The sequence below is a fragment of the Dipodomys spectabilis genome, unplaced genomic scaffold, assembly GCF_019054845.1.
Source record: "Dipodomys spectabilis isolate Male_0828 unplaced genomic scaffold, ASM1905484v1 ptg000108l, whole genome shotgun sequence".
Taxonomy (NCBI): domain Eukaryota; kingdom Metazoa; phylum Chordata; class Mammalia; order Rodentia; family Heteromyidae; genus Dipodomys; species Dipodomys spectabilis.
Genome location: NW_024870785.1, coordinates 16,256,916 through 16,545,273, shown reverse-complemented (window position 1 = coordinate 16,545,273; position 288,358 = coordinate 16,256,916).

The following is a 288,358-nucleotide window of genomic DNA, read 5'->3' as shown; positions in this document are numbered from 1 at the left end:
GTGGCTTAATGGTAGAGTACTTGCCTAGCAGGCATGAAGCCTTGGGTTCGATTCCTCAGTACCATATAAACAGAAAAAGCTGGAAGTGGTGCTGTGGCTCAAGTGGTAGAGTGCTAGCCTTGAGCAAAAGAAGCTCAGTGATAGTGCCCAGGCCCTGAGTTCAAGCCCCAGGAATGGCAAAATAAATAAGTAAATAAAAGAGTCACTGAAAGGGTTTGCTGGAAAATTACATGGAAGTTACCAAAAGGAATTAAAAACAAGGACCAAATCAGCACCTTTTGATAATAAAAGAAACCAGAAGAATGCCATAAAACCGACAAAAAATTGGAACTTAAGATTTCAAAATACACATAAGGGAAGAAAGCAGAGGCTATAGAAGACTACAAATATGCTTAGAAATAAATAATCGATTACATGTTTGGAGAAAGGGACTATCTGAAGAAAGATCAAGCTAAACTCGAAAGAGAATCTAAAGCACAGCATTGTTTCTGAAACAAAGAGTGAATAAGAAGCAAGAGAAGAGTGAGTAAGGGCCACATAAAAATCCTGAAAAATAAATAAAAGAAGAGAAAAGGTTAAATCAGGAAGAACTTAAGAAAGTGATCAAACAGCTCACAGAAAAATGATGTAGCAGGCAGGCAGCTAAGACCCATGGAATATATAATCGGAGTTCCCAAGATAGATTGAAGCATGAGGCAGAATCAAGATGAAAAACTATACCTCAGTGAAACTTTCCTAAAATAAACAGAAAGTGGTAAAAATCAACCAGAGTAGCCACAAATAAAATGAAAAGGACTGGGTATGGCACTACACGCCTATAATCCTAGCCCTTGAGAGGCAATGGCAGGAGGATTCTGACAGCTTAGGCTATATGGTGAATTCTAGCCAGCCTGGGCTACACAACAAAACCCCACCTCAATAGATAGACAGATGCATAGATAGATGGTAGATGATAGACAGACAGTTGATAGATGTTAGATTATAGATAGATAATAGATGATCAGTAGATAGATAATGGATGAATAGATATAAAATGGATAGATACAAGCTGGATAGATAAATAATAGAAAATAGAGATAGATCATAAACAGATGGGCAGATAATAGGCAGATGAATAGAAAGAAAGATGATAAATATGCATAGATGCATAGTTGCTTGATTGAAAGGTAGATAATAGACAAATAATAGCTCGATAAATAATACATAGAAAATAGAAATAGATGATAAACACATACATAATAGACAGACAGAAAGGTAGATAGATAGATAGGCTTCTTTAAGCACCTAATGATATTTATATCTACTAGAGAGAGGGAGGAAGAGAGACAGAGACAGAGAGACAGAGAGAGAGAACAAACCAGATTGCTGTCAGTCTTCTCAAAACCCAGGCGGTAACACGAAGACAATGGAGAAACATGTTTAGCATGCTCAAGGACATTTTGAGACAAGAGAGTTTATTCCTAGCCAAACTGATTATGCAGCCTCCGAGAACGGTGTTCTCTTACATCTTCCCCAAGGAATCTACCGAATGACTTAAAAGACACTGGCACCCGAATATGTGAAAACGAAATCTTATTTTGTATACTTCAGAGTTTCTTCTGGAAACCAAAAAACTCGAGTACAAGTGAGCCTGCTGTGAGATTCGGAAATGGTAAGCTCCAGGAGTAGTCAGGTGTAGTCAGAGATGAAACAGCAGTGTTTCCTCGCTCAGGTGCTTCCGTATCAAACACACAGCTATGGATGGATGAATACCAAACACTTTGGGAAAGAACTCGGCGGTTGTGATGATGACTGGAATGGCCATAGCCCAGTGTCCATCCTTGTTTGGCTTTTGGCAGTTGTCAAAGGTGCTTTAGGTCAAAGGCGATGTGTTTAAGGTGCACAGTGAGGAGTTTAGCCCGACTCTGAATAGCTACCTTTCTATGTTGTGAAAGTCTGGACATTGCACATGATGATCTGAGGTGTACTTCCTGCTTCTGGCTTCAAAAACAAACTACCTTATTCCTCCATCGCAATGGTACTTCCAATTTACTGAACACACTCAAATCAGGAAGTACCTTAAACCTGTCACTTTTTACCTAAGCCAGAATCACAGCCTACAACTGCATATAGGTTTAAAAGCCAACGTTTTGTAACTCATTCTAACTCTTCAGCTACATTCTCTGAATGCCCAGTAACCTGATTATTGTGTTTGAGATTGTTGTTGTTGTTGTATAAGGCTCTTTGTGGCATTTGGAAAAAAGGTGAAGTGTCCAGTTGTATGTCTTTAGTTCCCCAATTCCAAGGTGTTCTTGTCTCTAGATTGTATTGCTGGATTGCAGATAGTCTTTGCAATTACTGGGAGACATTTTTTTGCTGGGAAAAAAATTTTTTCTTGCTTTATTTATTCCCCCAATACAAATAACTTGGAGATAACTCTATAAATAATTTGATTGGAAGCCACTTTTTCTCTTGGAATTGAACTGAAATAACCATGTCAGAAGCCAACACGCAGATGGGAAACTTTCTATTGCTGCTGATGTGGGCAGATTTTTCTCAAAGCTGAAGAGGGGCTTCACATTCACGATCTCAACACCTTCCTGAATCAACTCTAACAGATTTGGGTTACTCATCGAAAACATGCATTTATTTCTAGGCTACATAATCTTTGTGTTATCTCCTGGTTTAATTTCTGGAAGTGAATGACACACAGAATGTTGGAATAAGAACCCAAAATTGTAGGAAAAGGTCAAATCTGGTGTTAATGAACCCAGTATCATTTCTGCTTCCTTTTTTCCTCCTTCCTTCCTTCTTTCTTTCCTTCCTTCCTTCCTTCCTTCCTTCCTTCCTTCCTTCCTTCCTTCCTTCCTTCCTTCCTTCCTTCCTTCCTTCCTTCCTTCCTTCCTTCTTTCCTGCCTTCTTTCCTGCCTTTCTTCTTTCTGCCTTTCCTTCCTTCCTTCTTTCTTCTCCCCCCTCTTTCTTTTTCTGTCTGTCTCTTTTTTTTTTTTTTTTTGCTGGTCTTGGTACTTGAACTCTTTTCCTGGGTGCTGTCTCTGAGATCCTTTTGCTCAAGGCTAGTGCTCTACCACTTGAGCCACAGCACCAATTTCAACTTTTTCTGTGGTTAATTGGAGGTAAGAGTCTCATGGACTTTCCTGCCCAGGCTGAAACAGCAATCATTAGATCTCAGCCTCCTGAGTATCTAGGATTACAGGCATGAGCCACCAGTTCCTGGCTTCTCTCCTTCTCCTTCTCATCCTCTCCCTTTCCTCTTCCTCTTCTTCCTCTTCTGCTTCTTTTTCTTCTTTCTCTCAGAGATATGGCTTCTTCTCTAAGCCACACTTGTATGAGTCAACAGTACTTACTAAACAATGATATTATTCTGGGCATTTTGTTAGACATTCATTTTTCCAACTTAATCATCACAGTGATCGGCCATTTGTCTATATAGTGCAAAAAAAACCCTTCTTTTGCAAAAATGAGAAAACCTGAAATTTATTAAGGAGGTAACTTGCCTAAGGCTATAGAAAGTAAGTTGCAAAAGGTAGAATTTGAGTATTCAGATACTGGAAATGACACATCTGGGTTATAAATTCTAAAAGCATCATATATTAGCTAATCTCAAACCTCTTGAATCTGAGTTCTTTGTTCCCAGAATTGAAGCTAATTTTTGCCGTACAGAGTTTAATCAAAGATTTTTTTAAATCAATGTTATCATTATACTAGTGCCTAATACAATGCCTGAAATGTAATTAATACTAAACAACTGGTGATGATTGTTAATTTATCAGAATGCACACAAGCAGATGTCACTGCCTATAATCCTAGCTACTCAGAAGGCTGAGATATAAAGGATTATAGTTTAAAGCCAGACCAGGCAGAAAAGTTCTTCTCCAAAGCAACCAGCAAAAAGTCAAGCTGGTGCCATGACTCAAGTGAAAAGCACAAGGCTCTGACCTGTGTTCAAACTCCACTATTGCCAAACACACACACACACACACACACACACACACACACTATGGTTTTAAGACCTCTCATTCAAGAATAGAGGCTCTAGTGTTAGAGGTTTGTATGGAAATCCACCCCCTACTGATTAATCCCTTAATTTCTTAAAGTTTTGACTTCCTTCTCTGCAAAATGGGATTGACACAATTTATTTACTTGTAGGATAAATGAAAATAGTATCAATTAAATTTCTGTGACTTGTGCCAGTGGCTCACACTTGTAATCCTAGCTACTCAGGAGGCTGAGATCTAAGGATTGAGGTTCAAAACCAGCTTGGGCAAGAAAGTAAGTGAATCTTTGATCTTCAATTAACCACCAGAAAACCAGAAGTAGAGCCGTGACTCAAGTGGTAGAGCGCCAGCCTTGAGTTAAAAAGCCAAGCAAGAGCTCAAGGCCCTGAGTTTAAACCCCAGTATCATCTGTCACATAAAATCCAGAATTGCCCAATGTAGGCATAATCCAAGAGTCTTTCAGTGAACCTGTTAATTTGTACAACAGGTGATAATAATTTTATTTAAAAACCCAATCCTAAAAAAAACCCAACCCAATGCTACCTGTCTCTGCCATGCACTTTCCCAGTGACTCTGATTTCTCTCCCTTGTTCTCTATTTTTATCATTTCTCTCTCCTCTCTCTCTCTATCTCCCTCCTCCCCCAATTCATACACTTGATCTCAGCCTCTGCCTTTCTCTAACCGAAGGAAGAGAAGTTAACAGTGGATGGACCAGCTTGCCCAGCCTGAGGAATATCACCTGTGTCTCCACCTCCATCCCTAGCCAGGCAGACCCTGGATATGGACAGAACAGCCCAACGAAGACCTCTAGAAGTTCCACTCATGTTCCATCAGAGACACAGCTTGCCCAGACTGAAGCTCCCTGCAACCCAGATCTTAGCCCCATTGCGGGGAAAGTTCCCACTCCCCTTCCTCTCTGAAGCACCTTGTTCTAGAAAGTCAGAGTAGGGTGTGAGGAGCCCTATTTAACCTGCACGGGCCGCTGGCTTGAGCACCATTTCCTGAGCCCTTGGTTATTTTTACTCTCTGAGCCTCTTCTTATTCTTCAGGTGCGGGGCGAGGTGGCGTTCATTTGGCTTTGCTTCTGACACAAGATAAACGAGCTCGGGGCCCTCGGCGATTCACTCTGGCTGCTAGGGGGTTCCAAAATAGCAAACTATTTTTCATAACAGCAACGTGATCTGAAGGGAGCTGCAGCAGGTGCACGCAGATTCCCCATCGCCGTCTGGGGCACCTCATGGAGGAGAGGATTCATTAAGTGAGCACTGGTGTCCGGGAAAAACCAGGGCCTTGCTTGCTTGCACGGTGCACAACCCCAGCCACTAAGTCAAGGTCTCGCCTCCTGAAGGCAAATCATGCCCTTCCTCAAGGTGGAAATGTGAGTGCTATCTCGGTTACCCCAAAGATCCCGCTCTCCCTTTTGTAATTGTAGGAAGCTAATATTACAGAGGTGAATATCTAACCTATCTATCCATCCATCTAATATATCTATTCATCTATCTACCTATCTATCTAGCAATTGGTAGAAGGATCTATCTATAGATCTAGCTTTATCTGCCTTTCTGTTTATATTTAGACTTAGATATCTATATCCATATTTACACATCTATATCTCTATATATACATCTCTCTATATATATTTATACACACATATACATACATGTATATACAAATACTATATACACACATCTATGCATATGTATGTATATACATATACTATAAATATATCTACTATAGATATAGATATGTCACCTTGTATGTTCAACCAAAGAGTAAAATATCTTAAAATTTTCTAATAGTTGGTTTTGTTTTGTTTTTTGGTTGTGGGGCTGTCCCTGAGTTGTTTTTTTTTTTTGGAGGGGGGGTGTCAGTTGTGAGGCTTGACCTTGAGGTCTGGGCACTGACCCTGAGCACTTTTGCTCAAGGCTAGTTAGTGCTCTAGCACTTTGAGCCACAGTTTCTCTTCTGGTTTTTGCATGGTAAATTGGATAAAAGTCTCATGATATTTTTCCTGGGCTGGCTTTGAACCTCAGATCTCAGTCTCCTGAGTAGCTAGGATTATAGGCGTGAACCACCAGCATCAGGCTTAGTTGACATTTTTATTTGTTAAATGTATGGTCGTTTTGGAAAGTTTGAAAGACAATGTCTCTTTTTTATTCTTATTTTCCAAAATGGGAAAGGAGACAAGTTATACTAACAAGGCCTCTGAGATTCTTACTTTTTTTTTTTTTGACTCATTAGCAAAAATTTTTTCAAAAATCTGTTCTCATCACATTATTCACTATTAAAAGTTGGTCCTCCTGAGCCAGCTTTCTCCCTCTTTTTTTCTCCCTCCCTTCCTTCCTTCCTTCCTTCCTTCCTTTTTTTTGTTCTTTCATTTTTTTGTCTTTCTTTTTATGTGTGTGTCAGTTCTGCGTCTTGATCTTAAGGCCTGGTCACTGTCCTTTATCTTTTTACACTGAAGCTGGTGCTCTACCACGTGAGCCACAGCTCCACTTCTGGCTTTCTTGGTGATTAATTAATAATATCTAATTAATAATAATTAATATGATTAATGATTATTATAATTAATAATAATTAATGCATGAGTCTCATAGACTTTCCTGCTCAGGTGGACTTCAAACCATGATCCTCAGGTCTCAGTCTCCAGAGTAGCTAGGATTACAGGTAAGAGCCACCCACTGGTACCTGGCTCAGAAATTCTTTTATTTAGTTTTGAAACTGCATTGCCAGGGGGAAAAAAATATCTACCTCAACCCAGCTAGGGAAATGTGAAGAGGCTGGTTAAACTGGACAGGAAAGCTTGATTCAGGAGCATGGTGATTCTATTTTACATGGAGTTAGAATAATTTTTGGTCTGGCTCAAGCAGTCTAAAAGGAGTCATAAAAAGGCAAAGTAATGCCTTTCTCTTAATTGTGTTGTCTTGGTGGGTTTCAGATCCCATTTCTCTTCTCAAATCAGTAGTAGTTCCTGATCCTACTAGAGGAAAATAATACATTTCTTTGCTCCTTAAGAACAGCAATTTCTCCCTCAGGCCACTAAGATCCATTTGCTAAATAACTCTCCGTGTCTAAAAAATTGTGTCTGATAGCTAGAAGAGGTGAATGCAACCTTGCAAATCGTTCTCTGAAACTTCTTTCCTCATCACAATTCCTTTCTCTTTGTTCGGTGTGTCTGCGTCCTACCAACGTGGAGTAATTTGTTATCTTCTATGCACTGAGCTCTCTTTCTCTAGCTCCAATTTTGTTGTGTCTATTTCTCTGAGTTAAGAAAGCATAAGAGAGGTGCTTGGTAGTGAACGATTAAGAGGACTGGCTTATAATCACTTGGAAGACCTGGGTTTAGGGTCCTGTATTATTTATCTGCTGTGTGACTCTTGACGAGTTACCTAATCTTTCTGTGCCTCCATTTTCTCATATTTAGAAAGGTTAACAGTGAAGTTCCTATGTTTTTGCACTGTTGTGAGACTTGCATGAGATGCTATATAGAATATGCCTAAATAATCCCATAACCATTAGCAATTATCTCAAAAACCATTTTTCTACTTTATAATTGCTCCATTTTTTTAATTCCCTATCACCATCAAGTAAAGGAATCTGGAAAATAATGAGGACTTTAGACTAAGCTGAATTTACAGTATAGCTCAGGATGGCCTGGGTCTCATAATCCTCCTTCCTCCATCTCCTAAGTGCTGGGATTAGAGGCATATGCTACCACACCTGGTAATTATTGCCTTTCATAAAGGAAAACCCAGAAATTCTTAATTGGACATGCTGTCTTTCCCATGTACTCCAGTGTGAAGTTTTCTTGTGTGTGGCCATGCTCTCCTCCATGAAACCAGGTTGAGTTGAGAAGATGGTAGCATTTGTGGTTGCTTAATTTGTTTTTCTTTTTTTCCCCTTTCTCCGAATACAGACTCATAGTCACTCCATATTTTGGGTCTGAATGACTTCTCTCACTGAGGAAGCCTGAGCTCTGGGTACTTGAAGCTTAGGGAGGGCTAAACCATCATGAGCCTCCTTTCCACTTCAACGGAGCAGTCAGATCTTTAATGACATATACAAACTTGACATTGGTCCATTGACATCTCAGCGTCAAGGACCTGGAGGTGCTGTGCGGGTGAGATAACCAGGGCTAACAGGCCTGTGAGGTCTAGATAGGGGCCAGCGTCTACAGTATGTGGTGGGTGAGCTGGAGATTCATGTGTGAAGGTCATGGTCCTAGAACAAGGACCCTCCAGTCACTGCAGCCAGCAGGTGGGGCCACAGCCCATGCCCAGCAGGCAAGTGCCTCTCCGGATGCTTCCTGAATGCCTTCTTCCATTGTCATTTTGTGCTTTGGAACTTTATCTCTCCTCTTTTCTTCTTTGTTCCTGCAAGCATTGCTCCCCGTTGTGCAGTTTTCGCTTCCTTTTCTTCCTTCTTATTTGGCTCACCCCACAGAGATTTGGGAGCCCACTCACCGTGTGCCAGGCACTGACCCAGTGAAGGATTGACTGATAACCGACAGTGTCTGTGTGCTCCAGAAGCTGACAGGTTCAAGGTGAGTCTTCACTTCCTAGACCTCACCAGGCATGAAAATCCCATGGCAAAGGTTGAACTCCAGGCCTCCTGGTTCATAGGCAGGCACTCTACTATTTGAACCATGCTCTCATTCCTTTTTGCTTTAGTTATTTTTCTAAGACAGTCTTGTATTGTTGTTTTTGCTTTTGCTTTTTATTATCCAGGCCAACCTGGACCATGGTTTTCTTACTTCAGGCCTCTTTGGTTGCTGAGATCACAGACATATACAATCCTACCTAATTGGTTGGTTGAAATGGGGTTTGGCTAGCCTTTAAAAAAAAAAAAAGAAAGAAACCCTAGGCTGGCTTTGGACTTTCATCCTCCTGTCTCTGCCTCCTGAGTACTTGGGATTTCGGGCATGAGACACTGTGTAAATAGCTCCCAGGTAACAGTGGTACTACTGGTCCAAGACCCAGAACTTGTGTAACACAAAGACAACTCCTTTCACCCAGGAGTTTCCTGCCGATTATTGAAATTGTTGTCAGAAGAGTTTAACAAGATCACACAGACTTGGTCTTTCTCATGGGCTGTAACTTTATCTTGTGACCCTCATCTGGGCCAGATTTCCCCCACAAGCATCCAGGAAACACAGAGGGAGAGGCAGGAGGATTTGGATAGATGCCCCCACCCCCATTCCAGCCAGATCCTGGGTCACACTGTAAAGGAGACCACTCAGGACATAGGACAACCCCATGACGATGCTAGTACACGAAACCCATCCAATGGCACATGTCCTCTCTCTGGTAACTGGGCTGCCATTTACTAATTTGCCTCTGTTACATGACTAATTTAACTCAAGTTGCTACTCAGTCATTAGGGAGTCCTTTATTCACAGAGCGGAATCAGGCTAAATAAATAACAGGAAGTTGGGGAGAGAGGCAGATGCGTGCAGAGTGAGACTCAGCTTCAAATGCAGCCTCGAGACTTGCACATGCTTCATGAAAATCTCCATTTAGACTATAGATGCAGATTGTTCCTCCATTTTTAAAACATTATCTTGAATTGCACATGTCAGTTTGTGATCAATGTCACCCTTTCTAGCATTCTTTCTGGGCCTTCCCCCATCCCATCTCCCAATCTAACCCATCCCCTCAAGTTACTTGGTTCCATTTTCACATATGTACATAGAATATTATGATTGTATTCACCCACTCTTCCTTTCCCCATTCATCTACCCCCCCCTCCCCAAAGAACATATGTTAAACTTCCTGAGATTCATTTGATTCATCTGTAAGTTACTTGTTCAAAGGAGTTATATCATTGGAATCCTCCCCCGCCTATACCATCCTTTAGTTTATAATATTCATGCATATATGCATATGACCCTGTATATATTTACATACATACGTATAATTTAGATTTAATGTCAATGTGTGAGAGAAAACATATGTCCTTTGTCTTTCTGAACCCTTGTTCCTCAGAAAAAAATGAAACACAGAATTACTTTATGATCCAGCAATACCATTCGTGCGCATTTATTCAAAAAATTTCAACTCAGGGTACAATAAAGACACTTGTACACTTGCACACTTGCACACTCACAGATGAGCCATTCACCATAGCCAAGTTATAAAAGCAGTCCAGATGTCCTTCAATGGATGAATGGAAATAGATAGAGGATCTATTTATCTCTATGTATCTATCTATTACCTATCATGCACACACACACATGCATCAGGAAGAATGATATTATAACATTTGTAAGATAAAGGATAGACTCACAAAGAAAATCAAATTAAGTAAAGTCTGGCTTTCTTCTGTTTTTATGTCCTGGTGACCCTAAGTGAACAGACCAGGAGCTGAGAGCAAACTACCTTCTCTTCTAATAAGAATCACATCCCAGTGGAGTGTACCTTTCCAATTACTGTGCAAAAACAATGGCAGAATTACTTATAAATGTACAGCCCCCTAAGGGCTCTGATGCTGTGGTCCATGCAAATCTATCATTTTCACGCAGCTATTGTGGGGGGAGCAGCTGAGTCTTCCATCGCAGGCTACTTAATCAAGCAAGAAACCCCTAAATTTCCTTGCAGAAAAAAAAATGTGTGAGTTCTGGAGCTAAATATGCAACGAGTAATATATTCCAGCTGTCTGCATGCAGGCCTCCTCATTTCTTTCAGATGGCATGGTGTTTGCATTGACATGGAGATGATGGGTCATCTTGAATTTCTCCTGTTCACAGCTGGAAGTTTAGTGGCATCTCTCATTTGTAATCACTGTGCTTTTTGTTCCCTCCCCAGTGACCGAGCGTTTACAAACTCAGAAAAGGAAAAATTATATATTGGAGTAGCGGCTGGAAAAGGGGGGGGAAAATCAACTAACGGCACAGTAGGAAAGGTGTTCAGGGTTACTTTCTGCAAGTAAGTGGAAGTAAAGGACCAGACTGGTATGCGTTCCCTCCCTTCCCCGGCAGCCTTGTGGCCAAACTTGTTATTGGAAAGTGGGATGAAAAGGGGGTACCACAGACCGGACTCCACCATCAACGGCAGCCTCTGTGATTGGAAGGAAGGCAGGATGATTTCACCTGACAAATATTAATTTTTTTTATGACCTTGGCTTTACCTAGCTATCTATGACTTTGAAGTTTTCTGTGAAGGAATGAGGGTCCTTTCTGGGTGGAGCTCACATCCCAAAGTTCCAGAAGTCACAACATTTTGGCACCAGGTAATGCTCAGCCTTAGCATCCAGGTGCAGAGCCCCGAGGGACCAATGGGTTTAAAGAGGAGCAAAAGAAGGACAGAGCAATTCTTTCAGAAACACAGAAGCCAGGAACATGGGGAGTTACTGTGGCTTTTCACTCTCAGTGCCTAACACATATGCACACATACGGTGCAAAGTGTATACAGGCCCCTGGCATGTATACCTGCATGTGTGAATATATGTGCACACACCATCAGATGTACCTAGGTATCATTGGGTTTCATTCATGGACAGAAAAGAAGAAAGAAGTACCAGCAAACATGAGCAGGTAGTATTTCATGAAGGAAGTGCTCTGAGAGCTAGAGGCCTTTTGTTCTATGCAATTTTGGTTAGCCTTCTTCTACCTTGGTCAGGACTCTCACAAACTCTTCTCCTATATCAAATGTTTGTGATGTCTACGCTCTGGGCATTGGGCAAAGTCCAGTGATAACATTCTTCCATTTAATTCTCACAATAACCCTTTCAGGTGAGCACTGTGACTATCAATCTCACTTAGATCAAAACCTCTTCTATGACATGAAACTGAACAATGCTTAAGTGATTTGTCAGAGGTCACGAGGTTGCCCGTCTGTTGAGCTCAGAAGCACTATCAGACTGGATGGGGCCAATGCTTCATCTCTTCATGACCTTATACACTGTCCACACTCAGCTTAGTTGTGCAGATTATTCAGTTTCTTTAAAAACTCATATTTGTTATCAATCATTTGGACCTAAAGCTTGCATTCAAATTCCAGTTGCTGATATTATTCTAGATTTGTGGCTCTGGGTTGTCCAGTGGGTTGTTTAGAGACTTGTTTTTTGTTTGTTTGTTTTGTTTTGTTTTGTTTTTGGTACAATTCCTGGGGCTTGAAATCAGGACGTGGCTGCTGTCTTCAAGCTTCTTGTGCTCAAGGCTAATGCTTTACCACTTGAGCCATAGCTTCATTTCTGGCTTTTTGGTAGTTTATTGGAGATAAGAGTCTCACAGACTTTCCTGCTCAGGCTTGTTTTGAACTGCAGTCCTCAGATCTCTGCTTTTTCTGAGTAGCAAGGATTACAGGCATGAGCCACTTGTGCTGGGCTAGGGGCCCGTCATTCTTGTGCTACTAATATATTTTTCTATTATAACCCCAAGAAAAAGGGTTGATGTGGAGGTAGAGGTGTAGCGCAGGTGGTACAGCACCATCCTTGAGTGAAAAACGTTAAGAAAGAGCATGAGGCCTTGAGTTCAAATTCCAATACCAGTACCAAAAAAAACCCCAAACAACAACACCCCCATAAACAAAAATAAATAAAATACAAAGGAAGAAAGCAGGTTATTTTCACTAATGTCATCTAGGATGTCTCATTTTCCTAAAATATGTTGATATCATTTTCACAATCCATATGTTCCTAGGTCATGGTGAAGTCATACATGGTATTATTGACTTGGTTCTGGGGACAGATCTGTTCTTCTTATTAGAGGAGATATAGCTATACCTGATAGATTGTGTACCTTCAGAAATGACTACCTTACAAAGTATGATTGCCTCTTTTCAATGGTGAGCTTACATAGGTTATAGAACAGAAAGCTTATAACCTGACATTTAGGAATTGCTTCAGAATTTCTGTAAGTATAAAATAACATGTACTGCCATAACTTGTCGGGTATATTTGGTTTCTTTGTCCTTGCAACATCAGTCCCACAGCTTTTCTCCAAACTATTGTGGTAAAATAAAAATAAAAAGTGAAGGAGCTCTTAGAACTGTGACGCATAATGAAATTGTTGTCTTCCCATCTGGTTTCAAAGACAGCCCATTAAGCATGTACCACAATGCCAACATGTTCAAGGATGGTGAAATTATAGACACAAGAATTCACGGCATCCACGGTCTTCATTTCTTAGGTAGTTTTGCTGGGAAGTCTCCTTAAAATTTCCTAACCAAAAAAGAAATTTCAGTGCTTTCTGTCTAACAATTTAATTTCCTAGCATTATTACGGTGACACGGAGTCAATCAGGACAAAGCAAAATGAAGCATTTTGAGACACTTGGAAAGTGTTCAAAGCATGGAAGTGCATTTAATATCCTTTGCAGTACTCTGCCTACTAGAGGCTATTAGTTTCTCAGCGAAGTCTCTGGAGAAATAGGCCTCACCACACCACCAATCCTTTCTGTTATTTTTTTTTTGAATAGTGTCTTCAGTTTAGGATAGAGAAGCTGTAAACCATAATCCTCTTATTTATGTTTCTCACAAAGTTGGGATGACCAACTACGCACCACCACATTCAACTTTCTACTTGTCAAGATGAAGTATCATACAATTTTTGCCTGAACTGGCCTCAAATCATGAGTTTTCTGATCTCAGCCTCCAGAGTACCTAAGATTACAGGTGTAAACCACTGTACCTAGCCTAGGTTGTTTCTTAAGTGATATCTGGTAACTGATGACCTGGGGTGGGGGACAGATCATGGATTGCTTACTCACAGTTGGTGCCCTACCACTTGAACCATGTACTCCTAACTTTGCTTTTTGCTGATTATTTTGGAGATGGCTTTGAACCATGATTCTCTGAATGTCAGCTTCCAGAGAAGCTAGGATTGCAAGTTTGAGCCTCCAGCACCCAGCTAGAAGTTAGGAATTTTGAAAGAGTATAAGGGATATATGTGATTTTATTTTAAGAAACAGCATCTGAACATACTGGTAAGCTGAGAATCTTTTCAGACAGAAAACATTTTGCCTGCAATTTTATTAACAACTCAGTGTTGTTGGCAGTTAAACAATACTGATGGAAGAAACAAATGGAGGTGGGAAAGGTCATCATTGTTCTGATAGAAGCTAAATTACACCCACTATCCTTTCCAAGAAAGAAATTTCCTCTACTTTCATATTTCCTATCCCTTTGGATTTGAAGGTTCTTTTAAAGACATTTCTAACAGGTGTAGTGTATGACCCTGGGAATGCATCATTTATCTGGGGAAGAACATTCATTTTAATATCATTTCACTCAGGAACCAAGAACTTAAACTCACATTTTCTGATCCACTTAGTTGATAATATTCTTCTGAAATAAAATTTTTTTCTGCTTGGCAAAAGGAAGATAATTTAATTTAAAGAGATTAGATATATTGCTTGAAATGGCAAGTCCCCAAGAATTTGACAGCAGAACAAGACCAGTGAATAGAAAACTCGTCTTGCTTCCTTGCTAATACAAGTGTCAGGGAATTTCTAAGTTGGGCCGTCAGTCTTTCCTGCTTCATAGAGGAGCCTCAATGTCGTAGATTCTTCAAGGCTGACATTCATTAAAAGCACCCAGTGTGGATCTGTATGCAGAAGGATTTTTGACAAATCAGCTAAGTGTCACTATTCTGTAAAGCATTACAGTGATGCCTTTTGAGTGGGAGCTCTTTTCTTTAGACTGTGAGAATCTTGTCCTCAGAAAGCTCATGGAAGGTTGGGTTTTGTTGCTGAGACTGGATTGAGTTGGCTTTTTTCCCCCTTCACGTAGAAAAACTACAGGGAACTTGAGTGATGAAGAGGAGAGGTAAAGTGTATTACTTATTTACTATGAGCCATGAGTTGTATAATCTGAAGCTATTTACCTACCTGCTTACCTATCCAAGTGATCCGCGTGTGTGTCAGTCAATACAACACAATAATCTATGAATTTGCAATTATAATTTATCTCCACTTTATAGGTAAAAAAAGTAAAGCAGCAAGAGAGCCAATCCTTTACTCAAATAACAGAGCTTCGATGACAAAGGAGAAATTGGTGACTTTTTGATGGAAAATTTGTCAGTAACCCCCAAGTACCAACACCTAATTACATTGTCCTTTGTAGGGAAGCAAGAAATCTTATGCAGGGGCTGCTGCCTCATGCTTGTAATCCTAGCTACTTGGGAGGCTGAGATCTGAATGGTTCAAAGCCAGAAAAGTCCCCATGATATTCTTATTTTCAATTGACCACTCAAAAGGAAAAAAAATGCTGGAAGTGGAACTGTAGTTCAAAGTGGTAGAGCACTTACCCTTGAGCAAAAGAGCTCAAGGACAGTGCCCAGGGCTTGACTTCAAGCCCAATGACTACCAAAGAAGAAGGAGGATAAGGAGGAGGAGGAGGAGGAGGAGGAAGAGGAGGAGGAAGAAGAGAAAGAGAAGGAGGAGGAGGAAGAGGAGGAGGAGGAAGAGGAAGAAAAGAGGGAGGAGGAGAAGGAGGAAGAGGAGGAGGAGGAGGAGAAGAAGGAGAAGGAGAAGGAGAAGGAGAAGGAGAAGGAGAAGGAGAAGGAGAAGGAGAAGGAGAAGGAGAAAAGAAGAAGAAGAAGAAGAAGAAGAAGATCATCTAATCCTGATTGGCTCTTCCAAACTTCATCCACTCCTCAAAAGCCATGGGCAGAAACATCACAGTAGTATTTATTCTTTGGAAAGCAAACACACACCTGCCCCCGTCCCCAGTTGTGTTGTTAGATTGGAAACAATGCCGCCTGTGGCTTTGTATACACTCCCCTCTCATTACAGCCCATCCTTGGAACACAATCATTTTCTATGTCGTCCAAAGGTGTCATTACAGGGCTCTCGGTATACAGTTAGTGCAGTGTCAGCTCCTTCCATGTGAACCGCCCTCTACCCCAACCCCCCACCTTCCCACCCCTGGAGGATATAAATAGGCCGATAGAACTCCTTTGGGGCTATTACATTGGGTAGAGAGGTCGTTGCTTTGGGGAGAATTGTTTTCTATGATTTACCTATAGCTTTAGATGAAACTTGAATAAATATTCCCTTCAAGTCCAGGGAAACAATCGGTCTGTGACTGGTGATGGAAAAGTAGAATGGATGTTCATAAAGGCTGAAAAGAAGACAGGCCATGGAATCGATAACTGGAATAATTACAACTGTTTTATTTGATTCAGACTCCTTTTTTTTTTCTCTTCCTTTTCTTATCATTATCTTCAAATGGTTGTACAAAAGGTTTGCAATTTAATATGACCATTAATGTGCACAATGCATCTCGATCAGTGTCATCTTTTTCTCATCTACCCCATATCCACATACCTCCTCAAGTTCCCTGTTTTGACTGTGGACAAGGAGTATTATGGTTGTTCCTATCTCCTTTCTACCTCCTTTCTCCACTCTCCTCCTTTTGCCCCCTATCCCCTCAGTCAAGACATGTTTCAACTTATTGGCATTCATTTAAGCTGTCTACTGCTTCCCATGGGGAACCTTCTCCATGGGAACCTCAACATATACCATACTTTAGGCACTTTGATCGTGTATGTGTTTTCAAATATGCTTGTGTTTTAGGTCTAACATCCACATATAAGATTTTTTAAAAAGTGTGCCCTTTGTCTCACTGAGCCTAGTTTATTTCATCCAGCATAATTTTTTAAACCCCAATCCATCCATTTCCCTGAAATTGAGATTATAATACTTCTTATTGATGAATGAATAAAATTTCATTTTAATTTTGTTTCATCCATTATTCTTCAATTGTAGAGCATCTGAGCTGTTCCCATCACTTGGCTATTGTGAAAATTTGACAATGAACAGGGCAGACAGGTGTTTTTTATTGCATCTTGACTATCAAATCTTTTGGATAAACACTCAAGAAGGGTATCACTAGATCATAGGGTATTTCTGTTTTCAGTTTTTCTGGGGAATCTCCATGCTGACTTCCATAGTGATTAGTTATGTTAATTTACATTTCTACCAAACAGTGTATTAGGGTTCCTTTATTTCTCATATTCTTGCCTTCATTCTCTTTAACAGCTGGTGAGTTGAGGGTTAGAAATGGGTAGTCTTTGTGGTGTCTTATGCTACAATGTAGTCTTCTAGCAGACAATGGGTAGGAATTCTAAGATCTGCACATAACGTTTTAAGACCCTGGGTTCGATTCCTCGCACCACATAAGCAGAAAAAGCCGGAAGTGGTGCTGTAGCTCAAGTGGTAGAGCACTAGCCTTGAGTTAAAGAGCTGAGGGACAGTGCCCAGGCCCAGAGTTCAGGTCCCACAACCAAAAAAAAAAAAAATAGATATATCGCATGCAGCCGTGCCCATGTTTTCTTTGTGGCATTCTCTCTGGTTGACAAGGCTCTTCCTTCCCAGTTTCAAATATTTTTAAATGGAAAATTTGGCTAGATCACTTTGAAGTAGAGCTTTAAGGTAGACAACATTGCCTGAGTGAAACCCTAGCCAAGTGTTAAATTACTTCTCAGCCCAAACCAAATATCACCATTATGGAGTGAAATTCTATAGGATAAACATAAAGATCACTCAGAAAAATGTTTGTGACAATCGTATCTTTAAATTTCCAAGACTATAGAGAAACTTATTTTACTGGTTACTGGGGCTTTAATGTAGGACCTCAAGCTCCTTCAGCTTGCTTGCTCATGATTGGTTCTCTACTATCAGAACCACACCTCCAATCCAGATTTTTGCTGATTAATTGAAAATGGAGTCTGGGAGAGTTTTATGACCAGGGATGGTTTCAAACTGAGATCCCAGCTTCCTGAGTAGGTAAGATCACAGGCACCAGCCACTGGTGCCCAGCTAGAAATTCACTTTCAAATAATAAATTTAATAACATCACTAGGCATATGAACCAAACAGAATATAATTCAGAAAAAAAGCTCTGTAGTCTTATGTTTTCTGAGAGGAACTTTGTTATTAGGAACATAGATTGGTCTGCCTAAAATATCTTCCATCTCTACCCATTCAAAGTTTTATATACCTATTACTGTAAGGCACGAGAATCTCCATAAGTTTTTGTTTAAAAGTTTAGCTTCCATGGAGTAGAGAGGTTGTAAGGATCATATGTTTCTTTCTTTTTTTTTTTTTTTGGGGGGTCTGGTCGTGGGGCCTGAACTCTGGGACTGGGCGCTGTCCCTCAGCTCTTCAGCTCAAGGCTAGCGCTCTACCACTTGAGCCACAGCGCCACTTCCGGCTTTTTTCTTTTTTGCTTATGTGGTGCTGTGGAATCGAACCCAGGGCCTCATGCGTGCAAGGCAAGCGCTCTACCACTGAGCCACCTTCCCAGCCCCCCATATGTTTCTTTTTTATGCATCTGATCATTTCTTCTTTGCATTATATACTTTTTATTTTTCATTTTGCCTGGATCAAAGATGATTCATTGTGAATGTTATTATATCTGATTGGGGAGTTTTTGTTCTTACATGAGATTTTGATATAGTGAACATGACATTATATTTTTAAAACTTATTTATTATCTTTAAGTAGCTGTACAAAGGTGATATTTAACAAAGCAGTGTATGAATACAATGCATCTTGATCAGTGCTATCCTCTATCCTCACAAGATATAAGCAATTACAAAAAAAAAGGCTTTTTGTTAAAAGACTCTTGGCCTAAATGGAATTAAATAATGACGATTTAAATACACTCCTTAAAGATTTTTTTAATGGAACGGATGCTAATATACCAAACAATTCTACAAGGATTAGAGTTATGATACAATTGAATCTCTATTATTCTGCCTTGTATTATTATTTAAATTTCTATATTTAAATAATTCCTTGGCTCAAAAAGAATGTAAGTTAACTAGCTAATACATGCTTTACTATTTATATCATCAACTTACTTTTTTTTTTTTTCTATTTAACCATTTGAAAGTCAAAACTGGTGTTGGTACAAAAAACTGTTATGACACTAATCTCTGTAACATTTTTACAATGAAAAGTATGCATCATGTAAATTATGTATAAAGGTGGCATAAAGAAACTCAATGAAAGCTGTTGATCAATAGGGATTGGTGGAGATGAGAGACAAGAAAGCAATAGAGATGGTTGCTCTGTGAAAAACATAATGTATGCACATCTGAAATACCAGAATGAAACCCCTTGGTGCAACTAATGCATACTTAAAAAATGAATGGCAGAAAAGTAAACAGGCTCTGTTGGGAGAGGTTACCAGCAGACATGGGGAGGGCTAATAAAGAGGGTGACTGAGGCTGAATAGGGTCAATGGAGTTGACCCATCTGTATGGATGAAATTATAACAATGAAACCTGTTGAAAATTGTTTTAAGAAGGGCAGACTAAGAGAGGGTAAGATTGGTCCAGATACATTGTATGCATGTGTAGAAATGTCACAACGAAACCCTGCTTGCACAACTAATGTATGTTAACAAAAGTAAGCATCATATAATAACTGATCTGTAATTCACACATAAACCATGCAAGGGTATTTTTCATATGGCAGATAGAATGCACTTCTATTTGAAAACAGCAATAAAATCAAATGACACACTTCATTCATCTTACTGAAATGGATAGCAATAAAATGGGTGGAAGTAACTGGTGACTGGCCCTTCAATCATTGATCGGATGATTCATCATTTGATCATCACGGTTTTGAGTCGGCTAGAAATGACTTTAAAGCTGGTTTTTGGTTATTCAGTACTTTCAACACTGGAGCTATAGTTGAGTTTCAGCCAACTGAAGCCTTGGCCAAGTTCAAGGCTGAGACGTACTCCTCACCTAGTGAAAATCTTCATCTTTTGTTCTAAGAAAAATTTTTATCAAACCATCACAGTCAACGGTAAGTACTCAAGTAAAAAATTGGGCCAGGGCTGGGAAGGTGGCTCAATGGTAGAGCACTCGCCTTGCATGCATGAGGCCCTGGGTTTGATTCCTCAGCACCACATAAGCAAAAAGAAAAAAGCTGGAAGTGGTGCTGAGGCTCAAGTGGTAGAGCGCTAGCCTTGGCTGAGGGACAGCGCCCAAGCCCAGAGTTCAGGCCCCACGACTGGAAAAAAAAAAATGGGCCAGATGCTAGTGGTTCCCACCCGTGATCCTAGCTACTTAGGAGGTTGAAGTCTGAGGATTGCAGTTCAAAGTCAGCTCAGGAAGCAAAGTGTGTGAAACTCTTATCTCTAGTTAACCACCAGAAAACTGGAGCAAAAGAGCTCAGGGACAGTGCCCAGGCCCTGAGTTCAAGCCTTATAACTGACAAACAAAACAAAAAAAGGTCAACTGACCTTTTTGGGAAGAAGGAGGGTCCAGTATCAGTGTTTGAACTCAGGTCCTAAGCTCCTTCAACTTTTTGATCATGGCTAATGTTCTACCAGTTGAGTCATACCTTTAGCTTAGATTTTTGCTGGTTATATTAGAAATAGTCTTCAGGGCTATTCTTCCCAGGCAGGCTTTGAAACCCAACCCCCTGGATTTGAACCTCCTGAGTAGCTACTATTACAAGTATGAGCCACCAGTGACCAGGTTAACTGGATTCATTTTCACAAGATAAATATGACCAAATAAGAAGCACCTAGATCAAGATAAAAGTCAACAGTAGCATCTCAGCATGTCAGAATCCCCTTCTTCCTTTTCCAGAACCTGCCCTTTCCCCCAGTGGGAAGCATAATTGCTGATTGCTTAGATCATTGTATGTAGTTATAGATGAGTCATTGCAATTTTTTTTTTTTTTTGTCGGTCATGGGGCTTGAACTCTGGGCCTGAGCGCTATCCCTACACTCTTCAGCTAAAGGGGAGCACTCTACCGCTTGAGCCACAGCGCCACTTCTGGTTTCCTAGTGGTTTATTGGAGATAAGAGTCTCATGGGCTTTTCTGCCTGGGCTGGCTTGGAACCATGATCCTCAGATCTCAGCCTCCTGAGTAGCTAGGTTTACAGGCGTGAGCCACCGGCGCCCGGCTTCATTGCAATTATTACTATATAATAGTACTGTGTGTTTATCTATCACTATTTACTTACTACTTTGCTATTGGAAGACATTGAACAAAACTTTAGGCCTTTTTTATTTTATCCAAGACTCCCTTGTCAAAGAAAATAAAGATACACAAATGCAGTGCCTATACTTGTTATAAAAAAGGTTTATTACCTTGGAGGACCTTGTCTATTACAATACTTAATGACCTCTAAGTCATGCTTTCATTATTATTTTTTTCAGAGTTTAGTTTCAGAGGAAAACTTCATTTCTCTTGAGGAATTAAAATGCTTCCTCTTTTAATAAGCATGCTTATTATATTCTACCTTGCTCCAGGAATAACTAGAAGGCTTAATGAAACAAAGAAAACTCTGTAAAGTTAAAAATTCAAGATGGATTAAAAAGTCAAGACCAAGTAAAAGCTCCCATAGTCTCTTCCAACAACCTCAGCACTGATTGGCCCTCATGGAGCAATGGTGCAGGTAAGGTGTACACATCTTAGGGTTCAGGTACCTACTGTAGATCTCAAATCAGCTGATCCCATAAGGAAAATCAGATCAGTCTACCAAACTAAGTTCAAACTACCAAAAATAAATTAATTTCTCTGAGGAAAGGCACCTGTTCTTGGAATTACATTTCTTTCAAAGAATCTCTAGCAGAGAATTATATACTCGTTGGAGTTTATGTTTTATTTTTTGGTTTTTTTAATCCCTCTCATGGCAGGGTGATGCAATCTCAAGAGGGATCAATTTACTTCAAATATGCAAAGCAAGTCAAAAAAGAAATAGGGAGGATTCTGGGGGAAATCATTCAAGAGCATGTTGGTTACACTTCCTAGTTGCATTAATCCAACAGCCAATTTTATTCAAAAGGAATAAATATTTAGAAAATATTTCTGATTAAATATCATCAACTTGAAGAAAACAGGGTAATACCAAGTTTAGGATCACCTTTATTAAACCTATAGACTCCTGCATGTTTTCAGTTCAGTGTGGTTCCATTTGCTGCCACACCCAAACCAAAACAAAATAGGGAGTTGGATTTAATATCCTTTTTAAAGAATTGAGGATCCCAAATTGGGCCAAGAATACATTCTCCCTATGCTCATGCAAATGGATTATTAGATGTTTAGAGTTGTATTTCATAGAAATGTCCCTAAATGACTGCAGCCTAGATGGGTTAAGCCAGTGTAATGAAACAACTGGACTGTTCATTTGACATTAGCCACTTTGTTGCTGGTATGACAGTTGTATTACAATATGTTTCCTTCCTTGCCTGACCTGGAAAGAGTTGAAGACCATTTTTAAATTTTGTATTCTATCTCATTTCTGTGCTGGTACTGGGGCTTGAACTCAGGGTGTTACATTCTCTCTTAGCTTTTGTTTGTTCAAGGCTGGTGCTCTACTACTTGAGCCACACTTCCAGTTTTGGCTCTTTTGTTACGGCTTAATTGGACATAGAGTCTCTCGAATTTGCCTGCTCTGGCTGGTTTTGAACCACCATCTTCAGATCTCAGCCTCCTATGCAGCTGGGATTACAGGCGAGAGCCACCAGTGCCCATCTGGAGAATTTTTAAAGCACTATCAGCGCAGCTGATCTTTATATTCGAAATGTTGACTACTTCTTTTCCTGTCAGTTTCTTTCTCTCTGTTCTGATTTTATATCCAAATTGTAGACAAATCTCATTTCAAAAAAAGGTCTCAAAGCCTTTCAGGAACAAAGACACAGTCTAAACAAATTTCAAGAGAACCAAGTATAATGGGTAAGGAAAGTGATCAAGAATTGGCAAATGTCTAATGCTTGTCTCCAGTTCCTCTGCTCTGGGAATAAAGACCTGTCTGAACAAAGGTTTCTTGACAGCCGAAGGAACAAAATGCTCTCCTGAAAGAAAAGAGGCACAGCCACTGCATCTTCCCTCCACCCTGGCTCTCTGTGATGAAACAATGCCTCCCAAAGGAGCTGGCAGCTAGCCCTTGGCAGGTGGTGGAAACAGCCATGTAACTTGCACAAAGGGAGAAAAAATAAAACCCAAACTCTTTGCTTACTTTGTGTGAGCTGTGTGATTATTCTGCCCATAATCTCCTGGTGGAGTAAGGACCACTCTATCCACCCATTCTCCTTTTGCTGGTGTGTCTTTGGTAAGTGTGGGTTTGCCAGGAAAACATAGGAAAGGGAGAACATGGGAAGGTCAAGAGCTGTAGGATGAAGGGCTTAGGCTGTCCATCTTCTACTGGGAGAGTATGCAGAAGAAGAGAGGTTCAACTAGACTTGAATTGAGAGTGGGCATTCTGGGGGTTCTGATGCTTCTATGTGATCTTCGATAGAAGGTGAATAAATAAGACTGTCTCAATGGGAACATTTTCACCCTCTCATCTCTCTGTTCATCTACCCACGTTGCCTTCTGTCACTACACCTGAAGATGGAAACATGAATGGTGGTATAAGTTATCGATGCTTCCCTTCAAATCTGTATTCTTTCATTTGCATTGACTGACTCAAAGAATTTTGGACAAACTACTTGACCCCCCCTTTCAGCCAGAACAAAGACGTGTTTTTTTTTTTAAGACAGGCAAATGCATACCTTCTTATTTTTGCAATAATTCAATGGTGCTAACTGATGTGGGTTACCAGGTCTGTCTCCAATAAATGGATAGCAGCAGTCAGAAAATCTGTTATTGAAAATCTTGTAGGCTTAAGTTTTGCGTTTCTAAGTGTCTAATTATCTGGACCATAATGGTGATCAGGGTCATCTAGAGAAGGGGCTAAATCATTGCATTGAAAAGTACAAAGTTATGAAAAGGCCAGCCACCTTTGTCAGCGGCCAGGCTAGGTCAGGGGGGAAAAAAAAAACTCTTTGGAGTGAAAGGAGAGTTTCCTTCTAGGCCTAGTAGGAAACAAAGGGATGAGGCAAAAAATCAGCAAAAATACTTTGCTGAGCTCTGGACTTTCGAGCACAGAAAGCAATGCAATATTTATTCCTCTACCCAGGGTGAGGCACAGAAGCATTTTATGTAGATGGTTTTACCGACTCTTGTAATGATGCAAAGATAGGAATGACCGCATATCACAAGTGGTTCCTGCTATAGTGGGTAAGAATATATGCTTTCACAGAGCTCCTTAGAGGGATAAATGGCATGGCCGGTGCTCAAGTATTAATTATTATTATTATATTTTTGTTAGTGGGATTTGAATTCAGGGTTTTATACTTGCTAGACAAATTGTACTACTATTTGAGCCATAACTCAAGACCTTTTGTGCTTTCCAGGTTATTTTTAAAATAGTCTCTTTTTTATTTTTATTTTTTTGCTCATGGTAGCCCCTGACTAGGATCTTCCTACCTCAGCCTCCAATATAGCTGGATTCATAAGTGAATATTATCATGACTGGCTTATTTCTTGAGGTGAAGTTTAGGTAACTTTTTGCCCAACCTGACCTTGAACCTTGATCTTCCCAATTTTGACTTCCTCAATAGCTTGAGAATATGCCCAGCTTTATCATGGTGTATCACTTAAACTGAATAGTTATGGGTCACAAGAAGTAATCTATAGTTGCCCTTTGTGGAATTATTGGTCTTACCAGTTGAATAACTTACGCATGTTATTCAACATTTGCAGACTTGTCCTGCCTGGCCTGGCTTCAAACTGTGCTCCTCTGAAGTTCAACCTCCTGCACCTAAGAATACAGACAGAAGCCATCAGGGCCTTTGTCACTTGAAATTTTAAGGACTTCTCAGTTTAAGGACTTGTTCTACAAATAAGATTTTAACAACTACAAAATGATGTAGCAAAGAACAAATACACTAACATATATGCAACAATTTTTGTGTTTGTCCTTTTTCGTTAGCTATAATAGATGGCTTAATGATCTATTTAGTAGAAACAATAAGGCTAAATGTCCATTATCAGGTCTGGGATACAGACAAATAGCTTGAAGGTGTCACACATTTGTCTATGACCAGTGCTTTCCCCTCTTGAATCTTTTTTCTTTTAATATTTTTCTGAGAACTTAAGTTCCTGTAGGGTAAGGACCATCTTAGTGCATTTGTGGACATAGTAAATGTTAATTTGCTGAGTGCTTCACTAATTACCGATATCTTGCATCCAACTTCCCCTTTCCAATACTCATAGTGGTAATCACAAAATTTCAAGAAAGCATAGTAGGTGTGGGCAGGTTAAAATTTCCAAAACGGCTAGGTGATATTTCCAGCCATGTATGTGATTTGAAGTCCAAATCACTTTCCATGTAGTCTTCAGGTCAGTTTTCTCTGGCCTTGAATCAGTGTGTGTCATATGACTTCTGATGCATCCATTCTCTCAATGCTTACCTTTGGAACCCAGCCACCCATTGTGAGAGAGGCCCCAGGACAGTGGCCCCGCTGACAAGCTAGCAGTATCAGCCACCAGGCCTTGAGTTGATTCCAGCCCAGGCTTCAAGCAGTTGATTCCAGCCCAGGCTTCAAGCTGCCCCAGCTAATGCCACATGGAATAGTGACACAGGAGGTGTCCACTTAGCCCTGTCCAAATTTCAGATCGAGGGTAAGATTATTATAGGTAGTCTAGTAGTTTTTTAACCCTCTGGTAAATGTTAGCAATGTCTTTTTTTTTTTTTTCTTTTTATTTAAGCAGATGAGATGTTTGAATGAAAGCCTCTTATTGATCCAACTTATTGCTGAAGGCTCCGGCTCAGAATTGAAACTTGATCAATATGGATTGGAAGCAGTCTGGAATATTAAATAAGGCCTTGTTAGGCTGATTATTTTTTCCTTTTTTTTTTTGTTTTTAATTTAGAAAGACAGAGAACAGGGAGGACAGGAAGAGGTGGGTGTGAGCCTAGATTCACACAGCCCTTTCAGCTGTGGTCCCAGTGAAGTCTTGACAAATTGAATGACTTCAGTTACGATTACTTTACATGCTCACAATCCCTGTCCCAAATCTAGGTTAGCTCTTTAATATGTGTGTGTGTGTGTGTGTGTGTGTGTGTGTGTGTGTGTGTGTGTGTGTGTGCGTGTGTGCGCGCAACTTGAATTTTGGGCCTGAGTGCTATCCTTTAGCATTTTCACTCAAGCTATGTCACTCTACCACTTGAGTCACAGCTCCACTTTTGGCTTTTTGATGGTTAATTAGATGTAAGAGCCTCATGGACTTTCCTGCTCAGGCTGGTTGTGAACCATGATCCTCAGATCTCAGCCTCCTGAGTAGTTAGGATTACAGGCGTGAGCCACCAGTATCATGGAAGGAGGAATGGCATTTTCAGGTCTTCCTTGGATTCACCCATCAACATCCATTAACACACAGGCTACCAACTAGGACTGGAAGTATCGATGAGGAGACCATAATGTTTCTAATCTGCAGGAGTTTACTATCTAGTCTTACAAGGCAATAGTGACTCTCAAAGATGTGGGACTGGAAAGAGCTGCCAAAATGTGATCCTAAATGACATAAATGTTCTCATTGCAACACGACCTTATAGTTTTGCTGAATATTGGTTGCTAGCATTTTGGATTAGTACGTAGTTTCTTAATAAAAACCACTTAATGTGGGCGATCCTTAATGTCTGAACATCATCCCATAAGCTTCACATTAATTTTGAGGCATAAGGTAGGCAACTGGTTTTTTGTTTAGAGAGAGAGAGAGATAAAAATATCACAGTGTAGAATTTAGAGAGCTAAGACTCCTCATTTCATAGACAAGCAGTTAATTCCATCAGGGCATACAGATCATGTAAACACATTGGCTTATCCAACATTTATAAATGAAGGTGATTTCCTTGGTAGACACAGTGGCACTATGAATACACAATAAATAAAATACAGCTGGCTGCTTTCAAGAAACTTAAATTAGAAATTATGGCACTGAATCAAGAAAAAAATAACAGTAGCTCATTATTCTACTGTCTTCTGAGTTCAAGATTCTTTTAGCTTCATGAATTTGAACATTAGCCTTCTGGGTCCTTCATAACCCTTTCAAACTTTGACTTCAACTTTGACAATAATATCATGGGCCCAAAACTTACCTTTTGGGTAAGTTTTGATCAAGAACATATGTTTCTCTGCTTACAATGACAACGTCCTAGTCAACCTATTGCAAGTCAAAAAGACGGTTCATACTCCCATCTACTGAATATCACAACTCCGACTCCACTTTAGCTGACAGTTGGGAGGAAGCAGATAACCAAGAGCCTAATAAATTGTTGAATATCTTGTGTAACTTATTAAATACTGACTGTGAAAGCCAGGGCGATTGAATGGGTATGGAATATCATAAAATTAAAACAATATGGTTAAGCATAGCAGTTGTAAATAGGGACTTCATATACTTTTCACAGCCTTTACATTATTTCATTGTCTTCTGCACTGTCCAATTTGAGATTTTGACCCTAATTTGCACTTCATCATCTCCTATTAGAAGTTAATCCCTTCATATTTATTTTTTGGGCAGTTATGATTATTTTGTTTTTATTACTTTCTGGGTTTTTGCTGTTTTATGTTACTGTTTTATGTTTTATGTTACTTTATGTTATGTTACTTGTTATGTTATGGAATTTTAGTTTCTTTTCTCTTCTGCTAATTTAAATGAGTTAAAGGACATCCAGTCTTTTCCTATTAGTAGTTACATTTGCGTTATCCTAAGAATATGTTTGAACTAATTTAGAAGCTTCTACTTAACAAGGTTAAGAATTAAATGTGAAAATATACAATTGCACTTTGTACAAGCCTGACAGGATGAAAAGGCCGTAGTTATTGGCCATGTGCTGTCATCTAAGTTGGGGGGGGGGGCAGTGGTGCCAATTGTGTCAGGAGTGCAGAAGTTAAGAAGCCCTGCCTTCAACTTGGTTACATTTTCTAGGGTATTATTATTATTATTATTTGCCATTGCAAAACATTTCCCCTTTGTTTTCAAAGCTGACAACAGATAGAGAGGGAGTGGCAAGTGTGAGTTTTTCATACCCTTGTTATCTCTTAGCTTATCTCCCCTAATGTGTTTTATCTAAAAGCTTGTGATGCCCTTTGGTAAAATATCTCTTTTCTGTCCTTTATCTTGTGCTCACCCCTGTAAAGCCTGCAGTTCATGCTTACAATGATGTGTTGAATTTGTTTCCGAGTATGTTCTAGGAAAGCACAGGCAGAATCGAGAGATCCTGGCCTCTGTCCTGAGTTCTAATTCTCCCTGAATCTCTGGACTCTGAACCTCTGAACCTGGGGGGAAGAGTTGGATGCTCCAACACCCAAGGGATGCTGGTGTATATACCCTGCCAGGATTGTTTCTGTTGGGGCTCTCAGAATTTCCTTCCCCTGGCACAACTGTTCAGGCTGCTCAACGACACACTAACTTAATTGTTTTATGTTCAAGGAAGCAGTAAATATAATATGGAAGCTTAGAGCCAGACTGTTATTAAATTACTATTTTCATTTTACATCTTTCAATAATTAGTATTAGCGATAATTATTTAATTAACTAAGTTTTAATATGGCAATTCTCAGCCAGAGCTACACATTAGAATCACCTGGGGAACCACTGAAAAATACATCTGGAGGACTTACTCGAGACCCATTAAATAAGTATATCTGAGCACAGCAACAGGGCTGTGGTACTCTTAGAAAGCGACCTGAGACTGATGGGTGACTGAATTTGAGACTATAAGTTCAGGGACTGTATCATTTACCAACAATATTTTGGGTACCAAAGCTTCTCCATTTTTCTAAAACAGTATTTTCAACATTCTGTTAAACATATATATATATATATACATATATATGTATATATATATACATATATATGTATATATATATGTAGAGATAAAGATAAAATTTCACATTCTATTTGGAAATTTATAGTTAATTTTTTATTTTATTATCTTTAAATAGCTACACAAATTTGCATTTAACAGAGCAGTTTATGCAGACAATACATCTTGATCAATATTGCCCCTTTCAATGTTCTCTCCTTCCCTCACTTTTCTTTTTAGATTAGTCAGTTTAATGCCTTTCACATCATGCAGCCGTGTTACAGCTCTATTCCTCTGGCAGAACTCAAAATTGGTATTCGTCAAACGTTAAGACCTTACCCCACCATCCACTCAGTCCTAAGCCATCCTTGGACATTTTCTAGGAATGAAGTTGACTGCTTTAGGGTACTGGTTATAAATGGTAGAGTCCTGTAATGGCGTCTTATTCAGCATTCCAAAAGGAATGAAATTGTGATACAAGCTACAAAGCAATTTAACATTATGCTAACCAAAATACATCTGTCATAAAAGGATGAAACTTCCCTGTCCTTAACTTCTCATCTTTCAAAATTCATCTCTGGCTCTTCCCTCCTTCTTTGTAACTACCTGCTTTCATTTTATAAATATAACATCCGCTTAATGTACATTGAGAACATAAATGGGGGGGGGGGAGAGGGTTCTAAACTAGTTCTTTTTGTGTCTTGCAGAAATTTTCATAGGAAGGAATTGGCTCTGATTTCTCAGCATGGTTCCTCATTTGCAGGGATTTTGCCTATTTCTAGTGATATTATTTCTTTGTAATGTCCTTTGCAATGGAAACCTGTGCTTTCCTAACATTGTGTTTCATTGTGGCTCTTCTCAGGTTCTCTATTTGCTTTCAAATCTCAAATTAACTCCTAGGATAAGTTTTTTGTTTCTTGATTTCTCTTTTTCCAGTGTGGATTTCTTTTTCTTTTCTTTTGTCCATCATGGGTCCTGAACTCTGGGCCTGGGTGCTGTCCCTGAGCTCTTCAGTTCAAGGCTAGCGCTCTACCACTTGAGCCACAGTGCCACTTCTGGCTTTTTCTGCTTATGTGGTGCTGAGGAATCGAACCCAGGGCCTCATGCATGCAAGGCAAGCACTCTACCACTGAGCCACCTTCCCAGCCTTGTTTTTCATTTTTAAGAATATCTTTAAGTGGTTGTACAAAGGAGTGCCATATAACAAAGCAGTTTATGAATACCATGCATCTCGATCAGTTGTCACCCCTTCAACATTCTCATCCCCTTCAACCCACTCCTCTTAATTTTGTGATATATACAATGAATTCTTGTCTGCATTCTTTCCCTTTTCCCCTTTCTTTGTCTACCCCTCTCCCCTAAGTTCCACCCTCCTCTTGGCTACACCCATTTCCTGGTGTTGATTTTATTAGTCATTCTAAGAGATTATACTATTTGAACTCTCCATAGAATCTATTATACTTGTTAATTCATTTGTAACTACTTGCACATCACTCAGCGTGTTTACTTATAGATTTATAGGCACATTCTAGCTACCTTAAATGAGGAAAATCATGCAACTCCTGTTTCTCTGGGTCTGGCTTACCTCACTTACTACAATTTTTCCAAGTCTTTCCATTTCCTTATAAATGGTACAATATCATTCTAATAGATGAGTAAAATTCCATTATGTGTGTATATATACCATATTTTCTTGATCCATTTGTCCATTGAGGGGCATCTGAGCTGGTTCCATATTTCTTGGCTAAGGTGAATAGTACTACAATGAACATGGCATGCTGATGGATTTAACCAGTGTAGATTTGAATTCATCTTGGGGGCAGCAGAAGATAGGATGGATGCCAAATTCAGAGGCTGCTGTGTCAGAAAGCTCTGTGTCTGGTCTGAAAAAATAATGACTTCTTATGGAAGGTAGATACTACCTAGGTACTAAACTCTAGATATCATCTACATACTAAACTTGAAATACAAACTAATTTCTATTTTCTGTTTAGTGAAGCCCATTGCACTAAAAGCTGGTCAAGGGTCATAGTGCTGGGTCCACCTCACTGGGATAGCCATTGGTAAGGCATGCCTGTGTTTGCAAAGGCATAATGAGAACCATTAACCCTGATTGTCCTTCATCCTGCCCTCATATCCAGCCTCATCCCACCTGAGTAAAAGTCTTCATTATTCCCTAACTGATGTGAGAGTAGACCAGAGTTCTCCATTTTATGTAAAAGTTCAGATATTAAATAGTTTAAATTTTGCAGGAAATATGCCCTCTGTTCCTGTCTGAGAGTTTAGTAGAAAAGCAGCTATAAACAACTCATAAGCAAATAGGCATGGCTATATACTACAATAAAATTCAGTTCCACCAACAGTCCACAGTTTGAGCACAATCAGTCAAAAGTCTCCAAAGTTTGTGGCATTTGCTTTGCCCAATTTATCATTCCCTACAAGGTTTTCTTCATTTTAATATTCCTTTTTGTCATAGCCAAGATGACAGTGGGAGTGAGTCAGGCACGTGTCTTCCAATTGCCATCTTTCTGGGACTATTCAATGTCTGATTTTTTTGTCAGTCCTGGGGCCTGAACTCAGGGCCTGGGCACTGTCCCTGAGCTTCTTTTGCTCAAGGCTAGTACTCTTTCACTTGAGTCACAATACCACTTCCAGCTTTTTCAATTTATGTGGTACTGAGGAATTGAACCTAGGGCTTCATGCATGCGAGGCAAGCACTCTACATTTCTCAGCCCTGTTTGATTTTTTTTAATGTTCAATGCCACGTCTCATGATGAAGACCCCTAATATCAACTCCACACTGACATTTAGATTCCAAAATGAACCACAATATCTCAAAACCTTAGATTTAAACTTTTTTGTAAATAATTCTCTTTTGTACTTACTTAATAACACAGGTTACTCTTCTGCAGAGAAAATTAGGTTTGAGTGAAGCCTGAATTTCATGGATGCTCCAATTGTTTTACAGTTGCAAAATGGATTTTCATAGATAGAAACCAAAAAAAAATGGATATGAAAAATAACCTTGAGATAGGGTCTTATTAACATTTCTTTTGCCAAGGATAGATTTAAACTATGAGTCTTCTATAAACCTCCCATTTCTTGCTTCTAGGAACCAATCATGGAAATAAAGGATAGGAGATTTGCAGTGATCTGATTGATTTTGTTCAATCATTTATTTATCAATCATTAACTGTTTGTGATATTACAGATAGACGTCCAGCAAAAATAAGAAATGTTTCCTATGATGATGTGTCTAGTCTATCAAGGATAAAAAAAAAAAAGCCAATAATTAGAATGGAGAGAAATGGTAAAATGAAATGTTACAAAGCATACTTAAGTGGACTTGACCCTGTGGTAGACCTGGGAAATTCCTGCTTTCCATGAATGGATTGAGTTGAGTTGATTGGGTTGAAAATAACTATAGGATTTTTCCATCCAGGTAGAGTGGAGCTAATGGAATCTGCAAAGTTGTGGGAAATTGAATTCATAGGGGGATTCCAGGGAACCATATTTAGGTGGATTATTAGCTTACCCACATTTAACATTTGCATTTTAATTACTCTCACCAACACAAAAGGCTCAGCTATGGAATCATAGTAAGCTTTGCTGAGGTTCTGTTGTTTTGCCAAGGTTCTGTTATGGACGATCCAGGTAGACAGCATTATTTAATCCTTGTCTCTTCAGCACCCAGGACAGTGCCCACCACAGCCCAGGTGTGAATACTAGGCTCTTTTAGATTCTTTATCTCCTGCATGAATACAGCCGAGCTTTCAGACTGGCAGTCAGGTTTAAAATTCTGTATACAACCTAGAAGCTCCTGTGAAATGATGATTTGATAATATCATTCTTTTTTGAAAATAATAGCAGAAAGATAGCACACGGTTAGTCTCAGAGATGGCAGGAGATAAAGATAGTTCAGAGAGAATCGTCATGTAGCAGCTTCTATGAATGAGTGTTCCCAAAGCTTTAAGTCACCCTTGTCTCCTTTGCTTCTCTCAGCCATTTACACCCCCTCACATATATGTGCATACATACACATGCATACACACATGCACACATGCATGAACACACTCAAACACACCTGCATAAACACAGACACACAGGCATGTACATCCACACAAACACACTTATTCCATCTCCAAATCCTTGACCCCTCTCTTTAAAATGCATGCTGAATCTTACCACTTTTCCTCCTTCCTCAATGCCATGATGGCCTCAGTTAGCTTCATTGTATGACCACATAATACTATATGACTCATCGATTATTCTGTAGTTACTTCCTCTGCCCCAGAAGTCCCAAATCCTCAGCAGCCAAAGCGACTCTTCCAAATTTAGATCAGCCAGCTCTCTGCCCACAGCCTTTACACGACTCCCCTGGTGAATCCTGAGCCTATGCTTGATAGGTTCATCCTCACTTTCTGACCTGTCTGCATTCCCCTTCTTGCTCAGGGGAGACCACCTGTTCCAGGATCCCTGATCTTCCTCAGGCTCATCAAGCTCATCTCCTGCTTAGGGTTTTGCAGTGTATTTTTGCCTTTATCTGAATGACTCCTTGTTTCTTAGGTCTCTGGTGTAATGGTACCTTCTTGGCCCCTTTATAAGAGACAGCACATTTTGCATTCCAAGGCATGCCCTATGTCTATCTACTTACTTATCTCTTTTGTTTTTCTTTTTGGTAAAGCTGGGAGCAAACCCAAGGCTTTGTGCATGCTAAGCAGATGCTCTACCATTGACACTTCCAGCTTGTTTACTTTTTATTTCTAATTAAACATTTATTTATTGTTATCATAAAGGTGATATGCAGAGGGGTTACTGTTATGTGAGTCAAGTAATGAGTACATTTCTTTTTGGTCAAGGTCACCCTTTCTTTCATTTTTCTCACAGTTTTCCCCTCCCATCCCTATCTGCAAGTTGTATGGCTCATTTTCAACATACTGTTAATTTATTCACCCTCTGTCCCTCCATTTCTGGGCCCCCTCTCCATTCCAAATACAGATAAATGAACAAGCAAGACAAAAAGAAAAAACTCTCCTGCTTCTGTTTTTGGAGTTAATTTCAATAAATATTATTTTAAATGATCAGAGGCACATAGATATTGCTCCTTTGTGTTCTTCCCCCGAGAGTATCCTCCTTTGGTCTCACTGTGTGTGAATGTCTAGAGTCCTACAGAGTTTATCATGTCACAGTATATTTTAGATCTAGCTTCTGCATATGAAAGAAAACAAATGACACAATGTTAGTCCTCCTAATGGCTGTGTAAAATTCCATTGTATATAGGTACTACATTTTTTTTTTGATCCACTCATCTATTGTGGGGCATCTGGGCTGTTTCCACAACTCGGATATTGTGAATAGTGCAGCAATGAACATAGGTGTGCAAGTGTCTTTACAAAATCCTGGCTTGTAATATTCTGGGTACATGTCTAGGAGTGGTATGTTGAGCATTTCTCCATATATTTCTTTGACATTCTTACCTCTTCTTCTAAAAAGTCTCTTAGCTCCTTTGCCCATTTAGTGATTGGCTTATTAGCTTTAGGAGGGGTTAGTTTCTTAAGTTCCATGTATATTTTGGATATTAGGACTTTTTTTCCTGAGGTATTGATGGTAAAGATATTCTTCCAGTCTGTTTACTGTCTTTCTAGTTTGTGTCCTTTTTCCTGAGGTATTGATGGTAGAGATATTCTTCCAGTCTGTTTACTGTCTTTCTAGTTTAGTAACTGTGTCCTTTGTGGTGCAGAAACTTTTTATTTTGGTGTAATCCAATATGGTAAGTATCTCTCCTACCTGCTGTGCTCCTGGGACTCTTCAAAAAGTTTCTGCCTATGGCTACAAGTTCTAATGTTTCTCTTATTCCCTCTTGCAGTAATTTCAAAGTTTCACTGGTCTGATGTTAAGGTCTTTGATCCACTTTTGAGTTGATATTAGTGCATAGTGACAACCAGGGATCTACTTTTAGTTTTCTGCATATGGATGCCCAGTTTTCCAAACAGCAATTATTGAAGAGGCTAGCTTTATTCCACCATTTATTTCTGGCTTCCTTATCAAATATCAAACACCTGTAGGTATATGGTTTTATTTTTGGATCTTCTTGTGTGTTCCACTGATCTTTTATGCCAATACCAAATTGTTTTGTTATTACAGCTCTCCCCCCCTCCCCCAATTTGGTCATTCAAAGTCTTCTGTTCCATATAAAGTTTTGGATTGTTTTCTTTATCTCAGCAAAGAATGTCATTGGGACTTTGATGAGGATTGTGCTAAATTTGTACATCATTTTGGCAGTATGGCCATTTTCACAATATTAATTCTATCTATCCATGAACATGAAGGTCTTTCCATTTTCTGATGTAATTTTGGATTTCTGTTTTTATAGTTTTTAAGCTCTTTTGCTTCTTTGATTACATTTATTCCCAAGTAATTTTTGAGGCTATTGCAAATGAAGTTGTTTTCCTGATTTCCCTCTCTGTTTGTACATTTGTATACAGAAAGGCTGCTGATTTTTGTGGATTAATTTTTTTTTCTGCTTATGTGGTACTGAGGAATCGAACCCAGGGCCTCATGCATGCAAGGCAAGCACTATACCACTGAGCCACCTTCCCAGCACTATGGGTTAATTTTGAATTCTGCTACCTTGACAAAGTGGTTGATAAGCTCTAAGAACTTCAGGGTGGAGTCTTTTGGGTCCTTTAGGTATGAGATCATGTCATCTGCAAATAGGGATAGTTTGCATCTTTTTGCCCTATGTGAATTACTTTTATGTACTTTTCTTGCCTATTACTCTGGCTATGAATTCCAGAACTGTGTTGAAGAGGAGTGGGGAAAGTGGACATCCTTGCCTTGTTCCTGATTTTAGAGGAAATGGTTTTCGTTTTTCATCATTTAGTTGGCTGTTGGTCTGTCATATATAGCCTTTATTATTTTGAGGTATGGTCCTTCTATTTCTAGCTTCTCCAGAGCTTTTGACATGAATGGATGTTGGATCTTGTCAAAGGCTATTTTTGCATCTGTGAGATGATCATGTGGTTCTTGTCTTCAGCTCTGTTAATGTGATTTATTACATTTATTGATTTATATATATTAAACCAGACTTGCAACTCATCATAATGTATGATTGGGATAAAATCCACTTGATCATCCTGTATGATTGGGATTTTTTTTTGTTAATTGCTGAATTCTGTTGGCTAGTATTTTACTGAAGAGCTTTGCATCTATGTTTATCAGAGAGATTGGTCTATAGTTTTTTTAAATTATTGAATGACTACTTGATTTTTGCAATGAGTGTGATGTTCACAGAATAAGTTTGGAATTGATCCTTCTATTTCTATTTCATGGAAAAGTTTGAGGAGTACCACTGTCAGCTCAACTTAAAAGTCTTGTAGAATTCAGCTGTGAATCTATAGGGACCTGAACTTTTGCTTGTTAGAAGACTATTATTTCCTCAATCACATTGCATGTTATGGTCTTGTTTAAATGGTTTGTATTTTCTTGATTAAGCTAAGGCACTTTGTCTCTAGAAATTTATCTATTTCTACCAGATTTTCCATCTTATTTGAGTATAGAGCTTGAAAGTAGTCCTTCATAATCTTTTGGATTTCTTGGATGTTTGTTGTGATGTTTCTTTGGTATCTCTAATTTTGTTGATTTGAGTCTCTTCTTTTATCAGTTTAGTGATATTTTGAAATGGTGTTTTTGAAGAACCAGATTTTCGTTTCGTTGATTCTTTTGTATAGTTTTTTTTTCTATAGTCTTTTGTATAGTCTTTAGTTGATTTATTTCTTCCATAATCTTTACTGTCTCTTATGATGTGTGTGGTACTTTGGGGTCTGGTTTGCCTGTTTTCCTAGCAGTTTTCAAATCATGAAGTTCACGTGTTTGTTTTATGTGTTTTAGAGCTATGAACTTTCCTCTCAACACTGCATTTCCTGTATCCCAAAAGTTCTGGTATGATTTGTTTTCATTTGAACTTTTAAGAGCTTTCTGATTTCTTCCGTAACCTGCCCGTTGTTCAAAATGTGTTGTGCAGTCTCCATTGGTTTCAGTGTTTTCTGCAGTATTTTTTGCTATTGAGATCTAGTTTATTTCCATTGTGATAAGATAGTATACATGAGTTATCTCAATCCTTTTGTATTTTCTCAGGCATCTTGAATGGCCTAGACTACGCTCAATTTTGGAGAAAGTTCTGTGGGCTTCTGAGAAGAATGTGATGTCTAGGTGTCCCCCGTGGAGGCTGTTTCCGGGCTTAAAGCCCCCCCAAAAGAGATTGTTTCAGGGGCTGGAACCCCCACAGAACATTTCCGGTTTAGAGTCTTGGCTGAGACTGTTTCCGGGGTTAGCGGACGCGTGGAGACTGCTTCCGGGGTTAGAGGCCCCGTGTCGACTGTTTCAAAGCTTGGATCTCCCACAGAGTATTTCCGGTTTAGAGCTTCCGCTGAGACTGTGTCCGGGGTTAGAGTCCCCCACAGAGTTTCCGAGGTTAGACAGCTTGTGGAGACTGTTTCAGGGGGTTAGATCCCGTGGAGACTGCTTCCAGGGACATTGCTTCCGGTGTTAGACCCGCCTCCCCCATGGGGTTTCCGGAGCCAGAGCCCCACCCGCACGGAGATGGTATTGTTTCCGGGGTTAGGGGCCCAGGCGCTAGGTGCAGGCATTACCGCGGCGCCTGCGCAGTGCGTTCGGGAGGCGAAGGCCCCGTTGGGTGTTTGTAGTTACCTCAGAGAGTCAGGGTCAGAATGGCATTTCTGATGCACGCTGGCGTGGCGGCCTTCTCCAGTTCTGACATTCAGCTTCTGGAAGGAACCCAGGTAAGTGGTGGCGGTGTGCTGGTGAGGTCGAGTTGCCTGAGGGTCATGGGGGGGGGGGAGGGAAGGGGGGAGGGGAGGGGGGAGAAGGGGGGAGGGGAGAAGAGGAGAAGAAAGGAAACAAACCTGGGTGTCCCTCCTGCTGGACCTTGTGGCGGCAGTGCAGCCGGGCTGGGCGCCTGCTTGATTTTCTCTGTGTTTGGTTTCCCCTCTCGTAGATGCTTCACTTTGAATCTCCTTGCTCGGTGCCCAACTCTGATTATTTCTAGTCTGTTTGGTGTGGTCATTTGAAGTGGAGTTCCCTGCTAGAGGCCCTGTTCCTCTGTTTGAGTAGAGGGCGCTCAGCTTAATCCCCATCACTCCTGCGCCATCTTGATTCCGCCTCCTGTTTACTTTTTGAGAAACCCTTCTCTCACTGTAAGGTGAGCTTCATGAGATGACTATTGATGTCACAGACTGTTCGGGACTGTTGATTCTCAAAAAATATACAACATTTGTTTTTCTTACAGTATACAGGTTTGTTTTTTTTTTTTTTTCCCACTTGGAAATGGGTGGAGTCTATAATGGGAGTCATCTTCTATGTGGTGAAGGAAGTGGCCTGCAGAGCTTTAAGGGGGAGATGCAGTTCACCCCAAGGTGGTTGTCTCTCAGAGATAAGTTATGGTGATCCAGATGACTTAAATTATTTTTGTAGGAGTCTATGATAAGTAAAATGGTAACATTTATATAGTAATGATGAAATGACTGTATAAAGTAAGCTTTCTCTATAGAAAATTAGGTACAGAGTTGTTAAGCAATTTGCCTTTAGTCTCACATTAGGCATTTGGCAGAGCTGAGATTTAAGCTGAGTCTGTGTGACCAGCTCAAAGTCTGATCTGTCCATCCCTCACTCTCTGACTCTGAAGACCAGAGACCGACTTAATCTTTATTTGTGCTAAATGCTGGTTATGCATGATGTGAGAAGGGTTGTTTGAATTTCTTCACTGAAAATATACTTACTCCCCTTGGAGGAATGCTTGGAGCAGATTGTGAACTATAATAAAATATATTATTCTCTCACCATACAAATAAGTCTTAAATGGGGCAGAAGGATTGAAGACCTCTCCTCCAGTGACTGATTCTGTAGATTATTGATCTGGGCAGCAGTTTATTTAAACATTAAAACCTTGAATGAAGTAACTTAGCCTGAAGAAAAATGTGTCAAATATAGTACTTGTTATAGCTCATTCTTCAGCCTCCAAGGACTTTGTAAACTGTCCAGATGTATTTATTTTTTACAAAAAAAATTGCAAGAAAAAAAGGGATTGAAAGGACAGTGGGATTTGTCTCTAGAAATTATAATCGCTTTGAAAAAGGAAACTTTGGCTGGGTGCCAGTGTCTCATGCCTATAATCCTAGCTACTTAGGAGGCTGAGATCTGAGGATCATGGTTCAAAGCCAGCTTGGGCAGGAACGTCTGTGAGACTTTTATCTCCAATAAACCACTCGGAAAACTGGAAGTGGTGTTGTGGCTCAAGTGATAGAGCGCTAGCCTTGAGCTGAAGAGCTGAGGGACAGTGCCCAGGCCCAGAGTTCAAGCCCCACAACCGACAAAACAAAACAGAAAAAAATGAAAAAGGAAACCTTGGACTTTTTTCTTTTCTTTTTCTTTTTTCTTTTTTAGTTTTATCCCTCCCCAAAAAGCATGCTCTGCCCTTTGGGTTAGAATTAAAACATTAGATGTTATTAGTCAATTTCAGGTGTGTGTATGGGGGGAACAAAATGGGTCCTGGCTTTCCTATTGTTGACATCTCCTTTACCTTTTTTAAAAAATTATAAATGGCATGTGAACTTGGTGTCCTCACCGAAGGAATTGGGAGAGTCAAGAATATTAATTAACTAGAATAATTATGTAGGGAAAATGGGTCTTTCTTACCTATGGTGTTACCAAGTAACCATAATGAAACGATTCTAATGTAGAAAGTTGGGTACATTTCATATGTTGTATATAGTCATACTGTTGCTGTAGTTTGGATCTGGAATGTCTCTCAAAGGCCCATGTGTTGAAGTCTTGGGCATCAATCTATTATAGTATTGGAACTACTATGGGGCTTAGTTGGAGGAAGTTAGGTCTTTGGGTGAATGTCCTTGATAGGGATAATGGAACTTGGCCCTTCCTCTTTCCTTCTTTTTTAATTTTTATTAAAGGTGATGTACAGAGGGGTTATAGTCATGTAAGTGAGGAATTGAGTACATTTCTTTTTGAACAGTGTCACTTCTTCCCTCATTTTCTCCCAGTTTCTTTTTCGCTCCTGACCATCCTCCCCACAAGTTATATAGTTCATTTTCTATACAGTGTCTAGTGAATATCACTGTTGAATTAGTTCACCCTTTGTCCCACCTATCTTTGCTTCTTAGCTGCCATGGGGTGAACAGGCATCCTATGCTATGTGGTCCTACCATGATGACTATACTGTGCTACCACAGGCCCAAAACCATATGGACTAAAACCTCTGAAACCATGAGCCAAAATAAACATTCTCCTTACAAAAGTTTATCTCAGGTATTTTATGCAAGTGATGAAAAACCAACTAATGCACATATGTATTTCCTTTGAATGATAACACAAATTACTTTCTCTCTAATTGTTGCCAGTGTGTTCATCTTGGTTCTGCAGCTAGTATGCAGACATCGTGAGAAGTCACACTCATGTGATATAGTTTAAGAAGATGAGCTCCTAGCCAGGTGCTGGTGATTCACACTTGTAATATTAGCTACTCAAGAGATTGCTATCTGAGGATCACAGTTTGAAGCCAGCTTGGGCAGCAAAGTCTATGAGAGTTTTAACTTCAGTTAACTAGCAAAAAGATAAAAGTAGAACTGTGGCTCAAGTTGTAGAGCACCAGCCTTAAGTAAAAAAGCTAAGGGACAGTGCCTACGCTCTGAGTTCAAGCCCCAGTACTAGCAGCAAATTTACAGAAAGAAAAAGACTGGCAACATGGACTAAGCAAAAACCAAAGTTGGCAAGAATGAATCACCAAGTATAAATGTGATGAAGTTTTCCATGTGAGGAACCAGGATTTCCCTGTCTATTTAACTTAGTGTCTCTGATGGGTAGAGCCAGAATACTGGAATCATTTGAGTGAAACATAAAACTATTTCACATGATTATTTCTTTCACATAATTACTGTCCACTTCCTCCTAAGCATGTTCTTGAAGTATAAATACATCATTGCTAGGCCTCTTCTACCCCAAAATGGGCACTTTGAAATTCTGGGTAGAATCAGCCAACGACAAATGCTGGAGGGGATGTAGAGAAAGAGGAACCCTATTACACTGCTGGTGGGAATGTACACTTATACAACCACTTTGGAAAGCAGTCTGGAGGGTCCTTAGAAAGCTAAAGATTGACCTCCCTTACGACCCAGCCATACCACTTCTAGGCATCTACCCTGAACAACAGGAACCAATATACAAGGACACGTGCACCTCCATGTTTATTGCAGCACTGTTTGCAATAGCTAGGATATGGAAACAACCTAGATGCCCCACCACAGATGAATGGATCCAAAAATTGTGGTATCTATACACAATGGAATATTATGCAGCCATTAGAAATGACAAAATAATGGCATTTGCAGGGAAATGGATGGAGCTAGAAGGAATCATGTTGAGCGAGGTAAGCCAAGAACGAAGAGACAAACAGTACATGGTCTCCCTCATAAGTGGATGCTAAATCCAAAAGGTTAGGTGATACGACAAAACTAACAGGACTTAAGAAACAAAGAACTCCCGCTCATCTGGTTGAACCACTACTAAATATCCCCATGCTGCTGATCACAAATATGGTATATAACATGTGAACACTGTTATATATTACAGACTGTGGTAGACAATTTGCTCCAGGGAAGTTAGAATGAACTTGTGACTTTGAAATTATGTAATCACTTAATCACAATCAAAAAAAAAAAAAAAAGAACCTCGGGGAAGGGAGGGGGGGAGGGGATGGTAGGGGGAAAACAATGGAGGGGTAACAATGTTCAAGAGGAAGTGTACTCATTACCTCACTCATGTAACTGTAACCCTCTGTATAGTATCTTTACAATAAAAAAAAAAAAAAGAAATTCTGGGTAGAAGTGGTGATTATTATACTGAGGGTTTTGGGTAGAAGCCTGAAAAGTGGAGTCTTATACCCCAAGTCATCATCCTAAATTCTGTCCAAATTCTACAGGTCATAGTCTATTGAAGGTCTTAGGACTGGGGTTGTGTAGACTTAGAGGCCATGCTCTCAGGATAAGTGTTGAGGGAGAAGGGTCTCAGGAGCACAGACTTTTCAAAAAGGACTTGAGCCCTTTGGTCCAAAGCTGTGTCTCACCCTAAATGCGTACATCTTGGCTGCTTGCTCACTAGCTTTGGAACCCAGCCTGGCAAAGCAATCAATCTCTGGCATTTGTTGAGACTTGGGTGTCCGGTTGGCTATTCTAGTTCCTCACACCTGGTCATGCCCCTGCCCTGAGCTCCTGCTATGCTCCCACAGGCTTTGAAATCCCACCTGCTCTCTCCTGGCTTTCGAACCTCCTGACATTTCCACTAGTCGTTGGCTCTACCTTTCCCACCTGGCCTTGACAGCTTGCCTCAGCCCCATCCTGCAATGCTTATTGGCTCCTGACTAGCAAGTTACTATAAACAGCATGTGGTAGTATTATGAGACAAGTCTGTTTTCTCAATGAGATTCTAAGCTCCCTCAAAAAAAAAAAAGACTAATTCAATTGTTTGCTTGAACTTTCTTCTTCCCAGTGTTGGGAAATATCACCACTGATGGCTGGGAAGCTGTTCAACCTTGTTAATTCTCTCTCAGATCTTTTCCTAACATCATCAATAGACATGGACCATGTGAATGAGAAGCATCTTAGTCCTAAGAAAGATGGATAGAAGTTGGGTTTTATTGGCTCATGCCTGTAATCCTAGCTACTTGGGAGGCTGAGATATGAGGATCAATGTTCAAAGCCATCTGAGGCAAGAAAGTCCATGAGACTTATCTCCAGTTAATGCCCAGGAAACTGGAAATGGCCAGAGTTCTGTGGCCAGAGCATTAGCCTTGACAGTGCCCAGGCTCTGAGTTCAAGCCCTATGACCAACAACAATAAAAAAGAATGTACTTGGAATTAGACTATATTAATTTGAAGCTGAATTCTGCCAGGGACTGCCTTCTTTGAGGCAGTTTTCTAATCTGTGAGAGATGAAATTATTTTCTTTCTTTCTCTCTTGCTCTCTCTTTTTCCCTCTCTCCCTTCCTTCCTTTTCTTTGTGCCTGAACTGGTATCTGGGATTTGAACTCAGGGACTAGGTACTACCACTTAGCTTTGTTAATCAAGGTTGGTGCTTTACCAATTGGCCCACAGCCCCATTTCTGGCTTTTGGGTAGTTAATTGGAGTTAAGGGTGTTATGGATTTTCCTATTTAGACAGGCTTTGAACTGATCCTAAGACCTAAACCTACTGAGATCTAGGCTCTGTCTATTGATTAGCAATTCTGATCTGTTTAATATCACTGGTAAGGGAACCTCAGAGTCTTTATGTTCTCTTATGTCCTTGTTATAAATGAAGAAATTCCTTTAGTCCTAGGATATCTGACTATCAGTAGATCATGGAATTTGTGGATGGAACCACTGTTCCCAATTTCATCCACAAATTACCTTGGACAGCCTCCTCTTTTAACTAGTATTAATGTGCTAGCCAGGGCAGGAAAGTTACTGGATAAGTTCCTCTTATCTCCAATTAACCAACAGAGAATCAGAAGTCGTGCTGTGCTAGAGTTCTAGCCTTGAGATAAAGAGCTCAGGCATAGTACCCAGGCCCTGAATTCAAGCCTCACAACTCTCCTTCTCCCACAAAACAGTATCATTTGAGCTTTTATGCCACTCTTGGGTATGTATCTGTAGGAATATAAATTGACTTATAAGAAAGACATTTGCATACCATTGTTTAGAACAGCGTTCTTTACAATAAGCCAAAATATGAACCTAGCCAGGTACCTATTACGACTTAAGCACAAAGCAAGTACTCACTAAAATGATGGGTTAGCATGATGGACATTTCATGACTATATTGGATAGTGGTTTGAGAGAGAACTCTCTCTATTTTTTAAGCACACCATCACCATCTCTGGCTTTGGAAAGCCCAAGGATAAATACTAAGGGTCTCATTTTAAAACTTTAAAACTATTCTTTTAACACTTTTTCTTTCTAAGACTTTTATTTTAAAACTTTCCTTTGAATTGAGAGTTAATGGGAGAGCCTAGATCCTCCTTCCAATTTAGTCTTTATGTTGATCATTGGCAACACTCCAAAGAACTACTCTTTGACAAGAAAGATGTGTTGATGATGCCTTGCTCTGTTCTATCCAAGGACTTAGTCTTGAGCACTTTCTTTGCTCTCTACCAAAGCATAGGCCACAGTTGTAATGGGTAAGAGCAGGAGAAGAGGAACAGACAGTGACTGTAGGAAACCTAGGTCCCTTGGATTTAGAGTTCATACTGCCTCTTAATTGATTCAGACACTTGCATAACTCCTTTGAGCATTGATTTCCTCATTTTAAAGCTGTTGACAAGAATTCTTAGTTCTGTTAATGAGGATTCAATATATAGCATCCAATATGGTGCCTGGCCCAGAGTGAACACCAAGTTATTAAATGACCATAGATATAGACTATTTCTTAATTTTTAAGGCCTGGTCATCGTCCATTGAGAGCATTCACTCTTCTTAAGAACTCTGTGGTTCTTTTCCAGGTGAAAATTAAGAAGTGTAGAAACATTAACTGGTTTTCTTAGCATCCCTCAGAAATATGATGATTTAAATGGAACTGAAAATCCAGATCTGTTTTCTAAGCCTAAACCATTTGATCTGTTATGTTTGAAATAAATCTTAATAGATAAAGCATTGTCCTTAAAATACTTAAAGAAAGAGTAGTGAAATACTTTGAAATCTGTTCCAATATAGAATGGTATTTCCTTTCATTGTATTCTTGTATTTGGTCAGTTCATTTTGTACAAGCTCATGGATAGGATATTATTTTGGAGAAAGAGATCATTTTTTTTTTCTATAAAGTCTTATTTCAAACTCAACATATAATGACCTAATGCATTTTTTATTTTCTTAACAAAAATGTAAGGAATTTCTTTATAAAAAAAGTAGCTGAAACTTTTCCCCCCTGACGTGAGTCTCCAAGGAAGCACAGAATTGCCAATTACTTCCTTTCCCCATCTATGTAAAAGGCAAAATGTGGTCTTATTAAAATCCTGAGAATGAATTCACTTAAGCCCCCAACTGAAGGATGTTTTTCTGACAAGTTCTGTCTCACAAAAAGTATGTTGTATAACTAATTAAGAAATTATTTTGACAGGGTGAATGTTTTTGAAGCTCTGTGTTGTACACAACCTAATATAATCTAATTTTCTTCTAGTGACACAAAATATGAGGATATTTTAAAGCATAAGGAGATAATATCAATAATAAGAGCACCTCAATTTCAGCTGAGAAGAATTCAAGAAGCAGCCAGCCAATTTGTCTAGGGAAATTTGCTCTTGGCTAAAATGGTATAAAAGGTCTTACCCTTGGGCAAACCATTTATTTTAAAAAAGTTTAGAGGAAAAAAACACATTTTATTTTTTCGTGATTGTCAGACTTTTCAGAGTTATCCTTTCTGTATGAGAAGATATAGGGTAGGAGACAAATGGTTTACTATCTAAAAAGACAGTAAATTGTGGGTATTTTTGAATATTTACTCTTAAGCTAGAATCTGGGCTTACTTTCAAGCAAAGTTTGTATAATAGCAACAAATCCCTAAGTGACAAACTATCTTAATGGGAATGTCTGTTGATTTGAGAATATGTATAAACAGCTCCAAATAATCTAATAACTTTATTTTCTATATCCTTTTTTTCTAATAGTGCTTTTATTTATTTATTTTTGTTTGTTTATTTATTTGCTGGTACTTGGGTTGAACAGAGTCTTGCAATCTTTCTTGGCTTTTTTTTTTTTTTTTTGCTCAAGGCTGGCTGGTGCTCTAGCACTAGAGCCACCACTCCACTTCTAGCTTTTTTGCTGGTTAATTGGAATCTCTCAGATTTTCCACCTTGGCTGACTTTGAGCCACGATCCTCAGATCTCAGCCTTCTGAATAGCTCAGTTTACAGGCACAAGCCACTTATGCTGGGCTTAACAGTGATTATAAACTCTTGAGAAGAAATCTTGTAAGAAGATAAATATTTTCCCAAATAAGTGTCAGTTATGACATAGCTTTTAAAACATGGAATTTCTTGCACTAATTTTCATTATAAAATAAGAAATGCATTCTTAAGGACAGGATGAGGGAGAGAGAGTTATCCCAAATCATACCTAAGAAGACAAAGCGTATTTTAGAAAATCCCCCTGCATAAATAAAAATAATATTTCAGGCCCAAAGCTAATACAGACCTCAAAATTGTGAATACAGAAGAGATGAGGATATTTTCATGTTTCAGATAGAAATAGTAAGCCTATACAGAGAGGCTGTTGCTAGGACTGTTGCTTTATAGGACATTGGTTTATAAATATCACTGAATCAAAAGAAGAGGTTTTTTTTTTTGTTTTTTTTTTTAATACCCATTCCTTGGCTCTAGGCCAAACCAACTGAATCAAAAACTTTCTAAGTTCTAGAGTTTTTCAGGAGAGGCTTTTGTGATAAGGGAGGTGAGGGAGAAGTTGTATCTGAAAGAGTACTGCTTTTCTGGTCCAACTGTAGGTTATGACATTTTAAAAAAGGACCTAGTTTTCACGGAAAGATATTATATTGAATGTTGGACATGTTGCATTTGATGTGTTGCTGGGAATTCACGTGAAGACAGCCAAAAGTTTGTTTCAAAGCATTGATTTTGATATCAATGGATAAGGTCAAATCAAAGAGACCAGGATTGTTGATGAATTCATTGTTCTTGATGGTTTAAGGAGCAGAGAAGAGAAAGTTTTCCTACTATGAGAGAGTAGAGGAAGAAGCATGTTACAATCTTCAAGTCACAAAACATTTTCAAAATATCTCTTTGGCTGCCAGGAAGTGAAGCAGGCAGGGAATATTCAAAATGATTAAGGCTCTCTTCCTTTAATTAATGCACTGTTTAGTTGGAATGACAAATTTATAACTGTATGTACTAGAGAAATAATGTTATTATGACACATGGTGATGTTGGTGCTAGGAGAAAACTAGAAAGATTGGTCATAACAGGGAAGAGGAGCCTGCAAGATCAGACAAGAGAGATGAGAGGTAAATACTCTCAGTGGTAGGATGGTTTGTCATGCTCGTGGGAGGGGGGTCAGAGAATGTTGAAAGATTCTTTAGGTTGCTACTTGTGGTTCCCTCTTCATTATAAAAACAAAATTAACAAAACAAGGTGCCCAGTGTATCTTGAGTGTTAGATAAACAGTGAGTAATTTTCCAGTATAGGTATGCGTTCTGCAATTTTTGAAGCATGTTTAATTTCAAAAATTTATCTGAAATTCAAATTTAATGCTCTGCATTTTTATTTTTTTTGCTTTCATGATTTGGTGGTGATCCTCTCTTGCTACCATTTTTATATACCAGTCTAATAGGACATTACAACATTCCACATATTTTCATATGGCTATAACAGCCCTAGTCCTTTGCACTTTATCACGGTTTCTTTGTTGACAGAATGTTCTTGAAGAATGTAATTGTATTTTTACAATGATATTCTTATGTTTTTATTCATTGGAAAAAGAACTTTCTTGTAATTATTTACCTATGTTCACAGCCACCTTGAGAGGTTGATAAGGCAGGATTGTTGCCTTCATTTCCATATGAAAGACTGACCACATGGGGTCCAAGGAGTTACCCAAGGTCGCCTAGCTGCAGTTAAGGAAAGGAAAGACCCTGATTCCAACTGTATTGACTCAAAGTCCAGTGTTGATTCACTATGTTATGATACCTCTGAGAGAGAGAGAGAGAGAGAGGAGAGAGAGGAGAGAGAGAGAGGAGAGAGAGAGAAGCTGGATGCCAGTGGCTCCCACCAATAATCCTAGCTACTCAAGAAGCTGAGATCTGAGGATGGAAGTGTGAAGCCAGTCTGGGTAGGAAAGTCCATAAGACTCTGATCTCCAATTACCTGTCAAAAATGCTAGAAGTAGAGCTGTGGCTCAAGTGGTAGAGCAAAAGAAGCTCAGGGACAGAGAGAGCCAGACCCTGAGTTCAAACCCCAGGACTGACACGGGGGGGGGGGGGGGGGGGGGGGTTAGGGGGCGGGGAGAGAGAGAGTGACAGAAAGACAATGACAGAGAGACAGAGAGACAGAGACAGATAATTGATCATATTCAGATTAACTATCCGTCCTGAAATTTTGTATGCATCTTTAAGCCATACTTGAGCACACTTAAGACTTAGAGCAAGTGACATTAGAACAATAAATGCAGGGACAAATTTTATACAGCAGTTATAAAGGATTAATAAGGTGGGCGCTGGAAGCAAACACTTGTAATCCTAGCTGCTTGGGAGCCTGAGATCTGAGGATTGTGGTTTGAAAATAGGCCAGGTAGAAAAGTCTGTGAGACCCTTATCTCCAGTCAACCATCAATAAGCCAGAAGTGGAGATGTGGCTCCGGTAGTAGAATACAAACCATGAGTGAAATAGCAAAGAGAGAGTGCAAAGCTCCAAGTTCAAACCCCAGTACTGGCACCAAGAAAATAAAGATTAATAGATAATTAAAAAATAAAATTTCAAGTATCTTTTGAACAGCTGCCATTACTGTAGCTCTAAAATATTCTTTATAATTAAATGTTGATCACTAGATGTATTCTATTCTTATGATTTCTACATTTGGAAAAAAAGATTTTGTACAACACAGTGTATCCAGTTGCTTATTCCATGTCTGTAAACTTGTAAATAATTTCCTGAATTAAAATGACTCAAAAAAGCAGAGTTTATAACTGAAAATTTAATAGGGCATAGATATTTATGCAATCTATTACTATATATTCGCTCAGTAATATATTCCCTATATGTTTTATGGGACATGAATCTGATCTCTGAAAGTCTAAATTGAGGTCAGTAAATCTATCATAACAAGGATACTAGACTGTTATTAGAAGAACATAAAGCTTTTTATGTTTAAGTTTAATACTTAATGAATGTCTGCTGCTTTTTTTAATTGCTAAAAATAGAGGCTCTCATTTAATAGGTATAGAACTCTAGATCCTTCTGTTTTCCACAAACAACTATTACTCCTCTCTCTGTTTCCTTTTACTAATTATTATTGCTCCTTTTGTTCATACCCAATAAAGGATTACCTATATTATATTAAATGGGATGTTCTTTTTAAATTTGATTTCATTTGGGAAGTTTATGGAGTGTTATAAAAAAAAGTGCTCACTTTAAGAAATTGACAGGTCCATTAGCAGAGAGCTTTATGTCTGGGAGTCCAGGCAGTTAGGCCTTCTGGATATTCAGGAAGTGGAGGGTGTCAGAGCAGTCACTTTTATTGCAGCCTGAAATGATGGCTGCGAGAAGAGGGGCTCGCACGATCACTTTATATAAATCACCCAGCCTGTCTTTCATTTCTAGCCTTCCCTTAGAAGTTGGAAAGCTCAGAGCTTCTTATACTTCAAATAAGAAAAGAACAGAAAGCTGAAATGCCCGGGTCCAGCCCAAGGTTCACCTATTCTAGCTGATGTCTTGGGGTATCAAGGGACACATATGAAGACATGATGTTCCACAATTTCAAAGCGTATGTAGGCTCCATCCTCCAAATTCACCAGCATGGGTTTAGTAACCAGAGAGCACCTAGTTATAAATTTCAGCCTTGAAGTTAACTAGCTATATGAACACAATTAGATTGTTCAATCTTTCTAGTCTGTGAACATTGAATATTGTGATAACAATGGCTATTGATTCATCTGATGGAAAGGATTAGATCATTGAGATGCTGAATTCACCATCAGTCTGAAGAATTTGTTGATAATCTAGAAGGAGGCATTTTAGGAAAATATATGTTCTTTGCTTATTTTAACCACATCCCTGAGTAGACTTCCACCCTGATAAGCTAAGAGCCAGATAGTCATTGTTCCTCTGGCCCCAGACACAGGATGAATGAAACCTCCTTGTCTACATTAAGTATTAGTCAAGTATGACAAAATACCTGAGATGGACAACTCAAAAAGAGAAAAGATTTATTGTGGCCCATGATTTCAGAGATTGAAGCCCACGGTTGGCTGCCTTCATTGTTTTGGGCGTGTGGCAATGAGAGGGAGTTAGGTGTCCCTAGCTAGGTAGTTAGAAACAGAAGATGGAATCTGGGACCAGCTCGAACATGGCAGAAGGGAACAACACAGCAAGAAATATCCACCTTGTTCCTATCAGCCTCAGTATCCCAGACCTACATGCCCTTTGTGGCTGTGACCCGGAGCATGTCCCCCTAGTTTCCATCCAATCAGGACTCTTTTTCATGACCATGCAAAGAGATGGGGGATCCATTCTCAAGGCAGCTTCCATACTTGTGCTTCAAAGTAGAAATCCCACTCCACTCCCCCTTATTTTGGGGCTTATACTGGGGCTTGAACTCAGGTACTTATGCTCTCCCATGGCTTTTTCACCCAAGGCTAGCACTCTACCACCTGAGCCACAGTTCCACTTTTGGCTTTCTAGGAGTTAATTGGACATGAGTCTCATAAACTTTGCTGCCTAGGCTGACTAGATCTCAGCTTCCCCAGTAGCTAGGATTGCAGGTGTGAGCCACCAGCGCCCAGCTCCTCTCCCATTTGAGACAACAAGTCAAGTATCTACTCTCTGTGTAATACCTTATTGTGCAGGCAGTCCTGTGAGGATGTGGTTTTGCCCTGCTGTGTTTCAACAGTTTTGGTCAGAGTCTTCTGAATTCAGGAGTTCAGGTAGTGCTCTACTGGACCCTCACACTGAGCTCTAATCTTTTGCTTAGCTTTTATGAATGATAGAGGAACTCATTGGCTTTCATCTTGGCTTTTCAGAACTTGGGTAGAGGAAGGTGAGTATTATGGGTTCCCTGGGGGAAATTTATGATCCTCATTGCTAGGTATATATAATGGGGGAACATGAGATGTACTAGTCTCGATATTGAATTTTCTTTCCTATTTGCACAGCCCTAGCCTGGGAATTCCTTTCAAGCAGGAGGTGTATCCATCTCTATTTCATCTTTCTCCTTCATAAACTTTCTTTTGCCAGTATCCCCAACAAGGAACTAAGGTAGAATTTTTATTATCTATAGGTCCTAAGTTTTGTTGAATGTGGAAAACCCAGCCTTACACTATGAAAATCTTCTCTGTGGAGATTAGCTGATTGTTTCAAAAAATGATATTAATAAAAGCAACATATGAAATTGACCATTTCCACAGGGCATCCATGGTAAAGTTTTTGTTCTAACTGACAAACCAGGTGCAGAATATTCCATGTATAATTTAGACTCTTTTCCCCCCGTGGGCTGCTCTGCTGGTTTTGTATATAACTTCAGTTATTATTGCCATTAAGAAAAGATATTTTAGGGACAAACTCATTTTTTGAATAGATTGTTATCTCAAATTAAAAAAGATTACGGGAACTGGCAATCAATGCAGCCATCTAATTGCTATTTCTCCAATTAAAAATTAATATACAGAAAGAGCTGCCTGGAACCAATTGGTCTTTGGATAATTTTGAAATAAGGGGAAATAAGGAGAAAAAAATACCAGTTTAAAAGCAGTGGGCTTAGGCAAGTACGGGAATGGTTTGTGGCTCCTGGTCTCATCTGTAGCAGGGATAGGCAAGGTTTATGACCTGGTTCCCCTGGCCACCACACCCTGGGTGAGTGGAAACAAAGAAACCTGGAGCTCTGTCTCATTGTTCCTCCTTTATTGAAGACTTCTGGATGAAATCACTGTATTTTGTGATGTACTTAAGAATAGATGGCAGGTGTCATTTTTTTTCGGAGTACATGTCATTCTCATCTAGGCAATAGAAAACGTATGTGATGATGCCTGTGCTAAAAATGTTCCTCTGTTCTTTGAGGATGTCAGAGAGGCCGTTCCAGCTCCTTCTCTTCTGCAGAACTTCATTTGCTAAGCAGTGTTTGAATAGATGGAGACCAAGGAAAATGAAATCAAAGAAAGCCTCTTATGTCTTAAAGACAGGACAGCCTTCGACTCGGTTCCAAATAAGCCTCTTTAATCTGAGAGAGACAGGATTTGCAAGTTGAGTATAACAGGTTCTTAGTTTTAAGCTGGAACAAATTATTATACATATGTATACATACACATTTTAGATGTACAGGAAATGGAATGGGCAAGAAAATTCCTATACTCATAGATCTGATCAGGTCCTAGTCAGGAGGTGAGGTAAATTTCCATGAGAGAGGACCAGACCTTCATTTGATAGAACAGAGGTCATATATAGAACCATACAGCATGCACACCTGGAATAATGGAATGCTACTCTGGGCTCTTACATCTGCCTGAGAATATGATGAAGAAGGGAAGTTAAGTAGCTTCAACATGGCAAATTCATGGGTCTAAGGTTTTCATAGATATCTGACCCATTCATCCCAGAAAAGGGAGAGAAGATGCAGAGAAAGGGGCTAGCAGTTGACTCAAAGGTCAGTACACTTGAGCAAAACAGACCATTAACTCCCGATCAAGGTCCACAGTACACATATATAAAAAGTAATATACAGAAAGAGCCCCATTGTACAATTAATTGATCTAATAAAAATATGTAGGAAAAAATAGACAAACTCTGGTGTGGAAAAATGGAGGCAGAGAAGGGACACTTCATCTGCCTATAAAGGGACTGAGGGCGTTTGTAAAGTTGTGAATATGCCCAGCAAAATCCAGCCCTATGCACCTGGGAGATTGCCTGTGAAATTCATGAAGAGAGTTTTATAACTCAAAGGGGGAAATAACTGAGAGGATAGTGAGGCTGGTTCAGAAGCAAGAAGAGATGAGCAACTCAGCCCCCATGATGATGGGCGAAACTCCTGTAAATGGTTCTTGTTGAAACAGGCATGAGGACCCTCTTATCTAATGACAAGGAGGACCAGGAGCCCTCTCACAATTCATGACCCATTGTTGCTTCCATCTTTGCTCTGTGCCTCATTGAACAGCCTTCTCAGACCTTAGTCCTTTAAACTTGAGCCTGGGGACACTCTCCAGATACCTTCTGTCCCTTTTACCCAGCCTCCAAGTCTTCCCCTTCTGACTCCTATGTGCCTTTCCACAGGCCTTTGGTTTACACCCCACGGAATCACTCCCCCCACTAAAGCTCAGACCCTCCTAAGAACAATTAAATCAGAATCTATGGGGAGAGATGGGACCCAAGTATGTAGCTTTAAAAGAAAATTCCCCTGCAACTGAAAAAAAACATTTTTTTCTTTCCCACGCAAACCTCCATTTTTTTTCTTTCATGTTTATTTTTGATCATACACTTCTTTCTTATGGAGTGTTCCCATTTTTGTAACTGTGCAAATTCCTGTCACTTTTATGATGATCTTCTTCAAGGCTTACCCCATTCCTGCTCCAACTTTGGAAGAACTGATTTCTTCCCCCAAACCCATAGTGCCTCTGTACACCTCTCTAGTAGTACTTAGCTCTATGGAATGTGAATGTGCACATCTCATTTCTCCTTGAAGAATTTGATTTTCTTAGAGGTAGATCTTATGATGTTTGTGTGTGGGGGGGGGGGGAGGGTGCCAATACTAGGGCTTGAATTTGAGGCATGGGCACTGTCCCTTAGCTTTTACATTCAAGGCTAGAACTCTGCCACTTGAGCCAAACTCCACTTCCAGCTTTTTGCTGCTATTAGAAGAGTTTCATGGACTTTGCTTCCCAGGCTGGCTTCAAACTGTGATCCTCAGCTCTCAACCTCCTGAGTAGCTAGGATTACAGGGGTGAGACACGGGCTTATGATTATTTTTTTTTTTTACTGGCCTTTAGTGCCAGAAAGTGATGTAGCTTCAACAAGATCTTTACAGTTACCTGGCCCATTTCATCTTTTCAGCCTCGTTGTGAGGTACAAAGCACTATTAGCATAATCATTCTTACTTGTAGATAAAGAGTCTCAAAGAAGCTAAACTGAGATTTCAATTGATAAGTGATTAGAGATTTGAATTCAATCTTGTCCACTTTTTTAATGATCTTTTTAATCTTTAAGTAGTTGCACAAAGGGATTTCTATTCAACATACCAGTTTTTGAGTACAGTGTATCTTGATCAGTGTGACCATTCATCATTTTGTCATCATTCTGTACCCCTTATCTCTCCCAACTCCACCCATTCCCTCAAGTTACCTAGTTCCCTTTTCACATACGTATATTGAATATTATGACTATTTCACCACGCCTCCCCTTTTCATTCATCTGTCCCCCCACTTTTTTCTTAATAGCTATGCTATTAAGAAGTCAGTGAGTAAATGAGTGAGACTCTATGGGTAAGAGTGCCATAAAAAATCTGCACATTGGCAGGCTACTTTTAATAACAAAGATGTCAGAAAAAGCAGTGATTTCAGGGATATCAAGTTAATACCAGGACTGAGCAGAAGCCTTCATCAAACACTACAGGCCTGTGCCTCCGGGAACCCTTCCCAAAATGTCTGTCTGTCCCCTCCTTTCCTGGCTTTTTCCTCTTGGCTTTTTAACATTTTTCCAAAGGAAACCATCATGCAGGACTAACAGCTAGCACTATGTGACATGGTTTCCTGTGTAATGAGGGAGGAGAGACAGAGTGTTAAGTATCTTTGACAGATCCTTTTCTTCCTGTTCCCTGCATCATGGTTTCACTTCAGATTCCAGTATTTCCTTTGCTGACACATAACTTTTCTACACCAGAAATATGATTACATCTGCTCTCTGCTTAGAACTCTTCTCTCAGGGTCCTCATTACCTGCTAGTGAGGTCACACTCCTTGGCTTGGCAGGTGATGTTCTTGTGATCTGGCCTCAAATGGTTCTTCTCCCAGCCCTCTGCCACCCTGCACCTGATGGTGTTCCAATAAGTAAGCCCTGGAGGTCCCTGAAATGCATCATGCTGTCAACAGTCTTCACCTTTCTGCACCCCTTCCCACAGGCTATTTCCTCTGTCTCGGATGCCCTTCTGCCCTTGTTTACTTGGAGACTTACGGTCATCCTTCAAATGGTGGGCTTAGCAAACCTCAAAGACCATTTACAGACAGGACTGCTCATCGCCCAAATACGTGACTGACTTTTGCTCTATCCCTTATCATGAGGCAATTTGACTTGTTAGCTTGCTAACAATCTCTTCTAGACCATGAGCAACGGAAGGTGGGGCTTAAGTTCCAGTTCCAGGGCTTGAACTCAGGGCTTCACGCTCTCATTCACTTTACAGCTGGCACTTTACTACTTGAGTCATTCCTCCAGCTCCATTTTTGAGCAGTAAATTGGAGATGGCAATCTCCAGACTTTACTGCCCAAGCTGCCTTCCAGCTGTGATCTTCCAAATTTTAACTTCCTTAGTGGCTAGGACTACAAGCGTAAGCTACCAGTACCTCCCAACTCAGGACTGAATTTTTTTTCATCATTTTAACCACAGTGCCTGGCACAATGTCTGAAGCATAGCAGAGGCTCAGGGAAGCTTGATGTTCATTGAAGGTGGCTGAGTGCCAAATTACAGAGTTCCTTAGTGATAAAAGTGGTAACACTGAGTTGTCAGAATAGTCATATGTTTGAAAACATCAAGTCATTATTCTGTCTAGAGAGGAACAAAGCAAATAGGAAACACAAAATATGAGGAAACGTATTTTGCATTAGGTGCAAATTGAAAGAGCTAGGTGAATGGTAAGAGAGGATCAGTGGGAGGATTTTAGTGTGAGTTCCTCAGGAATTATTTGCAGCTAATACTTTTAATTGATATTCTCCTGGAGCTCTGAATGTTCTACTTGGTGTCTAACTTGTTCTCGTTTATTATTTTTACCCATCAGCTGGCTTCATCTTTGCAAAGCTTATCTTCTCTGGTGGCATTTTAATTCCACTTGCTCATGGTGTGCTACAAAAATAAAACAGTGGAGGGAGGGCAGCCCATCAGGATGTCATAGCCATTTGATTCAGAAATTTATTCTAGGGAGACCCCTTTAAACTATGGTACTTAAAACCTCCTGAATAATCAAATAAAAAGGAGAAATTATTCCTTCTGGGAAAACCATATTTCAGTCTGTAAAATGCTTCCTTCATATGTCTTAGGAGAGGAAAAAAAATGCTTTCTGAGGCTCTGACTAGCAATGTGGCATGCTTTGTGTAAGAGAAGGAAGTCTTCCCTTCAAGGGTTGGCTCAGCACAAAGGCTTTTGAATGTTCCTGGTACCTAGACATATGCATGCTCCTGTCCCAGGTCCCTGTGCAGGAGATTTTTTTTCCTCACAGAGTTTGCAAGAAAGAAATTCTTTATGCAGATGCTTTTCCAAGAAAGGGTGGGTCATACCCCCTTCAGGGGGAATGCTACAAAAATTTCATTCCCGATGAGAAGTAACTACATTTCCCAGGCCGCACTAGATGGTGTGGGTGACAGACAGTCTCTTAATAATCCTGTACAGAATGTGAATTATGTGTTCTCAAAAGGGTTTACTGTACCTATTGTTCTGTGCTATACTGTTTTTTTCCTCTTTGGTACCAGTACTAGGGCTTGAACGCAGAGTTGCTGGGAGCTCTTGCTTAGCTTTTTTACTCAAGGCTGACACTCTACCACTTGAGCTATACCTCACTTCTGGCTTTTTGGTGGTTAATTGAAGATGAGGGTCTCATGGATTTTCCTGTGTGGGCTAGCTTCAAACTGTGATTCTCAGATCTCAGCCTCCTGGGTAGCTAGGATTGCAGACATGAGCCTCTAGCACCCAGCTTGCTTTTGTACACTCTTGATAAACTACCATGGGTTGGTTATGGATATAACTTAATTGTGAATCTCCCTTCTACCATTCTTTTGTATAGAAATTTGCTTTCCTGACCTAGCCATGCTACTCTTGGACATCTACCCAGACATTACAAGTCATGATACAGCAGACACTTGCACATCCATGCTCATTGCTGCACTGTTCACATTAGCCCAGTTATGGAACAATCCCAGATGCCCTACAAGAGATGTGGTACTTATATACAATAGAATTTTACTCATCCATTAGAAAGAATAAGATTATGTCATTTGCAGGGAAATGGATGGACCTAGAACAAATTGTTAAGTGAGGTAAGCCAAGCTCAGAGAGACAAACAGCATATGTTTTATCGCATATGTGGAAACTAGAGCTAGAATTTAACTGGACATGATAACCTACACAGGGCACTAGAAACAGTCTGACTAAAGGAAGATACCTTAGGAGAGGAACTCAAAGGTGTAACTTCACTGAACATTTATTGAAATGAATTCCAGGACATGGAAATACATTTTTGTTGTTGGTGTGGTGGTGGTATTAGTAGTGCTTGTTTCTCCTTTGGGGTTTTCTTTTTCTATTTAGGGAAAGGCTTGGGAGGGGTACAGAAAAGGAGGGAGGAAGAGTGAACAAATGCAATCGTGTTATTCAGTAGATACTATGTGGAAAATGAACTATGTAATTTTTTTTTGTCTGTCATAGGGCCTGAACTCTGGACCTGGGCGCTGTCCCTCAGCTCTTCAGCTCAAGGCTAGTGCTCTACCACTTGAGCCATAGTGCCACTTCTGGCTTTTTCTGCTTATGTGGTGCTGAGGAATCAAACACAGGGCCTCATGCATGCAAGGCAAGCACTCTACCATGAGCCACCTTCCCAGACCCTGAACTATGTAAGTTTCCGGCAGAGACAGGAGGGAGAAACTGAGGAAAAGCAAAGGAAGGGACAACATTGTCTAAAAAAGAAATGTACTCATTGTCTGACTCATGAAATGGTAACCCCTTTGTATAATACCTTAATAAAACAATGAAGTTATATTAAAAATTATTAGTAAGGGAAGCAAAAAGAAAAAGACATTTGGTTCCCAATGATTCTTTTTTTTTAATTGTGCAGATACTATACAGAGGGTTACAGTTACATGAGTAAGGTAATGAGTACACTTCCTGTTGAGCATTGTTACCCCCTCCATTGTTTTCCCTCTACCATCCCTTCCCTCCCTACCTTCCCCGAGGTTCTATTTTTTTTTTTTGATTGTGATTAAGTGATTACATAGTTTCCCGAATTTCACAGTATTGTGGAATAATGATGCTCATTTAAAGTCACAAGTTCATTCTAACTTTCTTGGAGCAAATTGTCTATTGCAGTCTATAACATATAACGGTGTACACATGTTATTCACCATACATGTGATCAGCAGCATGGGGATATTTAGTAGTGGTTCGACCAGATGAGTGGGAGTTCTTTGTTTCTTAAGTCCTGTTAGTTTTGTCGTATCACCTAACATTTTGGATTTAGCATCCACTTATCAGGGAGACCATGTACCGTTTGTCTCTTTGCTCTTGGTTTACCTCGCTCAACATGATTCCTTCTAGCTCCATCCATTTCCCTGCAAATGCCATTATTTTGTCATTTCTAATGGCTGCATAATATTCCATTGTGTATAGATACCACAATTTTTGGATCCCAATGATTCTTACATAGTCTGTACTACACTTCAGTCCAGGCTGGATCTCAGGAGACTCAGCCAATAGCTCTTGGGGAAAAGCCTGGACTAAGTGTTCAGATACTTATTCAGAGACATTTCTACCAGGACCATCTCTACCCTGCAGAGCAGTAACTCTCCTTTGTTTCTAAGTCACAGTCACTAAGTCATGGCTGCACAGAATGAAATGTTTCTTATTAGGTGAATAGTTCTGTAAAATTTGATAACAAATAACCATGCAAAAACTACCACCATCCTGATCTATAATATTTTAAACACCCTCCCCGAAAAGGTCCTCTTTTATATGTTTATAGTCAATTCCCCATTTACAGTATTAGCTTCTGGTCTATTCCTTGTGCCAGCTTTGCCAACTCCAAAATGTCAGACAAAGGGAATCACATAGTATTTATGCCTTTGAGTCTATCTTCCTTTCTTAGCAAAATGCTGAGATTTATTCATCTTGCTGCATGTACCAGTAGCCAGCTACCCTCCCCCCTTTTTAAAAAAAATTGAGTAGTATTTTATTGTGTGGATGTTCCATAATTGTTTTTATCTTTTCACCATCTGGTGGATATTTGGATAGTTTTTAGTTTGAGTAACTGGAAATAAAACTGCCACAAGTATTTGTGTACATAGATTTTTATATGCTATCAGTATTCATTTCAGTATTCATTTCTCTTGAGTACCAATCTAGGTGCAGAATTGCTGATATTGTTCTAAGTATTTGTTTAAATATGTATAAAATATCAAGTGGTTTCCAAAGTGCCACCAGCAGCCTATGATTCTCACTTGGTCTTTGTTCTAACTAGCATTTAGTTGTGTGTGTGTGCATGTGTGTGTGTGTGAGTGTGTGTGTGCATATATATGCACACGTGTTTAGTACACACCAATAGAATGGTATACAATGCTGTATCTTGTCAGGGTTTTAATGTGCAAATTCCCAGTGACTATATTTGTTTATTAATATCCACCCAGTCATTCGTTTATTCATTCATTTCAGTTTTGGAGAAAGAGTCTCACTGTGTAGCCCAGGTTGCTCTTAAACTTCTGATCCTCCTGCCTTAGTCTCCTAAATGCTGGGATTATAAGTGTGCACCACCATACACATCTCTTTTCATTTGCTTACTTGCTAGGTAAATTCTTCTGTGATGAAACAAACTTTCAATCCTTTGCTTATTTTTAAATGGATCATTTTCCCATATTCCTGGATTTTGAGTCTTCTCTAAATATTATGCATAGAATTTCTTTATCAGATATGTATTGCAAGGATATATCCTAGTCTGGGGCTAACATTTTCATGAGTTTCTAAGCATGGTTCTGTAATTGCAGACATTATTAAATTTTTATAAGGTCTAGAACCAATACCTTTTGTGTATGATTCTTAGCTAATTCATAAATACAATTGGAAGAAGGTGCTAGAATAAGGAATTCAATATTTTTGGAAGAACAAGAAGAAAAATGAATTGGCATCTGAAGGTCTCACCTTGATTTCTACCTTCAGTCACCTGAATAGCTAGATATCCTGGTGTCCTCTTGATGACCCCTGCCCTTTTCTCATCTCCCCTCTGTACTCCTCTGCTACCCCTTAGCTTCATGCCTGGTCATGACTGGCTCAAATCTGAGAATGAAGGCACCCTCTGTGCTGTCTATTGACTAACACTTTCTCTTCTGAAATTTTATACTACGTCAAAACTGCCATCTTCCAACACATTTTGGTGACAAGTCAGGTCTAATGCCACATGCACTTCTGCATGGCTCTTGCATGCTGTGAATGTTTCTTGATGATGGTATTTCATATACACTCTTCTCCTAGGTTTTTAAATCTTCCTGCCTATTTTTCTGGCCTCTTTTCCTTTTTACCCCATCCTAGTAGGAATCTCTACTCTGGCCATATTGGTTACCTTCCCACCCAGGGACACACCATATTCTTTCTTGCCCCTTTAGAGACTATTTCAAGTGTGATGCCTGAGATAGTTTTCCTGACCCCATACCTCATCAGTCTGGAGCATTGTCACTTTTCTTTATTCACCCTGTGAAATCGTCCCTGCTCCTATTGACTAAATCCTTCCTGAGTCCATCCTGAACTTCCAGGACCTTTATGTTCCTTCTGTGCTTTGCCTATACTATCCCATGATCATTACTGACCAGAGAAATTCTCTCTCCTTCCAGACTCTTCAAGGATAAGAACTCTGATTTATCTGTGAGTTTAAGTTCCAGGCAAATTCCCTCCACTTTGTTAAGCAAGAAACATCACCTTTTCTCTTCCATCCCAACACTGGGTGTTGTTTGGAATCTGGTGTCTCCACAATGCTCTCTCTGTACATTCCAGGTTTTGCTCCCATTTCTCTGCAACTGGGGAATTCCCAGTGTCCCAGTGTCACTTAAGTCTTTCTCTTAATCACATGTAGCATGGCCCTCCAACCCTAGAGTTTGTTTCTTCACATCAGTTCTTCTCCCATAACTTGGTTATAAGGTAATGGAGCAGGAGCTTTGCCTTAAGCTTCTTTGTATCCTAAAAATACATGGCGTAGCTGAGTACCTGTGACTCATGCCTATAATCCTAGCTACTCAGGAGTCTGAGATCTGAAGATTGCAGTTCAAAGCCATTCCAGGCAGGAAAGTCCATGAGACTCTTATCTTCAGTTCACCACCAAAAGTAGAACTGTGGTTCAAGTTGTAAAGCACTAACCTTGAGCACAAAAGCTTGGGAACAGTACCTAGGCCCTGAATTCAAGCCTCAGGACTGGCACGCATGCATGTAGGTATGCATGTGTGCACACGTGCACTCACACACACACACACAACCCATAATGTCATTTTGCCCTAATCCTGGTTCATCTTTCTGCTGGCTTGGCATTTGACCCTTTCTTCCTCTACACCATTTTGCATATGTTATGAACTTCTGTCACTTGTCCACTTTCCAGTGATCCTGTGCTCTCCTCCAAGACAGGGACCAAAGTACATGTGTGGAGTCCAGAATCCCCACATACCTGGCTCCAGCTCCTGTACTCAGTAATTAAGTGAAGTTAGTCAGAATGAACAATGCCAGGACCTTACCATCTTTGTGTCTGTAGAACTTAAAGTCCAATTCTCTGTTAGGTCATAGTAAACTGTGGGTCTTTCTGTCCCAGCAAGAGCCTCTGCTTCCTCTGTCATTCCAGATTGCAGGCCCTTCTTTCAGAGAGGCTCCATCTTTGAGTGGGATGGTCACTTCCAAATGTGGACAGCAAACCTGGAGGACAACTGGGGGATGGCACTTACTGCCTAGCCTAGGAGTGATACATCACTTCTGCTAATATTCTCCCAGCCCAAACTCAGCCATATGGTCTCAATTAACCAGCAAGGGAACCTGGGAGATGGTCTGTTCTCATGACCTCAAGAAAAATGATGTGATTTTATGTTACATTTGTAGCATATTTGTCACAGAAGTAGAAATTCCTTCACTTCTCCTTGTCCGCATTACCAAAATGGAATTATATCTTAGTTAGAAGTAAGATTTCCTTGCATATAATAAAAACTCTAAAATTACATTGCATAACCAAATTTATTTTTCCATTTCAAAGGTATATTCAGAGTAGATGTCTCAATAGTGTTACAGTAGCTTCACAAAACAGTCCAGGATTCTGAATCCTAGCAAATTTCAGATTAACATTCCTGGGATATAATCATTAACCTCATGATTTAAAATAGCAGCTATAGCTCCAGCCATCAAGTCCATGTTCTAAGAAGCAAGATAGAGGAAGGAAGCAAAAGCTGGGCATGTCTCCTTCCTTCCAGACATTTCCTAGAAGACTCAGATGACTATTCTGCTTCCATATTTATTGGCCAGAGTTAGTTATAGCCACATGTATATGTAAGAGTTTCTGAGAAATACATTTAACTGAAGAGACAAACATACTGAACTGAAATTCAAGTTGCAGTTTTTGAAAGGGAGGAAGAATGGATGTCAAGCTAGTCATCTGGTGTTCTATGCATTCAAGTAAGGATGTTTACGAACAGAACCATTTGAAGGATCAGATAAGATCATGAACAAAGATGGTGGCTGATAAATGGCACTCATTATCATTATAAGCACAGCTACTCTTTGCATGCCCAGAATACAATTGATGCATATTTGACATACAGAAAATAGGTCAATAAAGAAATAATTGTTGGCCCGAATTTAATTACTTCATTATTCCATTATTTATTTCTAATCATTAAGTATTCATTCTTCAAGCTATTAAAAATTCCTCTTCTTCTCTTCCTTTATTAGCTGATATTTGCCTAGGATAATTCTTTCACAATATCTCATTGAGCTCAAGGTTAGCTACATGGATGGCAAGTAGGGATTTAGGCTGCAGAAAAAGAAGGGAGAGATTAATGCTGATACTAACCAGCTGCAGAGCTGGGGATCCTTTTCTGTCTCTGGGGTTGAGGCCTCTCAGCTGTAAGGCAGGCTTCCATCCAGGACCCCTGTAAATGACCTTGGCTTTGTCTTCAAGTCACTGATAATCTCCTACAAGGTTAGAGGCCCTCCTTGACTTTCTTCATAGGTGCCAACAGTCTAACACACGTGAGGGTTAAGATACAAGCCTAGGATGTAGAGTGTCTAGTTTGGGACATTGACTCACCACTGATGAGCTGTGAGAATGTGGGGGTATCACCTATCTATTCTGGTCTTCTACAATCTCACCTTTGAAATGGATGATCTACCATAGCATGTCCAGCTCTACATTTCTAGTGTTGCAGTATACAACTGTCACCACCCTCCTCCTGGCCTATTTCCATTTGGTGATGTAAATGCTGGCAAATGGCTACTGACTGAAGTGTTTGTCTATCACAGGTTTTTCTTTTTAGATGTAGTGGGGGTTGAATTCAGAGCTTTACATTTGCTGGGCAGGCACTCTACCTCCGGAGACATACTCCCAGCTCTTTTTTTTTCTTTTTTCCTTTGTGATTTTTTTTCATATTAGGCATCACGTTTATGCTTGGCCAGCCTGGACTGCAGTTCTCCTGTTTATACTTTATATGTACTAGAATGACAGGCACACACTGCTACACCCAGCTTTTTATTTATTGAGATAGGTTCTTTCAAATTTCTTTTTTCTCTTTGTGAGGCTAGCCTCAAACAACAATCCTGCCAGTCTCTACCTCCCAAATAACTGAAATTACAGGTGTGAGTCACAGTGCCTGGCTTCTGTATACAACCAAGCCCTTCCACCTGACTCACATGGCCAGTGTGTGGTTGTTGTTTCCTTTGTTTAACAGCAGCCTGACTCTTGAATCTATACTGTTTCTTTTTGTACATCTTCACAGGTGTCTAATACCCCATTCCTGATTCACGGAATAGCTGAAGATTTAGACTTTAGAATAGATGCACTGGGATTAAAATCTAAGGTGCAAGCTGAGTAGCCTTTTTGAATCTTCGTTTTACAATTTTGAAATGAATATTGTGTTATATGCTGTTGGAGACTTTGATGACTTGAAAATATGAATAAAAACTTTGGGCATGTTCCTTCAGAAATACTAGCTCACATTATTTCTACCTCATTCCCCTTCAAAGCAATGAAAAGGAATTTCAGATGGATAGACACAGGACCAGGCACAGTAGACATGCCTGTCATTGCAGCTGCTGGGAAAGAGGAGATAGGAGGATCACAGTCTGAAGCAAGACCTGGGAAATTTAATGCAAGATCCTGTCTGAAAGACAAACTACATGCAAAAAGACTGGGGCAAGGCTCAGATGGCAGAGCACCTACCTAACCAACATGAAGTCCCAGGTTCAATCCCACTAGTACCACTAGAAAAATAGTTTTTAAGATAGACATTTGATGTCCAAAACTACAAGAGCAAGTCTCTGTGTTCTAGTTAATAAAACAAAAGCTAAATAGAGAATTTAGGCTGAGCCAGAGCCAATTTGGTAAGTAGCAAGTGGGCCTCAGAGTCTGACCTTTCAAAGGTTTGTAAATGAGATATGACAGTACCTGAACAGGACGGGCCACTGGGCTTGGGATGTGCTCTAGGTATAATAATAGATACTTACAAATGTGCCTCTCAAGTAGTCAACATGGTCTCCTCCCTTCAGAGAATCATCTTACAGAGTCAATAAGGCAAAAATCAGCTTTCTTCCATTAAGAATTAGTCCAGACAATTCCAGTCTCTTGGGGCTGAGGGGTTTCATCAGTACCAACAACAGCATCAATAAAAAAAAAAATCCACAAGACATCCTGAGCATTCACAAACACCCCTTCCGCAAAGAAGGTAGATGCGGATTGTCCCTACCAGCTCCTTTGTTTGCTGTTGCAATTAATTGGGTAATTTATAAAATTTATTATTCCCTTCTGGCTAGCTGAGCCTTTCTATTGAGGAACATAATAGATGTAATTGGGGTTTTAAAACCAAGATGTTGAGGAAGCCAAAAACTCATAAAAATTAAAAGACTGTCCATATCAGAAGGTTCCCTGCTCAGTCCCCAGTTAGGTTTGGTCATCATGGGGCTCTTGTTTCTCTTGTCCTACAAGGGATCTAGGGACAAGGGGAGTAACTGTGAAAGCAGATATGACCTCCCCAAAGGCCACCGTTGGGCGGTGACATGACTAGACCTTTCATATCTAGGGGGTCAGGAACTAAAAGCTTACCTCTCCTTCAATTGATAGCAAGATGGGCGTGGCTCGTGGGGAGGTAGGAGCCCACCATCTCTGGGTTTTGACATCTGGAAGCATTTCTTCTAATCCATAAACAAGGGGGACATTTGTCAGTGTTCTGAAGCATCAGGACAAGCCATCTAGGATCTCCAAGTGATCTTTTCCTAAGGACTATTTCTGACATTTTGGTTCAGCTGAGAGAGAGCTCTGAACTTGGCATACTTTTATTGGGTCCTGCAGTTTATGAGCTGTCCTATCCAGCTGGGTACAGTGGGCTTTGGAAATTCTTCCCCAGTGGGGACCCTCTTGGCGTCTCTGTCACTGTGAGTCAGGTCATACAGGGTACAGTGCTATCTGCTGACCTGTTAATAACATTATGTGTAAGCACACAAAAAAGGGCCCTACTCTCCTAGAAGCTGCTCAAAGTGCCCTTCTCAGTCAGGCAGATTGAATAATAACTTTACTTATCAACCACTGTCCACTGTCCTTTAGATCATGAACATGGCCCTAGGTAGGTTCTGGTGCCTGGGACACAATCAGAGCTCGCTGCTTGCTAAAGCAGAGTCATTTCTGGCAGGATACACTGGAACCGCATTTGCTTGTTTGAATTCCCCCACAAATGGACATGTTTTTTAATCTATCCCAACTGGAAGTCCATGAATAAATGAAGTATCCAGTGTACCCCACAAGGGTGGCCAGGGTGGTCAGGACTATCTTCAATTCCTCCAGTTAGGAAAAATGTTTGTCATGGGACCACTGTTCATGAAGGAAAGCTTCTAGAATGGCAGATATAATTCATGGAAATTCATTAGCTGTGGACTATACGCCATGCCAGGTGCTGATAAAAAAAAAAGCAAGAAGAATAAAGAAGAATCTCTTCTAAATGACTCAGGGTCCACAGTAGGAGGTGGTCACTTTATCACTTGAATATTAATGAGTACAGCAGAGAGATGGGCAGGGGAGAGGGCAGCTGCTAAATAACACATATGAGAGGTGAACTTGATCCTCAAGAGTTTGCTAGGAGAAAGAAAGTCTTAGGATCGAGCATGGGAAATTCCTAGGAATATTCAAGGCTGTGATCATGTGGGAAACAGTGGAATAACCATCTTATAGGGCCTGAAGAGTGGCAGTTCAGGGATAGGACCAAAAATAGGAGCTCCAGCTACCTAGTCAGGGGCATGTTATACAAGGATGTAAAGTGTGGACTTGACTCAGTGAGCCTTTATACATTCATTCATTCCCTCACTCAATAAATGTCTGTTGGGAGTCTTACCACCTGCCAAACACTGTGCTAATTTTGAAGACAAGGACACCTCAGGACACTGATGCTTTCTGTGGGGCAGGGATGTTGTATCAGGAAGGTAAAACAATAAACAGGAAGTCAGGAATAGACAGTAGTAATTATTATGAAGGTATTTGGTTGGGTCAGTAGGAAGAAAGAATGGGGAAATTGTTTTATCTGTGAGAAGTGGGGGATTCCTTTTGTGTGTGTGGGGGGGGTGACATTTAAACTTTACGTTGGCTCTGATTTATCTAGAGCAGATTGAGGACCGTATTAGCAGGAAGAGCAGTTAGTGGATCGGTGCAGTAGACTGGGAACAGCTCAAAAATAAGGAGAGCTACACATAAAGTATTTCAGTATGAAATCTTCCAGACCTTAGTGTACAAGTAAAGGATGAATCTGTCTCTGTGAATTGTTTATGTCCTGCAGTAGACAACTGGCTGGTGGTTGTCTTTTGTTTTTTGTTTTTAATGGATAGAGCAACCCAGCACCAGTGGCTCACATCTGTAATCCTAACTACTTAGGAGCTGAGGTCTGAGGATCATAGTTTGAACCCAGTGTAAACAGAAAAGTCTGTGAGACACTTTTCTTCAATTAGTGAGCAAAAAGCCAGAACCAGGATCAAGTGATAGAGCACCAGCCAACCAAGCCTGCTGAGAAAGTCCAAGACAGTGTGTTCAAACAACCACCAAAACAAATGTAAGGCCGTAGAGACAGTTGAATATGGAGCCCAGGAGAGGAAAGGGAGTTTAGGAATCACACGATGCCCATCTTGTAGGGTCGTGTGGTGCTTCCCTCTGGTGTGGGACCTCCCTGCTTTGCTGGTGGTGATGCTGTGTTCTCAGCATCAGCTGCAACGCCATCCTCTCTTCTTCCATGCATCCTTAGCTACCTGCTTCTTGAAGACTGGTCCAGCTATTTATTGGAGTGGGTTTCTCACAAATGTTTTGAGAGAACTATAAACCTCCAGATTTCAACCTCACAAGTAGCTTGGATTATAAGCATGAGCCACTGCACCTGGCTGGATATATAATATTTCTGAGTTACCATCAAGTGCCAGGAATTCTCTGTATTACCATTTAGCTAATCTTTACAGCCATGATTCAGGCAGACACTACCCAACCTTATCGAAAATGAAAAAAGATTAAGTAATTTGCTCAAGGTTTCACAGTTAATTAGGCAGGTGGTGGAGAATGCAAACTAGAGTGTGTCTTGTGTCCAGGGCTCTGGGTCTTCCTACTGCATAGACTGCGCGCTTTAATAAAACACAAGGGCATGAGCAGACCTAGATTGAGGAAACCCGAAGGCCAGAATCATAGTTGTTTATGAAGAGCCCAGAGAGGCTCAGGGTATTTCTCTCCAGAGTAACAACAGAACATATAAAGCTGGGAGGCCTGAACCCCTGCCTAATGATGTCGAATTTATGCTTGTCTGACCTAAAAATACATTATAACTTGTTCAAATATATTCCAACTGTCTGCTGGTAAGTGCTGTCAGTTGCTCCCATTTTAGTCTTTCTTATCTTGTTTGACTTTGTGTTACTCTAAAGGATGTCATAGAGTTCCAATAAGCATTTTAGATATGTTTATTTGGAGGGGGGGGTGGTAGGGTATTTGTACACCAGTAGGACTTGAACTCAGGACCAGCACATTGTTTCATTCACTCAAGGCTAGTGCTCTACCACTTGAGCCACAATTCCACTTCTGTTTTCATTAGCCAGAGATAAGAGTCTCATGGACTTTCCTGTCTGAGCTGTCTTTGAACTTTGATCCTTAGATCTCAGCTTCCTGAGTAGCTAAAATTACAGGTATAAGCCACTGGCACTTCGTTTACATCTATTACTTTTGTAAAAAAAAAAAAAAAAAAAAAACAACAAAAAGCCCTTGGTTTTATTAATTTTTTATTGAAAAAGTAGTGCACACATTGTAGAAATTCCCCAGCCATGCAAAATGCCATATGGGAAAAATGTATGTCTTTCTGTGGCTTGTAGATTCTTTCTCACTGCTACCAATTTCTTGAGCTTCTTTCTGGAATGAAAATAGGTATATATACATATTTATATATGTATATGTGGATATGTATGTATATGAATATGTATATACACAGTTATGAGTAACACTACTAATGGCCAAAAATAATTCTATGTTTTGCAGAAATGATAATATATATCATCAAACATTTCCCTCTAATTTTACCCAAGTTCTTATTTCAAAAGCCTAACTGCTTTCTATTTATTTATATGGTGGGGATTCATTATCAGATGTACAAAGAACTTGGCAGCAGCCAGGTATTTGGCAAGAAACTCTTCTTTTCCTTCTTGTAGTAATTAAAAGCTTGTTCCCAAATGAAATTAATCTGGTAGTTCAAATAAGTATATATTTATGAAGCTACTAGAAGATCCCTGGGTGGGTAACAACTGTCATGGAGAGCCAAGGAATCAAGACACTACTGTTCTACCTGCAACATGAGCCTGAACAGATCAGGTCATTCTCTTTCCCTCCCAGGGAATTCAGAAAGCTAGGCAAGGTATTGCCATTTTTTTTTCCTTGTCAGTATATGGCTCCCTATGAAATCTGGTAAAGAGGGACAAATCAAGGAATGAACCAAAGCAACATGGATATTCACTTGACAGTGTGGTGGATATGAACATTACAACTTGGAGGGGAGGGGAGTATGAAGTGTTAAAAGGGAGATAATGAGGGATGGGGTAACAATGGTTAAAAACAAATGTACTCATTGCCTTACTTATGTAACTGTAACCCCCTGCTCATCGCCTTTTCAATAAAATAAAAAAAGAGGGCCAAGTGTTGGTGGCTCACAACTTGGAATCCAGTCTACTCAAGGGAGATGAAATCTGAGTATCAGGTTTAAAACCAGCCAGAGCAGAAAAGTCTTTGAGACTCCATCTTCAATTAACCAGCACAAAGCCAGAAGCTGAGGTGTTATTCAAGTGGTAAAGCACCTGTCTTGAGTGAAAAAGCCAAGTGGGAATGAGACACTTGAGTTCAAGTCCCAAGTCCCAGTATATTACAGGCACAAATGCACACGCGCGTGCGCACGCGCATGCAGTGACACACACACTCGCACTTGCGAGCGCGCGCACACACACACGTCTGATGAAGAATCTACCAAGGTGGAAATAGAGGACCTGTTAATACTGAGAATGGACCCTGTAGTAGTCATTTGTTCTGACATTCAGCTATTGGGGGCCCTAGTGGGAAATGTAGGATTACAGGTCTATCCTTTGTGATCAGCTACAGACACATTACTTGAAGATAGTTTAGAAAATGTAAGTGGATACAGCATCCTTTACTCCCACGTAGTTTCTGTAAGAATCAGCACATGATTATGTCTCCTTTTCCTGAAGTGTCCTCCAATGTCTGTCCTCAAGCGATTGGAAGGATACTGTAAAACGGAGCCTTGCAAACCCACAATAGACCTCTAGAAGTCAGAATCAGACCTTTCCTATATTAACTCAGTGGAAATGGGAATTATTTGTTACTGATGTTCACCCTAGCCTAGAATGTGAGGAACATTCTGTGAATGCTAGATGTGTTATGCAAAACCAAGAACTGCAGAATAAAGATAGTAATCTCTGTCTCCCCACAGCTCATTTTCAACATAGAAATGAATTTTTTTTCAGCCATCTTCCTAGCCATTTTTAATTTATGGAGGAATTTGTAGTCATCTTTCTCCCACTCTCTCCTGTCATCTTTCTTCTTTTATTCTTCTCCATTCCCTTTTAATCTTCTTCCTAAACTTTTGACCTATTTCCGTGTTTTATATTCCATCTTCTGAAAGCTGGCTCTCTCCTTTCCCATTGCCTCCTGTGTCTCTCCTTCTCCTACAAAGCATTTTCTTGACACCCCCTGACCATTTCTTCCATGGATATGCCTTTCAGCTTCATAAAGCCCCAGGTGGTCTTTACTCCTAGGGTCTTTCAGGCATCTTTCTTCTTTCTTTTGGCTCCCACCTAATCCGCTTTGTCTGAATTCTCTTATCAGACTGACCACCATCTTCTCATACACATTTCAGGCCATTTTCATACTTCTTGAGTTAACTAATGTCTCTAATTCGACTCCTTTTTTTTTTCTTCTTTGGCAACTTGATTTCAGTGAATCTCTAGGGGCTTTTTCAAATTATGGATGTTCACTCTTACTTCAGTGGACATTTATTGAATCTGTACCATGCATAGGTGACAGTATTTAGCAGTGACATACCCCAAAGGGACCTGGAAGTCAGGGAGAGGATATGAAGGCTGGATGTTTCTGGAAAAGAACAAAGCAAACCCCTTGTGGGAGGGAGTAATCTTTCCAACTATTGGTCCTGTTCCAGTTTGTATTTTTCCAGCATCTGGTCAAAATACTCAGCTTAGTTCTGAATATTTGGGGCCCTACTGGGGATTCATGCATACATGAATCAGCATTGTTGTCAGAAACCTAGGCAGAAAGCTCTAGATGGACATGAGGTATCAGGAAGTGGGACTTTGAAAAAGGACAACCAGAATATGTGGATCCAAGTTCTGCTGGAGATGTCTCTGGTGAACAAGAGATATCTTCAAGGTCCTGATAATGGTCTGAATTAAAGGCATCACTTGACCACGGATGCTTCCAAAGCAATAGGAGAGATGAACATACATATAATTCATGTTAATGGAACATGGGTTGAAATACATGTCATTAGGGAGTCAGGAAAAGTGTGCCATGATAGTATACTGAGAGAAGTTTCCTATAATTTCCTATAAAAGGAAGGCTTCACAGAGGATATTTGCATTGGCCACAAAATGAAGTCCATAGCCTCTGTTGTGCAGGTTGGAATGAGTTATGGAGAAAGGACCCAAGGTGAAGGCCAGTATATTGAAAACTGGCCTGTTTGTGTGGAATTCTGCCAGTCATAGAAGAAAGGCAGGGTAAGGGAGGAGAGGGACAAAGGGTGACTTCCAAAGGGTGACTGTCTCCTTGAAATACTGATTTCTTTTGCTTTCCTCTGCGATTCACCTTGTCCTCTGTAGAGACCTTATGCATGACTAATCTGGAACAGGCTATAATCTTAAAATCTTGTCAGTGGGCCATGCATAGAGATTGTGAATTCAGACAGTCTTAATTTTCCACCTTAATTTTCTATTTGCTAAGCAGGAAATGTGGCCCAAGAAGACCATTGTGACTCCCTCATTCTCTTTTTTTAAAATTCAGCTGCAAAATGAGAATGATTATACTATGTTAGTGAAAACTGAATGAAATGATGTGTAGTAGAATCCTGGCCTATGGAATGCATTCAATAAATTACTTGTTAGTGTAATTCATTGTATTGATCATGAGAGTTAAGCCAGGAGGACAGAAACTATGGGAAATACTTCAACAGATAAGGCTCCAAAACAGGAATTAGGTGATTGTTTTTCTTTTTGCCGGTCGTGGGGCCTGAACTCTGGGCCTGGGTGCTGTCCCTTAGCTCCTCAGCTCAAGGCTAGTGCTCTACCACTTGAGCCACAGTAGCATTTCCAGCTTTTTCTGCTTTATGTGGTGCTGAGGAATTGAACCCAGGGCCTCATGCATGCAAGGCAAGCGCTCTACCACTGAGCCACCTTCTGAGCCCTGAATTAGGTGATTTTTGAAAGCTTTGTAAGAACCAGCTGGATAAAGTAAAAGCAAGAAGGTGAGAAGGCAGTGACTAGCTTTCAGCTTTACACTGCAGCTATGATTCTGAGAGTTGTTTTTCTGTAGACAAGAAACTTAGAGAAACCCACTAGGTAAGTCAGAAACTCCTACCAGTTAGAGAAACATGAAGGTAACTGATAATGAGTCAAAATCAAACGCTCATCAGCACTGTCAGGAAAAGAATACAGTACCTTATACTTTTCTTCCAACAGTCATAAGTTCATATTTCAGTTAGAACTGCAAGCATGTCAGGAACCCTGCTCGAACAGAGATTTGGAAAGTGCAGTTCTCACCATTTTTTCCCCTGAGACTCCAGGAGGACCTAGAAGTAGTTTAGAAATATATGAATGCCATTACGAAATACTTTTCCTTTGTTTAAACCTGGATCTGAAATTCCAGTAATGGCAATTTCCCCATTCTGCTTCATCACACATCTTCCTTCCTTCCTTCCTTCTTTCTTCAGTACTAGCCTTTGAACTCAGGTCTTTACACTTTCTTGACTGGAACTCTACCACTTAAGCCATACCTCTAGCCCAGTTTTGTTTTTTTTTTTTACCAGTTATATTGGAGATGGAGTCCCATGGACCTTTAGGTTCAAACTGACTTTAAACCACAATTCTCTCTTTACGCCAGAGAAGCAGAATTATGATCCTGCCTTATATTGGCCAACTACTGACCGTAGGACCCTATGCACAAGTTCTTCTTTTTCCTTTGTCCCAGACACAAGATTGGAGTGTTCAGTAATATCTGGATTCTCTTCTAGATAACAGTATTATGATCAAAGCACAAACTAGCACATAATGAATGCGGGAAGTCTCTAATGTTGTAATATTGTTATTTGTCTGCCTATCTTCCCACCTTGATTAGGATTCTTGAGTCAGAGGCAACGAAGGAAACATCTGTCCTGGTGACAACCTTGTCACGATGGACAAACCACTCAGATACAGCCCCTGAGCACCTGAATCTTTGTGTGAGGACTGAGTTGCACAGGAGCCGATGGGCAAATCCGTGTTAGGATAGAGACGTGTCATGGCACATTTTTGCTTTTGAGGCTCCTTTTGTTGGGGAGACGCTTATTGTCTAAAGGCAGCTAAATTTATACATATTTTGTCAGCTAGAATGTACACCCTGAAGAGAAGGCTAGCAAATCTCAGCCATGTCACCCTTTATTAGTCATGCAAGCACTTAAAAGCATGCTAGGAGAGAGGCTTCGCAGGATTGGGGTAGCAGTGCTAGAAAGTGCTGCGCTGACTCTTTTAGGATTTACCTCCAGAAACAGGATGGAGGGGAAAGCATGAAATCCCCTATACAATGAGGGATTTTTTTTCTCTCTCTCTTGCAAGATTGACAAATGGGATATTCAAATGAGAAGCAAATGTGGAAATGGGATAGATAGTATTTTTTTCCTGATCACAATATCCAAAACTAGTTCCCACCTTTTTCAAATGCAAAATCATTGTTAAGTTGCTGGCACTTGCTGAACTGGTTAAGATGCAAACAATGAGAGAAGCTAATCTTTGTTGACTAACTTATGTACATTGTTAGCTTTGGTGCAAAAGATGATCTAATAAGGTATGTACAGTAAACATTGTACAAAAGAACAAATTAAAACTCAGCTAGGTCAGTTTTAGCTCACATGAAGGGCCATGAATTCAGTTCCCCCATTTCCTAAGACTACATTCTTTCCCCCCAACCAAGGTCATGATGACCATGTTAAGGAACTGTATTTACTGCGACTTTGAGACTGAAACACGTCTGCCTTGCTCTTTATTTCCTTTTTCAATACACATAGTTCTTTATCAGTGCTGCATAATTTCATCCTGGTAGGCCCGGGGGTCAGGATTTGTGTACCAGCAAGAGCTATGTCTCCAACCACCCAGAGCTTTTGGTGATAATGGGTCCAGGTTTGCTTAAGTAGTTGTCTAAAAACTGACATGTGTCTACTCATCCATAGGGCCCACAGAATGAAAAGGTGAATCCTTCTGCTATCCAGGCGGTTAAGGAACTCTCCACAGGTTTTGTTCATCTGTAATTCTATGACAGGTTGACAATTTGAACTTTCTCCTAACGATCCTTTCCTGTAAAATTTCTGGAGTTTCTGAATACAGACAAATGCTTAATTTGATATGACAAGATGCCTCCAAGCATCTTGCAAAGAGAATTGATTCAGTGTTCTGACCCCACCACACTGCCCATCTCCTGGGAATTAAAGGCCCAATAAAAACAGAAGTCTGGGTTGTCCAAGGTCTTTTTATCTAGAAGAGCAGAATGGAATTCACGATCCTCCATGGACTGGCTCTGGGGACAGTAGTGATGGAAGGGACCTTTAAAATTAGGAAATGAAGTCCATAGAAGTAAAGGAATCCATGCAAAGTTTGCCTGCTAGCTAGTGACAGACCTGGGGTAAACTGTGTAACCTGGGCCTTCTGACTTGAAGACTGACAGATAACATCAGAATAAAGTGGATTGAGGAAGCTTCTTGTCTTGACATCTTCTTTCAACAAGCTACTTGATCTTAGAGAAGTTTTTTAAAGTAGTTGTACAAAGATATTTCAATTCAACAAATTGAATTGTGAGTACAATACTCGATCAATGTCACTTCTTCCATCATTCTCCTAGAGAGTATAGACCCTCTAGTTATGTTGCTCAATTTTCACATAATATACATTGAATATAATGACTGTTTTTGACCACCGTTTCTCTCTCCAATCATCTGCCTTCTTCTTCTTGTGTAACCTCCCTGAAAAAAACATGTTTCAGCTTCCTGGTATTCATTTTGTTAAACTTTCTTATTAGTTGTACAGAGGAGTTAGATCATTAGAATCCTCCCCTGAGTGTATTAGCCTTTAGTCAACTTGTTTATGTGTATATTCATATAACCCTGTATATGTTTGCATGTATTTTTATGATTTCTAATCCAAACTCAACTTCATTTAAAATAGGATAAAGGGTTGTAGGAGGATTATGCATAATCAAAGAGATAAGCATCAATATCTTCTGTATTATTAAGGGTTGTAGAAGTTCAAGGACAGGACAGACAAGCTTACTACAATGGCAAGGAAAGATTTTCCTTGAAGAAGGTCATTGAGTTAGGCTCTCATGCAATATTATTGCGATTGAAAGTAAGAAAAGGTAGGATATTCTTAATGGAGACAATGAAATAAGTCCAAGTGTGTCTGCAAATATTTACGTTCCAGTTGGAGGATAAAGGGATAATTTTTTTTGCTGGAATAAGAGGTTCAGGAAGGTGAATCTTGGATATCAAACTGCAAAGGCCAGAATGAGAGCAACTTGAATGCCATGCTAGGGAAGTTCACTCTGTAAGGCAATTAGAAACCTTTAGAAGGTGTTGACCAGAGGAGTTATTGAACATCGCTAATCAATCTGGTAGTGACACAGAGGTGAACAGGAATAGGAAGTATATGGAGGTCTGAAGTATGGTGGAAAGTATGTAGCAAGCCTGGCAAGAGAGGAAAAACAAAAATGAGAGTTGTGGCTGTTTTTCCTATTCACTGTAGGAAAAGATTGGGGGAGGGGCAAGGGATATTTTAAAGAAAAGTTGGCAGGGAAAAACAATACTATAATAGGAAAGAGAATTTAATTAGCTTCATAAAATGGAGAGGGAATATTCATGGCTTGTTGGGTTGAAGACTATATTTTAAAGGAAAGGTGTCCCAATCCACAAATCCAGGAAAAAGGGAGTGTGATAAATGATTAAGCCAAAATGACTAAAAGACTTTTAAAAAATGTTAAAAATGAACTCAAAAGAAGATTAAATGTTCAGGAGCTGCAGGTCTTGGCTCAAATACAACCCCTTAGGGTTAACTTTCAATATGCATCTTGGTGATTCTTCAAAGTCTTCACAAATGGCAAACCTAGTTACTGACAATTATGACTGCATGTTAAATAAGTAGCATATGCAGCCTCTGCTCTACCTTCTCCCTTTTCTACATCAAGCTTTATGGAGTCCACCTGAGTCTTTCTTAAAGACTGAAAAAAATCTCTAGCATACTCAGTATCACCTTTTTCAGAAGTGTTTGTCAGAGTTCTAGTCCCTGTACTGTTCCATGAAGGAGCTACCCATCCTTACACAGGTTTAAGATATGTCGAATTAGTTGGAGGTAAGTAAAAATATAGAACGCTACAGGTTATTTGAACTGAGAGAATTTAATGTAAAAATGTAAAATAATTTGCTGAAAAGGCTGAAGAACACTGAGTTATCAAAGAGGTAGGAAATGTAGAAACTAACAATCACTCCTAAGAAATAATGTCACCAATTGTACATTAGTAGTAGCATTAGGGCTGGTTCTATTAAATTCTAAAAGTTTACAGGAAGAGTTGGGCCTGGTGGTACATACCTGTTAACTCAGTTCGTTAGGGAGAGGATGGCAGGAGGGTTGTGAATTTGAGGGCATCCCAGAAAAATTTGTGAGACCTGTCCTCAAAACAACAAAAAATTTAAACAAAAGGTCTGGGTGTGATAGGGTATAGGTTCAGTCTTCACTGAGGGGAGAGGAAAGAGGGGACAGGGTAGAGAGAAACAGGTGAGAATGGAGAGTGGAGAGGAGAAAGGGGTCATGGGAGGGGAGAAAGAGGAAAAAGAGAGAAGAGAGGGAAAAGGGGCAGAGACTGGGAGGGACACTGGAGGTGAAACTTAGATTTGTGAGGAAGAAGTCATTTTTTGGGGTGCTACATAATGAGCTCAAAGAAGGAGGGGACCCAAAATATGTCTGAAAAGGGGATGATAGCTGGGCACTGGTGTCTCATGCCTGTAATCCTAGTACTAAGGAGGCTGACATCTGAGAACCACAGTTCAAAGCCAGCCCAGGCAGGAATGTCTGTGAGACTCTTATCTCCAGTTATCTACCAGAAAACTGGAAGTACACTGTGGCTCAAAGTGCTGTGGCACTAACCTTGAGCAAAAATGCTCAGGGACAGCTTAGGCCCTGAGCTCAAGCCCCACAACTGACAAAAAACAAAACAAAACAAAAAAAGTAGAGGAGGTGAAGTAACAACCAGCTGTAATTGGCTTCTCTCATACAATGAAGCTGTTTTTGCAAATATTGAAGAATGAACAAGCTAGATTCAGCTGCTGCTACAAGAAGTCAATGCTAGGGTGATGCTAGCAAGTAGAAAGAAACAAGAAAGAAACAGGAAGTTCCTCCTCTGTCTTTCCTGTCCTTAAGCTCATTAGCATCCCCTAGTGGTAGAGTCTAACAGGGAGTGGTGGCAAAGCAAAAATAGGATTGCAGTCCCAGCACTCTACCTAGGCTGAGACAGAATGGCTTAATAACTAACTGCCTCATGTCACTTATTGCATTGGATGCCAGGATGGTTAGTGTATACATAAAAGGCTCTACATAGTCCCAGAAAAAAATCAACTCTGACAGGAGTCTTCTTCCTCTGTATAATGAAATATAAAGGTAAGAATGAATGGACTAAATGTATGCATATGGACACCAAGGCATGTGCATCATAGATTGCTTTACTTTTATATGGAAACCACATTGTATATTTCTATAAAGATAGAGAAAAGGGCTGATGTCGATACATCAATCTATAAACAGTGCCCTGCCAGGCAGGGCATTAGTTATGGAATTTTATTTGTCAATTTTGATCTTATTTTTTCTCACATTGTTTTGTAATCGGGGGTGGGGGGAGGGATTCTATCACTTGGGGAAAAGGGAAGAAAAGAAAAACATTTAGAAACCTCAGCCTTCAGAGTATATCAGCATTCCTGTTAAAATGTGCCACCCAAGCTGAACAGAGTATTTTGAAGAAAGGAGAAAAAAGGAGGAAAATAGAATTTACTATACATTTATTACATGCTGTGCTATTGGGAATGTGACATAAATTGTTCTGGTTCATCCTCTCATCCATCCTACTGTTACAATTTTCTAGACTGAAAATAGGACTCAGAATAATGAACATTTTTAGGTTCAAAACCTATGAAGAAGACATGGCTATTTATTAAACCACATTGCTTCATTATCTATTATGGAGAGGTGCCTTATAGTTATAGTTCTCACATTTAATGTGTTCTTTGTGCCTAGTAATTTTATTATATGTAAGGATTAATTTTTTTACAAACCTATTTTACTCATTTTCCTAGCACATCATATTTCCTTTATTTATTTATTTGTGTGTCTGCACTGGGTTTTGAACTGTGGGGCTCGAGCTTTTACTTGGCCTTTTGCTCAAGCTCTGTCACTTGAGCTACACCTCCACTTCCAGCTTTACTAGTGGTTAATTTGAATAAGAGTCTCAGAGACTTTCCTGACTGGTTTAGCTTTGGACTGAGATCCTCCAATCTCAGCCTCCTGAGTAGTTAGTGTGAGCCATCAATGCCATATAATATTTCTTTTAATGGATATTATAGACTGAAATATGTCCTTCCCTTCAAAATGAAGTCTTAACACATCGGACCTCCCCTAGTACAAGTGGCTAGTATCTTTAAGCAGGATTACATTAAAGGGAAAACACTCAGAGTGGACCTTAATCCACTCTGACTAGTACCTTAAAGGAAATCTGCATATACAAAGAGATATCAAATGTGCTCACTTATAGACCCAGGGGCAGCCATATACGGGTGGATACGCTGAACTTGTAGCTGTTTACAAGCCAAGAAGGTAAGCCTCAGGAGAATCAAATCTGCTCGCATCTTGCTTGGACTTTCCACTTCCAGAATGGTGAAAGAATCTGTTTCTGTAGTTTGAGACATTTAGTTCATTGCATTTTGTTATAGCAGTCTAAGTAGACTAATTCTTATGCTCTATACTTGCTTAAGCTACCTATTAGTTCTTTGTATAAAACAGATCCTGAGTGTGTGTGTGTATGCGTGTGTGTGTGTGTGTGTGTGTGTGTGTGTGTTTGTACACGTGCGCACATGCAAATGCACCAACACTGGGCTTGAACTTGGTCTCACACTCACACTCTCACTTGGCTTTTTAAATCAGGGCTGGCACAGTGCCACTTGAGCCACACCTCCAGTACCTACAACAGATCCTTTGTGAGCATTTTTTTTATTATTGCTCACTTTGATTTTCTCTTTCCTGCACTTGTATCTTATTTGAGCAATTCCCTAAGCTGGTTGCTGGTCATGGTTCTAGATTTGGGGGGAGGGGGGATGCGGCCAGTGAGTCTTGTAAAGGGAAAGAGAAAAACAATGAGCTTTGCCATCAGACAGTGTAGCCAGAGGAAATAAACAAGATAAATAAGTACAGTGATGAGTAACTAAAATATATATACTATGGCATGTGGTGATTAATCTTGAGGAAAGGAAACAAAACAGAGCTAGTGAGAAGATAGGACATGGGGAGAGAAAGCAAGTCTCTGGAGAAGATTTAAAGCAAAGACTTTCATAAAGACTTTGCAAAGCAAGGACTTTTATAGCTCTTAGAATCTGAGAACTCCAAAGATCAGAAGGCGTGATCAAGTGGTGTTCTAGGGACTATTTTAGACTTAGTCTTCCAAAAGCCAGCAAACATATACTTCTGCTCTCTTCTTATTCAAAACCTGACAGTAATAAACCACTGACCAGCTCAGAGAGGCACAGCTCAGAGCCCCTTCTCTCTCTACAGGAAACATGGACAGATCCCAGTGGAATTTTTCTGAATCAGATACTCTCCCTTGCCATGACTTCTAATGCTTTATCATAGCACTCCTTCCAAAAACAAAACGTTCAAAACAAAACAAAAAACAAAACAAAAAAAAAAAACCCTCGAAGTTATTTCATTCCAGTAGAAAAAAAAAAAGAGGAAAAACGCTCTTAGCATTTGTTTGCATTTGGCTCAAAAAGACGTAGGACATTTTCTGTTTGTTCACACAGCAATAGAAACAGTGAAGTAGTTAGAAAAGAGCAGGGAGACCAAATCGTTTCCAGGATTTACTGATCTGCTGGCTGACCTCCACTAAATCTCCTTAACCTCTCTTTCTGAAAGCCATGGCTTCACACAATAGCAGGGATAAAGAAAATTTGTGGGTTTTGATGTTGTTATCAAATGTTTAGAGCTGCTGGAAACCAGAGACAAAAGCAGGCTGTCACATTTGCATAGTATTTTCAATCCCCCTTCCTTTCTGCCTTGGTTGTTCTCATAATCAACTCTGGACAGGCATCTCCTCTCCCCACTTCTCCCAGACCCCTGTGGAGACAAGCTGCATGTGACCTCCAGTTCTGTTGCTCTTTGGGGACAGTAATTACTCAAAGCTGGTAGCTTCAGGTTAACAGTTAACACCGTGGCTGCTTTGACCAGTGACATCCCCTTGTTTGGGCCAGTGGCTCAGCTTCATTAATGCCTACCTGTACCTGCTGGGTGATGTTACAGAGTCAGAAGAAAGCAAACAAACACTAAATCAACCGCTTACCAGGACATTAACAGCATGAACAAAGGAAATACCAACCAGACAGGACCAGTGTCATGATGCGGGTTCTGGGTTGGGGTCCTGAGACTGTAGAGGTCAGTCACTCTGCAGTTACTGTACCCAGGAAGCAGCAGCCATGAGTAAAGGCCATGCAAGGTGAAGAGGCACTTGGTGATGGAGACCTGGAGGCTACTAGCAGCAGCTCTGACTCCCTCCATTCCCAGGACCTCATCTCCCTGTGCCAAATACCCTTAGGAATCCCCCCCAAATGACAGATGGCTCTCCTGATGGCCAACCAGCACAGATGTGATCTCAGTCTTTAGATAAACAATAGCCCTCACTGGTATGTGCAGTAACCTAAATTTCTCCAATTATTAATCCAGCAAATGCCACGGCCATGGACAAACCCTGTTTCTAGGTCCCCATGGTCAAATCTAAGGACAGAGACAGTACATGGAATAGAAGATGGACTAACATGCCAGGAAAGCCTACGTTCTGCTCCCACCTCCCCCATTCTGCAGCTAAGTGATCTTGGCCATGTCAGCTCTCCTCTCCAGGCCTCTACATTGATGACAGCCATAAGAGGTACATGTCCATTTGGTATTCCTGCCCAATGAAAGCTAGCTAAATTCTAGTCCATAGTAGTCCATAGTTCTAGTCCATAGTATTGAGACTCTGTGCTCTGAATTTGGGGGGCCTCAGATGAACAGGAAGCATAGCACATACTTTTCCCCTCCCTCTGTCTCCAGGCTACTCCTCTGCCAGCTTCCTCAATTCATGGAATATGTGTGCCAACCCAACTGTGGCCAGCGATAACTCCATCTTCCATCCATTTCCATGGGTGAACATTCAGAGAGTCAGATTCCCTGTACAGATTATTCTTATGGCGTGGGAAGCAGACTTAAAACATTTCAGACACCTCTGTCAGAGGGAAGTAAGAGGGGTCCTCTTACTTCCCATGAATTGTCTCCTGCTCTCTGCCCACTTACAGTCCCAATTTTCCAAACATCTGCCTCTTTTCTACCTCATTGGATCAATCATTTACTACTTTGTGTCTCAGTTTACTCAGTAGTTTACTCAGTAGTTTACTGTTAGACTGTGAGGTCCTCGAGAGACTTAGTTGTGATCATTTTCATATCAGGGCCTTGTTCCATGCCTGGTCTAGAAACAGTGCTCGGTAAATGTTCGACAGATCAAAAAAAAATTTTTCAGAGGAGAATGAGGGAAACCCCAAAGTTTTGAGATCCATCCTGTGCCATCTTGGGCATCCTACACCAACCAGGTAAGTAGGTCTCATTCTCCTCCTCCATAATTCCTTTCAGGAATAAACACAAGTCTCTCTTCCTATGCTGAGAATCTCTTTCTTGTCCCGCCTTGACTTTTGAACCTACCAGAGGCTTTTATATTTTCATTCTTGAATGGTGCAATAGTATTTATAGTAATTTTTTCATCAATGGAGTTAGTTCCTTTTGAAAAGTGGGAGCAGTAATGGAGTTTGAACTCAGGGCTTGGTACCTGCCAGTCAAGTTGTCTACCATTTCTTGCTAATTCCTTCCTGAGCGTAATTCTAGAGGTAGATGTTAGTTCTCTCTCTCTCTCCCCCTCTCCCTCTCTTTCCTCTTTTCTTCCCTCCCTCTTTCTCTTTCTCAAGTCCTCCATGCTTGTGACTCCTCAACATCTTTATTTTAACAAGTACTGATGAGTCCCTGCTGTGATTGGCACAGGGATGCTCACTAGGAGATCTGAAAAAAAGAAACGCAACACGATGTATCCAAATTGGCACCTACTCAGGTGGGAAAACAAGATTAAAACACACAGGGAATTGATTATAATTAATTGGCAATTGGCAAAATGTATGCTGGTCAGGCTGATTCAGGGAGATCAGTACAGAGATGATAAATGTGTGTGAAGCCCACTCCTTCAACCCCCCCCCCCAAAAAAAAACCAGCAGGCTTCCTGTACCAGAGATGTAATTCTAAAGGGAAAAAAATATTCTCAGAGACTGAAAAACACTTCCATGACTTTGGAGAGGTGGGAGATCTTTTTTAATATATATATATATTATTGTAAAGATACTGTACAGAGGGGTTACAGTTACATGAGTAAGGTAGTGAGTACATTTCCTATTGAGCATTGTTACCCCCTCCTTTGCTTTTCCCCTACCATCCCTTCCCTCCCACCTCCCCAACTCCTCCCTCCCTCCCCAAGTTGTAAAGTTTGCTTTCAACATAGTGTCTTGTATATATCATTGTTACAATGGGTCAACCTGTATCCTTATTTCAGCATTTTGTTATTTCTCTTCCCTTCCCCAAATTAGAAAAATGCATATACAAGATGCAAGGCACCAGAATCAAATACAACAGGGGATATACATAGGGGAAGAACATACAAAAGACACAAAAACTTATGTAGTACATTAAAAACAACAGCAATAAAGATAAACCCTCTTGTGTCTCTATCTTAGGGTTCATTTTGCTTAGCATCATCTTATATGTACATAGCTTTTCACCATTTCTCGAGTCTTATACCTAAAATATACTTAGAACTCAAAAAATTAAATCCTCCAACAACAAATCCTCAAAGAAGCAACCACCTAATAAATAAGTGGGCTAAAGACTTAGAGACTTCTCTGAAGAGAAAATAAGAATGGCTGATAGACACATGAAGAAATGTGCAACTTTTCTATCCATAAAAGAAATGCAAATCAAAACAACATTGAGATTCCACCTCACCCCAATTAGAATGGCTATAATCAAGAAATCTAATAGCAGCAGATGCTGGAGGGGATGTGGCCAAAAGGGAATCCTACTGCATTGTTGGTGGGAGTGTAAACTTGTTCAATCACTTTGGAAAGCAATATGGAGGTTCCTCAAAAGACTCCACATAGAGCTCCCCTATGACCCAGCAATCCCACTTTGGGGCATTTACTCAATCACAACCAAGGCCATGCTAAAGCTACCAGCACAACTATGTTTATTGCAGCATTATTCACCATAGCTAAGAGAGGGAACCAAGCCAGATGCCCCTCATTAGATGAATGGATCAAGAAAATGTGGGAGATCTTCTCAAAAATACACCATGGTCATGAATCCTACACAGACATGTGAATCTCTGGCCCTCAATCTGTTCACTCTGCACTCTCACTTCTTGAGCACTTGTTACACAAACCAGTCATTAAACCCAACCCATATTCCTATTGTAGATAGCTCAGTGATGAGAGAGGTGTGTTTGTATGTATGCTGAAAGTTGGCGAATGGGCACATAGAGTCTGGTTGTGGTCTTTTCATTCATAGCACGTGTGTCAGACCCTTATAGCCAGCAGAGTGAGACCAATGAGTGTGAGAACAGGTACATGAAGATTTACATCCAGCGACCCCTACTTTCTTATTCTCTCCTACTGCTCAATTACAGAGTGCTCAGTTTGTGCAAGGGGGAAAAGAAAATGAATATCTTTACTGCAACACCATTCTTGGATATGATTGAACTCTCTGGTCCTTTAAATCCTGCTGGATAGAAATGGTATGAGAGATCAGAGTGCTAAAAAAAGAATCCTAGCTACTCAGGAAACTGAGTTCTGGAAAATCGCAGTTCAAAGTAGCCTGGACAGAAAAAATCTGTGAGGCTCCATCTCCCATATAGCCAGCCGAAAGCCTGAGCAGTGGCATGACTCAAGTGGTAGAGCACCAGCTGTCTAAGAAAGCTGAGCATGTGTGAGACTCTGAGTTCAAGCCTCTAGTAATGGTATAAAGAAGAGAAGGGGGAGGATGAGAAGAAAGAGGAGGAGAAGTAGGAGGAGAGCGAGGAAAAAGAGGAAAGGGAGGAAAAGGAGAAGGAGAAAGAAGAGGAGGAGGAGAAGTCCTTTGTTATCCAATGACCATGGAGTCATATTGGAAACAAATGTTTACCTCAGTTCTTAGGTAGTTTGAATACCAGTGAAGGTGAGCTAAGTAATGAGTGGCTGCTATACAGAGAGAGAGACAGGAGGGAGTTGGCATCACCCTAGCAATGGACTGAGCTAGCCAACTGTGGTTGAGCTAGCCTGCTCTTGCTCTTGCTTCATTAAAATTAAAACACCATCAGTCAGGAGTAGGGACATGTTGTATCAGTATGCTTTCTCAATCTTAAATTGTACCCCTGATTAAGAAGAGACATTTATTCTGAGTACTTTCCTTGAAGATGACCTACAAGACCTGGTATACAGCTTGCTGAGGAGTTCCAAGCTGGTCTGAGCCCCCCTCCCTTTCTCTTGCAGAGATTGCCTGAAGACATATCTGGCTGCTGAATAGACTGTGCCTCTTTTGCTACCTCTCCTTAATATGATCAAATCCCCAAGCACGAGGGGATAAGTGGGCCATTCGGTGCAGAAGTGATTATAAAAATTGACTTTTATGTTGATCGTAGATTCTCTAGCATGCCTCCCACCCCACAATATGTGAGAATAAAAAGTGTGACAGGTCTCACCCCGAAGGCAAAGGCACAACACTTGCTAGGAACTTCTGCCAACCTGGCAATCTGGTGCTACAGCCAAAAGTGTCCTCCAGAAACAAGGGGTTGAAGGACATCCGGCTGGCCCTTTCCTTCCTCCTCAATAGTTAGCTCTCATTTAGCACTTTGAAATCCTGGATTCTGTATCCTTAGGTGTGAAATTGGTTTGTAAGGGAGTCTAGATTTTGCAGCTGGATTTGGGGAGGCTAGAGAGAAGGAGTCCAATAAACTCTCCTCCTTCTAAGCTACAAATACCAATTAAACAACTGTGCTTGCACCTGGAATGGCAGGAAATGCTTGAAAATCTTCAGTCTGTGACTGTAATTGCCAGATCATATGTAGAAATGTGGAATTTGGGAGTCATTATGGATGATAGCAAAATGGGCCATTTATTGCCCTTTCTAGGGTAGAATGTATCTTGAGTGAGTTGTTTTCCACTTAGTCGGTCTGGCTATATAATGCCAAAACATCTGGTCAATGGAGCTGAATGTCAGCCCATTTGCTGAATAATAGAAAAATGAAATAGCACAAGAATTGGAGGGAATAGGTGCTATAAGTATACAGAAAAGGTTGAGCTGTCTACAGTATCCCAAACATCCCAATTGGCTTAGGTTCTCACCTAATTGGAAAACTCTTTTTTGGTAATGTGTTAGAAACACATCTCTGAGGTCAGAGTGGCCTTTAAGTCTGATTTTGTGAAAATTCAAGCTCATTGCCCACAAGGGGTGAGCAGTTACTCTGATCTTGTAGCTTGGAGGTTCTGAATATTTGGAGTATTATTCTGAGACCTAGTGTGCTAGATCCAAGATGTGTGTCAAGAAACAGAATTGTGATTTAAACCAGGTGCTGGTGGCTAATACCTGTAATCCTAACTACTCAAGAGGCTGAGATCTGAGGATGAAGGTTTGAAACCAGCCTGGACAGCAAAGTCCCTTGAGATTCTTATTTCCAGTTAATCACCAAAGAGTCAGAAGTTGAGGTGTGGTTCAAGTGGTAAAGTACCAGCCTTCAGTGAAAAAGCCAAGCAACAGTGTGAGACCCTGAGTTCAAGCCCCAGTGTGTACACACACACACACACACACACACACACACACACACACACACACACACACACACACACACACACACACACACACACACACACGGTTTTTTTTCCCCTGTACTAGATTCTCAAAAGAATGTCAAATGTGTGTTGCTGTTCTTCAAATTCCTCTGTATTTGGGGCACATATTATAAATGACCAGGAATTTAGGCAAATGATGTAAGAAATCAGTTCCTGACTATAGCCCATTCCCACCAAAAATTATTTGATTTGCATGATCTCCCTCTTTCCTTTCATCTACTGCTCTGCACAATCTGTCACTCAAGGTCAAGATACTTGATGCTGGGGGTTAACATTAAATGAAATGTCACTTAATGCCAGATATCTTATCTGACAGCCCTCAAGGGAGATATTGTTATTATACTCATTTTATAGGTAGAAAACTGGAGCTTAGTGGTATCAAATGAATCTTTTTTATTTCTATTTTTTTTATTGTGAAAATACCTGTACAGAGGGGTTACAATTACTTGAGCAAGATAATAAGTACATTTCTTATCAAGCAGTGTAGCCTCCTCCTTTGTTTCCCCTTCCCATCCCATTCTCCCAACCCCCCCAACCCTCCTCCCCCCCCCCCCCCCACCAAAGTTGTAAAGGTCGTTTTCGACATACAACTTGTACTTCTCCTTGTTGCAATGGGTCCGCCTGTATCCCTATTTAAAACGATTTGTTTTTCCATTCCCCTCCACAAATTATAACAACATCAAATACAGTGAAAGCAGGGATTATACTCTTTTCTCAAGGGCATACAACTCTCCGTGTTGGAAAGCTAAGTGTACTGTTCAGTGGCCCCCAGTTAAAGGCTCACCTTTTCCCATAGTCTCTGTGCCGGTACGGGGGCTTGAACTCGGGGCCTGGGCATTGTTCCTTTAGCTTTTTCACTCAAGACTGGCACTCTATCACTTGAGCCACAGTTCCATTTCTAATATTTTTGTGGTTAATTGGAGAAAGAGCTTCATAAACATTTCTGCCTAGGCCGGAGGCTTTGAGACCTTCTGATCATAGCCTCTTTTTTTTTTTTGGCGGGGGGGGGGGGGGGGGGGGGGGGGGGGGCGGTCCGGTCGTGGGCCTGAACTCTAGGCCTGGGCGCTGTCCCTCAGCTCTTCAGCTCAAGGCTAGCGCTCTACTACTTGAGCCACAGCGCCACTTCTGGCTTTTTTCTTTTTGCTTATGTGGTGCTGAGGAATCGAACCCAGGGCCTCAGGCATGCAAGGCAAGCGCTCTACCACTGAGCCACCTTCCCAGCCATATAGCCTCTTTTAATGACCTCGCCACCAGGCTTTCTCTATCCTCTACTTTCCTTTTAATTGGCAACAATTTATTTTTTATTTAAAAATTTTCTATCACCAAATAAATATTCTATATTTTTGTAGATTTTTTTTTAGTTATGCTGAATTCATATTTAAATCTTGTGCTTTGTGAATTTTTTTCTCAGATATATTTAAACTCATGTTAAAATTACATTTTAGTCACTATCAGATAGGCATATTTCAACTTATGTCAAAGTCGTATGCTAGTCACATGTTAATCATGTAGTTACATGAAAGCTGAGCTTCTATGGAAACGGATCCTTTTTTATTTTTATTTTTATATTATTAAATGTTACTGTTATTATAAATGTCAGTTCAGAGGGATTACTGTTTCATAAGTCACGTAATGAATACATTTGGTTTTGGACAATGTCACTCTTCCCTCAATCTCTCCTAGTTTTTCCCTCCCATTGCTACCCATAAGTTTTCAATGTAGCATCTACTGAGTACCACTGCTGTATTTGTTTACCTTTTGTCCCTCCATTTCTGTGCCCCCATGATCCTTCTCTGTGCTTGGGAAATGTGTGAAGGGGTACTCTGAAATGTCACCATTTTGCTCAGAAATATGGATTCCTGATTTATGGGTGACCTTAGCAATAGCTAGAATACTAGAGGTAGTTTTCTGGCTTGAATGTTGTTTTTTGTTTTGTTGTAGTTTTGGTAAGATAACCCCTCCTCAGAGTGTTAAACAGGGTCTTGAAAAGTGGGTAGAGAGCCAAAGTGGAGGCGTTGGAGATTTGTTTTCTGGAGATGACACAGAAAATTCAAGCAAAACTTGCGAAGGAGTGGTTTCTATGTTCTTGGAGTTGTCATTTTTGTCACTTTGTTTGGCTGTGAAGCTGATTTTCACACAGGCCTGGTGGTTGTTAAAGTAAACACAAGTATAGTATTAATATCCCCTGCATATATTTAGGTAAAAGTGACATCCAGTTGAAGTTAAGAAGTGGCTTGCTTACTCATAAGTCTTGGAAAGTGTACACATACTGACTTAATACTTATGTTTCCCGCGTTTACTTTCCAACTAACAGGATCTTCTCTTCAACTTTTACAAAATTTTTACAAATTTAAGCACACAAAATATGCTTAAAATATCAAGTGAGTAATTTACAGCCTCTATGTTTTGAGAATCTGCCAGGTCTACTCAGAACATGTTTCTAAAATATTTTGCTTTGAAGCTTGTGGGAATTCATTCATCCCTTTGGATTCATAGGTCGTAGATTGCTATTAAGAGGCATGTATTTCTTCTAATTAGTCACCCCTATTATGCAAGAATGTTCATTGGATTATTGAATTAAGCCCAGTGTATTTTAGGAAGGAGGGGATGTCTCAGCCAACATGATATTTAATAGTAACTTCTCTAGCTAAGTAAGAAACGTCTCATGCCACCCAGTGACTGTGCCAGGCAGTCAAATGTCACATTATTTTGGTGGCTCCCTAGCTGAACTTCCCCAACTATGACTAATGATCCTTTTTTGTAGTGATGAGTTCACAAGAGTTTTGTAGCCTATCATCTATGTATCGTCTACAAAAGATCCACTAGTATACATTAAGTATTTGGTCCAAAGGCACAAAATTTAGTCCTTGACTCTTCCAAAGTGTTTACTACCTATTTGGAAGAGAATAATGGAAAAATCAAACAATAGAAATAAAAAAGTCAATGTGTACTCAAAAAGGGTTAGAGTGGGGTTCATGGGAAAGGGGTAGAAAAATGAAGAGAAGAGGAGGATCACAGTGAAGAATCCAATGTATATCCTACAACATTAAGAGTACTGAGGGAAGGATGAGTGAGAATACTGAAAGGGGCAACATTGATCAGGATGTGTCCGATTCATAAACTACTTTGTTAAATGGCAACTCCTTTGAACAACTACTTAAAGATAATTTAAAAAAACAAAAATTAAGTTTCCCAAAGTATCCAGTAATTACCACATGTATGGGTATAGGAATTTAAAAAGGGGAAGTCCCCACAGTTTGAGGCATAGGACTTTGATTAAGCAGAAAGAGAAAGTGAGCTGGTATATGTTAAGTGCAAGATTCACATCAAATTCTGAATTGCTTATTTTCTCACATCTAATGTTCAAATATAATCCATTCATTTCACTAAAAACGTAATCCCTCAGTGTTTTCACTGGGATTGCATTCAGCCGACAACAAATGTTTCTCAAGTTACCTTTTCAGCCCACTCATCTCTCCATTTAAATTTCAACTCATTTTTTCTCCTGCTACCTGGTAGAATATATTACTTTCCTTCTACATATCCCATTTCTCATGGGTACTTTGTATGTTTAGTGATTTTATAGGTGGTATTTTTCTACTGTTTTTACTATCAACAAGATGGGTGTTTTTTAATACCAATCCTCTATCTGGCTACTGTCCTAAACTCTATTCCTGATTCTAAGGGAGCTAGTCTTCAGAGAATGTTTTGATTTCTTGAATCTCCTATATTTATTGAAATACCATCTGAAACTAACTTTATTTTTCTCATCTGTGATTATGTCTCTCACTTGTTTTGTGACTATTGCATTGACTAGATCTTTTTTAGAACAGCAGTCAACAATTTGACAATAAATCATATTCTTTATCTTCAAGAGCCTCCTTGTATAAGAATGCTTCATATCTAGTGATTCTCAACCTTTGACATACATCAAATCACCTGAGTTAAGAGCCTTTACACAGATGCTCAGAAGCTTAGGGGAAAAGAATTTCTATCAGTAATTTCTGAAATGTCAGTTTTTCAGCTGTCATTATACATGATCATCAGTACCATCAGTGTATTTTATACAAGTGTAACTGAGTATTTCATTTTCATACACATCAATTAGTTGTACAAGGGATTTTCGTGTTAACACATCCATTGATGTATCCAATGCATTTTATCATAAGCACCCCTCTACTTTCTCCCTCTTTCCCTATTTCCCCTTCTCAAAGGAGATTCATAAAGTTGTGTTGCTTCATTTCACACATGTATACAAAAAATTTTGTCTGCATTATAAATTCTAATCACCATACTTTGGTTATATGCCCCCCAACCCTATGAGAAATCACTATGCCCATTTTAAAGACAGAACCAAAGCAGAAGGGTTAAATAACTTATGTGTGTCACTTTCAAAGCCAAAAAGTTGTAGAGCTTGAACTTAAATCTAGATCAAAGTATATTGCTTGTAGTCAACACTTCATATGGTTCAATATGGTGATTAAGATCATATCAAAGATCATATTGTTCTCTGTGTGTGTTGTGTGTGTGTGTGTGTGTGTGTGTACTGGAGCTTGAACTCAGGGTCTTACCCTGTTGCTTGGCTTTTTCACTCAAGGCTTTTATTCTATCACTTGAGCCACATCTCCACTTCTGTCTTTTTACTGGTTAATTGGAAATAAGAGTCTTGAGGATTTATCTGCCTGGTCTGACTTTGAAATGCAATCCTCAGATTTTGGCCTCCTGAGTAATCATTCTTAAGTTTTGTAAACTGAATTTTCAAATGTTTTACCTACTGTTCATTCATTATTCAATAAAATATCTGTTCTCCTTTGCTCTGTGAATATTGTTCGAGACAATGTTAGTTTCCCTAATATTTAATTACTCACTAGGGCAGAGTATTCAGTTATAGAGGATAATACTTTTAGGTGCTGTTGAGTTTGGTTAACTTGCATTTCATTTAATACTTTTCTATCAATTTTGACTCATATTGTTCATCTGTTGATCAGGAAAGGTGTCTATGTCTCTGTACAAAGTTTGGGTTTGAGGGTCATTCTTCTTTCATTAAAAAACAAATTCTGGTAGCTTTTCACCATTTCCTATACTCTAGAACAAACCACATGGCAAGAGAATAATGTGATGTCCTTGTGCTAACACTGAATTGGCTCTGGCATGTCTTCTAGATTGTTTTTTTTGTTTATTAACTTACACAATTTTTTCCACTGTGATTGATTTGTGGGAAATCATTTCTTACAGATGAAGAAGTTGTCTTTGTTATTTTTTGCTCATTATTGAAAACTTAGGAAACACAGTAAAATAGAGATAAGCAAAAAATATCAGAAAAAAACTAATCACCAGAGTGATTATTGGACCACACCTCAGATCTGCCACCACCACTGTGAACATGTTTCTTCTATTATTTTCAGAGTTACAAATTTAAAACTCATACTTGCATACCAAAAACTGTTGTTTCTCAGTTAAAGTGATAGTATAAATATTTTAATTTTGTTCTCAAAAGTTGTTTTAAATGACTAAATGGCATTTCTCCAGTTACAGGAAAAACCTGTCTGAATTCAGGCTCTGCACGTTTGTATAATGATTGTATCCTAATACAAATAGCTGTGACACAAAGAAAAATCAACATATAAACGAGTTGCCATTAAGATCCATCCTGTTTTGGGATGCTCCATGGTAGTAAATAAAAGAGCAAGTGGACATCTTCTGTGCCCTCAATTTAAGGCCCCTTGAAGGCTGGGTGTGCTAGTACATATCTATAGTCCCAGTATTCATGAGTGTTCTCAAGCTTCGCTTGGAGATTCCCAAGGCAAGTATGGGCTATATAGTCAGATCCTATTTCAGAAACAAAAATAGTTGGTAAGGGAAGGTCACAGAAATGGAGGGACAGAGGGTGAACAATTGCAGCAGTGGTACTCACTGGACACTATGTTGAAAATGAACTGCACAACTTGTGGATGGGGATAGGAGAGAAAAAAAATAGAAGAGATCCAAGCAGATGGTGACATTGTCCAAAAAGAAATGTACTCATTACCTGACTTATGTAACTGCCTTTGTACATCATCTTTATATTAAAATTTTTAAAAATAAAAATAGTTGATAATTAGTTGTATGATTTGAAATGAAGATGCAGAAAGAATCAGAGCATTGAATGACTCCCTGGATCTAATGAGGCATGAATGTTCCTAGAAGAGGGGACAGTTTTGATACGTTGTAAAGGATTAATAGCAATTTCTAGAGCAATGGCAAATAGAAAAACCAAGGGATAGAGGTCTGAAATAAGAAGATTCTATACAAAGAATTATAAGGAAGCCTGAAACCAAGAATGGAGAAGAGTTGTCCCAAGAGGCAGGTCCAGCTGACATTAGCACACAGCAACCCTGCGTGACCAGGGATGGAAAATGCTAGGACAGTTGCATCTCTTAACTTAGCTATGCCTAGCAACATCACCCCAGGCGTTAGGAGTTGTCAGATTGCCAAGTCTGGTTTTTAAAAAAAAATATTATTGTTATTATTTTAATTAGATGCCTTTCAATCCTGATTTCCTCAAAGTTTGATTTAGCAGGTAATTATTTGCTGCTTAGTCGGCAGTAATTGGTTGGTGTCTTATTTTAAGGGTTTCCCCCAGACACACTCTCTAAGACAAAGATTGGAGCACAAATAATTTAATTGTAAAGTAATCCCAGGAGTAGAGGAGTACAAAAGAGAAAGGGAGGAAAGGCAGCCCAAGTCATTACCATTGTGGATAGCTAGAGTATTGTCCCAGCTGGGAACTCTGGGAGAGGATGGAAAGATAATCCCAAACTCATCCCACTTGAGGGCCAAGAGAACCGGCTGTATACCAACGCCTGCCAGTCATTAGTCAAGGATTGTTGGGGACAGTTAGTCCCTTGTGTGTCTGCCTGTTATGCATGTAAGCAGAGAGGGCTCTGGAGACCAGAGAAAGACTCAGGTGAAGTCAAGCCAGCAATGCACTGAAATAAGGCTCAAGAAATATGACAGGGTGCCAGTAGCTTCTGCTATAGTTATTTTATACTCTAGACATAATCCTTTGACAAATACCATGATGCTTAAGAATCTGGAAGTCCAACTATCTACCTTCTTCAAACCTCTTTGATTTCTAGCTTATGAAATGTCCATGCCTCCTCATTCAAATTCTCACGACTCACCACAGTCTTTCTCCTAAAGCAGTCCATGAAATTTCTGAACTTCTCTTTTATTATTATTGTCAGATATGGGGCCTGAACTCTGGGCCTGAGCGCTGTCCCTCAGCTCTTCAGCTCAAGACTAGTGCTCTACCACTTGAGCCACAGTGCCACTTCTGGCTTTTTCTGCTTATGTGGTGCTGAAGAATTGAACTCAGGGCCTCATGCATGCTAGGCAAGCACTCTACCACTGAGCCATCTTCCCAGCCCATGAACTTCTGTTTTAAAATGTATCTCTTCATTGTCTGTAATGGCATTTCCTGTCCACTGGCTCTAGACTGTGTACTTCCTGAGAATGGTCCCAGGATATTCTTGCCAAATCAATCGAGCTCTGGCCTAGGGATGGCTTGGGACCAGTGCTCTGGAGCCTTCAGCAGATTGCCAGCAGCAGTAGGCCATCTATCTCAGGAGTCCTCCTCTCCATGGAAAAGCTTCCTGGTCCCTATGGATGTCTCTACAGTGATGGGTCTCAGACCTTCCAACATTCCATCCTCTCTTTTGCTTATAATTCCATCTGTGCTTGCCTTTGATGTGCCACCAAGAATTATCCTTAATTGTGATCTGAGAGCACAGAGCACAGGAACGCTATCATTCCCCCAGCCCTATATACCTTCTCAGCTCTGTAAATCAGCTAACATCACCCTCAGGTCATAAACCTCTGTGTGCCCATCAGCTATGGTTTGGTGATGAACACAGATGACAGCTTTGAATCCTCACTTGCTCTTTACTTTGGAAGTTGGACTCGTAGTTTAACTTGTTCTTGGCTTGAAGGAAATAGACCATTGTTTTCCCTTTCCTTCAGTGTTTTAAATTGTATTTCTCACATCTATTTTAAGACCCTCAGAAGCTGGAGTTGACAGAATTTGGTGATCATTTAGTTAGGTATTTAGGTGTCATTAATATGAAAGGTCAAAAACATGCTACCTGCCCAAGAGTTCTCACTTAGGAAGCTCCATGCACCTTGTATTTATTAAGAATTAGTAGAGGTCATCGAGATGCATTGTACTCGTAAGCTGACCTGTTGGATTGAAACATCTTTGTACAATGACTTAAAGATAATAAAAGAAAAAAATTGTAAGAGGTAAAACAGTTGGAAGGTGGAAAGGAGTTGTTTAGTTCAGTTTTATGGCCCAGTTGAGTTTCTGGCATCTGTAGGAACATCAGGGGAAAAGATTTAGTAGGGAGCTGGATGGCAGTGGCTCACACCTGTAATCCTAGCTACCCACTAGACTGAGATCTGAGGTTTGTGATTTGAGACCAGATCAGACAAGAAAATTTGTTAGATTCTTATCTACAATTAACCACCCAAAAGCCAGAAGTGAAGGTATGGCTCAAGTGGTAGAGTGCCAGTCTTGAATGAAAAAGCTATACGGCAGTGCCTAGGCCCTGAATTCAAGCCCCAAGACTGGCTGTCGCTCATGCAAACACACACACACACACACACACACACACACACACACACACACACACACAATTGTCTAGGAAAAATGAAAATATGGAGCTCAGAAAGCAGGGTAGTGGTCTAAATGGAACCCAGAAGCCTTTAGGTGCTAGTTAAAAGCTATAGAACTATTCTCCAACCTTAGGTCATTATTCATAAATTTTATTCATATTTTAGGTTTTCGACAGTCATTGGAAAGGGAAATAAAAGCAATGTTAGCCCATTACCTGGCTCTAAAGGCCTCCCTTCATGAGGTCATTGATTATCCAGAAGGTATTTTTACCTTATATCCAGACTAAAGAATTTTAGCAAATTTCTAAATGAAGTTTAGATATATTATTTCTGTCTCATTATATCTAGCCTAAGGAATCTTGCCAAATGTCTAAAGGAAGTTTAGACATTATTTCAATCTCATTTCCCTGATTTCTCAGATTAATAACCAGGTAAAAGGAGCAAAGTCTGACTTCAGGGTTGGACAAGCCATTAGAAAATTATGTCTCTTGGGGCTGGGAAGGTGGCTCAGTGGTAAAGCGCTTGCCTTGCATGCATAAGGCCCTGGGTTCGATTCCTCAGCACCACATAATCAAAAAAGAAAAAAAGTCGGAAGTGGTGCTGTAGCTCAAGGGGTAGAGCGCTAGCCTTGCGCTGAAGAGTTGAGGGACAGCGCCCAGGCCCAGAGTTCAGGCCCCACGACCAGACCCAAAAAAAGAAAAAAAAGAAAAAGAAAAATATGTCTCTTGTTTACAATTCTAGTCACAAAATTACTTGTTCAAAGTTTGTAATGCCTTTGGGCTTGATCCAAAGCTAGACACAGTGGCACATACATATAATCTTAGTCACCCATGTAAGAGCCAGAAGATGGTGACTTGAGGCTATTGAGGCTAGTCTGCCCAGAAAACCCTGTGCAAAAAACCTGAGCTGAAGCATGGTTCAAGTGGTAGTGCACCCTCTGAGCAAGATTGCCTAGTAATCTCCAGGCTCTGATGTCAAAATCCTCATACAAAAAGTTCTTAAAAATGAATTGCCCCCCTTAAGTTTTTTGTAAATTATTTTAAGGCATTTGGTAAATCAGCATAGTTTTGAGTGAAGAGTGAAGACTATTTCTCATTTTAGGAAACCCACACACCCTTAATTTGTTAATTTAGAAAATAGTAGTAAGTCCAAACAGTCATAATGAAGGTATGTGCTATTTCCCTCTCTGAAAAGTCAGGTCTTATGTTTTGACATGGTTAAAACCCAAGAAAGCATTTTGGGGTTTCATTGGAGAATTGGTCTCTAAGATTAAATTTTGCTTTGACCTTACTTCAAAACCAAACTGAGCAGGAGTATGAGGTTTGCTGAGCTTTCGGTATGTATGTGATCACTTCCTGCTTCTGAACTGCTTTTAAATTATTCCCTTTGCTCCTGTTTACCTCATTATTCTTTGAGCATAAATCTCACCCTCAAATAATTTATGCATAAAGGAATCTGATAGAAGAACAGAACAGACTCACCAAGTTGTCTCCTGCTCATTACAAGTGAATAAATAAACAAGAATAGCAAACAATCACTCTCATCAAAGAGGTGGGTTTTTTTTTTCCTAGACAACTCTAATAATTACTGAGGGATTAGGGGAATCTAACCACTGTGAATCTTGGCAGAGGTATATATAGAAAGCAGCACGATTAAATATCTAGGATCCAGACTTGATGGCATTATTTCCTGCCATAATAAACCTCCTCATGATTAAGCAGAGATACAGAACTGGTGGGAGCTCAGTGCTCTGAGGAGACAGCCTCGGGGTTGGGAGTAGGGTATATTTCTTTGGGTGCAAGGCAGATTTGGTTTTAGAGCCACTATTCTGTTGGAAATCACAATTCAGAGAATTGGTAGCATCTATGGTCCAGACTATACTACAGGCTTACCCCCAGTTTATACTGAGCAGAAGACTGAACTTAGATGGCCTACATTGGGCTTTATGTATTTATTTGTGGTCTCAAGAATCCAGCATACCAATGATACCCTCTTTCTCTTCTATCAAACCTAAGTCAAATGCTCAATAGACTGTCTCATTTTTGGCCTGGCCAAAAGTTCAGACCTTTTTCTTCAGGCATCTCATATTCAATAATTAATCAACACAAGGACTTGATAGCCTAGTCCTTTCCCAGCTCAGGACAACTGTAAAGCACCAACTCAGCTCCAGAGCTCCTGTGGGCTCTCCTGTGATGTTCCCTCCCTGTGCCATCATCACAACCCAGCATCCCTCTCTGTGCAAACCCTCATTCTTCCTCCCTTCTACCAGTCCCAGGCCTGGGAGCACTCCCTCATCAAAACCCACATGCTAACCTTCATCTCTGGGTCAGCAGTTCTAGGAGCCATTATTTGATGTGTATACATCAACTTGATTTTAGGTGATTTCACTGGCTACACCCCAGCCCAGCTTGTTCAAACACGAACAAACAGAATCAAAATCAGGATAAGCAAAAGCTAGGTCTCAGTACTGGTGTCACTTTGGGGACTAGGCTTTGGGCTGATATGTGCATGGCTTATCATCTAAATAAGAGGGAAATTTTTTCAGATAAAAGTTTCTGGCCCTTTTGCTCCATTGGACTCTGCAGAAATGGTAACTTTGGGATGTGTTTGCCTGGCTCTCCTCTGGTGTTCTGAGGTATAGCCCTGTTGGAAAAATCACAGACCATCCTAGACCATTTCTCACTATGGAGAACCCAAGGTACCAAACCTCAAAACTGACTCTACCATTGCTTCAATAGTAATATGACAATTATTAGTAAGTTCAGAATGAATCACTTGTATCTCTTCTTGGCTCCAAGAGAAATGTGTCTCTGGGAACATTTCCAGGGTGTTATTTCTGCCCTCGAACAGTTCTTCAGGTCCAGCCAACAGCTGTTATGTGCTGTAAGCCTAGGTGTTCTAACATGCACTTGACTCTGGGCTGGCCTTGGAGGACAGCACAATCCTTCAGCCAACCAATGAGACTGTAAAGCTCAAACCTATAGGCCCTAGCTTGGCTCTGCCAAGGTGTTCAATGAGATAGAACTCAAGTGCAAGCTCTTAGAAAATTTTACAGCCTAGGAAGGTCTTGTCAAACATTACCAGTGTGAAGCTGGGCCTGGAATTTTACAGGACCCACAATCAGGTCATAAGAGACCACTTTGTCTCTTAGCAAAGGCTTGTCTTTGTGGTGAACATCAATGAAGCATCTGAGTCAAATGCTCACTTCCAAATTCCTTTAGGAAGTTATTGACATTCATGCCTTTTAAGGTTCACCCACCAATTTTGGGCAGGGGTGGAGTGGATCCTGGGGCTTGAACTCAAAGCCTGGATGCCATCCCTGAACATTTTATCCTCAAGGTTAGCACTTTAAACTTGAGCCACAGCTTTTTGGTAGTAAATTGGAGATAAAGATTTTATTTTTTTGTGAGTCATGGGTCTTGAACTCAGGGCTTGAGAGCTATCCCTGAGCTCTTTAACTAAAGGCTAGTGCCCTACCACTTTGAGCCACAGCACCATTTCCAGTTTTCTGATAGTTAATTGGAGATAAAAGTGTCACAGACTTTCCTCCCTGGGCTGGATTTGAATGGTGATCCTCAGATCTCAGCCTCCTGAGTAGCTAGGATTACAGGCATGAGCCATCAGTGCCTGGCCCTTAAGGACTTACCTGCCCAGGCTGGCTTTGAACCGTGATCCTCAGATCTCAGGCTTTTGAGTAGCTGCAATTAAAGGCATGAGCCAATGGTGCTGAGCAACCCATCACTTTTGAATAGCGTTTTCTTTTAACTTGACACCAGTCCCATCCTCCAGTATCATCCCATTTAGCTCTATATAATCCTTATTTTGGAAGCTGTTGAATGAATCTCTCCCCCACTGAGGAGACTTTGAAGACCTTTGGTATTGAAATTCCAGTGGTGAAATCTCAGTTACTCTGGCAGGGCACAAGAGAGTTTGAGTACATCGTGACTTCCATCTTCAAGTCACTCAGAAAAACATACTGCCTTCTAATTTTGAATTCCAAAGCTGTCCCAAGGAGGGCAGGAGTGTATGGTAGGGACTCATTTGTACTGGCCATAGCAATTCATCTAACAGACCTCTAATACAAGGGTACAACTGCGCCCAGGACTCAGCTGCTGGGCTTTTCCATTTTTCAGTATATTTGTATCCAGTCCAGGCCTTTCAATGACTTCTTTCAACAACTGACAAGTATAGCCAGGATGCCTAGGCAGCCCAATTCTGGAAGACATGGGATTGCTCTGACAGCTGACTTGGTTTGAGGACTCCCCAATGACCTTGCCTAGCCTTCTATGCATGGCATGGCCTTCTGGAATGCTGCCACTCAACCCAACCTCCTCTCTCCCCATCTTCTTCACTGGGGACTCAACTTGCAGGGCAGTCTGACAGCCCTCCAAGTTCTTCCAGCTCTGCCCTGAATTTTCCTTACAGGCATTTCCTCCAATAAAACCCTAGAACATTTTCTCCCTTCTTGGCATTAGCTTTTACAAAACCTAGATTAACGGATTGGTCCTCTGTTGTAGCCAATGTTTGTCTGTTTAGCAATAAACTCCTACCATTGAGATTCCCAGACTCAGACAAGTTAGAGATGGCCCTTTCCCCTTAGAAAGTGGACTCAGAGTGCTTGGAAAAAAATATTGAGGTAAGAAATAGCAAATATAATAATAATAATAATAAAATCATTATTCTGATAGCTTTAAAGATTGGATAGAATACTCTTGGAATTTAGCCAGGCACCATGGATCACATCTGTAATCTAAGCTACTCAAGAGGCTGAGATCTCAGGATTGAGATTTGAATCCAGTCTAGGCAAAAAAGTCTGTGAGACTTTTGTTACCAGCTAACTACCAAAAGGCAGAAGTGAAGCTTGGCCCAAGTGGTAAAGCACCAGCCTTGTGCAAAAAACTAAGACAGTGCCTGAGCTGAGTTCAAACCCCTGTACTGACACACACACACTCTCTCTCTCTCTCTCTCTCTCTCTCTCTCTCTCTCTCTCTCTCTCTCTCTCTCTCTCTCTCTCTCTCTCTCCAGAGAATATTCCTGCCCCTTATAGATCTTTCTGCGTGCTCCATAGAAGAGGAGAAAAGAATAGATAGTATTTGTGGAGTCCCTAATACCATGAATTTGTCTCAAATTATTTCCATAAAAGCATCAACCCAGGTAAACAGACAAGAAATCCAAGTCAAGAAAAGGCCATTTAATGTATCCAAAAGCACACTGTGATCTACAAGATAAACTAATGTTCACAGCTGGGAGTATGAAATCTGTGCAACATCCACTTGCTGGAATGAAATCCAGGGGTTCAATCTCTGATCTTTGACTGAAGGATGAGAAGATGTATCTGCCTTCCCCACTGACCAAGCACTAAGGGCCATTTCCTGGTTGTGCAGATCAGTGATGTCATTTTTTTTTTTTTTTTTTTTTTTTTTTTTTTTTTTTTGGGTCTGGTCGTGGGGCCTGAACTCTGGGCCTGGGCGCTGTCCCTCAGCTCTTCAGCTCAAGGCTAGCGCTCTACCACTTGAGCCACAACGCCACTTCCGGCTTTTTTTCTTTTTGCTTATGTGGTGCTGAGGAATCGAACCCAGGGCCTCAGGCATGCAAGGCAAGCACTCTGCCACTGAGCCACCTTCCCAGCCCCAGTGATGTCATTTTTATTTTCATGGGATCTCTGTCCAGACACTTGTAATAGATGGGGTAATAGGAGCAGTTGCTCTGGTTCCCTAGGGAGGGATTTCAGAAGTGATTGCTAAGACTGGGACAGCAAAAGGGCCAGAGAGGAACTGCTCATAGATTTGCATGTGAGAACAAGACAAAGAAATGAACAATAGAGTTTTATCTGGAAGGCATCCTTAGGAATAACCAGAATCCATGTTACAGCCTCCAAATTCCTCTTTAAAGCCTCACTTTCTCCTAGTGCTAATTTGAATATGACTCAAGAAATCTGTGCTTGGGGAAGTTTGGGAAGAAATGCACGGTCATAATTGTTTTAGGTCCTACTCTAACATGGGATGGTTTGCTGCTTTAATAGGTGAAGAATCTCATTCTGCCCAGGGTACAGTTTAGTTCCCTGGAGAAATTAGCTCCTAGAGATTAGGAAGAAGTTAAGTCTTTTTGATCAGTTGGATGTAACTCAAGGAGTAATCTGGGATTAGGAATGACTTCTGTTATATTCTTGGAGACAAAGGCATTCTGTAACAACATCAGTCACAATGGAAAAGTTTGAACATTTGCTAACACTACAGAAGGGTACTGGATAATTGTCACTTGCCTCCTGGAATTCGTCCACGTCCCAGCAAATGGAGCACAGATCCATCCCCCTGCACACCCATTTTATTTCTTGACTTCTCTATCTCTTTATTTATAAATTATATAAACATGGCTATTCTCATTTGCTAACATTGCAAGGTACAATGTATATAATTATATCGAAGTTCATGCAGAAGTCGTAAATCTCTTTCGGGTAACCTTTCATTGTGTTGAGTGTTTTATTTATTTATTTATTTATTTCTATTTTATGTTTAGTGTTTTTCATTGACCTCTTGTTAGGTTCCATAAGATTGTCATTGTTTATGTCTTAAAAAAGGTCTTGGACTAAAAGCAGCCGAGACATTGGCTTATTTGTACTTCATTAGTGCATAATATCTGCAGTGAGATATTTCTTCATGGGTCTCTTATTTTTATGCCTGTCTAGTAAGCAGAGGATCTAACAATGTTCGTTTCCAGACTATCATTTCAAGGATGTTTGCATAGCAAAAAGCTTTGGAACATAGAAATAGGGCTTCCCACGGAGCAGAGAACAGAATTGTTTGCTGTCCAATATTATAAAGATATTATCTTCCTCTATGGCTGTAGTTGTGCTGATTTTCTCTGAGTCTGGTTGCAAAAGATTCCAGTTTCCTTCTGTCAGGGTATTTCAGCTGTGATACAAGAACACTGTACATGTAGCCTATACATGGACTGTCCACGGTGGCCCCATGGACTTGGGGCGGGGTGGCCAGCCAACATGAGTTTCATGCAGCATACTGTGCTTGAACAGTACAGTCTTTGTCTCTGACCCAGATTTTGTGTTGTCTGCTAGTATCCATGATATGTGGCAAGCAAGCTTGCAAGTAGGATAAAATCGAAGATCTAAAATTTGACAGAACCTTTTTCACAATATGTTTTTTTTCTTATCTTTAGGTAGTTAAAGGACTTGCCATTCAATAAAGCAGTTTATGAATGCAGTGCATTTGGGTTTTTGTTTTGCTTTTGTGTTGTTGTTGGACTTGGGTTTGAACTCAGGGCCCCTGTGCTTGCTAAGTAAGCACTCTTATCATCTGAGCCATGCCTCCAGTCCTTTTTGTGTTCACTTTGGGGGATTTGGTCTTGTGTGTATGTTTAGGGTACCTTATACATGATCTTTCTATTTATACTTTGCAAGTAGCTGGAAGGGCAGGCTGTGCCACCGTTCCTAATTTTTATTGGCAGAGATGGGGATCTCACAGATATTCTGTCTAGGCTTGGACCTGAACCATGATCCTCCCTGTCTAACCTAACCTCAGTAGCTAGGATTATAGGTAAGAGACACCACACTTGGCTGCAGTTTTTCAAATGTACAGCTTGAATCTTTGGGGGGGGCATTTGTCTATTTTACTAAGTTTGGTTAGAAACTGGACATTTTCAAACTTACCTAATTGAACACATACTAATTCATCTCAACACATTGTCTTGAAAGAGGATCTCATCCACTCTTCTCCCAAGACAAGTTTCCTCTCTGGTCACTTGGATAGCCTGACACCCACAGACTCATATAGGCTACAAGTGAATCCATGATAAAGCTAATTTCTTTCAAAGACTATTATAATATTTTCCTTCGATACCCTCAGTGATGCCTGATTGTGAATATTTCTCTTTGAATGTTATCAACCTTGTAGCATTTACTGAGTACTTAGAATGGGCCCATCCCTGAGCTCAGTAGTGACTTAGGAGCTTCCTGCTCTATCTAAGCACTTAACATGTCTGTTTTACATGTGGGTCAGCCGTATTTTATATGGGCTCATAAGCATTCATATCAACCTTTCACAAAACAAAGTGGATCATGGTACATGTGGCCATATTCTACCCTCACTGCTGCCCCTGTTTCATATACAAGAAGACTGATGGCTCAGGTGACAGGTCCAGAAATCTCTATTCATACCACTTCTAAGTCAGAGTGACGTCTTCCTCATCAGGAAAACATACAGGACAGGCTCCCAGGGCTTCTTTAAAATCACTCCTGCTTCTGGACAAAATGGGATTAATTTCATTGAATAAATTTTGTCCTGTTCTGAAATAATATTTGTAGAAATTTAAATACAATGTTCATGTTTCTGAATACTGAGTTGAAAATTTTACCTTACAGATTTTTTTGAATGGAGGGGATAGAGAAGGGAGGAGAGGATGAATAGATTTAAGGTAAAGGAAAGACAGATTAATTTGGGAAACAAAAGAAAGTTGGAAAGCTCGCCAAATGCCTATCACACAGGGATGAACTCATGCAGGAGGCATATAAGATTAAACAATTAATCCTATCGGTTCCCTGGTTATCTGTCCCCCTCCCCCATCCAAAGACTTAACAAGTCCAACTCATTGGCTCTCAAGCCTGGAGCACTGACACACTTCATGGCTGCTGATCCTGAAAAAGATTGATTTCCCTGACATGCTCTGAGAAGGCCACTGCCACGCTCCACCACTTGGTTCTGAGTTCTAAAAACACTATTTTAATTTAACAGAACACAAGTCCCAGGAAGTCTTGGAGGGACCATCAGCTACTCTTTGCAGAAGTAGGAAGAGTGATTGTGTTTGGGTGTGGGAAGGAAAGGAAAGGTTAGAAGGAAGGCTGAGCAAAGGAAGAGAGAGACATGCACTCTGTAAAGCAGAGATGGAAGCAGATGTGGTAATTTGTCATAAACTTAACCATGAACACTACACAGGTGCCTCATTTTATTCCAGTTAAGGACTACAGGGAGGTCATTCCAAGAACTACTAAAGATAAATATTTTCTGAAGGCTGCTAAGGTACATGGTAGGAAGGTTTCTGAGGATGAAAGGGACAGACAGAGGATGGAGGACAAAAGAGTCTGGTCTGGGAAGCAGCAATCAGAATTGTAGAATGATATTATTTGAATTTTTTGGGACTTCTTTTCAAATTCCTTGGAAGCTCTTGGATATTTCCTTCACTGGTTGATCTTGTTTTGGCTGTTCCCAAAATGGCCCTGGTTGTAATCATCTCTAGTTTAAGATATTATGATAAATGAAGAAATCAGGGACTCTAGTGTGCTTCCCAAAACTGTCTCACAAGAAACTGGCTGCATATTTGTAGACTTTTGGTGGAGCAGGAAGCAAACTATGAGAAAAAGTATAATCCAGAGATATGTAAGTTTTTCTTGACCACTCTTCAATGATGAATAGGGAATAGTAACTAGAAATACTGACTTCATTATTAATTAGTAACTGAAAACATTATAGCTAGAAATACTGACATTTCTTTATTCTTAGTAGAAAGTCTTTTGTTGACTATATATCAAATGGTGTAAATTAAAAACAAGCATAATAAGATCATAAAATTGTCCTCTAGGGGCTGGGAAGGTGGCTCAGTGGTAGAGCACTTGCCTTGCATGCATGAGGCCCTGGGTTCAATTCCCCAGCACCATATAAGCAAAAAGAAAAAAGCTAGAAGTGGCACTGTGGCTGAAGTGGTAGAGTGCTAGCCTTGAGCTGAAGAGCTGAGAGACAGCACCCAGGCCCAGAGTTCAGGCCCCATGACCAGACCCCCCAAAAAAATTAAAAAAAAATAAAATTGGCCTCTAGTGAAGCCCCTCAATATACAGAGAAGAAACTTAAGGCTTGGAGACAGGAAGACACTTTCTGAGATCACACAGCATAGTAGAGCCAAAAATAGATCTGCAACCCAGAAGGCTAATATCAAGCATCAGGTTCCCCCCACCCCTCTCTCTCTCTCTTTCTTCCCCTCCCTCCCTCCCTCGCTTCCTTCCTCTTTCCTTCCTTCCTTCCTTCCTTCCTTCCTTCCTTCCTTCCTTCCTTCCTTCCTTTCTTCCTTCCTTCCTTCCTTCCTTGCTCCCTCCCCCTCCTGCTCCCCCTCTCCTCTTTTACATAAAAGTTATCCTTGAAGGCTCAGGAAATAGGCCCTAAACTCACACTTTAAATGAGTTGTCTTCTTGGGAAAAGAAAGGGTGATAGCTGAGAATCTTTGCTAAAGAGTTGTAGGGCACAGACAAAAAAAATCCCAGCAGGCATTCGGAAAGCCAACTGTTTATTTCATTGTCAAGGGGCCTGCTTCCTACAAAGTTATTTTCCCCAAACTCTGTTATCCTCTGCAGGTTCTATCATTATCTTGCAGAGTAAAAATAAAGCTACTTTGCCAGAACACTAGTGGATGGCTTATGCCTGTAATTCTAACTACTCAGGTGGCTGAGATCCTGAGATTCACTGCTGCAAGGCAGCCTAAGCAGAAAAGTTTACTGACTTTGTCTCCAAAATAATCAGCAAAAAGCAGTGGTAGAGGTATGGTTCAAGTGGTAGAGCACCAGTTGAACAAGAAAGGTGAGACAGGAAGAGAACTTAAGCATTGCCAAAGCACATGAAAACAAAACAGACAACAAACAACCCTCCCCTCCAGCCCTCTCCCAAAACAAACAACAAACAACCCTCCCCTCCAGCCCTCTCCCAAAACAAACAACAAACAAACCCTCCTCCTCCAGCCCTCTCCCAAAACAAACAACAAACAACCCTCCTCCTCCAGCCCTCTCCCAAAACAGACAACAAACAACCCTCCCCCTCCAGCCCTCTCCCAAAACAAACAACAAACAAACCCTCCCCCTCCAGCCCTCTCCCAAAACAAACAACAAACAAACCCTCCTCCTCCAGCCCTCTCCCAAAATAAACAACAAACAACCCTCCTCCTCCAGCCCTCTCCCAAAACAGACAACAAACAAACCCTCCTCCTCCAGCCCTCTCCCAAAATAAACAACAAACAACCCTCCTCCTCCAGCCCTCTCCCAAAACAGACAACAAACAACCCTCCTCCTCCAGCCCTCTCCCAAAACAGACAACAAACAAACCCTCCTCCTCCAGCCCTCTCCCAAAATAAACAACAAACAAACCCTCCCCTCCAGCCCTCTCCCAAAATAAACAACAAACAACCCTCCCCTCCAGCCCTCTCCCAAAACAAACAACAAACAACCCTCCCCTCCAGCCCTCTCCCAAAATAAACAACAAACAACCCTCCCCTCCAGCCCTCTCCCAAAACAAACAACAAACAACCCTCCTCCTCCAGCCCTCTCCCAAAACAAACAACAAACAACCCTCCTCCTCCAACCCTCTCCCAAAACAAACAAACAAACCCTCCCCCTCCAGCCCTCTCCCAAAACAAACAACAAACAAACCCTCCTCCTCCAGCCCTCTCCCAAAACAAACAACAAACAACCCTCCTCCTCCAGCCCTCTCCCAAAATAAACAACAAACAAACCCTCCTCCTCCAGCCCTCTCCCAAAACAAACAAACAAACCCTCCTCCTCCAGCCCTCTCCCAAAACAAACAAACAAACCCTCCTCCTCCAGCCCTCTCCCAAAACAAACAACAAACAACCCTCCTCCTCCAGCCCTCTCCCAAAACAAACAACAAACAAACCCTCCTCCTCCAGCCCTCTCCCAAAACAAACAACAAACAACCCTCCCCCTCCAGCCCTCTCCCAAAACAAACAACAAACAACCCTCCCCCTCCAGCCCTCTCCCAAAACAAACAACAAACAACCCTCCTCCTCCAGCCCTCTCCCAAAACAAACAACAAACAACCCTCCCCCTCCAGCCCTCTCCCAAAACAAACAACAAACAACCCTCCCCCTCCAGCCCTCTCCCAAAACAAACAACAAACAACCCTCCTCCTCCAGCCCTCTCCCAAAACAAACAACAAACAACCCTCCCCCTCCAGCCCTCTCCCAAAACAAACAACAAACAACCCTCCTCCTCCAGCCCTCTCCCAAAACAAACAACAAACAACCCTCCTCCTCCAGCCCTCTCCCAAAACAAACAACAAACAACCCTCCCCCTCCAGCCCTCTCCCAAAATAAACAACAAACAACCCTCCTCCTCCAGCCCTCTCCCAAAACAGACAACAAACAACCCTCCCCCTCCAGCCCTCTCCCAAAACAGACAACAAACAAACCCTCCTCCTCCAGCCCTCTCCCAAAACAAACAACAAACAACCCTCCCCCTCCAGCCCTCTCCCAAAACAAACAACAAACAACCCTCCTCCTCCAGCCCTCTCCCAAAACAAACAACAAACAAACCCTCCTCCTCCAGCCCTCTCCCAAAACAAACAACAAACCCTCCCCCTCCAGCCCTCTCCCAAAACAGACAACAAACAAACCCTCCTCCTCCAGCCCTCTCCCAAAACAAACAACAAACAAACCCTCCTCCTCCAGCCCTCTCCCAAAATAAACAACAAACAAACCCTCCTCCTCCAGCCCTCTCCCAAAACAAACAACAAACAAACCCTCCCCCTCCAGCCCTCTCCCAAAACAGACAACAAACAAACCCTCCTCCTCCAGCCCTCTCCCAAAATAAACAACAAACAAACCCTCCTCCTCCAGCCCTCTCCCAAAATAAAGTACGTAACACAGCAAAACACAGTCCTAGCTTCCAAGTTTGTCCCTTTCTATAATTCCTCTACCTTTGGTCAAGTACCAAGTTTACTTGGGGCACTGTGAAGACACAGGTACACCATGGTTATGTCCAAACAAGACATAGTGGCCAAGAGTCACTAGCTGTGGTGATGGGGATGGTGAATTTCTCACTCCTTCTCTGGAAATGATAGCTGAGGTCTAATATCATTGATGAGCCAGACCAACAAAGATCTAAAGTAAACTTGGTAGACCCAGGGCATTGCCATTCCCTGTTGAGTGGCTGGCTAGCTGGTGCTTGTCTGCCTAGACATCTTTGTAAACACTGCTAAGAATGTTTTCTATGTTCTCCTAGAGTGGCCAGTCCTGTGTAGAGGCTTAAATCAGAAAACAAGATGGTGGCATCCTGCTCCCATGGAGTCTCTAGTCCAGACTTCACCCCCCATAGGACACTGCTATGGTAGTTCCATTAGCAGGTCGACTGCAGCATGAGGGAGAGAGAAAAGCCAGAGCCATGCTGGAAGCTTTTAGCAAGGGAAATCAGATCAAACAGATGGGGACTTTCAACATAAAGCAGATGCATTTAGGTTTTTATTTTTATTTTTTTAATTGCTAAGCTTTTAAAATGCTAAGACTCCTTCTAAGAAATGAATATATGATTAAAAAAAAATAAGGCATTATGTAACCAAAGCACATTCTGTTTATCTCAGCTCAGACTGGAAGTTGTTTTCAAGAGAGAAGCATACATCCAGGTATGATTTGATGCAGGGTGCTATATAATAGGACCAAGTTATAAAAATGGATCTCTATTAGAGGGACCAAGTAGAACTAACTCCACATAAGACAGCCATCTCTCTCTCTCTCCGAGCCTATGGATATCTCAGCCCCTTCATGCCCTTTATTCCTCTCTCTTTTCCTCCCTCAGGCAAAACTGTCCCCCTCCCCAAAGAATACTATCCTCCTCACAAAAAGTAGCTTTTTGTGCTCACCCACACAGGTCCCAACTCCATCTCTTATGCTCAATGAAAAGTGGGTTTAGCCCTTAAAAACCAAAACAGCACCACCAAGATGCACTGTATTCATAAACTGATTTGTTGAATTGTAACTCCTTTGTATAACTACTTAAAGATTCAAAAATATATGGTTTTAAAAAAAAAAAAAAAAACAACCTACAACATCATTACTTTCTTCCAGGGCTCAGAACAGAGTTTAAAAGTACATGGCTCCTTGCCAGGCACTGGTACCTCACACCTGTAACCATAGCTACTCAGGAAAAAAAAAAAAAACCTCAGTGACAGCTTCTAGGACCTAAAGTCAAGCACCCCTCCATACCACCCCAGGTACATACCACTAGTTTCTTTGGAAGCAGGCAGAGTTGTCTCCTCTGTTCTCTGAGAATCATATCACATATATTCCTAAGATTTATTAAGCAAGGGCTGGGAAGGTGGCTCAGTGGTAGAGCGCTTGCCTTGCATGCATGAGGCCCTGGGTTCGATTCCCCAGCACCACATAAGCAAAAAGAAAAAAAGCTGGAAGTGGCACTGTGGCTCAAGTGGTAGAGCGCTAGCCTTGAGCTGAAGAGCTGAGGGACAGTGCCCAGGCCCAAAGTTTAGACCCCACAACTGGACCCCCCCACACAAAAAAAAGATTTATTAAGCAAGAGCCAAATCTTGCCAATAGATTAGGACTTCTAATGTTCTATAGCACTGCAGAATTATTAGGCTGAAATCAGTTCATTATAGAGAAGACTTTGAATGTTTCCAAAACAAAGAAACAAATAATAAATGTCTGAGGTAGAATATCATGACTGTGATCTTATTGCACATGTTTTATACGTGTGTGTGTATGTCAGAGTGTACCCCATAAATATAAGTAGTATTTCATTACAACTTACATCTCTATTATCTGTTTGCTTGTTTCTTCTTTTTTTATTGTGAAAATACTGTACAGGGAGTTACAATTACATGGGCAAGATAATGAGTACATTTCTTATCAAGCATTGTTGCCTCCTCCTTTGTTTCCCCTTCCCATCCCTTCCCATCTCCGCCCCCATCCCCCCGTATCCCCCTCTACCCCCCCCCCACCGCCAAAGTTGTAAAGTTCGTTTTTCAACATAACGACTTGTACATCTCATTGTTGCAATGGGTCCACCTGTATCCCTATTTAAACGATTTGTTTTTTCCCTTCCCCTCCACAAATTATACCAACATCAAATACAGTGAAAGCAGGGGTTATATTGTGGGGGATATCTGTTCTTAAAATTATCTTTAAGTAGTAGTACAAATGAGTTTCAGTTTAACCAAATCAGTTTAATAGTGCAATGCATCTGGATCAATGTTACCCCTGTATCATCTAATACATATACATACAGATAGATAGATAGATAGATAGATAGATAGATAGATAGATAGATAGATAGATAGATAGATAGATAGATATAGTGTGTGTGTGTGTGTGATACACACATACAAATATGTAGAGAGAGAGAAAGAACAATAGACAGACACACAGATAACACAGAGACAGAGACAGAGAGAGACAGAGAGACTGTCCAAATGTGACTAATCCTGGTTTGGCCACTTATAGCTATGGGATCTTTGGTGACTTCACTTCTCTGATCTCTGTTTCTGAAGTGGTGAGAATAATAGCACCATCTCAGAGAGATGGTGTAAAGTACATTAGAACAGAACGTGGGGCATGGCAAGCACGTGTAAATGTTAGCTATGACTGTTAATGTAGAAAAGGCAAAAATAAACACACCCATGCTTTTCATCTCCAGTTATATTTTTGTTTGATTGGAAAAGCTGAGAGTCTCCTTGCTTAGGGTCAACTGGGGAAAAGCTTGCCTTTGTCCTTGGAGCTTTTGCTTTAGACTCTGATCTTCCTGGACTTAAATTCTCCTTTTCCCAGTCCCCCTTTCCTCTGTTTCCCTCTTGACTAAAGACCCCTGAAAGGGGGGAGTAACGAAACCACCTCTAGAGTCCCCTCAAACCTTGGATTTTACTGTCCCACTTCTCCCCATACCGCTCTCCTCTCCCATGCCCTTGTCCTCAGGGCTCTTAGTAGCATCTGATCAGATCATTTGTGCCAAAATGTTAATCACTGTTGTTTTAAATCAGTTGTTCCTAGGTTGATTTTTTTTTGTTTTAATGTATCACCACATCATGCATATGAAATATACAATAAATCATCACTGTTATATGTTGTCCTTACCACCCTTTGATTTCAGCTCACTGTGAGAGAGACCTAGGCCTGCCTGGGCATTCCACCAGCCTCTAGTGGGTCTCACCCAGTCCTTCATTCCTCCTTGACAGCCAGAGTAGGTGGTATCTCCAGCGATCATGACCTACAACTCAACAATATCTGGTCATGACCAAGCAAGAACCCCACAAGAGACTGACAGTATCAGGAGGGAGAAGACAGGCATCATCTCAGACCAATTAAATGAAGTTTCCTCAAACATTGTTACTTTTAGTTTCCCAACTGATTACAATAGAGTTTGAGCAGTGTTAGAACAAATAAACAAAAGATCTGTGGAACAGACCAAACTACTGGCTCCCAATTCTGGCTTTTCTCAAAGATTCTCTTCAGCCCTAAGTTTCCATGATTAAATAAATATTTATTGTTTTACAAAAAGTGTATTTCCCAGACTATCTCTTGAACCTGGCCCTTGCAAAACTATGAACAACAAATAAAAAAATCTCTGTCAGGTTAGGAAAACCTCATCCCTAGATTTGCCAAAATACAATTGCTTGGTTTTCCTATGGGCTTGCCCTGTCTAGTCTCAAAGAGACATTCTCAGGAGTAAATTTGATTTCTCTGGGGAAGATGTTCTAACATGGATGCACAGAGACCCTAAAAAACGAGAAGCCAGGTAGAACCCACATTCCCAGGCTCGGCCTTGAGTCCCGCCAGGTGGTTGTAAGATCCACAAGCTCAATGTAGGCTGCTGGAGACATTGTTATTTTCAGTGAGGTAGGAAGTTTTTGAGTGTATTTCACAAGTAACAGACCACTTCAGCATATCCCCCTTGCACATATGTTTTTTAATCCCAAGGATACAGCTAATGGCATTTGAGATCCTATTCATCCCAAGAGAACTTACTAAGTTTCCTCACATCTCTAAGTACCTGTAGCTACCCTGTTCCCTCTTAATTCATTTTCTGTGCAGCATTCAAGAGTACTTGGAATGGGCACAAGAACAAATAAACCTCTGAACTCCAATACGTGTATAATCTGCCAAGGTCTCCCCTCCACACACACGCACTGCAATTCCAGACTGTCTGTCCCCAATTGCCACTGAAACACCATCAGAAATCATCAGTGTTTCCTGTAATCCATTTGCCAAAGACAATGTATCAGACACGGGATGTCAGCAATGCTTGGCATGTTTTTCCCTCTGGTAACTGGGGCCAGAGTTCAAGGAAGACAATCAAGGTGATAGATTTGTTCAAGAAATAAAAATGTGGTACTGTTAGCTCCCAGGGCTCAGTGCTAACAACTCAGCCATCCACCTTTCTTTCTCTCTCTCTCTCTCTTGGACCCAGTGGTCCAATGAAGACCTTGTTGAAGATAGAAACACAATTGTAAGTTCTTATATTCAGCAGCTATGCAACCTTGGGTATCAGTAGCTGTCTCCGAGTCCTCTATATTTCTCTATTCTACTCTAATCAGCAAAAGAGACTAAAAAATTTTAAAAGGCTGCTTAAATCACCACAGGCACCCTTGTGATTCAACTCCCTCTTGAGCTTCTAGCTGTAAAGATAAGCAGGCAACGTCCTGCACGCTGGCTGGACGGAGACTTGTAGTCTGATTGAGGAGGAAGAACTAGAGAGCTGAGCACAATCCATTCTCCCCACTTTCTGCATACACTCTCAAGAACCAGAATCACCAGGGACATCTCTGCCTCTCATAATTACTTGGGAAGCAATGTCATAGCCTCAAGCGTAATTAACAGCATTTTAATTCATTCTCTCTTTTTTAGGCTCTTCGCATCCTTGCTGTTACAAGAACGAGCACAGCATTATGGTGTGTTATCTTTTTTAAAAAAATGAGGCCAAAGATTCTGAATTATGGCCATCTCCCTAAAGAATCATGCTCACAGCTGAAACCAAGGGTTGGGGAAAGCATTGCGAGGGGGTGATGAGGGGCTGTGATCCTTGCGTTGCGTTTTTGTTTTTTTTTTTTCCTGAATGCGATATGAATAACATTTAGCTGTTTCATCCAAGGAATTGCCCACTCATTATCTGTCCAACAGGGAAAAAGTCCACAAACAAACCACCCCGCTGACAAAGTTATAGTTACTCAGGAGACTTATTGATGGCAAGACCATGGACTGGTCTTTCCTCCCATCCTGCTTATGGCCCAGGCTGTTTACATCTCTCTACCTACCATGAAATCCACACTCCCTATTTGGTTCATGTTTAACAAGGATCTAAAGGTTTTTTGTATATTTGCTTTTAAAAGATGTTATATGTTCCCTTATAATTTGGAATATGTCAGAATCTTTCCTTCAAATGTTTCCAGTCCCTCCTGGTGTCTGTCTGCTCTTCTAATTCATAGCCACCCACCCATCCATACACATGAATGTGTGTATGTGTATGTGTGCATGTGTGTGCGCGCATTTGTGTGTGTGTGTGTGTGCACATGTATATGCACAATAACTTCACCAAAGCAACTAGCTCTGTCTGTCTTTTAATTTCATCCTTGATGGTAATGAGTTATTTCAAACTGAAACAGTAAAATGTGAACCTGACATCAGTTGAAATTTAAGGCATCTTGCTTTCTTATACATTATTCCTAGCTTCTAAAATATTCATAACCACTTAAAGCTGATTTATAGATGTATCTCTAGAATTGTATCCTGATAATAACTTCTTTACATGTTTATATTTCTCAGAGCATAGATATGTCTGGTAGTAATTGGAGACAAAGTAAGTAAAGTATTTGGATGTGTTAATTATGTAATATAATTATATATGTTATGCATACGCAGGTATTGTCCAAGGCTCTCCAACGAGAGATAACATGTCAAAAAGCAGTAAACTGTCAGGAATCTATGAATATAAATAGTTTTTAGCAATAGCATATTATCAAGGCATTCTTAACTACATTTGGCATTTTTGGAGCAAGAAAAATGCTGGAGTTTCATTAAACTGCAGTGCAAAGGAAATGGAGAATTTGGATCCTAGGTGGGAAATGTCCTTGAAATGAATAGATTGCATAGAGATGCTGAAAGGTAAGTTTATGCAAAATCGACCCCTTTCCAAAAAAAAATCTCAATTTATTTTTAAATGCCAAGAAATTAGCAAGAAAAAAAATGTAGTAAATAATTAAGAGTATGTTTAAATGTCATATACGACATTATTCATGATGAAAGCCAAGTTCATAAAAGATTCATTTGTTTCTTAATCATATAAAATAACAAGATCAAAACAGGGTAAAATTACATTTTTTGCAATATACCTCAATTATGCACATTCTTATTTGATTCCAAGAGAGTTACAGATAATAATTAGTTATTTACTTCAAAAAAATGTATTTTCCCCCAAAATAGTTGCAAGGACATGCAGCAAATGAAAAATATAAATGATCTTTATTATGAAACACCCACGCATTTTTTAATGTATATTGGGTGCCAGAATATTACCCCCAGGTACCTTATGTAAGCCAGCCAGTCTTTGCTGTTCTCAGAAAAGGAAAATGCATTTCTGGGAAGTTCGCCATTTGAAATTCCAATGGTTCCTTAACCCCTTCTGTGGCAAATGGTGCCAGTTTGATAAGAATACAGAGCTTTTCAACTGGGTAGAGGATGTACCTCTTACTGTGTTGCTTCAGGGCTGAGGATCATCTTTGAGATACTCTATGTCCTGGAAAAATGGGGTGTTGTGAGCCTTTTCAAAGTTGCTACCCAGGAGATACAATCTGTATTTCTTATTTTTTTGATCCCAAAGATGGTGCTGGTAATAGTTTAGAAGTCAGTGAATGCTTGCTCCCAAGAAGTTTATATTATAAAAAACTTGAGTTCTGGCTGGTTTATGGGAAGAAGATGTAAGGGAAGAATTACATTGTAGTGGTGGTGATGATGATGATGATGATGATGATGATGTAGTTGTTCAAAAGGGTTTCAGCTTAACATGTCAGTTTGTGAGTACAATGCATTTTGATCAGTGTCACCTCTTCCATCAATCTCCCCCATCTCTCCCAACCTTACACATCCCTCAATTTACCTAATTCCATTTTCTCATATATACTTTGGATATTATGACAGCATTTGCCTACCTTTCATCTTTCTATTCATCCATCTCCCTCCCCTTGACTTTACCTCCATGCGGACAATACATTTTCCAGTTTCCTCATATTCATTGTGCTGTTTGTTGTTCAGAGGAGTTACACAATTGGAATTGGAATCCTAATGAAGACCCAAGTGAAGAAGCACTGCTTATGGCTTCTTGTTGTGTTTTAACTACTAACCTCCTCGATAAACCAACTGTATATGGTAAGGTTCATTAATTAATCTGGAGAGGTACTCTCAGCCTTGGGATGTGTCCTCATGGGCTGTATACTGGACCTCTAAAGATGATGTTGAAAAGTTACTGTTAGGGGCTGGGAAGGTGGCTTAGTGGTAGAGCGCTTGCCTTGCATGCATGAGGCCCTGGGTTCGATTCCTTAGCACCACATAAGCAGAAAAAGCCAGAAGTGGTGCTGTGGCTCAAGTGGTAGGGCGCTAGCCTTGAGCTGAAGAGCTGAGGGACAGCGCCCAGGCCCAGAGTTCAGGTCCCATGACTGGCAAAAAGAAAAAGTCACTGTTAGGAGATTTCCTTAATTTCTGTGCCTGCACATCTTTATAAATTAGGCTTGCCTGTCTCAAGATAAGACTGCATGATAAACTTTAGTTAGGTAACCAAAAGTACAAGTCTAATCTGCAGACACCATCTTGAATCCACATGACCTGATTTTCATGTATCAACTATATGTCTTCTTGAAACCATTTTCAACAGAGAAATGCCTTTCAATGTAGAGAGTGTATTAGATGAAAGAAGTTGATTTGAAAGGTTCCAGAGCAAGACAATGTCTTAGAGCTCTTGTAAATCTCAGAACAAAGCAACAGAAACCAGGGTTCTCTGCCTGGGTGGCTGGAGTCCAGGATCACCAACTGGATTTTTAGCTAAAGTTAATTCTGCCCTGCTGAACTGCCATCATTAGCCATCTTTCTCCCAGAGGCAATGATCTTTGTCTCTTACACCTCTCTCTTTCCACAAAATAAAAATAGAATATTATCATTAATAACTATTAATGAAGTATCTATTATATGCCAGGAAACCTATGTGTGCTATAAATAATGCTCACATAGATCATTAAAGGAAGACAAAATTCTTCTCTTTTTTTTATAGATAAAGAAACTAAACCTAAAAGAAACTTAAGTGTCTTACCCAAGGCCATACAAACATAGCTGCTACATAGGCCAAATTGACCTTGAACTCACTATGTAGCCCAAACCAGTCTCAAACTCATGATTGTCCTACCTCAGCCTCCTAAATGCTTGGAGTACATTTATGTACAACCATGCCTGACCTAAGACCTACTATTCTTGCTTCTTCTGTCCTTGCCCAATAGCTGCAACTGATGAACACGTCACCCTCAACCTGAGATCATAAACCCAGGCCTGTCAGACTCCAGAACCTGATTGTTTTCCACTACATTTATACCATCCAATGTTGTAGCCACAAGCAACTGAGTGCTAGCAAGCACCCAGAACATAGCCAACCCAAATACAGATTTCAGTGATTTAAGTATGACATGAAGGAGACAAAATATATTATCAATAGTTTATTGATTTGGTGTTGAAATAACATTTTAATTATATTGGATTAAATATAGCATTCAAATGATTATTACTCTTGACTTTCATTTACTTCTTTGATGTAACTCTTAGACCCTTTTAAGTCATATAGATGATCCACACTCTATTTCTGTTGGGCACTAGGACATTTGATAATGTTAGCAGGGGGGAGATGTGAGGTTATTTGGTGGTATCAGCAGGGGAGGCTTGAGGTCATTTGGTGATGTCAGCAAGGGAGGTACAGTAAAATGCTGCCACCTGCTCCAGGAACAGGATACAAACAGGTTGTCTGGATGAAACCAATAACCTCTATTACAGAGTGATCAACATGGTAGACTTGGTCACTGTTCCAATAATTCACTGACTCTTCTATTTTTTTTTTTTTGCTGGGGGGATCTGGTCGTGGGGCCTGAACTCTGGGCCTGGGTGCTGTCCCTCAGCTCTTCAGCTCAAGGCTAGCGCTCTACCACTTGAGACACAGCGCCACTTCCGGCTTTTTTCTTTTTGCTTATGTGATGCTGAGGAATTGAACCCAGGGCCTCATGCATGCTAGGCAAGTGCTCCACCACTGAGCCACCTTCCCAGCCCCCACTCTTCTATTTTTTTGTCCCATTCATGAAAATCTTCATGGGGGTAGACTCTGCCTCTTCCTGGGGGTAGACTATAAACTCTTTTAACCTCAGGAGTAGCTATGTGACTCCTTTTGGCCAATTAAATATCTGCACAAATGTCATTTCTGAATTATTTTAGAACTTTCTCAGGATTGGCCATTATTCTTGCTCTGACATGAAACTGGCAATGTATTTATGATCTAAGAGCGTCCCTGTGTGCTTGGACCTCTGAGAGATGATGTTGAAGAAGATATTTACCATCAAACCATGGCGAATGTGTAACTTAAGTGACGGATAAACCCTAGATGTTGCCAGGCACTGAGGTCTGAGGAGTATTCATTATGACATCCTAGCTGAGATACAGAGCTAGCCCTAAACCATCATCACACAATTGTAATTCAGTTCCTTCAGTGACCAAAATCATTGCGGTATAGCTTTGATATCTTGGGTCTATGGTTCTAAGGAGACCACCAGTGACCAAAACCTCAGCTCCAGAGGTACAGAGTTCAGCATTGTACAGCAGATGTGTAGTTCATTTTTTCCACATCTACTAAGGACATGATTGATACCTTTCAATAAATCTCAGAGTTGCACTTTATCACTTCAACTAAGCACATTTGCTTTCACCTTGCTTTGGAGGGGAGGGGCAGCGCAGATTTTCACAAAATGAAGGGCAGGGAAATAAAAATACAGATCACACAGAGATTTAAACACAATTGACAACAATGCAGGATTGAAGAGAACTTCTTCATATCCACTCTTGCTGTGATTCTGTGATTCTATGATTGAAGTCTTATAAAGTGCTTGGTTATGAGATTGGTCCCAGAATCATCATCCACTGTTGAAACTGCCATAGGATCCATTGAAGGTTCATTTGAGGTAATTCAGAAGAGGGATGAGTTCTTTATTTCGATTTGTGTCCTATTTTTTTCTTACCTATTTCCTCCTTTCTTTCCTATTGAAGTCAGTGCTGAGAATCAGCACCTTACAGGAGCCTTGCACTGAGGGAGTGTTGGAATTCCACAGCCAATTTTATATAAGTATTTGAAAGCATGAAGTGCAGAAGGTGAAGAGAACACTTATCATGCATCCTGACGTCATAAGGCATCAAAAATACTGCCGCAGTTCTGGCCCAGCCACCAAACAGGTTTCGATTCTATCCCTTGACACTCATGGCTGCCCTTTTCCAAGTCACCTTGGAAAAGTTTGGGTCTGCCACAAGTAACTTGGTTTTCCTCTAATATCCTATTAAGTTCATTGATAGATCATAATGCATAGTTTACAAAGTGTTCTTACATGTATGTGTATGTATGAGAGAGTGACAGAAAGGGACAAAGGGAGACAGACATGCACAGCAACAGAGAGACAGACAGAAAACAACGGAGTCATATCGCATCACTCAAAAACCACTGTGAGCACAGGGGACCTGACTGTGGCTGTCCATTCTCTCAGTCACTTCACTTTCCAACCTTCACCAGAATGGTTATGCTTCATGGAGAACCACTGACCAGAACCACAGCCCCAGTTGTGGTTCCTTCGTGGATGGGATCCAGATCCACACCTCCTCTTCTGGGCACAATCATTTCACCTCTTAGCTGTGGTCCCCATTATTTGTGTACAGATTATCGCATACACAGGTAACACAGACACAAACTAGGCAAGTGTTGGGCCCTATACTTCTGTAGATAGACTGATGATCTTCTATTTGCATAATCCATTTGTAGCATTTTCTTGAATTTCTAACCCAATTTAAAGTACCTTGGTAATCACCATTTGTTAGCGGAAGTTATTCCCCAATTACATTCTGCTTACCTTCAGGGGGTAAAATAAAATAAAATGCCTACATTTTTGTAAAATTAGGGTTTTTAATTCCCTTGTCCCACCATCAATTAGCCCATTTTCTGTCTGGATTCATTACAGATGTTTTAAACCCTGATGAACACATGTCTGAGTAGGAGATTTTGAAACTTTACTTAGAACTCTCTATTTCTGAGTTGCCTTCATGGTAAATTGAACACGCCTAGTAAGCCTGCACCCAATTTCCTATTAAAGTGGTTTTGAAAATACGCTTTTTAAAAGATAGAAACTGGAGCCGGGCGCTGGTGGCTCACGCCTGTACTTCTAGCTACTCAGGAGGCTGAGATCTGAAGCTTGTGGTTCATAGCCAGCCTAGGCAGGAAAGTCCTTGAGGCTCTTATCTCTAATTATCTACCAAAAAAGCCAGAAGTGAAGCTCTGGCTCAAGTGGTAGAGCATTACCTTGATGCAAAAAAAGCCCAGGAATAGTGCCCAGGCCCTGAGTTCAAGACCCAGGGCTAGAAAAAAGGCAAATAAACATATAATCAAATATAGGAAAGGTCTGTTTTCAGTCATGTGTCCCTGTGTTTCTGGGCAGGCTTATTCTCCATGTCTATGATGTGCAAGTACAGCTATAGCCTCAGAGTGAGGGACATGAGTTGGTGCTGTGCCGACTTAAAACCCTGCCATGCACTTCTCTGTTCATTTGCTGGGAGACACCCTCTTGTGTTGCCCCTTGGTGTTGCAACAGTAGGCATGGGCTTTTCTTGCCTACTTACAGAAATCTTCAGCTTTAATAAAGCAGACTGAGTGTTTAATACAAAGAGAAGATGGGCAGAAATAAAGGTGGCAGCAGATGGTGGCAGTAATGACAAGAGGACAGCTAAGAGCTCCAGAGAGAAAGGGTGGGGCAGAAAAATGGGGAGCAGAAGCAATGGGGACACTGGAAGCTGTGAAGAACTGAAGGCAAGAAGCTGCCCCCCCACTAGTTGCTGAGAGAGTTCCATGCAGCTGACAAGCAGGGCCAAGGCCCTTGAACACCTGAGGCCTGAGAGCTGTAACACTTGTTGCTGAGTGTCCCAGCATATGAGATCTGTTCAGAAGAGTACCACACTAGTAGGTACTGCCTGCTCCATCTGGAAGCCAGAATTCTAAGTGCCTGGACCTGGACCACTGATGGTTAAAGTCCAGAGCAATAAGCCTTTGTAGTGAGTGAGCTGCAGGTCTTTAGCTTCTAAAAGATGAACAGGCCCCAGCTCTCAGGGCTTGGAGTTGCAAGCCAGTTCAGCCCAGAGGAATACAAAGACCTGGGGGTTGTTAGCCCTAGAGGGTCTTCGCCTCACTCACCCACAATTCCTCTCCAGGTTGAGGAAAAGGACCCCAGTAGCTTGTTCCAATATACAGAGAATTGTTTTGAAATATACCAGGAGGAGAAAAATGGGCTAGGCAGCCTGACAAGTTTCCTGCTGGTTCTTCTAGCATCTCTTTGGGTTCCACTGAAATGGGAGCATTCACAGTACTTTTTGCCGAAGATTGACTCAATATTAAATGTGTTGATTTGTCAATACAGAGATTTTTCAAAGGGAGGGGATTTATGTATGTCACCTGCAAAGTGGAATTTAAGATTCTGGTCAATAAATCCCTATTTGCTATATTGGATTTTTATCAAGGAGATGGAAAGTGATGCCAAAGTACAGCCTTAATTAAAACTCAGCTGGCATTTTTTTTCTTTCTCCCACTTAAACAGAAAAAGTGAGGTAAGTAATAGGAAGATTCTGTCTCAGAGACATCAGATTTTTACTAATGCATTCATAAGAATGCACTGTTACTTAGCAGATTAACATGGACTACTGCACTCACTTTTTCTTTGGCTATTTGTATGTTTCTGGAGTAGAGGAAAATTGTAAACTGTTTTGGACACAATCACTTATACCCATTCCCCTGGGAGCAAAACACACTTCTGTGAGATGACTCAGCTAATTAGTTTAGTAAAATGTAATTGAGCCCATGATGGGCAGGGCTGAAATTGCATCTGCATGTTCTTAAAGTCATTCATTCACCAGATACTTAGTGAATGTTGAGATAAGTCTGGAATTCTGTGAAATACTTGGAAGGCAGAAATGCAGGGAGCCTGCTGAATGAGATGTAATATGATAAATGCTATTTCAGAAGCATGCATAAGAATTGACAGACTAGAGAAGAGAGAAGCCAGTCAACAAGTCCAAAAAGACTACACACAGAAGACAATTTTTTTTTTTTTTGTCAGTCGTGGGGCTTGAACTCTGGGCCTGAGCACTGTCCCTCAGCTCTTCAGCTCAAGGTGAGCGCTCTACCACTTGAGCTACAGCGCCACTTCCGGTTTTTTCTGGTGGTTTATTGGAGATAGGAGTCTCACGGTTTCTCCTGCCCGGGCTGGCTTTGAACCGCGATCCTCAGATCTCAGCCTCCTGAGTAGCTAGGATTACAGGCGTGAGCCACCAGCGCCCGGCAGAAGACAATTTTTCAGTTAAGTCTTAAGGGAAAAAAAGAATTTACCAGTTTTATAAGTTTGATTTGGTCTTTCAGAACAAATGGTGTGCTCAGAAGTAAGTAATCTTAAAAGACAATAATATCATTGGAGGAAAGTCAGTCTGATTTCAGAGTACAGTGAACTTAAAATTGGGACTGATGGAGGAGACTGGAAAAGTGGATTGAGGCCAAGGTAAAGGTTAATAAAGGTTTTATGTAAAGATAGTAAATATATATATATATATATATATGTATATATATCTGGTCTTGGGGAGATTATAAAAGCAGCTGCAGACAATATATAAATGGGAATGGCCATGTTTCAAAAAAAACTTTATTTATGAAAGGAATTGGTGGCCTAGAGTTAGCCTACTAGGTATAGTTTGCCAGACCATCGCCAAGAGTGTGAAGAGTCTGTCAATGTTAGGAAGGCTTCTAGTACCATTTGCTAGAAATAGCTTATAAAAAGCCATGTATAATTAAAATGTAGAGTTAGCAGTTAGGAAAAATTGGTTCTTCTTTTGGTTGCTTCTAAAAATTGTGTGCTATGGTCAAGTGAGCAATTTCTTATTTATAAAATAAGAGGTTAATGGGCTGGGAAGGTGGCTCAGTGGTAGAGTGTTTGCCTTGCATGCATGAGGCTCTGGGTTTGATTCCTCAGCACCACATAAGCAGGAAAAAAAAGCTGGAAGTGGCGCTGTGGCTCAAGTGGTAGAGCGCTAGCCTTGAGCTGAAGAGCTGAGGGACAGGGCCCAGACTCAGAGTTCAGGCCCCACAACCGGACCCCCCCAACACACACAAAAAAATAAGAGGTTGGACTAAATGTCTTGTGTCCCAACTCAATTTAAAACCATTGCATTCGTTGGTAGATATAATTAGAGTAACTTTGAAAATTTAGTAGTGTTCCCAAGTATCTGCCCATTCTAAATGTGTTAGTAAAATCAGCTACAATTCTTCAGTGAAAATATGGTTGTGTAACTTTTGTAATCTAGCTCATTCCTAATATTATTTATCTGTATGCATGTGTTCAATACATGTGTATTCTACTTTAATGTATGCAAATATATGTCATCTATTTCACTGTTAATAGTGTTCCGGGGGCACTGTTCTGTTCTTTCATTAATGTTTGATCAGTTTTTCCAAAGCTATTTAATTGTACTCTTATTATCCTTCCTTCCTTTCTTTTTTCTTTCCCTGTCTCCCTCCCTTCTTCCCTCCCTCCCTCCATCCCTCTCTCCCTCCCTCCTTCCCTCCCTCCCTCTCTCCCTTCCTCCCTTCCTTCCTTCCTCCCTTCCTCCCTTCCTTCCTTCCTTCCTTCCTTCCTTCCTTCCTTCCTTCCTTCCTTCCTTCCTTCCTTCCTTCCTTCCTTCCTTCCTTCCTTCCTTCCTTTCCATCTTGTGCCAGTACTGGAGCTTGAACTCAGGACCTTGTGCTCTTTGCTTAATTTTCTTTTGTTCAACACTGGCACTCTACCATTTGAGCCATAGGCCTACTTCTGGATTTTTGGTAGTTAATTGAAGATAAGAGTCTCAGATTTCCCTGCTCTGGCTTTGAACTGCAGTGTTCAGATCTCAGCCTCCTGAGTAGTTAGAATTAGAGGTATGTGCCACTGGCACTCAGCCTTTAGTCATATTTTTTCATAATAAGTTTTTTATTGTGAAAATACTGTACAGAGGGATTACAATTACATGAGCAAGGAAATTAGTACATTTCTTATCAAGCATTGTTGCCTCCTCCTTTGTTTCCCCAACACTCTCCCCAAAGTTGTAAAGTTTGTTTTTCTTTCTTTCTTTTATTGTAAAATTTAGTCATATTTTTTCAAAGGAAATTTCTCTTTTGTAGCATTCCCTTTAAGATTTTATCTCCTAGTCCCTGAGAAATTTTTGTATCCCAAATATCTGGGTTTGTTTTTCTCTCTAATAACTATCACTTTATAACATACCATATATTTTACTTATTTGTTAATCTTGTTGATTGTCTGCCTCCCAACAGGATATAATTTTTAGAAGAGCAGAGATTTTTTTATCCACACAAGAGTGCTACTGAATCCTCAGTGCCTCTGCAAGTCAATAAATGTTTGTTGAATTAATAAAGAAAAAATTTGTTTTAAATGTATCAGCCTCTATTCTTGGTGTTGAGTAACTTCTGTTTATTGTTCTTATTGTCTTTATATTTCAGTGCATTTCCATACTTCTTCTCATTCCTATTTCTTGGGTTAAACCTACAGGTGGTTAATATTTTTTAAAAAATACTTTCTAATATAGGCAGTAAGGCTGAGCATTTTTCAGTACCTCTAATAAATGTTTAAGAGGATACCTATGCTAATTACTCAGACTTGATCATTACACAGTAGACAGGTGTATCAGAACACCATATTTTACCTGATAAATGTGTCATTTTTCATCAATTGAAAATAAAGTAAATATAAGGAAAATAAAGTACAGCTTACCAAAAAAGATAAAAAATTAAAGATCTGTAATTTTTTTTAATTTGATGAGACCACAATGACCTTAAAATCCTGAGAGCCAGGCACCAGTGGCTCATGCCTATAATTCTAGTTACTAAGGAGGCTGAGGTCTGAGGACCCCAATTCAAAGTCAGCCCAGGCTGAAAAGTCCATAAAACTCCAGTAATCTCCAATTAATTAACAAAAAGCAGAACGTAGAGCTCTGGCTTCTTATAGCACTAGCCTTGAGCCCCCAAAACACAACAAAACAAACAAAAACTATATTTAGGTCCTTAGTACTGGCAGAAGAAAGCAAGAAGGAAGGAAGGAAGGAGACAGCAGGAAGAAAGGAAAGAAAAAAGTAAAAGAAAAGTGATTAAATGATGGTATCTAAATAATATTTCTAAAAGAGATCTTGCTTTGAGTTCAACTTGAGATGTCAGGCTCCCCTCTTCTTGTTCAGGGGAGAGGCAGAGAAGTCCTTTCTGCTGCCCTCCTCTATTTCCCTTCCTCCAGCTGCCAGTGAGAAGCTGCTTATCAGAAGATTGGAGTATGTGGGAATCTTGGGATGCTGGTGAAATACTTCTTCCCGCTCGTAGCCTGCTCATCATCTTCCTATCTGTTCAACACCAACGGAAGCTAGGAGCAGGGTGACCTCACTTCCTGGCCATTGTCCATTCTCTGAACCTTCATCTTGTCTGGGTGTCCAACACCCTCTCTGATGCAAAGGAGCCTTGTCTTTGAAGAGACTCTTTTTCAGTAGTTGGACCAGATGCTCTAGATCCCTCTGATAGCTCTTTGACCTCTAATTCTCTCTTAACAGTTTGCTTCTACCAGCTTGATTTCGTTAGCTCTTGGTGGCTGGATTTCTGGAGAATCAAATTTTACTAAATTCAGCCTGCCTGTCTTGATACCTGGACCTCTCCAAAGGACATCAGCTAGTCTGTGCTTCCACCAGAGCGCTGGAATATTTTTGACATCTGCAGAAAGCTTTTGTGTTTATAAGTTTACTTCTTCAGATTAGCTCCAAATTGGATGCAAATCAGGGATCTTTTATTTATCTATCTCTGTCTGACACAGAAAGAGCCTTTCTATTAGTTGAGATGCAGTAAATACTACTAGTAACGGAAAACCAAGATTGCAGTTGCTGTCACAAATACCCATCTGTCTTTCCTCAGAGGAGCTGTCCAGGGGTAAACATCTGTCGGTGTTGGTTCAGCTGCTCCACCCTGCCAGGGGGGATCCTGGCTTTTGCTTCTTCAGTCCTCACAGCATATTGGAATTTCATTCTCAACAAACAGGCATCCTGAGGTCTCAATGTCTCTGAAGGCAGAACCTGTCCAAGCCCACACTCATTTCTGAATCCTGAAACAACTTCCAGCTCATCTCCCTGCCCACCTCTCTGCCCTACCATTTTCCATACAGCTAAGACTGTATCATTACCTTTTCTGGTGGTACTTTTGGTTTAAATTTAGGTCCTTTTGCCAGGCATGCGCCCAACCACTTGATCCACACCTTTAGCCTGGTCAGACAATGTCCCATTCTTGTGATCTTCCTATCTATGCTTCCTCCATAGCTATAACCACAAGCATGAACTGCCATGCCTAGATAGTTCGTTGAGGTGGAGGATCTCACTAGCTTTTTGCCCAGGTTGGCCCTGAAATACAATCCTGTCAATCTCTACCTCTTTAGTAGCTGGGATTACTGGTATGTCCCACTGTATTTGACTCAAGATGATTGTCTGAAAAAAATAAAATCATATACGCTGTCTCCATTATGTAAAATGCCCCAATGTTTTTTCCAGTAGATTTAGAATTTCTTCTAAATCTAAACACTTGTTCACAGGCTTCACATTTCACTCCCCACCCCCCAATCCTTACATCTATTATTCAAGCTTTTCTCATGTTTCTTGTCTGTACTATATAGCTATTGTGCTCCAAATGCCTTCTCATTTTGTCATTTCCCTGACAAATATAGTGAACCCCTATTTTTACATCCCTCACCCCTGTTCTCTCCACTCATCACCTCTGCCCTCTTCACCCTTGTAACCTCTACTCCTTACCTGTCCCCTCCATTCTCTGACCCTGGCATTCTTTCTCCAGGATCTCATGGACACTCGGTGCTTCCCATTCCAGGATTCATATTTAAATCATCTAAGAAACTTTTTCACACACCCTTCATCTCACATACTTTCCTGCCTGAGCTAGCTTCAAATTGTAGCCCTCAGATCTCAGCCTCCTGAATAGCTAGGATGATAGGCATAAGCCACTGGTTTCTAACTCAAGGCTGACTTTTTCTCTCTTTTTTTTTAGGGGGGTGATCCAGTTGTGGGGCCTGAACTCTGGGCCTGGGCGCTGTCCCTCAGCTCTTCAGCTCAAGGCTAGCGATCTACCACTTGAGCCATAGCACCACTTCCAGCTTTTTTCTTTTGGCTTATGTGGTGCTGAAGAATTGAACCCAGGGCCTCATGCATGCAAGACAAGCGCTCTACCACTGAGCCACCTTCCCAGCCCCTCTCTCTTTTTTTTTTTTTTTGTCTTGCTAGGACTTAACCTAGTGAGGAAACATGAGAAAGGTCTTTATTCCTGTTATAAATACCTTACAGAATGTAGGTGGTATTTATGTTGAGACCAAGCAGACAGTAAAGAATTATTGTCTTACTAGAAAATGATCCAGATGAAAACATAGTGTTAGTGTATTCTCTATTTCTCTCTGTTATTTTCTCTCTCTCTCTCTGTCTTTCTCCTTGGTGTTTCCAGAGAGAGCATGGTTTCTCAGCTCAGCTCGCCCTCTGCACCTCCTTTTTCTAGCTGGCAGGGAGTTGTCAGTCAGGTTGGGGAGATGGACTGTGGAGTCAGGGACCTCTGAGGCTCTTCGGGAGTGTGGAGCCAGCCCAAGTGGTCTGTGTGCAGAGAAGGCACGGGTCAGGGGCTGACAGATGGTCTTTCTGCCACTCGGATTGCAGGCAGATGGCTCTGACAGTTTGGACAAGGCTGCAACTTTGGGCCGCCGAGGCGGAGCTCTGAAAAGATGCTCCAAGAAGCTGTTGGATGATACTCTCCCTCTCTCCCTCTCTCTCTCTCTCTCTTCCCCTCTCTCTCTCTCCTCTCTCTCTCTCAGCAAACATGGGGCTTGAAGACTCAGGGGATAGAGTGGCAGAGAACTGGGAAAAAGAGGAAGGAGGAGCCTGAGACTTGCTCCATGATGGAAGACTTTTCATTCCTGCTTGACTTTCTTGCTGCAGAACCTGAAGAGAGTCTGGCCCATGGGCCTGCAAGGCAGGGGCGCATGGTTCAGTGCCTGGGCTGTCATCCCTCACAGCTGTTTTAAATTCCTGCCCTGCTATTTACTGCCTCCATAACTTTTGAAGATCACTTAACATCTCTTCATTTGTTTTCTCTTAGCAATTCACTCCAACTCCAAAAATGATTTAGTGGGGACAATATTTGTAGAACACCCCATAGAGCCTGGGTGTAGACACCAGACATGTTTGCTTCTGCTGTGTGATAGGATCTTGTCCTTTCCTTCTCTGTGCTCTTCTTGCCATCTACCAGAAAGGGGGGGGGGGGACTGATAAAAGCAAGGAACTGAGAAGGATGAGGGAGAAGATGAACCCCATTCCCCCGGCACACACACACCCCCCCCCCGCTTTTTTTTTTTTTTAAGAGGGAGCTCTGCCTTGCTCTCAGCCACTTCTGTAGTAATTGCTTACACCGAGCAGGATTTCTCTACTTCTAATTATCTCTTGTCAAAGACTCTGGTGAAGGTTTCCTGGTCTCTCCCATATTGGTCTGTGGGCACCTGGGAATGGCCATGGCAGTAAGTACAACTGTCCTCTGCTCCCCACGCACTGGATTTCTGCAAGGCCTCTTGGCACATGCCTACAGTAGACATTTAATTAACATAAAACACTCTATAACGCTGTTAAAACAGGAGCTAGATTGGGAAGCTGGCAATCCCCCAGCCCCAGGCAGCCAAATTCCCAGACACAGGTATGTCCTTCAGCTTGTTTGCAATGATTGGAGATGTGAAGGTCCTTTGCTGTTCCACACCTGTCACCTCTGAAGTCTCACCACCTCTGCTTCACCACACAGCAGTATTTTCTAGAAGACACTTTGGGGCTAGAAGCTAAATGTGCTATGTTCATTCTTTCCATGTATCATTATTTCCTTTATAATCAGTGGATCTTTGTGGCTACTGGATGAACAACCTATGAAATCCATGGGCCCAAACCAGAACAGCATGAACATCACAGTCTCTTTGTCTCTTCTTGTCCTCTTCCTACTTATCAAGACTCTGCTCTCTTCCAGCTTTTTTTAAAAAAAAAGTTTTTATTATCTTAAGTAGTTATGACCAGAACTCAATTTCCCTTTGGAGGCTTTCATACCACACCATACATATCTATCATGACTCACTCTAACTTATCAGATCATTCCCATTGTAAGTCACATAACATGACACAAGGGAGTGTGTTCAGTTGGTCAGCAAACTGTAACTGAGACTATGTTGTGTGCATAGTAGCTAAGAACATAAGGCCCTCAGTGGCTGAAAGAAACAAACAACAAAAAACCCAATAGTCTGGCAAGAAATCTCATATAACTACCTCACTTTAGTATGAAGTAAGGACACACAAAAATTGCTTGAGAACTAGAGACCAAGGACTTACTATTCTGCCAGGCAAGAGTGACAAGCAACATTGAGATTCAGAAAGCAGTGGTTTTAACCAAGGTACTTTGATACCACACAAAGCTTCCTTCTCTGCTCCAGCTACAAGTCTCAGGATTTATAAATCCATGGGGTTGTATGATTATGGGTATTGAATAGGGAAGGACTTTCAGAGAATCATATTCTGTGGCCTGGCCTGTGTCTGAGATACTAGTATTTTTTAAATTTTGTTTTAATAGTCATCATTTAGAACAGCAATATTCCTTACGAAAGAAATGCAGTAACCCCATATGATATTACCATTTCTATTTGGGTTTTTACTACTTTTTTTTTTGCCAATACTGGGGCTTAAACTCGGTCTGGTCACTATTCTTTGGCTTTTTCATTTAAGGCTGGCTCTCTGCCACCTGAATGACACCTCCATTTCTAGATTTTTTGGTAGTTAACTAGAGATAAGAGTCTCATGAGCTCTTCTACCCAGACTAGCTTCAAACCAAGATCCACAGATACTCAGCCTTCTGAGTAGCTAGGAGAGCTACTCAGAGTTTGGTTCAGAGTTTGGTTCTCTTCTCTTATTCCTTACTCCTAAAAGGAACTCTGACAAAAGCTATTTGGAAAGCAGAGATATGTTTAGAATTAAGTGTATACTTAAGTGTATGCTTTACTTCATCTAAGAACATAGTAAAATTCCACTTGATTGGAAAACCAGTGACTGGAATAGGAGAGGGAAGAGAGAAAATACATGGAAAACAGCACAAATTCAATACCAGAAAGTGCCGTGACACTGACATGATATTCCTAGGACATGATGCTTTGAGCAGCAGAGTACTGAGTTGAGGTTCTTGTCCAACTTCTTACTGATTTACAACTGTCTCTGAGCTTCCATTTCCCCCTCTGCCCTGTGGACCTTCCATATTTGATTTTCAGATCAAATACTCTATTATATTCCTATCCACAGTTTGATGGGATAAGCATAATTAACTTCACAGATATTTTCAACATATGTGGTACATGGACCAAATCAGCACAGGTCTTACCTGGGAGTATGTAAGGATGCTGACCTGCAGGGTCCACCTAGAATGAATGCATCTGAATCTTTATTTTAACAAAAGCTCATGATTTATTTACACGTTGAACTAGATATTACTGCATCTTTAAAATTGCTTTAAAAAGTACTAAAGGTTGAAGTTCCTCTCTTATTAGAGAATCTCTTGTCATTGATATGAGATCAACTTGGCCATCCAGGTTTCTAAAAACTCCTGTGTTGCCATTAACATAAAACAAAATTTGAGAACCACTGTTATTACCATTCTCAAACTAGAGCTGGTGAAAAACCATCCTGCCATTTTCACGATGTTGATCCTTCGAATACAGGAGCATGGGAGGTTTTACCACTTCCTAAATTCTGCTTTGATTTCCTATTTCAGGTTTTTAAAGTTTTCATCATACGGGGCTGGGAAGGTGGCTCAGTGGTAGAGCGCTTGCCTTGCATGCCTGAGGCCCTGGGTTCCATTCCTCAGCACCACATAAGCAAAAAGAAAAAAGCCGGAAGTGGCGCTGTGGCTCAAGTGGTAGAGCGCTAGCCTTGAGGTGAAGAGCTGAGGGACAGCGCCCAGGCCCAGAGTTCAGGCCCCACAACCGGGCCCCAAAAAAATAAAAAATAAAAAATAAAGTTTTCATCATAGAGGTCCTTCATTTCTTTAGTTAATTCCTGGGTATTTTATTTTTTGTGGGGTTATTACAAAAGGAGTTACTTTCCTGATTTCAGCTGCATTCTTCTCATGTTGGCATACAGGAAAGCCATTGATTTTGAAGGGTTAATTTTATACCCTACTACTTTGCCAAAGTTTTGAATCAGCTTGAGTAGCTTGGGAGTGGATTCCAAGGGGTTCTTTAAATACAAGATCATGTCATATACAAAGAGGGAGAGTTTTACTTCAGCTTTCCCTATTTGGATCCTCTTATTGTTTGTATCTTGTCTTATTGCTCTAGCTAGGCAGTCTAATACTAAACTGAAGAGAAGTGGAGAGAGTGGACAGCCTTGTCTTGTTCCTGAGTTTAGAGGAAATGGCTTTAGTTTTTCACCATTAAGTATAATGCTGGCTGTAGGTCATATACAGCCTCTATTATATTGAGGAATGTTCCATTGATTCTGAATTTTTCCAGAGCCTGCATCATAAAGGAGTGTTGGATCTTGTCAAATGTTTTTTTTCTGCATCTATTGAGATAACCATGTGGTTCTTATCCTTGCTCTTGTTGATGTGATGAATTATATTAATTGATTTTCGTATATTGAACCAGCTTTGCATCCCTGAAATGATTTTTTGTTGCTTTGTGTGTTCCTCGCCAACGTTATAACCCCTGTTTTCACTGTATTTGATGTCAGTATAATTTGAGGAGGGGAAGGGAGAAAAACAAAATGTTTAAATAGGGATACAGGTCTACCCATTGTAACGATGAGGTGTACAAGACATTATGTTGGATAATTAACTTTACAATTTAGGTGGGGGATGGGGGAGGGGGAGTGTAGTTGTGGAGGTGGGAGGGAAGGGATGGTAGGGGAAAAACAAAGGAGGAGACAACAATGCTTGATAAGAAAGGTACTCATTACCTTGCTCATGTAAGAGTAACCCCTCTGTACAGTATTTTCACAATAAAAATCTTATTTTGAAAAAAAAGGAAAACCATCCTGCTTGTAAGTGTCCCATCCATCTGGTTGGAAAATTTAAAAAAATCACATGCCTTGGATACAGAGACAATGTCAAATTGATATAAAGACTGCTAAATGTTTACCTTCCATTTGCTGGGTCCTAAGACCAACAAAGTAGTCCTTAGGGCATTGAGTTGTAGAACATTTTCCATCTGAAGTAGAACATAAACTTCAGGTCCATTGCCCTCCCTCCATTGGGTCAAGAGTTACAGTAGTTTTATTTTTAAGTTAAATACCTACTTATACCATTTATTTGATGCCAGGTAAGTCTTTGAAAGTGTTCACTAAAATCAGTATTAAGCTATTTTTTTTTTTTTGCTTTTGTATTGTCCCTTCCCCTGTGTGAGAGCATAAGTAGATAATGTTGAAGATCAAGAGCAAGATTGATACCAAGTTCACCCGGCTCTTAACCACTATTCCACTGCCTCCTCGCAGGTGCTTGTGGGAGAGAAGTCTATCTTCCTACACATACTACACCTCCTCATCTAACCTTTCTGTTCCCTTTTCCTTTTCCCCACCTACTATCTCCATCCAGGCCCTCAATCCCCATCTTTCCTTTCTCTTGTAACCTGCAAACCTCTATCAAGTGCAAAACTCTTATCTAAAGTGCAAAGCTGAGCAGATTTTTAAGTCCTTTAAATGGCTTGAAGATCTGTTGCGTCAAAGTAAAGTTCCCGTCCCTGAGCTCTGCGTACTGCTCAGTCTGCAAAGGACCTCTGCCCCTCCCATCTTCTTCCTTGCCCCTTCCACTCTTCTCACTCCAGCCAGCTATGCACAGCCACTCTGGTCTTGGATATGTCCTGCTGTGCACCGAACTTTTGTGCATTGCAGTGTCCTGGGTGGAGGTCATCTGTCTAAAACTCACTCATCCTGTAAGGCTTACTTCAAGGATTCCTTCCTTTGGGAAACCTTTCCTGAATACTACCTACCACACCTATAGCTTCTCACTGCCCCACTCCCACCCTTGCTTTTTCTCCCATATGATCTGAGCCACCATACCAAGATTCCTGGTTTCTGTGCCAACATCCTTCTTATTAACACACACCTCACAACAAATTTCTTAGTCAAAGTTTCATCTCCCCCAAACCAAGACAGATCCAAATTCATGGCCAATGCTGAGTTTATTTGAAATGAATGTGAGCAGCACCCTAACTCCTCATTGGTGGCATATGATACCTGCTAGGTCCTTCCTTGCCTGTACGCTCTCCCATGCTCTGTCTACTCTACCTCTGACCAGGAAGACTGTGTGTCCTCCCTGTGGCCATTCTAGAATTTGTCAGGCTTTTGTCAGCTTAGAGAATCTGTTCCTTCCTCTTGAGAGTGTCAGCCATTGAACAACCGGCACCAAACTGGTCTAGCTTTTTCTTATCACTTCCTTCTGCTGTGTGCCCTGGAGAGAATATTAAATGTGTACACAAAACACATGCTAAAATATTCATGAATACATTTGGAAGGATTTTTACTTTTTGCTTAAGCCCCCTTTGTCTGAAAATAGAACAGAAGAGACATATAGACAAACAGGGAAGACATGAAATCATGGAGAGAAAAGTATACCAAGCAATTAGTTGTGACTAGTCACCTTCCAAAAGGTTGCCTCAAGTCCGGCCTTAGATTTGCCACCTGAAGATCACAAAAGAGCCATTAATGGAGGAATACTCCTTGCAATGATGTCTGCCTCTTGTCTTCATGATAGAATAATAGTAGACCTTTCCTTGTCCAATGAGCATCCCTCTCATTATTACCTGGGGCAGCTAGGCCCTAGTGAGCATGGAGGACTGGCTTACCTAGTATCTAGTAAGGGCAAACCATGGAGAGCCCATGAGGTAGACAAGGGTAACCCCAAGGTGAGAGGTGGCCACAGCTATTACTATCAGATAGCCTTAAGTAGAAAAAGGAATAGGAAACTTCACCTGAATCAGGGGAGGGTTTTCTGTCCTTATGGATGGGACTCCTACCTGGGTTCATCTCATTGGCCTTCACATGGAGACCAAGATTTCTCAGCAGCCTTGTCCACAGGTATCTCACATCTTGTCTCTTATGATGTCAGTCATGATCGCCATTATGGAGGAGACTCTCATGTGACAGCCAATCCTATCCTGGATGTATATAAAAGAGTTAGATCTCTTCAAATCTTTTAAAGGGTGGAGGGCCAGTGAACCATCTATAAATTAGATTTAAAAAGAGGCAGAAGAAAATTGAGACATTGACTTCTGCATTGTGCAAGGCCTAGTAGCTATTTTTTTTCTTGCTCTGTCTGCATAAATGGAAAGGCATGTGCTTTGTACACCATAAGGAGACAGACTGCTGCCAAGTGTTCCCGTTGTAATGGAGGAGAAAAGATGGACTCAGAGAGGAAAGATTTTAGTATAAATTCCAGCTATGGCCCCTGAGTCACTTCTTAACTTTCTAGACCTCTACCCACATGCAAAAATAGAACAGAAGGACTATAGAAACCTTACATGGGTAAGACCTGAAGTTAACTTCATAACCTAGCAACACAATGAAGTATTAAGGAAATAAGTTTTGCTGAGCTGGGTGCTGGTGGTTTATGCCTGTAATCCTAGCTACTCAGGAGGCAGAGATCTGAGGATCACAATTCAACACTAGCCCAAGCAGGAAAGTCCCTGGGATTTCTATCTCCAATTAACCACCAGAAAACTAGAAATGAAGCTGTGGCTCAAACTGATAGTACTCTATCTTTGGGCAAAAAGAGCTCAAAGACAGCATCCAGGCCCTGAATTCAAGCCCCAGGACCAACAAAATAACCAAAACCAAAAAAAGTTTTGCTGGCTGAGGGTCCTTTGAGTTTGTGTTGTTGAGTTTGGCCTTTCTTTTCTTATAAACTGATGTCTAATGAACAGGCACACAGAGACAGACCATTAGGAGACATGATGTCCCTGGGGTCCACCTGATCTCACACACACACACACACACACACACACACACACACACACACACACACACACACACACACACACACACACACACACACACACACACACACACACACACACACACACACACACACACACACACACACACACACACACACACTGCCCTGGCCTTCTGAGTTCTGGATTTTGCTAAGTCATTTAGGAGTTACACGCCTGCCTAGAGGTGCGTAACTTGTTCCACTGCTGTTGTGAGTGTGAACCACACTTCTCAGGTACGACAGGGCTGGCAGGGCTATTATAATATTTGGTGTGATGTTACCTTCTATTATCACCATCCAACCCTCTCCCCTTTCCCAAGCTGTGAGAAAAGGAGAGGTGTTATCTGGTTCAGATGACTGGGCTGTATTTGAGGGTCTGAAGAAAAGAAAAGATGCATGCATGCATTCTATCTCAATCCTAATAGCTGTTGGAGTATTTGACAGAGTTTGGTGATACTGGACTATTATTCACAATTGACCAAAACCTGGTAATATTTTCTATTCCCAAAGACAAGTACTATTTTTGTGTAGACTAGATATTCGATAAACGTTGAATAAATTTTTCTTGGTTGTACTTTTTCCAGTTCCCCACTCACAGAGCTAGTCACATCTCTTAGAACTGAATCACTGTTACAGAAAATCTCCAGTGGGTATTGCCAATGTTTAATGTGGTGGCTAATAACAAGTAGAAGGCCTAAAAACAATGGTTCTCAGCCCTGATAGCAATTGAGAATCACCTGGAAAGCTTTGAAGAACTAACGAAAAAAGCCAGGCTCAGTGGTTCATGTCTGAAATCCAAGCTGCTTGGTTGATGGTGGGTGGCAACTCAAAGCCTTCCAAAAAGTTAGAGAAACTTCATCTCAACCAGTAAGTTGGGCTTGGTGGAGCTGTGTCTGTGATCCCAGTTTACAAGAAAGTGCAGGATGATTGAGGTCTAGTCAGACTAGAGCAAAAGAAAAATGTGAGATGCTATTTGAAAAATAACTAAAGCAAAAAGAGTTGGGAGTGTGGCTTAAATAGTAAAGCACCAGCTTAGCAAGTGCGATACTTAGAATTCAAATCCCAGTACTGTCCAAACAAGCCAATGTGTCAACAATAACAGTGTCCAGGCTCAATTCCCAGATATGCCAGCTTAATCTAGAAATGACTCTAGAAACTAGTATCTAACAATCTATGGATTGAAGGCTTGGTTTTACCTAGAGAAGAGGTTCTCGATTGCCTTTATCTTTGAATACTAGTGGGAAACTTAAGAGTGTTGATGTCCTGCCCCTGCCCCCAGGCATTCTGATTCATTGGTCTCCCTACTTATTTTCTTTTTTTCCTATTTATTTATTTTATTTACTTTTGTGTGTTCCAGTACTGGGCTTGAACTAAGGGCCTCAGTGCTATTCCTGAGCTTTTTTGCTCAAGGTTACCTCTCTACCACTTGAACCACAGCTCCACTTCCAGGCTTTTTGTTGGTTAATTGGAAATAAGAGTTTCATGGACTTGCCTGCCCAGGCTAGCTTTGAACCATGATCCTCAAATCTCAGCCTCCTGAGTAGCTAGTATTCTAGGTATGAGCCACAGCCTTGCTTCCCTCCTTATTTTCAACATCAACCAAGGCTGCAAACCAATGACTGGAAGAGAACTGCAAACATCTGTCTTTTCTTTACAGAAGTACTACCTGTAATTAAAGCATCACACTTGAATATATTACTAGCATGTTCAATGCTTATTGCATTTATAAAATATGATTTTAATAAATCAGATCCCTTGATGGATTGAATAAATCCTAGCCCTTCATATAACCTTAGATTTGGATAAATGGCCTTTTCTTAGTTGAAATCTTGGTTCAGACTTGAATTGAGATCACACTTGATTTTTAGTTCAGTCTTCAGTAAAAAACTGTCTGGGAATTTATTCTCAATCTCATGCCTCTGTCTCTACCTCCATCCCTGCCTCAATCATTTAAAGCCTACTACCCCATTTCAATATGAGTTTGTAGAGTTGTTCAAAAGCACCATTCACTTTGCCTTGTCCAAGCATCAGTTAGAGTCAACTTCTCTCATTCCTCAGGGTCCTCTCTCACTAAGCTTCTACATAGAGCAGGTAGTTACCAGATAAATACACTTTGGTATCAACTTTCAAGTTCAACCCCAAACCCTATCTGAATTTGATTGGGATGTATTTAGTACCTAGGCAATTTGCAGGAGAAATGGTATCATTGCCATATGAAGTATTCCAACATGTAAAGATTATATATTTCTGTATGTAGATCTTTAACATTCCATAAAGTTTTATAATTTGCTCTCAGAGATCTTGAGCATCCTTCATTCTAAGTACCTACATCCTAAGTACTCTGTATTACTGAAGCATTAATGTATCCTTTAAAAATTTATTTGTTGCTATTATGTAGACTGTTAGCACATGATTTCTGCATATTGATTTTTTAATCCAGTAAACTTACTATTACTCTCTTATTCAAATATATCTGCAGATACTTTTGTATTTTAAAAATATAGAATCAGGTAATATACAATAACAAAGACAGGCTTTTTGTTGTTATTGTGGGGCTTAAACTCAGGGCCTGGGCACTGTTCCTGAGCTCCTTTTGCTCTAGACTGATGCTCTACCACTTTGAGCCACAGCACCACTGGTGGTTAATTGGAGATGAGTCTTATGGACTTTTCTGCTCAGGCTGGCTTTGAACCACAATCCTCAGATCTCAGCCTCTTGAGTAGCTAGGATGATAGGCGTGAGTTACCAGTGCCCAGCCAAAAACAGTTTTATTTCTTCTTCACCAAGCCCTATGCTTATATTGCATTTTATTATTTTCTAATATGTCTCTTATTTCCAGTATAAATTCCAAATAACATTATGTTAAGTGAAATAAAGCTGGACTGAAAAAAAGACAAATACCCTACATTCTATCTCACATGCAGAATCTAGAACTAAATAAAAATAAGATGAAGAAAGAGAAGGAGATGGAGATGGAGGAGAAGGAGAAAGAGTAGAAGAAGAGGAGGAAGAAGAAGAGGAGGAAGAGGAGGAGGGTGGTAGAAGAGAGAGGAAGGGAGAGGGAGAGGAGAAGGAGGAAGAGGAAAGTGAGGGGTAAAGGGAAGAGAAGGAGGAGAATGAGGAAGATAAAAGGAGGAGGAGAAGAAAATGAGGAGGAGGTGGAGATGACATGAGTTTAAAATGGAGGACTGTTTGGGAGTGTGAGTCAGCAGGAAAGGGAGGGTAAAAGAAGAGGATGGGGTTTGAATAGAATCAAAGTAATTTATACATATGTAGAAAAATACAATAATGAAGCTGGATGCCAGTGGTTCACACCTGCAATCCTAGCTACTCAGGAGGCTGAGATTCTGAGGATCGCAATTCAAAGCCAGCTGGGGCAGGAAAGTCCATGAGACTCTTGCCTTCAATTAAATACAAAAAATTGCTAGAAGTAGAGCTCTGGCTCAATTGGTAGAGTACTAGTCTCGAGCACAAACACTCAGAGACAGTGCCCAGGACCTGAGTTCAAGGCCCAGGACTGGCAAAAAAAAAAAAAAAAAAACTACAATAATGAAATTCACTAAAATTACTTAAACGGGTAAGAGGAGAGATAAGAGGTGAATTAGATCAAGGCATATGCATATGTGAAAATACCACAACAAAACTCCTTCACTCAATGAGACAAACCAAGATCAAGAAAACAAAATATGGCATTTTCACTTATACCTGGAGGCCAGACCTAAAAGGCATTCATGATCACAGACACATACATTAAATATAAATATCCATACACGTAATTACTTAGCTGGTTAAACATGGGATGTGAATCAAACTAAGCGATTACTCAGGAGGGGAAGGAGAGGGAAGGATGGAAAAAGAAAAGAGGGCAGATAGTTGTAATACATCATCTATTAGAGCAGCAGAGAGAAACTCAACAAAACTCTGGATAGGGGAGGACTAGCCAGAGGATGGGGGTATGCTAAGGAAAGGTAGCTCTTCTGGAATTTTGAGATGGAAAGCCTGTCAAATCCTCCCTATATGTGCCCAGATTTTTAATTCATTCATTTCATCCTCCTGAAAAAAACCCTGTGGTTAATAAGATTTTCCTAGTTTTATAGACAGAGCTCAGAGAGGCTCAATAAAACTAGCCTTAAGGACACATCATTAATCAGTAAGTGGAAGCCCTGAGAGTTACACCAGGGTCCCACAGAAATCAAAGCCCCTATTTTTCCCTACTTCCCCACTCACCCTTCTGTGATTTTTATCAGGATTTACTTTTACAGGCTCATACCTGTAATCTTAGCTACTCAGGAGGCTGAGATATGAGAATCTCAGTTTGTAGCCAGCTCCTGCAGAAAAATCTGTGAGATGCTCATCTCTAATTAACCACCAGAAAAGCCAGAAGTGGAAGTGTGACTTCAAATGGTAGAGTGCCAGCCTTGACCCCCAAAAAAGCCAATCGAGTACAAGAACCTGAGTTCAAACCTCATATCAATATCCCCCCCAAAAAAATTCTCTTTATCTGCCTTTGCCCTTAAGTAGACTGTTTCCACCTAACTATGTCAGAGAAAATTCTAAAGTTATTAGATGAGAAATCCACCCACCCCAGCAGTTTCTCATTGCTAAGCACACATTTGGCTCGCTTTAATTCCTCATTCATCTAGGCCTAGGGGAGAGAAGAAGAGACACCTTCAGTTTTACAAGAGCCAGAAGAACACAGTTATCACCCGTCTTCAAGGTAAGCATTTGAACTTCGTTTGGACTTAAGAATTTGGCAATGGCTCAGCGCTTTTCATTTTCTGTGAAGCCATTGCCCATTCCTGTCAGGAGATGAGTACATTTTGAAGGAGATTCCAGAACCAAATGGGTGAGTCACAGACGTCCGGACTCCATAGAGACCTGCTTGCCCAATGGAAGGACCTGAGAAGGCCCCTGTGACTTCTCTGGGACATGTGGACATTTGCCAGCTAATGGCATAGAGCTGGCATCGTAATGCCAGTGGACAGGAGGACAGAACATCGTCCAAGGGACATTTAGAGGTGTGTTCAGAGGCTCTTTCGGAGACTGCCTGCTTTAACATATTGTCAGATGCTATAGAAACACCAATGTGTAGAATCCCCACTGTGTTTACAAATGAGCCAGTCGCCCAACTTCTCTGAGGTTCAACTTTCTTGTGTATAAAATAGGGATAATCTTAGGAGACCAGGCTACTTTGAAAACAAAATGAGCTAGTGTAATGCATATATAAAGTCCACAAACACTCCATAATTTGTAGAATTGGGTGGGGAGTTAGTACTTTAGTTAGAAATCAAAAGCCTGTGCTTCCTAGGCAAGCACTCTACCAATAGAACCAGGTGATGTTTTATTTTTATATTTCAGACAGGGGCTCATGGTGTTTGCCTAGGACCAGCCTTAGATTGCGATCCTTCTAACTCCATCTTCTGTGTAGCAAGGATGACAGACATGTACCATCATGCTTGGATTATTTATTAAGATGGTTGTCTTATCAACATTTTGCTTGACTGGCCTTTCTGTACCTCCTAAGTGACTGGAATTACAGGTATAAGTCACTACACTGTTAAAAAAAATACAATTTTTTTAACATTTGGAAAGCCTTCAGAATCTGCGGTTCATCATCGTTTTGGATAAATGAAGGGTCCGAGGACCAGACAGGTGAAACAAAGTGACTATGTTATCTGACCAGTGATGACAGAGACAGAAGGAGAACTTGAGTATCTTTTTTCTTGTGTGCTGGTCCTGGGTCTTGAAGTCAGGACACTGTTACGGAGGGGTTTTTGCTCAAGGCTAGTGCCCACTACTTAAGCCACATTTCCACATGCAGCTTTTTTTGGTAGTTAATTGGAGGTGAGAACTTTCCTGCCTGGGTTGGATTTGAACTACAGTCCTAAAATCTCAGCCTCCTGAGTAGCTAAGATTACAGGTGTGGGTCATTGGCACTCCATTTGTTTGTTTACTTTTTTAAAAAAAAGTTCAGCCATTGGATGTTTTGGTTTTTTTTTGGTCAGTCGTGGGGCTTGAACTCTGGGCCTGGGCGCTGTCCCTCAGCTCTTCAGCTCAAGGCGAGCGCTCTACCACTTGAGCTACAGTGCCACTTCCGGTTTTCTGGTGGTTTATTGGAGATAGGAGTCTCACGGTCTCTCCTGCCCGGGCTGGCTTTGAACTGCAGTCCTCAGATCTCAGCCTCCTGAGTAGCTAGGATTACAGGCATGAGCCACCAGCGCCCGGCCAGCCATTGGATGTTTAAATTACTATCTTTAAGTAATTGTGCAAAGGAGTTGCCATTGGGTTTTTACTTTTGCATTTTTCCTTAGCATTAATTAGTTGTACAAGGTGATTTTATTTTATTTTTTTTTCTTTAAAATATTTATTGAGCAGAGAGAAGGGAAAAGGTAAAAAGACCAAACAGAAGGTGATTTTATTTTGACATGCCCGTAACATGCATACAAGGTACCTTGATCAGACTCACCCCTTCCTTTACTCTCCCTCATTCCCTATCCCCTGCCCCAAAGGATCTCAAGTTTATTATACCCATTTGGCCATATTCATCTTCTTTCACCCTCTCTGCCCACCTTCCCCCATCCACTAAATACCCACATCCCAGACAGGACCTGGGTTGCATTTCTGGTTTTCACTATTTTTAAGTGTATGTTGTTTGTTCTATAGAGTTCCACCATAGTGTTTCACACATGCTCATACTGTATTTTAATCCCATTGGCCACTCTCACTTTCCCCAGCACCCCTCTATTGTTCAATAGCTTTCAGTGCGTTTTGGTTGGCCATCTTTGTTCACAGACACCATGGATTTCAGTATTATTCAAACAGTCCAAGGAACCTACTTGGTATATAAACTACCTTCTCCTTCTGTCCTCCCTGGGCCAGCTGGAGAACCTGTCCAGTTTCCTTCATCTTCTTGTTCATCTTTCTAAAGGTGAATGGGCAGTATAGGAGGGAGATCAGCTAGACAGCCTGTTGTCTGAGCCACTGGACTCTCAGGCCAAGCTAGTCAGACTGGTGGCTGGTGACACCTTACAAGACTTTGAGTTATGACTACATACATCATTGTTTGCTTTGAATAGAAAGTGAGATTATTCTGAATTCTCTGGAGGAACTTTGGGAGAGAAAAATTGTCCTTTCTGGTTGGCCTCTGGTCTAAGGTCTCGTTGGACCCTGTGGGTGGCTGAAACTTTCAACCTGGGGCTGAGCTGAGAGGCAAGATGGGTGTGCACTGGGAGAAATTGGCTTCCATAGTCAGCATGATTAAAAACTGGAGACACTCTTAAAGTTCTACCAAAGCAGCGGAGCGGAGGAAATGTCATTGAGATCTTCATTCTAGATAACAAACTCAAGGAATGAAGAAATTTTAAGTGTGGACTCATTTCCAGATGTTCTTCTACAGTCTGGGTATCTGCTGAGGAAAAAGTTACTGGTTCTGCCACTGTGTTAGGCTGGCTGCAATGAAGGGGCATCATTGACTGCTCATTTTACCACCCCTTAAAGGCTCTCTCCATTCTGCATTTTCACTTAATTTGGGGTTTCTAGGTAACCTCAAGCAAAGTACCAGGTGCTTTCTAAAAAGATATCAATGAAAACATTATTCTCATGAAATATAGAAAACTGTAATGAGCTGAATTACAACTTGTATATTACATTGGATTTGATGGTTTGTGTCAGTTGTTATATCCATATACCATACATTGGTTGTATATACATGTATCTGAGTGTTCATATGTGAATTACAGTGTTCACCCCATACTGATGCATTAATATGTATTAGTGTACTCTGCCAGGCACCAATCTACTTAGTCTGTTGCTGTTTGTCTTGTAGATAATCATGACCTCCAAAATTCTTCCACACCATCAATTGACAGAGGACTTTTGGAAGAACATTTCACTCACTTTAAATGAATTTGGTAGTATATTCTCTACTGGAAATTAATATTTCCATTTATCAAGAGATGTTCTTTCAACTGATAAGAACAGTATGTCCAAAGTACAGGCTTCCTCATAAAAAGAAAATTTAAAAGGGAGTATGTTTGTTCAGGTGGCAACAACTAGCTTCCTCATGATTGCCAAAATTAAGATATTCAGGTCAAGGAAATCACTTCCCTTAATGTTCATAGACTTCTGTGAATTCATCTGTTGCTTTTAAGGGGACTTGATCAACTAAAAAAACTGATAAACAGTTGTTCCACGTGGAAGTATAAATTTGACACTGAAATATGCATTAAGCTTCTCTTTTAAACAAAAAGCAATGTCTGTACTTGACTAAATTCTGAAGCTAAAGTGTCCAACATTTCTCAGCTTAAGAGAATACTGTAGGATAAGAGATAGAAAAGCTAGATAATAGATAGCAGTGTATCATTTTGTGGGCTCTAACAAAATACCAGTCAAAGAGTTCATTGAGTACATATTATCTGCATTCATTGCTTCATTTAGCTCATAATATCACCATGAAATAAACTTGGCTCCATCTCCTTTTCAGCTGATGAAAGTTGAGAGTAGAGGCCAATTATATAGCTGGCCAAGAGATAAAGCCAGGCAGTCTGTCTCTAGAGCTTAGCCCTTCCTGAAATAAGATGGACTAGAGGAACACCAGGAGTTAGAATAGACTCTACCACTTACCGGCTGTGTGTCCTTGGACCACACTATATATTCAGCACTGCTGTGTTACAGACAGTTTGGCTGGTAGACAACCTGATATTGATTAGGAATTATGCCAAATGAGTCACCTTGTGGTGCTGCATAAAGATACCTGTGTGAACTCATGAATGAGGGCAAGGATTGCTCTGGTAAATGCTTAGCCATGGGCTAATTTATAGTGTGTGCTGATTTCAGAGGCTCTCTACATGGCTGATTTGAATGAGATGTAACCTGATATCTAGTGATGAAGAAATGCAACAATATCAACTCTTACAAGTCATATAAGGTCATTCCTACACACCCTTGAATTAGACTTATACTTGTGTGTATGTAGGCTTATATATGTGTGAGTGAGCCTGTGCTAATATTGAGGCTTGAAATCAGGACCTGAGTTCTGTCCCTTAGCTTTATTGCTCAAGGCTCTCTACCACCTGAGTCATAGCTCCACTTCTGCCTTTTTGGTTGATAATTGGAGATAAGACTTTCATGGACTTGCCTGCCTGGGCAAAATCCTCAGGTTTCAGCCTTCTGAATAGCTAGGATTACAGACACAAGCTTCCAGCACCCAGCAAAGATTTATTCTTAAATTCAACATCAACTAAAAATCTTGATGCATAGTTCAGGTCTTCAAAGTGAAGAAGAAGGGAACGTCCATCATCAGGCAAGCCATGCCACGACTGTGGTATAATTTACTAATATGCCATAAAGTTCATCACAGTATTCCTCAAAATAGGAAAAAAACATGGAATTGAAAATACTAACATAAAGAAAATAATAACGTAAAGAACACACTGAAGGGCTCAAAATATTCATCAGAGTGTTGCCCAACCCAGACGAAAGTATGCAAGTCAATTTGATTGCAATGGCATGCCGTTGTGGATATATTCAACAAGAGATTATACTGGATGGCCTGTGAACTAGGAGTAGAAAGCTCCAGCATACATAGGTGCACGATCATAAATGTTAATCTAATTCCAAAGAAAAACTTAGCATTGGCATTGAAAATGAGAATGTGGCCTGTGGACAATTCAAAGGAGTGGTCTCAACCATTAGTCTTATTCAGAAAGTTACACAATGGTAAAGGGTGACCAAATTAAGAATGTCAAGCTCTTAGCACAGAGTCAATATTCAGTATATATTGGTAATAGTTATTACTGTCATAACTTATAATATACCACAGAACAAAGTATGGTCACCAGATTTTTTCAGATACTGTATTAATATAAAAATAAAGAAAGCTATGGTACATTTCAAAGTGGAAAGGAAGGGTCTGGGCCCATTTTTGTAAGACATATCTCCTCAGTTTTGATAATGGAGAAAGAAGGGTCTGAACTATGATAAATGAATCTTTATGGGTGACACGGTATTGGAAATTGTGATTTCTTTTAGGTGCTTATGAAATGTCCAGATCAATTTAGGCACTGGTGATTCATGCCTGTAATCCTAGCTCCTCAGGAAGTTGAGATCTGAGGATCACGGTTTGAAGCCAGCCTATGAAACTCTTTATTTCAAATGAACCAGAAAAAAAAAAAGCCAAAAGTGGATGGAGCTGTGCTCCAGGGGTAGAGCACAAGCCTTGAGCAAAAAACTTCAAAGACAATACAAAGTCCTGAGTTCAAGCCCCACGACATGCACACACATACAAAAAAATCTAAATCTTTCTATGAGCATATATTATTTTTATCATTCAGTTTGCTCAACTGTAAATAGGGATTAATAACATCTGATTTTCAGGCACCTTTTGTGGACTAAATGATTGTCATGTTTTCATCTAAAGAGATCCATTTTTCTTCACACAGTAATTTTTTTTTTTGTTGGTCGTGGGGCTTGAACTCAGGGCCTGGGCACTGTCCCTCAGCTCTTCAGCTCAAGGCTAGTGCTCTACCACTTGAGCCACAGCACTACTTCCAGCTTTTTCTGCTTATGTGGTGCTGAGAAATCAAACCCAACGCCTCATGCATGCAAGGCAAGCCCTCTACCACTGAGCCACCTTCCCATCCTCACATAGTAACTTTTAAAGAGCTTCTTTTTATCAAATTTGTCTTGGATTTAAAGCAGATTTTCCTAATCTTCTCTCTCCTCCTCTCACACACACATAGTCACACACAGACACACGCACACACACATAGACATAGTCATAGACACACATACACATGCAAACAACTCCTTAGATTATAGATCTTGTCTCTGACAGTTGCTGTAAGACATTGAGCAGAGTACAAGTTTTTGAGTCTTAGTTTGATCTATGAAATGGAGACATTTTTGTCACAACTTCACCAACAGTGGTTGGGAGAATGATTAAAACTGTCCTGTTTGAATGGTTTTATGCAACACCATCAGTACTTGAATGCAGATTATCAATAATATTTAATAATTGATGCTGATTAATAAATACTAGAATCTATTGCTATGTATTTACCCAAAATCCATAGCATAGATTCCTTCCCTGAGATTTTGCATTTTAGGTGGGAGGAAATGATACACGTCCTCATGGTACATAAGCCTACATACTTTAGGGAAGAGGAAGGTTTTAGATTGAGGGAAAGAAAAGGCTTCTATCTTTCTAAAGAGGAACATGAGAGTCAGACTTAAAGATGATAAAGGAGAGGCCAGAGAGGCAACAGCCAGGGGTCAGGAGTGAGACACTCAGAGGCTGATTTGCTGATGTTCTGACAAGAACCTATCCCTGTCTCTGGGGCAGAGTCCAGATGTGGTGGGCAGGGCAGGTACACCAAGGCAGGGAATGTCTCCATGAGAAACCTAAGCATTTTTTTTTTTGTAGTCTAAATGTGCTGAATGGCAGTACAGAGTGAAATAGTGGAAAATTTGACCACACGAAAGAAAGAACGTCATTCCACCCAACTAACGTGTTGGAACTCCAAAACATGGTTTTTGTTTTCCTCTGGATCTTGCAAAGTATTTTAACATAACCACGTCTATTCAAAGTAGCTGATAAGTTTCAAAGCAAGTATAATCAGTGTGTTGTCCAAAGTGATATATCCCTAAACAATATTTGTTCATTCATTGGAAATAATGAATACCATAAGCCTTTGGGGGTAGAATATGAAGCCTGTGTAGCTATGAAGACATTGGTTACATAGCTTTGTCATAAATAACTGATACCAAAAAAAAAAATAGATATTCTAGCATCTAGTTTGGGACTCATTTTAAAAACAATCAGTGTTGTTTCTCTTTAACTTTTTCTTCGCCATACTTATTCCATCCCATTGATGGGGTTTTCCTCTTTGAGTTTGTTTTGTTCTTAGCTTTTGTTTCTTTGTGCTGACACTGGGGCTTGAACTCAGATCCTTGGTGCTGTCCCTTAGCTTTTTCACTGAAGGCTCTACTATGTGAGCCATATTCTGCTTCTGGGGGGTGTGTGTGTGTGTGTGTGTGTGTGTGTGTGTGTGTGTGTGTGTGTGTGTGTGTGTGTGTGTGTGTGTGTGTGTGTGTGTGTGTGTGTGTGTGTGTGTGTGTGTGTGTGTGTGTGTGTGTGTGTGTGTGTGTGTGTGTGTGTGTGTGTGTGTGTGTGTGTGTTTATTTCTCATGGGCTTTTCTGCCTGCACTTGCTTCAAACCTTGATCCTCAAATCCCAGCCTTCTGAGTAGCTAGGATTACAGGCGTGGGGCTTGAACTCAGGGCCTGGAGCTGTCCCTAAGTTTTTTTGTTTAAGGCTTGTACTCTACTACATAAGCCACAATTCTGCTTCTGGCTTCTTGGTGGTTAATTCTCATGGCCTTTTTACTTGGGCTGGCTTGAAACCTTGATCCTTAGATCTCAGTCTTCTGAATAGCTAGTATCCACAGGCATGATTCACTGGCCCTGGACTTTCATCCCATTCTTTATTGACGTGTTTCTTATTTATGAGGGAAAATGTGGTTAGCAAAGTTTTACAACTAAACTAAAAAGTTAGTCTTAGCCTTTTTAAAAACATCAGCAACTGAGGAAATCTGCACTTCACTTTCATTACATGTCATAATGGCTCTATATATAGTAGAAAATAATTAGACCAGAGTTCATTGATGATCCAGACCGGTAATACAACTTTTTAGACTAAGACTTGAACTGATGCTATTGCTCATTGGCTAGCATTCTACCAATTGAGCCACACACACTAATATAATTTTTGTCAATTAAAAAAAATTCAAACAGGGCACCACAGTCCCATGCCTGTTATCTTAGCTACATTGGAGGCTGATATCTGAGGATTACAGTTTGAAGACAGCCAGGCAGAAAAGTCCCCCTAAGACTCTTATCTAAGTAATTAACCACTCAAAAACTGGAAGTGGGGCTGTGGCTCCAAGTGGTAAAGTGCTAGCCTTGAGCAAAAGAGCTCAGGGATAGCGCCTAGACCCTGAGTTCAAGCTTTATGACCAAAAACGCACAAAAAAAAACCACCAAAAACACCCCCCAAAACCTAAGAAGAGCGCTCAGTATAATAATTGTTTTAGCCGGGCACCAGTGGCTCATGCCTGTAATCCTAGCTACTCAGAAGGCTGAGATCTGAGGATTGTGGTTCAAAGCCAGCCCAGGCAAGAAAGTCTGAAACTCTTATCTCCAATAAACCACCAGAAAACCAGAAGTAGTGCTGTAGCTCAAGTGGTAGAGCACTAGCCTTGAGCTGAAGAGCTGAGGGACAGTGCTCAGGCCCAGAGTTCAAGACCAACGACCAACAAAAAAATAATTAATAATTGTTTTACTTAAGCTATTACAGCTAGTATTAGTTTGGTTAATTTAACAAGTTAGAATTCAGTTATAATTTTATTCAGTTAAAAAATAATAGTCAAGAATATAAGCAGAATTGACTGGTTATTTAACTAAATTGGACTCATAGTGTAAAATGACCAGTTGTTTAATGAAAATGTTCTCAGTGGCTGTGCGTGTAGATGTAAAGAGTTGATAGTTGATCATTCTCACCTGGGTATTCTTGATTAAACCAAATGGAAAATGCAAAGACTTTTATAAAATGTAATGTGAATAGAAGATTACATAAAATGAGCCAGAAATCAAGTCATTTCTGCCCTGGGATTAACACTCAGCAATCTCACTCACAGAGTGTGGATCTTCTAAATATATTTGCCAGATTTCTACTTAAATTTAAATCCTGTCCCCAGGCTTCCTGATATTTTCAATGCTATTTCTGTTCACTTTCCTGGACAGTCAAAATGTTTTAGGATTCTACTCTGCTCTATGCATGTCCTTATACCTTCCCATTTAGGTGTGTGAAGACTACACTTTCCAATTAAGGAAGCTAAAAGAGGAGATCAGATTATCTGTACCATGCTCTAACAATGAATCAAAGTAATTTTCTTTTGCCTGGAGTGTGTAATTATCAAATTTTTGTGTCACAAGAGGGAAGAAGGAAGAAAAGAAGGAAGAAAGGAAAGAAGGGAGAGAGGGAGGGAGGGACTGGGAAAAAAGGAAGGAAGGGGTAAGTATCAAATTTTTGTGTCATAAGAGGAAGGAAGGAAGGAAGGAAGGAAGGAAGGAAGGAAGGAAGGAAGGAAGGAAGGAAGGAAGGAAGGAAGGAAGGAAGGGAGGAAGGGAGGAAGGAAGGAAGGGAGGGAGGGAGGGAGGGAGGGAAGGAATGGGAAAAAAAAGGAAGGGAGGGAGGGAGGGAGAAAGAGAGGGAACATGGGAAGGAGAAAAGAAATTATTTGCTTATCAGAGAAAACCATAAGTAAAATCAATACCACACAACATGAGTGGGAAATTGAACTGAATTAAGCTGTAGAATTTCAGCTCCTTTCTCACGGTAAGAACCTTTGGATCTTTGAAATGAAGTTATTCCTTAGCATCATCTTTCTTTCTTTTTTATTTCTTTTAGGATACTCTGGTGCACAGATTTATATGGATACAGGATACATTCAGGTGTGTGCAGGATTCTCACAAATATGAGTTCTGAATGCTGAGCTGTCTTTTGGGAAATGGGTTCAGCAGATGAGTTCTCCTTATTGTGGAGAAAAAGAAAAGTTGAACAGTTCGAAGACTGCTCAGCAGTGAAACTCCACCCTGAAGAGCCTTTGAGGTGAGTGAAATGAATCAGAAACATATGGATTACATTTTGCTTCGAGTGCCTGAGGGCTCAGAGTGTTTGGCTAAGTACATTTTAGGTTTCTCCCAATACAAAATTGAAAAAATACCATTGCCTGAAGCACTTTCCCAAGACCAACTTGTACTAGGATTCAGCACTTGGACCTTCTCTCCCTCTTCCATTAGAAATGCAAATGAGCCTAGAGCTGTGAAATGCTCTCAGGGAGTGCCTGATCTGTAGAGAGCAGGCCTGGATGGTATCATTTGTGAGAAGCAAGGAAGGAAAGGAAGAAAGGAGAGAAGGGAGTAAGGAAGGAGAGAGGGAGGAAAGGAGAGGAGAGAGGGAAGAGAAGAGAGAGAGGGAGGAATGGAGGGAAAATATATCCTCTTTTCACCTACCTAATATTCAACTACTAGAAACTTCTCCATGTGTGCTGAAGAATTATTCTTATCCTGTTCAGATGCCTCTTATACGACACAAAGGCACCTCTTAATAGTGTATTAACTCTAATGTGAATGAGGGCATTGTATTCTTTTTAGTGCTGGTAATTATAATAGATTGCACTCAGAGGATCATACCAGAAATCTCTAGAATCTTCCAGAAGTGAAGACAATAGGATAGAATATGGGATACATGTCCTCTCTGTTCCTAGGGCAGAGGTGGTCTTAGGATGATATCAGAGATTTATCTTATTTCCCTAATCTACTTTCTATCAGTCTTATGTACCTGATTCAATATTCTGAGATGTAGTATGGATATTTAATGTCCAGGAGACAACAGTTGTCCTAATGCATCAAGAAACATGTTTGAATTTTGTTGTGAGCAGCATTCTTTTTTTTTTAATTAAACAACAAAAAAAAAAAAACCCTGAAACAACCCAAATGTTCCTGAGCAGCAAAATGGAAAATGAAACTATACCATATTTTTATAAGGGAAATTTTATGCAGTACTGAAATGAACTGTGGACACCAGTTTTGAGCATGAGAATGTCTCATAAATATATTCAATAGTTGACTCCCATTAGAAAAGCCACCTTCGTCACCTCTGAAGTCCAGATGTAGTAGCCCTTGCAGCCACCCCCCATCATACAGATCTTTGTCATCCTTGGAGTAGGTGTGTGTCTAAGGGGCCAGTCCAGGCCTCAAGGAAGCCTAGGAACATGAGTCTCTCTGTTACTTTCAAGTTCTCTTGGAGTAGGCAAGATTTAGAGTATGAAGTAGAATTTTTTTCAAAATACAGGAAGGAAGATGACTTGGTGGCTGTAGGAAAAGGATAACAGATGTTACCATAGACTCTTTTTTTTTTTTTGGTCGGTCATGGGGCTTGAACTCTGGGCCTGGGCGCTGTCCCTCAGCTCTTCAGCTCAAGGCGAGCGCTCTACCACTTGAGCTACAGAGCCACTTCCGGTTTTGTGGTGGTTTATTGGAGATAGGGTCTCTCCTGCCCGGGCTGGCTTTTAACTGCGATCCTCAGATTTCAGCCTCCTGAGTAGCTAGGATTACAGGCATGAGCCACCAGCACCCTGCTACCATAGACTCTTAAGAGGATCTGAGACCACAAGAAACCAGGAGTTGATGAGGAAACCAGTAAACTATGTTAAATATGAAAATAAGTCAATATAAATAAATATAAGTAAACTGGAGACAGTCCCTGACCTACAACGTCTGATTCATGGTGGGTTGGTTTAGGAATTTTTTTTTAAATTTATAACATGGCAAACAGAATATTGTTTCAACAGAGCTGGGTGCCAGTGGCTAATGCCTGTAATCCTAGATACTGAGGAGGCCGAGATCTGAGAGGATTGGGGTTTAAGCTAGCTTGGACAGGACAGTTTGTGAGACTCTTATCTCTAATTAAGCACTAACAAAGCTGTAAGTGGAGCTGTGAATCAAGCCACAGAGTACTAGCCTTGAGCAATAAAGTTCAGGGAGAGGACCCAGGCTCTGAGTTAAAGCTACACGACAGATAGATAGACATAGATAGACAGATAGACAGACAGACAGACAGATAGTTTCTGCTGAAACTATACTTTAAATCCAGAATGCAAAACCTTTTCAAGACTAGCAACATGCAGCATAAGATACAACATGGGCTGTAGCCACCACTCCCAATGAACCACAGAATCACAAGCATGAATAATCAATACTCATAAGGCATATGTGTGATGAAGCCACAATGTGTGGTAGATTAGGCTCACTGAATACATTTTCAACTTGTAATATTTTTAGATTCACAATGGTTTTATTAGGCTCAAATCTCACTATAAGGGGCTGGGAAGGTGGCTTAGTGGTAGAGTGCTTGCCTTGCATTCATGAGGCCCTGGTTTCTATTCCTCAGCACCACATAGGCAGAAAAAGCCAGAAGTGGCACTGTGGCACAAGTGGTAGAGCACTAGCCTTGAGCTGAAGAGCTGAGGGACAGTGCCCAGGCCCAGAGTTCAGCCGCATGACTGGCAAAAAAAAGAAAGAAAGAAAGAAAAAGATGAACATCGATTCTTGATTTTTAAAAATAGCAACTAAGCTATTAAAATCAGTATGGAGATCTCTCAAAAAAAGAAAAGAACTATCATATGATCTAGTAATACCACTTGAGCAATTCAAAGATGTGAGAGTCAAGATACATCTAGAGTCATTTGCACAGCCATGTTTACTGAAGCAGTATTTACAATAGCCAAGTTATAGAAATAACCCAGGTACCCTTCAAGAAAATGTGGTCCATATACACAATGGGGTATTATTTAGTTATTAAAAAATGAAATTGTGTCACTTACAGGGAAATGGATGCAACTATTAATTGAAGTAAGCCAGATGGAAAAAGACAAAAGTACATGTTTTCTATTTTAGGGATGCTATCCCTAAAAGATATATGTATACACAGGATCAATCATACATACATATACATACAGGTACACATTATACATGTGGAGAGACAGCATGTTTATAATTATAAAACTGTTTGAGATGATTAAAAGCAGAGGGGAAAGAAAAAGAGATTGATAATGGGTGGACTACAAAATGCATTTCATCACTGCAATACATTGCATCTGAGAATGACAATAGCATAACAAAGCCAACTGATACTATTGAATAGGAGATAGTAGGGATCAGGAAAATGAGAATGTGAGAGGGAATCAGTCTGACTAAAGTATTGTGTTATACATGTGTTAAATGCCATGGTGAAACCTCTTAAAGAATAAAAATAGCAGTAACACATTTAACTCCCAGATAGTATCTTGTAGAAGGCAAAGAGAAGACAGGTAATTAAAAACACTCCTAAGGCTGGGAATGTGGCTTAGTGGTAGATTGCTTGCCTAGCATGCATGAAGCCCTGGGTTCGATTCCTTAGTACCACATAAATAGAAAAGGCCAGAAGTAGTGCTGTGGTACTGATCTAGCCATGAGCAGAAGATGCTCAGGGGCAGTACCCAGGCCATGAGTTCAAACCCCAGGACTAGCAAAAATAAAAAAATAAAACAAAAAACCTCTCCTAGTATTTTGTCCAGTTTTAAAGACCAACTCTACATATAATAGAACTATTATATTAGAATTATCATACTCTTTATATTGTATTTAGGCAATATATCTAGAAGTATTAACTCTAGGTATTGAAAGAAACATGTCTAAACTTTCCACTAAAATGTAAGGATGAAGGTTGGGCACTTGTAATTCCAGTTCCTCAAGAGATGGAAATTGGGAAAGTCATGGTCAAAGACATCCTTGGGCAAAAATGCAAGAAAACAATACAGATAAAGAAGGGGTGATAGTGTGGCTCAGCTGGTAGATTGCCTGTCTAGAAATCAGGAGATGTTGGGTTCAAACAGCCATATCACCAATAAAGAAAGGATAATAGACCTATATATAACCTTACACCAATATAAATTCCAAATGGACCAAAAACCTCAATGTAAGATCTGAAACCATGAAACTACTATAGGAAAGAGGAGGAGAAACATTAGGAGTCCTCGGCACAGGCAAGAGTAGTCTTAGGTTTTTTGGTGTGTATGCCAGTACTTTGGCTTGAACTCAGGGCCTAGATGCTGTCCCTGAGCTTTTGTGCTTAAGTCTAGACTCTACCACTCGAGCTACAGCTCAACATCTGGCTGTTAGGGAGATAGGAGTCTCATGGACTTTCCCACCCAGGCTGGCTTCAAATCTCAGCCTCTTGAGTAGTTTTGATTACAGGTGTGAGCCACCAGCACCTGGCAATTCTTCCATTTTTTTTTTTTTTTTTACCATGTACCAGACTTTTTCAATGCAGTCAATCTGCCTAGTAAAAAGTACCACTTGTTAATTCTAATTTTTATGTACATAACTTTATTAAGCTAATTATTAGATAGAATTTATTTTATAGGCCAAGCAGCTATTTGAATTTATTTTTTGGTACGTTCTTTTTTTGGCACATTCTTATATTATTTGTGTGTGTGTGTGTGTGTGTGTGTGTGTGTGTGTGTTTGTGTGTGCGCGCACGCATGCGTCAGTACTGGAGCTTGAACTCAGAGCCTCACACTCTTGTTTAGCTTCTTTTGCTCAAGGTTGGCACTTTAAGCCTACAGCTATACCTCCACTCCTGGCTTTTTCTTTTTTCTTTTTTTTTGTCCGGTCGTGGGGCCTGAACTCTGGGCCTGGGCACTGTCCCTCAGCTCTTCAGCTCAAGGCTAGCGCTCTACCACTTGAGCCACAGCGCCACTTCTGGCTTTTTTCTTTTTGCTTATGTGGTGCTGAGGAATCGAACCCAGGGCCTCATGCATGCAAGGCAAGCGCTCTACCACTGAGCCACCTTCCCAGCCCATCCTGGCTTTTTCTTGATCAATTGAAGATAAAGAGTGTCACAGATTTTTTTTTTCAGCCTTGGCTGGCTTTGAAGTGAGATCCTCAGATCTCAGCCTCTTGAGTAGCTTGGATTACAGATGTAAGCCACCAACACTTGACTGTTTGCTAATTTTTAATTCTGGTATAGTATACACATCAGAAGAGTTACATTACATTTTAAATGTAGAATTCACTGGCATTAAGAACATTCACATTTTTGTATGTCTCTCAGCACTATCCATCTCCAGAACTTATTCAGCACCCTCAACTGAAACTCTGTACCCATTAAACAACTCCTATTAGCCTTAGCAATTTTATGAGCTTTTTATATATTAAGATAATTTATGATTTGCCATGTATATACATTCCAACAATTCTGTGAAGTAGACAATTGCCTTTATGATTCACTCTAGTCAAGCTTTAACCTCCCACTCTAAGTACTCTACTAAACTCCTCCTCCCAAGGTCATCCACGGCCTCTACATTGCTGAATTCAATAATCAAGTTCACTTCCCCTCTTACATGCTTGGTCAGCAGAATTTGACAAAACAGATTACTTCTGTCCTCTCAAACTTTCCCGCTTGGAACCCAGGCTGCCACAGTCTCTTACCAGATTTGCCATGCCATCTGAGTCTCCTTTATCTGGTGATATCAACGTCTCTGGTCTTAATCCTCACCTTGCTCCTCTTCATCTGTGCTCACTCTTTGGGTGATCTCCTCTACTGATGCCTCCCAGTTTCACCTATATACAGTTATATTTCACATCTCTACATTGAACTTCACACCTGCCTTCTTTTATGTTTTACATTTAATACACATACAGAGCTTAATGTCATCAAAGTTGATATCCAGATTCTAGTTATGGTAGAACAACTTGGTTGGATGATCTCTCTTAGAGCAGAAAATCAGGAAAAAAAAATTTTAAAAATATACCTGCAAGGCTGTGCACTGGTGGGTCATTCGTTTAATCCTAGCCATTCAGGAGACTGAGATCTGAGGATCACAGATCAAAGCCAGCCTGGGCAGCAATTTACCACCAGAAAAGTAAAAGTGCCTCTGTGGCTCAAAGTGGTAGAACACTAGCCTCGAGCTGAAGGGCTCAGGGTCAGTGCCAAGGCCCAGAGTTCAAGCCCCATGACCACTACCACCAACAAAAATGTACACACACACACACACACACACACACAGAGTAATGATTATATTTGCCTAAAGTTGTATACCATGATTGGGAGTATGGAAGATGGTATCATGTTCCCACCTTTTCTTATATGGTCCACTAGTCAAGGTTGGTGTGAGAACCCAGAGTTCCTTAATCACAGTGGGCTCCTAGGTTTCACTCATGGTACCCTGGAACAGATAAACCAGGTGAGAAGTATAAACAGCAGTCCTAGAAAGGGTCAAGCCTGGAACCAAAGTTCAGTGTTTATATCCAAAAGCTTATAAGGAATCCAGAATTTCAAATGAAAGACAGGACACAAAGGTCCAACACTGAAGAATCAGAAAAACAGGGCAAGAGATAGGAAGAAGAGATGACAATAACATGAATCTTTAAAAAAAAAAATTTCCCAAGGGAGGTGAAGTGCTCCTGGTCTTTTATAATGGATTACCAAATGGGATGTGGGAAGGTGACTGACTTAAAGATGTGGGAAAGAGAAGGAAGTGACAGCAGAAGCATTCAGCTATGAGCACTGAGAAAACAGGATTCTATCAAATGACTTACCAGTAGATCTCTAGGTTCCCGGGGCTCTCCTCTCACAGAATGTTGGAATAAGGTATGGCAGTGTGTGTAGCACTTTCACTTGGGGCCCCTAAAATGTCAGAATCCTGCTCTTCCCTCCATTACTTTCCTTCTAATAGAAAAATGTAATATACTGGAAGTGAGCAGACTTACTTGATCAGATTCATAAGTTCTCTGTTCATCTCTGTGACCTTGAGCAAACCATTTAATCTTTCCTTATCCTTTATTTATCTCATCTGTAAAAAAGAGATTATTTAGGTACCACTATTATAAAATGACATTAATCTACATTAAGGACTAGAAACCATGCCTAGCAAGGATGAGGCTCACTTAATGTTAGCAATTATTACCATCTCTCAAGAGAGAAATACATAGGGACAGTAAGCAAATACAGAACAAAGGGACCTATTTGCTTTTAGTTTGCAAGAATATCTAAGAAGTCCAATGCAGAACTCTCATAAAGCATTAAGAGCAAATAGCTTGGGTTTAAAGTCTACAGGGATCCTCCCTGTTTCCTAAAGCATACATTCAAATCTTAGCTCTTTCCAGGAGCTAACCTGGCTCTTTATTAAAAACTAGAGGGAATAGCTGTCATGTTTAAGAAGGTGTCCGAAAGAAAGAAAAAGAAAAAGACCTTAAGCCACTTATTCATCAGCTTCATTAAAGAGAAGAGAGCAGAATATAAAGTGAGCCTTCTTCCTGGCATAGAGTAGCAATGCTTCCTATTCCAGTATTCCAATAAAGCCTCAGGATGCTGGACTTTCATATTTCCAGCATAGTTCTCCATATAATACTTTGATCCTTTTCATCCTCATTCGTCCAGTGCCTTCTTTTCTGTTAACTCTGAATAAGAGCCGAATTTGCTCTATTCACAGCCCCAAGATTTATCCCAGGTCACCAGTCACTGACTCCCAAGTCACAGCGCCCATGCCTCCAGAGCTTTGGTCAGTACTGTACTCTTGATCCCTCCCTCCCTCCCTCCCTCCCTCCCTCCCTCCCTCCCTCCCTCCTTCCCTCCCTCCCTTCCTTCCTTCCTTCCTTCCTTCCTTCCTTCCTGTGGGTCATGGGGCTTGAACTCTGGGCCTGAGCGCTTCCCTCAGCTCTTCAGCTCAAGGCTAGGGCTGAACCACTTGAGCTACAGTGCCACTTCCGGTTTTCTGATGGTTTATTGGAGATAAGAGTCTCATGGACTTTCCTGCCGGGGCTGGCTTTGAACCGCAATCCTCAGATCTCAGCCTCCTGAGTAGCTAGGATTATAGGCGTGAGCCACTGGCACCCGGCTTTTTTTGTTCCTTACTTTAGTCAAAACGTTCAAACCTTTTTTTTTTTTTTTTTTCAGGAAAAAAATATTCAAGTGGTACTCTACCACTTGAATCAAATCTCTACTTCTGGCTTTTTGCTAGTTAATTGGAGATAAGGGTCTCACAGACTTTTCTGACAGAACTGGCTTTGAACCACAATCCTCAGATCTCAGAGCTTCCTGAGTAGCTAGGATTACAGACATGAGCTATTAGCCCCCAGATTCTACCCTCACTCTTGAAAATACTTTCTTTCCTTCTTTGATCTCCTGTCCAAAAAAAAAAGATTTGACTGTGTAAGTATGAGTTTAGTTTGGATCTCCACCTCCTTTTTCATTAATTTGTTTGCTTATCCTTTTGTCAATACCCTATTGACAAATTACTGTAACTTTGTAACTAGTCTTAAAGCCAGAGATGTTATTTCAATTTGGCTCTCACTATTCTATTTTAGCAACTGGTTAGTTAAATTGATTCATCATAATAATGAAGATATGTGACATTACTTAATTACTTCTGATTATTTAATGTCATTTGTTCATTTCTTCCAGTTATTTGAAATATTTATTGTATGCCCTGAGATTTGTGATAGGCTCTCAGGTGATTGCAAAAGAATATGTGTGTGTGTGTGTGTGTGTGTGTGTGTGTGTATAATATATATATCTAGCAATAAAGTAAGAATAATCCTATATTAAGCAACTACCATCCTCAAGAGATATAGAAACAAATAACTATGATGCAATGTGCTAAAAATACACACTTAAGTCGATAAATATTTATTGAGCACGTAGTATCACATTGGCAATGTGGGATATGGATTCCATGTTGAATCTCAGCGCTGCCAAGGCAAGTGTGAGCTTTGCTTCTCAGCCTGATACCACCCACACAAACTCTTCTCCAAGCTCCACATTTGCTGCTAATTACTCAACTCCTTCTCTTTTGAACCTTTCTCACTACAAAAGCACAATAATATGAATTATAATATCTTATATTAGCACAATGTTTTCAACTTCTCAAAGTGTTTTCAGATGTGTTTTTCTCACATTTCTCCTGTGCATTAGGAAAAGCTCATATTGTGATTATGATTATTACTTTATTTGATATTGAAAAGTAGACCCCAGAAACATGAAGCAATTTGATTCACTATCATTCCACTAGGATAAGAAATATTCTCTTTTCATACCCAGGTCCCTCACCTCCCCCAACTCTATTCTTTTTTTAAAAAATTTATTTTTGTATATATTTTTATTGTAAAAATAGTGTACAGTTACATGAGTAGGTAATGAGTACATTTTCTATTGAGCGTTGTTACCTCCTCCTTTGTTTTTCCTCCACCATCCCTTCCCTCCCCACCTCTCCAACTTCTCCCTCCCTTCCCCTTGAAGTTGTAAAGTTCATTTTCAACATACCGTCTTGTACATCTTGTTATAATGGGTCATCCTGTAACCTTATTTCAGCGTTTTGTTATTTCCCTTCCCTTCCCCAAATTAGAAAAATGTATATACAATATTCAGGGCACCAGAATCAAACACAGTAAAAACAGGGGTTATACCAGGGGGAAAGAACATACGAAAGAAACAAAAAAATTACACAGTACATTATAAGTACATTAAAAACAACAGCAAGAAAGATAAAATCACTTGCGTCTCTATCTTGGAATTCATTTCGCTTAGTGTCATCTCATATGATCATACGTACCACATATGACCATATAAAAGACCACATTTTAGGTCACAAAGCAAATTTGTCCAACTCTATTCTTGCTTGCTTTTCCTGTCTTTTCAGCATCGTATCAATAATCTCCATTTCAGGGAAGGTTTCCAATTTCGGGTACCAATTCTGGACTCCCAAGTTAAGCTGCTACAATGGTTTCTGATGTTGAAAGAGTACAATAGATTGTCAGTGTTATCTTGAGGTGCTGATGGAGATTTATGAATGAGGATGGAGGAAAGTACCATGCCCATTGTCCCGATGATAACTGCCTACAGAAGATTCATAAAAATTCTGACACTCACTTCATTCTTTTTCCCAGGCATCAGCTGTCAGGGGAAGGTCGCCCCTTCCCACTCAGCTTTGCAATGAAGTGATAAATGTGTCAGAAAGCTCATGCAGGGTGCAATCTTCTGCCTTGTAAACAGTTTTCATTGATACATACATTAAACTTAGTTCTCTTTTTTTTCCCTGAGCCTTTGTGAAAGTGCTTGAAAAGAACAGTGCCACTGTCACTGATACATGTCTCCCTCATGGTGCAAATTTAAGTATCTGGGCTTGTTGAAAATACAGATCAAGAGATGTAACTGGCTAGACCTCTTGAGTCTGGTTGGACACAAGGTTGACCAACATGGTAGAGATATTTGTTTTACATGTGCAAACTGACCACTGAATTCTGAATTTTCATGAGTTCCTCTCCTGATCATCTCTCTTTTTCACCTCCTGTCATTTAGAGAAACACTTACCAAGCCTCTGAAGACATGGAAATAGGAATGCATTTTAAAAAATTAGGTCAGTTTATTATTTTTTCCTCCATGTTTAATGCAGAAAAGGGCCCCATTTTGAATTCCCGTTGGCAATGTAGAAAGAATGAGGAGTATGTAATTGGGATCACGGCAGGAAATATACTGGGGACTAAGAAAAAGGTTTACAAAATTGGACTATGGGGGAAGGGAGGGAGAAGAAGAAGAGACTGCAGGCTGACTGCAAGGTACTACTATACATGTTTCAGTGGAAGTTGAATAAGTTCCAAGATCCCACCAAATCAGGAAACCAAAAGCTTTCAAAAACAATAGCTATCGTTCTAGTGAAACCCCAAGTCCCTTAACTTTGATTGACATTATTAGTATTGTTGAATTATGACATGTAATTCTTGCCTACTTACCTTTTTTCCACCTGGCTCCTATTATGGCACTGGACATGTATGAGAGATTTACTAAAGGGAAAAATGAAATCGAACATGTGGTTATATTCCAAACATAAAAATTCCTCCCACTGAAATCAGTGCATTCCATTCTATCATAAAAAGGAATAGCCCCTTTATGTCCCCAGCAAGATTGGGTGGGGTTTGATAGGTCCATATGTAATATGTGATCCTGCTGAAGTTGAGCAGCAATGAGGTGTTTATGCTGTTGGGAATCTTTTTCGTGTGCATTTACAGTGATCCCTCACTGTCGTGGGAGTTACGTTCCAGAGACCCCCACAACAGGTGAAAATCCTCGAAGTAGCAGCAGTTTTAGATAGTCGGCCCTCACTATATCATGGTTCATTTATTGGTACTTACCAGATCTTCACATATCACAGGGGTCTCTGTAATGTAACTCCTGAGATAGTTGAGGGATCATTATTTATGGGTTTTTTTGGTTGTTTAAAAATAAACAACAGAAAAACAGAAAACCTTTGATACAGTGAAGCCACAATAAGTGAACTGTAATATAGTGAGGAATGACTGCATACTGGAAGGCTTCATTTTCTCTTCAGATTCTTTCCACTTTATGTCTCTTACAGCTTTCCAAGTGGTCCTTGCTTGTTCTAGAGACACACTCATAGATGCGTTTGGGGAAAAAAAGGCTTAGTTCTCTATATAATCCCATTAATAATCCAGAGAAATTAGTTAGCCATATTAGAGTCTGAAAAAGGACTTTGTGGTATATGTGTGTGGTATTGGGATATGAACTCAGTGCCTTGAGCTCTCCTTTAACTTTTTCATTCATAACTTGAGCTACACCTCCACTTCTGACTTTTTGTTGGTTAATTAGCAGATATACATCTCTCAGATTTGTCTGCCCAGGCTGGCTTTGAACTGAGTTCCTCAGATCTCAGGATCTCAATGTCCTGAGTTGGTAAGATTACAGATGTGAGCCACCAATGTCTTCCTGTCTTCGGTCCCTTTTTTATTGTTCCTGGCTTAGGGAAGATACCTTGTTTGATTACAGGCAGGAATCTCTAGCCCTCCTCTCTCACACACACATTCTGCCTTGTATAAGTAACATCAAGGTCCTGAGCCCAAGGTAGTTGCTGAACTGGAATGGGGTGTGAGGGAGCTGGGAAAAAACTCCTCCAAGTTTCAGATTGATGTTTAATAAGTTACTTGTACAAGTTTTAAAGTTGACACAGGTGCTGTGAGTTATAGGTGACATAAAACTGGCCAGTGAAAGCTTGAGGCTCTTGTCTTGCCTTGAAAATGTTTCTTCTCTGTTCAAGAAACATAGCAGAATTTCTCAATTCTAACACTGTGCTACAATATTTAGATATATGAAAAGGGAGAAGACTGTCCCAAAGAAGTATTCAATAAGAAAAGGGTGAGGGACTTGCATGAATCTTGTAGTGCTGCTCTGAAATTATAGCTATCAGCATAAGTTCATGACTTTGTAATACATACACACACAACCACAGATACAGAAATAGTTACAGCTGTGTGTATGCATGTGTATACATGGGGTATACTTTGTAGATTTGTCCAGTGATAGAGCCTAGAATTATTAGCATACCAGTAGCCACAAAAAAAATCTCCTGCCCATATCTTGGTTTCTGAATACAGTTCTCTAGTAGAAGAGAATTGAACTGCTCAGAGAGGTGATTACGTAAAGGACTAGAGAAAGAAAAACACAAGATACACTTAGAATAGCTGTGGTACCACAAAGTTAGAAATGTTCAAGGTGATGGGAAGAGAGAAAGGTACACAGAGACAGAGAGAGAAGGAGGGAGAAAAGAAGAAAGGAGAGGATGTAGGGAGGAAGGAAGGGTAAAGAGGGGGAGAAGGAAGAAGAAAGTAAGAAAGGAGGGAGAAGAGGAAAATGAGTGAGAGGAAGGAAGGGTAAGGAGGAAGAGAAGAAAGGAAGAAGGGAGGGAAGGAAAGAAGAATGGGGGAAGGAAGAAGAAAAGGAGTAAGGAAGGGGAAGAAGGGAAAGATGGAAGAAAGGAAAGAAGGAGGATTAGGCATGTGAAAAAGGAACGGATGTCCTCAATGTTCAAAAATGAATAACAAAATACAAAAAGTTGTATTGGGTTTTGACCAACACCTGTAATATTTGTGTCATATGTGTACACTGATCAGATAAATTTTTTACTAAATAAGTGCAGAGAGCAGAGAGAACAATGTTTCCTGACTGAGGAGTTCCCATTAATCACTATACAAGGAACATGGAACATATAAAACCCACAGGAGGCGATCACAATAAACCGTGTTACACACAAGGTCCACCATTGGGTACAGGAATTCACCAGCAGTTTGAGGACAGGTGGAAATTTGTACAGCCTAGCAGTATCTTGCTTAAGATATTTAAATTCACCATAGTTGAGGGCTCAAGATCACACTGACATCATGTACTCCCTGCAGCGATGCACAATGATGTGCTTGCCAAGATGTCAACATGTGGCAGGTTTTGCCAAAAAAAAAAGTATGACCTCAATCTAATCATGATAAAACATCAAATAGACCAATTTGAGGGACAGTTGGCCAGTACTCTATGATAGTGGTAAGGTAATGAAAGACAAGAAAAGCTTACAGAATTGTTACAAGGGAGATCAAGACTATTCATTAATAGTATTGTATGGCCAGTGTCACATGCTTGTAATCCTAGCTTTGCAGGAGGCTGAGATAAGAGGATCTCCATGCAAATCCAGCCTGAACTAGGAAAGTTTGAGAAATTCCATCTCCAAAGTAACCAGCAAAACCTGGTCTGGAGGTATGACTTGAGGTAGATAACCAAGTTGAGTAAACTCGAGGCCCTGAGTTCAACCTCAGGAACGGGAAATAGCCTTGTACTAATACTAATTTTCTGATTTCAATAATTGTACAATACTTATACAAGACATTAACGTTATGAAACTGTGAAAAGTACATGGAGGCTGCCTTACTGTATATGAAGTTGTTATGTAAGTATAAATTTATTTCAGATTTTAAAAAATTAGATGAGAAGTAAGCATTCAGTTACAACACTTTCACAGTGAAATCTCATTAATCCAATGGTGCTATAACTTGAAAGTGGTGGAAATTTTCTTCTCTATACTTCTACATTATTTTGGAGAAGGTCTGGCAAACAAGGTATTGTCTGGAGTCTAGTGGATTTGCCTACTGAGCTGGTTTCAAACCATGACCCTCAGATCTCAGATCTCCTGAGTAGCTAGGATTACAGGCATGAGCCACCAGTGCCCAGCTTGGATTGTTTGTTTTTATGTCTATTTGGGGGCAGAATTAAGGGTGGTGATTGTTTATTGCTACAGATTCATTCTTCATAAACCCTTCTGAAAGCCATTGCACTGATCAGGGTTGGGGCTGGTTCAAGTCATTGAGGCTGGCTGCCCACATTCTGAGCCCTACACTTACCTTAGCCCCCTGGAAAAGAGAACTTTTGGGAGGTTTCCTTGCTATTTTTCATCAAGGAAGTCTAGGTTTCCTTGAATGCCTTGTAGAATTAGTATTTCATGGGAACAACATGAATAAATACAAGATGTTTAATGAATAGTCCCAAAACTGGATTGTTGCTTGTCATTTTTCCCCAGTCTTCAAGTACCAATTCCATTTCAGTTCCTGTTGCATTGATTTTTTTTTTCTGCTCTTTCTCTGCTTTAGACTGAAAATGCGTTTTGGAAGAGTTAGGAGCAGGGGTCATATCTGATTCTGTGTCACTAGAGACTTGTGCCTGACCTACTCTAGTGTATACATTTAAGAAATAAACATTTAAATGAGGGGAAAAATTGACTATCCTTTCAGCTTGCACATTATATTCCTAGGTAAAATATTAGCTAGTTTGTTTTAAATAGTCTCTTTCACTAATTCTGGCATGACCTTTGGGGACATCATTAAAGTATAATTTTATTAAATATCTGAGCATATTCTTCTTCCTTTCCAGTGTCCTTTCCTTTACTATCTACCAGCTATGAGTTAAGCAGGCTGGAGCAAGACTGGTATAATCCTTTGTAGGCCTTGCAAGCTCAGAGAAAGATGTTAAATACATAATTGCAAAAACAAGATCAACAGCAATATAGAATTAAGAGAGTGTACGGGTCAGAGAGACAAATGAGTGCTTCCTAAAGTGGAAAATCCTAAAAAGTTCAGATGAGTTCTTTTCATCAGAATTCCAGGAGTTAAAGTAAGCTACATTAAAGACTACCTAAAGTGTTTCTCCTGAGACCATCCCTATTTAAGCTCTTTCCTGCCAATCATAATGTCCTACTTCCTGAGCTTTCTCCTTATTTTCTCTGTCTCCTGGTAGCACTATCTCCCCCCACCTCACTGCTGTCCTCCCATGCTGCCCTCTTAGTGTTATCCTAATGGATCATACTTCCCCCTCCATCTGACTCAACATAGAAGTGTTTAACTTCACCACCCACCACCTGTCTCTTCTTGTTTCCTAAAATCAGTATTTCTGGCTTCCTATTGGTCCTCTTTACCATTTTATCCATCAGCCACAGAAGCAACAGATTATAGAGAAAAGACTCTAAGTTAACAAGAAAGACAGACTTGAGTTCCAAGTCTAACTTCACGAATCTTAGGCCACTAGAAAAGCTAAATACAAAAAGGAAAATTGAATTTCAGAAAAATGTCTCCCATTTTCCTGTAAACCTGATGCATTGTAAGGAGGTTGATGGTAACTTGGGTTGGCATACATTCTACTGTAGCCTTCCTTTCTCCCTCCGAATTTTGAAGTCACTTCTATTACCTTCTATTTCCTAATGTTGTTGATGTGTAGTCATGGAACGTTTGTAACTGTTCTCATTTTTCATACAACCCCCACTCACAATCCTGTTAGGATCTGATCTTCATTCTAGCTTTCTGAAAATTTATGTCAATGCCTGTTTTGGTGAGTCTTTAAAATTCATTCTAGTAGGTACTCAGTGGTTCTTTCCATATGGCCCACAAGGTTCTTCCATTTGGAGCTGAGCACAGGGGAACCATGGCCTAATCCAAGCCCAGGTAGAGCCAACTTGCAGACTGGTGGGCAAGAAATAAGTATTGCCATATGCCACTGAGATTTGAAGTCTGTTAATTGTCATCATAAAATCTGATGGATACTACTTGCTGTTCATATGTGTTTGACAATGAGGCATTCAAACATTAGTTTGCAATTGTTCTGCAATTGTTGTCAGTTTCTGTGTCTGTCTGTCCATTTCTTTCAATCTTTCTCTCTCTGGCCCATCTGTTGTATTTGAGAAAGAAACAGAGAGAAGGAAGGAAAGAAAGAAGGGAAAAAGAGAAAGGAAGGAGGGAAAAAATAAGAGAAAGAAAGAGGAAGGAAAGGAAGGACGGAAGGAAGGAAGGAAGGAAGGAAAGAAGGAAGGAAGAAAGAAGAAAGAGAAGGAAGGAAGGAAGGAAAGAAGTAAGGAAGGAAAAAGAAACTAGGTAGGAACCAGCAAGTCATGAGTGTGCCCTCAAATACAATACCGATATTTAACTGTAAAGACTCAAATCTTAGGCAGGTACAGAAGAGGCTCCTGTCCCTTCCTGTAACTAACATGGGGTTCAATTCTAGTTAGGGATGGAGAGAAGAAGTTGGAACTCTGTGTAGATTTTCCTTAGCCCTAGCTTTTAGGCAATATTTTAGTTCTGCCAGTTTGAGCCTGCAGTTCCCAGGTCTGGAGATTCTCTTAATTCAATGCAGCCACAGGCTAAAACTCTAGCTACTTGCTTGTGTAGAAAAGCTATAGAAACTTGGCTATACGAGCTCAAGGTAAGGATGAAGGTTCTTTGGATAAGTGGGTCTCAACTGGAAGCAATTTTGCTCCCCCAAAAGTTATCCATACCAAGTTAGTAAAATCAGGAATGGCCTACAATTCAGCTTGCCACCCAAAGAAAGACATATTCTGCCCTAAATGTCAGTAGCACTGAGGTTGGGCAACTGCAGTTTTTCTCTTCATAGTCTTCTCCTGCTTTCAGAGGAACCGAGCATTTCTAATTCCTGAGCTTTTCTCATGGCTAACATGCACATCAGTTAGCTTTCACTGGTACCTCTCAGAGCAGGCACTTAAGTTTCAACAAGTCTTCACCCATCAGTTTAAATTTTTTGGTAGGGTTTCTGGTTCTCTGCAATCTCCTGTTTCATGCTCCCTGTCCTTATGCTTCTCAACCTATTTTATTCCTTTATGTCTTTTTTAGATTTTCAAAGAGAGCTAATATACATATGTGCTCACTGTGTCGCATTTAACCAAACTCCACAAGCTTTCCAAACCTCTTAAATAACTATGGTCTCACTTTCTTTTACAGCCCAGTGTCATCGGTGACAGATTATTGCTGTGTTTATCATAGAGGTACTGGGGCTGAGGATGGAGTAGTGTAGTAGTAGTGTTCTGTTGTATGCAAATATGCATACAGTGTCAGTAGAAATAGTAATCAGTGCACATAATGAGAATGCTGAGGCTCTAGAACTACAAAATCTGTGCGGATCATGGAGCTCAGTTTTCTCTATATTTTTGCTAGGTCACTTGAATACTATAACATAGATCTTGAATGTCTCTCAAAGGTCTATGTGTTATAAGTGTGATTTCCATCCCATGGCACTATTGGGAAGTAATGAAACCCTTCAGAAGTGGGGCCTAATGGGGAGAAGTTAGGTCATTGGGGGTAGAGCTTTATGGGAGGAAGTTAGGTCATTGGGGGTGGGGCCTTGTGGGAGATCTTCAGGTCATTAGGAGTGTGTCTTAGAGGGAAGTAGTAGGACCCATCCCTTCCCTGGCCTCTTTTCTCCCTCTTTGCTTCTTATGAGGTGAGTAGTTTGTTCCCTCATGTGCTTCTGCCATGATAAACTGGGGTTTTCCATAGGCACAAAACCGATAGGGCTGGATCATGGACTCGAATCTGTAGAATTATGTGTGAATGCAACCTTGTTCTCTTTATGAGTTGACTGTGGTTTTTTTTTTTATACATAGGAACAGAAAGATAGCCACTCCAGCCATATCCAGTTGCCTTTGTACAAAGAATAGTACTCACTAGACCCACTTTTAAAACAGGTGTTAAAAGAAAATATTGTATGATTTTGACAAATGGAATGGGAGATCACTTGCCAGACTTAAAAAGTGATCTTAAAAATCAGATACCAGCCAGGCGCCGGTGGCTCACACCTGTAATCCTAGCTACTCAGGAGGCTGAGTCTAAGAACCACAGTTCAAAGCCATCTCAAACATACAAGTCCCTGTGAGACTCTCATCTCCAATTAACCACTTAAAAACTGGAAGTGGTGCTGTGGCCCAAGTGGTAGAACACTAGCCTAGAGCACAAAGAGGTTCAGGGACAGCACCCAGGCCCTGAGTTCAATTCCCACAACTGACAAAAAAAATAAAAGGAAACCCAGGCAAGGACTTAGAGCTAAAGATAATACCTCCCCAACTGAGGCTTCTTATGATATAATGCAAGAAAAGTACTGAAAGTAAGTTGAGAAAAGGATGAACTTGTATGACATGATTCCATGTTAATAAATGCTCACAAATTCCAGATTAGCAGAGTTGGGCTGAGCCTTTAGAGGCAGGCCTAGTCCAAATGTATTTATTTCTCAGATGGGGTTGATGAATGAAGGGGAAGTGTCCTCCAGATTGCCCTCAATTAGTCAACTATAGTGCTAGGACCCACTGCCAGGTTTCGAGAATCCACTCTGTTTTCTCACCCATAATCCTCTAGACTCCTACAGAAGCATAAACGATAACAAGGCTAGATGGAGAGAATGCATGATTAAATGGTAAATGTAAGACTATTCTTTTCCTTTTGCTGTCAAACAGAAGCGTGAGGATTGTGATATTTCTATGAGTGTGTCATGGTGGCTCTCCTTTCTTCCTCTTTCCTTTGGATCATTTTTCAGTCAAGAGTGTTTTTCTTTTGAAAAATAGGTTTTAGATAGTCTCTTACAACATTACCCACTTTACAGAGAGGGAGAGTAGTAAAAGCTAAGAAAGAACACAGAAAATAGCACCTAAATTTCAACTGAACCTTAAAAAAAAACACATATGGTGGGAAAACAGAATCCTGCTCTTATTAATTGACAGTATCACAAGTTCCATTTCCATGTGCATTTTTAACTGTACTGATTTAGAAATGGACATTGAACAGTCATGGTCCCGAAAATATAAATCAGTGTTTGGAGTTGGAGTTTTAACGGGGAAAAAAAGGAAAACATGTGTCCCGTATAATTAATTCAACCAAACATACATGAGTTTCTCAAAGAAAAAAAAAAATCACAAAACCAGGTAAATGAATAATTTCCCTCCAATTCTTCAGCATTCTTATTTCTCCAGTCTGTCTTTCTAGATGCATTTCAAAGTCCCTTTTCATATATACAATGTGGCTCATTTTTACTAATTAGAGTGCCTTATAATAAAAGAAGCTTAGAAAGACTAAGAATTATTAAATATATTTTGTGTAATACAAGTGCGGTTTTATTTGTTTTTCACGGAAGTTCCTATAAATCTATTAACTATGTTATATTTTGCACATCTGGTTTTGTTTGCTGTTTATATCAGCTCTAAGAAATGTACTGATGGGGCTGGGAAGGTGGCTCAGTGGTAGAGCGCTTGCCTTGCATGCCTGAGGCCCTGGGTTCCATTTCTCAGCACCACATAAGCAAAAAGAAAAGAGCCGGAAGTGGTGCTGTGGCTCAAGTGGTAGAGCGCTAGCCTTGAGCTGAAGAGCTGAGGGACAGCGCCCAGGCCCAGAGTTCAGGCCCCACAACCAGACCAAAAAAAAAAAAAAAGAAATGTACTGGTCATGTTGGTCATGGTACATATACTGCGTGAATTTTTTCCCTTGGGGCTTGAACTCAGCTCCTGAATGCTATACTTTAGCTTTTTCCTCTGAAGGTTGTCAAAGCTATCACTTGAGCTGTGGTAGTTAATTGGAGAGAAGAGTATCATGGATTTTCCTGCCAAGGCTGGCTTCATACTGCAATTTTCAGATCTTGACCACCTGAGTAGCTAGGATTATAGGTTTGAACCACTGAAGCCTGGCTGGAGCTGCTTTTTATCTTACCATGTGAATGGAGTCCCCACTGATCAGGAAAGCTGAGCTGTGTATCTTTGCACAGAAGAGGTGAAACTCTAAGTCAAGGTGGTCATTTGCCCTGAGGGCACCTTCTCAATCAATAGTCAACATCCAGTGACCTTGTTGCCTTCTCCCTCTTCCTCTATTCTTCTCTTCCCTTCTTCCCTCTTCCTCTCTTCTTTGTCTTCTCTCTCTTCAGTTCAGTCTTGTACTTGACATAGGTCGACCCTCCTGGCCTCTGAGTTCTTCTCTTCCAAATGTTTTCCTCTCCACATAACAGCCAGAGTGCTTTCCTTAAAACATCAGCTTGAGCTGGGTGCCAATAGCTCACTCTTGTAATCCTAGCTACTCAGTAGATTGAGATCTGAGGATTGTGGTATTGAAGCCAACCCCAGTAGAAGAAAAAAATTAGGGACAGCCCCCAGCCCCTGAATTTAAGCCTTAGGACTAGCACCAAAACAAACAAATTATTAACTGGATGTTCTGCTTCAAGATGGTGAATGGAGTGCACTCCAAAATCACCTGCCATTCATTCCTTCCCTCCAAAGTCCCATCAGGCTTACCAACTATAGAACGATATACTTTCCAAGTGCTGAGAATGGGAAGTGGGATGGAGATAGATACTGTATCCAGAGCAGAGATTTCAGTACATTTCCCAGGTTCATTGAGAAATCAGGAGACAGGAAGAAGGCTGCGGGGAAGGCAGAGGCTGCTGTTTAGATCCAGAACAGGGGCAGCAGGTCAGTTTTCCTGCTGAGGACTGGAACCCAGAGGGCAAGTGGGAACTGACTTTTCTCTCCAGTCTGCATAATGTCATGCCCAGCATGGCCCTTCATTTATAGACCAGGCCAGGATGACAAAGAGACATACATACACAACTGACAAAACACAGGAGCAGAAACTCAGCATTCACAACACATCACCATAAAGCAAGAAAGGAATTTAGAGGAACATTGCATTATATAGGGGCAGGGTGGAGGGAATAATTTGCAAGTTTGATGAATTTAAGGCTTGGGAGTTGGCAGATTGGTAGCCGGAGGAAGAGTAGAGATAGAATGAGGAGACAGAGAGCTTTTGTGTTCTATCCTGCTGGCTTTGAAAAGTGCCTGAGCAGCCACAGGCCAAAGTGCAGGTGACCCCTAAGAAGCTGGAAAAATTTCAACACTTAACAGTCTCTCTTCTAGAACTTCTAGAAGGAATACAGTGCTGCGGATTCTTTGACTTGAAGCCAGTGAAAGCCATTTTGGACTTTTTGACCTTGGTAAGATAATACATTTTCCTTGTTTTAAAACTAAGTAGCTGCTAATCTGTTAACAAAAGAAATAGAAACAAATGTAATTCTATGACATTATGTAATATTTTTTCAAGAATTTTCAGTTTGCCTCATAGTATTCCCACTTTACCTTATAGTCGTTGTGCCTAGTTCTCAATCTAAAAACAAAAACTAAACTAAATTGGGGCCAGGGGTCATGGTTCTTGCCTATAATCCTGGCTCTTCAGAAGTCAGAGATTGGGAACATTAGGTCCAGCCTGGAGAAAATGTTCACAGGACTTCATGTTAACTACTTAAAAAAAGAAAAGCTGGATGCTGTAGTCCATACCTGTCTTCCCAGCTTTATAGAAGGCATAAATGGAAAGATCTTGCTGACATGGACAAAAAAAAATAAGATGCTGTTTGAATAAGAAAAAAAAAAGGGTTGGGTGAGTGGGTCAAATAATGAACTCCTGCTTAGCAAGCATAAGCCTCTGAGTTTAACCCCTAATACCACAAAGGAAGGGAAAGAAGGAAGGAAGGAAGGAAGCAAAGAAGGAAGGAAGTTATTATAACATAACTATCTTAGAATTCCAATTAGCCTAGCAATGTCCATGTCCCCTCTATGTAGAGGTGGACAGCTGTAAAACAGGACAGGATTCCATCCCTGGTGTGTGGCTCACCTTTTGTTGTGAATCATAAGCTGAGGTCAGGGACACTGTGCAAAACAGAACAGGAAGACATGAGACTCGTAGTCTAAAACAAGCCTCATTCCCACTTTGGCCAGGCCAAAGTGGAAAGCTATGAAGGCTCCAAGGTCCTAGTATCCTTGGCAAGTTGACAGGTGCCTTGAAGCCATGATGTACAGAACATGTGCAGAACATGATGTACAGGACATGTAAAATGAGTTCCGAGTGAGATAGTTTCCCTCCTGTAAGAATTTAGTTCGTTTCTTGTACTAGTCCTGGGGATTGAACTCAGGGCCTTGGTGCTGTCCCTGAGCTTTTGTATTCAAGGCTAGCTCTAGACTACTTGAGCCACAGCTCCACTTCTAGCTTTTTTGGTGGCTAATTGGAGACGAGTGTCTAATAGTCTTTCTTGCCATGGCTGGCTTTGACCCACCATCCTCAGATCTCAGCCTCTTGAATTGCTAGGATTATAGACTTGAGCTATGGGCACCCAGGTCCTCCTATAAAATTTTGAGCACTATTCAGCTGGAATCAGGACTCAACAGGAGGAAAAATATCTGAGGGCTGGGCAAGTTAAGGTCTTGTTTATGCAGAATGAGGCCCCCCATCAGGTAGAGCAGGCCAGGAATGTCAGCAGGTTGGAAAAGTGAGTAGGATTAGACTGAGGGCCTGTGTTTTAGATAATGGAAAAAAGCAGTCCTTCGGGGCTTGGGGGAACAGAGGAGACATGGGCAGCAAGGAGACTCGTCTGAGTGAGATCTGCCATTTCTCTTCTACAAAGAGAAATAGCAGGAGGAAAGAGGAGATGGAAGCTCAGAGCCTGGATATGGGAAGTCTTTTGCTAACCATTTCTGCTTAGGCTGGATAAATGTCAGCACCTTTGATGTGCCATAATGAATCTTTTCCCTTTTTCTGTTGCTTCCACTTCTACAAAGACCTTCAGGCCCTCGTTCATCTTGTCTTTTGGAATTCAATAATGGAAAAAAATAATAATAAATCCAACACAAGCAAAAATTTATAAGTCCCAGACACAATGGCATCATGACAGCGAGGATAACATGGCCAGCCACTTGCCAGGAGCCATTTCACAATCCCTGCTCCGAAGCTCGCATTAATCCCCTCCATCTCCATTTAATTTGGAATCCTGTACACAATGTCCCACATAGACTCCTTTGCTGTCTTATTCACCTTCATCGCCGAGTCCCTGCTGTTCCTGTTTGACCCTTACATCAGCATACATTACCCTGTCTCACACACTTCATGGCTTTCCACTGGAGGAAACCAACTTTGGATGAGGACACTCATAGGCCATGTGCCCCCAAAGTAATTGACTGGCAGATGGACAAAGGGGAGAACCCCACCCCATGTTAAATGCTTTCTTCCTTCTCTCCCTTGCTGGCTCAGGGTTATTGTTGACTGGTTAGGGAGTGATATTAGGAGTTAGTGTTGAAGCCCCTTGTGTACTTTCAACAGAGTAACATTTGAATCAAGGAAGTGTTCTGTGATCATTCAAATTCTAGAGGAATGACTGTAGGCTTCACCCACCCCCTAAATACCCACAAAGTGCTGCAAATGTGATTCATCTTTCTGCTCCCAACCAGGAGGTTGTCCCTGGAGCTGAGGTATACTTTGCAGTCCCTATCCATCCCTGCAGCCTGAAGCTTCTCCCCTCTCCCACTGTAGGATAGGCACAGATAATGCTGAAGAAGAACCACATAACCCAGGGGTCTGATTTACCAGCAGAGTGCATCCACTCTGCCCTCCTTTCTGCTTGCAGATCTCTCCCAGATGCCAACAGTGGGCAGAGCTGGTTCTCGGCTTCCTTTCAGTTGCTCTAGTGGAGGCTGGAGGAGCCAGACCTGCTGGTGCGGACCCTGCACTATCCATGCCTTTGTTACCACCTGCCTACTGCCCACGTCCCATCCGTCTAGGCCTAGCCCATCATGACCTTTGTAGGGACCTCCTCTAACTCTGTGGTTGAGTCCTCACTCAACACCAACTCTTTTTTTTTTTTTTAATTTAATTTAATTTTATTTGTGAACATACTGTACAGAGGAGTTACAGTTACATGGGCAGGATAATGCGTACATTTCTTACCAAGCATTGCAGCCTCCTCCTTTGTTTATCCTTCACATCCCTTCCCAGCCTCCCCCCTCCCCCCCAATCCCAATCCTTCTCCTTCCCCCCCCCACCCCCCCCCCCCCCCCGCACCAACGTTGTAAAGTTCGTTTTGGACATGACAACTTGTACTTCTCATTGTTGCAACAGGTCCACCTGTATCCTTAAACAACTGGTTTTTCCCCATCTCCTCCACAAGTTATACTGACATCAAATATAGTGAAAGCAGGGGTTATACTGTGGAGGAGGGACATACAAAGCAACAAAGAAATAATCTTATAAATGTGTTAGAAACACATGCATGAAAGAAAAAAAACATTAAAATACACATCTAAGGGTTCATTTTCCTGACATCACATTATCTGACCTTTTCCGCTTGACTCATACATATACTAGATATTACAAATAAGGGAAACCATGGGACCTACGTTTCTTTGGGCCTGGCTTACTTCACTTAATATAATTTTTTCCAAGCCTTTCCATTTCCTAACAAATGGGGCAATGTCATTCTTTCTGATGGAGGCATAGAATTCCATTGTGTATATATACCACATTTTCTTAATCCATTCATCTACTGAGGGGCATCTGGGTTGGTTCCATATCTTAGCTATGGTAAATAATGCTGCAATAAACATAGTTGTGCTGGTAGCTTTAGTGTGGTCTTGTTTGTAAACATTAGGGTAAATGCCCAAAAGTGGGATTGCTGGGTCATAGGGGAGCTCTATGTGAAGTCTTTTGAGGAACCTCCATACTGCTTTCCAAGGTGGTTGAACAAGTTTACATTCCCACCAACAATGAAGTAAGGTTCCTTTCTGTCCACATCCCCTCCAGCATCTGTTGTTGTTAGAGTTCTTGATTTTTGCCATTCTAACTGGAGTGAGGTGATATCTCAATGTTGTTTTGATTTGCATTTCTTTTATGGCTAGGGATGTTGAACATTTCTTCATGTGTCTACTGGCCATCCTTCTTTCTTCTTCAGAGAAGCTTCTCTTTAAGTCTTTCGCCCACTTACTTATTGGGCAGTTGTTTCTTTGAGGATTTGTTGTTGGGTGGTTTAATTTTTTGAGTTCCAAGTATATTTTAGATATGAGACCCTTGTCCGTTGTATGGCTAGTAAAGATCTTTCTATTGATCTTGCTAGCTTTGTCATTTGCCCTGCAGAAGCTCTGCAACCTTATACAATCCCATTTGTCCAACCTTTCTTTGATTTGTTGTGTTTCCGGGTCTCTATTCAGAAAATTTCGGCCTGAGCCAAGGAGACCCAGGGTTTCTCCTATTCCATCCTGTAATGTTTTCAGAGTGTCTGCTTTGAGTTCAAGGTCTTTGATCCATTTGGAGTTGATTCTGGTGCAGGGTGATATATAAGGATCTAGGTTTAGTTTTCTACATGTAGTTAACCAGTTTTGCCAGCACCATTTACTGAAGAGGCTGTCTGTCTTCCATTCTATTGTTTTAGCTCCCTTATCGAAGATTAGATGGCTATAGGTCTGTAGGTTCATTTCTGGGTTTTCAATTCTATTCCATTGGTCCTGAGGTCTGTTCTTATGCCAATACCAAGCTGTTTTGATTACTATGGCTTTATAGTAGAGTTTGAAATTTGGTATTGATATTCCTCCAGCAGTGTTCTTTCCGTTGAGGAGCGTTTTTGCTATTCGGGGTCTTTTATTGTTCCCTATGAATTTTTGGATTGCCTCTTCTATTTCCTTGAAGAATGAGGGTGGAATTTTGATAGGTATTGCGTTGAATTTGTAGATAGCCTTGGGAAGTATTGCCATTTTCACGATGTTAATCTTTCCAATCCAGGAGCATGGGAGGTTTTGCCATTTTTTAAGTTCTGTGTTGATTTCCTTTTTCAAGATTTTAAAGTTTTCATCATAGAGGTCCTTCACTTCTTTAGTTAAGTTAATTCCGAGGTATTTTATTTTTTGTGGAGCTATTACAAATGGAGTTGCTTTCCTAATTTCAGCCACACTTTTCTCATTGTTGGCATACAGAAAAGCCATTGATTTTTGGGGGTTAATTTTATAACCTGCTACTTTGCCAAAGTTTTGAATCAGCTTGAGTAATTTGGGAGTGGAGTCTATGGGATTCTTTAAATACAAGATCATGTCATCTGCAAAGAGGGAGAGTTTTATTTCTTCTTTCCCTATTTGGATCCCCTTTATGTCTGCATCTTGTCTTATTGCTGTAGCTAGGCATTCTAATACTAGATTGAAGAGAAGTGGAGAGAGTGGGCATCCTTGTCTTGTTCCTGAGTTAAGAGGAAATGGCTTTAGTTTTTCACCATTGAGTATAATGCTGGCTGTAGGTTTGTCATATACAGCCTTTATTGTATTGAGGAATGTTCCATGGATTCCTAATTTTTCCAAAACCTTCATCATAATGGGGTGTTGGATCTTGTCGAATGCTTTTTCTGTGTCTATTGAGATAACCATGTGGTTCTTATTCTTGCTCCTGTTGATGTGATGAATAATATTAATTGATTTGCGTATATTGAACCAGCTTTGCATCCCTGAAATGAATCCTGTTTGATCGTGGTGTATGATTTTTTGGATGAATTGTTGAAGTCGATTGGCCAAAATTTTGTTGAGAAGTTTTGCATCAATGTTCATCAAAGAAATGGGTCTATAGTTCTCTTTCTTTGATGAGTCCCTGCCTGGTTTTGGGATGAGGGTTATGATGGCTTCATAGAATGTGTTCGGTAGTGAGCTTTCTCTTTCAATTTCATTGAAGAGTTGGAGGAGTATTGGTGTGAGCTCTGCTTTGAAGGCCTTGTAAAATTCCGCTGTAAAAACATCTGGTCCTGGACTTTTCTTAGCTGGGAGGTCTCTTATTGCTGTTTCTATTTCAATGCTTGATATGGGCCTGTTAAGCTGGTTTAACTCATCTTGGTTTAGTTTTGGCATGTCAATATTTGCTAGGAAAAGGTCCATTTCTGTCAAGTTCTCAAACTTATTAGCATAAAGTTTTGAGAAGTATTCCCTTATAATGTTCTGAATCTTGGTTGTTTCCGTGGTGATGTTTCCATTCTCATCTCTGAGTTTATTAATTTGGGTGTGTTCTCTTCTTTTTCTGATAAGATTTGCTAAGGGTCTGTCAATTTTGTTAAGTTTTTCGAAGAACCAACTCTTTGTTTTGTTGATTCTTTCTATAGTTTTTTTGGATTCTAATTCATTTAATTCTGATTTAATTTTGATTATTTCTTTCCGTCTACTTGATTAGGGTTTATCTTGCTGCTCTTTTTCAAGGAGGTTTAGATGTGTCATTAAATTGCTAGTTTCAGATCTCTCCAATTTGTTGATGTAGGAGCTCAGAGCTATAAACTTGCCTCTGAGTACTGCCTTTGCTGTGTCCCAGAGGAGCTGGTAATTTGTGTGTTCATTTTTGTTGAATAGCATGAACATTTGAATTTCCTTTCTAATCTCTTCCATGACCCACTCTTGATTCAGCAGTGTGTTGTTCAGCCTCCATGTGATACTGGACTTTCTTTGGTGGCTTTTGGTGTTGAGTTCTAATTTTATTCCCTTGTGGTCAGAGAGAATGCAAGGTATAACTTCAATGTTTCTGAATTTAGACAAGTTTGCTTTGTGGCCTAAAATGTGGTCTATTTTAGAAAACGTTCCATGTGCTGCTGAGAAAAACGTGTATACTGATGCTGCTGGGTGAAATGTTCTGTAGATGTCTGTTAAGTCTAGTTGATCTATGCAGCTGTTTAGATCTGTGGTTTCTCTGTTGAGTTTTTGCTGAGTTGATCTATCTAGTGGGGAGAGTGGTGTGTTAAAATCCCCAACAATTAATGTCTTTGGATCTATATGGGATTTGAGGGAAAGTAGTGTTTCTTTGATAAATTTGGGTGCTCCATTGTTTGGCGAATAGATATTTAGAATTGTAATATCCTCCTGAAGGAGAGATCCTTTAATTAGTATGTAGCGACCTTCTTTATCTCTTCTCACGAATTTTAATTTGAAGTCTATTTTATCTGATATTAAGATTGCAACTCCCGCCTGTTTATGGGGGCCGTTTGCTTGGTAGATTTTGTTCCAGCCTTTAACATTGAAAATGTGTTTGTTTTTACGGGCAAGATGTGACTCCTGAAGGCAGCAGATAGAAGGGTCTTGTTTTTTAATCCAACTAGACAGTCTATGTCGCTTAATTGGAGAGTTCAGTCCGTTAACGTTAAGAGATAGGACTGAGAGGTATTTGGGAGTTCCTGCCATGTTATCCACCTTCTTGGGGGCTGCGAAAACTGGGTTCTTCCTATGGTTCTTGGATTCTCAGTTTGGGTGCAGTTTCTTGGCCTTTGTTGCGGTCTTGTTGGTTTTCTATGCGTAGGACATCTTTAAGAATCTTTTGTAGGGCTGGTTTGGTGGAGATGTATTGTTTCAATTTTTCTTTGCTATGGAAGGTTTTTATTTGGCCTTCAGTTATGAAGTAGAGTTTAGCTGGGTACAGTATTCTTGGTTGATAGTTGTTTGTTTTTAGGGCATGGCATACATCATTCCAGGCTCTTCTTGCTTTGATTGTCTCTGCTGAGAAATCTGAGGTGATTCTAATTGGTTTCCCTTTATAGGTGATTACCCTTTTCTCCTTGACAGCTTTAAGGATCTTTTCCTTGGTCTGAGTTGATCCTGTATGGATTATAATGTGACGGTGGGATGTCCTATTCTGGTCTGGTCTATTTGGGGTTCTAAAAGCTTCTTGTATCTGAATAGGCCTATCTTTTTGTATGTTTGGGAAGTTCTCTGCTAGGATCCTGTTAAACAAATTTCCTAGACCATTAACTTCTGTTTCTAGGTGCTCCTCTACACCCATTATCCTTAGATTAGGCCTTCTGATGGTTCAACACCAACTCTTAATCATCCACTGGGGAATTAGACTTAGCCAGACACTGGATCATCTCTGCAGGAAATGCCAGGATGAATTAGGATCACTTGCAAACTAGACAGAATCCTTTTGCACTCTTGATTCCATGTCATAAAGGTATCAGGAGGAATCTAGGAAAGAGAAACTGGAAAAGAGAATACCAGGAGAGCCAGAGAGCACTTCCTAGACTGACTCCCTATTTACCTCAAAGCAGCTTCCCAGAATGCATTGCTTCCTCCATGAACACTGTCTGCTCACATCTCTGGCTCATTGGTCTTCATTCAAATTCTAAGCATGGTGGTTCTTTTGTCTCCCTACTAGATCTTCTTCCTTATTCTCCTATAGCAGTCCCCATGTCATTGCCTTTGTCCCTCTGGCCTCAGGTACCTGCTCTGTGCTGCTGACACCTGTACCTTTGCTCTGATCTCAGACAGTCAATGGCCTGTTTAGCCTTTCCCATTGCAGATCTAGAAAACATCTGAAACAGCACATCCAAAACAAAGTTCAGGATCTCACCCCTATTCAAGACTCCTTCCTCTACCTCAGTAATGGGGATGGTGTGTTAATGGTGCCATGGAAGACATAGGCAGGGGAGCTGTCTTGAAAGGAGAGAGAAATACTGATAGGGAGTCAGAACTTTGCATTGATTGAATTTTTATTGTAAAAAGGAAACCAAGACACAATATTACTTGAGTGGAAATTTTTTTTTCTTTTAACTTCATCTCTTCAGAGCAAGGTGAAGAGCATGGCAGGGAAGTTTCAAGCTGTATCTTTGATACCGTTCTGTGACTGGTATCACATTGACATAAAATTTTTACTATTTTATTTATCCTCAATTAGTATATGTTTTGCAAAGGTTATTGTTTTTAATAGTGCATTATAATATTTCTGTTGATCCCAGAGTTTGGGGTGCAACCCTAAATCATACATGGAGACAAGGGGCCTCATGTGGCTGGCTCTTGTCTTGGCCCCCTGTGTGACTGTCAGCTTTGAGGAGTATGAGATCAAGCCTCGTCACTAGGACAGGAAAAGCTTCCTTGCCTGGGCCTGGTTTCTCAGTCTGCTTCGACTCCAACAACAAAATAGATTTGAGTGGTTTACAGAACTGAAATCCAGTTCTCACAGTCCTAGATGCTGGAATTCCAAGATAGGGTGCTGCCATGGTTGGGTTCTTCTGAAGGCTGTCTTTCTGAAGTGGATGGCGGTGTTGTTACTGTCCTCTCATGGACGAGAGATAAGCAAGCTCCGTGTCTTTCTTCCCACCATGAGACCCCTCTCATCCAGCTCTTTATCATCATCTCCAAGTTCTCACCTCTGAATATTATCATATTGGGACTATGAATTTGAGAGGGTTGTAATGCTATTATAACGCCATCTGTAATGCCATTGCTTCTGATAAGAGTACCCTACTAGGGATACAAATGATATCATAATGTCTGACTTAAGACACGTCTTGTTTTATTCCCATTGCTTCATGTAATGTTCACAAAACTCTGTGGGAATAAGAGAGTGTCCTTTATGAGTCCCAGTGCAAACTGAGGAAACTGAGCAAGTTGTTAATAGCTTGAATCTAGACCCCAGGGGTCTAGATTCCAAAACAAGGTTCTTCCTACCACTGTAGTGCATGTATTCTCTCTTTTCCCCGTGATCTGATGCTTTAACTTCCATTGTCTTCATTATAGCTCCAACAACTATGCAAAGTAGTAAGGACATGGATTCTTGTCCCATCTTATGAATGAGGATATTGAGTCTAAAGGACACTAAGTAGGACAGTCAGGCCTCAAGTCAGGTTCTGTGCTCATGCCTCGTCCTTGGCAGAGAAGCCACCTACCAACACAAGCCCTGTTGGGAGTGAAGGAGAAAGGGGCCCACCTGTGTGCTGGGCCTGTATCCCTAAGGGAGCACTTTGTAAACTGACTGACTGGTAGGGTCTTCCTGTCAAGCCTTCATGGTACAGCTTTTGGCTTTCTGGTACAGTGGACTGAGCAGGCTGCAGGGAAGCTGTTCCCATCCTGCTTCAGCCTTTCCTGGAGGCCTTGCCAGTGCCCCTGTTGTTCAGAGCTACCCTGTGGGCAATGGTATATCCCAGGCTCACAAAATGCAGATGGTACCTCCAGGGTAGACTCAGGAAGAGCCTGGCTTAAGCCTCTCATTTCAGCAGTACTGCCATGTGGATTCGAGGCTTTCATCTAGTCCAGAAATCATATTTTCCTTCAAACAAGAGGAAACACACGAGCCCAGAGCCCCATCAGGGACTATATAAATGCCAGGATGTGGCTAATGGACCACACGTCTAGAAATTCGATTATGGCAACAGGAGCAAAATACTGGCAAGAAAGATAGTTGATCCCAGCCAAAGACATGCCGTCAAAGGAAAATAGAATAAAATCCCTCAAGGAAGAATTGAAGGGGTTCCTTATACAGGTCCGTTCCCTTTGAAACCCAAGGAAGCCATCAAAGACATGCATCTGTTTAAATGAGTAACAGTGAATTATTTGTTTATTCCTGTGTGCTGGTGCAAGGGTTTGAACTTATGGCCTCACACTCTCACTTGTCTTTTTGGCTCAAGACCAGCAACTCTACCAGTTAAGCCATACCTTCACTTCCCACTGAATCTTAATTAAGAAGTAACCACATGGATTTGCCTGCCTGGGCTAGTTTTGAACTTTGAGCCTCAGATCTCAGCCTTCTGAGTAGCTAAGATTACAAGAATGAGCCACCAGCACCTGGCTAACAAGGAATCTTAGAAAGAAGGATGTCAGATAAATATGTTTGTGATTCAAAACAAAGAATTAGTAAATTCCCCAAAGTCCAATAGCCACAATAGTAAATATAAATGAGAACAAAACATCAGAAAAATGCGATGTGTGGGAACAGGCAATGAGACAAGATCCCAGGAGAACTGGGCTTTCTTAAAAAGTATCTCTATTATGTGTCAATCAGCGTGGGCCATGTTTTATCTGGAGACCCTCAACAGTGTCCTCTCCATCCCCCAACTTTCTTCTTTCTCCTCAAATTATTTTCCTCTCTTGTCTTTCTTCCTTTACTTTTTTATTCTACTTTATCTACTTTCTCCTTTTTTCTTCCTGTCATTTGCCTGTACTTCTTCTCGCCCTTTATCCCTCCCTCCTTCTCTCTTCTCTTGTTTATGCTTTCTTTTTCTTTTTACTATTTCTCCACTCTTGCAGGAAGGATTTTCGTACTCCCAGGTGCTTTTGGTTGTATGGATGTGAGGCTACCTGGAAAACCTTTATTGCTTAATAGCAACAGAATGACTTACAGGGACTTCCTGAGCAATGAAAGAAACACTTGCATGCCCACATGCCTCCTGTACAATTTCCAAATGCGAATATCATGCAGACATTAACTGGTGGTCCCCAAAACTAGAAAATGGCATAGAAACAGCTTATCTGCTCCATTTAAATGAAAAATTCAGGATGCAAAATTTTATGTGCAGCATAATTACAACTGGGTATAAAAACACCTGCCAAAAACTATGCCCAGGGAAAGCAGGAAGGAAATATGCCAAAGTATTAACAATCTTTTCTTCAAGTAGGGAGACGTTTGGGGATTGTTTTCCATTTTTCATTCCTTTCCAAGTTTATTTAGTAAGCATATTTTGCCTTTGTGATGATAAAGTATGAAGTCGACTGGTCTTGCCAAAAACTTGCTCTGAAGCAAGTATCACCACCACTCATGCCACACTCTGCAGAAGGTGGGACTTGGTATTGGGGCTTGAACTCAGGACCCAGGTACTGTCTTTGTGCCTTTGAGCCATACCCTTTGAACCATACCTCTACTTCCAGCCTTTTTGGTAGATGATTTGAGAAAAGACTCTCACAGATTATCCTGCCCCAGTTGGCTTCAAACCAAGATCCTCAGATCTCAGCCTCTTGAGTAGAGGAGTTATAGACATGAGCCACTAGCACCCGACTCAGAGGCAGCTAATGACAAAACTTAATATGAACCTTCCCATGTTGTGTGTTGGCCTCTCATACTTAAGACAGGAAACTCATATTTATTGGGTTCCCCTACAAAAGATCAGGCATGTTATTGAAATCTACCTGTCTGGTCATTATAACCTCATGAGAGAGTAGCTGTCAGCATGTGTGTACATGTGCGTGCACACACACACACACACACACACACACACACACACACACACATATCCTATGATAGGAGGAGTCTGAGGTTCAGAAATAGTGAGTTTTTCAGCATTAACCAAAAACTGAGGGCACATCTAGCTTAATTCAATCTGAATTAGCCATTACTCCAAATGGCCTCTAAGAAGTTCGAAACTTTGAAAGCATCAGACAAGTACAGAAGCTCCAAAGAATAGTAAAAATAATTATAGAAACCAGGGAGGTTTGGGCTAGGAAAGGAAAGAGCTCCTGTTTCTGAATAATGGCAGAAGTTACCACTTCTCTTTTTCTGATAATATCTTTTCCCTTGATACCTTAGGTCAAAATGTTTCTATATGTAATGCAAGTAGAATTATTAAGGGCCCTACAAGTTGTATTGTCAGTGCACTGTACCATCTGCTACCAAAAAAAATAAAAACTGGGTATTTTTAAGGCTTTTATGTCACCATTTCTACTTACTAAACAACTTTGTAATGTTTTAAGAAAGAAAATGAAGATCTGATCTGGCTGCCCAATTACATTGCTATTCACATTTTCTATTGTTCTCTACAATTTTTCTGACATGTTTATACACATTTGTGATCATATTTTTTTATACAATTTGTGTCTCAGTTTTGTTCTCAACACTTTTTTCTATTTTCTCCACTTTGTATTATCAAATGCTTGTGGAATGAATATGTAATAAGGAATTCCCCTATCACTGGGCATTTAGGATCTTTCCCATTATAAATAGCATTACTATAGATATGCTTTACATATTACTTTTTTCCCACCTGAATCATCACCTTAGGATAGAGTCAGATTACTGGCACAAAATATAACAAAATACTAGTGATTCTCAATATGAGCTTCTGAATTACAATTCAGAAGGACAGGCCAACTTATAATACCTGGACAGTATTAGATACTTAATAAATGTTTAATGCATATATGAACAAATGCCATCAGGAACATATGCAAATCTTTGACTATGTAAAATGTAAAACAGAGACTTGATGTTTTTAGATTCCCATTCATTGGAAACAGAATTTTCTGAGAATCAAGTATTCCCTCAGTTAGTTTAGATTTCTAAGAAGGGAATGTTCTCCAAGAGCCCAGTATTGGAGACCTTTGCTAGGGAGAAAGTTGCAAAGTGCACTCTTAGGGTCATGTGAGGGAGCCATGGTATTGGCTGGGAGCACATGAGATTTCAGGACACCAACTCTGACTTATCCCTATTGGCTTGTCAGTGTGATGAGTACTGTCTCCATCCTCAGCTTGTCTTGAGTATAACCTTTTAGTCATTCCAGATCTCATCTCGACTCCAATCTTGAACAAAGTCTTAGAGATTAGGTTCCCATCAACAGCTCTTATGGAGGCACCTGCAATGAAGAAATGCACCAATCAGAATCTATGTCCAAAAAATAGAGAGAAAGATAGAGAAGAAAGAAGGGAGTCTCTGAGACAAACACATATTACAACTCTGTAGAAGAACAGAAAATCATCAGGAACAAAGACAGCAATAATGGGGGGCATACTGTACTTAAAGGCAGCAAAAGTCATCTGATTATAGGTATCCGCTAAGAAATAGAGGGAAAGTTACTACACATGGGAGCCTCTGGGAATAAAAAAGGACAACAGTGAACTTAGAAATGTGATAACAGATACAATGACATCAATGGAGGCCTTTCTCTCCTTGCAATGAATTATAGGAACTTCTGTACACCCAACCAAAATCCAATCAAATTATATTAATATTGGTTAAAAATGGCCGAAAAGGATTTGAAGCCTAAGCAAAAACACAAAAAAGAAGATAGCTGTGGAAAATGGGAAAATGAAAACTCAGATTAGCAGAACTAATGATGAAGATATGATGAAGGGAGCAGTAATGTGACCAATGTTTATGCTGAGGGATTTTTAATAGCATTACTTACAGATAGACTGGCAGAAAATGGCCTGTTAGAATTGAAATGAAACAAAGAGCTCTTTTAAATGATCAGATGGAAAACCAAGAATTATGTCACACTTCACCCATCCAAAGTTGGCTCAGAGCAGAACCTTGGAGTAACATCCACCCAGAGCTAGGAGAAATAAAGTCAGTATGAGTCACATCTCTTGCCAAGATGATTATTCTCCTTGGAAGCATAGAGAAAATGTTCCAAGTCCTACCCAGAGGACATGAGATGATTTGTCAACAGAGTCCCAAAGACACAAAGATGACTTGAGACAGTAGTGAAGATTTAGAGCTCAGTCAATGGAAATAAAAAGTAGTTTTGTGTGTGTGTGTGTTTGTGTGTGTGTGTGTTTGTGTGTGTGTGTGTGTGTGTGTGTGTGTGTGTATAGTATTAAAGCTTGAACTTAGGGCTCTTGCTTAACTTTTTCACTCAAGGCTGGTGCTCTGCCACTTTGAGCCACACCTCTACTTTTGGTGGTTAATTGGAAATGAATTTCATAGACTTTTCTGCCTACGCTGGTTTCAAACCAGGATACTAAGGTCTCAGCCTTCTGAACAGCTAGGATTACAGTCATCATCTAACAGTATGGCTAACAATTTTTTCCCTTAGGTTATATCTACTTTTAATTGTCATTTTAGCAAAATTGTCATTTAGCAAAACTATATTGTGCTGCTTGGTTTTGTGGGTCTGATGAACGCATAATGAAGTATTCATTCTTTTTTCAATTAGATTTATAAGGTTAATGCTTTGGACTTTCTAAGATGAGTTTATTTAAATGGTACATTCTTGAAAGTTTAGAAAGAGTACGTAATGCTCTTCTGTGCAAATGTTGTATATTCTTTTTTGTTTGTTTGTTTGTTTTTGTCAGTCATGGGGCTTGAACTCTAGGCCTGGGCGCTGTCCCTCAGCTCTTCAGCTCAAGGCAAGTGCTCTACCCTTTGAACCACAGCACCACTTCTGGTTTTCTGGTGATTTATTGGAGACTCTTATCTCCAATAAATCTCCTGCCTGGGCCAGCTTTGAACCATGATCCTAAGATCTTAGCCTCCTGAGTAGCTAGGATTACAGGCGTGAGCCACCAGCACCTGGCACAAATGTATATTCTACAGCTATTGGAAATAATAAATAAGGGCTCTGTCAGAGCTGGAGGAATAGGTCATATTTTCCATGCTGAATTTTATACATTAATATTTATTTTATTGAGGTAATGCATGTGCATAGTCTAAAAGTAAAATAGTTCTAAAAGGTTCATAACAATTTCTAAGTAATTGCCTCTGCTATACGCTCTCTCTAGTCACCCTCTTGAGGGGATTCTTTTGCTCTTTAAGTGTTTTCTTATGGCATTTAAGCAGCAAATATTCTTAAATAACTTGTCTATATTGCTCTCTTTGGATTAATGAATTTTAAGTATTATCTTCTGACTTCTGTTGTGATGGATAAGGTCTTAGCTCCTTTCCCTCTAGTTCCTTATTTGGCCCCATCATATTTGGTTGAATTAGTATTCAGCTGTTAACATAATATTCTTATGCAAATATTATTTTCAGTATTGTGATGTTGAGCATGGCGTTTTTAAGTCCTTCTCTGACTTTGATTCTTTGGAAATGAATTGCTTGTAGACTTTATTACTTTCCTAGCTATTACCATAGACTGCATATATTGTTAATTTTTCCCACACAAACAAAAGTTTTTTTAGGACCATTTTCTATATATTAAACCACATTGAGAAATTTATCCTTTTCACTTTGTTTCTTGGGTATATCTATCTGGTGTATTTATATCTTGCCGGTCTGTCAACTGACTCTGTCTAGGATAACATGCCAGGAATTTCCAGTGGTGTTTCTTCTAGGATGAGAGTCTCAGTCCTCTAGATTCTGTGGTGCTGTGTAGCAGTCATGAGCTCATTCATGTAAAAATCTAAAGTTCTTCTCTTAGAAGCAAGGGGTAGAAGAATGATTATTGGGGACTGAGGATGAGGGGAGGGGAAAGAAAAAATGGGAAGGGATTGACCAGTGGGTATAAATGACAGGAGAAGTAAGTTCTGGTGTTCTATGGTACAGTGGATGACTGTGCTTAACAATGCTTTATTGACTGTTTCAAAATAGAAGTGAGCACTTCAATCTTAGTACCACAAAGACAAGATAAAAGCATAAGGTGATGGATATGCTAATTTCCTTGATTGGATTATGTCACAATGGACTTGTATAACAACATCACATTGTATTGCACAAATAGGTTTATCAACTAAAATTAGCATGCATATAAAGAAAATTAAAGTTACCTGACTCTTCTATTCATGTTCCTGGCCATTTCCCTGGCAGTTTGTACTCTTTCTTGATGCCAGGCACTCTCGAGATTTCATAATAGCGCAGATCGACTGCAGTCCACTCTCTGTTGCACCCCAGTGAGCCCCCTTTAACTTGGAAACTCATTTCCTTCCACCCTAGGAAATATGCTTCAATCATTTTATGGATTGTTCCTTCTCGTAGATTTAGTCTCTTCTCTCTGTAACTATTTTGGGGCTTTTGAACACATTGTTTGATTCTCTGACTTTAAAAGTCTTCTAAAAACGCTTTGGCTGAGAAATTTTTACTCCTGATATCACACATTTAATCTCTATAAGTGATGCATGTAAGTATGAATGGGTGTGTATATTTGCATATATGTGTATATGTGTGTTTGTGTTTATAGGTGCATTGAGCGCATGTGTTTGTATATGTTTGTATGAGTATTTGTCCTTGTTCTTTCTATTCTTGGTGTGTGAGTGTATGTATACATGTATATGTGTTTGCCAGTCCTTGGTCTTGAACGCAGGGCCTCGATATTGTCTCTAACCTTTTTGCTCTACACCAACACATTTAAGCTACATATAGCTTCACTTGCTGCTTTTGGGTGATGAGTAGGAAAAAAGAGTCTCATAGACTTTCTTGCCTAGGGGACATAACAACAGAGCCTACATTGGGTGACTCTGCATAAAAGAAAATTAATTTGTCTATAGGAATATGTCTTAGACGTCCCATGATGTTCAGGTCATCATTCACAGAGTCCCTTCTAGTCATTACACATTTCCCAGGACTGACTGCAGCAGAATCACTTTCATTCTCTGAAAATGTTTTATAAAGGGACAACTAATTCTAATTGCTGTACTTAATGCTAGGGTATTGGGGATTTTTTTTATTTTAAGTAATAGAATGTTTTCATGCTGTGACAGAATTGCTTTCTAATGAACTCTGTATTACAGTAAATTGAGTACCAACTCTTCATGTGTATGTATAAATGACAGGGAAATTTATTGATGCAAGAATGTTGAATTTCTAGAGCATTCAAATGATAAAGAGTAAATGACTGAGAGTTTTTTTTAACAGACCCAGGGAGATGGTTAGAAAATTGGAAGAACATGCAACATATTCAAGATTGCTTTAGTTTTAATGTCATATATTACTATTGCATTTATCAAATATAACATCTATGCTCCTTAGAAGAATTAACTAAAATGAGGGAGAATGATTTAGTGAATCTTGATTTTTATGTGAGAAAGATAAATTTAGAAACAGTTGACTCTGGTTTGAAATCTATGTTTGCCATGTAATGGGAGTGTGATCCTCATTGTTGATATAAACATTTGGACTGCTCGTGGCGTAAGGATAGTGATGTCTACCCATTATACAAATAATGATTCAGCCTCTGGGAGCATAAAAGTCACATGAATCTCTCACCCACATATCTGTTCTATAAGTTATATCCCTCCACTCATCTGTTTGTACATCTATGATTGAAGCTATCGTTCCCTTATAAAAAATGGTTAAAGGTTCTTTCTAGAAGTTTAAGGTTGATCTCCAGTTTCTGCTTCTTTAAGAAGATCCTCAGATTCCATTGCTTAGTACTTGGGTTCTTCTCCTGGGCTCAATCATGCACACTTTCATATTGTTCATCCTAAAACACACTTCCTGTGGCATGATGTCAGTTTTATACCAACAGCTCAGGGGACTCAGCTCACCACATCCCCATGTTCACACCAAACTCAAAGACATGAATTCTAGATTCTGGTTTGTCTAGAAAAAAAGACTTAGAAATTCCCACTAAGGCAATTGTTTGAGTTGCAGTTTTATTATAACTTTTTGTTGTTGGTGGTGGTCATGGGGCTTGAACTTGAGGCCTAGACACTATCCCTGAGCTCTTTTGCTCAAGGCTAGCACTCTTCCACTTTGAGACACAGTACCACTTCCAGTTTTCTAGTGGATAAATGGAGGTAAGAATCTCATTGACTTTCCTGCCAGAGCTGGCTTTGAGCATTGATTCTTAGGTCTCAGCCTCCTGAGTAGCTAGGATTACAAGCGTGAGCCACCAGTGCCTGGCTCCTTGTAACTTTTGATGAAATCTCTAAACAGTTCTTATTGCAGTGGAAGAAGAAAGCAAAGCATTTAGAGGTCATGTCAAAATTCTCTTCTTAGATTATAGAGAACACTGGAATCCCAATAAATCTGCAGTGGGCAGAGAATATAGTCAAATTGATCTTTGAATTTATAAGGAAGAGCAGTAGAACTGACCTAGAGACAATTCATGAGTGAAATTAAAATCCAAGTAGGCCAACCAAATGGTTAGTGCATAAGACTTCAGTCAAATGATATGACTTTGGGTTAAAGCACTAGGTTACAAACTAGAAACCTCAGCCCTTGTGAGAGTAGAAATATTTCACCTGGGAAACAAATGGGCCTATAAATTTCCCTCTAAACTCTTTGTGGATTTCCTGAGAGCTAGCTATGGGTATGGAGAAGCTGTTCGTGTCACATGCCAACTCTATCTGAACTCCACTGCAACTAGCCATTGCTGTCAGAAGACCTCTAATGATTCTGGGGCTGTATGTATAAAACATTTTCAAAAAGTGAGTCCCAGCCAACCATCATTTTCTCAATTATCCCAATCATTCCCCAGTAGGAAGGAAAACTAAGTAAGTGCCCTAATTCATCACGCCCTGGGGATAGCTCAGCTTTCTCATTTCCTAATGATCCCATGAGGGCAGGGAAATGTAGCTGATGGTGGTGAGAACTACTGTCTATATGTGAAGAAAATTGTTCATATCTGCCCATGGGCCATGTGTAGTCATACAATTTTAACTCAGAGATAGGGGGTGGGGGCTACAAAACCAAGACAATGAATTAGTTGAGACCTAGGTATGGATGTAATTGCAAATGTCTAGTAAATTCTTTTTTCCTCCTTTCTAAGTATCTTGCATGCCTACCTATAATAGAGGCATTAGGGACTCATTTACTCAGCTAAATAAAAGACTTTAAGGGACCCAGGTGCCAGTGTCTCATACTTGAAATCCTAGCTATTCAGGAGCTAAGAACTAGAAGCTGCTAGTTAGAATCTAGCCCAGGCAGAAACATTTACTAGTCTAAATTCCCCCAAATAAGTAGCAAAACACAAAGCTGGATGTATGGCTTAAGTAGCAGAGCCTCAGTCTAGTAAAGCTGAGGCCCTTTGTTCAAACCCCAGTACTATCAAAAACAAAAACAAAACTTCAAGAAGAGCTGCGGGTGTAGATCGGTGATAAAGCATTCGCCTAACATCATGAAACCTTGAGTTTGATTCCCAGCATCACCAATAAATAGAAAATGGGCCTTCAATCGTTCCTCAAGAATACTTTATTTTAATATAACAGTATTTGGTAGAGTTAAGAATGTAATAAGAATATTAGTCATTTAAACCCTTTCTTCAATTAGCTTAATAGAAAAAGGTAGAAAATACGTAGGCAGACTTGGTGGAGTTTGATGAAGGCTGTCCATGACACCTGGCTGTGAAAATTATGGTAGAACAGGAGCCAGAATATAAAGAACTGAATTAAAAGAATTGAGAAAACCCTCACATAATTGGAGCCTTGGAATATTAGACTATTGGAAACAAATAGAATGGAAAAAGACAAGCCAGGCCTAAGGTCACTACCTTTTTCAGCAGACTGCTCAGAAGAGCAACCAAATTACTCTGTGCAAAGCACCTAACACAGCACTTAACAAGTTAAGCACCCATAAGTGATAGCTGCTATTACCTTTCTTGTAAGTGACTTTCATCAGCTCAGGGATGACTCCACTGAAAACAGAGAGTACAGTGCTTAAGACTTAGATTCTAAATCTCCTAACCTTTCCCAGAACTCTTTTTTTTGTAATATCCCTGGCTGCCAAGTTTCCTGTTCATCTCCCCTGTAAGCCCTCCCTACCCCTACCATCCCTGTGGTTCCATAGGCCTTTCATTTTGTCTGTTTTTCTTTCATTTCTATTTTTTCAGAGTTTATACCTAGAATAATCCATCCTGCAAACTCTCCTCCTGTACTGTTCCCCTTAGGCAGAATTTTCTAGTGTCTTCAACAGAACAATCTTAATGGGAAGAAGCATGCAGTCTTAGGAAATCTGAGCATGACACCCAGTGCTGCCTCTCTGTAGCCTTAGAACGAGGAGTTCATCACTTATCTCTGAGACTTAAGTATCTCAGCTATGGAAGTGGGATGGTATTTCCTGCTTCATATTCATTCAGCATTGACCTCAGTGCCATTGAGCAGTGGGCTAGGAACTAAGGATAGTATATAGGTAGTGAAGATAAACCTAATGATAGTGGTGAGTTTTATTCCTCAGAGCGTCTAGTCCATAGGGCACTCAAACATTATATAATGTCAGTAAACATAAAATAACATAAAGGTGATACAAAATGAAGATAAAATATCAACTGAGATGGGTGTTATGATGAAGGGATTGCATAGACATAAACCAGAGAAGATAAATTTTCCTGAGCAGGTAGGGCTTGAGCTAGGCAAATATAAGCAGACAAAAATAAGAGATGAACATCCTAAGTAAATGGAATAGAATATGCAAAGATCTTGTGGTTATGGGGGATACTTTGGTCCATCTTAAGTCCTTAGAAAAATAAAAAGAAATGGTCTTGTTTGTGATATTTTATTTCCATCTGCCAAAAGATTGTAGAACTGTCCCCCCCCCCTTTGGTTGTACAGGGCAAAGGCTACAGAACAAGATGAGACTGTAAGACAGCCCTGATTTAAGAAATGAGAGAAGACCTGTGTGAGCCACCTGAAAAACTGTGAAATATCATGCAGAGCAAGTGAGGAGAGAAAGGTGGTCATGTGAAGAAATATTGTTGTATAAGTCCAAGAAAGCCACATGATCAGATCTACATTTAGCAGAGAGTATTTGGCCTCTGTAAGGAGCAGTGGGTAAAGGTCAGTACCCAGAATAGGGCTTTAAGCAGGTGAATTAGAGAGGTTATTGCAATCCTTCAGAATGTGATGGTGGGACTTAAACAGAGTGGTAATAGTGCCATACAGAGAATTAAACAGGACAACAGGGTCAAGACTACAGACTTTCAAGTGGCTAGATTTTAGTTTCAGACATAGCTGTCAAGGACCTCAAAGGCCTGAGGTGCTACCTATCTTGAAAGCTACGAGTTAGTCTGCTACAGTTTACGGATGTTGGCAGAAGACAGAGACAAGGAAGTTATTACTTGTGGCACAGCAAGCCATATGAACTTCTGTCACATCAGCTTCTTAAAGAGGATCATTGGTTTTGGATCACAGCAGAGAAATTCCAAGCTCGGAAACATCAGTCTTGTCTAATGAGATAAAATCTTTGCTATTCTAACTAGTAAACAAATTGTTCTTTGTACCAGAGAGTGATGTTCCCTACAGAAGGATCTTTACAAAGACAGTCCACAAAATGGTTGTTAGCGTCTCTATTTGCAAGGTATGCAGAGTCATGAAGGATTAATAGAAAATGGTTTCATCACAATGGAAAACTCCAGGAAAGATCATGAGATCTGATTGGTGACCATGGCAGGTTTTTGTGAAGATCAGACAACATAATCTCTACTAAACTACTGTGAAACAAAAGGAAATAAGCACAGCAACCACTACCTTTCACTTGTTCAGTTGACACCCTAACACTTGAACCATGCCTCCAGCTCAGCTTTTTTCTGGTTAATTGGAAAGTGGAGTCTTACAGATTTTCTGCCCAGATTGGCTTTGAACCATAATTCTTTCAATCCCAGCCTTCTGAAAAGCTAGGATAACAGGCATGAGCCACCAACACATACTAATGCTATCATTTTGTTGTTGTTGTTGGTCTTGGGGCTTGAACTCTGGGCCTGGGTGCTGTCCCTCAGCTCTTCAGCTCAAGGCTAGCGCTCTACTGCTTGAGCCAAAGAGCCACTTCCAGTTTTCCAGTGGTTTATTGGAGATAAGAGTCTCATGGACTTTCCTGCCCGGGCTGGCTTTGAACCGCGATCCTCAGATCTCAGCCTCCTGAATAGCTAGGATTACAGGCATGAGCCATTGGTGCCTGGGCTATCATTATTTTTAACCACAATTAAATCTTTATAAGCAACAAGAAGGGAAATCTTTAGTCAGAATTATTGAATAATTCCCATGGTAGCATGTCTAATACTGGTATAATACTTAGTTTCTACAGTCACATGATGAGGTTAACCATATCCCCATTGTATTGATAAAAGAAACTTGAATGTTGGAGCAGTTAATAAGCTATCTTGAGATGACTCTTTTTTTTTTTTTTTTTTTGGGTCCGGTTATGGGCCCTGAACTCTGGGCCTGGGCACTGTCCCTCAACTCTTCAGCTCAAGGCTAACGCTCTACCACTTGAGCCACAGCACCACTTCCGGCTTTTTTCTTTTTGCTTATGTGGTGCTGAGGAATCGAACCCAGGGCCTCGAGCATGCAAGGCAAGCGCTCTACCACTGAGCCACCTTCCCAGCCCCTTGAGATGACTCTTTACCTAAGTGACAAAGGATATGTTCAATCCCAAGTCTGTCTGTTCTTTGCCTCCCATATTACATTATCCACCATTTTGCTTCCACTATACACTATGCTATACTTTATATATCTTACTTTACTTCATCTTCACACTAACTTAATGAAGTTGGGTTATCACTTTTTTATTTAAAAAATAAGCCTGATGCTTTGAGAAGTTTATTAGTAATTTCCTGGTCTATACAGGTAGTTTATTGTTTATAAATAAAGAAGATACTTTATTATGTGAACATTTTATGTATTATATATTATTCAGTTATATGATATATTTTTATTCTTTAATGAAACAAAATCTGCTTTTGTTTCATGGTTGAGTCTGTGTAAATCTTGGGTTCATGCTTGCTTATATTCTTTTCTGAATTTCTTCTGTGTGTGTGTGTGTGTACACGCATACACACACGTGTATGCATGCTGGGGCTTGAACTCAGGGCCTGGATACCGTTCCTTAGCTTTTCTACTCAGGCTGGTGCTTTTCCACTTGAGCCACATCTCCACTCTGGCTTTTTGCTGGTTAATTGGAGATCAGAGTCTCATTGATTTTCTTTCCCTGGCTGGCTTTGAACTGAGATCCCAGTCTCCTAAGTAGCTAGGATTACAGAAGTGAGCCACTGGTGCCCAACCTCTACAGTATGCTGCTTTAAAATGCCTTTATTATAGATTATGTACCTAATATTATGTACATTATAAACAATACAAAATGCAGAGAAATATAAAGACCCTCATTGTAACCCACCAGTAACAAGTAGCTAGTATTTACATATTACATAGATGGGTTGAGCTATACTAATACATAGGAGAAGAATTGGACATTCCATAGTGAACAGATGACATTTGTTTCCTTGAGAGGCACTGGTCTGCGGGCCTTCCTCCCTAAATTTCAGTAATTGCAATGCTAATTAAGTCAAGTGAAAAGTCAGGGCAAGTGGCTCTCTGGCCTTATACTACAGGAACAGAAATGGAGTCAGTTGCCTCGCTGGTCATAGTCATGAGTGAATTTTAAGTGAATCTCTAGACATAAAGCCACCTCTAGAACTTTTTGGAGGACTAGGAAGCAAGCCTTCTCCAGAATGTCTGATATAGGATGTCATTGCAGACACACTACTACCATTAATAAGATATTAGCTAAATAGATTATGTGATCTCCACGAAATGAGATAACCTGTCAGATGTTAAAAATAATGTACAAACTCTATCTTTCATTCTCTAGAAAATTTTTAGCTTAATACAATCTCTCATTGTCAGTTCTCTCTCCTATTTGCTGAACCTCTAGAATTCAGGAAGTTTTTGTCTATGCCAATAAGTTCTATTGCTTCTCCCACTCCTTCCTGTAGTAGATGCAAAATTTCAGGTCTTACATGGAGGTCTTTGATTCACTTTAAATTAATATTAGTACAAGGTGACAGACAGATCCAGTTTCAGTCTTCTGCATATGGATGTCCAGTTTCCCCAACATGATTTTTTTTGTGGGGGGGGAGTCCAGTTGTGGGGCCTGAACTCTGAACTCTGGGCCTGGGCGCGTCCCTCAGCTCTTCAGCTCAAGGCTAGCGCTCTACCACTTGAGCCACAGCGCCACTTCCGCCTTTTTTCTTTTTTCTTATGTGGTGCTGAGGAATCGAACCCAGGGCCTCAGGCATACAAGGCAAGTGCTCTACCACTGAGCCACCTTCCCAGCCCCCCAACATGATTTTTGAAGAAGCTGTTTTTCCAACATATATTTTTGGCCATCCTTGTCAAAAATCAGATGGTTTTAGGTATATGAGTTTATTTCTGGGTTTTCTATTCTGTTCCATTGGTCTTTAAGTCTGTTTTTTGTGCCAGTACCAAGTTGGTTTTATTACTAAGGCTCTGTAATAAAGCAGTTTAACTGACAGTTTAACCACATGAATACCAGGAAGCTGAAACCTCTTTTATCTGATGGTGGGGGGGGTGGAACTTAGGAGGAGGAAAGAAGATGACTGGAAGAGAGGACTGGTGGGAAAATAAAGTCATACTACTCAATGTGCAAATATGAAAATGGAACTAGGTAACTAGGTAATTTGAGGAGATAAGTGGAGCTGGGAGAGAGAGTAATGAAAGAGGTAACACTGATCAAAATGCATTGTACTCATAAATTGACATGTTGAATCAAAACCCCTTTGTACAACTACTTAAAGATAATTAAATATATTTAAAATACAGACAGCTGGGTGCTGTTGGCTCAAGCCTGTAATCCTAGTTATGCAAGAAGCTGAAATCTGAGTATCTCAGTTCAAAGCCAGAATGAGCAGAAAAGTCCATGAGACTCTTATCTTCCAATGATCCATCAAAAGGAAGTAGAGCTGTGACTCGCGTAGTACAGTGCCAGCTTTCAACAAAAAAAAAAAAGCTAAAGGACAGTGCCTAGACTGTGAGTTCAAGTCCTACTACCGGCACTGAATGAAAAAAATGAATGCATAAGGTAGATATGTGTACACACCCACAAAACAACTCCAGTATGTAAAGAAAAGCAAGTAATAAAACAATATTGATATTGTCTGCATTTCTGTATGTAACACGCTGATGAATAAGAAGAGAATCAATGTCTATAGGCTTGACTCAGCACCAATAGGAAGAAGCATAAGGGAGGGAGGAGTTTGTAGCATTTAAGAGAAACTTCCTATTTTATTTTTGCTTACTTTGGTATTTTTGACTCGTTTACAATAATAATGCTTTTTATACAGCACTTGTGTAATTGAATGTAAATCATCAGAAAGGGGAAAAACAACCATCATCAGATGACATCTGTCATTCCCTGTGAACAGATTATACCATAATATTTATTACCACACAATGGGCTTTCAAACCAAGCACTTGAATTTTGCATGTGCCCACATACCTCTTAACATTTCCTGTGGAAGAACTGTCATTTCCATTGTGCTTCATGCTGCTTTGGAAACACATTTAATCTTTCTCACTTAATCTGCTTTCCCTAAACCTTTCCCTAATTCTTCTCAAGGATTTCCCATTTGCTGTGCTGAATATACAACACAGCGACTCTAATCATGTTTGGAATTTTTTTTTATCAATTTAATCCATCATTGGCAGTTATTATCATTCCAAAGACAAGACATTTTAGGCTGTTTCCTGATCAATTTCTCAATGTTAGGTGACATTGGCTGAGAATACTAAATGAATAATCATCTTCTGAAAATAAGAAGAGCATTTCACATAGGATTATGTAAACTTAGATCTTTCTACCGAACATACTAAATAATATCACATACTAAAAAATAACATCCTTTACTGAATTGTAGATACAAACTGCATTTTTTTTTTTTTGGGTGGTCCGGTCATGGGGTCTGAACTCTAGGCCTGGGCGCTGTCCCTCAGCTCTTCAGCTCAAGGCTAGTGCTCTACCACTTGAGCCACAGTGCCACTTCCGGCTTTTTTCTTTTTGCTTATGTGGTGCTGAGGAATTGAACCCAGGGCCTCTGGCATGCAAGGCAAGTGCTCTACCACTGAGCCACCTTCCCAGCCCCAACAAACTGCATACTTTTTAAAAATCTCTCTCACACAGGCATGCTTATGGGTCATTATTTTTGCTAGTTTATAGGGGAACTTTTTCAAATAAAGAATTTAATTTGAGACTTCTAACTGACAAGAAGGTAAACTGGTTAAACATTTGAGACTCCCAAGATTTGGCCAGAATTCTTTTTTTAAAATTTAATTTAATTAATTTTCTTTGCCTGTATTTGGTTTCCAGCTTAGACCGAGGTGCTGTTCCTTAGGTTTTTTGTTGTTTTTTTTCTTTCTTTCTTTCTCTCTTAAGACCAGTTCTTTAATGCTGGAGCCACAACTCCACTTCCAAATTTGAATTTTGGGTGGTTAATTGGAGATAAGAATTTCCAGGATTTATCTGGCCTGGGCTGGCTTGAACCCTCAATCTTCAGTCTCAGTCTCCTGAGTAGGTAGAGTTACAGATGTAAACTTCCACCTGATCCAGCTTGAGTTCCCTTTGGATCTAGAACACCAGGGGTCAGTTTCTTCTTGGATGGTCAACTCCCTTTGGCTATAGATGCTGGCTTCTTCCTGCCTTCTCACTTTGCTTTGTATCTGTGGTATGAATATGATTTTTTCTTCATTTTCATCAGTGGCTGATGGTAATGAGGAGAAAGTGAAATGACATTGGCATTAGAGAGTATTCACTGCAATATTGTGGGTGGCAGGGTTTGGGGTCATTTGTTTGTTACCTTGGTGGGGATGAGAGTTGTGAAATAATATTTGATATTCCTAATAGGAAACTTTGCCCTTGGGGCCTGAGGGTTCTCTACCAGGTTAAGTTGCAGTGATTGGATGATCTTTATGCTGGCTTTGAACCTAGATCTTCAGATCTCAGTTTCCAGAGAGTGCCGATTACAGGTGTGAGCCAATAGCACCTAGTTATCTGTGTTCGAAATTGTTTTAAATTATCTTTAAGTAGTTACATAAAGGAGTTTTGATTCAACATGTCAGTTTGTGAATATAATGCATCTTGACCAGTGTGGACACTTCCATTATTCTCACTGGGTCTAACCTTGGCTCTTACATGGGATTGTGGACAAGTAAATTAATCTTTCAGTGCCTCCACTTCATAGCTATACAATGCGTTTCTCTTATAAAATGACCCTAAGTTTTAAATTAGGTAAAAGTAATGGCCAGGCACTGGTAGTTCATGCTTGTCATCCTAGCTACTCAGGAGGCTGAGACCTATGGATCAGGGTACGAAGCTCGAAAAATTCCTGAGACATTTTATCTCCAAATAAGCAGCAAAAATGCAGAAGTGGAGGTGTGGCTCAAGTGGTAGAGTGCTAGTAGTGAGCAAAAAAAAGCCAAGCAAGAACATGAAGCTCTGAGTTCAAGCCCCAGTATTGACACATGAAAGGAAAAACAAAAAAAAACCAAGACAACCTTGACTCCAACTCTCCTCTAGACTCGTCATTATGTGAAATAATTCGTGTACTTCTTGTTTAAATTGCCTCACCTGGGGATTCTTTTCCTTGCAGTAGGAGACCAGTGAGCCTGCTTGTCACTATTTCCAGCCGCCAAGGTTTGCACCTCCACCCCACACAGCCACTGGTCTCTGAGAGCTCTCTTCTCCTCAGCATTGGCCTTTCATGGATCTTTGTTCTTCTTTCTCTACATCTTGGCAAACAACATCTGGTAGAATCAGCGACTTTTCTTTTTAATTTTTAAGATAGCAGGCGGCTGAATCCTTACTCAGTATTTGCTTTCACTGCTTCAAAGAGATAAACCCTTGACTCTTTTCTCTCAACTATTCCTCTTGGAATCCAAATCCTGGCGCTTACCGAGTGCTTGCCATATGCTTCTGTCTCAGATATGACATTCAGCTTCAAGTTCTTGTCCCCTGCTTTCCTTTACAGCTGTGTCCTGGTGCTGAGCATCCCCTGCCTACTAGACTACATTTTTTTTTTTCTGTAAGGAAAAATCTAAATCTCTTTCTGTCAAATTTGCAGTGTTCTTCATGGGTCTATATAAAGAAGGTGCTACTAGGGGAAAACGAAATGGTTTGGCTTTCTTTTTCTTTTTCATGCATTATTTTATTGTTATTATAAGGGTGATGTACAGAGGGTTACAGTTACATAAGTCAGATGAATTCATTTCTTTTTAAACAGTGTCACCCTTTCCCTTGCTATCTCCCAGTTTTTCCTTCCCATCCCCACAGCATACTGTCTAGAGAATACCTTTGCTGCATTTGAACCCCCTTTGTCCCACCATTTCTGTGCCCCCTACCATCCCAAAGACAGATAAATGAACAAACAAAACAGAACAAAAATAGCAACAAATAAAAAGCCTCTTATTTCCATTTCCTGGAGTTCATTTCAATAAATATTATTTTATTTGATCAGATACACATAGATTCCTTTTCTAGTTTATTCTACCTATAACTCTTTCCTTGTTCCAGAAACATATTAATACAATAACATTGATGTATATGAAATATTTACACCTCAGTTTTCTAGGATTCCTAAGCCATTTTGTCAGCTTTTCAAAGCTTTTCATTTCTTCATGAATATCTAATTTAACTGGAGACGGTGAGCAATTGTCTGCTTGTCCCTGAAGTACATGCTCTAAGCTACTCTATTGTCTGTTACATAGCATCAATTTTCCTAGCTATTGAATTGATGGATAGCTTTTCATTGCCTAATGTATTAACTACTAATCATTTGTGACTTTTGAATCTCAGTTCACTATAATTAAATAAAATGTATTTATTTCTTTAGTCATACGGGCTACTTTTGAAGTGCTCAATCATTATATATGACTAGTGGCCACCATATTGAACTGCACAGATGATAGAACAATTCCTTTACTGCAGAAAATTCAGTCAGCTAGCTCTACGTGGAGTTGCAAATACATGCTGAGTGTTAGCTGGGCACTGGTGGCTTGTGCCTATAATTCTAGCTTCTGAATAAGAAGGCTGAGATCTGAGGATCAAGGTTCAAAGCCAGCCCAGGCAAATAAAGTTGAGAGATTCATATCTCCAGTTAACTTGCAAAAAACCAGAAGTGGAAGTATAGCTCAAGTGGTAGAACTGCAGCCTTGAGTAAAAGACACTCTCAAAGAACATGAAGCCCTGAGTTCAAGCCTCAGTACCAGCATACACATACAGAGAGAGAGGGGTGGGGGGAGAACAGAACGTTAAAATCACAATGGTTAGAGGGTATCCAACTAACATATTAGAAATTTATGGTGCTTAGACAGACACCTCTATTCCATAGCCTAAGTATACATCCCTACTCCAGATTTACTTTATTTTATTTTATTTTTGTGCCAGTTCTGGAGCTTGAATTCAGGGCCTGCCTCCTATCCCTGAGCACTTTTAGTTCAAGGCTAGTGCTCTACCCCTTTGAGCCACAGATTCACTTCCAGTTTTCTGGTGGTTAATTGGAGAGAAGAGTCTCATGGACTTTCCTGCCCAGGCTTTGAACTGTGGTCCTCAGATCTCAGATTCCTGAGTAGGTAGGATTACAGAAGTGAGCCACCAGTACCTAGCTAGATTTTTTTTAAGTACATTATCTATTACCAGGGGCTGTTGTAAATGAAAGCACAACTGTAAAACTCACATTGAATTTTTTTGCCAGTCCTGGAGCTTGAACTCAGGGCCTGGGCACTGTCCCTGAGTTTTAACTCAAGGCTAGCACTCTACCAATTGAGCCACAGTGCCAGTTCTGGCTTTTTCTTATTATGTGGTACTGAGGAATCAAACCCAGGGCTTCCTGCATGCTAGGCAAGCACTCCACCACTGAGCCACATTTCCAGCCCGCATATTGAATTTTGCTGGGGACTATGGGTGGAGCATTTAATAGATACATGTGATCCCCATGTATCTCTTCCTTTGTGTGCGTGCATGTGTATGCATGCCAGTACTGGGACTTGAACTCAAGGCCTGCTACTCTTGCTTAGCTTTTTCACTGAAGTTTGGCACACTGCCACCTGAGCCACACCTCTACTTCCTGGTTGTTTTGCTAGTTATCTGGAAATGAGTGTCACTGACTTCAAACTGGGTTGGCTTCAAACCATGATCCTCAGATATCAGCCTTTACCTACTTAGCTAGAAGAATTTTAGGTATGAGCTACAGGTACAGGGCTATTGCTGTCAATTCTTAGAATAGAGAAACTCTTGGAACAAGACCCACAAGATGAAGAAAGCTAAGTGGGTATAAGTCTTGAAACCACTAGGATTGGCAGATGTATCACATCATCAACCTCTGGCTTCAACCAGTCAGTACCCAGGATTCACAGTGACAGTCTGATTATATTCATATCTAACTTATCAGACCATTCTCTTGACTGGTTCACCAGTGAAGGCCTGAGCTGTATAGAGAGGCCCTGGTTCCACACAGTGGTTGACAATGAGGTTCTCCAAACCAAAGGCAGAGACTTCATTCTTCCCCTTTGATACAAATGCAAATATCCATTCCTCACTTGAGGCTAATGCTTTCTCACTGCATCTCAGAGCTGGCTGTTAAATAATCTCATCACAAATACCATGTAAGCCATTTGCAGAGTCCCACAATTTGTGCCATTTCCCCCTCCCCCCCATAGACGAGCACATTAGAAACCCAGTCCCATTTCATTATCCATTTGAATAACTTTTTCAATTTCGAGCTTGCTGCCTAACCATGAGGGCTGAATTATGACTAGATTCCCCCCCCCCCCCACCTCCTTTCTGTCCCTGGCTCTTTTTCTCTCCTTGCTTAGTGGGAGTACTAAAATCACTGCAGAATAATTGTAGATGCTGTGGGCTAGAAGCCAAACTGGGCCAATTCCACAACCTCTGAGCATTGCCAGTCTGGATCTTTTATATTTGTTTATTTATTTTTCTCGGCCCATGATTACAGGGACTCAGTTATCCCCATGAGTGAAGTGGAGGTATACGTACACCAGCTTGTGAGCCTTATCAGAGTTAAAAAAGAAGAGGAAGATTTCTTTCTTCCTCTCTCCCCACCCCTTCTGTTATTTTTCATTTGGAGACTTGGTCAAATTTTAGCACTTTCTAGCCCTCCTCTCACTCCCTTTCTTCCAGCATGAGCTCTTAAGTGGCCTCATGCACATGCTAGAGAAATTGAGTATAAAAACAATGAGATGTACAAGACACTATGTTGAAAATGAACTTTATAACTTGAGGGGGGGAGGGAGGAGTTGGGGAGGTGGGGAGGGAAGGAAAGCAAAGGAGAGGGTAACAGTGCTCGAAAGGAAATATACTCATTACCTTATTCATGTAGCTGTAACCTCTCTGTACAGTGTCTTTACAATAAAAAAATATATTAAAAAAAGCAAGGGTCTTTCTTAGACATTTGACTGGGAAGATCCCCCTCTAAGAGGACAAACAGAAAGAAATGTAAACCTGGGAATTTGGCCCATCTGTTCGGGTTTTGAAGACCTTGGAATAACCTTGAGGAAGAGTTCTACTAGAAACCAATCAGATCAGTAAGATCTAATTTCTCTGGTACCCACAGCTTCTTTTAATAAATGGCTCAAGGAAGGGAAAAAAACAAATCATTTAAATAGGGATACAGATGGACCCATTGCAACAATGAGATGTACAAGTCGCTGAAAAACGAACTTTACAACTTTGGGGGCGGGGGGAGGGCAGTATGAGAAGGGATGGGAAGGGGAAACAAAGGAGGAGGCAACAATGTTTGATAAGAAACGTACTCATTATCTTGCCCATGTAATTGTAACTCCTCTGTATGGTATTTTCATAATAAAAAATTTTAAAAAATGGCTCAATGCTTCTGCTTAGCCACGCCCTATTTTGAGTGTTCTTAGAGTATTTACCCACTTAATAGTCACAGAATTGCTTCCTTGAGGATAATATTATAATTATTCTCATTTTACAAAGACAATCCCAGAGAATTTTTTTCTTTAGTTAATCCAATTCACAGATCCAATAAATGACAAAGATCAGACTCAAAATTTAAACAGCCTTGCTCCAGAGTTACTAAACTCTCCCAGCTTGTACATCTTGTTTATTTTCCCTTTTGCCTCTTATTTCTTCCTGAACTGGCCTGGCCATCTCCTGAAGGCATTTAGTTCCTAGCAAATAATCAGGTACAGTAGGAACACATTCAGACCCTACTCCCATTACATGTGGGTCAAAGCAAAAGAACAGAGGCCAAACTGCATGTCTAAAATTTCTATTTTTTTTAAATATAGTTTTATTATTATCAAGGTGTTGTATAGAGGGTCACCATTTCATAAGTCAGGTAGTGAGTATATTTATGTCTTTCGACAATGTCACCCCTTTCTTTGCTTTAGTATTTTTATTATTAGTTGATTGTAGAAAGAGGTTAAGTCAGGCTATGAGTACAATGTGAAGCCTTCCTTTCTCCCCATTTTCCTCCATCCCATCCCTATCCTCAAGTTATATAATTAAACTTTTGCATGTACATTGAATATAATGACTGTATTTGCTCCCTCTATTCATGTGCCTCTTCTCTTTGCCCTTACTCAAAAACCTGTCTCTACTTTCTGTTATTCACTTTGATAAGCAGTACATTAGTTGTTCAGGGGAGTTACACCTTTGGACTCCTCTCCTAAGTGTAGACCATTTGTTTGTGTTCTTGGGCAGTGAGCCATGTATGTTTTTTTTTTTTTGTTTTGTTTTGTTTTTAATTAATTTTATTTTATTTTATTTGAGATGGAAGAAAGACAGCCTCTTCAGTAAATGGTGCTGGCAAAAGTGAGCCATGTATGTTATCATGTAACTTTGTGTTTTAAATCTAGCTTCCACATATAAGAGAAAACATGAGCTGTTTGTCTCTTTGAGCCTGGATATGTCTTAATTATTTGAGCTAAAGATCCTACCTGAAAACTGTTCCGTTCTATCCTCCTAGTTTGAAAAAATAATTTCATAACACCCTGAACCCCTTACATGCCTGGGACTTCTACAGAATGTGACAGCACTAGGACAGCCAATTTCTGGGTTCAGACTAGACCTTTTTTAATTTGATGTTTTAATTGTTATTATAGAAGTGATGTACAAAAGTGTTACAGGAGTTACAGTTACATGAGTCAGGTAAAGAGTACATTTCTTTTTGGACAGTGTTACCTCTTTCCTTGCTCTTTACCAGTTTTTTCCTCCTGTCTCCACCCACAATTTATATATATATTTTTTCATTTTTTTGTCGGCCGTGGGGCTTGAACTCTGGGCTTGGGCGCTGTCCCTCAGCTCTTCAGCTCAAGGCGAGCGCTCTACCGCTTAAGCCACAGTGCCACTTCAGGTTTTCTGGTAGTTTATTGGAGATAAGAGTTTCATGGACTTTCCTGCCCAGGCTGGCTTTGAACTGTGACCCTCAGATCTCAGCCTCCTGAGTAGCTAGGATTATAAGCGTGAGCCATCAGCGCCCGGCTTGTATATTTTATTTTCAACATAGGATCCAGTGAGTACCACTGTTGCATTTGCTCGCCTTTTGTCCCTCCATTTCTGTGACACCCCCCCCCTCCCCATACATTCCCAAAGATAGATAAAGGAATAAACAAGACCCAAAAGAAAACAAAAACAGCAATAAAGGGGACAAACCTCTTGTTTCCATTTTCTCGAGTTCATTTTGGTAAGTATTATTTTATATGAACAGATACACATAGATGGACCTACTTTTACTTCCCATCTTTGGGTGTTTCCCACATGATGGGAGCCATACTCACACTCACAACCTGTGCCTGTGTCCCCTCTCTTTTCTCCACAAGCATATTCCCAGAGGTAGCCATCCTTCAGGACCTTATATATTTTGGCAGTGTGCTATACCCTCGGGGGCAATAACCTAAAAGATCCCATTTGCTCAGGGGGCCCCAGTAGCCCTACTATCCACTGCCCAGTATCCCAAAGGAGGCATAAGCTGCAGGTAGGCATCTCACCTTGCCTCCTGTCATCCTTATCTAATAAAAAGAAGCCAGAGGAGAGTTGGGCAAGGTGATGATACCCAAGCAAAAAAAGTCTGAACAAATATCTCTCTAAAGAAACATACAAATGACTAATTAAAAATAAAAGGTGCTTGGTTTCATTAGCCATTAGGGAAATGCAAATCAAATCGACAGTGAGCTAACACTAAGATGGCTATAATGAAAAGCATCAATAATAACAAGTGTTGACACTTTTGTGGGGATTAAAAACAACTAGAACTCTCTTCCATTGCTACTGGAAATTTAAGAGAGGATCATTGCTTTTGAAAACAATCTGTCAGTTCTTCAAATAGTTTAACATGGAATTACTGTATTATCCAACCATTCTTTTCCTCAGCATATGTCCACATGAAAACTTATAGACAAATGTTCATGACAGCATTATTCATAATAGCCAAAAAAATTGTTGTCTGAATAAGATTTAGTAATTTGCCAAGCACCAGTGGTTCACAGCTGCTATCTTAGCTACTCAGGAGGCTGAGATGTGAGGGCCAGGATTCAAAGCCAACCAAGGAAGGAAAGTCTATGAGACTCTCATCTCCAATACACTACCAAAAATCCAGAAGTAGAGTTGTGGCTCAAGTAGTAGAGTGCTAGCCTTGAACAACAACAATAAAAAAAAAAAAAAACACAGGGACAGCTCTCAGGTCCTGAGTTCAAGACCATGGACTGGCACAAAAAAATTATTAATTCAAACAATACCATGTATGTTGCTATTATGCATAGATTTTTGATAACTGATGAGGCTGATATGTATTACATATCATTTACAATGGAAAGATATAAAATACTCGCACATGTCACAACACAGATGAACTTTGAAAGCATTAAATGAAAGACACCAGACACAGAAGGCTGCATATTACTGTATATAATTCCATTTATTTGAAATATCCAGGATATGAAAGTCTGTAGAGACAGAATGCAAATTAGTGGTTTCTAGGATTTGGGGTTTGTAGAATGACTACTAATGGATACAGGATGTCTTTTGGTGTTAAAAATCAATTCTAAAATTTATTATAATGATGGTTATACAACTATATACTAAGAGCCACACTGAACTGTGTATCTTAATTGTTGAATTTATGGATGTAAGTTATACCTCAATGATGTTGTTAAACAGAATGTGAAATCTATGACAGAGATTTTCTTGCCTGAGTGTGGATTAAACAGGTCACAGAATATTCTATAGCTTCTATAGAGGAAATTGATATCCTTTTTTTTTTTTGGGTCCGGTTGTGGGCCTGAACTCTGGGCCTGGGCGCTGTCCCTCAGCTCCTCAGCTCAAGGCTAGCGCTCTACCACTCGAGCCACAGTGCCACTTCCGGCTTTTTTCTTTTTGCTTATGTGGTGCTGAGGAATCGAACCCAGGGCCTCGAGCATGCAAGGCAAGCGCTCTACCACTGAGCCACCTTCCCAGCCCAGAAATTGATATCCTTTAACCCAAGAAAGAAGGGTCACAATTCCAGGGTAACAACTCTAAGAAATGGAGCTGGCTAATAACTGGTCAGACTAGGGAGCTAAACTGGAATGGTGGGGACCACACAAGAACATTTGCTCCTTCTGGTATTCAGCCAATGTAGTATTATCATTGATCAGAGAGGTTCCTACAAGATAGGATCTGGTCTCCTGTTTACTGGATATGTGAAGGGATTTTGAAACTAAGGCATTGTGGTTCAGTTGATCAAGAAAACTGAAGTTTGGGAGATGATGGATACCTTTGAAAGTGAAAAAAAGGGAAACCTTTGAGAGTGAAAAAAATTATGTTTCAGAGCTGACCTGGCAATCTGTGGTGACTTTGGACAGTTAAAACTAAAGGTGGTCCTTAATGAGCCCTGCTTTCTGGGATTTACCATCTCTGTACCTCCTTTCCTAGCTGTGTCTGGAGAACCTGTGGTTTTCTTCTAACTACTAAGCACATTACAGCAGAGGAGATGGGATGTCACTTCTGTGATTAGGTTACATAAGGTAGTGACTTCATTCTGCAGACTCCTGCTTGGACTGGGTATTTTAATGAAACAAGCTGCTGTCTGTAGGCCCAAGTAAGGAACTGAGGGCAGCCTCTGGGTAACATCCAGTGGGGAACTGACATGCATGCTCAGTGTGACAGTCCCCATTGAGCTGAATGCTGTCAACAGTCACACAGATTTTAAAGCAGTCCTTCCCAGTGGAGCTTTCAGATGAGACCACATTCTCATGCTGCATTGTGAAGGCACCAAAATAGAGGGACCAACTAAGCTCTTCCTGGACGTCTGGCACACAGAAACAGTGATATATAATACATATCAGTTCTTTAAAGGTGCTTGAAGTTCATAATACTTGGTTATGTAGTGTTAAATAATACAATACCCCAGTCCTATTCACTCTGGACATCCAACATTATTCCATAATCCTCTCCCCAGCAGGAACAGGGAAGAACATATCAAACTTGGAGAAGTTCAACTTATAGTTAACATGTATCAGACCCCTGAGCATGGACAAAATAGAATACGTGGGGATACTAAATTTAAATTACATTTACAGTTGATGTCGTGCTGGGAGAATGTACACCTAAAGTCAGGGAGAAGACAAGTCCTATTCATCCCTGTGTCCAGCTCTGCCAAGTGCTGTGCATAGAGCAGATATATTTATGAGCAAACACTGAACTCCAATAGATGGCACACTATAGGAAGGAGTGGCCTGTTATTTGTGCTAGTGAATGAATGAATGAATAGGAGAATGGGTAAGTGAAGGACTGAGTTAACTTCAGAAGTTAGCAAAGGATACATACATATGAGGAGCTGACTACCTCTCAGTCTTACTCTTCTTAGATCTCTTTAAACCCAATATTTACATATCTATTGTCTGGCTACTTGCAAGAATTATAATCAAGTGCTGGTGGCTTCCCCCTGTAATGCTAGTTACTCCGGAGAATGAGATCTGAGGATCATGGTTCAAAATCACCTTGGAAGAAAAGTCAGTGAGTTTCTTATCTCCATTAAAAAGCAAAAACAGCTGGAAGTGGAGATGTGGTTCAAGTAGATTGACAGCTTTGAGCAAAACAAGTCAAATGAGAACAAGAGATGCTGAGTTCAAACCCCAGTCCCACATAGAGAAAGATTTTTTTTAAAAAAACTATGTAAACTTGCTGACTCTCTGTTCACCTCCCATTTAGCTCTTGCCGCTACTTTAACAGATCTTACCAGGTCACCAATGACCTCCCTGTCACTGAACACACCAGACCTGATTCTCTTCTTTCTTCTCCTCCTGCAGTCAGCATCACCACCAGTCCCATGCTCCACAGAAAGCTCAGCCCTTCAGATATCACTCACTTATAATAGTTTTCCTAGCTCTCTGGTTTCTTAGCCTTTTCTTTTTTCTTTTGTCAGTTGTGGGGCTTGAACTCTGGGCCTTGGCACTGTCCCTCAGCTCTTCAGCTCAAAGCTAGCGCTCTACCACTTGAGCCACAGTGCCACTTCCGGTTTTCTGGTAGTTTATTGGAGATAAGATAGGACTTTCCTGCTTAGACTGGCTTTGAATTGTGATCTTCTGATCTCAGCCTCCTGGACAGCTAAGTTTACAGGCATAGCCACTGGCGCCTGGCTTAAGCCTTTTATACACTTCTGAATGGGACAGATCCTCAAAGTTTATTCCTAGTCTTCCTTCTCATTTCTTTGCCTTTTCTCCCCTGGGAGATTCTACCTCATCGTTGGCTCAATTGCTAAGTTGGCACAATTGCCAAGCACACACAGAGATCCTCAACTTACACCTCTAGCTCCTCCCTTGTACCTCAGACCTATAGAAAACATCAAACCACCCTCTGCACAAACTAGCCCCCTGCAAACCTCCATAATGTCTATCCTACTCTGAAAACAAACTTGAAATACATAACTCAGATCTCATCTTAGATGGCTTCTCCTTGTCCTTTTACCTGGGCTCTCCACTTTCTCTTCATAGAATCTATCATAGCTTCTGATTAGTTCTTGACATGATCAATGTCATATGGGCGCCATAGAAGTAGAGACCATTCACTGTTGGCTCTATTGGGAGCAGCAGAGTGACTGAAACTCTAAAAGCTGGTTAAATGCATTAGTTGAAAGCTGAATTCTCTTCTTCACTGCTTTATTTAGTTGATTGACTTGGGGTGGATGGCCACCAGATGTACTTTTCTTTGCAGAGATCTAGGATACGACAATTCTCTGTCTTTACATTTTGTTTTTCATGAATCCCCTCAAGGGAGATATCACAAATAGTACAGCCTGGAACCATTTCTGTCTCTAGAAGGAACTATAGTTGAAGAGATTCTCTCATCCTTTACCTAACATGTTTCCCCATTATTTAGATAATAGCAGACTATTAGTACTAGAATGTGTTTTAAAGTATTAAGTCTAATTACTTTGCTTTACAGGTGAGGAAACTGAGGCTCATGGGAATAAGATGGTTCTCCAAGGGTGAAAATAATTTGTTAGTACCTCAAGTAACTTAGAAGAGGAATCTATAGGGTTTTTTAAATACAAGATCATATCATCTGCAAGGAGGATAGTTTTGCTTCTCTCCATATTTGGATTCTCTTTATATTTTTGCTTTTGCCTTACTGCACATGCTAGGAATTCCAGTACCATATTGAAGAGGAGTGGAGAGAGTGGATACTCTTGTCTCATTCTTAATTTTAGAGGAAATAGTTTTAATTTTTCACCATTAAGGATAATGCTGGCTGTAGATTTGTCATATACAGCCTTTATTATATTGAGGAATGTTCCAGGGATTCCTAGCTTCTCCAGAGCTTTTTCCATAATGAGGTGTTCGATCTTGTCAGATGCCTTTTCTGCATCCATTGAGATGATTCTTGCTTCTGCTGATGTGCTGAATTATAGTAATTGAGCTCTGTATATTGAACCAGCCTTGTAACTCTGTAATGAATCCTCTTTGATCATGATGTATGATTTTTTTTCATTAATTGTTGAAGTCAATTGGCCAGAGTTTTATTGAGTTTTGCATTGATGCTCAATAAAGAGATGGGTCTATACTTCTCTTTCTTTGATGAGTCCCCTTATCTAGTTTGGGAATGAGAGTTATGATAGTTTCATACAATGATTTTAGTAGTGAGCTTTCCCCTTCAGTTTCATTCATTGAAGAGTCTGAGGAGTATTGGAATTAGTCTGTGAATCTATCTGTTCTTGGACTTTTCTTTGATGAGAGGTATTTTATTGCCATTTCTATTTCATTACTTGTTATAAGTATCTTTAGTTGGTTTAAATCTTCTTAGTTTAGTTTGAGTATGTTAATATTTCTTCCAGAATCTCCAATTTGTTAGCATAAAGGTTTGCAAAGTATTCCCTTAGAATGTTCTGAATCTTGCTTGTTTCTGTCATGATATCCCCATTTTCATCTCTAATTTTACTTATTTGGGTGTGTTCTATTTTTTTGTGGAAAGGTTTTCTATGGTTTTTTAAAGAATCTAATTCATTTACTAAGGGCTCAAAATCAGTCACCAAAGACAAGGTATAAGTAATGAGAAGGATATAGCCTCCAGAGCAGTAACGGGTGGGAGCTAGAGTCAAATTTCTGCAGTAGATATGAGCAGAATTTCCCCATGTCATCAGGATGCAAGAAAACATCCTGATGCAAATATCCATCTACTCTCATCTGCTTTGTCTGCTTAGGGATTCTTGATATAAAATGGGACTCGTGAATTCAAAGGGAGAGGAATTACTTATCAATAGCAGCTTCTCCACCAAATAAAAAGAATCATAAAATTTAAAAATGTGAAAACAAGCCAGGTGCTGGTAGCTCATGCCTATAATTCTAGTTACTCAGGAGGCTGGGATCTAGGGATCATGGTTCAAAGCCAGTTTGGGCAGGAAAGTCTGTGAGATTCTTATCTCCAATTAACCACCAGAAAACTGGAAGTGGTGCTGTGGCTCAAGTGATAGAGCACTAGCCTTGAGCTAAAGAGCTCAGGGACAGTGCCCAGGCCCAGAGTTCAAGCCCCACAACCGACAGGAAGGAAGGAAGGAAGGAAGGAAGGAAGGAAGGAAGGAAGGAAGGAAGGAAAGAAGGAAGGAAAAAAAGATGTAAAAACAGTCTTAGAAGACTCAGAGTCTACACGGCAGAAGGAACTACAGAGCCCAAAATCATAGATCCAAATACATAAAAATGCTGGAAAAAAATTAAAAATGGATAGCAAATCTGTCATAATTCAAGAGAATTATATCTACCAAGAGTGGTAGATTTATTGAAGTATTTTGGCCTTATGGGATTTTTTGTTTATATTTTCAAAGTAGTTATACGAAGAGGATTCAGTTCAACAAGTCAGAATATAAGAATACGTCTTGATTATTCTCCCCATCCCTCCCAGAACCATTTTTATATATGTATATTAAATATAATGACTGTATTTGACTTTATTTTATGGGATCATTCAGTTGTCCCTTGAAGACTGTTTGTGATGCTTGAGCCTGAGGACAGAAGACAGCAGTCAGAAAGGAAGATAGTCATGAAGGATAAACTTAGAACCCAGTCTAATGAGCTGAAACCCCTCAGAGCAAACTAGACCACCATGGCCTCTCACTGAAACCAACTCCCTTGACTTTGACAATGTAGGTTCCTTATAGATGGTGGTTCTCTTTGTCACACACATAAAGACCCAGGACTTGGAGAAGCTGAAAAAGTTTCCAGTCAGAGATGGCAAAGTGTGAACCCAGCTGCCACCCTATACTAGTGCAGGGAGGACAGCCAATTGAAAAACTATGTCAGCACCTGGTATTTCTCCTGCAACTCAAAATATGCTTCCTGCCTGTACTAGTTTCCTGTTGCTGCTGTTACATATTAGCACATGCTTTGTGACCTGTCAAACTCAGGTGGGTTTGTTATCGTACAGTTGTAGGGGTCAGAAGTCTAATATGGGTCTCATGAGACTAAAAGGCAGGATCATTGCCTGGTGGAGCCTTTGGGGGAAGGGCTTTTTAGAAGCCACAGGCTTGCCTTGTAGCCTCTATTCTCCACCTGCAAAGTCTGCAGTAAATTCCCATGTCACCTCTCTACCCACTTCTGAAGGCCTTCCTAATTTCACTTGGCCCACCTTGATAATACAGGATAATCTCCTTATTCTAAGGTCAACTGATAAGAAACTGAATTTCATCTGCAACTCTTAATTCCCCTTTGCCATATATATACTCTAACATTTTCTTAAAGCTCCAAGGATGAAGATATGCACAGTTTATTTTGCTGCTTCTCCTCCTCACCTGGTTCAAAGCCAGCTTAGGGGAAAATTTCAAGAGACTTTTATCTGTAACTAGGTGCTAGTAGCTCATGCTTGTAATCCTAGCTACTTAGGAGGCTAAGATCTAAGGATTGTGGTTCAAAGCCTGTCCAGGCAGGAAAGTCCACGAGACTTTGATCTCCAATTAACTACCAAAATGCTGGGTATGGACCTATGGTTAAAGTGGGTAAAGTGTTAGCCTTGAGCAAAAGAGCTCAGGGACAGCACCCACACCCTGAGTTCAAGCCTTGGGACTGGCATGAAAACAATCAGCAAAACACTAGATTGGCAGATTCAGCTCAAGTGGTAGTAAACTACACTCAGAATAAGTAGAAGAAAGCAAAAGATAGAAATGGCTTGCAGTTATTTACCATAGCTAGGATATGGAACCAACCCAGATGCCCCTCAGTAGATGAGTGGATCAAGAAAATGTGGTATATACACAATGGAATTCTATGCCTCCATCAGAAAGAATGGCATTGCCCCATTTGTTAGGAAATGGAAAGACTTGGAAAAAATTATATTAAGTGAAGTAAGCCAGGCCCAAAGACACATAGGTCCCACGGTTTCCCTTATTTGTGATAACTAGTATATGTCTGAGAAAAGCAGAAAAGGTCAGATAAGTTGATGTTAGGTGAAATAAACCCCAAGATAAGGACTGAAATGGTTTTTCTTTCTTGCTATTGTTTCTAACATTTTTATAAGATGATTTCTTTGTTGCTTTGTATATCCCTCCCCCATGGTATAACCACTGTTTTCGTTGTATTTGATGTTAGTATAATTTGTGGAGGGGAAGGAAAAAAACAAATTGTTTAAATAGGGATACAGGTGGACCCATTGCAACAATGAGATGTACAAGATGTTATGCCAAAAAATGAACTTTACAACTTTGGTGGTGGGGGGAGAGGGGGGTGGAGGGGAGATGGGAAGGAATGGTAAGGGGAAACAAAGGAGGAGGCAACAATGCTTGATAAGAAATGTACTCATTACCTTGCTCATGTAATTGTAACCCTCTGTACGGTATTTTCACAATTGAAAAAAAATGGCTTGCAGGAGTGTAAAGGAAATAGAAAGCAATAAGAGAGAAACTCAATGAAGTCACAAGACAATCTTTAATCTTGTAATGGAATACTCAGATCTTTATTCATTAGAGTCCCCAATAGAAATAATATGAAGTTCCATTAACAGGTGATGGATAAGTACATCGTGTCATCTTTATAAAAAGAAATATGGAATGAACAATGAGTATACCCAATAATACACGCACATATAAATTTTGAAAACATACTAAGGAATAAGTCAGATGTAGAAGAGAAAATACCATATGATCCCACTTAAATGACATTTAGAATCAGTGTAATTATTTTATCAGTCTTAATCTAACCCAGGGGACAGGACTGATGGGGATTAAAGGCAAGGAGTACAAGGAATTTGGGGGAATGATGAAAAAGGCTATATCATGAAAGAGATTTTTTAACTGCACACTTAAATTGGGGATATTTTAACATATCTTGAAGTCCACATAGTATATGTGATGGCGAATACTACATTAAGTATCTGGCTAATCAATATGATCGAGCCTTACACCAAGACCTTTACCCCACGTACTCTTTTTTCCATTTATTGTGAATACCCACCTCTTCCCCCAGTCCTAAACAACTACAGATCAGTTATTTTTTGTCTCCAAAATTCTGACTTTTCTTGAGGAAAAAGTAATATAAAAAATATTTTGTCATATACTAGTGTGTCAGGTTTGTTATCCTGTAGTATGACAGTCTTTTGTACATAATACTTTTAACACTAATAATGCTTTTGAGGTTCATTTATATTTGTTATGTATTATCAGTAGTCCCTGCCTTTTTGTTTCTGTGTGGTATTCTATCATACAGAGTTACCACATTTTATCTATCTGTTCATATGATAGGGGCATTCAGATTGTTTCTCAGTTTGAGATATTACAAACAAGCTATTAAGATCTGCATGTATATCGTTGTTTTACCATTAGACTCTACCAGAACTAAACTGAAACCCCAAATCTGTTACTTAGCAGCCAAACTACCCCAGAAAAATTGTTTCAACTCTCTTTTTTTATGTGCAACTTGGGTGGGGGTTGAGGGATAAATACTCCTGTATTTTATTACTGTTACGAAAATTAAGATGGTGTTTCTGAGGATGGTATGTAGAAACTTTAGAAACTGTCACCTTATTAAGAACATAAACCTCACATCTAGAAAAGAGTCATCCACATAATACCAGATATGGTCACCTGTTCAGTGTATGTGGTCCAGACTCCTTCACTGTAGGATTTGGGGGGCGATGGGGAAGTGATTTGTATAGGAATGATAGAGCCCTATTTGATAAATGCCAGGCTTGAGGTGGTTACCAAATATTTCCTTTTTTAGGAGAGATTACTTCAGTGAGGACTTGGAGAACATGTAGAAAATCGCAGACAGATGTTTGGAGAGCAAAAGGGTAGAGATGAAATGCGCTATGAAACCATCACTCAATTCCTACCAACTTAACACTGTCAGACATGGGCTGATACAGAAATGGACTTAATGTCCAGTTCAGTGTTCATAAATCAAATAATGGTGGCTTTTATTCACAATAATTTCAAGGATAGGTATCCAGGAAATGGTCACCTTGTAATGCACAAGGCCACAAAATCTTTTGCAATTATGTAAAAGTTACTGCCTATTGCATACCTTGTGCATCAGCTAATTTCATGATAAATAATTTTAAAGACATAAACACATGCACACAGACGCACATACACAAACATACATTTGGCCATTATCTCATTTTCCAGAGATAATACTTTTTGACATGTTGTCATTATGGTTGCAAAAAATGTTTATATGGGCAGATGGAATAGCTTTTTGAACACATATATGCAGCCTGCGCTACATGTTAAAATCTCTTCCTTCTTCCATTGGACATAAACCAGGTAACTTAAAATAAAATAAGCTCAGTCACTTTGGGTTTTAAGGTCATTTTGTAATCAAGGTTTATCACAAAGTAATGAGCTAAAAACTTCCATCTTAAAGGTAAAGCCCTGCGCCTTCCCTACCCTTCAGCTTGTTGCCAGGTAGAACAGCTGCCTACAGTGGGAAAGGAGGCTGGCTTCCTGCATCCTCCTCACCAGCCTTTTCCATCTCTGTGCTGACCTAGAACACTGGAGCAAGGGAAAGAAGCAAGGAAAAGGGATATTTAAGGATTCCTACTTGACCAATACTGTCATGAATTGACCTTGGTATTATCAAGACATGGCAAGTATTCTTTTTTTTTAATGTTAAGATTTCCCCTTTTTTTTTTAATTGTCAAGGTGATGTACAGAGGAATTAACAGTTACATATGTAAGTAAAGAGTATATTTCTTGTTGAACATTGTTACCCATCCTCATTTTTGTCCCACTTTCCCTCGCCTCTGGCTCCCCCCCCCCCCCCCCCCCCCGTTGGACAGATCATTTCCAACATGTTGTCTTGTGAGTATGGCTGTTGTATTGGTTCACCCTTTGTCCTTTGTCTCACCGTTTGTTATTCCCCTTCCCTTCCCCAAATCGGATAAACATATACACAATACACAGGGGACCAAAATGAAATGCAGTGACAACAGAGGATAAACCAAAGGAAAAAATGAAAGAAAAAAACAACTTCACACAGTACATGAATAACAACAATAACAAAGAAAGCCTCTTGTTTCCATATCTTGGAGTTCATTTCAGTTAGCATCATCTTACATGGTCATATGTACATATCTACTGAGCTATGGTGATCCTCTGCTAGGACAATCCTAGACATATACTAATTATTACAAATGAGGGAAAACATGGAGTCTATGTTTCTTTGAAGACCTTGGAAATATTCTAACTCATCCTTGTTCTGGTAGAGCATTTTATGAGTTCTTTGGCAATCCCCCGTGCTACCATACTGCACATTTCTTGCCTGTCATTGTCATCATACAAGTAGCTGCGTTTCTTGCATTTAGTCAGTGCAGTTGCCTTTCTGACTTGCTAAGCCCTTGGCAATGCATCTTCAGGTTGCTTTTGCTGTGTTCCTTCTTGGACAGGATATGAAGCATCAGTGTTTGTCCCCATGTAGCTCTAACATGTAGCCCTCAAATATAACCCACAAGAAGCAACAACTTCAGGCCCATGACAGAAGAGAAGTCACCTCCCTAGTTTCATTTCCCTAGTGTGATTCTACCAGCTGCTTCCCCAGAAGCTTTCTTGCTAGATTTCTCAGGCATGAGAAGGGGACAGACACCAAGTTCTACAAGTGGTCCCACTGAAAGCTCTCTCCTACACTTATAAAAAAAGGGGAGAGAGGCAATGAGACTCACAGAGCACCAATAACTTTCTCTAAGACTTTTTCCTAGCTTCAGAATCTCTGTACGCTCTCAAGATAGGCAGTGGGCCCAGTTGCAGGACGGTGAATGCCTTTGTACATCCAGTCTGGTGCTCTTTCATCTCTAATCCATTGACTCAAGGTCACCCCTTAAATTAAGACCAGTAGAGCTTGATGTATCTCTCTGCAAGCTCTCTCTCTTTCTCTGTCTCTGTCTCTGTCTCTGTCTCTCTCTCTCTCTCTCTCTCTCACACACACACACACACACACACACATTTAGCTTCTGTAATGCATTAAATTTGATGAGTCAGTGAGGCAGAGATGACTACTATACTTCCTCCTGGACACACAGCTCTACAATATTTCCCACATAGGTACTCCCCTGTAACAGTTCTACCTAACAGAATGTGAGTGTATGTCACCATGTATTGCTTCTACCTGTGGTCCTCAACACCTACCATGCATGATCTTTCTAGATTTTTCCTTATCCGTCTGCTGAGAAACCACATGTTCAAAAATGGGTTAATAACATTTGAGGTTAAGCTGAGACCTTCAGTCTTCATGAGTGGGAAAGCCACTCACCAATGAGGAAGCTTTATTGTCTCAATCCATTTGAGCTGCTCTACAAAGTTACTTGGATGGATGATATTTGAATAATTAAAAGTCGTTGTTCTCAGTTGTGGTGGCTGGGAGTCCAAGGGTAAAGCAACAGCACATGGTAAAGACCTGTTCTTCACTGATGACAGAAGAACAGCCAACCTTCCCTCATTACCGGTCTTCTTTTTGTGTCTCACACGTGTGCTGATCCTGGGGCTTGAACTCATGGCCTATGCACTGTCTCTGAGTTATTTTACTGTTGTTGTTGTTTTCTCAAGGCTAGCCTTTTACCATTTGACCCACAGATCTACTTCCAGCTTTTTGGTGGTTAAGTGGAAATAAGAGTCTCATGGACTTTTCCTACCCAGGCTGCCTTTGAGTCACAGTCCTCAGATCTCAGCCCCCTGAGTAGGATTATAAGCATGAGCTATCAGCACCTGGGTAAGACCACACTTGTTAATAACACCCCATCCAGGATGAGATTTCAATGTATCATATCAATCAGAGACACATGAAGACATAGCACTATGTTAGATTCTACTGAGTCATTTGTAATAAGGCAGAAGTTTTTGCTGTTCCAACTGCAAATATAGGCCTCTTATTTTGAGGTATTATCTTTCCTATTGATTTCTAAGAACTCTGTGTTTGTTCTTGAATATATAATATACAATTGTCGTTATACTATTTAATGCCTAAAAATGGTTTCACATAGAGATTTGGCAATCATTACTTTCTTATTTGAGCCCTTGCTCATGGTGTTTCAAAAGGTATTTTGCAAGGTTGATAATTATAACTTTAACTATGAGGATACATTGGTCTACTTGTAATTTCTGGTTTGGAAACTGCTCAGCTAATGCACTCTTAAGACTTTTTGATGTCTTTTGAGAGTTTCTTGCTATACACAGCTCAGACTGGCCATGACCTCAAGATTCTTCTGCCTCTTCTTCCTAATTACTAGAATTGTAGGCATGTATCTCCATGCCCAGATTATATTAAGGTGTAGAAATGTTGATTTGAAACTTACTTTGAGTAAAAGGACCTCAACCAAAGGATGCATTCAATTGGACAAAGGCAAATTCGTGCCATTAAAAGTAAACACTGTCAAAATTTACATAAGTGAAGTTCAACTGTAGAGTTTCTATATGTTCCCAAGATAAGTTCTGACAAACCATGAGCCTTCAAGAAACCACTTGCTATTCCTGTCTTGATGAACTATTTCATGTATTCAGGTTTCTGGACACCATTCTCAGTGTTCTCTCCCACATAAAGCTATCTTGAGGCCAGGTAACCTCAGCCTCAATCCTATGTAATCCTAGCTACTCAGGAGGCTGAGATCTGAGGTTCATGGTTCAGAGCTAGCATGGGCAGGAAAGCCCATGAAACTCTTATTTCCAATTAACCACTAAAAAGCTAGAAATGGTGAAGTGGCTAAAGTGGTAGAGTGTTAGCTTAGAACAGAAAGCCTAAGGGACAGTGCCCAGGCCCTGAGTACAAGTCCCAAACTGACCGGTACACACACACAAAAGTTGTCTTGACCCATGTCCTGTTTCTTTGGATAACCACAATAAAAGCCAGAATCTGATAAAACAGAATCTGGTACAACATCTACTATGCTTTCATTGCCTGTGCTAGAGGGAAATCATCAGAGAATAGAAAAATGTGTACATTGTCAGGGAAGGAATAGAGATCCCTAAAATCATGCTACTTTACACACTTCTACTTCACTTATGAATAGGGCTATTAGTAAATTAAGTGGGGATCAATCTTAGATCTGCTCCTTTAAAAAAAAAGTCTTTAATGTTTTCAGTGGTTGAATTTCCAATCCTAGTGTACTCAGATTTCCACAAAACTCTTAGTGTTGCTTTAAAGAAAATGTTGCATATTAGATGTCACCACCTTCCTAGGGCTAAACATGGTGTCTGGCACATAATAGTCATCCAACACGTGTGTTAAATGAATGGAAACTTTGTCATCATAGGACACAAAAGGTGATGGACAAGTACACCTGAGGAACAAAAGGGAAAAAAATCAGAGTTTGGCAAGTTTTCTATCTATTGTTAGGAGGCATAAGAACTTGAAGAAGAAAAAAAAAACAAGTTTAAAAGCCACCAGGAGGAAAAAGTTGCCGAAGAGCCTGAGGCAAAGCAGTTCAATACACATTTGTAGAACTCTCATAGTAAAAAATAATAATAATAATAAAGAGGAGAAAATCTAGAAGAAAAGCTTAGAATCAAGAACCACTTTCCCAATTGGATGGAAGAGAAAGGGAAAGTTCTCCAGTCTCTGATGACCTTGTCACCACAGAAGGACTGTAGGCTCATTGAACATTTCCCACTTCTTCTATCACATATGTAACCTTGAATAGTCTGGCTATATTTTCATGTTCCCTTTTTGTTGTTGCTGTTCATCCACTCCCATTCCTACTAATTGCCTCCCCCAATTCAAACTCATTTTAACTTCCTGATATTCAATTTTTTGAAACTATCAGTTGTTAGCAAGGTTAATTCCATGATGAGTCATTCCTGTGCATACTATATTTTAGTCAATACATTGTATAAATAAACTTATGTTCCTATGCGTGTTTATGGCAAGTTGTTTTTGGGTCAAAGGTCCACAAACGAGGGAAGACATAATCCCTTTGTCTTTCTGAACCTGGCTTACTTCACTCAATGTGATCTTTTCCAGATCTATTGCCCTACAAATGACATGATTTTATTCTTTGGATGGCTGCATGAAATTCAATAGAGAGAGACATCTAGGCTATTTTATAAGTTGACTATTGCAGGTGCCTTTGTTATAGCCTGTGATGCAATCTTTTGGATCATTGGATCACAGGGTTTAGTTTTTGAGGTTTTGTGTTTTTTTAAGGATTCTTCACACTGATTTCCATAGTGGTTGCACTAATATATATCCCCAATAACTGTATATTTGAGTCCCTTCCTTTCTGCTGCCCTGTCAGTGTTTGTTGTTCATATTTCTGATGTTAGTCATTCTTACTGGAGTAAGATGGAATCTCGTTGTTGTTTTGATTTGCATTTCTTTCATGGCCAGGGATGTTGAGCATTCCCATCATGTATTTATTGGCCATATGTACTTCTTCTGAGACAGGTCTGTTTAACTCCTTTCTCGCTTATTAATTGGGTTATTGATTCTTTAAGGTTTTCATTTTTTGAGCTCCTTGTATAGTCTAGTTGATATAAAAGACCATTATTTTTTTTACAAATCTAAGGGTAATTTAATACTCATTCATGAACAGGGATTTCTATACACCTTTCTATTTCAAAACAGAGCATGAGTTGACATTGCTAATTTCCCTCGTTGAACTAGAACAGAAGCTAGAATCTTCTTATTTGCTCAGGAGTCAGAATGAGGCATATCTGATTAGAATCACATCTAAGAGTTTAGTTAATTTGGTTCTAAAAAGAACTCTTAATAACAACACCACTTAGAAGGTGCTACCTACGTATGATCTTTGAAGTGTTAAATTAAGATCTCAATATGAAAAAAAAGAAAAAGATACACAAAAAATAGAGTAAGATATTCCATTTTTACAATCCCTCCAATTTACATAAAACCTTTTAGCACTTTACTTTTATTATTTCATTTGTTTTTCATAAATTTCCCTACAATGTAAATATTCTAAAACTTGATGAAGTTAATTGACTAAGGTCACAAAGGTACTTAGTGTCAAGACTGATCTAAACTCTATAGAGTATCCATCCATCCATCCCATTATTTAATTAAGCATGCCATGTTAAAATACACACTTCTCTATATTGAAAAGTACCATGTAGTGCCTAGCACAATTAATAAAGAATAGTAACATCCTGCAGTCTGGCAAATTTTATTGTACAATGTCTGAACCCAGAGACAAAAAACAACAACAAAAAAAACCCTTCTGTACAAGAAGATAATAGCTATATATATGATACTAGAATTAGGAGAGTTTAGGAGTTCTCAATAGTAATGTTAAAAATCGGTTGAAAGCCGAAAATTGTTTCAAAATTAAGTGGCCATGGTTTTTAAGGGGTGGTGTCTCTGTGTTTGTGTGTGTGTGTGTGTGTGTGTGTGTGTGTGTGTGTGTGTGTGTTTAGTACTGAATATTTAATTCAGCACCTCATCCTTTTAAGCACTGTACATCTTGAGCCACATCCCAGCCAATGGTTTTTAATGTAAAATTATATATCTAGACATACTATGAACCAAAAGAATAAAGAAGGTTTTTAATAATTGCATATATTATATATAATTTTATAAATATGTTTTTATAATTACAAGCATTCAAATGGGTAGATGTTGTCTTAAAAGGCTTTTTATTACAAGATGTCCTTCAACAAAATAAGCATGCAGTTAAACCAACAGAAAAGGATTCAGGAAACTTTTCACTAAGGAGGATGGTAAGATGTCAGCCATAGGGTAGAAACTGTGGGAGTAAATTACAGGGAAAGAAACAGAGCCATTAGATTATCCAATCTGTTTGATAGAAACATAGAGAAAAAATTAGAGAGAAAAACATCATAGGCTTCACAGTATTATTTGCATTTTATTACTTTGAGCACACTTCTTTTATAAAAGTGAAAGTCAATCTTAAAAATAATAAGCAAGGCCTTTGTGGCTCATACCTGTAATCCTAGCTACTCAGGAGGCTGAGATCTAAGGATTGAGGCTCGAAGCCAGTCTGTGCAGGAAAGTCTATGAGACTTTTATCTTCAATTAACCACCGAAAAAAAGGCAATGGAGCTGCAGCTCAAATGGTAGAGAGCTAGCCTTGAGCCAAAACACTCAGGGACAGTGCCCAGGACCTGAGTTCAAGTCTTAGTGCAAGTACATAATAATAACAAAAACAGCAATAGCATAAGGTAGTTGGTGAACTGAGATTGCCCAGGAAGAGAAAAAAGCAGCTAACATTGAGTCCAGACCATTCTAGTTTGAAGCTTGGATCAAAAATTGGTGTCTTGGGAATTCAAAGAGAGAGTTTATAAGGACAGTGGACTGTTGCTGAGATAGTTAATAGACTAAAAGTTATCCATTGGATTTGACATCCTGAAAGTCTTTGGCACCACTTTGGTAGCATTTCCAGGGAGAGCATCAGGAAATCTGAGCGAGCAAGAACAGCCTTGATGTGGGGTAGGAGTGAGTGTGGAACCAGTGTGTAGACATATGTATTCATGAGGACTTGAGCTAAGAACACAGGACATAAGCACATGAAGATGTGCAGTCAGTAGAGACTTTTTGTTTTAATGAATAAGAGACGTAACTGACATATATTTGTTTATGGGGGTGCTGATCTAATAAAGAATAGGAAGAACAAACACTATAAAAAAAACTGCAATAGAATAGCATTTGAAGGGATGAGACTTGGGTGTACTGGAAAGAGATCAGCCTTGGATAGGATGAAGGATACTTTTTTCCATTTTAACCAGAGCAAAAAAGGAGAAAATGGTTCCTGATGAAGATTGCAGGTTTGGTGAAGGGAAGATGATTTTTCAATTTTACCCATGAAATGAGAAGTCATCATCTGAGAGTAGGAGAAGGAATATAGGAGGTTTCACGAGAGAAGCAAAGCCATAAAATAGTCATCTCAGGGAATAGGAAAGTAAGGCAACAAGAGAAAAATGAAAGGCATCCTGGGCAGTTTTGAGTGCTATTTGAAGCTGGAGGCAATGAATTTAAAGTGAACTAGACAGCATTGCTGTGATTTTTCTATCCACCTCGAGCAGCTCAGCCACAAGCTCAGAAGGCAGAGCTCTCCCAAAGTAGGGTCTTGTCGGATAATTAAGATATAGAATTGAAGGGGAGAAGGTTTTGGTGATTTTTTTATGGTGTGTGTGTGTGTGTGTGTGTGTGTGTGTGTGTGTGTTGCAAGGGAGAAGGAATGCTAAGTGTAGCATTCCAGCCCCGAATCTGGAGTCCAGATCTATTAATGCAAGTAGAGTGGGATCCCACTATCTATCGTGCCTGCCTCAGGGCCTTGCCATGTCCAAGGGGAAATGGACATTTAGATAGTATATTATGGGATAAGGTATTTATTTTTTGCTAGGTGGTATTTTGTAGACTAGAGTCACATTTTCGTCAGTAGGGCATTGCTAAAAAAATAGCAAATCTGCCTGCTTGCTGCCTGCCTGTCTGCCTACCTGCCTCCCTCCCTTCCTTTCTCCCTCCCTCCTTTCCTTTCCTTTCCTTTCCTTTCCTTTCCTTTCCTTTCCTTTCCTTTCCCTCCCTCCCTCCCTCCTCCACCCTCCCTCCCTCCCTCCCTCCCTCCCTCCCTCCCTCCCTCCCTCCCTTCTTTCCTTCCTTCCTTCCTTCCTTCCTTCCTTCCTTCCTTCCTTCCTTCCTTCCTTCCTTCCTTCCTTCCTTCCTTCCTTCCTTCCTTCTTTCCTTCCCCAAAGAAAATGCCTCACTTAAGTACACATTGACCCAGAACTAGCCCTCCTCTATTATCTTATGTTGGGTAGCAAAGGCTTCAGTTATATCCAGATAGTCATTTCAGATTCTCCAGCTGTTACTAAATGGGATATGTAGCCTCAGAAAAAGCCACATAATCTTCCAGAACTTGAGGGAGATCTCTTGTATTTAATATGTTTTTAAAAAATATGCTCTCCAAAGCCAGATGCCAATGTCTTGTGCCTATATCCCCCTAGCTATTCAGAAGGCTAAGACCTGAGGATCACAATTTGAAGAGAGTTCAGGCAGGAAAATCTGTGAAACTCTTCTCTCCAATGAACCAGCAAAAAGCTGTAAGTAGAGGTGTGCCTCAAGTGGTAGAGCAGCTAGCTTTGAACAGAAACAGCCAAGTAAGAGCACATGAGAAGATCATGCACATACACACACACATACACACACACACACACAGTCCATTTTGTATGAGCAGAATGTATTGTGTTCACTAGACGCAGTAGAAAGTCATGCCTCTCTTATGTGCATTATTACACCAGATTATTATTACTCAAACAAGGAAGCTTCAACTGGCCTTGACAAATAGGTTTTGCAAAGAGGAAGCATAATGCATCCATTATTCTGAAGTCGTATACTTTGTTGCTGAAATTGCATGGGAAATACTAACCTTATTAAGCTGTGATCCTTCAGTTGCTCTTTTCTATCCAGCATGCTGTCTCCAGCATTGGAGACTTTGTACCCAGAGTGCCACCATTCTAGACTGACCCAGTCTACTATCCTGGATCTACCTTATGGATTCACTCAATTCTTTCCCTTCTGGGACTTAGCACTTTTTCCAGTCAAAGTGTTTCTATGTGTGTCATTTATCATCACACACACCCCTCCCATCCTGTTCCCAAGAGAAAGAAGACATCAAGTTAATATGGAGTCGTTGAAAAAATGGAGGAGATTAATCCGGAGATAGAAAAAGGTTGTGATTTGGAGTTGTAATGATTAGGGTCTCCAACACTGGTTTTCTACCTCTACTTAGATGGCCATTCTGTATTTTGTTCCAAAAATCATTTCTAGTAAAGGACAGATACTGTTCCCCCCCTCCCCCGCCCCACCAAAATGTAAAAATAAAGCGATCAATTGTATACATTTTGCAAATAATTGTTTTCTTGAAATGTTTTTTTTCTGGATATTTCATCAAGAGTTTGTTTTATACAAGGTGAAGATTAGTTGCAAAGGCTTTACAGATTTTTCCAGTCTTGACACTGTTTCATTCTTACCCTCTGAAGTGCAGCTTCCAGCTTCCATCCTTCTGTCATCTAGATTCAGCTGAGCATTTGGGGGCGGCCGGGGGGGGGGGGGGAAGAGTCCTGCTCCTCCTCAAGATCTTCCTGACAGTAGAGCTGAGGTGGCTTTTATTCAAGCCATGTTCTTGGGAAGCAGATGTGCCCAGCTTTCTGTTAGCTCATTTGGGTCTCCACTCAACCAAAACTTCCTGGTGTGGAACAATCTCTAACTCTCTGCTACTTAGCATCTTCAAGAGCTGAGCTTAGGAAAATGGAACTGAAAGATCACAGAGAGGTGTCTTTTAAAGGACACCATCTATTCCATTCCTACAAGTTGTCCACGATACTGTTCTGAGTCAACTGGAATACCCAAAGGCCAGACACTAGACTCTGTCTTATATCTACCCAGAGGACTATATCATACTTGGTTTTGATGAGGCAGGCTCCAGGTAAAAATAATTGCATGATACCCATCATCCAGACTGCTGACATAGTCAGCCACAAGAGCTTGTGGTATATTAGAAGATATCATTGGAGAAATACCTTTATATCCTCTACATATAAGGAATGGTCTCCTTCCTCCAACAAATGTCATTTACAAGTTTGCTACTTTGCCTTTGAGTGTTGAGATTGCATTAGATGCTTAGAAAACAACAAACACATGTGTCAACATCCAGCCTTGTTCCCTCTGCTTCCTTCTCTAAAAATAACCTGAACAAGCACACTTAGTGGGTGCCTTCATGTGTTGACTTTTGTTGGCCATGAAATAGGCAACATGTATGTTCTGCTTTCCCATATTGATTTTCAAGAAGGAATACAGACAGGTTACAGACAGATACCTGTTGTTTTGTGCTCCCTTGAAGATATTCCTGTGCCTAAATCTGCTGTTGAGGCTTAAAAGGTTCTCTTCATTATACAATTGACTTCTCAGGGCTTGAAAGAAGGAAGTTTTGAACTGGTCTACTCACTTTCTTCTTTTGTTGGCTAATAAAACAAAAGATTTCCCTAGCATTTTCCAGGCTTAAAAAAGGTCTATCTTGGGCTGGGAAGGTGGCTCAGTGGTAGAGCCTTGCATGCCTGAGGCCCTGGGTTCGATTCCTCAGCACCACATAAGCAAAAAGAAAAAAGCCAGAAATGGCGCTGTGGCTCAAGTGGTAGAGCGCTAGCCTTAGGATGAAGAGCTGAGGGACAGCGCCCAGGCCCAGAGTTCAGGCCCCACAACCGGACCCGCCCCCCCCAAAAAAAAGGTCTATCTTCTTTGAAAAGTGTTTGTTATAATTTCAGGATGACTGAAATAGAGAGCCCTCTTCTCTTCAACTTGCCTCTCTCCTCTCCTCTTTGATTCTATGTTCTATTCTATTGTATTGTACTATATGGTATTTTGTTCTATTCTATAATCTATACCGTTCTCTTCTCTCTCTGTCTTATGCTCATTGAGGGCCACATTCCTGGGTCTACTTTGTACCCGATATTTCTTTATGTGTTGCAATGAAACTGGAACCCTCTCATCATGTTAGATTATTTTTAGGTGTTGCTTTTGGTTACTTTACTAATGAAAATAGAGTAGGCATAATTCAATCTTCATAATAATGCCTATGTTACTGAACTACTGTAAGAACTAGTCACAAAAAACACACAAGTTAAAATATAAAAGGGATCAAACTAATGGTATTTATAGAGACACTATTGCAGTTACCTGTGATTTCTCCTTCAGTTTACTTTGCTAATCAATGTGTTGCCTGCAGCTTTAAATAGACCCTGCCTACATGAATGTTTTAGCTTTAACTCTCATTCTCCCACACAATTACTCTAATGGCACATACTGGGGAACAGCTGCAGAGTATTAGGAACATTCATCTGAGTTTTTGTTGTTGTTGTTGTTTTTAATTTCATTAAAACCTACTTAGGGCTGTTTCACAGATCTAGACACTAACTGCTTAGTACTAAGAGAGAAGGTACTGAGGTTTGAAGAAAGTTTGTTCATATTTCAGTGAACAATGGGTAAGCATTGGTGTCTGCTAGCAGTTTGCTATTCTACACGGTCAACAAGCCAGCAGTACCCACAGCACCTGGGTGCCTCAGACACAGACTCCAGACCTACTGAATCAGCATCTGTAGTTTAACAAGAGCCCCAGGTGATTTGTATGCACTGTGATGTTTGAGAAGCACTGAACTGGGACAAACTGTGAGAAAGGCAGCCCCCGGAAGCCAATGTTTGCTACTGGAGAAGTGCCACGATTCTGGTGTGCTAGGCAGAGCTTTGATGAGCCAAGGGGAGGAGCATGCGCACTGAACACTGATGGTGGTTCAGATGCTCACTGTACTGCTTGCATGCTGGGCAACCTTGGATCACTTTAATCACTTCTCGATCCTCAGTTTCATCATCTATGCAGTACAAATCATCATAGATACCTAGAGTCGGCGTTAAAATCTTTTCTGTCAAAGTAGCTGCTTGACATAAGCACTGCCATTTTAAGGGTAGCCTCTGTCTTATAAGCAGCTCTTTTAGCAAAGCCACATCTTGTCGTAAGAGTTGTTTTTCTAGGGTCTAGAGATGTGGCTCAAGTGGTAGAACACCAGCTGAGTAAGAAGTGTTTTAATGACAAGTTCTTGCTTTGGTCTTGTTTTTGTTTTTTCATTTATTGCTTGGCTAAACTTTTAACCCCATTCAAGCCAAGCTGGTCACCCAAGAGTGTGAACCTAAGTTCTGACCAATCAGAATGAAGGGCAGTAACACATGAGGGATGAAACCTGGGTTGACTTCCTTCTAAGCCCTTGCATATTTTTTTTCTTCTACAGAAGTAAACTTGGCCATGCCATCTTCCTTTTGAGTTGATATCCTTATTCCTATATGACACTCCGGTATCCTGAGGCATTTTTAACACTAGCAAGATCACTAGGACGATGGAATGAAATTTTCGTGTATAGCTCACAAGGACATGAAAAAAATGAAGATGACCATTTCCAAACAATGCCTGATGGAGATTGGCTGCAGCATTTACCTAGAGGATACTGGGCATCTCTAGACAGCATTTCCTAGAATATGGACACTCAGAGACCTGGTACCAATGCCCCTAAGGCACTAGGCTTCTATGAATCTAAGGCTCTTCATACCGTGGCTGTCTGCCCTTTGTCTTTCCAATAAAGAAAAACTCAGCCGGGATTTTTTAAATTTGATTCTCTCCCAAGGTTAAACCACCTAGGACAACATACCCTACCTTGAAAAGTGGAATTTAAGAATCCTACTTGATAAATATAGAATTACATGGCCCCCAGCCCGCAGTTAACATTCACAGACTTTAGTCTGTGGATTCAAATCTACTTACCATGTGCTCTTTCTATCATGAGGTTTTGTTGTGACTATTGTGAACATTGAGAACCTCCAATTATCATGGCGAGTTAAATAATGCCAACCCAATCATACCAATTCAAGGGTAGGGCATCTTCCTCTTGGATGCCCATCCAGAGTCCAAACACAATGCTACAAATAAAGAACTTCTTGTTTAGATTCTTTTTGTAAGCACAACTGCTCTCTGATCACAATCGTCTTCTCTCCCCTTATCCTAGGGGCTCTGGATTGGTTTTATAGTTATTTCCTTGCAATCAAGATCATGCCTCACATTGGCTGGTGTTTTTCCTAAAGGACAGTGACCAGTGTCTTCTTAGACTCTATACCATGTGATTAAATTGGTAATATTTCACCCACATCTTCCTTGGCTGAGAAGCATCAATATTTCACCTCCAGACCTTGATTTACTAACCATATGCTCAGAAGTCTGTCATGGATAGGGATGATTTCTTATTCTCTCCAGACTGCAAGAGTTTGCCAAGGTTCTAGTGAGTCCAGCCCTGACCTTGAAGGTAAAAGGCATACAGTGCTTCATTCCTTAATTGGTTTAATTGTCTGTCTCTAAAGGTGAGCGATGAGCTCTTTAAGTTGTTTGTTCCAAACTTCCTGTATGCTGGAGAGGACTTTTAGGTAACCTCCCCTGGGAGAATCTCTGAGGAATTTGTTCTTTATTGAGATTTTACCATCAGCATACTTGTTTCCATGATCTTTAAGTTGGAAAGAGGGGAGATTCTTTCAGGAGTCCCATGCAGGAAAAGAAAGATATAGGAACAATAGTTGGGCATGCCATCTCAGGGAAAGTTGAAGACATAGACGAAAAGCAAAGATGACTGGGGTGTCTTTGAGAAACTTGTCTTCTCTGTGGATTCCTCTTTCATGAGAATGTCTGCTCCACTTTTATTTGGTTGCCATTCCTTCCTAACTTCCTCTCACAGTGCTACATCATGTCTGTCAGGTTCCCCTGCTCGATGGATAGTCTATTCTTAGACATCATTAATTGACAATGCTCTGTCCATCTCTACATTTCAAAACTTTTCGAATGGAAATCACAATAGATCCTCATTTTCTTACAAGTCAAACATTGCACTGCCTTTGTGTCAGGTATCCCACCTGATCCAATCTGATTATTGCTCCTTTTGTCTTCAACATTCTCTAGGGACCCTGAATGCAAGAGATGCTTTGAGAGATGGGGGATAGCATGGCAGGATATGAACTTGTGATTCCACATCCTTATCATTCTAGTTTTCACCAGCTATCAGTGGTACTCCTGTACTTCTGGCTGTGCAGGAGGTTAATCTCAGGATCATGGTTCAAAGCCAGCCCTGGCAGGAAAGTCTGTGAGACTCTTAGCGCTCTCTCTCTGTCTCTGTCTCTGTCTCTCTCTCTCTTTTTCTCTCTCTCTCTTGCTGTCTCTCTGTCTCCCTCACACACACACACAGCCACAAATGGAGCTGTGGCAAAAGTTATAGAGCACTAGCCATGAGCGAAAAAGCTCAGGGACAGTGCCCAGGCCCTGAGTTCAAGCTCCAGGACCAGCACTAAACACATAAACACATAAATAAAATTCCAGTTTTCTTACCCAAGCTTTAATCAAGGTAGTTATACACAAAGTCATGTGAACACCAAGTGCTACCTGTAATTTCCCTCATCCCTAGGGACCTCAGAAACACTTAAACATGGCAAGAACAAATGGGAGAGCACATAGCAAACACCCTGTAGGGAAAGGTGCTTTATCTTTTCTCTGCAGCATTGCCTTGGCTAAACCATCTGAACACTCCAGGCCCCAGTGTATGTGGCCCTCAAAGTCTATATATTAATATCCTGACCCAGGGCTTTCACTGTTTCATGCTTTTGTTTATTCTTAACTTCTTACTCTATAGACCTCCAACCTAGAATTCTTAGTGGCAGACTTTGATCTGTAATTCTTGGCTTTTTGTTATTGTCTCTTACATAACTTGTTTTCATTCTCTCTTGTGTTCCTTCTCACTTTCTCATTTGGAAAAGTCAACATGAAGATAAGATATTATAGCATTGGCCTGAATTATGGGCAGCTAGCACTAGGATGGTTAATAGAATGATGCACATAAAAATAAATGGACTCGTCTAGAAATTATGTGATTGTGATATCAACTTTATGGAATAGCAAGTGGCCATAAATATTCAGGAAAAATGGTGCGTGGAGAAAAATTTTAAGATAGATTATAAATAAAAATAATAAAGAATTATTCTTACACTACAGATATTGCTGCTTAAAATATAAGATATAGATTAAGAGAGACAGAAAATCATATCCATAATCTTTAAGAAAGAGTTGTTCTGAGCTGGGTTCTGGTGGCTCATGCCTATATAATCCTAGCTACTTGGGAAGCTGAGGTCTGAGGATCATGGTTCAAATCCAGCCTGGGAAATATAGCCAAGATTCATCTCCAACTAATTAGCAAAATGTTGAAAGTAGAGGTATCAAGTGGTAGGGTATCAGCCTTAAGCCAAAAACCCTAGTATCAGCACAAAAAGAGGGTGACATTGAATTTTAGAGTATTATAGTTTTTTAAATAAAATTTTGGCTTCCGATATTGTTTTTATATCCTGTCAAAGAGAAAGAGAGAGAAGAGAAAAATGGAAGCGATAAATACCTAAATCACAAATTATCCAGGTAGAACTCGATGTACAAAATAACCTTGTAGTTTTCTTCCTCCCTCACCTGAGAATAACATAAGCAACATTTCACAGTGCTTTGCACAAACTGGTCAGCAAGTCTTACTTCAAATCAGTATTGTCAAACGAACGATTTAAATAGTGGAGAGGACTAACTGGAGGCACAAGGCCAGTTGGAGGGTAAGGGCTAAACTTGGGGGAAGTACCGATAGAATGAAGGAGAGTGGTCTTCCATGGTCCTGTGTTTGGAAGCTGCTGTGAGACTCAATGGACAGCCAGCAGTCCCAGCTGGTACTCAGAACTAGGAACTATGAGGGACCCAGATCTCAGAGCCCCAAGTGTTATCCAAGATGGCAAAGCCCAGATAACCAAGGGATAGCAGGCAGTCCTCTCAAGCCAATCCTTGTGCAGCCAACAGTTATTAAGGCAGAACTGGCCAGCTGTGTGGAACACCATGGCCATTTGCCTTGGGCCTCATTACTAGAAGCATTCCTGCACATCAACTTTCCAGCTGAGTGCTATGGCTTCTTGCAGTCTTGCTGTGCCTCTCCCATCTGTAGTTAACACAGAGTGTATTCGTTTTTATACTGTATGCTTAACTTGATCTCTGTCAAATACAAATGGCTTCTGACAAACATCTATTGATGAAAAGTCATGTGTCAGAACCCAAAGAACATATAGATTTGGGGTGGAGGCAGAAGATTCTGGGCCTTGATTATAAACTTTTCATTGTTTGTACCAGTACTTAAACTGAGGGCCTTGCACTCTCAGTGGCTTTTTTTTCTCAATCACTGTATTGCTTGAACCATGTCTCTATTTCTCGCTTTTTTGCTGGTTAATTGTGGATAAGATTCTCTCATATTTGTCTTCCTGAACTGGCTTCAATCTGTGACCTCAGATCTTAGCCTCTTGTGTAGCTAGGATTATAAGCATGAGCCACTGGTGTTCAGGGATTGTAACTTCTTAATATCAGCTCTAGATGGGTGACAGTTAGGGGCTTTATGATAAGTATGTCACTTTATCAAAGCGAGTCCTATAAATGCCCTACAAGTATGGATACAAACCAAGGAGTCAGACTAAGAGACTATTTTGAACCAGAAGTTCAGGAACTGTGTCTCCTCAATACCTCTGTAGCCCATTTGTATATCATTGGGCTTTTAGGATCTGAGTTACTCTTCCATCATATGCGAATAAAGCTACTTCAAATTTGATTTAAGTTAGGTTTATTTTTATGTGACTCAACTACTGTCTCCTAAACCAGTCAGCCTATCCAAAGTTGCATAGCCAAAACCCAATAATAATGAAGCCCAAATCCCTATTTCTTTCAACCATACTCTGGCATCCTGAATGTCTGCATCCTATGTAAACTTGTTTCTTCACAGCTCACAGCTCAAGTGTTCTTGGCTTCTACCAACTTCTCTCTTGAGATTGGTGACATGAGCTCCTTTAAAGAAAGAAGGTTAAAACACTACTCTGTACCCTCACAACACAATCCTCCTCTTAGACTTGTCTTCTTGACCCTCTTTGTAATAGACTGGTCCACAGACACTCCCCCCCCCCTCAAGTGCTAGTTCCCCTCCAGTCAATCAGAAAAAAATGTTACTATAAGAGGAGTGATCTGTACTGCTTCTCTTGCTGATGAAGAAGTACTCCATTTTACATTTCACCATTACTCTAACTTGGAGACTGATTACATTTTTTAAATATCAGAAACAAAAATAAAAACCAGTAAGAAATAAAGCATTGACTACACAATTCCAGAATGCATTATCAGCTGGGCACTGGTGACACACACCTGTAATCCTAGCTCCCTCCTCAGGAGACTGAGGTCTGAGGACCATGATTCAAAGCCAGCTGGGCAAGAAAATCCATGAGATGCTTATCTCCAATTAACTACCAAAAAAGCTGGAAGTGATACTGTAGCCTAAGTGGTAGAGTGCTAGCCTTGAGCAAAGAAAGTTAATGGACAGTGCCCAGATTCTGAGTTCAAATCCCAGCACTGGCACATAATAAAAGGAATACAATTTTAACTTTTTGGATTATATACATGCCAAGATTGACAGCTGTGTTTCTATATGTGTGTCATATGATTTTTCTATGTATAGTAAAAGCTAGAGATTTTACAAGTGTAAAAGTATGATGGGGAGGGGGGCTGGGAAGGTGCTTAGTGGTAGAGCGCTTGCCTTACATGCATGAGGCCCTGGGTTACATTCCTCAGCACCACATACACAGAAAAAGTCAGAAGTGGCGCTGTGGCTCAAGTGATGGAGCAAGCACTAGCCTTGAGCTGAAGAGCTGCGGGACAGTGTCCAGGCCTAGAGTTCAGGCCCCACAACTGACAAAAAAGAAAATATATGTTGGGGGGAAAAATCAAGACACACAGCTTGCCAAGCTGGTCCAAGCATCTTGGTGACATAACTCCTTTGAAACACTTAATACTTTGGGTGAAAACCACCACTTAGACCAGACAGCTGTAGTTTCCAAAGGCTCTGTACATGTCCATCTCTTGACATAAAAGCTGCCTGTCCCTTCCATATTAGTCTAGAAATGTTAAACTTAATTTTTTTCCATTTGTACAGGGGTAAACGCACTGTATTAAATATGTAATGTCTTATCTATGTGGGTTTGATTACAGAAACTAATAAAGTATTCTCTAAATAATAAAGAAAAAAACTGCCTGTCCCAAATTGACCCAATAACTCATTCATAAACATAAAACCAGGCAGGAACTACCAAAAACCTCTCAGTCCTAACTCTCAATATTAAGGGATTTAACTCTCCAATTAAGTGACATAGCTTGTCTAGTTAGATTAAAAAGAAAGATCCTTCCATCTGCTGCTTTCAAGAGACACACCTTGCCCACAAAAACAAACGTATCCTGAAAATGAAAGGCTGGAATAAAATCTACCAAGCAAACAGCCCCCATAAACAGGCGGGAATTACAATTCTAATAACAGATAAAATAGACTTCAAATTAAAATTAGTGAGAAGAGATAAGGAAGGTCATTACATACTAATTAAGGGATCTCTCCTTCAGGAGGATATTACAATTCTAAATAGCTATTCACCAAATAACAGAGCATCCAAATTTATCTAAGAAACACTACTTTCCCTAAAATCTCACATAGATCCAAAGACATGAATTGTTGGGGACTTTAATACACTATTATCCTGGCTGGATAGATCAGCCCAGCAAAAACACAACAGAGAAACCATGGATCTAAACAACTGCATAGATTAACTGTCTTAACAGACATCTACCAAATATTTCACTCAGCAGCATCAGAATACACGTTATTCTCAGCAGCACATGGAACATTCTCCAAAATAGACCACATTTTAGGTCACAAAGCAAATTTGTCCAAATTCAGAAACATTGAAATTATGCCTTTCATATTCTCAGACCACAAGGGAATAAAATTAGAATTCAACACCAAAAGCCACCAAAGAAAATCCTATAACATGTGGAGGCTGAACAACACACTGTTAAACCACCACTGGGTCATGGAAGAGATTAGAAAGGAAATTCAAATGTTCATGATATTAAACAAAAATGAACACACAGATTACCAGCTCCTCTGGGACACAGCAAAGGCAGTACTCAGAGGCAAGTTTATAGCTCTGAGTTCCTACACGAACAAATTGGAGAGAACTGAAACCAACAATTTAATGAGACACCTGAAGCTCCTTGAAAAAGAGCAACAAGCTAAGCCCCAATCCAGTAGAGGGAAACAAATAATTAAAATTAAGTAAGAATTAAATGAATTAGAGTAAAAAAAGAAAAAAAAAAGAAAGAATCAACAAAACAAAGAGTTGGTTCTTCAAAAAAAAAAACTAACAAAATTGGCAGACCCTTAGCACATCTTATCAGAAAAAGAAGAGAATACACCCAAATAAACTCAGAAATGGAAACATCACCACAGAAACAACCAAGATTCAGAACATTTTAAGGGAGTACTTCTCAAACTTCTATGCTAATAAGGTTGAGAAACTGGAAGAAATGGATGGATTTCTAGCAAATATTGACATGCCAATACTAAGCTAAAATGATTTAAACCAACTTAACATGGTCATATCAAGTATCGAAATAGAAACAGCAATTAGAGACATCCCACCCAAGAAAAGCCCAGGACCAGATAAATTTATAGCAGAATTCTACAAGGCCTTCAAAGCAGAACTCACACCAATACTTCTCCAACTCTTCAATGAAATTGAAAATGAAAGTTCACTACCAAACTCTTTCTATGAAGTCGTCATAACCTTAATCCCAAAATCAGGCAGGGACTCATCAGAGAAAGAGAACTACAGACTCATTTCTTTGATGGACATCCATGCAAATCTTTTCAACAAAATTTTGGCCAATTGACTTCAATAACTCATCAAGGAAAATCATACACCATGATCAAATGATTCATTTCAGGGATGCAAAGCTGGTTAATAATGTAATTCATCACATCAACAAGAGCAAGGATAAGAACCACATGATTATCTTAATAGAAACAGAAAAGCATTTGACAAGATCCAACAGCCCTTTATGATGAAAGCTCTGGAAAAGCTAGGAATCCATGGAACATTCCTCAATATAATAAAGGCCGTATATGACAAACCTACAGCCAGCATTGTACTTAATGGCGAAAAGTTAAAGCCATTTCCCCTAAATTCAGAAATGAGACAAGGATGTCTACCCTCTCCACTTCTCTTCAATTTAGTATTAGAATGACTAGCTAGAGCAATAAGACAAGATGCAAACATACAGGGAATCCAAATAGGAAAGATGAAGTAAAACTCTCCCTCTTTGCATGGACTCCACTCCCAAGTTGCTCGAGCTGATCAGAAACCTTAGCAAAGAAGCAGGGTATAAAATTAACTCTCAAAAATCTGTGCTTTTCTGTAGGCCAATAACCAGAAGAGCATGGCTGAAATCAGGAAAGCAACTCCTTTTGTAATAGCCCCACAAAAAATAAAATACCTGGGAGTTAACAACTAAAGGAGGTGGTAATGCTCAATAGAAAATGTAGTCATTACCCTACTCATGTAACTAGCCCCTCTGTACAGTAGTTTTACAATAAAAAATATATACGAAAAAAAAGAAGTGAAGGACCTCTATGAAGAAAACTTTTAAAACCTGAAAAAGGAAATTAAAGCAGAACTAAGGAAATGGAAAAACCTCCCATGCTCCTGTATTGGGAGGATTAACATTTGAAAATGACAATAGTGCCAAAGGCTAGTTACAAATTCAGTGTGATACCTATCAATATCCCAACCTCATTTTTTAATGAAATAGAAGAAGCAATCCAAAAATTCATATGGAACAATAAAAGAACCGGAATAGCAAAAACAATCCTTAGCAGAAAGAACAGTGCTGGAGGAATACCAATACCAAATTTCAAACTCTACTACAAAGCCATAGTAATCAAAACAGCTTGGTACTGGCACAAGAACAGACCTGAGGACCAATGGAATAGACTGAAGACCCAGAAATGAACCCATGGACCTAGAGCCACCTAATCTTCGATAATGGAGGTAAAAAAAAAAAATAGAATGGAAGAAAGACTTCAGTAAATGGTGCTGGCAAATTTGCTTAAAGCTATATCCATATATATCACCCTGCACCAGAATCAACTCCAAATGGATCAAAGACCTTTTTTTTTTGGTCCGGTCGTGGGGCTTGAACTCTGGGCCTGGGCACTGTCCCTCAGCTCTTGAGCTCAAGGCTAGCGCTCTACCACTTGAGCCACAGCGCCACTTCCGGCTTTTTTCTTTTTGCTTATGTGGTGCTGAGGAATCGAACCCAGAGCCTCGAGCATGCAAGGCAAGCGCTCTACCACTGAGCCACCTTCCCAGCCCTGGATCAAAGACCTTGAAGTCAGCAGACACTGTGAAAAGATTACAGGAAGGAATAGGAGAAACTCTAGGGCTCGTTGGCACAGGATGAATTTTTCTTAATAAAGACCCAGAGAGACAACAAATCAAAGAAAGATTGTACAAATGGGATTGCATGAAACTGCAGAGCTTCTGGATGGCAAACAACAAAGCTAGCAAGATCATTAGAAACCACACAAATTGGGAGAAGATCTTCACTATCCATACAACAAACAAGGTTCTCATATCTAAAATAGACTCAAAAAATTAACAAATCCTCAAAGAAACAACCACCCAATTAATAAGTGGGCTAAACACTTAAAGAGAGACTTCTCTGAGGAGGAAATAAGAATGGCCAATAGACACATGAAGAAATGTTCAATCTCTCTAGCCATAAAAGAAATGCAAATCAAAACAACATTGAGATTCCACCTCACCCCAGTTAGAATGGCTATAATCAAGAAATCTAATAACAACAGATGCTAGAGGGGATGTGGCCAAAAGGGAACCCTATTGCATTGTGAGTGTAAGTTTATTCAACCACTTTGGAAAAAAATATGGAGGTTCCTCAAAAGACTCCACATGGAGCTCCCCTGTAACCCAGCAATCCCACTTTTGGGCTAAGATATGGAACCAACCCTGATGCCCCTCAGTAGATGAATGGATCAAGAAAATGTGACACACACACACACACACACACACACACACACACACACACACACACACACACACACACAATGGAATACTGTGCCTCCATCAGAATGACATCGCCCCATTTGTTAGGAAATAGAAAGACTTTGAAAAAATTATATTATGTGAAGTAAGCCAGGCCCAAAGAAACATAGGTCCCATGGTTTCCCTTATTTGCAATAACTAGTATTTGTTTTGGACAAGCAGAAAAGGTCAAAAGCTATGCACATATGACCATATAAGATGATGCTAAGCAAAATGAACCCCAAGATAGGGACAAGAGATTTTTAATGTACTTATAATATAGCATGTGATTTTTTGTTTCTTTTGTATGTTTTCCCCCCATGGTATCACTCCTGTTTTCACTGTATTTGATTCCGGTACCCTGCATCTTCTATTTGGGGAGGGGAAGGGAAAACAAAATGCTGAAATAAGGATACAGGTTGACCCATTGTAACAATGAGAGGTACAAGATAGTATGTTGAAAATGAACTTTATAACTTGGGGGCAGGGCAGGGAGGAGTTGGGGAAGTGAGGAGGAAAGGGATGGTAGGGAAAAACAAAGGAGAGGGTAACACTGTACTCATTACCTTACTCATATAACTGTAACCCCTCTGTACAGTATCTTTACAATAAAAAATATGTTAAAAATAAACATACAACTAGGTGGTGAGCAACCAGGATCAGCCTTGAGTTCTACAGGGACTGCTCATTACATTCTCTGCTGAATCTGTTACTGGCTTGCATTTCTGGGAAGACCAGGAGAGCCTTTCAAATGACAGCTCTAACAAACACCCTGTTACCACTTTGGATGCAGCATGTTTTGAACAAGCCTCGAAGCCAAGAACAGCCTTTGTCTCTTCAACTCAGAAATGATCCATGTATGTAACATGAACACATCATCCAGAGAGTTCTGGTTCTTTGAAGCTTATTTCCTGTTTCCTCTTTTGAGGAGCAGCCCAGGTTTCCTTGTGTTCTGTGGGCTTTGTGGGCCCCTCCACGGTTTCTAGGGAGCTTCCAATAGCGTGAGTTAGTTTGGTAAAGCACTTGGACACTCGCCCAGTTTCCATTTCACCTTCAGATGAGGAAGAACCCAGTTGGAAGCTCAGATCAGACTCTGTGCTTCCTGTAGTTTTTATAAAAGCCTATGGGCAGCCTGAGAAGGATGAGATTTTTTTTTCCTATTCAATTTTCAGATCAAATCCAAGCAACAGGAAATTAGTAATACTACCAAGCGTGAGCTCCCTTTTTGTACAAAGGATGCTTTATTTTTATAGTTAATTTCTCCTCTCTCTTTAAGAAAAAAAAATCAATTTGTGTGGTGCAGGTATTAAACCATAGAAAGATTACCCAGTTAGAGACCATTACAATGAAAGTATCCATGGTGTGGACAACCTACATTTAATCTTTTAACTTCTCTCTCTTCCTAGCTATGTGGATTTGGGCAATTTGCTGAACCTCTCTGATCCTCAGTTTCCTCATTTGTAAAATGGGTACCTACTACTAGCTACCTCATAGGGTGGTTGTGAGAATTGTATGCATTAATAACTTTCAGCACGCTCAGGAGAGTGCTGAGTGCATGGCAAATGCTCAATAAAAGTTAGCTATTATGATTACATAGCACTTTGCTAGGTATTTTGAGGATAAAAGAAATAGCTCTACACTGCTGCTTCCCTTAAAGCTACTTAATTAAAAGAGACAAGTAGCATTCATAGAAGATAATTAGTGCACAAAATAGTTTCTTCGTCAGCAGCATCTACTGGGGTTAAATTCCTAAATGTCATGATGGCAAACTCTTAGAGAACAGGATTGCTTCTGTCCTGCCATTGAAGAGGCTTGGTTCTCAAAAGAGTTAACAGAGTGGTAACTACACCTGAGACTCATGGAAATAGGAAGAAAGCATCGCAGTGAAAATGGACCTTGACCTAGCTGGGCCTTGAACATTCAGCAAGACAGACAAGTAGAAGATAAACAACATTTAGGAAGAGCCATGAGAAAGGAGAGACAGATGGGAGTAAACTCAGCATCTGGGGAAGCAGGCAAGCAATCTTCAGACATGGAGTACGAGTGCAGCATCTTTCCTATACATCATCTACAATGGCCATTTTCATTGCTTTTCTATCCAATGGCCAAATATCCCTACTTCTGTCTCGCTACTCAGCCCCTTCTAGGGCCTTTCCTTTCTCCAACAAACCTGATATCTCCCCATCAAATGTGCAATAGGAATTGTTCCCCCGAGCAGCATGGTAAGTCATGGCTAAGTCATGACCAAAGAACTTAAGCCTCCTAAGATCAAGCGAGGTCCTTTCCCCACTGAAAACACTGCTCACTCCCTGTCCACTGCCTTGGACTATCACTTATACTCTGATCATGGTTTCTTAGCTCTCAGAATAGGGTTATTTTCCCAAAAGAAATGATGGGTTCTTACCTATTGGAACACCAGAGTGTGTCTCAGGACTAATTTTTATTTTTTACAATTTACTAAGACAAAGGTTGTGTGAACATGTATGGCTGTTGTTCAGGTTTTTTTCTGTGACTCTGCAGATCAGTCTCATGGTCTTGCACTTGCTTGGCAAGTGCTGTACCATTGAACTATATCCTTAGCTGTAAAAATATGTGAAGGTAATAGAATACTACTCAAATGCACAACAAGGTGAAATATCTCTGTTTTCTGCTGGGTTCCTATGTGGTAATTAGAGGTACAGATGGAAATCATGCACTACAGGGAAGCTATGAGACCTGCGAAGGACAACACACACTTCCTTCTATTTCTTTCACACAGGATCCCAACTTATACCAAATAAATAGCATGGGCCCATTGAGGGGCAATCCTGTTCAAACCCAATCTCCTGGTTAATTGAATTAAGTGGAGGCACGAAATAACCAAGCCCACGAGCAAATACAGAACTGCATATACATGCTTATGCAGTGTTCTGGACTTAGAGCAATAATTTATGAGCTGTTCCCACAGTCTAGCAGGGGAAACATTTATATAGGAACAATCAGAGTTTAATATGTTGTGATGGAAAACTGTGCACAGTATGGTCTGGTCTCTTGGGAGTGTTGGCTCTCCCTGGGGATGGACATGATATGCAGAGAAAGTGGTGTCTGCCATAGAACTTAAGCGACATGAGCTGAGCCAGCCAGGTAGGAGAGGTGACAATGCAAGAAAGTTCACAATAATAACCAGAGGCGAGGCGGTGGTTAATGCTTTATTTCTTGTAAGAACCATAAGGGAACTAGTATCACAGACATATCTTTGCTGAACTAGGAGAAAGCAGCCTGATGATTGAGAGCATTGGATGTTACAATGGCCGGTTGGTTTTCAGACTCCAAAGTAGTGGTTTTCAAAGGGTAGAATCTGGGCTATCAGCAGCAGCATCACTTGGGATCAAGAAGCCTGGTAGAAAAACCGAGGAATCTGTTTCAACAAGAGCTCCAGGTGATTCTCAAGTTAGGAAATCACTGCTTCTGATTTTAGAGGGGGAAAAGTAAGTGTTTTAAAGAGACAAAGAGCCACATTAATTTATTGGAGCTAAAAGGGAGAGAGATCACATTGACTGCTACCTACCAAAAAAAAATTGCTTGCTCAGTCCTGCAAAAGTGCTCAGCCAGACCTTCTGGGGTCCTGCCTGGGTCTTTCCAATTGAGTCCTCCTGTCTCATCAGGTAAGTAATCTTGTAGAAACAGCAGCTCATTACCCTCCATCAAATGAGCAGTAAGGAACCGCTTTTCATTTCAGAGCTAGATGACTGAGGAGATTCGTCCAGGGCAATCGCAGTAGATGGCAGTGATTTAGGCTAAATTCAGTTCTGGAAGACAGCTGAGCTAGAGAACAACTTGTGTAAAGTTTAGGCCGAGGAGGTGGCAGCAGGAATATTGAACAGTGTTCTCATGCCTAAAATGGCAGGAATTACATTCACCCATGCGTCTTCTTTCAAACCAGTTGATAAATTGAAGGAAATGGAGGCCTGCACCTGGCCTCTCACCTGAGGGTGGAGTTGGATCGCCATGACATGGTCATTTGGAAAAGCAAACTATTGACGGCCATAATCGTCCTCCCCCACCTCACAAAAACACTAATGAAAGAAAATGGAAAAGTCCGTAGAGAAGCCAAATGATTCATAAAAATCAATTTGAAGCAGATGAGATAAGCAGAAAGCTTAAATTAAAAAAAAAAATACAGTGGAGGCCTCAGACCATTCCAAATGAAAATAAATGCCTTTAAACAAGACTCTCTATAACCTTGGATAATTGTATTGGGCAGGATTTAACCACAAAGAAAGGGGAAAAAATATCTATGCTTAAAACTCCAGAGATTCTTGGCTAGAGACATACTATTGTAGGAGAGAGAGAATGAGAGTGGGGAGAGGGTACAGGAACAAGTTGAGGATCAAGGGCTTGGGGTGATAGGTGGGCAGGCATGAAGGCCCCTCTTCTTATGTATTGGAAGATTCCTGTTCTTGGTGACATGATCTGATCTGCCCACTGCGCCTGACCCTGTCAGCTGGAGCTGGTGTGGAAGCTGGCAGAACACATAGTCAATAGGCAATTACAGTAATCGAGTCTTGGAGGAAGTGACACAAGTGTAAATAGCCTACTCCCAGTTGGCCTGTGATTAACGTGACAACAGCTTGGATGTGTTTCCCCTCTCTGGAAGCAGGACAGCCTGGTCACTTGGACTAAAACTGACAAAAGAATTTTCTACAGGATCCTTGGTATTGAAACTTAGTTAGAAACTGAGGAAGGATGGAATAAATGAATGTCCCTGGAAGTAAAATTAACCCAGGTTGGAAGGACAGATCTTTGCAAAAGACCTCACAAATATAGTGTATATTAATTTACTTAATCCCTTTCTGAAACAGAGAGGGACATGAGCCCCATTGGATACCCACAGATAGGCAGGCTCCAGTGGAGATGCCATCTCCTCATGCATGCTTATTAATAGCATCACATCATATTTGAAAGCATAACCTCTCTGAACCTAGATCCTCAGCATTTCAACTACAGCAAGAGTACTTTCCAGGGACTGTTATGGACAAAGGGATGCATGGGTATGTGCAAGGGAGATGAATGCATTGAACTTGGGCATCAAACACAGGCCTAACTGAAGACACTTATCTGGCCCATGAGTTCATTCAGGTACTTAGGAATGTGAAAACTTAGATTAACATTGATTAACAAACATGCCTTTGTGCCTTCCTTCCTTTGGCAATTCAACAGAGAATGTCAAAGAAACTAAATGATGTGGGGATCCTCAGTATAGTTGGGAAAATGAGGCATGGTAGAATTGGTGAAAACTGGAATTGTTTAAGACAAACACTATGATTGATGATCATGCCTTACTTTCTGATGCAATGAAAGGGGGAGGACAAGATTAGGTGTACTGGAAACAGAGCTTTCTAGAAGAAATAGGTGAAACAGTAGGAAAACAAGCTTTGTTCAGAGCAGAGAAAGGTTTGGGAAAGAGATCATTGTCTCTCTGATAGAGGCTGAGGCACCCAAGATTAGGGTCAGGAACCAGCTGGCTGTTGGTAAGAAATACAAGGTGGGGAGCCTAGGGAAGGAAGGAAGGAATAGGAGAACCTGGTGCTGTGCATTTTAGCTCCTTTGCGACCTGCAATGGTATGCTGTTGGGGTCCACACTAAAGTTCCTGTTGGTGCATAAATGTTCAAGGGAGCTGAGAGTGAGGACCACACCTTACCCCCAAACAATCGGACCAGGAAGAGCTATCCCAAATGAGGTCTGAGAAGCCAGTACTCAGATGTCCATTGGTAGAGGGAAGACAATGCTAAGACAGTATCGAAGGAGACCTTAGTGCTACCCTATTACAGTTCATTTTAACTCTCTTCTGACCATCATGCCCTCAACAGAACAATCATGTCCTACTCTATAGGGAAGAAATTTTATCCCTTTTATTGGGAGATGAAAGGGATATTACAGGAGGGGTTGGTGCTCTTAATAAACTACCGACTAGTCGTGAAAACTAAAAGGCCAGAAAGAAGCTAACAATATAAAAGACTCCCCAGTAGCTGCCTCTGAGCTTGAGGTCCCTCGGAGGTTTTTTGGTTGATGATGTTTTTTCTTTTACTTTTTCATTTTTTTTTTTCATTTTTCTTTACAAACATGGAGGTGTGGGAAGGGAAGAGCAGTGAGAGGAATACATCACTCTGCTTTCTTAACAGCTGGAGAAATTTGAAAACAGTGGAGAAGATTCTAGCAACATGGGGGAGTCTGGTGATTTCAGAATTGGGATTCAGAATCTGGCCAATAGGCACAAGGGAGATGTTGGTTTGAAGTGTGACATAAACTTCCTCTTCTATGTCTTCTGCTTTTCCCACAGGTGACTCACAGAAGGTGTCCAGGAAGGAGGTGAGTTCTGCCTTTTGCAAAGACACAGGAACTCAATGATTTGGGAGAAACAGCTGGCCACCTCTAGGTTATATCTATACAGACCATCTCATTTAGCATGTTCAGACACTTGGTTAGCGATACCATTATCCACACCTTGAAAGGGAGGAGGCCAAAGCTGTAGGAGGATCTAGTCATTTGCCCAAGAAGCTGAGCCAAGGTCATGCCAAAACCTTAACAATATTGAAGTCCACTTCTACCACCTTCATTTAACTGCTTCTCAGAGTGTGGCTCCTCAGTGCCACCCGGAGGGACTTGTTAGATAGAAGTGCAAACTCTCAGTCTCTATCCTCGACCTACTAGAATAGAGAGCGCAGAGACAGAGCCCCGTGTCTGTGCTGTAGGCCCTTCCAGGTGATTCTGATGAAGACTGAAGCCAGAGGACTGTTGAGCCACACTATGGAGCCTCTCAGAAAACCCACACAGCACTTCAAGTTTGATGGACTGTGACTCATAGCATGCCACTTGGCAGTCTAGGGGGCCCAAGTGAGCAAAACCTACAGAGACACAAAATTCAGTCACTCAGCTGTAAAGTGAGATAAGACTCCAGATCTCAGAAGGACCAGTGAGCTGCTTTGAGGGAGAAGCCAGCAGGAGGTAATGACAGTCAGCTTGAAAATCAAGGCCATAATGTCAAATTTAGTCAGGTGATTCTAACAGCTCCCTGCCTCCAGGACACCTCAGTGGTGTCTGTCCTTTGGATGTGGTGGCTACCTTGATCTTTTTGTTTTGTCCTGTCTGTTGCCTGTCTAGCAACAATGGGCGAAGTGGGTCTGTAGGGATTTTCCTTATCTTAGATTTGATTCAGGAAAATGGAACCCTGGGCAGAGCTGTTAAGAGAAGCATGTGGCATAATGTGAATGGCTCCTGTTTTTGGAATGCTCTATTCGGTCTTAGCTCTGTAGCCATTTTTAAATTTTATTTTGCCGGTCCTGAGGCTTGAACTCAGGATGTGGGCTCTATCCCTGAGCCTCAATGTGCTCAAGGCTAGTGCTCTACCACTTGAGCCACAGCACCACTTTTGGCTTTTTCTGAGTAGATAAGAGTCTCATAGACTTTCCTGTCAGGCTGGCTTTGAACCATGAGTCTCAGATCTCAGCCTCCTGAGTAGCAAGGATTACAAGCGTGAGCCACTGGCACCCAGCTTTTATTGTTTTACTTTTTTAATGACCTTTAAGTAGTTATACAAAGAGGTTTCAATTCAACTACCTGTCTGACTACAATGCTTCTTGCTTGAACAATATCACCCCTTCCTTCTTTCTCCCTCATCTCTCCCAACCTCACACATCCCCTCAATTTTTCTAGTTCCATTTTCACACATATATGTAGAATGTATATTTTACATACACACGTATATATACATATATATATGTATATGTATATATATATTTATACACACAATATTATGACTGTATTCTCCCTCACTTCTCTCCATTCATCTACACCCTGCCCCTTGATCTCCACCCCTCAAAACCTCAAGTTCCAGCTTTTGGATATTAATTTGGGTCAGACTGTAAGTGAATTATTCAAAAGAGTTACACCATTGGCATTCTTCCCTGCATATATCATATTTTAGTTAATACATTTGTATATATGCATATGACCCTGTATATGTTTCCATGTACACTTATAAATGATTGTAGTCTCTTACGTCTATGATCTTAGACAATACCCACGGCCCCTTTGGTAAGTAAGGATGATATAATAATATTTGTTGCTGAATGTGTCATAAGAATGAAAGATAGCATATGAAACCCGGGTTTGTAAAATGGACCATTTCACACTGTCATTATTTAATTCTATTCTCAAAACCCTCAACTTGGAAATTCTATAAATATGTACAGTGTGCCTCCCATTTCCTCTCTTGCTCTGGAGTTAGCAAAGGACAGCAGATGTTAATCTGGTCAATATTCTCATATCTCTCCCAGAGAACTTACAAAGACCATGAAGTGAAGGACAAGATAGAGTTTAGTCCTAAGAAACTTTTAGTTAATTTTCCTGCAGAGGAGTCACATTGGTCTTGGGATCAATACTGTAGTATTTGGAAATCATGTGTCCATTCTTACCACCACCCTTCCCCTTTACCTGATAAGGACACCAAGCCTAGGAAAGGAAGTGACCTGCCCAAATCATCTGTTTCTTAACTCACACATGCTGAACTGGGTTGTCATCCAGTAAATAATGAGTCCTAGCATGAGGCACCAGGAGCAACAGCTGCTAGAATGACAGAAGTCACCCTGGAAGGATGTGTTGGTGTGAGGCGAGAGCCCACACCACCTGTCCTGGGCAGAAACTCGAGACCAGCCCTTCCCCTGGCTGCTGACGGAGGCCATTCCTCCGTGGCATTTATACATGACTGAAACTTACTCCTATCCAGCAGCGTTCTCTAACTGTATTGTATAACCCAAGAGTCAACATGGGAACTGAGGATAAACATGGAAACTCAGGAAAAAAGAAATTTTTGAATGCAAGCATGGTTGCCACTTACTTAACAATCTTTGAAAGGTAGCATTGGTAGGTTGGATGCTAGTCTTTAGAAAAAAATGAAAACAGCCTAAAATTAAATATTCATCATAACAATTAGGACTATTTATCAGGGTCCTACCATGAGTCAGATATTAAAGTTGAATACTTCCTGGATTAGCATCTTTCTTTTCCCTTCTCCCTTCCCTTCTCCCCTCTCCATTCCCTTCTCCCCTCTTCCTTCCCTTCCCCCTTCTTCATTCCCTTCCCTTCTTCTTCCTTCCCTCTCTCCATTCCTCCCTTCCTCCCCCCCTCTCTCTTGCTCTCTCTCTGTCTCTCTCTTTGCCTGTCTGTCAGTCTGTCATGGGGCTTGAACTCAGGGCCTGGGCACTGTCTCTGAGCTCTTTCACTCAAGGCTAGTGCTCTACCACTTTGAGCCACAACTCCATTTCTGGTTTTCTGGTGGTTAATTGGACATAAGAGTCTTAAGTGAAGTAAGCCAGGCCCAAAGAAACATAGGTCCCATGGTTTCCCTTATTTGCAATAACTAGTATATGTCTGAGACAAGCTGAAACGGTCAGACAAGTTGATGTTGGGCGAAATGAACCCCAAGATAAGGACTCCGATGGTATAACCCCTGTTTTCACTGTATTTGATGTTAGTATAATTTGTGGAGGGGAAGGGAAAAAAAAACAAATTTGTTTGAATAGGGATACAGGTGGACCAATTGCAACAATGAAATGTATAAGACGTTATGTCGAAAAACGAATTTTACAACTTTGGCATGGGGGGGGTCGGGAGGGGGGGTGAGATGTGAAGGGATGGGAAGGGGAAACAAAGGAGGAGGCAACAATGCTTGATAAGAAATGTACTCACTACCTTGCTGATGTAATTGTAACCCCTCTGTATGGTATTTTCACAATTAAAAAAAATTTTAAAAAAGAGTTCACAGACTTTTCTGCCCACACTGGCTTTGAACCACAATCTTCACATCTCAGCCTCTTGAGTAACTTGGATTACAAGCATGAGCCACCTGTGCCCAGATCATCACCTTTCCAACCTTTGAAGATTTCCTTGAAGTAGTCACAAGAATTAGTCCCACTTTGGAGATGCCAACACTGAAGCTTAGGTGAGGAGCCATAGGTAGGTGATCTTCCCAAGGTTGAGTAAACTTGAACAAACCAGGATCTAAACCAAGCAGCTAGACCTCAGCTGGATTTTGTGAGTTGGATGAGATGATTGCAGGGACTACTCTTTAGACACTGGTTGTCCCACATCTCTCATGTCTTTTGCTAGCATCAAAATGGTAGGGATATAGAAGACCTCAAAGAGTTGTCATAGGATCAACAAAGAATCTAAATATCACTTTGTTAACTTAGTAGACATAAAAGAGATCACTAGCCGGGCAAAAGAGATCACTAGCTGGGCGCTGGTGGCTCACGCCTGTAATCCTAGCTACTCAGGAGGCTGAGATCTGAGGATCGCGGTTCAAAGCCAGCCCGGGCAGGAAAGACCGTGAGACTCCAATCTCCAATAAACCACCAGAAAACCAGAAGTGGCGCTGTAGCTCAAGTGGTAGAGCGCTCGCCTTCAGCTGAAGAGCTGAGGGACAGCGCCCATGCCCAGAGTTCAAGCCCCACGACTGACAAAAAAAAAAAGATCACGAATTTTGCTAATATATTCATTAATTACTATTGCTAACATTCATTATTTGATAATTAAAATGAAAATAAGGAGCTGGGCATCAAGGGCTCACACCTGTAATCTAGCTATTCAGAAAGCTGAGATATGAGAATTCTGGTTTGAAGCCAGGCTGGGCAGAAGTCTGTGAGACTCTTATCTCTCCAGTTAATCAGCAAAAAGCCAGAAGTGGAGTTTTGACACAAATGGTAGAATACCAACTTTGAGCAAACTCAGGGACAGCATGTAGGCCCTAAGTTCAAGCCTGAGGACCCACAAAACAAGAAAAATAAATAGGATAAGGGGTAAAGCCAGAAAGTCTGAAATATAGGGAGTTCTTATAACCAGACCCTGAACAAACCAATTTGGAGTTTCTCATTAGTCAAGGCAAAGATAGAAGATAGCTTTCATGTGCTAACTAGTTTGTAAAAGTAGGAGTGATATATATATATATGGAAAAACTAGCTTTTTACGTAGCATTATAAGTACGATTTATTCCCTGTTTTATTATTTTTTCATAAAGAATAGTAATGTCAGAGAGGTTGCCTATTCCGTGTTATTTAAAACTTTCCAGGAAGTTTTTTGAGTGACTTTTGTTATAATTGAAGGTGTCTTTGTCATTCTAGAAAGTTGTTTTGACAAGTTAAAATATAGTGTATGTGCAGGCTTTTGCCACCTTAATAGATAAATAGAAGCTGGGCATTAGTGGCTCACACCTGTAATCCTAGCTACTCAGGAAGCTGAGATCTGAGGATCTCAACTCAAAGCCAGTCTGGGTAGACAGATCTGAAAAACTCTTATCTCTAATTAACCAGCAAAAAATTAGAAGTGGAGGTGTTAAGCACCAGCCTTAAGCAAACAAAAAAAAAAAAAGTTAAGAAAGCAAAGCACCGAATTAATGCCTGAGTAGTACTTACACACATACATACACTGCTCGCTCTCTCTCTCTCTCTCTCTCTCTCTCTCTCTCTCTCTCTCTCTGTGTGTGTATAAGGAACTTATTTTTTTGGTAACATAGAGAGATTTTAAGTGCATAGTCTTTTCCTTTGGAGATATGAGTATGAGCTTTCTCTAAAACTGTCTTCTCCATCCCTGTATTCAAAGAGAGAAAGACTTGTCTAAGAGCATTCTTTATCTAGGAGAGCTACATCATGCTTGTTCAGGGAAGGTATCCAAAGAACAGGAAAGGGTAGGGAGTCTTCAACAGCCAGCTAAAATTAGAAATTAGCAAAGTAGCATCCCATGGGAACCCAAAGGGCTGTCAGCTGGGAGAGGTCACAAACTAGGTTTCTGTAGCCCCAAACAATACCCATAAATCATCTGACTTTATCACTAGATAAGTTAGTAGTTACCCTGCCCAAGATGGAACTCCTGGACTCGCTTCTAAAACGTTGCCTAGTGTTCTGATTTCATGTCTATGACATCTCTGGAGGGATGGAGGTGGGATGGAGGAGAGATGGCTCACTTAGAGGAAACAGAAGCAGAACTTTCTTCCCCTTCTGCCTCCATTGTGAGCCTTTGTGTAATGCAGGATAGCAGGTATGAGCTCTGCCTCTGGATGCCCAGGGTTCAAGTAGAGCTGCTTTGCTTACTGAGGCTGATGGTGACCCTTCCTTCTGAGTGCTGGTACGGAGTGCTCTGTATTGTAGTCTTCTTTCATGTCCATTTCTTCCTCTGTCCAATGGACCCAGGAGTCTGTAAGGTTTCTAGATTATACCACCTGGTCCTCAGGTCCTCTGTCTTCCATTGGAGCCAAAGATACAGAGAGGAAGCAGAGTATCCATCAGCTCCCCAACCCTCCACACACCTGCAGGCCTATTGAGATACTAGTCTTGGAAGTGGATACAATCCTCAACAGCCTTGGATCATGGAGGGACGATGCTTCCCTTCCAGGACCACATCTTGCACCCCACATCTTTGTGAACAGGTGGTCTTTTCCTGTCCTTTCCTAGTGTTGGTAGTTTGTGAGTGTTGCATCAAACTGAATTGGTTCTCTTAATCCTGACCACACATTGTTGGAAATTGAGTATGCCTTCTGCTTCCTGCAGACTGATCCATACCAGGTTGTCAGTAAGCTGAAGTGGTTGGCCAGTACCTGATCCTTAGTAAGTACTCAGTAAATGTGAAAGGTTATGACAACCAGCACCACCCATCATGGTGGGAAGTAAGTTGTTCTTTTTGTTTTGTTTTGTTTTGAAATTCCTATTGTCTGAACCGTCCTAGTGTGTTATACTCTGTGGATGAACTATTGAGTTTTCTTGTGAGAACTTTTTTTGGACTTGGAGTGTCTTTTTAAAACTGAGGGAGGTGATCTTTGAGGACAGTTTGGAAGGGAAAACTTCCTCAGGCATGATGTGCAGTTGAACAAGGGCAGAGAAGCCTGCTGGGAGAGGCCCCTAAGAGCAGGGGCTGGCTATTTGGAGCCACACCAACACCAGGCAGGAAAGAATTCTCTGGGCAGCAGTTCTGCATTGGGGGGGGGGGGGGCACGCGGGGGAATTCGCCAGCCATTTGTGTGAACCTACCCTGTGATATCCTGGGCACTTATAGATAGACTTTTTTTTGTGCTAGTCTTGGTCTTAAACTCAGGGCCTAGGAGCTTTGCCTGAGCTTTTCTGTTCAGGGCCAGTGTTCTACCACTTGAACCATAGTCCTTCCTTCAGCTTTTGGGAGTTAAGACTCTTGTTGGTGATAAGAGGCTCATGGACTTCCCTGCCTAGGCTGGCTTTGAACTATGATCCTCAGATCTCAGCCTCTTCAGTGCTAGGATTACAGATGTGAACCACTGACACCTGGCTTGTAGATAAATGCTTTTTTTTGCGGGGGAGGGGGTCCGGTCGTGGGGCCTGAACTCTGACCCTGGGTGCTGTCCTTCAGCTCTTCAGCTCAAGGCTAGCGCTCTACCACTTGAGCCATAGCGCCACTTCCGGCTTTTTTCTTTTTGCTTATGTGGTGCTGAGGAATCAAAGCCAGAGCCTCATGCATGCAAGGCAAGCGCTCTACCACTGAGCCATCTTCCCAGTCCCTGTAGGTAAATTCTTAATGGAAGAGAGATGAATTTAAAGACTTGGATTCTGAAACAAGTTAGTGCGTCCTTAATACTCCAACTGAAGGACCACGAAGAGAGAACATTCTTGGTGTTTGTAGCAAAAGCTAATAATAGTGTGTGTCTAGAAGAATTGGTACCATTTTGTAAATGCTTTCCCACCTCTACCATTGTGTATATACACCTTTCAAGAGAACACTGTTTCAGTCAGGATCCTGTGAGAAAACAGATGGCTAGATCAAACAGGGCAATTGCTGAAGTGCAATTGCTTGATGTGGCTGTGTACCCTGGTGTGCTGTAGCTAGCTCAAGTGGGCCATTGGCCCTTCCCAGTTCCACCTTGAGTGACAACATTGTGGGTAGCTTGAACTTGGCCCCATGATGGGAGCGATTTAGAAACCATCACAGAAATCAGAAAATGCTACACATTGAATTGGTATTCACCTTGGAGAGCTGGTTTACCAATGATCCCATTAAGAAGACTGCCACAGCTATTAGCATTAGCATTTGTTCCCATTTATCCAGTGGAGGGAATCCAAGGGGCAGTAATTGACCCATCCTAAGTGCTCAGTCAATGTCAAGGGTTACCACAGCCTCCAGGCAAAAGGAAGACTCTAGCTGCAGTAGAGACCAACTTAACTCACAGCATCCTTCAGGGAGGGAGCTAGAACACATGTACCAGACTGCACGCTCTCCTTCAGGGCTCCTCATTGGTTAAACCCAATGAGAAGCAGAAGGTCACAAAGCCAGTGGATTCACAGGGGTGCACCTCCTGGGCCTGAAGGGAAAAAAGATGATTGGGTAGCAGATCTAGAGAATAAACAGTTGTTGTTCAACTCCCCCTGCTAGAAAAAGGGGAGAGCCCTAAGGATTTTTCAGCCTTTACAATCTACAAGTCTGAGATTACAAAGTAGGTGTTTCTAAGGTCTAAGGGATCAGGCAGGTATTTAGATGTTTGAAAGAAGGGTGAGACACCAATGGCATGCGTGGAAGGAAAACTAACTTGCTGCCGCAGTCTGGTCCAGCCCAGCACAGCATCTGCAGAGGAATTCCACTCAGCACTCTTAGCCCACCATCTCTGGAAACACAGCCCTTGAGCCATTGGAATTCATAATGAATCCCAGTTCTTTGGCTTCTGTTATTTAGCATAGTTCAGAGTAGAAGAAAAACATAAACATTTTCTATGCCACATCTAATACAATTATAAGGTCGTTACAGATTCTGTAGCACACAACAGCTGTTCCAAAGATCCTTATTAGAATTGAACTGAGTTTTATTTATTTGGGGCCAAAAGGAGGAGAAAAAAAATGCAGTCTTTCAAATTATGATTTAATGAGACTGTTAAATGTTCATCCTAATGTGGTTACTTATTAAAGCTACATGGAGCTTGGCTATTTGGGTTCATGAGAGGTTAACTGAGTTTTCTTTCCCACCCAGCCCTACACACACACACACACACACACACACACACACACACACACACACACACACACACACACACACACACACACACACACACACACACACACTTTAAGCCAAGTCTTTTTTTTCTCCCTGATTTATAGTTTTTTTCTTTTAAAGACAAGCCTCATAAATCTAAATAGATTTAAACTCCAAATTTCTGTGGCTGAGTTGGCTTTTAAGTGAAATTCATAAAGTCTATGTAAAAATACCCTTAGCTTCTAAAATCTTATTTTTTTTGTTAGTTTAGCAATTCAACAAAATGATAAAATGTCAGTGATTGGGTCCAGTATTTCTGTTAGAGTTTCTGATGGGTTTTGTTTTTCTCATTGGATTAGGGTAAGGTACCCAGGGCCCCATTTTCTAGGGTAAAATTTGGGAGTAGAAAGGAAGGAAAGACTCTGGCTGATGACCTACCACCGATCTAATACAGATGTGTCATTTTGTCAGCCTGCAAAGCTGTACCAGTTAATCCCTCAGCATTTATAATAATTGCTGTATCCTGCAGAAGCCGTACTGTGACACAATGTATCCCTGGAATTCATAAGTAGGTTGTTTAAATGCAAAATAATTATTAAGCACTCATTCTTGGAATTCATCCTGAGATAAGTAGCCCTTAAGAAAATGTCTAATACAAAATGACATTTGGGTTTTAGAATATATAACCTTTTGTATTAATGGTCTCCCAAGGTGTTTTACATAGTAATTGGATGGTAGTGTGGTAAGTATTTCAGTAAGTGAAATGACTCTTGGGAACTGAAGTAGAGGTTTAGCTATTCTTGGATTTTGAGTTCGATTTCATTGACTATGGGGAGGTGTGGTGGGCCGGCAGGCTGTTTAAAAGTAGCTCAAGGCCTTCTAGAAAGTTCATTGAAAGATGCCAAAAGGAAAGGGATCTCAGGGATGAAGAGAAAGTTCTCTTTTGTGATAGATAAAGAATCAGGTACACAGAAAAAGTAAAGGCCCACAAAGGACTGGAACCTAGGTCTCTAAGAGAACCTGCCATATGACACTAGGGTAAGCTCTACTATATTTTAGCTGGGTAATGTAGTGCAAGTGACTTAGTATTACTACTACCATTCCATCAACTACAAATTAGAAGTAGTACATATTACAGTTGAGGGAGATAAAAATAAAATCCCTAAGTGGGTGCTGATAGCTCACCATTGTAATTCTAGCTGTTCAGGAGGCAGAGATCTGAGGATCTTAGTTTGAAGTCCATGAGACTCTTATCTCCAACTAACCAGCAAAAAATCCAGAAGTGGCAATGTGGCTCAAATGGTAGAGACCCATCCTTGACAAAAAAAAAAAAAAAGCTAAGGGCTGGTTTACAGGCCCTGAGTTCAAGACCCAGTACCCACACAATAAATTATATACGAAGTCCCAAGTACCATTGCTGGTCCATATAGGTATGTCAGAAATAGCATTTATCTTAAATCCATGTTGCCAGAGCTATCATTTTCCATGTTGATTCATGTTACTGTAGTACTAATTCTAATTCTGTTATTGTCAGGGCCTGGGCACTGTCCCTGAGCTTTTGTGCACAAGGCTACACTCTACCACTTGACCCATACCTCCATCTCTGGCTTTTTGGTGGTTAATAGTAGAGATAAGAGGCTCATAAACTTTTCTGTCTATGCTGGCCTTGAACTATAATCCTCAGATCCTCAGCCTCCTGAGTAGCTAGGATTACAGGTGTGAGCCACTGCTACCCAGCTTAATGCTGTTATGTTTTACAACTTCAAGTTATAATTAGGCAAATATGACTCATCCACCTTTCCCTGTCCAATTCCCAGCACTCCCGCAGCACATCAAGAAACAAATCAAAATGCAATTAGTCGCTGACTAGATGCTAAATAGAAAGTTTATAATATCTTGTCTCCTCCAAGATTCTATTGTACAATTGAATCGAAGGCATGGCAGTAATAGAAGGGTTGAAACTGGGTCTGTGTCAAATATGAAGAAGATTAATATAGATGCTAATTTGACATGTTTGGTGGGAGAATGTCTTAAATCACAATGGGTGGGTGTTGAAGAGCTCAGCCACCCAGCAACAGGCTGAGAGACACTGTGCCTGATATATTTAAACAGACAATATTTTGCATCTGTGTCTGTGAAAATTTATACAAATGTATTTTATATAGACCACCACCACCCAATTTAGATAAGCTTACATTTAACTCCCTCCAAAAGAAATTAAGGATAATTATTAATTTTCCCAATGAAGTCACAACCACAGGGTTCTTTGAATTGCATCTCCTTGGGTGTGAGTGAAGAATGATTTAACTCATTTTAAAAATCAATTTACAAGTAAAATTTTTCAGGAACACTTATAGGTAAAGCAGATTCTGCCAGTATTCTGAAGTAAAAGTGACAGTGATATGTTCAGCTTTTATCATGGATGAAATTGTATGAGCCAGGAACATAATTATATATTTTAGAAAGAGCATCAGGGTACTTAAAACCTAGGTTTAAGTGTGTGTGTGTGTGTGTGTGTGTGTGTGTGTGTGTGTGTGTGTGTGTGTGTGTGTGTGTGTGTGTGTGTGTTGGTCCTGGGACTGGAACTCAAAACCTGAGTGCTGTCTTTTAACTTTTTGGCTCAAGGTTGATCCTTTACCACTTGAGCCACAGCTCTGCTTCTGGGTTTTTGGTGGTTAATTAGAGATAAGGGTCTCAAAGACTTTCCTACTTGGGCTGGCTTGTACCACAATCCTCAGATCTGAGCCTCCTGAGTAGCTACCAGTGCTAGCTCCCATCTGAAATTTCCTAATTGGGATGAAGTTTCCAAGTCTTGGCACCTTAGGGGTCTAACTAAGCTGTCAATGGAAAGCTCTGAGGGGTTCAGAAAATGGAACATTTGTCTCATTCCTGCTTACAATTCAAGACCCTGTTTGATATCACCTCCGAAGACTATCCTCCCCTAGACCTCTTGGACAGCTTGCTGTATCACCTGAAGGCTTTTGTAATCCTCCATTATTACTCTTTATGCATTGTTTCCCCAGTATCCAATCAAGTGAGTATGTCTCCCATCAGTTAGTGGTATCTTGAGGTAAAGAAAGCTATTTGTCTTACTAAGACCTAGTTCCAGGCCTAATCTGTATCAGATGCTGCGTAAATAGGTGCTAAGTGAATAAATGCATATTCAAGTAAGTAATAAAACATACCCCAGGATTCTCATCCTTTTCTCCTTTCAATATGCAGAGTATGGGAATAGATGGAAACACCCAGGTTTCTGCGCTCCATGAGGTCACGATGTTCTAAGCTCCATAGGGCTGAGACACACAGTGTCATGGAATACCACTAACCAGTGCTGGGTGAAGAATTCAGAACCCCTTACCATACCACTTCCTCTCAAGATGCAAGGAGAGGGTCCTTCTTTGCCTCTTCTTAGTTTGGGTGGATTCCTAAAATCATTGGTTTCTTAGCTTGTAGTTGTCTCATTCCAGTCTCTGCCTCTGTTTTCTGATGGTCTCTTCTATGAGTCTTCACATGGACTTGCTCATAAGTATGCTAGTCACTGGCTTTGAGGTCTACCTTAATCTGATTACTTATCTTTACTAATTAACATTGTCAAAGATTTCCCAGTTAGGTCACACTCTTAAGGTTCCTGCAGTTGTGAATTTTGGATGGACACCATGTAGACATAAGGTATTGCCCAATCCTTTCTATATGTGATATAATTTGCGCAGTGGCTACTAAGACCTACCTTTATCTTCTTCCAAAACCCAGCTTGGAAAGTCTACAGAATTTAGCTGGAAGCCTCTTACCCCTACAGTTCGGATGAAACCAGACTAGATAGAGCGCTCTTGCTCTGCACTTGTAGCTTTCCTTTGCATCCTCCTGACACAGCTAGAAGGGACAGATTTCCGTATGCAGAAGCACCCTGCGTAGACTTCCCAAACCCTTCCTTAGTTCCCAGACTCTTTCATCCAGCCTTGTGCTGTGACACCCAACCCTGCCAAGCCTGCAGCTCCAACCAAATTCCCAGTCCTAGCTCTCTCTGGCACATCTCATCTCTCACAAAGCCCTGATTCTAACAATGGAATATCATTTTACTGAAATATGATTTTCCCTTTCTGGAACCCCCCTGGGGCTGTGGTAGTTCTCATTTATAAACTGAAGCAGTCCAGATGATGAGTTCCAAATGTACTAACATTTTAACATCATAACTAGTTAAAAGGAAAATTATTCTTGGTCGTCTTCCTCTCTTGAAGAGGTTTTTGTTGATCAGACTGCATGTTTTCCTGTAGGGCATCCTTTTAAAAGCCTATAAAGGCAAAGGCACAGTATTTGGCTATATTTGTACCGGCAATGCTGGCATAGTACATGAAAGATAGATGTGAATTTCATCTTTTGTTAGCACAGCACGTATAGTCCGTTTAAAATGGACCTGCTTATGAATGTGAGGTATGAAATCTATCGGAATATGCTCTTCACCTTAGGAGAAAAAAAAACAAGCAGCAAATTTCACACCAGTAACTTCCTCCTGATTCTGGCAATGGGGTGAGATGAGGTTTTTGACAAAAATGGTAGGTATTACATAACACTCTCTTCTTGCAGATGCGTGCGCAGCTTTAAAATAGAAACGGGAAAGCGGTACATTGTCTGCAGAAGCTAACTATTTGAGAGTAGAAAACGACATTGCCATTGCCCACAAAGTATGAAATTAACAAATAAGAAGTGGGAAGGCCAGGAGTATCCTGTTTGGGTCTCCCTGAATAATCTCCAAGAGAGGATGGTGGTGTCCATCGCTTAGAACATTTCAGAGGCTATAGGGTGGGTCTCCATCACCTGAGGATCACCAGCCTTTGACTAACTTCCTCCTGAGAGAAGAAGAGAATGAAGAACTGCAGAGAATCAGATCTGTGTCCAGAAGTAGGGTCTTGGTAGCCATATTGGAAGTTGTGTGTTCTATAGAGAAGACTAGATGATGCCATCTATATTAGGATTGAATGGGTATCCCCTAAAAGTTTGTGTCCACTTGAAACCTCAGAATATGATCTTATTAGTAAATAAAATGCTCTTCGATACAGTTAGTTACATTAGGATGACTGGCGTCCCTATAAGGAGGAAACTATGCCTGGTGCCAGTGACTTACACCTGAGTGCACCTAGGTACTCAGGAGGTTGAAATCCGAGGAACATGGTTCCAATCCAGCCTGGGCAGGAAAATCAATGAGACTCTTATCTCCAATAAACTACTGAGAAAAATCCAGAAGTGATGCTGTGCCTCAAGTTGGCAGAGTCATAAGCAAAAGAACCCCAGGCCCAGAGTTCAAGCCCCAGGATGGCAAAATAAAAGAGGAGGCATGTGATGATGAGGCAAGACTAGAGTGACAGAGTGACAAACTGAGGAATGCTGAGAAGTTGCCATAGCCAGCAGAAGCTGGAAGGGACGTGGAAGGAATATGGCTGTTGATTCCTCAATTTTGCACTCTGGCCTCCAGAAATGTAAGACTAAACCAGTCCTATTTTGGGTAACTTGCTAGGGTCCCCCCATTTAGTGTTCTAATAAAAATCTGGCATACCTCACATCTATCTTCACAGGAAAACTTTCTGTATTACCATACTACCTGAAAAGACTGCTTTAAGTCCTGCAGGGTCTCTTTAAAGATTCCAATCTTTGGGCCCTACTTTGTAATCTTGGCATTCTTCTACTGTCTCTCCAGCAAGGACCAAGCTGCCAAAGCCTATATCCTCATGAGACTCAAAATAACTATTTTAGGGTGTCCTTTTTACTTGTCTAATCATCAAGATCCATTCTTTGGGCCCACTGCTGCCAGCTTTGACCTTTTTCCAAAGGCCAAGTTTCTACCTTTCCTCCAGACAGCATTTTCTCCCACAAACCTGAGAGGCTCTGTTCACACACAGTGTACTCAGTGAACTTGTATTAGACGTGTGTTATACACTCGCTGGGTCAATAGATTTCTATAATGCCTTCAAAGGATCATGTACATCAGAGTTAGGATGTTGCTTGGCATATTTGGTGGGGGGGAGGGGCACAAAGAAGTCAATTTGAAGCCAGGTGCTGATAGCTCACACCTGTAATCCTAGCTACTCAGGATGCTGAGATCTGAGGGTCACGGTTCAAAACTTTGCCAAGAAAGTCTGTGAGACTTTCATCTCCAATTAAATGCGCGAGTGCATGCGTGTGTGCACACACACACATACACACACACAAGCAAGAAGTGGAGCTGTGGTTCAAGTGGAAGAGCACTAGCCTTGAGTAATAAAAGCTCAGGACAGCTTCCAGGCCCTGAATTCAAGCCCCAGGACCAGTACACATTAAACACAGACACAGACACACACAGACACACACACACACACACACACACATGCGCACGCGCACACGCACACACAGTCAAAGGGTGGATATCTAGCCCTCTGAAAATTCCTGTGAGTTAGGTCGTAGTTCTCTCCTTCAGGGTAGGATGCAGTGAAATAATCCCTGCGACTTTCATTTCCCTCCTTGCCAGAACACTTGACATGAGGCTATCTACTCAATAAACATATGTAAGATGCTTGTGCATTGAAGGGCTGGTTGAAAATGTAAATAGTGGCTTGGTATAGAGGACTCACCAGGGCAGACAAGAACAGAAAGGGAGGTTACGGCATTGGTGATGTGATACACAACAGCTATATGATGTCAGGACCCAGACCAAGCACCACTGTCAAAATTATGAGTTGACTTCTCGCCAGAGCCCTCTCAGAAGTTTCTTATCTGCAAGTGCAGCTCTTTCTTTTTTCTGCTTGACAGGAGAATGTACTGAACACTCCCAGATGGGCCTTTCCCTAAGAAGGGCCCGCTGGGGCCCAAATGAATTAAGTTGGGGAAGAGTGAGCAGAGTCAGCAGTGACAGACTCAGCTGCAAGGTCAAAGCCCTCCTGGAAACAGTCGCAAAGGAAGATACAGTTCTTCCTTAATCTCTACGCTAGGAAACAGGATGTCTCATTTCTTTGTTAATGAATACATGCCTATTGTGTGTCTGACACGATTGCAACCTAACATGAGTCCCAAGGGAAAGGTGGCAGAACACTCGGCACCCACTGTTAGAGATTTGGGTCCCATTTCCATCTCCAAAATCACTGCAGTGAGCTTGGGCTCTTGACCTGTCTCTATCTGTTTCCAAATAATGTGGTGAAAGCTTCCTTAGTCTACTATGATGAAGTGTAGCAGCTAATAGGAAGAAGTGTCCCCAAGCGCCAGTGGCTCATGCCTGTAATCCTAGCTACTAAAGAGGATGAGATCCGAGGATCATGGTTCAAAGCTAGCCCAGGCAGAAGTCTATGAGACTCTTCTCTCCAACTAACCATCAAAAAGATGGGGGTGAAACTGTGACTCAAATGGTAAAACACTGGCTTTTAGTGAAAAAAAAACCTAAGAGACAGAGCTCAGGCCTGAGTTCAAGCCCTAGGACTAGCACAAAAAACAAGCATGAAATTGTCTTGCAAAATTATAAAGCACTCAACAAGACAAAGTATTTCCTTCTTAGAAACTAGGTTTTCGTTTTCTTTTTCTTTTTTGAGCAGCCTTGGAGATTGAACTTGTGGCCTCCTGCTTGCTAGACAGGTGCTCTACCACTAGAGCCATGCCTCCAGCCCCTTTGTTCATTGGTTATTTTCAGAACAGTGTCTTGCTTTATTCCAATGCCAGGCAGAACGAAAGCCTTTCTATTTGTGCTTCCCCTGCAGCTGGAACAACAGGTGTATATCACTGCACACAGCCATTGTTTGAGATGGAGTCTCATGAACTTTTATGCCCAGGCTGGATTTGAGCTATGATTCCTCCAATCTCTGTCTCCCACGTAACTAGCATCACAGGCTTCAGTCACTGTATCAAGCCTTAGAAGTTAGTCCTTAAAGTGACCTTTTTGCCTAACCTCCTTTTTTTTCCTCTGTGTCTTTCTTTAGTACCTAAAAATCATGAGGCGGTTAAAAAAAAAAAAAAAAAGACAGGAAATGCAGAATTAAAGGAGCCGGGAAAGAATAGTAGGATGGATCCAATGATATAAAACAAAGCAAATGATCCCTGGCTTCATTAAGACATTCCACATTCATTAAGTACAATATTTCCCTATTTTAGTCTCACAATAGTGGGTCTGGCCTATCCAAATAGGATAGATGCTCTCTTTCCCTTTGGATGATGAATAACTGAGAACAGAAGAAGGTGAGTGGTCTGCAGTTAATATAGGAACCAGCATCATTTTGTTGGGCTTTGACTTAAATCTTTTTAAAGAATTATACTATTTGTACTCTTCATACAAAATAAGTACCAGGAAATGGATACTAGCAAGAGGGAAGGGGAGAGCACAAATGAAGGGGAAGAAGGGGGAGAATGCAGGCAAGAACACTGTTATGTAACACAGAATTGAGAAATATAAGGGAAGGGGTGGGTCAAAGGGGAGTGAATATGTTGAAGTGGTGACACAGATCAAGATGCATTTTGCACATAAACTGCTTTGTTAAATTGCAATATATATATATATATATATATATATATATATATATATATATAATCTACGCTTAAGAGGTGGGTTGGGAGGGGTGGGTGAGAATGTAGAAAAGGACAACATTGATCAAGATATACTCTTCATAAACTGGTTCAATGAATGGCATCTCCTTCGTACAGCTACTTAAAGATAATAAAAATATTCCAAAAATAGAATTAGACTGGTGTCTCTTGAACACTAACTGGTACCTTCCTCTCATACTACGGTGCCATGCTCAGAACCAGACAAGAGTGAGTCCCCACCTTGGTAATGCAGCCCCTCAAATTTAAGAGATCCCAGAAGACCAGATCTGAGCTTCTTGAGTCTTAATAGATCCATGAACAAGCTGTCCAAGAACTAGATTCCAGAAAAATAATTTGCTTCTCACTCAGACTTTTACATATAAGCTCAAGCATCCGTTTGAAGCCAATTTATGGATCGATTGCTGTAAATCCTTCTTCTAGGGTATACTTAGAGGCATGTTTTAAACAAACAAGTGAAGTATTCCTGATTGTTTAGGGGATAGCCACTACATTAGGGAGTTAAATGGCTTTTTTTCTGTCCGCATCTAGTACCTCACCTACCTCATATTTCCAAGTAACTGGGTTTGGGAACAGAAAATAAAAAGTAGGCTGCAATTCAAACAGCCTGATCCAAACACTGCTAAAACTTAACAAAATATATGCACCTTCAAAAAGGGCTATATATAGACCAAATAGGTTTGTAAAAGTTACTGCTGTTGTTAATGTTATTAGTGTTAAAATTTATACAGTGTTCTTTCTTTGTGGGGTGTGTGTATGTGTGCGCACCAAAAAAAGGCTGGTACTGGGGCTTAAACTTGGAGCCTGAGTCCTGTCCCTTAGCTTTTTGGCCCAAAGCTAGACTTGAACCGCATCTCCACTTCTGGCTTTATGCTAATCAACTGGATATGAGAGTCTCACAGGCTTTTCTGCCTGTGCCTCGCTCAGGGCTATGTTCCTCAGATCTCAGCCTCTAGATTTCCACCATATTCCGCCCAGCATGCAATGCAGAAACCTCTAAACCCCCTTGCAGGCTGTCCTCCCTGCCTGCCCCAACCCCGCCCCCCCCCCCACTCCACCACATTCATGGCAGCTACAGGGGATCCTGAACTGCCCCTCCCCCCACCCTCCTTCCTGAGCTCCCCCTCCATCCTCACAGCTACTCTCAGTTCCTGTCTTTGTGGATGGTACTGATTTTCCTGTATCTAATGTCTACGTAGGCTTTCATAAGGCCAAACTTTCAAACTCAAACACTAAGCGCATAAATAAAAGAGTTGTTCCCCAAACCTTTCAAATATGTCCAAGTTACCTGGCTTTCAGAGCTCTCTGTACCAGGTTCTCACCTGTCTCTAAGATGCTTCTGAACCTACTCTCAGTGATACTCTAGTCCCTGGTGAGTACTCTTTCTGTCCCCCACCCCACCCCCTTGGCTGGAGCTTTGCTGGCTGTTTTTCACACCCAGCCTATTAGAAGCCATTACACTGGCCAAACCTCCCTACCCCCACCCCACGGCTTTCCGAAATAGCATAGGTGTTGTTAAATGGGCTTTCTCCATCCACACCTACCATAAGTGGTGCTGGGAAGATGATTTAAGTGCATCAAAGAGAGCTCAGATCCCTGGAAGATAGACGTTTCAACTGTTAGTATTATACCAAAATGCAGAGATCTTTTTTTTTTTTTAATCTTGATATATTTTAGCCAAATTTCCTGTCATATTTCCAAGCCAACATATAGAAGCTACCTTTCCTTTGAAATTTTCTCCATGTCTTCACAGTTCAAAGAATAGCCTTTATATGTTCCTCAAGAAAACCAGAAATGGAAGTATCATGTAAGATAGCCACCCCACTCCTGGATACTTATCAAAAAAAAAAAAAATTGAAATCAGCATCGAAGACAATGTTTGAGCTTCCGTGTTCATTGTAGCCAAGAGCTGTCTATGACCTAAATACTCACCAGACAGAAGAGTAGATAAGAGCTTGTGATGTACACATACAGTAGAGTATAAGTTGACGGTTAAAAATAAAAAAAAAGAAGGAACCAGGCCATAAGTGAACCAAATCAGCAACAGCGCACAAATACTACGTGACAAACTTATACACAGCATGCAATAGAGTCAAACAGATAGAAGCAGAGAATAGAGGAATGGCGGCTACAGTTTTGTCTTTTTTTTTTGGTCAGTCGTGGGGCTTGAACTCTGGGCTTGGGCACTCTTCAGCTCAAAGTGAGCGCTCTACTGCTTGAGCCACAACTCTACTTCCAGTTTTCGAGTGGTTTATTGGAGATAAGAGTCTCATGGACTTTCCTGCCCAGGCTGGCTTTGAACCACGATCCTCAGATCTCAGCCTCCTGAGTAGCTAGGATCACAGGCGTGAGCCACCCAGCCAGTTTTGTCTTTATATGATAGCTAAGCTCTGGGTGTTTGCTATTCAACATTGTGTCTATAGTTAATAATGCAGCCTTATACATTTAAAAATTTGACAAGACCGCATAATATAGCTCAGTGATAGAGCACTTGCCTAGCATGTAGAAGGCCTTAGCTTTGGTCTATCTCCAGCAACACACACACACACACACACACACACACACACACACACACACACACACACACACACACACACACACACACACACACACACACACACACACACACGGTTAAGCAGATAACTACATAGTCTTACCACAACTTTAAAAAAAGCAATCTTTCTTCCCTAACACTCCCCCTGCTCTAATATCCAGCTTCTTTGGGAATGTTTTCCAATAAATGTATTTGAATTTTCTTGGTTGGTTGGTTGATTTGTGTGCTAGTATTTGGGCTTGAACTTGGGGCCTTATACCTCTTTCAGTCAAGGCTGGTGCTGTACCACTGGTCGCCAACTATAATCTTCATATCTCAGCCTCCTGAGTAGCTAGGAGTAGTGTGAGCCACTCATGCATCAGCGACCGTATTGTTTGTATACATGCATCATCTATACTACAAAATTATAAATTTCCTTTTTTTTATTGTGAAAATACTGTACAGAGGGGTTACAATTACATGGGCAAGATAATGAGTACATTTCTTATCAAGCATTGTAGCCTCCTCCTTTGTTTCCCCTTCCCATCTCATCCTCCCCCCGCCCCCCCCACCCAATCCTCCCCCCCCGACCCTCCCAATCCCCTTCCCCCCCTCCCCCGCACCAAAGTTGTAAAGTTCGTTTTCGACATAACGACTTGTGCATCTCATTGTTGCAATGGATCCACCTGTATCCCTAGTTAAACGATTTGTTTTTCTCCTTCCCCTCCACAAATTATACCGACATCAAATACAGTGAAAGTAGGGGTTATACTGTGGGAGAGCGACATACAAAGCAACAAAGAAATAATCTTATAAATGTGTTAGATACAATCACATGAAAGAAAAAAAAATTTGAATACATATCTTAGGGTTCATTTCCCTAACATCAACTTATCTGACCTTTTCTGCTTGACTCAGACATATACTAGATATTGCACATAAGGGAAACCATGGGACCTATGTGTCTTTGGGCCTGGCTTACTTCACTTAATATAATTTGTTCCACGCCTTTCCATTTCCTAACAAATGGGGCAATGTCATAAAGCAGAAGTTATCCAATGAATAGTAATGAGGCGCCTACTGTGTGCAGAACACCACACTTCCACGTGACCATCATGTTCTTTCTGTTGCTAATCCTGCCAGCATCCAACTCAGTAAGATATTGTCACTGAACCATTATTTCTGTCATAAATGGATAATTATTCCCATGTTATTTGTGACTTGCTAAGAATAGAAATGATCTTTTTTTTTCCAAATTGGAAAGTGAAGGGAGGAATGAGAATATAATAGATGGGGTGAACTTGTTCAAAGTACACCATGTGCATATAAGGATAGATGATCCAATGAAACACAATGAAATCCCTTCCTATTATTAATATATGCTAGCTTTAAAAAATAAGACAAGCTGGCACTGGTGGCTCACCCCTATAATCCTAGCTACTCAGGAGGCTGAGATCTAAGAATGGCAGTTCAGAGCTAGCCCTGGCAGAGGAGGCCATGAGACTCTTAGCTCCAATTCCAGAAAGCCAGAAGTGGAGCTGTGTCTCAAAGTGATAGAGTGCTAACATTGAACAAAAAGAGCTGAGGAACAGTATCCAGGCCCTGAATTCAAGCTGCATAACCAACCAAAAAAAAAAGAATTAAAAATAAAGAAAATGTACAGATTGAAATTTAGGAAGTGTCCAGAGCTCTTCTGAAAAGCACAAGGGAGTCACAAAGTTTCCCTGAGACTCAGAAGGGCTGGAGTCTCACAGGAGACTTGGGCAGCTTCATGGGACATTCTCCTGGTGGGTCTTGGGGTCACTGCTCCACAGAGGAGCTCGTGACATCACTCAATCCACTGGTTATTAATTTCATGGCTTCCTTTAGTGTACATCAATCTTCTATAGTTATTTTCTTGGCCTCTTCATTTCTAACCTCCTTTAGGTTTTCATGTGTTTCTCACAAAATGGTGTTTTTTTTCCCTAGTACATTTTTTGACAATATGAGTTTAATCCATTTACTTACATCAGTTACCAGGATTCACCTAGAGAAACGAAACTAGTAGGAGATATATACAAACATGCAATGCAAAGCTAGGAGCCAGTGACTAACACTATAATCCTAGCTACTCCTGAGGCTCAAATCTGAGCATCACAGTTCAAAGCACTCAGATCTCAGCTTGAAGCCAGCTAGGGCAGCTGGAAGTAGAGTTGTGGCTCAAGTGGTAGAGTGCTAGCTTAGAGGAAAACAGCTCAAGGACAGTGCCCAGACCCTGAGTTCAAACCTCTGGACCAACACACACACACACACACACACACACACACACACACACACACAATGTATTACAAGAAATTGGGTCATGTAACCATAGGACTGGTTGAGCTAGTCTGATAGTAGGGCAGATGGTCAGAAAGGGAAGGCTGGACTCTCAAAACTGACCCCCTTACTAAACTCTCCTCTTCTTTGTGGACTCCCCAGCCCTGTTCTTAAGGTCTTTTAGCTTCAGGCACCAGGTCTTCCCAGATTACCTGGGATCAAATCAACTGATGATTTCATCACTTCAATAACAACTTCACACTACAGTAATATCTAGATTAGCATTTGGATAACTGGAGACTCTAGCCAAAACACTATGGCAAACAGTATGTTGTTCATTAACATAGTTGGATTAATTCCATCATATTTCTTGGCACATTTTTATTAGCATCAATTCGTTATCTATGGGCACTTGATTTTGACATGGCGATAGGTATATGCACATAATGGACTGGGATCCGTCTCAGCCCCCTCTGTAACCATCCCATGCTCTCCCAAAACCCCTTTCCAAAGAAATTCTACCAATGTTCTATTTGGAATTTTCATTTACTGAGTTTTGCAGTGTTTTTCCTCTCCCCTCCCTAACTCTCTGCTTCCCATACCTTCCACCACCTCCTCCTCCTTCTTTCTTAATTTCCTGCCTTCTGTTGAACCCAGTTTCCCAATGACCTTTTAGCTGTTTACTAGCTTGCAAATTATTGTTTCTTTTTATTTATTATGGTAGTGCCTTTAGGTTCTTAAGCACCCACATCTAACTTTGAATGTATCTAATTAAGTCACAAATTATTCAGTCTTTATTCACATAAACAGTCCAAGGAATATGGCATATTCTACTTCTCCCCACCACAACAAAATGACACATTTCATAGAATCTTCTTTTTAACCCCTTATATTTATTATTTCCCTGTCCTCAATCCTTGTTTTTGTTTTGTTTTTGGTACTAGTCCTGGGACTTGAACTCAGGGCCTAGAAACTGTCCTTGAGTTTTTTGCTCAATGCTAATGCTATTTGCCATTTGAGCTGCAGCTCTGCTGCTGGAGTATTTGCTAGTTAGTTGGAGATGAGTCTCAAGGACTTACTTGTCTAGGCTGGCTTCAAACCATGCTCCTCAGATCTTAGCCTCCTGAGTAGGATTACAGGTGTGAGCCACCAGCGTCCGGCTTCAACCCTTGTTTTTTATTGGTGAGCATACTGATATTTAATTCAACATTGCCACCTTGATTCTGCTATTCCCTTCTAGATTCTGCTTCACTCATTCATTAGTACTTTGTCTCAGTAAGAGACGCTCTTTGTAGTGTCTTAAAATATGTTTATTTTTCCATTGTTTGTGAGAGATAACTTAGATGGAGGGTTGTGGACTGACTTTTATATTTTCTTCTTGGCACTTTCAAGGCATTTTCAAATTGTGTTTCAGGTTGCCTTTGGGCTGATGGAGAAGTTCTGCTGTGAATCTGAATGCTATCACTCACAGTTCTGTCTGTCTCACTTCCTGTGGTTGTTCCCCCCCCTTCTTCTTATGCTTTTTCTCTCCCTCCTTCCTTGTCTTCTTCTATCTTTTCCTCTCCTTCTGCCTCTTTCCCTCCTCCCTCCTTCCCTCCCTTCCTTCCCGTTTTATTCATTTATCGGAGTCATGGGGCTTGAACTCTGGGCCTGAACTCTTCAGCTCAAGGCAAGTGCTCTACCACTTGAGCCACAGCACCACTTCTGGTTTTCTAATGGTTTATTAGAGATGAGAGTCTCACAGACTTTCCCTACCCCAGCTGGATTTGAACCGGGATCCTCAGATCTCAGCCACCTGAGTAGCTAGGATTACAAGCGTGAGCCACTGGTCCCCGGCTTCCCGTTTTATTTTTTGAAACAAAAATCACCCCATATGTAAAACTCAGCGTCCTCCTGCATCCTCCTGCAATGCCGGGATTACAGGCATACAAAATCAATCCTGTCACAAGAACTTCTTGGTATTTGACACACTGCAGTTTCTCGACCTCCCACACCTCTCCTTCTACTGAACTCTCTTCTTCCTCTGGCTCACAGTTTCCTTCATTGGTTTGTAACATTTCAATCTGAGAATTTATGGTCTACTAGAGAATTCTCTTTCAACATATTTGTGTGTGATCGCTCTTCTTACATTCAAGTCCCTCCTGGGGATCTTAAGCATGTGCTTTTTGAATTTCTTAGTCCGTTGTTTTTTCATGGGCTCATGGTTCTCATGCATCACTGGAGCTCTCCAAGTTGTATTCTTGGCTTCATCTTCCAATTTAGGAATCTTTCCTTTGGTTTTCCTTTGACAGGTTTGGTTGGGTTTAATCCTTACATGTATGCTTACATTTCCAGTCTGATTATTCTGTTTATATGCTGTCTTCTTTCACTCTGAGATCAATTGGTGCTTTCCTCTTTCTGGAACATTTCTAAACATGCTTGTTTTGAAGTCCTTTGGAAGCTGCTCTATTTTCTGTAGTTTCTCAACTGTGAACTCTTTCATGTGTTCTGTCTACTGAGTCTATCTTGTGGGGGTGGAATTCCCAATTTACCTTATATCTTCTTCTTTTTCTTCTTCTTCTTTTTTTTTTCTGTAAGCTGGTTTGCAATGGTTGTCTTTCATGTGGTTTCAGGAGTGCCCTGGGTTTGGGAGGTAATCTCATGTAGCAGTTAATCACTGCCTTCTGGCAGACCCTCAGACTTACCATTCTAGACCATTTAAAAATTCTCCTATACCCCAGCACTGGTGGCTCACTCCTGTATTCCTACATGTTCAGGAGGCTGAGATCTGATGATTGAGATTCAAAGCCAGCCTGGGAAAGAGAGTCTACAAAACTTTTTTTTTGTGGGGGGGGGGGGGTCGGTCCTGGGGCTTGAACTCTGGGCCTGGGGGCTGTCCCTGCGCTCTTCAAGCTCAAGACAAGCACTCTACCACTTGAGCCACAGCTCCACTTCCATTTTTCTGGTGGTTAATTTGAAATAAGAGTCTCACAGACTTTCCTGCCCGGGCTGGTTTTGAACTGCAATCCTCAGATCTCAGCCTTCTGAGTAGCTAGGATTACAGTACTGAACCACTGGCACCTGGCTGAAACTTGTATTTCCATTCAATCATGCACACACACACACACACACACACACACACACACACACACACACACAACCCAGAAGTGGAGCTATGGCTCAAGTGGTAGAGCACTAGCCTTGATCAAAAATGCTGAGGAAGGGGCTGGGAAGTTGGCTCAGTGGTAGAGCGCTTGCCTTGCATGCCTGAGGCCCTGGGTTTGATTCATCAGCACCACATAAGCAAAAAGAAAAAAGCCGGAAGTGGTGCTGTGGCTCAAGTGGTAGAGCGCTAGCCTTGAGCTGAAGAGCTGAGGGACAGCGTCCAGGCCCAGAGTTCAGGCCCCATGACCGGACCCAAAAAAAAAAAAAAAAGCTGAAGGACAGCACCCAGGCTTTGAGTTCAAGCTCTAGGAAACAAGAACCCTGTTCTTTATCAATCCCTAGTGAGTATTTCATTGTTTTGCTTTCTGATGGGTTTGAAATCTTTCTTCCTCATGATCTTTGTATTTTGTTTTTCTAGACTCGAGTAAAATGTAGTCTTGCTTTTGCTATGTTTGCCATTAACGTCTATTCAGATACAGGATCTTTCTTAAACTCATTTTCTTCCTGACTGATAAAATGCTTTAGAATTTGCAGATGTGAATTAACTCCCACTAGCATACATGGTGCGTGGCTTTTGTCAGTCTAAAACATCTCTCTCACTTTTTTCCTGGTGTCTTTTGATGTATATAAGTATTCACCTTCGGGCTGGGAAGGTGGTTCAGTGGTAGAGCGCTTGCCTTACATGCCTGAGGCCCTGGGTTCAATTCCTCAGCACCACATAAGCAAAAAGAAAAAAGCCAGAAGTGGCACTGTGGCTCAAGTGGTAGAGCGCTAGCCTTGAGCTGAAGAGCTGAGGGACAGCGCCCAGGCCCAGAGTTCAGGCCCCACGACCGGACCCAAAAAAAAAAAAAAATTAAGTATTCACCTTCATATGGTCAAAAAAACCCTCTCAGTCTATTAATAGAATATTTGTGTTTATTTTCCTTGTTGAGAAACCCTTTCACACTGAGTCAGAAAAATATTATCTAATGTTTTTTCATTTCAAACTTTGGCTGTGTAAATTTAGCACATAAGCCCACCTCGAGTCTATTTTTGAAAATGGTGTGAGATGGAGATTCAGTATTATTTTTACTTTTGTGTATGAATAATTATACCAGTAACTTTTATTAAATTTTCTCCTCTCCTCCCCACCTCCTAACTGCCTCTTCAGTTCTACCCTGTTGTTACATCAAGTTTTTATTCGTGTCTAGGTTTGCTTCTTGTCTTTTATCCTGTCCATTCATTTATCCGTCTTCTTTGTGTGAAGTCCACACTGTGTACTTTACCAGAACTTTAAAAGGAGACTTAATCTCTCCTAGGATAAACCTTAGTCAGCTTTATTCTCCAGCATCACCTTGGCTATTTGTCACACATTACTATACATTTGAAGACCAGCTTGCAAAATTCTATCAAGGAATTTTTCAGTGTTTATTGGGACTGAATGAAAACATCAGTGTCAATTATAAAGAATTCACCTCTTTATTACATCTTCTAAATTCTTATTTTTGGTCAGTTTGTTTTTAGCATTACTGGGATTTGAACTCAGAGCTTTACACTTGCAAACAGGTGCTGTACTACTTGAGACATGACTCCAGACCAACTTTTCTAAATTCTTGATTGCCAAAGCTATTATATAAAAAGAAACCCTGGGAACTTGTTAGAAAGGACAAACTTCAAGGCTCACTCTACATCTATTGAAACAAAATTTGGTTTTAAATGGGATCTTGGGTTTTTCACATATACATTTAAGTTGAGAGCTTTAATATAGTTCATAAAAATGGGAGACCTATGTTTAGATCTTTACCAATCTCTCCTTGGATCTTATGTACCTCATTCTTAAATTTCTTGTTCAATTTTCTACCATTATCTATGGCATATCTTCACTATATTCTTGAGGAACTGTAGATATACATGAACACTGTTGATTTATTTTTTACATTGACCTTTCATGCAACTTATTTCACTGGCCTATCTTAGTCTTTCTTTAATTGTGTCTGACCCACTAGTAAACTAATCTATTTGACTATCAATATTAAACGTTCTGAAATTTCTTACATTCCTTTATTTTTAATGAAAATGGTATGTTCTGATTAAATACGACACCTTTTCCTTGATTTTCTGCCATCACCTGTGGGACTATTTGTATTGTTTGTTGTATTTTTAACTATATGGGATCATTTTCTAGACTTTCTTAGTACTTGGTGGTTGTGGTGATTTGTGTGTGTGTGTGTGTGTGTGTGTGTGTGTGTGTGTGTGTGTGTGTGTGTGCACGCGTGCACATGGTGGGAGGGGAGTTCATGTGCTGGTTCTGGGGCTCAAACTCTGGGCCTTGGAGCTGTCCTTAAGCACTTATTGCTCAAGGTTAGCACTTGACCACTTGAGCCACAGCTTTTTCTGAGTAGTTTATTGGAGTCTGCTGAATTTTCTTGTCTGGTCTGGTTTCAAACTGCAGTCCTCAGATCTCAACTTCCTGAGTAGCTAGGATTACAGATGTGAGCCACTATCACCTGGCTCCTTGAATTTTTTTGCTAAGGCTGTAATACTACTTCTTGAACCATACCTCCATTTCTGGCTTTTTGGTGGTTGATTGGAGATAAATGTCTTATGGACTTCCTTGCACAGGATAGCTTTGAACTGTGATTCTGAGATCTCACTTCCTGAGTAGCGATGAGTGAGCACCTGCACCTGGCTTCTCTTCACTCTTAAAAGGAAGATCAAGAGATCAAAGTTCAAATTATGTATGTGAATATTCTTAAATGTTTTAAAATGATCTTCACAGAGGTAGTTATTACTTACAATATCATTATTAATGAGGACTTATCTACACTCTTGAGAGGAAGAGTCTAAAAACTACCCAGAATCTGCTCCTTAGCTTTGAGCAAACTGGGTAGAGCAGATGGATCAATATACAGCAAAGAGTGCAAAGTGAGATTTATAGACTAATTTTATCTTGTGTTGGAAAGTTAATACATTTAGCTTTAGACCTTATGCCATAATTTGAGGTATTTGGTCAGGAAACATTACCAGTATTGCTCCCAAGGGGAGAATTCAAGCAAATGTAAACATATTTTTAGTTATTGGTAGACACTTAAGCTTAATAATGGGTTAAAAAGATCTTACTCAGATTGAATAATTGTCCTTGATTCCAGAGTATTGTAAAGCCTTAAATAATGCAGTAACTAAATGCTGCTTTTCCCTGACCATTTGCCATCAATATTTTTTGGTGGTGGTTGTTGTTGTTTTTTAAAATCAGAACATTTGTGTTTCAATTCGTCTCCAGAAACCAGAAACCAATGAAGGCAGACACAAGGAATGCTACCAACCAGCCCCAGGAGCTAACGAGGTACTCTTTACATTTCACCTATTTGGATCATATAAATTGAATTCTCTGTGTGAGACCTTCAGATGAGTTGTTTACAGTAGGAGCCCAATGTGAAAGAGTTGATTGCAGTAGTTATTCGGGGCTGAGTCTTTCTGAACGAGTGCCCAATATTGCTTCTCCCCCGCCCAACAATAAAAAAGTGCTTGTGGAAACTCAATGTGGATTTTGGTCCCAATGGGATCTCACAAGCACGAGCTTTGTCAACAGGGAAAGGGGAGTCAGTATTAAGATCTGCCCCCTGATATTCATGACTCCAACCTAAATGTGGAGTGTTGTTAGATAAGCTATCATAATGAGCTTGAGTTCACCAGCATTTGTAGGTTGTCCCTGACTGAGAGCATCAGAATCTGTTTTACCTGGAGAGTAAAGGTGGCTATAACTCACCACCTGCCTTCTCCTACTTGCTTAAGTGCTATCTATCAGGTCAATCCAACCAGTGTTCCTTTCTGTTCATTTCTGTTCAGCAAGCTTCCCTTCTTGTAGTCATTGAAATACTTTCTAAGCCAGGTGTCAGTGACTCATGCCTGTAATCCTAGCTATTTAGGAGTCTGAGATCTGAGGATCATGGTTGAAAGCCAGCCTGGGCAGGAAAGTCTGTGAGACTCTTCATTTCCAATGAAACCCCAAAAAGCCAGAAGTAGGGCTGTGGTTCAAGTGGTAAGTGACAGCCTTGAGAGAAAACAAAAGCTCAGAAACAGTGCATAGATACTGAGTTCAAGCCCTAGGGCTTCCTCTCCCCACACCCTGTCACAAAAAAAAGAAAAGAAAAGAAAAGAAAGAAAGAAAGAAAGAAAGAAAGAAAGGAAGGAAGGAAGGAAGGAAGGAGGAAGGAAGGAAGGAAGGAAGGAAGGAAGGAAGGAAGGAAGGAAGGAAGGAAGGAAGGAAGGGAAAAACCACTTTGTAACCAGGCCAAAAAGAAAACAATGGGCAAAAGACCTAAGTAGACATTTCTTTAACAAAGACATACAAATAGCCAACAGGCATATGAAAACATTCTGAATATCACTCATCATTAGGAAAATACAAATCAAAACCACATTGAGATGTCATCTCACACCTGTTAGAACAGCTGTTATCAAAAAGATAAAAGTCCTAGAAAGGATGTGGAGAGAATAAAAAAGCCCAGTTGGTGAGAATGTAAATTAATGCAACTATATGGAAAAATGGTGTGGTAATTCCACACACAAAAAATATTTAAAGTAGAACTACTGTGTGATCCATCAATCCCAGTTCTGGATATATAACCAAAGGAAATGAAATCAGTATGTCAAAGAGACATCTGTACCCCTATGTTTCCAGCAGCTCCGTTAACAATCGCCACAATATGGTATCAACCTAATTGCCTACCAACAGAAGACTGGACAAAGACGACATGATATATATACACAATGGAACACTTGCTAGCCGTACGAGGCTAAAATCCTACCACTGGTGACAATATGAACAAATTGTAGAAGAAAATTTTAACTGAAAGAAGCCAGGCACAGAAAGATAAACATTACATGATTTCATTCATATGTGAAACTCCACAAACCTTGATCTTATGGAAGTTGAGACTTGAATGATAACTACCAGAAGCTGGGGAGCTTGAGGAAGAGGATATAGGTTAAAGTGTATATAATTGCCAGGCACTGGTGGCTCACACTTGTCATCCTAGCTCCTCAAGAGGCTGAGATCTGAGAACTGCCATTCAAAGCCATCCAGGGCTGGCTCCAGAAGTGGAGCTGGGGCTCAAAGTGCTAGTCTTGAGTGAAAAATCTCAGGGACAGCACCCAGGCCCTGAGTTCAAGTTCTACAGCTGATATGATAATAATAATAATAATAATACATGATTATAGTTAGATGTGAGGAATATAAGAAAAATGGCCAGAATATGCAAATATATACAGATAGAAAATAGGGATTGGCTGGGGTGGGGAAGTTGAGGGATGGAGTGGGAAAGTGGGTTATGGAGAGAAATGATAGATGATTACAAATGATGATGACTTTGTTGTTGGGGGTGGGGGGTGATGGAAAGATTCCAAAATGTATTGTGGTTATACTTGCACAACTCTGAATAAATGTGATCCATTGGATGAATGGATGGATGCACTTTAAATAGATGAATTGTGTTACATGAATTTCTGTCTCCATTTTAAAAGGATAGAGGTAAATCTAGAAGCTAGCAGTCAACTCAAGAAAGATGTGGGTAGGGTGGAAAAGAAAGAACAGTCATGAATGCTGGTGCTCATCACCAATTTGACCAGTACACTAGAAACCTCTCCATTGGAGCCTAGGACAGGGAGATGGGAAAGTAAGGACTGGAATACGTTTTAGTAAAGTATGAAATAGTGTGCACAGGCTTGAGGAGTTCTTTTTTGTGTTTGTTTTTGTCAGTTATGAGGCTTGAATTCATAGCCTGGGCACTGTCCCTGAGATTTTTGGCTCAAGGCTAGTGCTCTACCAATTTTTTTTATTATTTTTTATTGTGAAAATACTGTACAGAAGGGTTACAATTACATGGGCAAGATAATGAGTACATTTCTTATCAAGCATTGTAGCCTCCTCCTTTGTTTCCCCTTCCCATCCTCCCCCCTCTCCGCTCCCCCCCCAACCATCATCCCCCCCCCCACCAAAGTTGTAAAGTTCATTTTCGACATAACTTCTTGTACGTCTCATTGTTGCAATGGGTCCACCTGTATCCCTATTTAAACGATTTGTTTTTTCCATTCCCCTCCACAAATTGTACCAACATCAAATACAGTGAAAGCAGGGGTTATATCATGGGGGAGGGACATACAAAGCAACAAAGAAATCATCTTATAAATATGTTAGAAACAATCGCATGAAATAAAAAACATTTGAAGATAAGTATTCAAATGTTTGGTTTTTTTTTTCATGCTCTACCCATTTGAGCCACAGCTTCACTTTCATTTTTCTGGTGGTTAACTAGAGAAAAGAGTCTCCTGGGGGACTTTTCAGCTTGGGCTTGCTTCAAACAATGATCCTCAGATCTCAGCCTCCTGAGTAGCGAGAATTACAGATGTGAGCACCGGCACTTGGCTGTACATCACTTTTATAATTATAAAATTTAAAGTTAGAAATTAAAAATAAAACAGAATAACCAAAATTAAGTTCACATGATGCCATGCATAATGTCATATATATATTCATATATATTCATATATATATATATATATATATATGAGTGTGGTAATGTGTACCTGTAATCCCATCTGCTCAGGAAGCAGAGGTAGAAGGATCAAAGTCAGAGGCATTTCAGGCAAAAACTGGTGTCCTAATCTGAAAAACAGACTAAAAACACGGAATGGTTAAAGGCATGGCTCAAGTGATTTTGCACCTACCTGCCTAGCAAATGTGAAGTCCTGAGTTCAAATCCCAGTACTGCCAAAAGAAAGAAGAAAGAGTATGAGTACCATTCCAGATACCCTGGTGGAATTACTTCTGCATTTGATCTGATTCCTATTTACTGTACAATTGGGCAAAGAACCCCTTAGAGCCTTAGTCTCCTTCTCTGTAACATAGGTTAGCAGGGGCATCATAAAGTTGTTTTGAAGACTTAAAAATGTCTGGAAAAGCTGGGTACTGGTGGCTCATGCCTGTAATCCTAGCTACTCAGGAGGCTAAGATCTGCTTATCACGGTTCAAAGCCAAGTAGTCCATGAGACTCTTATCTCCACTTGACCATCTAAAAACTGGAAGTGGTAGGTACTGTGGCTCCTGTGGTGGAGCACTAGCCTTTAATAAAGAGCTTAGGAACAGTGCCCAGGCCCTGAGTTCAAGCCCCATGACCAACAACATCAACAAAAAGTCTAGAAATAACTACAGAATTGTGAAGCTTTACATTAAAGATGCATATAAAGTACCACACAGGGTAAATGGTCAAAAACTGGCATCTATTATTACTCTTCATTATACTTAAACCATTTTCTTAATTTTACAGTTAAAAACCTTAGTGGATTTTTTTTTATTGCTTCTGCGTTGTTGTTTTAACCAAGCTGTGCACAGTGGATTAAAGCCCGAGGTTCCCACTATTTGGATATTGGAGATTGAGAAGATTGCTGTTCAAAGACAGATTGAGCAAAATGTTAGTGAGACCTACATCTCAACCAATACGATTCTGGGGGGCAGGAGGATGGTATGCATCCGACATCTCAGATTTGCAGGAAGCGTAGGTTAGGAGGATGGTGGTTCAGGCCAGTCTGGAAAGTAAATGTGAGACCCTATCTGAAAAACAACTTAAAGTGACATAGCCTGGAGACATGGCTCAAATTGTAAAGCACCTCCTTAGCAAGCACAAAACTCTAAGTCTAAACTCTAGTAGTTTGGGAGAAAAAAAAAAAAAGCTGAGGGTTTTTTTGTTTGTTTGTTTTTTGTTTTCAGTGCAGTAACTGTTCTTAAACAACACAAGTTTCTTTTTGTTTGAAAACCCCCTGCGGGAAAGGATGAAGACATTCTGTTTGTGGCTTCCTTCTAGCCCCAGACCAACTCAACTTGAATAATATTGCAGCAGAATATTGATGTCACCAGATGTTTTATTATTACATATATTGATCCCATTCACAACCTGGTTTCATTTTGTTTGTTGGTTTGTGTTATGGGAAATCAAACCTTCCAACCTTATTTCTAAAATGAAGCAAGGCAACTAGTTGTATGATTCAGGGAGTGGGTGGGAAGAGAGGGAGAGAGAAGATAAAAGGAAATCAAAAGAGGGGCTGGGAAGGTGACTAAGTAGTAGAGCGCTTGCCTTACATGCATGAGGCTCTGGGTTCAATTCCTCAGCACCACATAAATAGAAAAGGCTGGAAGTAGCACTGTGGCTCAAGCCTTGAGCTGAAGAGCTGAGGGACAGCACCCAAGCTCAGAGTTCAAGCCCCATGACTGGCAAAAAAAAAAAAAAAATATATATATATATATATATATATATATACATATATATATATATATATATCACATTTTCTTCATCTATTCATCTACTGAGGGGCATCTGGGTTGGGTCCATATCTTAGCTATGGTAAATAATGCTGCAATAAACATAGTTGTGCTGGTAGCTTTAGTGTGGTCTTGTTTGTGAACATTTGGGTAAATGCCCAAAAGTGGGATTGCTGAGTCATAGGGGAGCTCTATGTGAAGTCTTTTGAGGAACCTCCATACTACTTTCCAAAGTGGTTGAACAAGTTTACACTCCCACCAACAATGCAGTAAGGATCCCTTCTGTCCACATCCCCTCCAGCATCTGTTGTTATTAGAGTTCTTGATTATAGCCATTCTAACTGGGGTGAGGTGGTATCTCAGTGTTGTTTTGATTTGCATTTCTTTTATGGCTAGAGAGGTTGAGCATTTCTTCATGTGTCTATTGGCCATCCTTCTTTCCTCTTCAGAGAAGTTCTCTTTAAGTCTTTAGCCCACTTATTTATTGGGCAGTTGTTTCTTGGAAGATTTGTTGTAGGGGATTTAATTTGTATTTGATGTTGCTATAATTTGTGGAGGGGAAGGGAAAAAACAAATCGTTTAAATAAGGATACAGGTGGACCCATTACAACAATAAGACGTACAAGTCGTTATGTCGAAAATGAACTTTACAACTTTGGTGGGGGGAGGGCGGGGGGGGGGGGAGTGGGGGGGATGGGATGGGAAAGGGAAACAAAGGAGGAGGCTACAATGCTTGATAAGAAATGTACTCATTATCTTGCCCATGTAATTGTAACCCCTCTGTACAGTATTTTCACAATTAAAAAAATGGAAAAAAAAAAAAAAGGAAAGGGGGGGGAGGAAAAGAGGGGGAGGGAGAAAGAAAGAGAAGGAGGGAGAGAGAGAGAAGATAAAATCTACCAAATCTAACAAAGAGGAGATCAAAATATAGAAACTAAAGTAGATAGTAAGAAAGTCAGCTTCAGTACCGGTTTGATCAGTTATTTCAGTTAGGTCGCCAATTTCCTGCTTTTGGTTTCTTGATAGCATCGGCAAGGGCTCAGCCACTGGAGGAGACTGGATGTTGGAAGGCACAAGACCACCCTGGGCAATCTTTGCAAGTTGCTACAAAATTTTCATTATTTCAAAGATTTTAAATGTTTAAAAAGAATATCAATGTGTATATATATATATATATATATATATATATATATATATATATATCACATTTTCAGGAAGGAAATCTTCTAGGGCTTTCAAGGAATTGGAGTATAAAAGGGTCTTCAAACAGGAATAGTGTGTGAAGTGGTGGTCTTGATTTCAAGTGCTGTGATTGTCATGCAGATAACCAGTCGTGTGTTCCCTAATGCAAACCCACACGGCGTGGTGCCAAAGATAAAATCAGCATAAGTGCACTTCTGTGTGAAGGCAGTCCAGCTGCTCCCACAGCTGGCATGGAGACATTGCTACGCTTCATAACGTCCTAGCCAGTATGTTCCAACAGAGCCTTTGATAAATGTTGGATCACAGATATATTTCGGAGGAGTGGATAGTCTAGACTTTGAACTCAGAACCTAGCAGTTATTTAGGCAGTTGCTCTACCACTTAATCTGTACTCAGGGCATTTTTGCTCCCTCCCATTCTCCCTCCCGTTCTTCTCCCTCTCCCATTCTCCCTCCCATTCTCCCTTTCCCCTTCCCATTCTCCCTCTCCCTCTACCCCCTTCTCCCTCCGCCTTCTCATATCAGATATGTTCTCACATGTTTGCTCAGGGTCCAGCCTCTTATCATGAGCTTCCTACTACCACCTACCACGTAGCTGAGATTATAGGTGTACACCACTAGGCCCAGCCCTTAGAATCTAAAAAGTTTTAAGTGATGAAGATTTAAAAATCAGTAGCACATTGAGTGACTCCTATCCTACATTGTCCTGTTGTACCAAGAGGAAACCAAGACTCACAGAGGTCATTTTACTTGTGTGGAATCACAGAGCTTAAAAAGAACCAAAGTTAAGCTGGGCATTGGTGGCTCACATCTGTAATCCTAGCTACTGAGATCTGAGATCCTAGACTGAGATCTGAGGATTGTGGTTCAAAGCCAGCCTGGACAGGAAAATCTTTTTTTTTTTTTTTAATTGTGAAAATACTGTGTACAGAGGGGTTACAATTACATGGGCAAGATAATGAGTCCATTTCTTTTTTTTTTTTTTTTTTATTTTAATTGAGAACATACTGTACAGAGGGGTTACAATTACATGGGCAGGAAAATGCATACATTTCTTACCAAGCATTGCAGCCTCCTCCTTTGTTTACCCTTCACCTCCCTTCCCAGCCTCCCCCCTCCCCGCCACCCAATCATACCCCCCCTCCCCCCCCCCAACGACATTGTAAAGCTGGTTTTGACATGACATGAGTACATTTCTTATCATGCATTGTAGCCTCCTCCTTTGTTTCCCCTCCCATCCTCCTTCCTCCCCCCCATCCTTCCCCCCCCCCAAAGTTGTAAAGTTTGTTTTCGACATAACGACTTGTACATCTCATTGTTGCAATGGGTCCACCTGTATCCCTAGTTAAACGATTTGTTTTTCCCCTTCCCCTCCACAAATTATACTGACATCAAATACAGTGAAAGCAGGGGTTATACTGTGGGGGAGGGACATACAAAGCAACAAAGAAATAATCTTATAAATGTGTTAGAAACAATCACATGAAATAAAAAAAAAACATTTGAATACATATCTTAGGGTTCATTTCCCTAACATCACCTTATCTGACCATTTCTGCTTGACTCAGACATATACTAGATATTGCACATAAGGGAAACCATGAGACCTATGTTTCTTTGGGCCTGGCTTACTTCTGGGCAGGAAAATCTTATCTCCAATACACCACCAGAAAACTGAAAGTGATGCTGTGGTTCAAGTGGTAGAGCACTAGCCTTGAGCTGAAGAGCTCAGAGACAGCCGCCAGACTCAGAGTTCAAGCCCCATGACCAACAAAAATGGAGGACGAGGAGGACGAGGAGGAGGAAGAAGGAGGAACCACCAAAGTTGAGGTTAAAATTCAGGTCTGGGAGAGAATAGGAAGGTGGAATTAGGCTTTTCCTACTAGCCATGCAGTGGAATTCTTTTTCTGTGTCTGGTGACTTGTATTATAGAATTGACCACTGAGCTGATCACTTGCCCTTTAAATCAGCAATAGGTACAAAGATTTTCATTTTCATAAGTCAAGGAGCTGTGACTTAGCAAGACTTGCTAACACGTTCAGAGTCACAGAGGTGATGGTATCCGCATTTATCCTTTAACAGCAGCTACTATCATATCTGGTCCTATTAACAAGGAAGAGGACAGAGGGCAAAAAGCAGGTATTGTTATTACACATCATATATTTTCCAAGTCACCTGGCCATTCAATGTTGGGTACTTAGGAACTAGCCATTGGCTGAGTGAACTCCAGGGATTACATCATTGATGCTTATATGCTGATAATTGCATACCAGTAATGAATATTGTAGAAGAGAAGAAAGGATTATGGATGCAGTGATGGTAGGTGATAGGCAGGTAGGTAGATAGGTGGACTGGTAAATGGATAACATATAAGCATACATATGTACACATGTAGACAAACATATATTGATACACGTAGTTCATATGTGAATAGTAGCTATACATAGACATATATAAAAATATGCATATGCGTGAAGATACTCATGTGTATGAACATGCACATGGACATATACACATGTATATATACATACATAGATGTGCATGCATAAATAGGCAGCATGTATGTATATGTCCTTGTACATGCACCTAAAAATAGACATATATACATGCATGCATATATACATGCATACTTGATCAGTATACCACTTTATTATTGATAATCCCCCAAACCTTTCATCTAACAGTGCTTCAAAATCCAAAACATTTTGAGAACCAATATAATGTGACCAGTGCCGGGGGGGGGGGGGGGGGGGGAGGGGGGGAGGGGGGAGGGGGAGGGGAAATCCCAGATCTAAGCTTATGTGAAGGGGCCAGTCCAAATTCAGGGAGCACTCAAAAATATGCACAAAATTACACCTCCAAGCTGTGTGAAGTCCACCGTATAGGAAGCAGATGAATTCTGTACTCAGAGTGAGGTCCCATCCTCAAGATACTTTGTTATAGCAATATGTAAATATTTCCACAAAATCCCAAACCGCCTGTCACCTAAAACACCTCCAGTCCAAAGCGTTTTGCTTGGACTAAGGGTCATTCAACGTAGACGGATGATAGATTTTTTTTTTTCAGTCCAGGCTCCACTCAAGATAATCCACACTCAGGAATGTCATCTTCAGACATTTTCACCATCAGAATCACTGGCCTCTTTGCCAAAACAGTGTGTTCTTACAGTGAGACTAAAGGGAACAGATTTTTTTATGTTAGTAATTCTTAGTTGGGAACTATTTCTTTTTTTCTGAATGATTCAGATTTTTCAGATTTTCTCAAAAATGAGGTCAGGTGGAGGGGGAAAAAATTTCATTTGGTGTTCAATTGATCAAGAAATGAGTCCCAGTGCTCTATTTCTCTTAGTAAGTAAAGACCTAGCCAAGTTGTCCTCAAACATCCTCTCCTACCCCTGAATGCCAGCCAAGCTCCGGGGCAGAAGGTAACAGATTTCTGGAAAGAAACCTTGGGCGGCAGCAGCCAATCATGTGGGAATGAGGAAGGCTCTCTTACAACTGAAACCACAGAGGAGTTAGAACAGGAGGCAAGATAATTACCTACCTGGAGACTAGCCAGGAAAGCAGCCCGGGCCTCTTGTGAAAAATGCCATGGGAAATGTAATGACCACATGTGGTAAGGGGACCTAGGGTTCCTACCTGATCTGATAAGCAAGGTCAACACAGGACACTGATCCCAGAGACAGAAGGGACTGGTATTTATTATTTATCTAGCTCTTGCATCCCAGTAAGACTTCCCCGGATGCAGACATCCATCTGAACACCTATCTAACAGCTTGCATTTGTTCTCTAGGGACCTAAAGAGCTCCTCCTTGTCTAATGCTAAATTCATCAGTCTGCTGGTAATGGGGCTTGAACTCAGGGCCTTGCACTCTCCCTTGGTTTTTTTTGTTTTTTTTTCCTCAAAGCTGGCATCCTACCGCTTGAGCCATATATCCACTTTGATACATAACCTGAAAATGAAGAAAAGTGAGGGAAGCGGGTGGTTGGGAAGCATGGGTGACATTGATCAAGATGCACTGTATTCGTAATCTGCTTTGGTGAATGGTAACTCCTTTTTACAACTACTTTAAAAAAAAAAAAAAGAATGCAGTGGAAGTTAGAGAAAAGAATAATCAGCGCAGACTGGCACACTCAAGGAAGGCCTGCTGAAGGAGGTAATACTTAACTGTTACTGAAAGATTCTATAGTCTATGGACCCTGAAAGATTCTGTAGTATGTATACCCTGAAAATTCATATGTTGAACCCTAATCCCTAGTAAGAAGGGAAGTCTTGAGAAAGGTCATGAGGTCATGAGAGCAAAACCCTCCTGGATTGGATTAGTGCCCTTATAGAGAGGTCCCAGAGAGCAGACTTGTTTCTTTTGTCTCTTAGAGACAGTGAGAAGACAGACATCCATGAACCCTAAAGTGATCTAGACACAATCTGCCAGCCTTGAGCTTGGGCTTCCCAGCACTGTGAACTATGAAAAATGAACTTCTCTTTTGTATTATTTTTTACGAGTCTTTCAGATATATCTGCCTGGGCTGGCTTTGTACCTCAGTCCTCAGATCTCAGCCCCCTGCGTAGCTAGGATTACAGGTGTAGCCACCAGCACTGGGGTCACCTAGTGAATTGTGGATGGATTGTTCCAAACTTACTTCCTCCGATCCCCAAGTCTTGCTTTTTTTTTATTAATGGCATGATAGTAGAGGAGTGAGGCTTGGGCAGAATGCACACACATGGTGTTAAAGCTCAACTGGCAGGTGCCTGATATTTACAAATTGATAATAAATATTTGGTGAATGAATGAATAGATGAATTACTGCATGTGCTGTCTAGCTGTCCCACTTAGGATTTGAAGAAGTCACTGTTTTCTATGTGCCAGAGCCTCGTATTTGCAACCAGGACACCAATCCATCTGTCCATCAGCATTTTCAGCAATGTTTTCATTGCAGTGATTACCCAGCTTATTGAATTTAATTATGTGTCCTTAAGGTATTAGGGAGGGGGTGCTCTTTCATTGCTGAAGGAGGAGAATATCCAAACAAAAAGTCCCTCCTAGAATCCCAAGCTATATAAAACGTTATTTCTTGTTTTCTTTTTATTTCCCACAGAATCACTGTAAGTTATAAATTTGATAACAGCTATTTTGATATCTATATGTAGGTTGCTCTTATTCCTACTCTTTCTAAATCTTTAAAAAGATAAAACAAACTAGGCATCGGTGACTCATGTCTATTATTGTAGCTACTCAGAAGGCTGAGATCTGAAGATTGATGTTAAAAGCCAACCTGGGCAGGAACGTCTGTAAGACTCTTACCTCCAATTAATCACAGAAAAAGCAGGAAGTGGCACTGTGGCTCAAGTGATAGAGTGGTAGAGTCCTTGAGCAAAAATTGCTCGGTGACAACACCCAGACTCAGAATTCAAGTCCCATGATAGGTAAAAAAAAGAATTCTGGGGCTGGGAAGGTGGCTCAGTGGTAGAGTGCTTGCCTTGCATGCATGAGGCCCAGCACCACATAAGCAAAAAAAAAAAAAAGAATTCTACTTTGTGGTCTGTCTCTTCCACCATACTCAAGAAAGAGTGAGCATGTTGACATTTGGATAACATAGTATCTAATAATAACTAATGCTCTCATATTCAAAAGGCTTTTATGTAGCAGAGAAAGTAGACATATATATATAGGAAAACCAACAAATGAGATACAACACAGTTGGCCCAGGTCAGCTTTCCATCCAAACTATGTTCCCCATATCCTAAGGGATAGGGCTGAGTTGGGAGCACACAGGACATCTCTGAGGTCAATTTCCTTCTTCAAATTGGCCTGTGAGTAAGATTTCAGTTAGCCACTGGTTCCTGGCTTCAGAATGTCTTTTCTTTCTTTTGTTGTTTTTGTTGGTTGTGGGGCTTGAATTCAGAGCCTGGGAGCTGTCACTGAGCTCTTTTGCTCAAGGCTAGTATTCTACCACGTTGAGCCACAGCACCATTTCTGGTTTTCTGGTGGATAATTGTCAATAAGAGTCTCACAGATTTCCCTGCCCAGGCTGGCTTTGAACTGTGATCCTCAGATCTCTGCCTCCTGAGTAGCTATAGCTAGGATTACCAGTGTGAACCACCAGCACTAGCACTTAGAATGCCTTTTCTAATCCTGACATTGCCTTTTCTAATCCTGACATGGCCTTGGTTTTTGGTAAATGCTAAGCAATTAAGGATGCAGGGCCCAGCTCTCAGCACTAGGCCTGCTATACAGTATTTGAAATTTCCAGTTAAGTATGATTTCAAATATATAACACCAAGAACTCTTAAGGTACTGCTTATGTTTAAAAACGCATCTCCAATTCAAATTCACCTTGGTGGAGTTTTATTGGTTAAATCTGGCAACCCTACCTACTACCTATCTACCCATCCTTCCCCATTCAAGCATGTGTGATTAGATTATTGCCCCTCAACCTCTTTAAACAGACATTCCAGAGCAGCTTCAGCCTCAGTGCCCTGTGGGGGTCACTATGGGAGCCCAAGGTGACTTCTTATTTGTCACCGAGATCTCAGAGCTGAGCTCATTGTTGATTTTTGCTCTGTAGAATGTGAGCTCCTTGCTAGTAAGGACATCATTACTTGTGTCTCCTTATTTTCTAGTCCCATAAAAGACACATAATCAAACTTGCCAAATGGCCAAGGAACAGGTACCTCAGTTCAGCTGCTATGATGAAAGTAGAAATGCCTTTGGTACAAGTCAGAGAATCTCTAAGCATTGGGACCAGAGAAAGGGCTGGGGTTACAAGGAAAAAAAACATATTTTTCTTTCTAGAAAACAATAACCTTGGTTAATCCATTCAAGCAACATCTGTCTCCATATAGCACCAACCTTTCTTAATTGCAATTAAGTATATCGTCTACCATACTAAAATTATCCCCACCTCTCCATTTAAATTTCTTATAAAAGCCCCATCTATTCATCATTTCCTTCCTTCCTTCCTTCCTTCCTTCCTTCCTTCCTTCCTTCCTTCCTTCCTTCCTTCCTTCCTTCCTTCCTTCCCTCCCTCCCTCCCTCCCTCCCTCCCTCCCTTCTCTCTCCCTTTGGTACCTGGGGTTTGAATTCAGAGCCTGGTCTCTGTCTCTGAGATATTTTGCTTGAGGCTACCACTTGAGCCAGAGTTCAACTTCCAGCTTTTTGGTGGTTACTTGGAGATAGAATTCTTATGGACTTTCCTGCCCCAACTGGCTTCAAACCATGATCCTCAGATCACAACCTCCTGAGTAGCTAGGATTACAGGCATGAGGCACTGGTTCCTGGCCTCTCTTCATTTTCCTGAGGACTAAAATCACATTGGCTTAGATGAATATTGTATGACCCTTATTTTTCGCTCTTAGTGATTCACCATGGAGATGGGGTGGGTCTTTAAGAATAGAACCAGCTGGGTGCCAGTGGCACGAGCCTGCGATCCTAGCTACTCAGAAGGCTGAGATCTGAGGATTGCTGTTCAAAGCTAGCCCGGGCAAGAAAGTCGGTGAGACTTTTATCTCCAATTAACCACCAGAAAACCGGAAGTGGTAGTGTAGCTCAAGTGATAGAGTGCTCACCTTGAGCGGAAGAGCTCAAGGATAGTGCCCAGGCCCAGAGTTCAAGCCCATGACTGAAAGAAAGAAAAAAAAAAGAAAAGAATAGAACCAAATTTAAGGACTGTAGGTATTCTCCGCTTACTATTGGTAGAAGTGGCCTTTACCAATCCTTTCCCAGACAAACTTGTTTGAGATCTTCTTTGCTAAATGCTAGAAAACTTTCAAGTATGTCCTGAGACATATAATCATTCCCAACTTACACTATCCATATGCAGCCGTATCGCTCCTCTTTCTGAGAATCCTCAGAAGGGTCTCTATCCTCCTGAGCATCACTGGTACCCAAGTCAAGAGTTGGGCAGCCCATAGGTACAGCAAGGGGGCGCTCGTACAGGAACATCTCCATGTTTCTCTCTATGACTGTCTCCATCTTTTAGACAAATGATGGTCATCACTATGTGGCAACTGTTATGTTTACCTGTATGGCAGTTAGCATAGGGATGGTTGGTTCCAAGACCAAATCACTGCAGGCCTGTCGCAAGCAGCAATATCATTTTAATTCATTATTCAACATTTACACAAGCTTAGGCTTCATTTGGTATAGGTAATAGCTAGCAAGCCAAGTTTCTTTTATGAAAACCAAGAATCCAAACAGAGAGTAATTACTCAGAGGAGGGAGAAACCACCCGCAGTCAAATAGTACCACTCTAAATATTGACACTGTATACTTTCCGCTCTGTGTTAACTGTGTCGATTCCATTGCCTTCCAAGTGCAATGCTGTCTTTGGAACAAAGAAATGCATGCAGAAGAGAAAGGTATTAGATAAAGGGAAGTAATAAGCAGATTGAAAGTCTATACAATTGCATGGGAAATCAGAAACAAGGAAGGAAATGTGGAAAAAAGAGGGAAAAGGAAGCTGGGTGCTGGTGGTTCACACCTGTAATCCGAGCTACTCAAGAGGCTGAGATCTGAGGATCACAGTTCAAAGCCATCCCAGGCAGAAAAGTCCGTGAGAATCGCATCCCCGAATTAAACCACTGCCAGACAGGAAGTGAAGCTGTGGCTTAAAGTAGTATCATGATAGCCTTGAGCAAAAGAGCTCAGAGATAGTACCCAGGCTGTGTTCAAGCCCCACCCATGACCAAGAAAAAAAAAAAAAAGAAGGAAAGGAAGGAAGGAAAGAAGGAAGGAAGGACAAAGAAAGAAATGGGGGAAGGAGACAATAGACCACATTTACACAGTAATCATAAATTATCTTCCCCTCACCCATATGGATGGCTTCTAGTTGTTCCGGTGCCACGTGATTTATATCCATTAGCTTACTTACTGCTCACAAAAATCTAGAAAATTCTATGATGCCCATTTTACCTACCAGCCCTGAGGTCTAAAAAATCAACCATTAATGTAGAACCATTCAGTTCCCAGGATATCAACTTCTAAGCTTACCTTGCTCTAGATCTATTGTTCTACCTCCCAAAGTGACTAAATCTCTATTATTATTGTTTTGTGTTTTCCTTTCCCTGGTAATTATCTATATCAATGACCTATCTTTTCATGTTAATGAATCACGTGCCAGTGGCCTATGCCTGCTATCCTAGTTATTCAGGAAGCTGAAATTTGAAGATCATGGTTTGAAGCCAGCCTCAGCAGGAAAGTCCATGAGACTCTTATCTCCAATTAACCATCAAAATGCCAGAAGTGGAGCAGTAACTTAGGTGATAGAGTGCCAGCCCTTCAGTAGAAAAACTCAGGGACAGCCCAGCCCCTGAGTTCAGGGTCCCATTATCAACACACACACACACACACACACACACACACACCACACACACACACACACACACACACACACACACACACACACACACACACACACACACACACATTTTCCTTGAGATTATGGTGCCTCTGGCTCAGTCCAGGATGGAAGAACAGAATGCTTATCCCTAAGGCCTTTCTGATCCTTGAGGAAATGACTTTGGGAGTGGAAATAGTCACATGTCCTAAAAATAATCAGTTCTGACTTTTTGTTATAAGAAGTCAGACCTCAAGGAGACATCAAAGTAGAAAGAGACTCCAAGACTATTTATTCCCAGAAAGAACTTGGAAAGCACGTGCTTCTGATCTCCTATCTCCTCTGTCTACCCAAAAGAAAAAGAAATAGAAGTAAAAGTACACACTCATGTGTGTATAACTTGTCAACCTTGAATCTAGACTAGTGTCTTGTTCTCCATGCTAACTAGCTTTGTTCATGAGGGCAGTGCTAACTGGAGAGCCATGCTGGTTTGAGCCTGGAAACCTGGTTATTAATTATGAATGCTTCAGCCTAAGGAAGAACCTGCAAGTATAAATGTCTGGCACTCACTTCCAACCAACACCTTAAGCTTGAGAACAGTCTACTCTGCTCACTACCAAATGCAAACTCTCTGTCCCTCCCTACTGAGTTTGGGGATATTAGTAGCAATCCTTTCCCAATTAGAATGAGACACAAAGCAATTGAAATGTACAACATTGATAAGGGATCTTAATGTTTTCTTCTAGTGATATATGTTAGAAATTGTACATGTGGTCTGGGAAGGTGGCTCAGTGGTTGAGTGCTTGTTTTGCATGCATGAGGCCCTGGGTTCGATTCCTCAGCACCATATAAGCAGAAAAAGCCGGAAGTGGTGCTGGGTCTCAAGTAGTAGAATGCTAGCCTTGAGCTGAAGAGCTGAGAGACAGCACCCAGGCCCTGAGTTGGGGCCCCACAACCAATAAGAGAGAGAGAGAGAGAGAGAAAGAGAGAGAGAGAGAGAGGGAGGGAGGGAGGGAGGGAGGAAGAGAAAGAAAGTCGTATGCTTGCTGCCTGAAATAAGAAGCTAAGGTAAGTACAGTACTGTGTAATTTAAGATCTAGTCTCACGTATACAATCACTGTCAGTATTTCATCTATCTTCCTAGGTATTTTTCTGTAGACTTACCTGTATGTATGTATGTGTGTATATATATATATATATACACGTTTTCTCTGTACTAAAGCATGGTTCTCTTCCCTAAAGAAGATAGTATAAGAGTTTTGATTGTATCTTTTTTCCCCCAATCATGGGGCTTAAACTCAGGGTCTGGGTGCTGTCACTGAAGTTTTTTGCTCAAGGCTCTAGCACTTTGAGCCTCAGCACCACTTCCAATTTTCTGGTGGTTAATTGGAGATAAGAGTTTCACAGACTTTCCTGCCAGGGATGGCTTTGAACTGCCATCCTCAGATCTCAGCCTCCTGAGGATTACATGTGTGAGCCACTGGTGTCTGGCTGCATCTTTTTTTGCAATGATAAGAATAATGCCTCAGTAATCTATTTGGGTAGACACAGAACATTTTATTGTTTTGTAATCAATTAATACAGCAAACATTTATCAAAGGTCTGCTTTACTCTCAGCTCTGTGCTGGGCCCCAGGGAGGCAGAGGTGAATACAGACACCAGCACCCCAGTGGCGTAAGCTATGACTTCACCATCACCACACAATGTGTCCATGTTGCTCCTCAGGACCTATCAGGGTTGAAAATTGAACGTGTGAATTGGTGGAACAGTAGCCCACGCTGGCACCCAAGACCTGGTGATGGTAGCCTAACAATATGTGAGCAGAATCAAGGAGATCTTTAGAATCAATTTGCAGATAATGTAAGATTATTTGTTTATTCACTTACTTATTTTACCAGTCTTGGGGCTTGAACTCAGGGCCTGGGTTCTATCCCTGAGCCTCTTTGTGCTCAAGGCTATTGCTCTACCACTTGAGCCACAATGCCACATCTGATTTTTTCTGAGTAATTTATTAAAGCTCAGAATCTCATAGACTTTCCTGCCTAGGCTGGCTTTGAACCTCAGTCCTCAGATCTCAGCCTCCTGAGTAGTTAGGATTATAGATGTGAACCATTGGTACCTGGCTAAGAGTTTCTTATTCATGACTATCTTACGTGTGTGTGTGTGTGTGTGTGTGTGTGTGTGTGTGTGTGTGTGTGTGTGAGATGGGGCTTGAACTCAAGGCTTTGAGCACTGCCTTTGAGCTATTTTGCACAAGGTTAGCACTCTACCACTTGAGCCACAGCTCTACTTCTGGCTTTTTGGTAATAAATAGGAGATAAGATCTCATAAACTTTCCCACCTGGGCTGGCTTCAAACTACAATCTGATCTCAGCTTCCTGAGTAGGTAGGGTTACAGATGTGAGCCACCAGAAGCTAGCTAATTTCCTTACATTTAAGTAGACATTTGAAGAGTTGTGGTCATAGTGAAAACTAAAAATAATACTCAAAAAATGAACACACTGG